The 288,358-nt window shown below is 43.1% G+C and overlaps 13 protein-coding genes and 2 pseudogenes across 17 annotated transcripts in view; 10 read left to right on the top strand and 5 right to left on the bottom strand.

Moving 5' to 3' along the window:
• The window catches only part of LOC135548711 (5-hydroxytryptamine receptor 3A-like), a 6,302-nt gene extending 1,907 nt beyond the window's left edge, over positions 1 to 4,395 (bottom strand). The window contains exons 1-7 of the mRNA XM_064978566.1: positions 4,326 to 4,395; positions 4,002 to 4,165; positions 3,849 to 3,893; positions 3,472 to 3,581; positions 3,041 to 3,210; positions 2,045 to 2,205; positions 964 to 1,174 (exon numbers count right to left, since the gene is read on the bottom strand). Coding sequence (XP_064834638.1) covers positions 964 to 1,174; positions 2,045 to 2,205; positions 3,041 to 3,210; positions 3,472 to 3,581; positions 3,849 to 3,893; positions 4,002 to 4,165; positions 4,326 to 4,395 — 931 coding nt within the window. The remainder of the gene's footprint in view (positions 1 to 963; positions 1,175 to 2,044; positions 2,206 to 3,040; positions 3,211 to 3,471; positions 3,582 to 3,848; positions 3,894 to 4,001; positions 4,166 to 4,325) is intronic.
• A 1,901-nt stretch (positions 4,396 to 6,296) lies between these two features.
• LOC135547873 (5-hydroxytryptamine receptor 3B-like) lies at positions 6,297 to 12,900 on the bottom strand. Its single transcript, XM_064977090.1, is given in 9 exon segments — positions 6,297 to 6,562; positions 7,089 to 7,103; positions 7,106 to 7,180; positions 7,378 to 7,588; positions 8,431 to 8,588; positions 10,308 to 10,477; positions 11,279 to 11,388; positions 12,389 to 12,433; positions 12,706 to 12,900. Coding segments are annotated over 9 exon segments (1,245 nt in total).
• Positions 12,901 to 26,176: 13,276 nt separating this feature from the next.
• On the top strand, positions 26,177 to 43,930 carry LOC135548710 (ubiquitin carboxyl-terminal hydrolase 28-like). The gene is made up of 18 exons (XM_064978565.1): positions 26,177 to 26,253; positions 26,529 to 26,677; positions 28,188 to 28,315; positions 31,493 to 31,588; positions 31,932 to 32,117; positions 32,528 to 32,751; positions 33,228 to 33,298; positions 33,586 to 33,814; positions 35,168 to 35,482; positions 35,771 to 35,925; positions 37,509 to 37,811; positions 39,559 to 39,654; positions 40,735 to 40,913; positions 41,141 to 41,219; positions 42,012 to 42,091; positions 42,238 to 42,361; positions 42,708 to 42,906; positions 43,184 to 43,930. Exons 1-18 carry the CDS (start codon positions 26,205 to 26,207, stop codon positions 43,357 to 43,359), a joined length of 2,838 nt encoding a protein of 945 aa, XP_064834637.1. The 5' UTR covers positions 26,177 to 26,204; the 3' UTR covers positions 43,360 to 43,930.
• A 10,848-nt stretch (positions 43,931 to 54,778) lies between these two features.
• LOC135547872 (G protein-activated inward rectifier potassium channel 4-like) lies at positions 54,779 to 56,502 on the top strand. Its single transcript, XM_064977089.1, has 2 exons — positions 54,779 to 55,976; positions 56,128 to 56,502. The coding sequence occupies exons 1-2, from the start codon at positions 54,779 to 54,781 to the stop codon at positions 56,322 to 56,324; spliced, it is 1,395 nt and encodes a 464-aa protein (XP_064833161.1). The 3' UTR covers positions 56,325 to 56,502.
• Positions 56,503 to 59,832: 3,330 nt separating this feature from the next.
• On the top strand, positions 59,833 to 67,718 carry LOC135548709 (centromere/kinetochore protein zw10 homolog). The gene is made up of 15 exons (XM_064978564.1): positions 59,833 to 60,022; positions 61,742 to 61,876; positions 61,980 to 62,081; positions 62,297 to 62,534; positions 63,092 to 63,244; positions 63,507 to 63,701; positions 63,971 to 64,122; positions 64,653 to 64,835; positions 65,103 to 65,332; positions 65,468 to 65,539; positions 65,629 to 65,798; positions 66,019 to 66,149; positions 66,644 to 66,775; positions 66,907 to 67,109; positions 67,278 to 67,718. Exons 1-15 carry the CDS (start codon positions 59,918 to 59,920, stop codon positions 67,402 to 67,404), a joined length of 2,328 nt encoding a protein of 775 aa, XP_064834636.1. The 5' UTR covers positions 59,833 to 59,917; the 3' UTR covers positions 67,405 to 67,718.
• Positions 67,719 to 68,414: 696 nt separating this feature from the next.
• On the top strand, positions 68,415 to 138,400 carry LOC135548708 (probable ATP-dependent RNA helicase DDX10). 2 transcript variants are annotated; one of them, XM_064978563.1, is made up of 18 exons: positions 68,415 to 68,739; positions 69,604 to 69,664; positions 69,763 to 69,893; positions 70,028 to 70,186; positions 70,334 to 70,454; positions 70,677 to 70,866; positions 73,070 to 73,196; positions 73,308 to 73,470; positions 75,306 to 75,390; positions 84,506 to 84,607; positions 92,709 to 92,796; positions 94,254 to 94,342; positions 94,706 to 95,066; positions 109,550 to 109,669; positions 110,492 to 110,662; positions 116,786 to 116,842; positions 133,812 to 133,945; positions 137,932 to 138,400. In XM_064978563.1, exons 1-18 carry the CDS (start codon positions 68,524 to 68,526, stop codon positions 138,125 to 138,127), a joined length of 2,571 nt encoding a protein of 856 aa, XP_064834635.1. In that variant the 5' UTR covers positions 68,415 to 68,523; the 3' UTR covers positions 138,128 to 138,400. The 2 variants fall into 2 exon arrangements, with proteins under 2 accessions (XP_064834635.1, XP_064834633.1); XM_064978561.1 differs by having other exon boundaries at positions 133,806 to 133,945.
• Positions 138,401 to 154,082: 15,682 nt separating this feature from the next.
• On the top strand, positions 154,083 to 156,784 carry LOC135547980 (uncharacterized protein C11orf87 homolog). Its single transcript, XM_064977183.1, has 2 exons — positions 154,083 to 154,517; positions 154,988 to 156,784. Exon 2 carries the CDS (start codon positions 155,099 to 155,101, stop codon positions 155,582 to 155,584), a length of 486 nt encoding a protein of 161 aa, XP_064833255.1. The 5' UTR covers positions 154,083 to 154,517; positions 154,988 to 155,098; the 3' UTR covers positions 155,585 to 156,784.
• Positions 156,785 to 158,437: 1,653 nt separating this feature from the next.
• si:dkey-183i3.5 (uncharacterized protein LOC566445 homolog) lies at positions 158,438 to 164,707 on the top strand. The gene is made up of 10 exons (XM_064978560.1): positions 158,438 to 159,139; positions 160,339 to 160,550; positions 161,058 to 161,118; positions 161,230 to 161,325; positions 162,072 to 162,248; positions 162,629 to 162,754; positions 162,919 to 163,032; positions 163,154 to 163,260; positions 163,371 to 163,777; positions 164,529 to 164,707. The coding sequence occupies exons 1-10, from the start codon at positions 158,507 to 158,509 to the stop codon at positions 164,546 to 164,548; spliced, it is 1,953 nt and encodes a 650-aa protein (XP_064834632.1). The 5' UTR covers positions 158,438 to 158,506; the 3' UTR covers positions 164,549 to 164,707.
• Positions 163,685 to 180,836, bottom strand: LOC135548707 (myb-binding protein 1A-like protein; annotated as a pseudogene).
• Positions 180,837 to 184,836: 4,000 nt separating this feature from the next.
• Positions 184,837 to 190,565, top strand: LOC135548705 (linker for activation of T-cells family member 2-like). 3 transcript variants are annotated; one of them, XM_064978558.1, is made up of 12 exons: positions 184,837 to 184,945; positions 186,074 to 186,178; positions 186,422 to 186,464; positions 186,742 to 186,785; positions 187,051 to 187,096; positions 187,621 to 187,637; positions 188,319 to 188,360; positions 188,529 to 188,559; positions 188,672 to 188,745; positions 189,324 to 189,380; positions 189,537 to 189,605; positions 189,743 to 190,565. In XM_064978558.1, the coding sequence occupies exons 2-12, from the start codon at positions 186,076 to 186,078 to the stop codon at positions 189,772 to 189,774; spliced, it is 558 nt and encodes a 185-aa protein (XP_064834630.1). In that variant the 5' UTR covers positions 184,837 to 184,945; positions 186,074 to 186,075; the 3' UTR covers positions 189,775 to 190,565. The 3 variants fall into 3 exon arrangements, with proteins under 3 accessions (XP_064834630.1, XP_064834631.1, XP_064834629.1); XM_064978557.1 differs by lacking the exon at positions 184,837 to 184,945 and adding an exon at positions 185,723 to 185,967; XM_064978559.1 differs by lacking the exons at positions 184,837 to 184,945; positions 188,319 to 188,360 and adding an exon at positions 185,713 to 185,967.
• On the bottom strand, positions 190,536 to 202,139 carry LOC135547871 (replication factor C subunit 2-like; annotated as a pseudogene).
• Positions 202,140 to 202,219: 80 nt separating this feature from the next.
• Positions 202,220 to 213,745, top strand: LOC135548704 (E3 ubiquitin-protein ligase rififylin-like). 2 transcript variants are annotated; one of them, XM_064978556.1, is made up of 7 exons: positions 202,220 to 202,376; positions 205,082 to 205,260; positions 208,806 to 208,943; positions 209,275 to 209,592; positions 209,848 to 210,058; positions 210,297 to 210,320; positions 210,591 to 213,745. In XM_064978556.1, the coding sequence occupies exons 2-7, from the start codon at positions 205,090 to 205,092 to the stop codon at positions 210,770 to 210,772; spliced, it is 1,044 nt and encodes a 347-aa protein (XP_064834628.1). In that variant the 5' UTR covers positions 202,220 to 202,376; positions 205,082 to 205,089; the 3' UTR covers positions 210,773 to 213,745. The 2 variants fall into 2 exon arrangements, with proteins under 2 accessions (XP_064834628.1, XP_064834627.1); XM_064978555.1 differs by lacking the exon at positions 202,220 to 202,376 and adding an exon at positions 203,331 to 203,474.
• A 1,904-nt stretch (positions 213,746 to 215,649) lies between these two features.
• On the top strand, positions 215,650 to 224,047 carry fkbp6 (FKBP prolyl isomerase 6). Its single transcript, XM_064977182.1, has 9 exons — positions 215,650 to 215,835; positions 216,270 to 216,387; positions 217,707 to 217,796; positions 217,879 to 218,081; positions 218,357 to 218,476; positions 219,944 to 220,141; positions 220,648 to 220,757; positions 220,839 to 220,913; positions 223,777 to 224,047. Exons 1-8 carry the CDS (start codon positions 215,764 to 215,766, stop codon positions 220,909 to 220,911), a joined length of 984 nt encoding a protein of 327 aa, XP_064833254.1. The 5' UTR covers positions 215,650 to 215,763; the 3' UTR covers positions 220,912 to 220,913; positions 223,777 to 224,047.
• A 30,049-nt stretch (positions 224,048 to 254,096) lies between these two features.
• LOC135548703 (frizzled-9-like) lies at positions 254,097 to 257,127 on the top strand. The gene has a single exon (XM_064978553.1). The coding sequence runs from the start codon at positions 254,711 to 254,713 to the stop codon at positions 256,463 to 256,465; it is 1,755 nt and encodes a 584-aa protein (XP_064834625.1). The 5' UTR covers positions 254,097 to 254,710; the 3' UTR covers positions 256,466 to 257,127.
• Positions 257,128 to 285,266: 28,139 nt separating this feature from the next.
• The window catches only part of mks1 (MKS transition zone complex subunit 1), a 6,175-nt gene continuing 3,083 nt past the window's right edge, over positions 285,267 to 288,358 (bottom strand). Inside the window, exons 11-15 of the mRNA XM_064978552.1 lie at positions 287,470 to 287,577; positions 287,230 to 287,363; positions 287,048 to 287,130; positions 286,723 to 286,820; positions 285,267 to 286,591 (exon numbers count right to left, since the gene is read on the bottom strand). Of these exons, the coding sequence (XP_064834624.1) occupies positions 286,488 to 286,591; positions 286,723 to 286,820; positions 287,048 to 287,130; positions 287,230 to 287,363; positions 287,470 to 287,577 (527 nt within the window). The 3' untranslated portion in view covers positions 285,267 to 286,487. The remainder of the gene's footprint in view (positions 286,592 to 286,722; positions 286,821 to 287,047; positions 287,131 to 287,229; positions 287,364 to 287,469; positions 287,578 to 288,358) is intronic.

Genomic DNA, 288,358 nt, shown 5'->3' with positions numbered 1-288,358 from the left:
CACGAGATGATATGTTGTGTGGTCCTCCAACTATGGCTCGGAGAAACGATGCAGTTTATTCGTCTACAGATTTAAATAAGTGATGAACTTCACAAGGTGGTGAAAGTGCATGGTGATGAGCTTGATGCTCATTTCCAATAAATATCAAGATTGATGCTTTACTGCCATTTGCCAAATACAAATATTCTCACTATTATCCATAATCATGTATACTAGCCTACCCGCACAGCCTAATCGCACTGTATCTGCGAACTGTTGCCTAGAGCGTACGTAAGACCCATCTAGGCACATTTGCTATTTAACGCAACCGTTTTTGTGACAAAACTATCAGTTGAGTTGAAAAGGCGACGGAAACACATTGAACTTTCGATTTTTATTCGGTACAAGAAAACGGAAAATTACATTTTGTGTGCTCTACGTCATCACCCACTGATTTATCCACAACAAGTTTGTTTGGTGGAAACACCACTGGCGGGAAAATGTGCATATTTTATTTATGCATATTTTAGAATATTTGCATGGAAGTCGATCGCCAACTGGATGGAATAGCTACTGTGATTGTTTTCAATTAAAAGTGTAAAAAATAGACAAATAGCGTCAAGCAAGAATTTGAGTGGGGAATACAGAAAATGTGCCGTTATTGGCAGAGAGGTTTGGAACTCTTTCTTATTGGTCTAATAACTCATTTACCGCATGGTGATATCATCGTGGAAGGCCATAATGTCCTCCCACCATAACAGGTTGACATTTCTCAGGCTTTTCAAACAGCTCTTACACTAAAAGGGCATTATCATATTTTTTTTTACAATTTCAGGGTATTATTCCAACCTCATAGTATGGAAATGTATATAAAACACAGGTAAATCATGTTTTTGACTTCACTGAGTCTTTAAGATATCGTTGCTTTTACTCAAGTATGACAATTGGGTACTTTTCCAACCACTGTGCATTTCTCTATCTGACCTATGAGCGGCGTCCCGATGGCGGTGGCGGGCAGCGTGTCAGAGACGATGATGAGGAAGACGGAGTATCCCAGAAGCAGGGTGATCTTGAAGGACACCCTCTCTCCACTGTCCGGAGGGAGATAGAAGCCCACCAGGTCCATCACCATCAGGAAGATGCTGGGCAGCAGCAGGTTCACAGTGTAGAACAGAGGTCTGCGTCGGATCACCACCTGATCACGTTCATCATGATCACCATCATCAATAGAGCAGTAATTAACATAAATTAGTCATGAACAGGTAGGTACGCACTTCCACATCTATAGTAGTTACAGATATCTGGCAGAACAATGTTTTGATGGTAGACAACAATATACCCACAGATTCTAGCAATGACCCTGAAAGTGAGGTGGGAGTGCACACTCTATAGATCACCTGTAGATCCTCAGTCATAAACTTTTGTTAATTTTCAGAAAAGTAAGCCTGTTTTCTTTGTTTGACACATAAGAAAAACAGCCATTCTCAATACATATTTAATGCAGCTCAAGATGATCTAATAAAGCCTCTTGCAGTAGAGGTCAAAGTTAATATCTCATATAGTTCTATATTTTTAGATTATAGTATCTGGTATATCTCCTTACTGAAGGTCTTGCCTTTCTGTCGTGTTCAGTTGGCTTTGAATAAATGGATTAAGCGAAGATATTGTGTACCTGCAGGTGTTGAGGGGTTTTGACTAATGGAAAATATACCATACGGCATATAATTTCAACAGGTGTAGATACTTGCTAAATTGTTGTGGTGATCTTTGCAAACCCAATAATGTGCTCTTTTAACTATTGACATTTATTTAATCATCACGCACAGGGTTGCAAGATAACTTTCCCAAAATTCCCAGGTTTTCCAGAAGTCCTAGTTGAAAGATTCCTGGAATCAGGAGGGAATAAGCACAAAAACCAATATTTCTGGGAATTTGGGGAAAGTTTTTTGCAACCCTAACCATTCTTCTACTTGACTAGGTCAGTCTTTGCCAAATAATATCTTTCCATAACCTGTCTTGAATACATAAATACAAGGTAATGAATGATTATATTATGCATACTCACATTGAACTTCATCTCTGCATAGGAGTCAATGTTGTCCAGACTGAAGCGCTTGTATTTAGACAGGACGTGAAGAAGCTCCCACTCCCCCTGGTTCATGAAGACACTCTTGTCCACCTTGAGTTCCTCTGTGCTCCTCATCAGCTTGAGATCGATGTCATTAACTACAGACACAGAGGAGACCGAGACCAGTGGGTTCAGATCAATGTAAGTTATGTAATGGACATTATCAACTGTACCCTGCCACAGATTATTTTTTATTTTTTTAGCGGGTTGAAAATGGTGTAGCATGTAGCATCTGGCACTGATGACATAGAAGACATTTATATCGAGGTTATTTTGAAACAAAAGTAGAAGACAAATTACATCTGTACTTCCTAATTCCAGAAACTATCAAGATGGAAGTAACAAAACAACAGAGGACTAAGACTGTGTGAGGGCATGAAAGGGCATTCTTACCTGGTACTTATGTGTAGTTGTCTACAGTACTTAAGTAACAATACTTTAAAGTACTACTTAAGTAGTTTTGGGGGGTATCTGTACTTTACTATTTATATTTTGACAACTTTTACTTTTAATTCACTCCATGAAAATAATGTAGTTTTTACTCCATACATTTTCCTTGACTTCCAAAAGTGTTGGCGTGGGCCGCTGGCTATCTGTAAACTTTAAAAAAAACAAGAGAATTGTGCCGTCTGGTTTGCTTAATATAAGGAATTTGAAACGATTTATACTTTTACTTTTGATACATAAGTCTATTTTTTGCAATTCAATTTACTCGTGGTACTTAAGTATATTTAAAACCAAATGCTTTGTATTTTACTCAAGTAGTATTTTACTGGGTGACATTCACTTTTACTTGAGTCATTTTCTATGAAGATATCTTTACTTTTACTCAAGTATGACAATCGGGTACTTTTTCCACCACTGCAGTATGTGCAGTTGAAAAGCCTTACCTCACATGCAAATTACTATACAACTAAATAACACATGTCTTACGGGTATGGAGCCAGCTCTGAAAGGTCAGGCTGCAGTTTTGGACGTCGAATGGGAAGTTGTAGATGTTGAGAGTGCAGGCGGTCACCACCTGGATAGGCTTGTAGTTGCGCACGAGTCCATAATGGGTCACGTACACGTAGGGAATGTCCGGAGACTTCCCCACATCCACACTGAGAGATTACGAAACACAACAACTCAAAGCAAAAAGATGTTTGTGGCTGATTCAGACAACTAATATTTTAGCGTCGGCTAAGTCACACTTTACATATTACTGTAGTAATGCTTTATCAAAGTATCCAATTTTGTCAGTTTACATCAACAGGTAAATTCTACTTTTTTATACATAACATCATTTTAGTCACGTAAAATGATCTGTATGGCCTCATGCGTTGTCCTACCCCCACAATAACGAAACACTGTAGGCTACTTACAACTCGTTGATTAGTATGTCAGGCACCCACACATTCGCAGTCGGTATGGACATTTGATTCACATCATCAAAATCCTCTGGGTTCCATACCAAGAATTCGTCTGTCCATTCCTGATAAAGACTTGTAGCATTATTTCCTGATACAGAGTTATAGCATAAGCACAATAAGCTTGGTCTAGTATTAATAATGCATGAATAAGTATTGTATAAAGGCTTATACCGAGTTCCTCTGATAAGATGTTTGATACATGTCCAAAGGTGAGGATATCCAATGTTCTGCTGTACTTTTTGGAATGTTTTAAATGCTTGGAAACGTTTAGTCAACCAAATCTATGAGTTGAAATAGTTATTATACTGTTACAAATAGTTATGTCTTACCTGCCTGTACCATATGTATGTTGTCAGAACCTGGTTCTTCTCATCCTGTTGTAAAACACAGCAGCACACAGAGGAAATAGTGAAGATCTACATAGTGTGTAGCCTGTATCTCAGTACACGGAACTCTTGTACTATGTGATTTATACGGCATACCACACTGAGGATAGAGTACACCATAAGGTCGATGGCCACCATTGTGCAATTTCGCCAGTTACGCACGGGTCGCACACCCTTCTTGTACCCAGCACTCAAGTACTCGGAGAGGCGTACCAAGGTGGCATTGGCAAAGCGTCCGGTATTATTGCTCAGTTTCTTGACTAAAACAAGTAAAACACATTGTTACAGCATATGGATTTAAACATAATGCTATCCACTAAAATGCAACATCTTAAGGGTTGTACAATTATTATGTTGTGTTAGCCTATAGAAAATAGCAACCTCCGTCAAAAACGCCACAGCCTATATGGAATGATTTACCTGTGCAGGCTCTCGCGGTGCCTTGAATCAGAAGCAAGACCAGCGCTGTCCAGAGTGCTGAAACTCTCATTGTGACCAAAGTTTCACTTCACCGCCTTAAGCTTGCCAATAATGAGCAGCGCTCAGCTTTGAGATGTAGCGGTCAACTGGCGCCGCCCGAGACCCATATTCAGGATTGTTGACTGTAGCCCAACGTCTACTGTATCATATGTTAGTTAAATTAGGTTTCCTGCATTCTGGATAAGGCTGGCTTAGCCAGCTGATGTAACTATGAATATGTGGGTGTGTTCATCGTTAATTTGATGATGGGGATTGGAAGCAGTGAAGGTTATGTCACCACCTGCCCTGAGCAGATAACTCCGAGCAAATCATACTATTTACAGTATCTGATCGTGTAGCCAGATGTCTCTGTCTGGATCAAGTTTCATGTGGGATATTGGCATTTTTCCTTCAACTCAATCCTCAATATCTTTCATACCGTGGGGAAATCATTGATCTCTATAAAATTCCAAACACAGTATGATGTAGGCCAAGTTTATGATCTAGTTGTATGTAACCTACAACTGTGTTAAAACATTGATTTCCTGAACATACAGAAGCACATGGGCCTATTTTCTCTTGAGCTTGCTTTTCAACATTGGCATATGGGAGGTCAAGTGCAGATCGGTTTTCTCTTCTCTCACTAACAAGACCGAACTGACATTTGATACTGATGTTAGACATCATTTTTTTCATTTTGTTCACTAGGTTAGCTTATCATTTAAATCAGTTGATATCTTAAACTGTGTATGTTGGGGAAATACATACTGTAAGCTATAAAAAAAAATAGAGTTGCACACTTATATTTAACTCCCAGTAATGTATTTGGTAAAACGCCAACATTTCAGCATCACTGTGTCTTCTTCAGGGTAATGACATTACACTAAATAGTTTTCTCTGGGTGTGCGCCAGCTCATGCTTTTAATTAGGGGAAACACGTACTGAAATCTACAACAACATTGAATTTATGACTTTTTATGTGATTGGACGAGATAATACCATTGAAAAATAATGCTAATTTATGACACACACAAAAACACTTGAAAATATGTAGTCTCTTTTATTAAGGATTAACATTGCAGGCTATGTTAAAAGCGTACAGGTGTATTAAGAGCAAACCAGCCATTTTCTTGGATAGAAACTTTTACTCACTGTACTGGCTGGAGGCTTTGATATGATTCCAAAACATCTATATACCTGTATAACACCAGCTAAAAACAGGATAAACAGTCAAACCAAGAGCAAAGTTGATTTAAAAAAAACTTGCAACAGGACTTGCTTGATATGATGGGGATTAAGAAGTTACATCACAAGTATGAATGTACAACATAACATTACAACATAGCATTACAGCAAACAATAACCATGATTAATTTCTCTCCTCAACTCAGAGGTGTCCATACAACCGGTTGTAATGTGATCTGCTCAAAGAAAAATGTCTGCTGTTCAAGTGAAAATTCTATTTACAAAGATTGTTCCCAGCCAAGGGTTTTATGAGTAGCTCATGTGTCTTTTTATGACTATCAGTGAACCAACAGGGAATGCAGTTGCCTAAGCTTTGAATGTGCTTTATTGATTTGGTACGAGTTTCAGGGGAGCATGGTGATTCAAGTTAATGTGGAATAACATCACATTGACGTTGCTGAATGTGCCCGGAGAATAGGAGTAAGATATCTGTTTATGAAGATCTTTAGTTGAAGGAATATGTTAATACATCAGCCCATATTGATTTATGGGCACCATCTTCCAATTGTACATGGGAATACAGTGTTCACTCAATAGCTTCTAGCTACAGTATCAAAAGAAAGGGGGAGAAAAGGGATTAAGTCGCCCTCATCAATAACCCTAAAAAGACTTAAAAATATTTGTTTTTCTGCAATAAAATGTTTTCTCCTCATGCCGATAACATTTGAACAACAATTCCTCCTCTCCTCATGCAGAGCTCCAGCTGGCCCACAGTAGCAGCAGAGTGCTGGCGTAGACGACCAGGATGAACAGGTAGACTCGGAAAAGAAGAATGTCCACCTTGCAGCAGAGGGCCACCCAGTCGGCCTGGGCCAAATCGTCACTCTCCCCTTCTTGCAGGTAGAGCCGCAGGGCCACCACCTCCTGGAGCAGCCTCTCCAGCCGTGGAGCACTCTCCTGGAGCTCGCTCAGGGACAGTAGGTCCTCCTCTGGAGCCAGGTCAAACTCATAGCCTGGAGGGACAACATGAACTGTAAGTGGGGTGATAAAGGGTGATGATGGGGTTGAACAAATTAATGTCCAAAGAGAACATATCTATTTTTATCCCAAAGACAAGATTTTGTTGCTACATCGCCATCAAGGTAAATGATTAGGTGTATGTGTAGACATACTGTAAAGATGTATAATTTATATGATTCATTTGATGTTAACACAGAGGAAGCGAGAGATGTTGTCAACATGTAAACGTGTCAGAGCTGGCCATTACAAATGAAAGGGAATCAGAAATCTGAGGTAAGTAAATCTGTGTTAAGTTAGGAAAACAACCACCTGCTAAGTGTTTGTTTCTCATACCTAGTCACTCTCTTATGTCCTATGACCTACAAATACAAAGCTTCTCAACAACACATCCTCCCTCTCACCCCCACACTGATCCACGTCGACCAGCGTTTTGACAGAGGTGAAGTTGCTCTCGAGGAAGGTCTGGCTGGACGAGCCATACTTGTCGAGGAGGCAGGCGGACACTGACATCTCCTTGACCTCCTTCTCGTTGTGGTGGAGGAGTTTCACCACAAAGATGGAGATGGATAAATTCAGCACAAGCAGCGCCATGCAGACCGCAAAGAACACACCTGTAGGATGGAGAGCACCAAACATCAACAACACCTGTTAGAAAAGGAAGACATGTCTCAAGATGTCTTCATAAATATGTCTCAAGACATTTCACAAAGCATTGGCCATGGCTGGGTATGAATGGCATGCTTGGTGTGTCACACGATATTAGAGAAAGTTCAAAACAAAGATGAGGAAAGGAGCTGGTGTAGGATACCGATGAGTGGTGTTCTGATGGCGGTGGCAGGCATCTCGTTCATCAGGTTGACCCTGAAGACAGTGTAGCCCAGGAGGATGCTGGTCTTAAAGGTGATACGGGTGCCACTGTTGGGCGGCAGATAGAAGCTGATGACGTCCACCACCATGAGGAAGATGCTGGGGATGAGCAGACTCACCACGTACAGCAGGGGGCGCCGCCGGATCAACACCTGACCAGTGGGGGGGGGCCAAGGTGGAGAGAGAGAGCGGGAAAGAGTGAGAGCGGGAAAGAGTGAGAGCGGGAAAGAGTGAGCGAATTTGACTTTGATTGATTTCAACTCACTTTCCTCAACTGAACCCACGAGAAAACTCTATTCGATAGGACTACCCTCCTATTCTCCTCCGGTGCCCCAAAAACACACAAATCCCCTCAACAACCACTTTTACAATGAGTCATAGTGTAAATGTAACCCAAGAAGCCCTGCTGGATAGACAATCCATCATTAAGTGCCCTCCTGAGCTGAATGTAGAACAGCAGCCCTACGTAGCCTATCTTCTCAGACCCACCTGCGCCGGGCCAAGAGCCTATTTCTCTGGCAGAACAAGGCGGCCATTGATCAGCTGCCAGAGAGACAGCCTCATTATGGTCCCTCTCTCTCTCAGCAGGCTGGACGCGCCTCAGCCTCATCTATTAGCATTAGCGCTTAATCCCGTCTGTGAAGCCCTGGCTGATCCCTTTAACGTCCTCACAGCAGGAGGACAAGGAGGATGGGATGGCAAAAAAACTGTCGCTACTCAATCTGCTTTAGTTGTCATTGTACAGTCACATTCTCCCTACAAGAGAAGTGTGTACTTTTTTTTGTTGCATAGACATCAAGCCGTTTAGAAAATCCCACTATCACACCTATTCACATATTCTATATTTACCGACTGGCTGGATATGCATTGCTGTGTAAGTCGATACAGATGGAACTAGGCGTATAGGTCATAATTGTATTCCTTAAATGACTTTCATTCAAATCGAGTATCTAAAGGGAAACAAAGAGATATCTGGTACACGGTAGGTACACACGTTGAACTGGATGTGGGCGTAGTCTCTGTCGTCCAGGCGGAGATGCCAGTAGCGGGAGGGCACAGACAACAGTTCCCACTCGCCATCATCCATAAATGACTTCTGGTCATTTGCGATCTCCTCCGCACTCCTCCACAGTGTCAGGTTCACCTCATTCACTGCATACACGATGGTAAAGGTCAAGGGACGGAGTTTAATGACACAAGCCTTAATGACACTCAGTCAATATGACCTGCTATTGATTTAATAATACACTGCTCAAAAAAAATAAAAGGGAACACTAAAATAACACATCCTAGATCTGAATGAATGAAATATTCTTATTAAATACTTTTTTCTTTACATAGTTGAATGTGCTGACAACAAAATCACATAAAAATGATCAATGGAAATCAAATTTATCAACCCATGGAGGTCTGGACTTGGAGTCACACTCAAAATTAAAGTGGAAAACCACACTACAGGCTGATCCAACTTTGATGTAATGTCCTTAAAAAAAGTCCAAATGAGGCTCAGTAGTGAGTGTGGCCTCCACGTGTCTGTATGACCTCCCTACAACGCCTGGGCATGCTCCTGATGAGGTGTGTGCTCAATTGGATTCAGGTCTGGGGAAGGAGCGGGCCAGTCCACAGCATCAATGCCTTCCTTTTGCAGGAACTGCTGACACACTCCAGCCACATGAGGTCTAGCATTGTCTTGCATTAGGAGGAACCCAGGGCCAACCGCAGCAGCATATGGTCTCACAAGGGGTCTGAGGATCTCATCTCGGTACCTAATGGCAGTCAGGCTACCTCTGGTGAGCACATGAAGGGCTGTGCGCCCCCCCCCCCCCCAAAGAAATGCCACCCCACACCATGACTGACCCACCGCCAAACCAGTCATGCTGGAGGATGTTGCAGGCAGCAGAACGTTCTCCACGGCGTCTCCAGACTGTCACGTCTGTCACGTGCTCAGTGTGAACCTGCTTTCATCTGTGAAGAGCACAGGGCGCCAGTGGCGAATTTGCCAATCTTGGTGTTCTCTGGCAAATGCCAAACATCCTGCACGGTGTTGGGCTGTAAGCACAACCCCCACCTGTGGACTTCGGGCCCTCATACCACCCTCATGGAGACTGTTTCTGACCGTTTGAGCAGACACATCCACATTTGTGGCCTGCTGGAGGTCATTTTGCAGGGCTCTGGCAGTGCTCCTCCTGATCCTCTCCTGATGTACTGGCCTGATGTACTGGCCTGTCTCCTGGTAGCGCCTCCATGCTCTGGACACTACGCTGACAGACACAGCAAACCTTCTTGCCACAGCTCGCATTGATGTGCCATCCTGGATGAGCTGCACTACCTGAGCCACTTGTGTGGGTTGTAGACTTCGTCTCATGCTACCACTAGAGTGAAAGCACCGCCAGCATTCAAAAGTGACCAAAACATCAGCCAGGAAGCATAGGAACTGAGAAGTGGTCTGTGGTTATCAGCTGCAAAACCACTCCTTTATTGGGGGTGTCTTGCTAATTGCCTATAATTTCCACCTGTTGTCTTTTCCATTTGCACAACAGCATGTGAAATATATTGTCAATCAGTGTTGCTTCCTAAGTGGACAGTTTGATTTCACAGAAGTGTGATTGACTTGGAGTTACATTGTGTTGTTTAAGTGTTCCCTTTATTTTTTTGAGCAGTGTATATCAAATGACTAACTACTGTAATGTACTAAATACTGTATGTATGATGCCTAATGCCTAATGCATGCATTTTGTCTATGAAAATATATTCCATTATTATTACTAATTTTGTGTTACTGCCACGTCATCCATCTGTGCAGATCCAGATGTGTAGTCATTTGACTGGGTAGCTACATTAGCATGTTTACATCTCTCTCTCTAGGCTAACCTGAGTGAAGCCAGCTGCGGAAGGTCAGAGTGCAGTTCTGCTTATCAAAAGGGAAGGCGTACAGCTCCAGGTCACATGCAGACACCACCTGGATGGGTTTGTTGTTCTTCACCATCCCGGACGAGTTGACATACACATAGGGGATGGCAGGGGACTCCCCTACATCCACACTAACAGGGGGAAGACCACAGACTTATGGGTAAGATAGGAGTTCCAGCTGCTTACTGTATGTTGAACATGAGACACGGACCCCAACATGCTGACCAGACCGTGTGTGTGTGCCATTGTGTGCATGTTAATTTTGTCCTTCCACACCAGACTCGATTAGGACATGCAGGTTGAAATATGAATACAAACTCTGAATCAACTATATTAATTCGGGGACAAGTTGAAAAGCAAACATTTATGGCAATTTAGCTAACTAGCTTGCTGTTGATAGCTAATTTTGTCCTGGGATATAAACATTGGGTTGTTATTTTGCCTGAAATGCACTAGGTCCTCTACTCCGACAATTAATCCACAGATAAAAGGGTAAACCGAATTTGTTTCTCGTAATCTCTCCTCCTTCAGGTTTCTTCTTCTTCTTCATTGGACTTTATATGGTGGTTGGCAACCAACTCTAAGGTGCATTACCACCACCGACTGGAGTGTGGACCTCAATTCATCTTTCAATAACCCACATGGGTGAGGAGGTGGGACTTGCAGTGCATCAAGCATCACAAATAGAACCAAGTTCTACTTTAGCGCCTGAATGCAATGATTTAATAACATGTATGTGTAAATGTATTTTTCAATGCACGAGTGGTCAGCATGTTTAGGGTTAGCACACTTGTTTGTCATTTTAAAGTAAAATGCCAAATACTTAACATTTCTGAGAAGAATCTGAGGGTATTGAGTAATGTGAGGGTATTGAGTAATCCAATGACATGTTATGTAATTTGAACAGGAATACATACGGTGTCAAATCTTACAATTCACTGATGATGAGATCGGGCACCCATATAGCATCAGAGGACAGGGAGATCTCAGTGATCCCGTCAAACTCCTCGGGGTCCCACACCAGGAACTCATCGGTCCAGATCTGACATCACAAACGGGAAACGCATCACAAGACCATTCATATGAAGTACATGACAGATGGGTGCATGACTGTTTTGGCATTCAACAACGCAATTGTTGCATGCCAAACAAGGTTGAAGTTGCATTTGCTGAAGCAGGCTCCCTGTCTTCCAGACATGTTATACAGTGCCTTCAGAAAGTATTCATACCCATTTACTTATTTTGTGTTATAGCCTGAATTCAAAATGGATTACATTTTATTTTTTCTCTCACCCATCTACACACTACCCCACACAATAGCAAACTGAAAACATGTGTTTAGAAATGTTTGCAAAGTTATTGAAAATTAAATACAGAAATATCTAATTTACGTAAGTATTCAAATACATGTTAGAATCATCTTTGGCAGTGATTACAACAGCTGTGAGTCTTTCTGGGTAAGTCTCTAAGAGCTTTGCACACCTGGATTGTACAATATTTGCCCGTTTATTGTTTTCAAAATTCTTCAAGCTCTGTCAAATTTGTTGGAGGTCATTGCTAGACAACCATTTTCAAATCAAATTTAAGTCAAAACTGTGACTCAGCCACTTGAGAATATTTGCTGTTTTCTTGGTAAGCAACTCAAGTGTAGATTTGGCCTTGTGCTTTAGGTTATTGTCCTGCTGAAAGGGGAATTCATCTCTGTGTCTGATGGAAAACAGACTGAACCAGGTTTTCATCTAGGACTCTGCCTATGCTTTAGCTCCATTCCGTTTCTTTTTTTATCCTGAAAAACTCCCCAGTCCTTAAAGGAAAATTCCACCCAAAAACTACCTTTTGGTATTTGTTTCATTCATCCATTGTTGACATAGTCCCAAGCGGTTTTGCTTCTCAGCAATAAAGTTTTCAATATATGTAACTCTCAAAATACGTATTTAGATGTTTTAAAAGTTACATACAGTATCTTGAAGACTTGATTGCTGACAAGCAAAACCGTTTGGGACTATCATTAACACCGATAAGAGAAGACAATTCATACCAACCTGCCGGTACCAAATGCTTGTGGTTACTTGCTGGGTCTTTCCATCCTGTAAAAAGTAGATTTGTATTATATTTTTGTGTGTAAATTGTTTGGGCGGATTATTGAAATGTTTAAATACAAATGGTCAAAATGTATTTATTGAAACAAGATTAACATTTCATACAAATTGTATGAAATGGTAATCTTTTAAATGATCATTTTGACAATGTTTTCATTTCTTGTGTTACATATTACCAGAAGCATGGCAGGTAGTTGTATTGTATTTTATATTTAAATAATGAAGGATTTAGATGAGGCCATATAGTTATTTTTCTTTACCACATCAAGGACCGACTGCAGTATGAGGTCTATGTGGATTAGCGTGGGTCTGGTCCAGTTCTGAACAGGTCTCACTCCACAGTTGTATTTACGCAGGAGGGTCCTGGTGAGCTGGTTCAGAGCAGACCTCTTGGGTTTATCTGCTACCTGTTCAGCTAGAGGGGCTGAATGGAAGTCAAGTAGTAAACCAATCATATGAAATTCAACTCATTGATATATAGGGTTACAAAATGTTCTATTTTTTTTATTTTTTAGGTCCAGGTTTTCCAGAAATCCTGGTCGGAGCATTCAGAATTTCCTGCTTATTCCCTCCTGTTTCCAGGAATCTTCCAACTGGGATTTCTGGAAAACCTGGGAAAGTTAACTGAATTGAGCAACCCTATATCTATCAAATAAAATGCAAACCCTGTCCGTCTTGTATATGACAAAAGTCTACCTGATAATTTATGGTATAATCTATTCTCAACGTGATTATTGTGTCACAAATTTTAATTTAAGACCATTAATTCAATGTGCTACGTGTACAGACATTGTGACCACAATGGTTATGTCTCCACAATGGTTAACTCCACTACTAAGAATGAAAAACATGTATATTAAACATAATGAAGAAACATATTATTATTAAATAAAAAATATTTTACCATCCATGCATTAAATCTTGATTTATCTGTCTCACATGAAAAATAATTGTCTGTTTCAGATTGGGTTGCAAAATTCCAGTAACTTTACCCAAATTCCCAGGTTTTCCAGAAATCCCAGTTGGAATATTCATGGAATCAGGATGGAATAAACAGGAAATCCAGGAATCCTCCAGCCAGGATTTCTGGGAATTTTGAGGAAATTATCGGAATTTTGCAACCCTAGATTCAGAGTTAGTTAAAACACTGAGATTCAAAGGGATGGACTGCCTGTGATCATATAATTGGATTTACAGGATAGGAAGCTCAAAGAAGGGTTCCATTAAGTCATACATTTGCAATAACATGTCAATCATCTTTAAATGTAAAGTTGCTTGTTTCATGTAGACAATTCTTAATAGCACTGACTGGTAAAGTGGTCTTTAATGTTTTATTTAATTCATATTTATGGATATTTAATCCAAAACTGATTGTAGAAGAGGAAAACTGTGTGAGTAAATCTTACCTGAGCTTAGTAGAAGCCAGAGAATAGATATCATGTTGAGCAACCAGTTGCCGATCCCCAATCAGTTTTATACACCTAAATCTCCCCTTGAAAATGTTGTAATGTCAGATGATCTTCAAAGTAATTGTCCTTTCTTTCTGTTTCTTTTCGTTCTGAAATGTATTCTGGATAGTTTGATGTCTCTTCTTTACTCGCTTTCAACAGTAAATGGACCTGTGTGGGAAAGTTTGAGTGGCATCTGTATTGATTTTCTATTAACATGGTAAGATGATACTTTTTTTAAGGAGTGAGGCAGACCCACTCCTTTGGTATTGTGGCAGTGCAGAGGTGAAAGATGGCTGGAGATGGCGAGTTGCATAACTGCTGATTGATTTACTAAAGTAGAGTTTGTAGAATGTTATGTTCCTTGTCGACTGAGGTGAAGGAAGCTACATCAGCCAATGTGATGATGTTTGGGGCATTTTTGCTTGTTTTTTCTCTTCTCCATATACCATTTTAGAGTTTTTAAATTGAGTAAAAATGCAGTAAATGAGCTTGAACTAAAGATTCCTTGGAAGAACCCCCCCCCCCCCGGCCTATACAGTAGGTGCACATATTTCAAAACAGTTTAGGCTAACGTTTATTTATCCTTAATAATGATAATGATGTATCAATAATTTGCCTGAACGTTATTTGTCCATTGCCGTAACCGCGCGCACCCATAGTTGGTTGCGCGCGTCCGTTTTTTGGACAGGCGAACACGCTCTTCTCAGCTCTGCTTGGGTATGGCTGTTTGAGAGATGAACTTTTTTTCAAATCCGAAGTGTAGGCATCTGGGGGAAATAAACAACACATTCGGCCTTTTCTGCCATGAGAGTTGAACAACAGAGTGAACATGGGGAAAACAACGAATTCGGTGAGCACTAAGTAACGGAGTGGAATAAAAATGCAACAAGTGACATTTAAAAAAACTTCAACCTTCCATGAGATCGGTAACAACTAACCAAAAGAGATGCATCCTACATTTTCTGTGTGGATAGCCACTAAATCATTTCACAACACGACCTTATTCCTTTGTGAAACAGTGAATGACACATTTGTTTCAATATATCTCAAGTGTGGGAGATTATATTTGTTTCTAAACTGTTGTCACGAAGTATTCTGTCTGACCTACAAATATGTTTGAAATGGCGTCTCGTTCAACGTATCACAACAACCAGGTGGAAAAATAGTTATGTTATTGTCATAAATCTTTGCAATAACTGTAATTAGCGAAAGGTAGTCTGTCAAAAGCACTAACAACATGCATAGCCTACCCATAGTTTTGGAATATACCTGTATCCTACTAGTGTACTAAACTCCACTCCAATGTGAAGAAAGTTTATGATGAACTTCACCATGGAGTGGAGTTTAGTCCGCTAGTATTCTACAAAATGGACAAAACCCGACCAGCTTCAACTCATTATGCTTAATCATAAACAATTCCCATTTGTTGTGTTTCACACTAATTTGCTCACTGTATCTATTGGTTATTTGTTCTATTTTGTAACAGAGGAATGCAAGACTAGGCAAATTACACATTACGTTTCACACAGTACAAAGTAAGTACATGATCAGATTAATGGCATTTGGGATAGAGTTTTAGTGAGTTCATCCACTATTTGGCTAGTAATTAATCAACATGTCTCTAGCCCATTTATAGCCCCCAATTATAGCTTGACATAACTGTGTTCCCCGCCCCAAATTCATGTCCTATCTACAGTAATCAGGGTCAGGGTTCAAGTGTCTTTTTGTGTATGTCAGAAAAACATCCACTGCCTTTTTCACTTAAACCCTGGTAGCGTTGTAAATGGAATGATAAACAGAGGCACCAGCTATCATTTCAGGGCCCAAAATAGGGGCTGACCAAGACCACAGCTCTCCATATATGTCTGCCACGCTGTTACCCTGACATTTCCACCTGCTGCTATTGGGGGGGACTTTACATAGCCTCATGCCTCTCAGCTGACATACACACACATATATATATATATATATATATATATGTATATATATATATATATATGTATGTATGTATGTATATATGTATATATGTATATATATATATATATATATATATATATATATATATATATATATATATATATATATTTATTATTATTTGAACTGTTTGGCCACTACTGTTCTGGTGTATCATTTCAAAACCTTAAGGATACTTTAAGTTATATTGTATTAGGTATAAATGGATCATGATTCCTGTACACTATGAGTGAGTGATGTTGAACATATTTGCCAGGCTGTGGACTTACGTGAGACTTATCTGAGCTTGCAAACTGGCAAACAATGTGCGTAGCAAATTTTTAGTTGGTTCCATTCCATTCATGTAGTACCATTGTAATGTTTCCCGAACTGATCCTTGTGACCCTCAGCCTTTCTACATGTTTGATCTAATAGCCACTAGCACACCTGATTCAACTAGACAACTAATCAGGTGTTTTAGTGTTGGAATAGATCAAATATGTGCAGGGCCAGGACCGGTTGGAAAACATTGGGTTGGAGTACCCAGGTGGTGGAATATATATATAGCCTCACATAGACTCCTATTTACTTCCAATGACACTACTCCAGTTAAAAATTGACCTCGAAATATGGACTAGAAATGAAATCCGTACAAATCATATTTCTTTGTTCCCTCATCCTGGTCCTGCCCATATGGAAAATAATCATACAAATAAATCAAATATATCAAATAAAAAATCTTGTATGGCCGAAGAACATTATTTGTACAAATTCTAATAAGGATCTGGATAAGAAGCGAAATTGGAGTGAAGGCCATTCCGCTCCAGCTCCACTCCGCTCACTTTCTCTGCATACCATCCCATCAAATCCACATTGACATTATCCCACCCCTAATATCCGTAATTGGCTTAAAAAGCCAAAGGTAACATTATCTACCAATTCATTTCCAGCAATATTGCCTCTGTATGTCTGTGTGGCACATGCGTTTGTCTATCATTCTCTTCGAGGAGCCAGTTAGCGATCATGATAACTATCTTCTGGGTTGACAGAAAGACTACCCAAAACCTTCTGTTTGAGACAATCAGTTGTGTTGTGACAATGTAGGGATGGTATACAGAAGATAATACGGACTTGGTCTTTTACCAAATAGGGTTATGTCAAGAACAGCTCAAATAAGCAAAGATAAATGGCAGTCCATCATTACTTTAAGACATGAAGGTCAGTCAATATGGAACATTTTAAGATCTTTAAATGTTTCTTCAAGTGGAGTCGCAAAAACCATCAAGCGCTATGATGAAACTGGCTCTCATGAGGACCGTCACAGGAATGGAAGACCTAGAGTTATCTCTACTGAAGAGGATAATTCATTAGAGTTACCAGCCTCAGAAATTGCAGCACAAATTGAACCTTCACAGAGTTCAAGTAACAGACACATCTCAACATCCACTGTTCATAGGAGACTGCGTAAATCAGGCCTTCATTGTCAGATTGCTGAGAAGAAACCACTACTAAAGGCCACCAATAAGAAGAGACTTGCTTGGGCCAAGAAACACGAGAAATGGACAATAGACCGGTGGAAAGCTGTCCTTTTGTCTGATGTGTCAAAATTAGAGATTTTTGGATCAATTCGCCATGTCTTTGAGAGACGCAAAGTAGGTGAATGGATGATCTTTGCATGTGTGGTTCCCACTGTGAAGCATGGAGACGGAAGTGTAATGGTGTGGGGTGCTTTGCTGGTGACACGGTCTATGATTTATTTAGAATTCAAGGCACTCTTAACCAGCATGGCTATCACAGCATTCTGAAGCGATATGCCATTTGCGCTTAGTGGGGCAATAATTTGTTTTTCAACAGGACAATAACCCAACACACCTCGAGGCTATTTGACCAAGAAGGAGAGTGATAGAGTGCTGCATCAGATGACCTGACCTCTACAATCACCTGACCTCAACTCAATTGAGATGGTTTGGGATGAGTTGGATCGCAGAGTGAAGGAAAAGCAGCCAACAAGTGCTCATCTTATGTGGGAACTCCTTCAAGACTGTTGGAAGAGCATTCCATGTGAAGCTGGTTAAGAGAATGCCAAGAGTGTGCAAAAGCTGTTTAGGCAAAAGGTGGCTACTTTTAAGAATCTAAAATATATTTAGATTTGTTTTACACTTCCTTGGTTACTACATGATTCAATATGTGTTATTTCATAGTTCTGATGTCTAAACTATTATTCTACAATGTAGAAAATAGTCAAAGTAAAGAAAAACCCTTGAATGAGTAGGTGTGTCCAAACTTTTGACCGGTAATGTATACAGTGCATTCGGAAATGATACAGACCCCTTGATTTTTATCACATTTTGTTACGTTAGTTTTATACCAAAATCTATTAAATTGCTTTTTTTCTCATCAGTATAAACACAATACCTCATAATGACAAAGCAAAAAAGTTTTTTATATTTTTTTTGTCAGTGTGTGTGAGATATATATATATCTATCTTTATCTATCTACATACAGTGGGGCAAAAAAGTATTTAGTCAGCCACCAATTGTGCAAGTTCTCCCACTTAAAAAGATGAGAGGCCTGTAATTTTCATCATAGGTATACTTCAACAATGACAGACAAAATGATGGTGGAAAATAAGTATTTGGTCACCTACAAACAAGCAAGATTTCTGGCTCTCACAGACCTGTAACTTCTTCTTTAAGAGGCTCCTCTGTCCTCCACTCGTTACCTGTGTTAATGGCACCTGTTTGAACTTGTTATCAGTATAAAAGACACCTGTCCACAACCTCAAACAGTCACACTCCAAACTCCACTATAGCCAAGACCAAAGAGTTGTCAGAGGACACCAGAAGCAAAATTGTAGACCTGCACCAGGCTGGGAAGACTGAATCTGCAATAGGTAAGCAGCTTGGTTGGAAGAAATCAAAAGTGGGAGCAATTATTAGGAAATGGAAGATATACAAGACCACTGATAATCTCCCTCGATCTGGGGCTCCACGCAAGATCTCACCCCGTGGGGTCAAAATGATCACAAGAACAGTGAGCAAAAATCCCAGAACCACACGGGGGGCCTAGTGAATGACCTGCAGAGAGCTGGGACCAAAGTAACAAAGCCTACCATCAGTAACACACTACGCCGCCAGGGACTCAAATCCTGCAGTGCCAGACGTGTCCCCCTGCTTAAGCCAGTACATGTCCAGGCCCGTCTGAAGTTTGCTAGAGAGCATTTGGATGATCCAGAAGAAGATTGGGAGAATGTCATATGGTCAGATGAAACCAAAATATAACTTTTTGGTAAAAACTCAACTTGTCGTGTTTGAAGGACAAAGATTGCTGAGTTGCATCCAAAGAACACCATACCTACTGTGAAGCATGGGGGTGAAAACATCATGCTTTGGGGCTGTTTTTATGCAAAGGGACAAGGACGACTGATCCGTGTAAAGGAAAGAATGAATGGGGCCATGTATCCGTGAGATTTTGAGTGAAAACCTCCTTCCATCAGCAAGGGCATTGAAGATGAAACGTGGCTGGGTCTTTCAGCATGACAATGATCCCAAACACACCGCCTGGGCAACGAAGGAGTGGCTTCGTAAGAAGCATTTCAATGTCCTGGAGTGGCCTAGCCAGTCTCCAGATCTTTTTTTTTCACCTTTATTTAACCAGGTAGGCTAGTTGAGAACAAGTTCTCATTTGCGACTGCGACCTGGCCAAGATAAAGCATAGCAGTGTGAACAGACAACACAGAGTTACACATTGAGTAAACAATAAACAAGTCAATAACACAGTAGAAAAAAAGGGTCTATATACATTGTGTGCAAAAGGCATGAGGACGTAGGCAAATAATTACAATTTTGCAGATTAACACTGGAGTGATAAATGATCAGATGGTCATGTACAGGTAGAGATTGATGTGCAAAAGAGCAGAAAATTAAATAAATAAAAACAGTATGGAGATGAGGTAGGTAAAATTGGGTGGGCTATTTACCGATAAGACTATGTACAGCTGCAGCGATCGGTTAGCTGCTCAGATATCAGATGTTTGAAGTTGGTGAGGGAGATAAGTCTCCAACTTCAGCGGTTTCTGCAATTCGTTCCAGTCACAGGCAGCAGAAAACTGGAACGAAAGGCGGCCAAATGAGGTGTTGGCTTTAGGGATGATCAGTGAGATACACCTGCTGGAGCGCGTGCTACGGGTGGGTGTTGCCATCGTGACCAGTGAACTGAGATAAGGCGGAGCTTTACCTAGCATGGACTTGTAGATGACCTGGAACCAGTGGGTCTGGCGACGAATATGTAGCGAGGGCCAGCCGACTAGAGCATACAAGTCGCAGTGGTGGGTGGTATAAGGTGCTTTAGTGACAAAACGGATGGCACTGTGATAAACTGCATCCAGTTTGCTGAGTAGAGTGTTGGAAGCTATTTTGTAGATGACGTCGTCGAGGATCGGTAGGATATTCAGTTTTACTAGGGTAAGTTTGGCGGCATGAGTGAAGGTGGCTTTGTTGCGGAATAGAAAGCCGATTCTGGATTTGATTTTCGATTGGAGATGTTTGATATGAGTCTGGAAGGAGAGTTTACAGTCTAGCCAGACACCTAGGTACTTATAGATGTCCACGTATTCAAGGTCGGAACCATCCAGGGTGGTGATACTAGTCAGGCGTGCAGGTGCAGGCAGCGAACGGTTGAAAAGCATACGTTGGGTTTTACTAGCGTTTAAGAGCAGTTGGAGGCCACGGAAGGAGTGTTGTATGGCATTGAAGCGTGTTTGGAGGTTAGATAGCACAGTGTCAACCCCATAGAAAATCTTTGGAGGGAGTCAAAAGTCCGTGTTGCCCAGCAACAGCCCCAAAACATCACTGCTCTAGAGGAGATCTGCATGGAGGAATGGGCCAAAATACCAGCAACAGTGTGTGAAAACCTTGTGAAGACTTACAGAAAACGTTTGACCTCTGTTACTGCCAACAAAGGGTATATAACAAAGTATTGAGAAACTTTTGTTATTGACAAAATACTTATTTTCCACCATAATTTGCCAATAAATTCATTAAAAATCCTACAATGTGAATTTCTAGATTTTTTTTCCTCATTTTGTCTGTCATAGTTGAAGTGTACCTATGATGTATATTACAGGCCTCATCTTTTTAAGTGGGAGGACTTGCACAATTGGTGGCTGACTAAATACTTTGTTTGCCCCACTGTATATATGTAATACAGAGCAAAGTGTCTGAATACTTATGTAAATGTGATATATATAAATATATATATATATATATATCACATTTACATAAGTATTCAGACACTTTGTTGAAGCACCTTTGGCAGCGGTTACTGCCTTGAGTCTTCTTGGGTATGACGTTAAGGTTGGCACACCTGTATTTGGGGAGTTTCTCACATTCTTCGCTGCAGATCCTCTCAAGCTCTGTCAGGTTGGATGGGGAGCGTCACTGCACAGCTGTTTTCAGGTCTCTCCAGAGATGTTAGATCGGGTTCAAGTCCGGGCTCTGGCTGGGCCACTCAAGGACATGCAGAGACTTGTCCTGAAGCCACTCCTGCATTGTCTTGGCTGTGTGCTTAGGGTCATTGTCTTGTTGGAAGGTGAAGCTTCACCCCAGTCTGAGGTCCTGAGTGCTCTGAAGCAGGTTTTCATCAAGGATCTCTCTGTACTTTGTTCTGTTCATCTTTCCCTCGATCCTGACTAGTTTCCCCAGTCCCTGCCGCTGCCACCACCATGCTTCACCATAGGGATGGTGCCAGGTTTCCTCCATCCCTTTTGATTTAAAAATAACTTTCCATACTAGTTTGCACATGGAAGAAGTAGTCAGAAAGTGACTTTTTTGACCTGAATGCCATACATTCAGGAGATAAAGGTGCTCATAGTAGACCCATTTTGCATACCATACCATGATACATCCATGTCTTTGTCACTGGAAAAGATAGTTGTTTATCATTTAAAAGCTTATGAACAGGGTTGTCAAACTATTTGACAATTTCTTGCCTTAAATGTCAATTATCTAAAAACACTTGTGTTGTGCCCTCCATCAGTTAAAACACATGCTCTTAAATACACTCTTTGTTTACCATATGTTTGACGCCCCGGAATTAGTGTCTAAGATTACAACTGTGAGATGTCATGCTTACACCATTTAGTCAATGAGTATGAAGTAGTTGAAGGGAAAACCTGCATATTGTACATATGACCTATGAAGATTTCAGGTCGTTATTGCAAATGAGTTCTCAGTGACTTACCTGCTTAAATTGTCAAATGAAGTCCATTGTCCCGGACATCTTTGTCAGCTGGCTCCCTCACCAGGCTTATGACTCTTTAGATAACCTATTTCTCTCTCTCCCCATTGGAACAGATCCTTTAGAAGGACTCAGTCACGTAGGGGTGAAATTTAAGGTGCAGGTTTATCTCTGCTTGAGCTGCTATGTCTTTAGTCAGAGTTATCAGAAACAGACTGGCACAAGGCCAGGGTAGAGCTATAGTTCTTGGAAAGGTCCCATTGTAATGTCCACTCTCTGATACCAGGTCAGCCAGGGGGACATCAGCCATGCTGTTGGACTGCTGACCACTCAGACTCCAGAGGAGGGCCAGGGGACTGAGGAGACCGCAGACACGGAAGCCAACAGGGAGACCCAGAAAAGTAGGCCGGAAGTTGGGAAGGAAAGGAGAAAAATGCTGAGGGTCTGGTGATAAACAAAGACGATTATTTGTTTCCCAATGCAAACTGATATCTGATGTTGAATACATAAAATCTGTGCTTTGTGTTGTGACTCATTCTAAAATGTTCTCAGGGGCTCCACCTAAAGATGACCTTCAGACAGCCATCGAGCTCAGCTTGCAAGAATCCCAGGCAGAGGAGATAGAGCTCAACAGGTATAGTGGTATTGTAGTCCAGTACCTCACCATCGCCCCTTAGCTTGCTGTTTTCTTGCTGAACAAAGTCACCAATTAAGTCATCTCTCAATTAAAAAGTGATAATATGTGAAGTGAACACAGTGGTATGAGCAATAAATAACGAACGAAAAAGGATGACTGTGAAATACCAGGGTCCTGTTCATAGGGGCACGCAACAGAAAACAAAAATGAGCATTTCTCATTGGACAAGTTCATGTACTCCCTCCCCATTTGAGTCAGTTTTCTTCCATTTGGTGCCCAATGAACACAACCCAGGTGTAACTCAATCAGATTATTGCCTACAGTTGATGAGTGACGTGTTGGTGTGTACCAGGGCACTGGAGGACAGGGCTGCACGAGTGAAGAGGAAGTGCTGCGAGGCCCAGAGAGAGAGCTGCAGCCCTGCAGACTGGATCCGCCAGGATGGGTGGCCTGTGGGCATCCACAACATGGGCAACACCTGCTGGTTCAGTGCCGTCATACAGGTGAGATAACACACACAGTATTCACAAAAAGTTATTAAGAGAGTCTGCTCTAGAGCTTGCACTGCAAAATATACACAAAATATATGCACAGTAAAAGAGAATTGCGCCAGTGAGATGAGAACCCCAATATGAACATGAAAAGTTTAGTGGAAAATTCTGGGTTTATGCTGTGGATCTTAATGCTGTGCCATTTAGGCCCACCTGTTATCACTGTTATCACCCTGGCTGTGACTCTCTTTCAGTCTGTCTCGGTCTCTCACACACCTGTTTTTTCCCCCTATGAGCTTCTTCCCTTGGCTGTTAACAAGCATTTGCATTATGTAAAGGTTATATGGTTATCGAGTTTGGAACACTGGGGAGTTGGTAATTGCAAACCTTAATTTGAAGCCTCTGGAGACAATTACCAAAGTTGAAATCGTACAGTAAAGGTTGTATTTGAATTTTGTGTTGGTCTGCAGAATCCCTAGGACTCCTCTGGTCTCTGTAATATGACCTTGACTTTCTACACCACCTCCTAAGTGGTGGATATGTGGCTGCCGTGTGTACAACTTCTCTCTGTTTTTTGAAACCTTTCAAGACTTTTCGTGTGACTTGGTTCAAAATATTACAACGAGGAGAGAAGGCCCCTAACACGTTTGTTTGTGTCCAATTCGCTGAACGATGTCGACTTCTGTCGAGGTATTACCTGACTTCTCCCCCTGCTCTCTCAACTGAAACCAAACATTTCAGAAGAAAAAGAAAATCAACCAGTTTCCACACAATCAAGCCATATTGTGCTAATTGAGTTATCGGTAATACCAGGAGGATGGGGAAAGATGAGGTGCGGTGGTGGGGTTTTTACTCTCCTAACGCAAAAGCTTCTTGCTCCTCTAATACTATTAAGTGTCCATTCCAGACTGAATTTAGCTGGGCCTATCAGGTGGCCCCGCTGAAATTCAAGCCTTCATTGATATTGATAGACTGCAAGGGTAATTAAATAGTGCAGTGTTGTGATGATAGAGCAGGCGATGAACTCTGTAGCCTGGACTGAAATGAGTTTATATCGGTAGATTAGGCCGAATGGGAACGCTCATTTGTCTTAATTTCATTCAGATATGGGTCACATCGAAAAAGCACTGAAACCCCAGAGGAATATCATCATGGGATTGGAAGGAATGCACACATTTTGAGTGGCTGGGAAGTTGTTTGAAATAGTTGCATTCTAAAGCCAACCTTTTTATTTAGCTAACCCTGATGACATCTTCTGTTGATTGTGCTGGTTTGCGCTTTAAAAAAAAACTATTTTCAGCACAATTTGCTCATAGAAAGTTTGATTGAGACTTGCTAAATGACCTCCATGTGGCTGTGTACTCATATTTCTGGGGTATCTGATGTGGTACGCTTTCCAGTAAGATTGTGATAAGCTGTAATTGGGTTTCTGGGAAACGAGAAAGTTGAGAAGACACATGGGCATAATGCGATCAAAAACTCTGGTATATTGTTGTCGCTTCGAAACTGCACGTAAGGCTCCATTATTTTGTGTTGTATATGTTATATAACACAGAGTTAAGACTTAGCAATAAAACATACTACAGCTCGCCAGCATCAATGAAGCACCATGTCACTAATTTGTTTAAATAGAAAACAATCACATTGGTTTGGCTTGTTATGAGAGGAAAATCACCATCTCCCCGTATCACACAAAGTTATATTATTCTCAGTGGTATTTTCTTTTGTTTGCTTAACTGTGACTCTTGTGTGTTAAACCCTCCTGAAGTATCCTCGACAGTTACATTTTACAAATGAAGAGACGGTGTTATTAAGGAAAGGTGACCAATCTCATCTTTGTTATTTCAGTCCCTGTTCCACCTGCCCGTGTTCCGCAGATTGGTACTCAACTACTGCCTGTCTGAGCGAATCCTGGAGAAGTGTAAGAGCCACTCGGTGAGTGTTCAATGGAGGGCCAGGAGCCCTGAGGAATAGAGTAGGGAACCTTTGGATCCCAGAGACTGAAGAGTCAGTGGAAGGCTGGCTGGTGTTAGAGAGGAAGCTAGACTAGAGGGTTATAGAGTGTGCATAAAGATGACGTGTAACACTCTATGCTAACTTCCTTGAATAAGCATTGATAAACCATTTATAAACGGTGTACATGTTATAAGCAAATGTTATACACATGTAAATACATTTTTAGAGTTTATATTTGCTCGTGAAAGTTGGGCTGAACAACTCCTTTGCATATAGAGATATTGTTGAAAACTGTAAAGGGTTATGCAGGTTTTCCATTGCAGCTCTGTGAAGTGAGAGAAGCCTAACATATGCCTGTGTTCTCAGGACAAGAGGAACATAGCCTTCATGCAGGAGCTGCGCTGTCTCTTTGCCCTCGTGGTGGGCTCCACTCGCAGGTTTGTGGACCCGTCTGCTGCCGTAGAGCTTTTGAGAGAGGCTTTCAGATCCAGTGAGGCCCAACAGGTACACGCTGAGGCCCAACAGGTACACGCTGAGGCCCAACAGGTACACGCTGAGGCCCAACAGGTACACGCTGAGGCCCAACAGGTACACGCTGAGGCCCAACAGGTACACGCTGAGGCCCAACAGGTACACGCCCACTCCTGTCAATGCGTACACACACTTGGGTCATTGCCACGACTTTACAACAACTACTGTGTATACGTGTTCATTCTAGGATGTGAGTGAGTTCACCCACAAACTCCTTGACTGGCTTGAAGATGCCTTTCAGCTGGCTGCCAATGGAAAGTAAGTCATATATGCACAGAGCACATAAAGTACATATTGTCATAGCTAACTAAGATGCCATAGCTACAGTATTTTTTGTTGTTGTTGTAGTTGGTTCAGCTAGTGTATGTGACATTGACATTCCATAAAATCCTGTTCCAGTATTATCTCTGTATTGAAGTACAGTACGTCAGATATTGAGTTGCTTGAGGTATGAACGTGACATCTTATCTTCAGCAGCCTGGAAGATAAAAAAGAAAATCCAATGGTTCAGCTTTTCTATGGGACATTTGTGGCAGAGAGAACACATGAGGGTAAGTATAGAATGAACATTTTAATTTTGGTTATACATACTATGGGGCCTCAAGTATTTCCTAATCACATGAGCTGATCAGGAAAAACTCAAGTTATTAGGCTATGACTCTTTTCACTATCAAAGGCTATGACTTTTGTCATAACCTGATATAGCCTTTAACTAGGCCCCAGAGATTTTCCTGCGGAGGTCCCATCGTGAAGAAAAACTCCTGACCCTTCTTATTCCATCAGTATTTTTTTCTATCAATTCATATTGATGTTTTACCATGTTTAGGCAAGACCTTATCCAACATCGAGCAGTTTGGCCAGTACCCCTTACAAGTGAACGGTTTCAACAACTTGGAGGAATGTCTGGAAGGTGCCATTGTAGAGGGGGAGATTGAAGCCCTCCATCCGGATCAAACCGTTTCATCTGGCAGCAAGGTGAGCATACCAAATTCCTAGCTTTATGTTTACTTTGTATGTTGTGAATGTTAAGCCAAATCTAAATGTTAATGTAATATACACTACCGTTCAAAAGTTTGGGGTCACTTAGAAATGTCCTTGTTTTTTGAAAGAAAAGCACATTTTTTGCCCATTAAAATAACATTAAATGTATCATAAATACAGTGTAGACATTGTTAATGTTGTAAATTACTATTGTAGCTGGAAATGGCAGATTAATAAAAAAATTGAGTATCTCCATAGGCGTACAGAGGCCCGTTATCAGCAGCCATCACTCCTGTGTTCCAATGGCACGTTGTGTTAGCTCATCCAAGTTGATCATTTTAAAAGGCTAATTGATCATTTGAAAACCCTTTTGCAATTATGTTAGCACAGCTGAAAACGCTTGTCCTGATTAAAGAAGCAATAAAACTGGCCTTCTTTAGACCAGTTGAGTATCTGGAGCATCAGCATTTGTGGGTTCGATTACAGGCTCAAAATGGCCAGAAACAAATAACTTTCTTCTGAAACTCGTCAGTCTATTCTTGTTCTGAGAAATGAAGGCTATTCCATGCGAGAAATTGCCAAGAAACTAAAGACCTCGTACAACGCTGTGTACTACTCCCTTCACAGAACAGCGCAAACTGGCTCTAACAGAATAGAAAGAGGAGTGGGAGGCCCCAGTGCACAAATTAGCATGAGGACAAATATATTTGAGTGTCTAGTTTGAGAAACAAAAAACTCACCTGTCCTCAACTGGCAGCTTCATTAAATAGTACCCGCAAAACACCAGTCTCAACATCAACAGTGAAGAAGCAACTCTGGGATGCTGGCCTTCTAGGTAGAGTTGCAAAGAAAAAGAGATCTCAGACTGGCCAATAAAAGGAAAAGAAAATATTAAAATGGGCAAAAGAACACAGACACTGGACAGAGGAACTTTGCCTAGAAGGCCAGCATCCCAAAGTTGCATGGAATAGCTTTCATTCCTCAGAACAAGAATAGACTGACGAGTTTCAGAAGAAAGTTATTTGTTTCTGGCCATTTTGAGCCTGTAATCAAATCCACAAATGCTGATGCTCAAGATACTTAACTAGTCTAAAGAAGGCCAGTTTTATTGCTTCAGCACAACAATTTTCAGCTGTGCTAACATAATTGCAAAAGGGTTTTCTCATGATCAATTAGCCTTTTAAAATGATAAACTTGGATTAGCTAACACAACGTGCCATTGGAACACAGGAGTGATGGTTGCTGATAATGGGCCTCTGTACGTCTATGTTGATATTCCATAAAAAATCTGCCGTTTCCAGCTACAATAGTCATTTACAACGTTATAAATGTCTACACTGTATTTCTGATCAATTTGATGGGATTTTAATGGACAAAAAAATATATATATTTCAAAAACAAAGACATTTCTAAGTGACCCCAAACTTTTGAATGGTAGTGTAGATATACATAGAAATGTACAGTATATGGGAATATTCATGTGGGTGGGAATTCTATGTTTCAGAGATGGTTCTCAAAGTTACCACCAGTGTTGACCTTTGAACTGTCCAGGTTTGAGTTCAACCACTCGTTAGGACGCCCAGAGAAGATTCACAAGAAACTGGAGTTCCAAGAAATCATTTATATGGACAGGTGAGCTGCTTGATATTAATTTGTGGAAAACCTAAAACTGTGTACACGACCAGTCAAAAGTATTAGAACATCTCACAAAGACACTGCGGTTTGAACCAAAAATCTCAAATTGGACTCATCAGACCAAACGACAGATTCCCACCGGTCTACTGTCCATTGCTCGTCTTTCTTGGCCCAAGCAAGTCTCTTCTAATTATCGGTTTAGTAGTGGTTTCTTTGCAGCAATTCGACCATGGAAGCCTGATTCACGCAGTGTCCTCTGAACAGTTGATTTTGAGATGTGTCTGTTACTTGAACTCTGTGAAGCATTTATTTGGGCTGCAATTTCTGAGGCTGGTAACTCTAATGAACTTATCCTCTGCAGCAGAGGTAACTCTGGGTTTTCCATTCCTGTGGTGGTCCTCATGAGACAGTTTCATCATAGCGCTTGATGTTTTTTGTGACTACACTTGAAGAAACTTACAAAGTTCTTGAAATATTCCGTATTGACTGACCTTCATGTCTTAAAGTAATGATAGACTGTCGTTTCTCTTTGCTTATTTGAGGCGTTCTTGCCATAATATGGACTTGGTCTTTTTCCAAATAGGGCTATCTTCTGTATATCACCCCTACCTTGTCACAACACAGGCTCAAACTACTTTAGATTGGCTCAAACGCATTAAGAAGGAAAGAAATTACACAAATTAACTTTAAACAAGGCACTGTTAATTGAAATGCATTCCAGGTGACTACCTCATGAAGCTGGTTGAGAGAATGCCAAGAGTGTGCAAAGCCGTCATCAAGGCAAAAGATGGATATATATTGAAACTTTTTTTTTTGGTTACTACATTATTCCATATATTTAATAGTTTTAATGTCTTCACTATTTTCTACAATGTAGAAAATAGTAAATATAAAGAAAAACCCTTGAATGAGTAGGTGTTCTAAAACTTTTGACCGGTAGTGCATGTGTTATAATATGTATCTAAACATATACACTGCTCAAAAAAATAAAGGGAACACTAAAATAACACATCCTAGATCTGAATGAATGAAATATTCTTATTAAATACTTTTTTCTTTACATAGTTGAATGTGCTGACAACAAAATCAAACAAAAATGATCAATGGAAATCAAATTTATCAACCCTTGGAGGTCTGGATTTGGAGTCACACTCAAAATTAAAGTGGAAAACCACACTACAGGCTGATCCAACTTTTGATGTAATGTTCTTAAAACAAGTCAAAATTAGGCTCAGTAGTGTGTGTGGCCTCCACGTGCCTGTATGACCTCACTACAATGCCTGGGCATGCTCCTGATGAGGTGGCGGATGGTCTCCTGAGGGATCTCCTCCCAGACCTGGACTAAAGCATCCGCCAACTCCTGGACAGTCTGTGGTGCAACGTGGCGTTGGTGGATGGAGCGAGACATGATGTCCCAGATGTGCTCAATTGGATTAAGGTCTGGGGAATGGGCGGGCCAGGGCAGTCCATAGCATCAATGCCTTCCTCTTGCAGGAACTGCTGACACACTCCAGCCACATGAGGTCTAGCATTGTCTTGCATTAGGAGGAACCCAGGGCCAACCGCACCAGCATATGGTCTCACAAGCGGTCTGAGGATCTCATCTCGGTACCTAATGGCAGTCAGGCTACCTCTGGCGAGCACATGGAGGGCTGTGCGGCCCCCCAAAGAAATGCCACCCCACACCATGACTGACCCACCGCCAAACCGGTCATGCTGGAGGATGTTGCAGGCAGCAGAACATTCTCCATGGCGTCTCCAGACTCTTTCACGTCTGTCACATGTGCTCAGTGTGAAAATGCTTTCATCTGTGAAGAGCACAGGGCGCCAGTGGCGAATTTGCCAATCTTGGTGTTCTCTGGCAAATGCCAAACGTCTTGCACGGTGTTGGGCTGTAAGCAAACCCCCACCTGTGGACGTCGGGCCCTCATACCACCCTCATGGAGTCTGTTTCTGACTGTTTGAGCAGACACATGCACATTTGTGGCCTGCTGGAGGTCATTTTGCAGGGCTCTGGCAGTGCTCCTCCTTCTCCTCCTTGCATAAAGGTGGAGGTAGCGGTCCTGCTGCTGGGTTGTTGCCCTCCTACGGCCTCCTCCACGTCTCTTAATGTACTGGCCTGTCTCCTGGTAGCGCCTCCATGCTCTGGACACTACGCTGACAGACACAGCAAACCTTCTTGCCACAGCTCGCATTGATGTGCCATCCTGGATGAGCTGCACTACCTGAGCCACTTGTGTGGGTTGTAGACTCCGTCTCATGCTACCACTAGAGTGAAAGCACCGTCAGCACTCAAAAGTGACCAAAACATCAGCCAGGAAGCATAGGAACTGAGAAGTGGTCTGCGGTCACCACCTGCAGAACCACTCTTTTACTGGGGGTGTCTTGCTAATTGCCTATAATTTCCACCTGTTGTCTATTCCATTTGCGCAACAGCATGTGAAATTTATTGTCAATCAGTGTTGCTTCCTAAGTGGACAGTTTGATTTCACAGAAGTGTGATTGACTTGGAGTTACATTGTGTTGTTCAAGTGTTCCCTTTATTTTTTTGAGCAGTGTATATTCATTTGAAGAGTTTATTCCCAAACGCTACGGTATGTGATATACTGTATGAGGTTGTTTCACTTTGTGCATTCATTTTCAGATAGCTAACTGTATGTCACTCTGAATAAGAGCATCTGCTAAATGACTAAAATGTCAGTGTTTCACAAACAGATCTCATATTACTATATTGATTATTATTTTATTTGTTTAATTATTGATGTCACAAATGTGTCATTTATACCGTTCTTAATATATTTAATATAATATATAAGTAGTTATTTGTTACATTTGACTGTGTAAAACCTAGCAATACTACTTTATTTTTTCTCAAAAAACATATGTTTCTCTGAAATTAAACCTTCAACTGTCATTGAACAACCTCATGCCTTGATTAGATAGTGAAAAAAACACACCAATCTCTTTCATAAATCCTTTAAATAAAAGCTCATTTACCATCGTTTCTGAAGATGGAAAAATAGCTTTTTGGATAGAAACTCTTCAAAGATATTGAGTACCAGCATGCATTTACAGTAGACTGAGCATTGTATTACATTGTAATGATGATACTGTAATTGGGGAATCAGAGTCAAACTCTTATTGTGGTAAACTAAGTTTACTGTATGCAAACAGATACCTTCACAAGAACAATGAGCAGACCCACAACAGGAGAGGAGAGGTGAAGCGACTGAAGGAGCATCTTACGGTCCTGCAGCAGAAACTGGAATGGTGAGTTTACTATTGAGTTTACTGTTTGTAAAGCAGTGTGGCACAACAGGTACACGCCAATACACATTTTGGAGGACAACTGTGCTCTTTTAGCTAATCATTTTTTATTGAAGAATTCACTGATGACTGCACCAGGATGGAGACCTCCAAATGTGTCCACTAATAGTGAATAAACCATGAGTTAGTAGAAAAACGGACGTACACACAGTGTTTCTCTAATATGAGTATTTTGATTCACGTAGGAAATGTCCTGCTCGTGAATCATGACTGACATTTTTTTAAATGAAATCAGTTTGTCACCAGTTTACCATGAGTTCAACCTTTTGTCTCCTTCTTTTTCCAGCTACAGAAGATATGGCTCCGGGCCGACAAATTATCCCCTGGCAGACATGTTACAGTACATGTTGGAGTTCGCCTGCACTAAGCCCACCAGTGTGTCCCCTGCTGAAGACCCGAGGCTGGCTGCCTATTCCCCCATTCCCCCCAGCAGCAACCCCCAGCACACAGACGCCAACCCTGACGATACCAGGCAAGGACCTCTGGGACAACTGTCTCAATTGTCAAGACTATGTGTACATGTAGATGTTTCTAGTTCTTACACGATATCTAGTCCTGTCACGACTTACCGGTACTCCTTATTAGTCAATGTGACAGCAGTGACAGCTGCAGTCACAGAGTAAACACTTTGATGTGTTCCTACCTAGAATGTCAGTGTGAAGTCAGTCAATTCAGGGGATAATTGAAAATCAATGAATACAATGTGAAAATCCAAGTAAAAAATGATGGGTAATATTAAAATGATTTCTGATATGAGATTTACCAAATCGCCCCTGTAATGTTTTACCTGTTAGCCTATGTATAGTACATCACCCACTCTGTCTTCTATGGATGCCAACCCCATTTGTTGACATCTTGCCTTTCCTCTGTGGGTCTCCTCAGTCAGTGTCATGAGCCAGGAGACGCAGGCCCGTCCGACAGCTCCACCTGTCAGCAGAAGCACTCCTCGAGCCAGAGGATGCCCATCTACAAGCCCTTCACCCAGTGCAGACCCCCCATGGATGCCCCACCTCATCCCGCCCCCCACAGTGTGACAGAGGAGGAGCTGCGCTTCGTCAAGACCTGCCTGCAGCGCTGGAGGACAGAGATGGAGAACAACATGGACGGTACGGTCACTTACACCTGGATTCACTAATGATAACCTCTCTGCAATTGGGTTCAAGTTGAAATGTATTGTTGTCCATTACAGCCACTCTCGGTAAGATATGCATAGCACGGGCAAAGTGTGAACAATGGATCTTCTACATCCTGTGACATTTTCACTTGCAAATAGCCCTTAATTTCTGTGATAGCTCTGTAGTGATTGCGAGATTCTCTTCCATGAGAGCATGTTGACCTGTTTAAACATGATTTGATGCATTATGTGGTAATACTCATTTACTGTACATATCTAGTGATAATTCTTCATTTGGATGTATATTATGAGCAGACAGCCTACCCTAGCTGTCAGTCAGTTATCCCAGAGAGAGAGAGTGTGTGTGTGTGTGTGTGTGTGTGTGTGTGTGTGTGTGTGTGTGTGTGTGTGTCTGGCCCGGCCCCAGGTGCACTGCATTGATCTGTGTGTCTGTGTCTCGGTGCTCAGAGCTAAAGGCCAGCATCGACAGGGTCAGCCAAGCGCTGGAGGGCATGTACTCGGATAACCGTCTGTGTCAGGTAAGATCCCATCTATCTGACAGTCCATGTCAGGTTAAAGCATGTGATACACTAATAGAACTTTGTTAGATTGAACATGTGTCACAAGCATTGCATAATGATTCATCTCGGAACCCAGAACCAAATCTTGTCAGGTACTCGATTTGGCATTATGTTACCGCTCTGTCACAAGAGACAATAATGATTCATGGTTTTTGCTAAAAACTTTACTTTTCTAGTCCTAATCTCTTGTTTGATGTGTGCACATGCCAATACAGAAAGTTTCTCTTGTTTTGATGTGTGTGAAGGTTCCGTACAGGCTTCACGCTGTCCTCGTCCACGAGGGCCAAGCCTTGGCCGGCCACTACTGGGCCTATATCTACGACCACAGCAACCAGTGCTGGATGAAGTACAACGACGTCATCGTCAGCGAGTCCTCCTGGGAGGAGCTGGTCAGGGACTCGTACGGAGGCATGACCAATGCCAGCGCCTATTGTCTCATGTATATCGACGACAGGCTGCCTCACCTAATTGCAGGTACCTGTATCCCTCCCCATTCTCCTGAGAAAGGAGTTATGTTTGCAAGGTGAACATTTTCATGTACAGTATATTGTGAAGTGAGCACTCAGTCTGTTTGACCTGAAGAAGATCCGTGTTGGATCGAAACGTTGTCAATATAGGTGGTAATTGGGAGCAAATTCATTGTGCAGGCCTTTCTGTTCTCTTCAGGTATCCTTAGGCCAGCACCTTCATTTTTGAAGGATGTGTGTATGACCACAAACTGAACTAGCGATGTATGCCAGGGACCAAAAACATGAAGCCAGTCATGCTCAGCTAAATCACTTTGGACTGCAACGTCGGAAATGTTTTTGTGTCAACATGTCACAGTGCTGTTTATATATGGTGCCTTTGGAAAGTATTCAGACCCCTTGACTTTTCCCACATTTTGTTTCAGCCTTATTCTAAAATTGATTAAATAAATAAAAATATTCAGCAATCTACACACAATACCCTATAATGACGAAGCGAAAACGGGTTTAGAAATGTTTGCAAATGTATAAAAAAGGCAAAGATGAACATAGCAAAGTACAGAGAGAAATCTTGATGAAAACCTGTTCAGGACCTCAGACTGGGGTGAAAGTTCACCTACGACTAAGCACACAGCCAAGACAATGTAGGAGCGGCTTCGGGACAAGTCTCTGAAAGTCCTTGAGTGGCCCAGCCAGAGCCCGATCTTGAACCCGATCGAACATCTCTGGAGAGACCTGAAAAGAGCTGTGCAGCGATGCTCCCCATCCAACCTGACAGAGCTTGAGAGGATCTGCAGAGAAGAATGTGGAACTCCCCAAATACAGGTGTGCCAACCTTGTAACGTCATACCCAAGAAGACTCGAGGCTGTAACCACCTGCCAAAGGTGCTTCAACAAAGTATTGAGCAAAAGGTCTGAATACTTATGTGATGTTTTTTATATATATATACATTTACAAATAAATCAAAACATTTTTTTTCTTTGTCATTATCGGTTGTTTTGTGTAGATTTGAGGATTTTTATAATTTTTTATTATAAATTTTAGAATAAGGCTGTAATGTAACAAAATGTGGAAAACGTGCAGGGATCTGAATACTGTCTGAATGACCTGTATATCTGGCCACACCTCTACTGTATACCTGCTATATCTGTGCACACTGTAACTGTTGCTCAGGATGTATACATAAATACATTCATGAATATCCAATTCATAGCCTGAACAGGTGTTTTTTTTTCCATAATGTTTTTTAGTGTGTTTTGCTTGTCTTTTCAGGGTATGCTGCTTAGTTTATGTTACTATTGAATGTGATCAGTTAGCTCATTGTGATGTTGTTTATATTCATGATCTTTCTGTCCACAGAAGACACAGATGACGAGACGGGCCAGGTCATGCAGGGCATGGATTCTCTGCCATCCATCCTCGGGCGCTACGTGCGCGAGGACAACCACTGGTTCCAGCAAGAGCTCAGGGAGTGGGAAGAGCAGTTATACCAGCCGCCACAGCAGGCGCCGGCCGCTCCCACAGCAGCCTCCACCTCCACTCGTGTTCCCAGTGGAAAAAAAGACAGGGCAGCAGAACCAGTCCCCCAACCTGGACCTGCCCAGGAACCCACTGGGGAGCAGGGACAGGAACCAGAGGCAGAGTTGGCTGTTAAACCGGCAGTAGAATCTGAAAGTCAGTCTGGACATCAATTTATACGGCAGGGTTACATGATAATGCTCTTTGAGGGTGGCGGTGTTTGTTGGGTTTTTGGCCTTGTCTTTTAGTCAGATACTGAATGATAGGGTCACCACATTTGGCCAAGCCCTATTGTCCCTGTCTGTCTACCGATGGGGACAAATCAATTTCCCTCATCATAAAATGTATCAAATGTATTAAATTCAATTGTTCAATTAAGCACTAGCACATATTTCAGATCTGTTCTGACTATTGTTGCCTGTTCCATTCATGGTCCTTGTCCAGTTTCAGAGCCTGTCCCAACAAGCCAGCCCCAGTCCCCAGTACCTGTGTCCCTGGAGAACGCTGGCAGCAGCCCAGAGGAGAGCGACCACCAGGCTGTCACGCCAGAGCCCTGCCAACATACCAGCGAGGACAAGGAGGGGCAGCAACACAGTCAAGTGGGCAGGGTGAAAAGAGGGGTCTGGGGTTGTCATCTGAGCACCAATTGAATATCGGTCACATACTCTTATCTAGGCCACGTACACATATAGACCTAGGCCTATATCTCTTACTGTTGCATAGTGATAGCTTCTGCTACTAGATGTTTTGGGAGCGAGTCATGCAGTTTTATTTAAACAACATATTAGAAAGTTAATCTCAGAGTTATTGTTTATCTTTTAGACAGTGGCTAAAGGCAGCTGTGTTTACCACTGGGCTAACCTACCTATCTTGTCTGAGTTTTAACCAAGTCTTTTGTGAGATTGTACTTGTGAGCTTAATTTTTGTTTTAGTAATGCCATTGTCATGCTAGATGTGTTGTGACTGAACAGATTTTGTAGTTAGTATACCCCAAGTGTTTGGCCAAAGTTCTTTTCCCCACATCCCACCCCCTCCCTGGAGGCGATACGGCCTTAGCAGCCAGTCACTGCACACCCTCCCCCGGTCATCCCAGCAGCATTCCACACAGTCAGTTGGTTTACCACTGGGGGTTCTTGCGGACACTGTCAGGAGGACACAGGAGCTGTGGCCAGTCTTTAAGTAGAACAGGAGCTTTTTATTCCTCTTACTGTACTTTACGGTTGGTTAGTTGGAGAGAGTTCTGGCGTATTAAAAGGGGGATCAGTTGTACATCTGAATGCATTCAACTGAAATGTGTCTACCACATTTAACCCAACCCCTCTGAATCTGAGAGGTGCGGGGGGCTGCCATAATCATCATTCACGTCTTTGGTGCCCGGGGAACAGTGGGCCAGAACACTCAGGGGCAGAAGGACAGATTTTTACCTTGTCAGCTCTGGGATTCGATCCAGCAACCTTTCGGTTACTGGCCCAACACTCTAACAAGCCGTAGGTTGGTTGATTGGACCGATGCTCTTTTTCAGGCCTGTGAAAATGCTTCTTATGTGGCTGTTGTCAACATTGCGTAACAGCAGCATTTTGTGATTGTGTATGAAGCAGAATGGGTGTTTTCCTGGTTGCTCTTTTTTGTCTAATTTTTTGGTAGAAAGTTGTCCAAGTAGTATCAGTAGTATCTGAATGTTATGTTTACCCACCTTATGTTAAATATAACTGTAATCCGCTTGGCGTGTGTCACATTCCATTACTTGCCGGACAGACTACCTGCCTGTGCAAACGGCAAACGTATTCATAAATGGTGTACATACGACCTCTAGTGGTGAATGTATATAGTCCTGAATGAATCCCAATGTGGTGAAGTGCTTTTGGTTTTGTTTATGGTCATTCCATTATTTTAATAATCCAACTATGTTAATGCACAGTAAATGTACATTTTACGACTCAGTTTGTCAATCAAAAGGGGATCCAGTCAGAAAAACCGTTCTATTTTATTTAAATTATATATGCTGCAATTAAGCTTTTTATTGTGTAAGCATAATAATAATTTTTGTTTGGGAGAGGTGACACCTTTTTTTATTATCAGACAAGTACCAGACAAGAATGCATGTTAGGACTCTATATGCCTTAGACTTGGCATTAACCAGCTAACTTGATCTAACTTAATGTCAACTTCATATGCCCAGCAGCTCCCCCCACCACAGTTTCCCAGCCCTGCAGCAGAGATGAATGGCCAGGCCCAGACTGCAGCTGTGACCCATGACCCCTCCACAGAGTTCACCACTGAGACCGACAGCGAGACTGGAGTCAGAGAGGCAGGGGCGGAAGCTGCGGCAGCGCCCGACACCCAGGCAGACAGCGAGGATGGTCAGGACGCCCTGCCGGAGCCTTGTCGCCGGCAGCAGCAACCAGAGAACGTGGTGTTGGAGGTGGAGATCCCCAACGTGGGCAGGATCCTGGTGCAGGCTGACAATGACGGCTACAATGAAGAGGTAGAGAGTCGCCCCATAAATAATTTAAATAAATACACTGCCTTCAGATAGTATTCAGACCCCTTGACTTTTCCACATTCCTCTCGTCAATCTACACACTATACCTCATAATGAAAAGCAAAAACAGTTAAACATTTTTTTTGAAATATTACATTTACATAAGTATTCAGACATTTTACGTAGTACTTTGTTGAAACACCTTTGGCAATGATTACAGCATCAAGTCTTCTTGGGTATGACTCTACAAGCTTGGCGCACCTGTATTTGGTGAGTTTCTCCCATTCTCCTCTGCAGATCCTCTCAAGCTCTGTCAGATTGGATGGGGAGCGTTGCTGCACAGCTGTTTTCAGGTCTCTCCATAGATGTTCGATCGGGTTCAAGTCCAGGCTCTGAATGGGCCATTCAAGGACATTCAGAGATTTGTCCCGAAGCTACTCCTGCGTTGTCTTGTCACTTGTAGGGTCGTTGTCCTGTTGGAAGGTGACCCGTCTCCCCAGTCTGAGGTTGTGAGCACACTGGAGCAGGTTTTCATCAAGATTCCTCTCTGTACTTTGCTCCGTTCATCTTTGCCTTGATCCTGACTAGTCTCCCAGTCCCTGCAGCTGAAAAACCTCCCAACAGCATGATACTGCCACCACCAAGCTTCACAGTAGGGATGATGCCAGGTTTCCTCCAGATGTGACACTTGGAATTCAGGCCAAATAGTTCACTCTTGGTTTCATCAGACCAGAGAATCTTGTTTCTCATGGTCTGAGTCTTTAGGTGCCTTTTGGCAAACTCCAAGTGGGCTGTCATGTGCCTTTTACTGAGGAGTGGCTTCCGTCTGGCCGCTCTACCATAACGGTCTGATTGGTGGAGTGCTGCAGAGATGGTTGTCCTTCTCCCCTGTCTGCTCAGTTTGACCTGGCGGCCAGCTCTCGGAAGAGTCTTGGTGGTTCCAAACGTCTTCCATTTAAGAATGATGGAGGCCACTTTGTTCTTGGGGACCTTCAATGCTGCAGAAATGTTTCGTTGCCCTTCACCAGATTGTGCCTCCACACAATCCTGTCTCAGCTCTATGGACAATTTCTTCGACCTCATGACTTGGTTTTTGCTCTGACGTACTGTCAACTGTGGGACCCTATATGGACAGGTGTGCCTTTCCAAATCATGTCCAATTAATTGAATTTAGCACAGGTGGACTCTCATCAAGTTGTAGAAACATCTCAAGGATGATAAATGGAAACAGGATGTACCTGAGCTAAATTAAGAGTCTCGTAGCAAAGGGTCTGAATACTTATGTAAATAATGTATTTCTGTTTTTTATATTTCAGACAGTTTTAAAAATATATATAAAAACCTGTTTTGGCTTTGTCATTATGGGGTATTGTGTGTAGATTGCTGAGGAATATTTTATTTAATCCATTTTAGAACAAGGCTGTAATGTAATAATGTTGAAAAAGTCAAGGGGGCTGAATACTCTCCGAAGGCACATATATAAATCCAACTCCGATACTTTGAAAGCATGCTGTTCCGTGGTCGATGACTTCTATTGATTATTGGTTAGAAAATCATTTGGATACATTTTGGGCAATGCCACTCTTTTGACTGTTGCTTCAATTTATAATACGATCGTTTGCATCAATCCAATGAATGGATACAGCATTCATGACTCCCTGAAAGATGCATCATTGCTATAGTAGTTTACTTGTGCATGGCCTCGCTCTAATGCCCATTCTTTGTACTTCTCTGTGGTTCTGTGTTTCAGATGATGCTCACTCCAGCTATGCAGGGAATCATTATGGCCATAGCCAAAGCCAGACAGGCATTTGACAATGAAGGCCCTGAGGCTGGCCTCATCAAGGTAAAGTCATTTGTGCAACCTCACTAGTCTATGTCCTTCTACCATGCTATACTTGTAAATATTCTGTCAGTCTCCTCTTGTAGAGACAGATGTATGTACATTAAGGGGAGAGGTAGAGTCTTGGCAGACATTCCATGTAAATATTCTGTCAGTCTCCTCTTGTAGAGACAGATGTATGTACATTAAGGGGAGAGGTAGAGTCTTGGCAGACATTCCATGTAAATATTCTGTCAGTCTCCTCTTGTAGAGACAGATGTATGTACATTAAGGGGAGAGGTAGAGTCTTGGCAGACATTCCATGTAAATATTCTGTCAGTCTCCTCTTGTAGAGACAGATGTATGTACATTAAGGGGAGAGGTAGAGTCTTGGCAGACATTCCATGGGCAGTATATTTTGCAGTTCATAAACCATGTGCCATGGAATCGGTACATCAAACATCTCCCAACTATTTTGCTTCCTGTATGGCGCAGCTGTCAATTGTTTGGTCCTTAAATGAAACTGGTATACTTTTTTTATTTCTCACAATTTTCTTTAGCCAATTCTGGCCTTTAATGCAGGAGCCAACAGACAAGTTCCTTACCTTCTCACCCTTTCCACTTGCCTGCCTTCTCCATTTTTGCAGTAATGCTGCAATTAGTTGTTTGTAATTTTGGATAGAGCAGACAATTTTTTTGTTAACTGCATGTGTGACACAACTCCACCAGTCCTATTTATGATATAATTTATGAAGATTATACCATTTTTATAAATGTTTTTCAAAAATAATGTTTTTTTTAAATCAATTTATATTTTTCTGTTTAACCATAATATTTGTTGTAATATTTGTTCTGTCTCTTTCTGGTGGATTAAACTGAAAATGCAACCAACTTTCTATTGCTTGTTATAAAAATAGTGATATTTTGGAGATTATTTCAATTTCAAATAACCAAAAGTGAGAGGTAGTAATCTGAATGGAGGGAAAAATGACATTATTGAACACTGAGTGAGTTGACAACTCAACCAAATTGAAATCAAAACTATACGTTGAGATGACGTCTATGCCCAGTGGGCTCTAACATCTCTCGCACCCCTATCCTCAGGCGTTCCAGGAGGAGTACTCCCGTCTGTTTGAGTTGTCCCAGGAGGAGACCACTGCCCAGCAGGACCCACGCCTGCACCACGCCCTGGTCTACTTCTTCCAGAACAAGGCGCCCAATCGCGTCATCGAGAGGACCCTGCTGGAGGGCTTCACCGACCGCAACCTCAGCTTCGACGACAGGTCAGTCAGCACCACTCTCTGACATGCGATGAAATGTATATTTAAAAACTTTTAAATGAGTTCATGTTTTGTCATTTCATTGTAAATTGTACATGCAATTCAGCTTGTTCCTGGCTATTTTTACAATTATTTGTTGAACAATTAAAAAGCATTTCATCAACATTATCAAGTTGACAGTATTATTCATAAGTTTATTTCTGTGGGGCAAATCATCACTTCCTGTGTAGGTCCATCAGTATCATGAGAGAGGCCCGCGCCAAACTACGCCTCATCAAGCCAGAGGATATGGATATGGAGGAATATATGGTATGTGTCAATAGCTAGGTTTCCCTTAGCCAATCTAAATCCAGCCTCCAGGGGCATAACTAACTTTCAACCAACCTTTACTGCTGATACTTTCTTTATTCTTGATTTTGAAGGTATTTGTCTTATAAATACCTGTTTTCAGTTGCAGGTGGAACTCGGGTAATGGGAGAATATTCCAAAAAATATAAAATCCACTTTTTGTTCCGAGTAAGAAATGCCTCTGGCATGTGTATAGATCTTTGTTTGTGTTGTTTGAGTCATACTGTGTGACACGCTGTCATTCTTCTACATGTGGCTGCGGAGCTTAGAAATGACTTTGGAAAGATTTTGGGAAATGCAAGATGTCCGGCAGCTAGAATGGCGCGGGAACCTCTCACTCTGTGCAAAAAGTAGATTTAATATTTTTCTGGTTATTGGAGTTCATTTTTAGTTGAAAATTGGCAGCCAGGCAACCGATCATCATGTCGCCAGCAGACACATTTTTACTGGCATAAAAATGGTTTAATGGAGTATGAATGATCACTACCTGTGGTGTTCCAAAATGTTGTCCCCACTGTTAAGCAGTTTGTTCCAACAATCATAAATAATCTAAGATCAGTGATTACTGGTCCTTTGTGTCATTACACATGTGGACCATTTGAGCTAAACACTATAAAATGCTTATTTGAGCATAAACCTACATTACACAGGCCTTGATGGATGGATTTATACCAAGACTCTGGGTAGGCTTTTTTCTCCATTGGAAATCAGACCAAACTTGCATTGATTGTGTCTGTGTGCTCTTCTCCTCAGCAATGGCATGACGACTACAGCCTGTTCCGGACAGTGTTTGTCTACCTGCTGACGGGCTTGGAACAGTATCAGCATGGAAAGTAGGTGTTGTCATGGCGACCGGGGCTCTGCCCCTACGTGATCAGCCTGTATGATGGTTTGAGTGAATGAGTGGGCTGACTGTCTGATGTGATGTCATCAGTGGGCTGACTGGCTGACATGGCGTGATATCATTGTGTTCCACCAGGGTGAGCGAGGCGCTGAATTACCTCAACCACGCCTACAAAGACAACACCATGCTACTGAGAAGAGGGGAGAAGAGAGGGGTGGAGCAGTCACTTATCGCACTTTACAGGAGGAGATGTCTCAAAGTGAGTGCTACTGATGATGCGGATACATCACTGTGAAAGACCTGGTTGTGAAGATTTGGGACATGAGACTGATATTGTCAGTTGGGAATATAAAAATCAATATGTATTAAAGGTTAATAAAATGGAGAATATGAAGGCTAAACTTCAGTGTGAGTGAAAGTTTCACAGGGCTGGAGTTAATAGCCCTGCTATATAGTATATTAACACTTTGTCTGTATATAGACCACTTATCTCTATACATTTTTATTTGGCTACAGATTGGTCATTTTGCATATGCTCTTATCCAAAAAGACTCCATAGTGACACTGTATATGCATATCCCCTCCCCCTTCTACCCTCTTCCTAGGAATTGAATGACAATGCGGCCACCCTGTTCAGGAGCAGCGAGGTGAGCGGCGTGGAGGAGGGCGTGATCATCATGAACGAGGCGGTTATCCCCTGCATGCACCTGATGAGCCGGCCGGACATGATCAGCCAGGAGGACCTGGACACAATGGAGGCTATCCGCAGCCACTGCTGCTCCTACCTGGAAGTGGACCTGGATGGTGAGGACAGAGGGAGGGGAAGAGGTTCTTACTGGGCTTTATCCAAGCTGTGCTAAATGTTTATCTACATCAACACTGCTGTCATTTGAAGATTTCACTAACACCTTACTTAAAGCTGAGAGGTATAATTGCGTTATTATAAGGCTTATAATTAAAAGAAATTCTCTCTGTCGCACATTTTCCTCTCATCTAATTTATCACACATCTTAACTGTATTTTACTCCTCTTATGGAAGCTCTGTTTTTCTCTTCCTCTCCCCCCTTCCTCTCATTCTCAGACTCCCTACAGTTAAAGCTGGGTGAGTTTCTGCCCAGGGTTCTGGACTGCTCAACAGAGAGGGTGGTCTTAAAAGATCCACCAACGGTGCGCTCCAAAGTGCCCCACGACTTGTGCAGCCGCCTGGCCGCCATCATGGAGTCTATCACCAACACCTCCGTGGTCGCTGTCAAGTAAGACCAAGGGGTCAGAGGTCAGCTTCTGAGATTAATGGTCAGGACAGGTACGCTAGCTGACGATCGCTAACGTTTTATCCTCATGTAGAGTTGGCAAACACTGGATTTTTGCATAGTAGTGCAAAGTAGTTTTTTTATATTACTTTTTAATGTGCTTTTGCCATATTTTCTAAATCAGAACATTAAGTAGATTCTGAGTGACTTGAGGCAGAGTTTATATTGTCATATGATACTCGCAGACACACCAAGAGGAGAGAGAGAAATGTCTATTATACATTAATAAGGTATTATTGCTTTGAACCTATTTAGGTATGTTTTAAGAAAGTGAAAACACAAGAAATAAGACTATTTTTTATTGTTAGATATTTTACATGTACCATGATACATTAGGATTGCAGTGAACAACAGGCTCTTGAAGATTTAGGTGTTTAGAAATTCAGCTTCCTTTGTCTTGTTTTGTATTTTCCTGTTTATATATGTAAGCCTTTCTTTCCACTCCTGTTTTCCACTTCTTGAAAACTGTGTTGACGCTCAATAAACTTTCAAACTTTCTGTTCTTCTTTTCTGCTTGATTTGCTCTCAAGTCTTCTTTTGTGCCTGACCCATTATTCAATCTATATTTCTGTCTTTCACCTTATAACACCCCTCGTCACCCCTCCACACACAGAGAAAACACTATCAAGAATTGAATGAACACTGTACATTGGATCTAGCATCCAACGTAAAACTTACAGTATGTATTGTACAGTGCATTCGGAAAGTAGACCTCAGACCGCTTGACTTTTCCACATTTTGTTAAATCATTTCTTTCCCTCATCAATTTACACACAATAGCCCATAATGGCAAAGCAAAAACAGTTAATTTTTTATTTTTTGTAAATGTATTACAAATAAAAACTGATATCACATTTACATAAGTATTCAGACCCTTCACTCAGTACTTTGTTGAAGGACCTTTGGCAGCGATTACAGCCTCGAGTCTTCTTGGGTATGACGCTACAAGCTGGGCACACCTTTATTTGGGAGTTTCTTCCATTCTTCTCCATTCTTCTTCTTCTCTGCAGATCTTCTCAAGCTCTGTCAGGTTGGATGGGGAGAGTTGCTGCAGCTATCTTCAGATCTCTCCAGAGATGTTCGATTGGATTCAAATCCGGGCTCTGGCTGGGCCACTCAAGGACATTCAGAGACTTGTCCTGAAGCCACTCCCTGTTATCTTGGCTGTGAGCTTAGGGTCATGGTCCTGTTGGAAGGTGAACATTCGCCCCAGTCTGAGGTCCTGAGTGCTCTGGAGCAGGTTTTCGTCAAGGATCTCTCTGTACTTTTCTCCGTTCATCTTTCCTTCGATCCTGACTAGTCTCCCAGTCCCTGCCGCTGAAAAACATCTCAACAGCATGATGCTGCCACCCCCATTCTTCACTGTAGGGATGGTGCCAGGCTTCTTCCAGACATTATGCAGGCCAGAGAGTTCAGTCTTGGTTATATCAGACCAGAGAATCTTGTTTCTCATGGTCTGAGTGTCTTTTGTCAAACTCCAGCGGGCTATCATATGCCTTTTACTGAGGAGTGGCTTCCCTCTGGCCTTTCTACCATAAAGGCCTGATTGGTGGAAGGTTCTCACATCTCCACAGAGGAACTCTGGAGCTCTGTCAGAATGACCATCAGGTTCTTGGTCACCTCGCTGACCAAGGCCCTTCTCCCCCGATTGCTCAGTTTGGCCAGGCGGCCAGCTCTCGGAAGAGTCTTGGTGGTTACAAATTTCTTCCATTTATGAATGATGAATGCCACTGTGTTCTTGGGGACATTCAATGCTGTAGAATTTTTCTGTTACCCTTCACCAGATCTGTGCCTCGACACAATCCTGTATTGGAGCTCTACGGACAATGACCTCATGGCTTGGTTTTTGCTCTTACATGCACGGTCAACTTTGGGACCTTATATAGACAGGTGTGTGCATTTCCAAGTAATGTCCAGTCAAGTTGTAGAAACTTCTCAAGGATGATCAATTGAAACAGTATGCACCTGAGCTCAATTTTGAGTCTCCTAGCAAAGGGTCTGAATACGTGAATAAGGTACTTCTGTTTTTGTTTTTTAAATTATGAACAAACATTTCAAAAACCTGTTTACACTTTGTCATTATGAGGTACTGTCTGTAGATTGATGAGGGGAAAACATTATTTCATCCATTTTAGAATAAGGCTGTATCCAGGGTTAGGTAGGTTACTTTCTAAATGTAATCTGTTACAGTTACTAGTTATCTGTCAAATTGTAATCAAATTAAAATAACATTTTATTGGTCACGTGCGCTGAATACAATGGGTAATACAACCTTAGTGAAATGCTTACTTACAAGCCCCTAACCAACAATGCAGTTTAAAAAATACGAATAAGAAATTAAATGAACAAGTAATTGAAGAGCAGCAGTAAAATAACAATAGTGAGACCATATACAGGGGGTGAGTTTTGAGGGCACTATGGTGTTGAACACTGAGCTGTAGTCAAAGAATAGCATTCTTACATAGGTGTTCCTTTTGTCCGGGTGGGAAAGGGCAGTGTGGAGTGCAATAGAGATTGCATTATATGTGGATCTATTAGGGTGGTATGCAGATTGTAGTGGGTCTAGGGTTTTTGGGATAATGGTGTTGATGTGAGCCATGACCAACCTTTCAAAGCACTTTATGGCTACAGACGTGTGTGCTACGGGTCAGTAGTCATTTAGGCAGATTACCTTGGTGTTCTTGGGTACAGGGACTAGGGTGGTCTGCTCGAAACATGTTGATATTACAGACTTGGACAGGGAGAGGTTGAAAATGTCAGTGAAGACACTTGCCAGTTGGTCAGCGCATGCTCAGAGTATACGGCCTGATAATCCTTCTGGCCCTGCGGCCTTGTGAATGTTGGCCTGTTTAAAGGTCTTACTCACATCGGCTGCGGAGAGCGTGATCACACAGTCATCCGGAACAGCTGATCCTCTCATGCATGTTTCAGTGTTACTTGCCTCAAAGCGAGCATAGAAATGATTTAGCTCGTCTGGCAGGCTTGTGTCACTGCGGCTGTACTTCCCTTTGTAGTCTGTAATAGTTTGCAAGCCCCGAAACATCCGACGAGCGTCGGATCACGATTCGATCTTAGTCCTGCATTGACGCTTTGCCTGTTTGATGGTTCGTCGGCGGGCATAGCGGAATTTCTTATAAGCTTCTGAGTTAGAGTCCCGCTCTTCGGCAGCTATACCCTTTAGCTCAATGCGGATGTTGCTTGTAATCCACGGCTTCTGGTTGGGGTATGTACGTACTAGCGGTCGACCGATTAATTAGGGCCGATTCGATTTCATAACAATCGGTAATCTGAATTATTGGATGCTTATTACATTGCAATCCATGAGGAAACTGCGTGGCAGGCTAACCACCTGTGACACGAGTGCAGCAAGGAGCCAAGGTAAGTTGCTAGCTAGCATTAAACTTATCCTATAAAAAACAATCAATCTTCACAATTTCTAGTTAACTACATATGGTTGGTGATATTACTAGCTTGTCCTGCGTTGCATATAATCAACGTGGTGCCTGTTAATTTATCATCGAATCACAGCCTACTTGCCAAACGGGTGATGATATAACAAAAGCACAATCGCTACACATATGTACCTAACTATAAACATTAATGCCTTTCTTAAAAATAATACATAGAAGTACATTTTTTAAAACCTGCATATTTAGTTAAAAGAGTCAAGGGTATATGCAACAATTTGGGCCACCTGGCTCGTCGCAAACTAATTGTCTAGAATTGTACATAATTATGACATAACATTGAAGGTTGTGCAATGTAACAGTAATATTTAGACTTAGGGTTGCCACCCGTTCGATAAAATACGGAACGGTTCCGTATTTCACTGAAAGAATAAACGTTTTGTTTTCGAAATGGGTTTCCAGATTTGACCATATTAATGACCAAAGGCTCATATTTCTGTGTTTATTATAATTAGGTCTATGATTTGATAGAGCAGTCTGACTGAGCAGTAGCAGGCTCGTAAGCATTCATTCAAACTTTACTCCGTTTGCCAGCAGCTCTTAGCAATGCTTGATGCACAGTGCTGTTTATGACTTCAAGCCTCTCAACTCCTGAGATTAGGCTGGCAATACTAAAGTGCCTATTAGGACATCCAATAGTCAAAGGTGTATGAAATACAAATGGTATAGAGAGAAATAGTCGGCGCGTCATAATAATAACTACAACTTAACTTCTTAACTGGGAATATTGAAGAATTGCAAATATTGAACCACCAGCTTTCATATGTTCTGAGCAAGGAACTTAAACGTTAGCTTTTTTACATGGCACTTTTTTTTGCATTATTTAAACCAAATTGAGCATGTTTCATTATTTATTTGAGACTAAATAGATTTTATTTATGTATTAAGTTAAAATAAAAATGTAAATTCAGTATTGTTGTAATTGTCATTATTACAAATCCTTCGTCTTCTCTTCACGTAAATGACGGGGATTTGGGCCTGTTCCCAGGAAAGCTGTATGTCCTTCACATCGGGCTCGTCTGACTTATTAAAGAAAAAAAAAAGCTTCTGCCAGTTCGTGGTGAGTAATCGCTGTTCTGATGTCCAGGAGTTATTTTCGGTCATAAGAGACGGTAGCAGCAACATTATGTACAGAATAAGTAAAAAAATCATTGACAAACAACGCAAAAAAATGATTAAAAAAACAGTTGCTTAGGAGCACGTAAAACATCAGCGATCTTCACCGGTGCCATGATGACATCAGTAGCACAACTTTCGGATTACCCAAACTCAGTAATGTAATCTGATTACATTCAGTTACTTTTAGATTACATTCCCCTTAAGAGACATTAGAGGACAACAAAAATGTATGTTACCACTTGAATGACATATATTGCAAGATAAATCAATGTTAAAGTTTAAATAGCTGGCCATATATAGATGTTAAATTTTACTTTATGGGTTGGTTATGTAGGCTTCTTCTAACCCATCGCTTTCTACTACATACAATTAATTATACGATTCAATTATATGTTTACATTAACCAAAGTCTATTAACCAAAGTCTATCAGAATTCCAGGCATTCCAATACATGTAATAACCCTTGATAGGACTTGGAAATATGGAAGTATTGGTTAGGCAAATTGTTTTTCCTGAGCATAACCACAAACTATGGATTTATTAGACAGCTCTACACTGTTGTTTATGAAACAATAACAAAAACGGCCATCCCGCCTCTTTTTTAAATTTATTCTTACCAAAACAGGCAGGGTGCCGTTTTGTTATTGTTTCATCTTTGGATTTGCCCTTTAAACAGCTGCATATTATCAAAATATCAGTGTCACCAACAAAAAATTAACAATTGGCCAATAGCAAATGCTGCATATGGAATTCATTTTTCACATGTAAATAGCACTTTTCAGTAGCGCTCAAAGCATGCCATTCCATGAGCGCAGCATTTATTTTTCAACTCGAATCAATGAGTCCAATCAGTCCTCCATGACAACAAAAAGGTAATACCTTTTTTGCACTATTGGTTAGAGCCTGTAAGTAAGCATTTCACCTGTTGTATTTGGCGCACAAACTCTGATTTGAAAATCATATAGAGTAGGGCTGGCTAATAAATCCTTAGTTTTGTGGTTATGCTCAGGTAAAGCAATTTGGCTAGCCTAAACCTCCATATTTCCAAGTCCTATTGTTGAAAATCAAGGGGGGTGGACCTGGAGAAATGTATCCACTCTCAGATTAATAGACAGCTATGGATGTAAGAACTGACCATCCATGATATCAATATTATTGTTTTAACCATGTTATGAGGCAGTGTTTTGTTTACATTTATGTTTACAAACATTGAAGAAAAACAAGCATATATTTGGGGTTCTCGTGGAGTGTGAAAGTTTAACTAAACTCATGAGGCAATTATACATTTTATTCTTCCAGAATCAATGGATATATATATAATTTAGAAGTCAAAAAATGGATGTAGCAACTACAAATTGCCCCTTTACCTCTATCAAAAAGGTGTAAGTTTGAGCATTTGTCCATTAGACCTATGGATTTATTTTAATTTTAAATCAGCATGAATTAGATGAGCAATAAAAGCCCCACTTTTATTCCATAGGCTGGGATCTTCACTATGCAGCTGCTGCAAGAGCGCATTTTTCACTGGCTGTCCACTGGTTTCAAAAACAATGATTGATAGGCAGCTTAAGTTCTTGAATTCAACCATTATTGGGTTCAAATACACATTTACTTTTGTGAACAGCCGTCCACAACAGCCACAATCCGAAAAGCGCAAATAGCTAAATGAGAGCAGCAGTGCAATTCACATCAATGATCTATGTAGATATCAATAAGTGATATCTATATTTTGGAAGACATAGCTTGGACTGTAGCCTACAAGTCTATTTGTGCTCTTTTTCCATGGTCCATCTAACACATTTGGTGTGTCATCATAGTGTTCTCTGACTTGTGGTCAGACTCTCAGGTGGAACAAACTTAAAAGTTGTGCCTTTTTTTCAATGCTGATTTGAATGTTATTAAGAAAACAGAGAAGTGTCAGATTTTTTTCCACAAATATCCTTTCTGAATTTAAAAGTGATCTAGTTTTTCAAAAGTATTTATAATCTGATTACAATATTTTAGCTGGTAAAAGATTACAGTTGCCGTTTCTTTGTCATCCCTTACATGTAACTGATTACATGTAACCATTATTTTAGGAATGCAGATATATTGGTGAACATATCGGAATCTGCGATATTAGCTAAACATCAGTATCGGCCTGATGTCTACTTTAACCGATGTGCAAAAACCTATTTCAAAGCTGACGTGCATACCTATATAAGGTAGGTACACATGCAACACAGCATTCCTAACTTAGTCCACAATGTATCCTGTGTGGATCAAGCAGTCATTTGAAAGAGTAAGAACATTTCAGCAAGACAACTGCAAAGGCGAAATCCATTAAGGCCAAGATAATGGAATTCATTGCCCTTGACAGGCAACCATACTCTGTAGTGGGTAATATTGGCTTTCGTGACTGGTCGAGTACCAGTACACACCACCAAGTGGCTATTTTTCCAGATGTTGCCCTACCGGAGTTGCACAGTAGTCAATGCTATTAGCTTTACAACATATTATGGAACGGTCTTTGCTTGTCAAAAAAAGATACACGTCAAATAACACTATTTGATGTGCCGAATAAGCTTTTAATATGAACGTCAAATAACACCGTTCTATTATAGAATGTTGTGTTCTGAATTTGCACTTGCAAGCCAAGCGCCACCACTACTATTAGTACTAGCAAAGCTGTACAAAAACGTCTGCAAACAAGCAAACACTGGCCACGAACGACGCGTTACAATACCGCGTTGGTAAAAAAAACAACGTATTTGTTCGACAGCAACTTTTGGGGGTAGCTCCAATACAACCAGCCTGAAAACAATGACCAGTACAAACTGCAGTCATTAACGTTACTCTTAGCAATGATTTTGGAATCCTTGTGAGTACGTATTAGCTAGATAGCTACTTGTTGTTCGCCTATTGAAAATGAACTTCATTCAGTTCATGAAAATAAATAGCTAGCCAGCTACTTAACCCGGTTACCCAAAGATATAAGCAGTCAGCTAGCTTCATCTGGCTAGTGAGGCTCCAACGGACCGGGTTATGTGTTGTAAAGCTAGCCACAATAAGGATTAGGCACAATAGTGGAATTTGCGGTTTGCCTTCAAAATAAAAGTAGCTATTTGAAAGTGATGGAGGTTACAATTGGTGGATTCATGCCATATTTAGACTAGATAATGTTAAACAATGAAAATGGGTATCAGTCTACTCTGTGACACACACAGAACACAACTGTGAAGAGTTTATGCAAATATTCGCGTTGTAGCTCTTATCATGGGACTGACTGTGAAATCCCCTCCCAGTCAGTCAATTGTGTGTATTGACATTCAAATTGCACTGTACAGCTTTACCTAACAATTGGGTATCAATGAAATGGGATATCAGTCTACTCAATACCCAATATATTTTTCCCCAATGTCCTCCTCAGAGTTATCAGACTCCAAAACATCCACTCAATATTGTTTTTCCTCGGGAATAGTGTTCAATTCACATAGGTTGACAATAAACGTGGCTCAATTCAGTTGTTTCAGAGTCCCGCAATAAGAGCTACGACGCTAATGATTTCTGGGTGTCACTGAGTAGACTCATACCTTCATTGATCAACAATCTATAGGTAAGTCTGTACAGTGAAATAAGAATGCTGCCAATGCAATTCTAAAGTATATTGCATCCAGTGTGATTTCAACAGATTTGTGAAATTAACAAATGGTCTTTTGTTGATTTTTATATAACATTCCAACCTCGTTTGGCATGATCTATGGCATAATTCTATTTGTATTAATTTGCATCACTGTCAATGACACTTTTATTTTGAAGGCTAACCGCAAATTCCACTCTTGTGGCTCATCCTTATTGTTGCTAGCTACACATAGATGGGTCTGACCACCATTAATGAAATAATACATGTTATAAATTAGGGTTGTTTTAGATGATGACACCTACTGAATCAATTTGTCGTTTGGCTATCTTTTTGGAGAACAATGTTTGCATCCATGAGCTAGCTAGCTTTTTTTATGACCAGCACTGTAGGTGCGCGAGACAACTTTACCAGCATCATAGCATACATATCGATGAATCGTTGTGACATATGAAATACGAGTGATAGTGAAATCAATGTGTAATAACTACGGTAAAAAAAAATATTAAGGCGTTAAATTATGTGATGTGCAGTCATATTCAGGTCCTGATTGGTCAACAAGTTTATTTGACACGTTAAATACGTCTATCTTTTTTGACATGCCAAGACTCAAACGGCGTTCCATAGAAATCCTGGTTGAGAATGAAACAACAGAACAAATGAACACCAAAACAGCACTGCAAGTTAGTGAAAGAAATAGATTTTGATTGTTTTTTACTGGTAATGGAGACATACGTAAATGCCAACAAAATAACTTTTTGGTCAGTGTGGTGTGTAACCTTTATTTAACTTGGCAAAATAAAGTATATAGCTAGGTATCATCTAACAATTACATTTTGGGCTGATACCGATATCCAATATTTTCCTTGCCAAAAAAAAACGATACCTATAACTGATATTTAAAATGTTAGCAGCCTTTAAAGCATTCTAGTACAGTTAAATAGTTAACACACACATGGGCGCAGCGGTCTACGGCACTGCATCTCGGTGGAAGAGGCATCACTACAGTTCCTGGTTCGAGTCCAGGATGTATCACATCCGCCCGTGATTGAGCCCAGCATCGTCCGGGTTTGGCCAGGGTAGGCCGTCATTGTAAATAAGAATTTGTTCTTAATCGACTTGCCTAGTTAAATAAAGGTTAAGTAAAATAATAAACATGTAATCCGTTACTCCCCAACCCTGGCTGTAACGTAACAAAATGTGGAAAAGGTCAAGGGGTCTGAATACTTTCCGAATGCACTGTACATTGTGTTTGCTTATTTCTCACTTCCCATGGTGTTGCACTACTTCCTGGCTGCACAGTTTACCAGCCGTGCTGACCTCACGAGCAGATTAACAGCTGACCTCCCTGTGTGATCAAACCAATGGCTGGGGGGACTGTGGGGGCGGGTGGGGGGGCCTCTGGTCCGCAGCTGGACAGCAGGCGCCCTGCCAGTTCGCCTTGACATCACCGGAGAGGCACCACAGCACCAGCTTTACCACTCAAAAAGCTATCCTGCTTCTTTTTTTGTTGTTGATAGCTGCTCATTATATCTCATGTGGAAGATGATCTGAAACTGAGAACAAATACTAGCATCTCTATTCAGGTATGGTTTAGTTTGTTTCTTTCTTTTGGCAGTTAGTTGTGATGACTCTCCTTAATGTACAGACATACATACCTCCATCCTCTACTTTCCTCCTCTGTTTGTATTTTTATACTTTCCCTGGTTGTTCTAGTTAATTCCTTCTCGTGTTGGTCTGGTTATATGGAGGTTGTTGTAAGGTTACAACTGAAAAGGGGATTGATTTTTGATTTTTTTTACAGTTATGTAACTTTTAGTAATGGGCCACACCTCAGAATTGGTGAAGCCCCGTCTGTGTAAAATCAACACATTTATGAAGATGTTGTTAAACATGAGCGACACATCATAAATGTCGCATCTCAACTATTCTACAGATAAGGGTTTATTATACATCTCTAGATTTTCCTCTACATCATTCGGAGTGCAAGCCTTAATTAGCGCTGTTGATTACAATGCCTTGGGCAGTTCATGGTCTACTGCACTCTGGAGTCAGAGTCGATATTGACGTGTTCCAAAATCCTACACGCAGCGCAGCACGTCTGCTGCTACGAGCTGTTTGGCGGACCAGTAGAGGATAGAATGACAACACAAACAGTAACAGTGACCACAAGAAATAGAGACTTGCCCAGGGTTTATTTGACCACATCTGGGGAAAAACAATTACCTAAACCCTCGTAACTAAGAGAAAGACCATAATCTCCTCAAAATCCATCACCATGCTCCTTGGTTGTTCCCAGATTAATTTAAAGGGATTAGTCATAATCCTTGATGTTTAATTAGATCCAGCAGAGACCGATGATATCACACGACGCGCGTCACATTAGAATGATCTGAAAGGTCATCGGGTTGGGATGAGAGGGGGAGGAATGATGTAAGAAATGATACTGAGGGAGAGGTAACCATCTGGTGGAAGAAGTCTCTCTGTATCAGAGATCTGTCATACACCCACTGACCCACAGCTGGATTTAACGTTCTAGCAATCCCTCAAATTTCACATACAGCGTATGACTAAATTATCAGGACAAAAGGAGGTAAATTCAACCAGTATTGCATGGTGGAAGAGTTTCATTTAGTCTCCTCTTTCCTCTGTGGTGGTGGTTGTTAATTGTGTGACAACTCTCAATCAGATTCTATTGCTTCAACAGAACACGAAATCAACTTCCTGAGCCCTCGGCAGCTCAGCTGCCACACAGAGCACAGGAATCTACAGTAGTCTCTGTGATGGTTTCCACCATGATGTGCAGCAGGGTGACATTACACGAGCCCCATAACGGAGACTACAGGAGTCCTATGAGAATTGCCCCTCGCAGGAACTCTATTCCCCCAACAAAGGCTCTCACAGCCAAACATCTCCTGGCATACCCTAGACCACCCCCAGAGTCAACGCGCTTTACCCCATATCCAAAGAAGGTAACTATTGCAGAGTCAATTTCATTCATTTGTGTTTTGGGATATTGTTCAGTGGGTTGTGTTTATACTGGACACTCTGTTTCCATCACAAATACATTGTAGATCATGTATGTAAGTCAGTCAATTGATATATTTATATATATATATATATGTGTATATTTTTTTATTTAGGTTGTAGCAAAAACCAACATGGCTGTGATGATGCTCCACTCCAGAAGAGCCTCTCTCTTCCCCAGCACAAATAACAACTTCCCAGCTCTCCCACCCCAGCTAGTCCCCTCTGCATCCTCCCAGTCACATCCCAAGACCCCAGCCCCCCATAGCGTTGTTGCAGGATTGATCAGCCGGGAGGTAGACACCGGCCAGTACATCATTCCCACTGAGGAGCCAGAGGAGCCTGTCACTGCTCATCATGCTCACCGCAGACGCCACCTCAAGCGCTTCAGCTCCAGGTGGTACTCAGGCGCTCCTTCTGGTGGCCCCTTTGATAGCACCCATAGCCCCAACCAAGGTACAAGTAGTGAGAACAAGCCCCACAAGCCGCACTGCAAACTTCTAGGTGAAGGGAGGCCAAATTACGGTACCGCCAACAAGCAGCGTCAACGCTACGTCACCAAAGACGGGAAGTGCCAGGTGAACCTGGGCCCCATCGAGGACAAGAGCCGTTTCCTCTCTGACATCTTCACCACTCTGGTGGACCTGAAGTACCGCTGGTTCCTCTTTGTCTTTACCATGTGCTACATTGTTACGTGGGTGGCCTTCGCAGAGATCTACTTCCTAGACGCCTGGCTGAGGGATGACGTGGCCCACGTCCATGACCCGCAATGGCAGCCATGCTTCGAGAACGTGGACAGTTTCATCTCCGCCCTGCTTCTGTCGGTGGAAAGCCAGAGGACCATTGGCTACGGCTCCAGATTGGTGACGGCCAACTGCATGGAGGGAGTGGTTCTCCTCATGGCCCAGTCTATCATTGGCTCAATCATTGACGCCCTCATGGTCGGCTGCATGTTCGTCAAAATCTCCAGGCCTCAGAAAAGGGCCCAGACTCTGATCTTCAGCAAACACTGTGTCATATCGGAGCGCGACGAGAAACTCTGCCTTCTCTTCCGCATTGGAGACCTGAGGGCGAGTCACATGGTGGACGCCAAGATTCGAGCCAAGTTGATAAAGTCCAGACAGACCAAGGAAGGGGAGTTCATACCACTGGAGCAGTCAGAGATCAACCTGGGCTACGATACCGGAGGAGACAGGCTTCTGTTGGTTGAGCCTCAGACCATCACCCATGTCATCAATGAAAGCAGTCCTTTCTGGGAAATAGGGGCTGAGCGTCTGACAAGGGAGAGATTTGAGATCATCATCATTTTGGAGGGAATCGTGGAGGCATCAGGTTGGTTGGCTTTGAATGTTAGAATGTGACATGTCAAATCATTTGAACAAGTTTTAATGTCTTCCTGTCTGTGACTGTAGCAAAAGAGCTAGATGTGTAAAGATGAAACATTTCATAATTGCCTTGCTGTGCTGTCTCCTTTGTGTTGTAGGTATGACATGCCAAGCCAGAACGTCCTATACTGAGGAGGAGATTTTGTGGGGCCACAGATTTGAATCCTGCATGTCTCTGGAAAAAGGGTCTTACCGGGTGGACAATGGTGCATTTGATAAAACCTTCCCAGTCCATACCCTCACCCTTAGTGCTAAAGAGAAGAGTGATGAAAAAGAAGACGAGGTCCTCTTTTAGATCAGTACTATACACACGGAGCAAACAGCCCTTGTATTAATGGAATTTCAATACTTGTGAATGCCTAGGTTTCCCTCCTTAAAATTAACTTTCCTGTTGTCTCTAATATTGTGGACAAACATTCTCCAAGAATTACACATTGACATGCTAATCTACAGTGCATTCAGACCCCTTGACTTTTTCCACATTATGTTACTTAACAGCCTTATTCTAAAATGTATTAAATTGTTCTTTTTCCCCTCAATCTACACACAATAAGGACAAAGCAAAAGTTTTTTTTGTCAATATCACATTTACTAAGTACTTTCTTGAAGTACCTTTGACAAAGATTACAGCCTAGAGTCTTCTTGGGTATGACGCTACAAGCTTGGCACACCTGTATTTGGGAGTTTCTCCCATTCTCCTCTGCGGATCCTCTCAAGCTCTCAGGTTGGATGGGGACCATTGTGGCATAGCTATTTTCAGGTATCTCCAGAGATGTTTGATTGGGTTCAAGTCCGGGCTCTGGCTGGGCCATTCAAAGACATTCAGAGACTTGTCCTGACGCCACTCCTGAGTTGTCTTGGCTGTGTGCTTAGGGTTGTTGTCCTGTTGGAAGGTGAACCTTCACCCCAGTCTGAGGTCCCGAGAGCTATGGAGCAGGTTTTCATCAAGGATCTCTCTGTACTTTGCACTGTTCATCTTTCACTCGATCCTGACTAGTCTCCCAGTCCCTGCTGCTGAAAAACATCCCCACAGCATGATGCTGCCACCTGCTTTTTATTTTATTTTTACCTTTATTTTACTAGGCAAGTCAGTTAAGAACAAATCCTTATTTTCAATGATGGCCTAGGAACAGTGGGTTAACTGCCTGTTCAGGGGCAGAACGACAGATTTTGTACCTTGTCAGCTCAGGGATTTGAACTTTGAACATTGGACTAGCAACCTTTCGGTTACTAGTCCAATGCTCTAACCACTAGGCTACACTGCCGCCCCGGCACCGTAGGGATGGTGCCAGGTTTACTCCAGACGTGACGCTTGGCATTCAGGCCAAAGAGTTCAATCTTTGTTTTCAAGGCCATTCTCCCCTGATTGCTCAGTTTGCCGGGCGGCCAGCTCCAGGGAGAGTCTTAGTGTTATCCAATTCTTAACTTTAAGAAGGATGGAAGCCACTGTATTCTTCGGGACCTTCAATTCTGCAGAAAGGTTTTGGTACCCTTCCCTAGATCTGTGCCTTCGACACAAACCTGTCCCGGAGCTCTTCGCACAATTCCTTTGATTTCATGGCTTGGTTTTTGCTCTGACATGCAATGTCAACTGTGGGGACTTATATAGACAGGTGTGTGCCTTTCCAAATCATGTCGCGGATGGACTCCAACCAAGTTATAGAAATATCAAGGATGATCAATGGAAACAGGATGCAACTGAGCTCAATTTCGAGTCTCATAGCAAAGGGTCTGAATACCTATGTAAATAAGGTATTTATGTGTTTTATTTTTAATACATTTGCAAAAATGTCTAAAACCCTGTTTTCTCTCTGTCATGGGGTATTGTGTGTAGATTGATTTCTTTTTATTTAATCACTTTTAGAATAATGCTTTAACGTAACAAAATGTAGGAAAAGGGAAGGGGTCTGAATACTTTACGAATACACTGTACACTCTTAACCATAATTTGTACTTTGTTGACAGTGACAGCATTCATGTGGGTGATTTACAAAGAAGTTATCCAATCCTGGTTAAGTGTAGAAATGAGTATGCAGCCATGACTCCATGCGTTGTTACTTTACAATACTGTTTATTTATCTGTGTCTAGTTTATGGTTTATAATGGATAGTTGTAGTTATGTGCTACCTGCTAAATCATAGAATTATGGCTCCTGCTCCCCTCTTTTTGTCAGTTTTGTTGTTGTTTTGAAGACTTGTTACATCTTAAGTCTGTTTTAAATCACAATGTGCTAAGTACTGCATAAATATTGTGTTCCTTATTTGTAGTCACTTGTATTTTCATGGTGATCATGAATGCATGATGATGTAGTGATACGGCCATTATGATTCAAAATGTGATACATTTGAAGGATGTCAGTGTCGTTAATCTGTTTCTATATTATATGTACTCTATTCTAATACGCAAATGTATTACACATATCAGTCCTATGCAGTGCCTTGAAATGTGTCCTCCCACAGTTTTCAAATATGCCTTTTGACACATTAAACTTGGATTTTTGTCCTTTCACATAAAGGGACTCATGATTTATAGTTGTGTGTTTATAATAGGTTCCAGCTCTGTATATCCAAGAAAAAGTTGTGAAATACGCCAAATGCTGCTTTTATCACATAAATGGCCCTCGCCTTGAGAGTACAACTCTACTCCAATTATCTACTGTAGTTGCTGATTTATCAATAGATTAGAATAGATAAATTATTGTCAATTTGATTGGAACATACTCTTTTTTTTCTAACACTCCCAGTCCAGACATGCACAGGGTCAGTCAGTCATGGTGCAGCACCCCTGGTAGGAGAGCCATTTGCCTTGCTCAAGGGCACAACAGTAGTGATTCATAGCTGGGATCAGACCAGCAGCCCTCCAATTTCCTATTTTTCTTGCACGTGGCAACATTATTTGTTGGGCCATCGTGTCTTATCAGGTTTCTAACCTGTCCACAGGTAAGACAACTGAACAATATCATGACGTTTGGGCGGCAGGTAGCCTAGTGGTTCGAGCTTTGGACTAGCAACCGATAGGTTGCCAGATCAAATCCCCAAACTGACAAGGTAAAAATCTGTTGTTCTGCCCCTGAACAAGGTCCCAGGCTGCCATTGAAAATAAGAATTTGTTTGTAACTTCACATGCTATGGACCATGGTATTGTTCAGTATTGCTTTTTTGGTTCAGTATAACTTCTAATGAAAATGCCTTTCCACACTCAAGTCATGATATTAGTCCTTTCACATAAGGGGAAGCATTATTTGGTCGTTGAAGTTTTGGAAATATTTCTGCCCTCGTCTAGACCAGGGGTTCCTAAACTTTTTCACTCAGGCCCCCCTTCCAGCATTGAGGAATCATATTTCTATGGGCACAAGCACTGTTCATGACACAAACTGTTCACACCCCTCTTGTTGCAGTTTAAAGCTTATTTCCTTGCAATTCTATACATTTTGCCATGTCTGTGTATTCGAGTAAATGAAACATTACAACAAAATCTAGGTATAAAAAAAACAATCGCTGACATGGGCTAGTCGATCTGGACATGTCTGCAAGTTATCGATGGCTCTCTAAGGTATGCAATGACTAACGCATGACAACAGGAAAACTGAAGATGCACTACCCAATTTCGAAATTGCACCTTGTGCATTTTACTAAGCCAGTTTTGCCCTCAGAACAGCCTTTAAAAATAATAATAATCCAAGTTTGATAATGAGTTGGTTATTTCAGCCGGCTGTGGAGTGCTAGGGCAAAAACACAGGGGGACAGGACCGAGTTTGGCAAACCCTCCTCTCGGCTGGGCGTATAACGAAGTGGAACGCAGATTTGATTGGTTATTGTGAGCGGGCTTCTTCAACCTGCACACAGCCCTGAAGGATTTTGGTGCTAGCCAGCTAGCTATTCTTCAACTATGGCATCTTTCGTGACAGAAGTCCTTGCTAGTTCTGGTAAACTTGAAAAAGAAGATCTCAATGGAAAAATAAGCAAGCTGTCACGGAAAGTAGAAGAAACTAAGGTAAGCAAGCGATTTAGCTAACGTTACCTAGCCCGCGAAATAATCAAAACATTCGGCTAACTTTTACACAAAGCTATCTAGCTCATTGTATATAACATGTGATTTTATCGTTCGAACTCGTTTAAAACATTTGGTTTCATCGTTCGAAACAGTCTTGCTAAATTGTTATGCTAACTACCCCGATTGGCTGTCTTAAGTAATTGTTAGCCTAACTAACGTTAGCTGCTAGCCAATTGCTAACTATGGTTAGCTAGATGTCCCATTGTGTGGTGAACAACATTACATTAGCGCGAGCATAGTGGAAATTCTGGAATCGGCGGGTTGTCTTCAAAATAAAAGTCCCCATTGAAACCAATGCAAACGTATAAAAAAGAATCGAATCATGCCACATTTGACCCTTCGCTAAGCCCCGTCCCAGAATATTTAGAAACCAATCGCAGCTGTGACAGAAACTGTTATCCAGTCCAACATTTCCGTAGTCGTGCACAGTCAACTCCGACTACTGTGGTTGCTGTCAACTCTTGCTCGACTCCCAAAACACGCTAAAATGAATGCGCGCACACAAACTCCACGTCATTATTGCCGAATACTACGTTTGCGTTTTAGAGTACTGACATGAGCATGATGTTGCTCATTAACTTAGCCTATAAAGACCTATTTTGACTATAGGTGATGTGTAGGAACTATAACGTAAACTCGTACATCGCCTTGGTCCGTACAATTGCCCATATTAAAAATAAAATAAACAATTGCCCTTATTTTAGCGCACCAAAAACGTAATACTTCCAGATCAACTGTAATGTCAATACCATTGTAAAGCACAATTTCTCCCCTTTCCAACAGAATCAATTACATGACCTAAACGCTGCCCGTTTTTGCATAATTCAAGCAGGCAATGAGCCCCGTCAGGTCTTTTTAAAAATGGCGGGTGGGGAAGCGAAACTAATGGTGATAGTGAGACTATCACTCGATCTGTCCAACTTATCGCCTTATCACCTTATTGCAGAGCAAGGGGAACCACTACTTCAAGGTCTCAGAGCAAGTGACGTCACCGATTGAAACGCCACTAGCGCACACCACCACTAACTAGCTAGCGTACATCTCTGGCAACCGAACTGAAAGAACCAACGACCAGCCGGCTTGGGTAGCAACCCTAGATTTGTGTCGGGACTATATCTTGTGGAAATATGAAATATTTTGGATAAAAATAACGTTTTCAATGAAAATGTAAATTATTATTTGTCTCGGGCATAACACCCGTGCCAATATATCCTCAACACCAGCTTTTATTTTTAAGGCAACCACCAATTCCACTGCTCACGCTGTTGTTCATGACACACACACGTCTAGTTGACTACACTAAAGTTACTAGCTAGTTACAAACTAGTAGCTATAACGTTACAGATGAGGATCATGTCAGAAGTAGCTGTACCTAGCTAGCTACGCTAGCGCCTTACTAAGCACTTGTCTAGCAATGTGTTCTGAACAAGTTAGCTTAGTAAGAAGCTAGGTTACTAGTTTACTCTCGCACACTATACAACTTTTGATTACTCGCCTACGTAGTGCCTACGTACTCTGCCCAAATTGAAAAATACTGTATTGTGCCTCTTTTTTTACCAGGGGTATATTTATGCAATGTTGTATAACTTTGACTCTTCTCGTCTTTGCCTCACACTTTGATTCTTTCCCTCAATCTCACCACCTGTGTTTCTTCCATAGGAAGAGGTATGTGACATTATTAACAAGAGGTACAATGAGTTCCTACCTAGCATGCAGGGGGCAGAGGCACTTATGGGACAGGCCGAAGAGGTCTCTAAAGAAATTGACATCCTCAAAAGCTGCATTGAGACAGAGGTAAGCTTCACTAACTAGTCATGGTTTGCTTTGTGTTTTTAGAGGTGTTATTTGATTGACAGTTGGCAGAGATCTACTGTTGTGTGTGTGTGTGTGTATACAGGTGCAGCATAATCTACATACAGCTGTGACGGAACATGCCAAGCTGAAGCAGCAGCTGGAGAGAAACACTACTGTCATTGCCATGCTCAGGCACCTAGAAGAGGTAGCCTACATCCCTCCCAACTGTAGCTCTAATCTGGTCCCCACTGATATCTACACATGGCCCTGTTTCAAATGAATGTTATTTATAATAATGCACAGATTTAGCGCTTGAGTTCGGTCCCTATGTACCTGGCCCGAGACACGAGTTTAGGATGATCGTCAATAATATCGGTACATGTCAAAGCATATTTACATGTCTTTCTGTTGTCGATTTAGTTTCACGTTGCAATGGAGGAGTTTCACAAAGCCCTACTGGAGAAGAAGTATGTCATTTCGGCCACGCAGTTAGAAAAGGCCCGACACAGTGCAGACGCTCTGAAGGCGTGGAAAGGCTCAGAGCTGCCCCTGCTGAGAGCCCTCAGCTCAGAGCTCACTGTCCAGAGGGAGAACCTCATCTACCATCTGGGGGATGAGTGGAAGAGACTGGCTGTCTGGAAACTGCCTCCTTCCAAAGGTAAAAAGACTCTCCCAGGCATTGTTGTGGGGGGGGGGGGGGGGGGTCTGGTCTGATGCTTGGCCTCCTAAGCACATGGCTTTATTTATTGACCATGCAATGTTAGTAAGTAGCAGGGAGCCATTCTAGGGCACTTGTATTGAGGATAAGTAAGTTGCCTGAGGGGTATCAGTTTGGGATATAGCATGGAATCGTTTCGACAATATCCAATATGATTTTTTTCGCTAGTTGGTTGTACCTGCATAGCTTGTAATCCATCTTCTTCTTTTTAAATAAGAAGCCAATCATTTTTTTCCATGACTGATCAAAACTGGTTTCTCATGGCTCTCTTGTCCCTATACCGCAGACATATGGTGAGCAATATGTTTGGAACATCGAATCGCAATAAAATCACAATATCGAAATACATATCGTATCGGCACCTAACTTGTTGTGATAATATCGTGTCTTGAGGTCCCTGGCAATTCCCAGCCCTGCTTGATTCATGTTAACTCAGGTGAACAGTGGTACCGTGTTATGTCACCACAGACACTGATTGTGTGTCCATCTGTCCTCAGAGTCGACGGGGATGAAGTCGTTCCTGAAGACGGAGCTCCAGCTGACCCTGGGCGGGACCAAGGAGCCCCAGCAGAGCCCTCCCCCTCTGCTTTCCTGTGTCCTCCAGGCCCTGGCCATCCAAGGGGAACTCCAACACAAGATCAAACTCTTCAGTAAGACCCAGTGTCCAGTCAATTTAAAAAAAATAAAAAAAATGTTGTACTGTAAAGCTGACTACATTTTATTGAATTTGAACTTGTTGAAACCACCTTGTGAAACCCCCCCTTATTGAATAAGGATGATATTCTGTTTGTATTAATCAAACTATTGAGTTTTAACAATGTGGACCGCCTCTGTTCTGTACATACACTGTGAGGCTGCTTCCATAGCATCCTGTTAGTCCATCATGAGACAGCCAGCCTCTCCCCGCTCTAGGCCAGGTGCTGCTGAAGTACCTGCTGAAGCCCCTGATTACGTACCCCTCTCTGAACGTGGATGTGTCGGAGCAGCAAGGCGAGGGCATCCTACTCTCTCTCCAGTGTGCCGAGACCCCCGAGGAGCACCCAAGTCCCTCGCAGGTCTACACCAAAGTCCTGGTGGTACTCAAGACCCTACACACACACCTGCTAGGTAGGCACTACTGGTTCCCCACACACAGATTAAGCCTAGTCCGAGACTATAAAGCTACAGTATTTTGCTTTTTAGTCCCAAGACTAGGCTTTATCTGTATCTGGGAAACTGGCCCATGGTCTCTTGTTTAGAAGGATTATTGAGTTTCAATTGAACTAAAAAATATCCTTTGGTCACAGCAAATATGAAAGGAGTTGATATGCCAGCTGCCATTTTTGAGCTGTGCCATTGGCACTATAACAATGTGTCTCTTTTGTTTTGCTTTGCAGACGTATCCATTGCAGATGTATCAGTTGGCGAGAGAAAAGTGTCTGTCATACTGGGAGACCTGGTATGGCAGGAGATGTCTCACTGCATCATCCATGAGTGCCTCCTGCACTCCATCCCAACCAATAGCAGTCAGCTTGAACAGTACAGTGTGGTATGTATCAAAGGCTAACCATGTACTCTGAATGCACCCTTATCAGTCCCTCCAGGATTCTGAGATCAGAATTTGTCTCAAAATCAACAATTCCCCGCATATTATGCAAAGGCTTGTAAATTTGACCAATGACCACACTATTTCCGAATCAAATAGCAAAATTCTCACAATATTATTGCATACAACTGACTCATCACAGCAGTACAAAAAAGAGGGCTCCCCATTTCAACCAATCTCCACATTTACTGCATAAAATTTTTCAATCAAGCCACACGTAAACCAACTTTTTCCCCTCGTCAGCAGATATGTGACAAATTAGACAATCTTTGCATTTTGCCATGCAAAAGGTCAAAATTGATGAAGCAATGCAGTTTGTTCCTGTTGGTTTTATCGAAGAGATACAAATAACTATATTTTTCAAAAGAATAACTTGATATAGACTATGTAAAGAACATTTAGCTGCAAAGACGTGCTAGAAAGGAGACTTTTCATTTTGTCATTCATACCACCCTGTACGTTCTCACCCCCAGGTGATTAAAGAGACTGAGGAGTTTGAGAAGTCCCTGAAGGAGATGCAGTACCTCAGGGGAGACGCCACCGAGCTGCTCAAGTACGCCCGGGACATCAACTGCCACTTTGCCAGCAAGAAATGCAAAGACGTGATTGTGGCGGCACGCAAGCTGATGACCTCTGAGATGCACAACACCGTCAAAGTGTGTGATGTTCTCCTACAGTCTATCCATGGTCTTATCTGTGTGGTTTCTATTTATTAGGTACACGGTCACACAGATGACTCCCGATGTACAGTATGTGGTTTCTTGCCACTGCAACATGTGAATGCATGCACTAAATCAGAACCTACAGATACCCAGAGAAAATGAACACAACTAGGACAGGTGAACTGCTTTGTGTCTTGCACTGCAGGTAAATGCACAGAGGTTGGACTTGACTGAACTTCTAACATCACTTTCTGACAACAGATCACACCAGATTCTAAGCTCTCAGTCCCCAAGCTACCCAGCCCAGGCTCTGGAGACAACAAGGGCAAGCAGAAGGCCAAGAAGCTTGAGGCGCCCCTGTTGGAGAACGAGAAGCAGCTGGGTGCACTGACGCTGTGCCTGCCTGTGTGTCGCATCAGCGAGTCGGTGCAGCAGCTGATGGAGCTGGCCCTGCACACGCTGTCTGAGGCCGTGGGCAGCTCCAGCCAATGGTACGCTCTCATGTTACCCACTGCACATGATGACATAATATTAATAACTCTTCAGCTTTAGCGCAGTGTTTCCCTGAAGGTTTGAGTTTTGCAAAGATGACACTCTTCCCCCCCCCCCTCATTTGTCCCTCGAAGTGCTATCCAACTGTTCTTCACGGTGCGGAATATATTCCAGCTGTTCTATGATGTTGTGCCTACATACCACAAGTGAGTATATTCAGTTAATTTATACTATATTAACATTTCCCCCCTGAGACGATCTGTCTCACTGACTTCTCTCTGTGTCTGCTCTCCAGAGGGAACCTACTCAAGTTCCCCCACCTGGCAGCCATCCAGCACAACAACTGCATGTACATCGCCCACCACCTGCTCACCCTCGGCCACCAGTTCAGGCCACACCTGCCCGACCCCCTCAGCGAGGGCGCTGCCACCTTCGTGGACCTGGTGCCCGGCTTCAGGAAACTGGGTAAGGGAATGAGCGTGTCCCATATCTTGCCGAGCATTAGAATGGCTCCACTCCTGATTGGGCTTTTGTGGGGGTTGAACTGCCATTGTTTTTATTTCCAAAAAGGATGATGAGACCAGGGAGATTTGAGACAAATCATCTTCTAGAGACATTCCAACTCCAGTTTTGGTGAAAGGAGAATACATTTCTAGCTATCTGACTCTGTTGCTGTGTTCCCCAGGCGCTCAGTGCTTCCTGGCCCAGCTGAACGTCCAGAGAGCAGAGATGCTGGAGCGTCTCTCCACGGCACGCAACTTCTCCAACCTGGATGACGAGGAGAACTACTCCGCAGCCAGCAAGGCTGTCAGGCAGGTCGGTGTTCAAGTGAACCAGCAGTGTAGCTGAAAGAGATCTACAATTGTTCATATGATGACTGTAGCCACAAATATGGCATTAGATCTCCAGTATTTTCAAAGAAGTTGTCTCAAATGGCAACTCAAAGATTCTAGAATGGTGAGTTAAGCATCAGTTAAAGGGATAGTTCAGGGGAAATGTATGTTTTGGTCAAACTTTGAAGGAAGCATGATTAGCATAGCAGGAGGCCATCAATTGTTGGGACGATGCTAATTATACCAACTCGTGCCTGTGGCAAAAGTAAACAACGGATGATTGTGGATGTTGTCACTACTGGCCTACAAGACAACTTGAGGTAAGAGGAATTTGCCCCAAACAAGTTTTGGCTGAACTATCTCTTTAAGCTTCAGATCAAAAGTTAGAAATGCTTGGCTTGTATCAAATGCACAGTTAGAATTCTTACAGGATGTGGTCACTGTTCCATCACTGAAAATGACTTGTTTCATTTGCAGGTCATCCATCAGCTGAAGAGGCTGGGCACAGTCTGGCAAGATGTTCTACCAGTCAACATATACTGTAAAGCCATAGGGACTCTACTCAACACTGCCATCTCAGAGCTGATTGCCAAAATCATGATGCTGGAGGTGAGGACAGGTTCTTATTTGATCATGTGACTTGTTTTCTCCATGATTTTACAGAGGGCACATTATTGTTCATCTTGGTTGAATGAGTAGTCTTCCTCATCCTATGGTTTCTATGCAATTTTCTCCTCTAGGATATCTCCACTGAAGATGGGGAGCACCTACACATCCTCTGTCAGACTATTATCGAGGAAGGACCCCTGGTGTTCATTCCTCTGCCTGAGGAGAGCAAGAACAAGAAGTACCAGGAGGAGGTATCTGTGTACGTGACAAAGTGGATCACCTTCAAGGAGCTGGTCATAGTGCTGCGAGCTAACCTGCTGGAGATAGTCGACAGGTACAAAAAAAGGGAGCTTCTCAAATCGCCATTAAAGCGATTTCATTTTCATCATCATAAAAAAGTAAATGTATCTATAGTAGTCGTGTGTACACTTTTGGAATTGTGGTTGTCGTTTTATTGGTATACCACTGAGTACTCTGATTTGTCTTTGTTTCCTGTCTGAAGGTGGGCGGAGGGCAAAGGACCTCTGGCACTGGAGTTCTGTAGTTCCGAGATGAAGAGCCTGATTCGAGCTTTGTTCCAGAACACTGAGAGGCGGGCAGTGGCTCTCAGCAAAATCAAAGACTCTTGATTCTAACAGACAACCCTAATATGTGCAGCACTTCCCTTCACTGCTGTGGAAAAGTGTTCATTAATATCTTAATGCCTAGTTGTGAACTTAAATGCAATATATGCTATTGTATACGATAACTGTGGCATATAAACTGCTGTTTTAAAATCCCAATAACGCTTCTACTTTCTGCAAAGCCATTAATGAGGAATTTGATTTGATTTAATGCAATGAGGACAAGCTCTACCACATTACTGCAAAAGGCTAGGGCTATTGCCTTTCATGAAACTGTGTTTTCTTTCTCCAATATTTCATAAAGTTATTTGTACCTGAAACTGCATTCTGAATTAGCACTGTGTGAACTGAAAAGTTCAGATGGGACATTTCTACATGTCTCTTCAACCATGATAATCCAAATGCTTTACTATTTTTCTTAATGTTTCGTGCTTGGATTTGTTTTGTCGTGTACTTAGAAATTACATTGTGAGTTGATAATGCAGGAATATGGTTGAAGAAGTGCTGGTAGCGACATTGAGCAACCGGTACATCTATCAGTTAATGTGTATTTTGGTTATGCGAGAAATTAAAATTTCCTCTCAAATTCAACAAGTTAGGGTAGTATTCATTAAGTTGAAAAACTTTTCGTCTGTTGCAAAAATGTTGCAACAAATAATTTACTCAACAGTTTGTCACGCTGATGAGCGTTGTGGTAGTCAATGGAAGTTGTAGTACATTTACATTTTATGGTTTCTACTCATTGTAATTTCAATCCATATAGTCTGCGACGTGTTTGGCGTGAACTTCACATCTATAAATGATTGATTCTTCCATGCTAAGAAGTGGAGTGAAATCTGCGTTTCTTTCAACTTATTCCAGACTCTTTTCTTCTGAAAAACAACGACTGATCTACAACTTCCGTTTAAGATAAAAACGGAATTCAACAGCGTTTGGAGTAAACTGTTTCCGGCGTAATAGCAAATTTGATCAGTTTTCGTTGAACCACGTCCCATGTGGACATTTCCGGTTTGCGTTTACGTCATATTTATGCGTCTACAAGCTTGTGCGCCACCGTTTACATGCGGTTTAGCTGAATCACCTAATATATCTTTTTAAAACATTCTTTAATTGGTTTATTTAACCATGGAGAAGGGCAAACGACCAAACGTGTCCCACAATAAAAAAATAAGAAAGAAAAACCCAACCGACACTATTGATCCGGTGAAGAACTTCGAGCGATGGAAGAAGAAATACAACAAGACGAAAACACGAGTTAAACAAGAGAAAAGACAGAAAAGGAGACCTGAATGGCAGGTGGAGAAAGAAGCTATTCAAAGGCTTGTCAACAAATATAACGAGGTAAGCAACGTTTTGTTTTAGCCTACGAAGTTGGGCGAGGCTAGATGGCTAGATAATTGCCTAATAAATCAGACCGATACCAATTCATGGTATAACATTAGTCTGAAACAAAACAATGCAAAAACGTAAGTTTCTTCACAGGTCAGAATGTTGAGTAAAATATACTTTAGTGGTTGTCTGTGCGGTTGGTCCTTCAGCTGTTCGAAATTTGAGGTAAAATATCCACAGGAAATGATTTGCCCGATTTTTGAGTGCCAGTGACGTTACCAAAGATATGTACTGCCAGTACTGTTATAATTTCTATCACATGCGCAAAACCATCCATGTAAACACATGCTAGACTAATGTTGTGAATCGCGTGCATGTACTTCTGTGCACATTCCTTAAGTTATTTATTTAACTAGGCAAGTTAGTTAAGAAAAAAATCTTATGTACAATGACGGCCTACCTCCGTAACTGCCTTGTTCAGGGGCAGAACGACAGATTATTATTTTTTTTACCTTGTCAGCTCGGAGATTCGATCTAACCACTTGGCTACCTGCCGCCCAAATAATTGTATTCAATATTGATGACTGACAAGTGACGTTTAGGTTTTTTCTATGTAAATCTGCATGGCTATGCTGTACATGCAATGGAAAGCATCGTCACAAACGGCACTAGGACTGCAAATAAGCTATCACGATTTCAGTTTTATCAAAGCAAACTCCTGTCCTGTAAGACATTTCACGATTTCCTAGGCTAGGTAACGTTTATATTGCAATGTTAGCCACATTATTTATCTTGACAATGATTTCATCAAATTACTCTTCAGTGTGTGTGTGTGTGTGAGAGAGAGAGAGAGAAACTAACACCTTTGTCATCTAGATAAATGCCAAGGATGCTGGGAGGTTTTCAGATTTCCCCATCTCAAAGAATACCCTGCGAGGTAAATATCAATTGGTTATGAAATTACCTTGACTGTGCCGTGCAATATGGACCAACATGCCATTGTTATGCCATTGAACGTTTTGTTGTTTACTCCAGGTCTGATGGAAGCACAGTATCGTCAGCCCACAGAAATACAGAGGCAGACCATTGGCTTTGCGTTGCAAGGTAAAGATGTTCTGGGTGCTGCAAAGACGGGCTCTGGAAAAACACTGGCCTTTATCATTCCTGTGAGTATCCAATTGTTTTCTACTGTATAGATGTGCAATATTGCGAGCTGATATGAAGGCAGATGCAATGTGCATCCATTATTTGAGGCTATTGATGTGTCATTGCTGTTCACACATGTTGGTGTTATTTCCAGGTATTGGAGTGTTTGTATCGTCAGCAGTGGACAGCCATGGATGGCCTGGGGGCCCTCATCATCTCCCCGACACGAGAGCTGGCCTATCAGACCTTCGAAGTACTCCGTAAAGTGGGCAAGAACCACGAGTTCTCTGCCGGCCTCATCATTGGCGGAAAGGTTCTTTATTTACTTTCAAGTGCCGGTATTGGCAGTTAATTTCATGTTGGTTTTGACACCTGTTGGTGTTGTTTGAAATGAAAGGTTTGTGCCTGGTTATTATGTTGGATTCCAGAGTGTAACCTCTGTGGTATGGTTTTTTTGTAGGACCTGAAAAATGAGTCTGAGAAGATCCACCGCACCAACATCATCATCTGCACGCCAGGACGCCTGCTCCAGCACATGGACGAGACGGCTGCGTTCCACGCCTCCGATCTGCACATGCTAGGTACATGCGGTAGAGTTACCCCTTAGCTACTAGGCCATCATAAAAATAGTTTCACTGTGGTAAGAGCTCAAAGTTGTTTATGGGCATTTTACATTCGTACAGTTAATGTCAGACAACTTTGATTTAGTAGCTCTGTTTGTTTTGATCTGTAGTCAGATCATTGGTAAAAAAAAAACTGGATTTCTGACATGGTTGACATCATGTGATTTTAATTATTTTTAGTTTTGGATGAGGCGGATCGTATCCTGGACATGGGTTTTGCCGACACGATCAACGCCATAGTGGAGAACCTCCCCAAGACCCGTCAGACACTGCTGTTCTCAGCCACACAGACCAAGTCAGTGAAAGACCTGGCCCGCCTCAGCCTCAAAGACCCAGAGTACGTCTGGGTGCACGAGAAGGCCAAGTTCAGGTAGGGGCTCTGTTATATCACACACCACAACAACGCCACTATAGTCCTGTGTCTGTAGACTCTTCGTCTTAGCGTTTACAAATCTGTCCGTTTGTGTTAACGTCACTTGGATTTCTGTGAACTCTGGAAATGAAACTTGATATCACAGTTAAAAATGATTGTGCAGGGTGATGTTTGAATTCTGTTGGGATTTCAGTGAGTCTCCTAAGCCACTGGTAGGTCATGTGAATGTTATTACTCAGCGATTGCAGGGAGCTTACATTGATTGCTTATACTTTTGTATATGTAGTGTATGTGGACACGCCTTCAAATTAGTGGATTTTGCTATTTCAGCCACACCCGTTGCTTACAGTTTTGTACAATTAATCACACAGCCATGCAATCTCCATAGACAGATGTTGGCAGTAGAATGGCCTTAAGCTCTGTGACTTTCAACGAGGCACTGTCATAGGATGCCGCCTTTCCAGCAAGTCAGTTCAGTCAGTTCATTAAATTTCTGCCCTGCTGGCCCAGTCAACTGTAAGTGCTGTTTTTGTATAGTGGAAACTTCTAGGATCAACAACGGCTCAGCCGTGAAGTGGTAGGCCACACAAGCTCACAGAACGGGATCGCTGAGTGCTTAAGCATAAAAATCGTCTGCCCTCGGTTGCAACACTCACTAACGAGTTCCTAACTGCCTCTGGAAGCAACATCAGCACAAGAACTGTTTGTTGGGAGCTTCATTAAATGGGTTTCCATGGTCGACCATTGAACTCTGGGGCATTGGAAATGCGTTCTCTGGAGTGATGAATCACGCTTCACCATCTGGCAGTCCGACAGACTAAACTGGGTTTTGCGCTACCTACCCCAATGCATAGTACCAACTGTAATGTTTGGTGGATGAGGAATAATTGTCTGGGGTTGTTTTTATGGTTTGGGCTAGGACTCTTAATTCCACTGAAGGGAAATCTTAACTCTACACCATAGAAGGATGTTCTAGACGATTCTCTGCTTCCAACTTTGTGGCAACAGTTTGGGGAAGGCCTTTTACTGTTTCAGCGTGACAATGCCCCCGTGCACAAATTGAGGTCCATACAGAAATGGTTTGTCGAGATCAATATGGAAGAACTTGACTGGCCTAAGCAGAGACCTAACCGCAACCCCATCAAACACCTTTGGGATAAATTGGAACGCCGACTTCGAGCCAGACCTAATCGCGAGTCCCTGCAGCAATGTTCCAACATCTAGTGGAAAGCCTTCTCAGAAGAGTGGAGGCTGTTATAGCAAGAAAGGGGGGACCAACTCCATATTAATGCCCATGATTTTGGAATGAGATGTTCATCGAGCAGGTGTCCACAAACGTTTGGTCATGTAGTGTGTTTGGACAAACTGACATCCAGTATGTGGTATGAATTCAGGGGAGGTAAGTGGGCTGGTACATGCAACAAATACGAGTGCTGTCATGGAGGCTCTGTGAAGTCCCTTGCTCTACTAAATAATGACATGTCACTGTGCAGCCAGGTGCTGATTTAATAGGGCGGATTCTCCCCCACTTTCAGGCCCGCATGCTAATTGGGTCGACCGTGAACATAGACTGTTTTTATCTGAATGTCAGCAACTTCAATTCAGGTTTAGAGGCACCAGCTGACACTTTCTTTTTATCATACTACTCTTGTTTTATGCTCCTGCTTTTTGCTCCAGCTGTACTTCTTTTTCGATGAGTCTTTGCTGATAGGCTGGTTTAGTGCTTATGCTTTTATGGCTTTGTCCTCGACGTTGAAGCTGTTTTGTTATATGGGAGAGATGAAAGAGAACTCTTTGCTTCCTCTGATTCAGCCTTATCAGGGCTCCTCAGTGCACGTCAGTGTTTTAAACCACATTTGACCTGAAACCTGTTAGGAGCAAAGCAGGAGCACTGCACAACATACATGCCTTGGATATAGCCTACTATTTGAAATTTCAAATACTTGTGAGTTTGCTTTAGCCTGCCTGGAGTGCCAGGTTGCCGTGGATGAGGTTTGCACTTTTGGGAATTTCCCAATGGCTCATTGCAAAAGGCAAGTTCAGTCAAGCACAACTCAAGTATTTGCAACCCCAGCTTTAAACATTCTTTTAAGGCACACTTCCTTAGTTCTCTGTCCTCAGTAGCAACAAGTTCAAGTACAACACAAACGACCTGAAAGAGACCAATTAAAAGGCTACTTGTTTCTGTGTCCCCATGCAGCACGCCGGCCACGCTGGAGCAGAACTACGTGGTGTGTGAGCTGCACCAGAAAGTCAACATGCTCTTCTCCTTCATCAGGAGCCACCTGCAGAAGAAAATCATTGTCTTCTTCGCCTGTTGCAAAGAGGTGAGGCTTTGCTAGTTTGTGCAAACATTTCTCCATTAGGCTTATCGCTTCACGGTCTAGTCGTAGTCTTGGCTGCAAACATGAAGCCTCTTTTTCTCTCTCCCTCCGTAGGTGCAATACCTGTTCCGGGTGTTCTGTCGGCTGCGTCCGGGCATGCCCATCCTGGCCCTGCATGGGAAGCAACAGCAGATGAAGAGGGTGGAGGTCTACAATGACTTCATCAAGAAGAAGAATGCTGTGCTCTTCGCCACAGACATTGCAGCCAGAGGCCTAGGTACTAACACATCAGCAGCTGGATGTCTCCTGTCTGTAGGAACAGAGATGCTACTCTACAGACTGTCTGGATGTCTCTAGTCAGTAGGGACAGATGCTACTCTACAGACTGTCTGGATGTCTCTAGTCAGTAGGAACAGAGATGCTACTCTACAGACTGTCTGGATGTCTCTAGTCAGTAGGGACAGATGCTACTCTACAGACTGTCTGGATGTCTCTAGTCAGTAGGGACAGAGATGCTACTCTACAGACTGTCTGGATGTCTCCTGTCAGTAGGAACAGAGATGCTACTCTACAGACTGTCTGGATGTCTCTAGTCAGTAGGGACAGATGCTACTCTACAGACTGTCTGGATGTCTCCTGTCAGTAGGAACAGAGATGCTACTCTACAGACTGTCTGGATGTCTCTAGTCAGTAGGGACAGATGCTACTCTACAGACTGTCTGGATGTCTCCTGTCAGTAGGAACAGAGATGCTACTCTACAGACTGTCTGGATGTCTCCTGTCAGTAGGAACAGAGATGCTACTCTACAGACTGTCTGGATGTCTCTAGTCAGTAGGGACAGATGCTACTCTACAGACTGTCTGGATGTCTCTAGTCAGTAGGGACAGATGCTACTCTACAGACTGTCTGGATGTCTCCTGTCAGTAGGAACAGAGATGCTACTCTACAGACTGTCTGGATGTCTCTAGTCAGTAGGGACAGATGCTACTCTACAGACTGTCTGGATGTCTCTAGTCAGTAGGGACAGATGCTACTCTACAGACTGTCTGGATGTCTCTAGTCAGTAGGGACAGATGCTACTCTACAGACTGTCTGGATGTCTCTAGTCAGTAAGGACAGAGATGCTACTCTACAGACTGTCTGGATGTCTCTAGTCAGTAGGGACAGATGCTACTCTACAGACTGTCTGGATGTCTCCTGTCAGTAGGAACAGAGATGCTACTCTACAGACTGTCTGGATGTCTCTAGTCAGTAGGGACAGAGATGCTACTCTACAGACTGTCTGGATGTCTCTAGTCAGTAGGAACAGAGATGCTACTCTACAGACTGTCTGGATGTCTCTAGTCAGTAGGGACAGAGATGCTACTCTACAGACTGTCTGGATGTCTCTAGTCAGTAGGGACAGAGATGCTACTCTACAGACTGTCTGGATGTCTCTAGTCAGTAGGAACAGAGATGCTACTCTACAGACTGTCTGGATGTCTCTAGTCAGTAGGGACAGATGCTACTCTACAGACTGTCTGGATGTCTCTAGTCAGTAGGAACAGAGATGCTACTCTACAGACTGTCTGGATGTCTCTAGTCAGTAGGGACAGATGCTACTCTACAGACTGTCTGGATGTCTCTAGTCAGTAGGAACAGAGATGCTACTCTACAGACTGTCTGGATGTCTCTAGTCAGTAGGGACAGAGATGCTACTCTACAGACTGTCTGGATGTCTCTAGTCAGTAGGAACAGAGATGCTACTCTACAGACTGTCTGGATGTCTCTAGTCAGTAGGGACAGATGCTACTCTACAGACTGTCTGGATGTCTCTAGTCAGTAGGAACAGAGATGCTACTCTACAGACTGTCTGGATGTCTCTAGTCAGTAGGAACAGAGATGCTACTCTACAGACTGTCTGGATGTCTCTAGTCAGTAGGGACAGAGATGCTACTCTACAGACTGTCTGGAAGTCTCTAGTCGGTAGGGACAAAGATTATATTTTGGGGCAAAGCTCAAACACAAACCCTAAAATGAAATAAATATGTTCTGCTCTGACACTAGAGCCAAAAGGTTGTTGCTAGTGGTGAATAATAATAAAAATTCCGTTTTCTCCTCCCACTTTGCAGACTTCCCTGCCGTGAACTGGGTGTTGCAGTTTGACTGTCCAGAGGATGCCAACACATACATCCACAGAGTGGGACGAACCGCCAGGTAATAACCCTCTTAACTGGACCTAGAGTGAAAGGAAAGACATTGACTGTGTGTTTGCAGTCTATGCATCGTCTCCTTACTCTTGATACTCCCCATCCCGGATCCGGGATCGTGAATAAAGCCTCAGGCTCATTAGCATAACGCAACGTTAACGATTTCTGAAAATCGCAAATAAAATGAAAATAATGCGCCTGCTCTCAAGCTTAGCCTTTTCTTAACAACACTGTCATCACAGATTTTCAAAATATGCTTTTGAACCATAGCAATTCACTAATTTGTGTAAGAGTATGCAAAGCTAGCTTAGCATTTTGAGTAGCATTTAGCACGCAACATTTTCACAAAAACCAGATAACCAAATAAATAAAATCATTTACCTTTGAAGAGCTTCGGATGTTTTCAATGAGGAGTCTCAGTTACATACCAAATGCGCAGTTTTTCCTGAAAGCGTCTGTGTGTAGGAGAAATCGCTCCGTTTTATACATCACATTTGGTTACCGAAACGAACCGAAAATTCAGTCACCTACAACGTCAAACTTTTTCCGAATTAACTCCATAATATCGACCGAAACATGGCAAACGTTGTTTGGAATCAATCCTCAAGGTGTTTTTTCACATATCTCTTCATTGATATATCGTTCGTGGAAGCCTGCATTCTTCTCTGAATTCTGTGGAAAAATACTTGCAGCTGACTTTTGCGCACCAATTTCGGCGCAGGACACCGGGCGGACACCTGGTAAATGTGGTCTCTTATGGTCAATCTTCCAATGATATGCCTACAAATACGTCACAATGCTGCAGACACCTTGGGGAAACGACAGAAAGGGCAGACTTACTCCTCTCGCATTCACAGCCATATAAGGAGACAATGGAAAACAGAGCCTCAAATATCCTGCTCATTTCCTGGATGCCGTCTCATCTTGGTTTTGCCTGAAGCTCACGTTCTAGGGCACGCACAGAGAATATCTTTGCAGTTCTGGAAACGTCAGAGTGTTTTCTTTCCAAAGCTACCAATTATATGCATAGTCGAGCATCTTTTTGTGACAAAATATGTTGTTTAAAACGGGAACGTTTTTCATCCAAAAATGAAATTGCGCCCCTAGAGTTTCAACAGGTTAAGGGCATTTTTTCATTGTATATGCAGAGTGAGTCTATACATACCTCCTGAAAATGCTATGTTTCTCCAACAGTAGTATTAAAGTGAAGTTATCACTGTGTAGTACTACTGAATCTTACAGGGACACTGCCATTTACACATGTACCCACAACAAGCCACCATTATAGTTATTGTACGGTGTGCAACAGTTGAAGGTTCCTTCAAAGCCAAGCCATTATCCTATCGCATCATCTCACAATCTCTCCTCTCAACAGTTGGTTGAACTAATCACTAGATGGCAGTGTTGTTGTATGTTCCACCTCTCACACTATCTCTCCCCGAAGCCTACAGCCTCACACAGTCTTTATAGACACGTTTTATCAGCCTGGCTTTCAAATGTGTTCCAAAATCCAGGGCTACCTACTATGATGCTGTGTGGAATTGTTCTCTGCTAGTACAATGGCGAGTTGGTACCATTTGCAGTGCTGATAGAGAGAAAAACTAGCTTGAGCAGAGAACTTGCATCCAGCTATGTTGATTCTGAACATGCAGTTCATTGGCCACGTGGTACAAACCCTGTTTACCTCCAGTTGGTATAGTATCTTATTTTTTGAGCCGAAGTGTTGTGTAAACTGAACTTCCTTTGGATAACACTTGGGAGCAGTAGTGTTGTGTAAACTGAACTTCCTTTGGATAACACTTGGGAGCAGTAGTGTTGTGTAAACTGAACTTCCTTTGGATAACACTTGGGAGCAGTAGTGTCGTGTAAACTGAACTTCCTTTGGATAACACTTGGGAGCAGTAGTGTTGTGTAAACTGAACTTCCTTTGGATAACACTTGGGAGCAGTAGTGTCGTGGGGGGAATATCTTTCAGCTTTGGCCATGTTTGCCAACTGCAGTGCTGACTCATGGGGCTGTGTGTGATCTCTCACCGGTAGCACCCGGTAATTGCAGCAGTGTGAAAATGAGAGGGAGTGTGTGTCTGAGACAGGAAAACAACGGATATTAGTGTGCTTTGCTTCTATGGCGCTCTGTGCAGCACACTTTCCGGCAGCCGCAATGTGCATCTTAAGCCGACAGGATGTGCTTTGAGCCGCTGCGCTGCCACGGTGATTAGTGAGCTGCTAAAACCTCTGTGCTGCTCTTCTCTCAATTTTATTTTGCTTTTGTGTTGCCGTACCCCTTGACAAACCTCTTGCGTGTCGGTTCTTTTGTGTGGCGTGACAGGACTGAAGGGTAATCCTTTCTGGGCTTATTGCAATCAGCCATTTGTATATGTTGGGAGGCTTTCAGCATCCTGCTGCTGTTGGAGTGAGATGTCCCCTAGCTGCCTGGTGTTATTCCATTTTGGGAGTCAGTGAGTTTGAAGGAAGGCCAAGTGCTCATCATGTGCACTCTACCAACCAGGACTGTAGTGTAGCATCAGCCTCCACAGCTCTGTTTCAATTTGTCTCTCTCTCGCTCCTGCTCTCTCTCCTGCTCTCTCTCTCTCTCTCTCCTGCTCTCTCTCTCTCCTGCTCTCTCTCCTGCTCTCTCTCTCTCTCCTGCTCTCTCTCTCTCTCTCTCCTGCTCTCTCTCTCTCTCTCCTGCTCTCTCTCTCTCCTGCTCTCTCTCTCTCTCTCCTGCTCTCTCTCTCTCTCTCCTGCTCTCTCTCTCTCCTGCTCTCTCTCTCTCTCTCTCCTGCTCTCTCTCTCTCTCCTGCTCTCTCTCGCTCTCTCTCCGCCCTCTCTCGCTCTCTCTCCGCCTGCTCGCTCGCTCTCTCTCCGCCTGCTCGCTCGCTCTCTCTCCGCCTGCTCGCTCGCTCTCTCTCCGCCTGCTCGCTCGCTCTCTCTCCGCCTGCTCGCTCGCTCTCTCTCCGCCTGCTCGCTCGCTCTCTCTCCGCCTGCTCGCTCGCTCTCTCTCCGCCTGCTCTGCTCGCTCGCTCTCTCTCCGCCTGCTCGCTCGCTCTCTCTCCGCCTGCTCTGCTCGCTCGCTCTCTCTCCGCCTGCTCGCTCGCTCTCTCTCTCTCCGCCTGCTCGCTCGCTCTCTCTCCGCCTGCTCGCTCGCTCTCTCTCTCTCCGCCTGCTCTGCTCGCTCGCTCTCTCTCCGCCTGCTCGCTCGCTCTCTCTCTCTCCGCCTGCTCTGCTCGCTCGCTCTCTCTCCGCCTGCTCGCTCGCTCTCTCTCCGCCTGCTCGCTCGCTCTCTCTCCGCCTGCTCGCTCGCTCTCTCTCCGCCTGCTCGCTCTCTCTCTCTCCGCCTGCTCGCTCTCTCTCTCTCCGCCTGCTCGCTCTCTCTCTCCGCCTGCTCGCTCGCGCTCTCTCTCCTGCGCGCTCTCTCTCCTGCTCGCTCGCTCTCTCTCTCCTGCTCGCTCGCTCTCTCTCTCCTGCTCGCTCGCTCTCTCTCTCTCCTGCTCGCTCTCTCTCTCTCTCTCCTGCTCGCTCGCTCTCTCTCTCTCCTGCTCGCTCGCTCTCTCTCTCTCCTGCTCGCTCGCTCTCTCTCTCTCCTGCTCGCTCGCTCTCTCTCTCTCCTGCTCGCTCGCTCTCTCTCTCTCCTGCTCGCTCGCTCTCTCTCTCTCCTGCTCGCTCGCTCTCTCTCCTGCTCGCTCGCTCTCTCTCTCTCCTGCTCGCTCGCTCTCTCTCTCTCCTGCTCGCTCGCTCTCTCTCTCTCCTGCTCGCTCGCTCTCTCTCTCTCCTGCTCGCTCGCTCTCTCTCTCTCTCCTGCTCGCTCGCTCTCTCTCTCTCCTGCTCGCTCGCTCTCTCTCTCTCCTGCTCGCTCGCTCTCTCTCTCCTGCTCGCTCGCTCTCTCTCTCCTGCTCGCTCGCTCTCTCTCTCCTGCTCGCTCGCTCTCTCTCTCCTGCTCGCTCGCTCTCTCTCTCCTGCTCGCTCGCTCTCTCTCTCCTGCTCGCTCGCTCTCTCTCTCCTGCTCGCTCGCTCTCTCTCTCCTGCTCGCTCGCTCTCTCTCTCCTGCTCGCTCGCTCTCTCTCTCCTGCTCGCTCGCTCTCTCTCTCCTGCTCGCTCGCTCTCTCTCTCCTGCTCGCTCGCTCTCTCTCTCCTGCTCGCTCGCTCTCTCTCTCCTGCTCGCTCGCTCTCTCTCTCCTGCTCGCTCGCTCTCTCTCTCCTGCTCGCTCGCTCTCTCTCTCCTGCTCGCTCGCTCGCTCTCTCCTGCTCGCTCGCTCGCTCTCTCCTGCTCGCTCGCTCGCTCTCTCCTGCTCGCTCGCTCGCTCTCTCCTGCTCGCTCGCTCTCTCTCTCTCCTGCTCGCTCGCTCGCTCTCTCTCTCCTGCTCGCTCGCTCGCTCTCTCTCTCCTGCTCGCTCGCTCGCTCTCTCTCTCCTGCTCGCTGGCTCGCTCTCTCTCTCCTGCTCGCTGGCTCGCTCTCTCTCTCCTGCTCGCTGGCTCGCTCTCTCTCTCCTGCTCGCTGGCTCGCTCTCTCTCTCCTGCTCGCTGGCTCGCTCTCTCTCTCCTGCTCGCTGGCTCTCTCTCTCCTGCTCGCTGGCTCTCTCTCTCCTGCTCGCTGGCTCTCTCTCTCCTGCTCGCTGGCTCTCTCTCTCCTGCTCGCTGGCTCTCTCTCTCCTGCTCGCTGGCTCGCTCTCTCCTGCTCGCTGGCTCGCTCTCTCTCTCCTGCTCGCTGGCTCTCTCTCTCCTGCTCGCTGGCTCTCTCTCTCCTGCTCGCTGGCTCTCTCTCTCCTGCTCGCTGGCTCTCTCTCTCTCCTGCTCGCTGGCTCTCTCTCTCCTGCTCGCTGGCTCTCTCTCTCCTGCTCGCTGGCTCGCTCTCTCCTGCTCGCTGGCTCGCTCTCTCCTGCTCGCTCGCTCTCTCCTGCTCGCTCCCTCCTGCTCGCTCGCTCGCTCTCTCCTGCTCGCTCGCTCGCTCTCTCCTGCTCGCTCGCTCGCTCTCTCCTGCTCGCTCGCTTTCTCCTGCTCGCTCGCTCTCTCCTGCTCGCTCGCTCTCTCCTGCTCGCTCGCTCTCTCCTGCTCGCTCGCTCTCTCCTGCTCGCTCGCTCGCTCTCTCCTGCTCGCTCGCTCGCTCTCTCCTGCTCGCTCGCTCGCTCTCTCCTGCTCGCTCGCTCTCTCCTGCTCGCTCGCTCGCTCTCTCCTGCTCGCTCGCTCGCTCTCTCCTGCTCGCTCGCTCGCTCTCTCCTGCTCGCTCGCTCGCTCCCTCCTGCTCGCTCTCTCTCTCTCCTGCTCGCGCTCGCTCGCTCTCTCTCTCCTGCTCGCGCTCGCTCGCTCTCTCTCTCCTGCTCGCGCTCGCTCGCTCTCTCTCTCTCCTGCTCGCGCTCGCTCGCTCTCTCTCTCCTGCTCGCGCTCGCTCGCTCTCTCTCTCTCCTGCTAGCGCTCGCTCTCTCTCTCCTGCTCGCTCGCTCGCTCTCTCTCTCCTGCTCGCTGGCTCGCTCTCTCTCTCCTGCTCGCTGGCTCTCTCTCTCCTGCTCGCTGGCTCTCTCTCTCCTGCTTGCGCTCGCTCGCTCTCTCTCTCTCCTGCTCGCGCTCGCTCGCTCTCTCTCTCTCCTGCTCTCGCTCGCTCTCTCTCTCTCCTGCTCGCGCTCGCTCGCTCTCTCTCTCTCCTGCTCGCGCTCGCGCTCTCTCTCTCTCCTGCTCGCGCTCGCTCGCTCTCTCTCTCTCCTGCTCGCGCTCGCTCGCTCTCCCTCTCCTGCTCGCGCTCGCTCGCTCTCCCTCTCCTGCTCGCGATCGCTCGCTCTCCCTCTCCTGCTCGCGCTCGCTCGCTCTCCCTCTCCTGCTCGCGCTCGCTCGCTCTCCCTCTCCTGCTCGCGCTCGCTCGCTCTCCCTCTCCTGCTCGCGCTCGCTCGCTCTCCCTCTCCTGCTCGCGCTCGCTCGCTCTCTCCCTCTCCTGCTCGCGCTCGCTCGCTCTCTCCTGCTCGCGCTCGCTCGCTCTCTCCCTCTCCTGCTCGCGCTCGCTCGCTCTCTCTCTCTCCTGCTCGCGCTCGCTCGCTCTCTCCTGCTCGCTCGCTCGCTCTCTCCTGCTCGCGCTCGCTCTCTCTCTCCTGCTCGCGCTCGCTCGCTCTCTCTCTCCTGCTCGCGCTCGCTCGCTCTCTCTCTCCTGCTCGCGCTCGCTCGCTCTCTCTCTCCTGCTCGCTCGCTCGCTCTCTCTCTCCTGCTCGCGCTCGCTCGCTCTCTCTCTCCTGCTCGCGCTCGCTCGCTCTCTCTCTCCTGCTCGCGCTCGCTCTCTCTCTCCTGCTCGCGCTCGCTCGCTCTCTCTCTCCTGCTCGCGCTCGCTCGCTCTCTCTCTCCTGCTCGCGCTCTCTCTCTCCTGCTCGCGCTCTCTCTCTCCTGCTCGCGCTCTCTCTCTCCTGCTCGCGCTCTCTCTCTCCTGCTCGCGCTCTCTCTCTCCTGCTCGCGCTCGCTCGCTCCTGCTCGCGCTCGCTCTCTCTCTCTCCTGCTAGCGCTCGCTCTCTCTCTCTCCTGCTAGCGCTCGCTCTCTCTCTCTCCTGCTAGCGCTCGCTCTCTCTCTCTCCTGCTCGCGCTCGCTCTCTCTCTCCTGCTAGCGCTCGCTCTCTCTCTCTCCTGCTAGCGCTCGCTCTCTCTCTCTCCTGCTAGCGCTCGCTCTCTCTCTCTCCTGCTAGCGCTCGCTCTCTCTCTCTCCTGCTAGCGCTCGCTCTCTCTCTCTCCTGCTAGCGCTCGCTCTCTCTCTCTCCTGCTAGCGCTCGCTCTCCCTCTCCTGCTCGCGATCGCTCGCTCTCCCTCTCCTGCTCGCGCTCGCTCGCTCTCTCTCTCTCCTGCTCGCGCTCGCTCGCTCGCTCTCTCTCTCCTGCTCGCGCTCGCTCGCTCTCTCTCTCCTGCTCGCGCTCGCTCGCTCCTGCTCGCGCTCGCTCTCTCTCTCCTGCTCGCGCTCGCTCTCTCTCTCCTGCTCGCGCTCGCTCTCTCTCTCCTGCTCGCGCTCGCTCTCTCTCTCCTGCTCGCGCTCGCTCTCTCTCTCCTGCTCGCGCTCGCTCTCTCTCTCCTGCTCGCGCTCGCTCTCTCTCTCCTGCTCGCGCTCGCTCTCTCTCTCCTGCTCGCGCTCGCTCTCTCTCTCCTGCTCGCGCTCGCTCTCTCTCTCCTGCTCGCGCTCGCTCTCTCTCTCCTGCTCGCGCTCGCTCTCTCTCTCCTGCTCGCGCTCGCTCTCTCTCTCCTGCTCGCGCTCGCTCTCTCTCTCCTGCTCGCTCGCTCTCTCTCTCCTGCTCGCGCTCGCTCTCTCTCTCCTGCTCGCGCTCGCTCTCTCTCTCCTGCTCGCGCTCGCTCTCTCTCTCCTGCTCGCGCTCGCTCTCTCTCTCCTGCTCGCGCTCGCTCGCTCTCCTGCTCGCTCTCGCTCTCTCTCTCTCCTGCTCGCTCTCGCTCTCTCTCTCTCCTGCTCGCTCTCGCTCTCTCTCTCTCCTGCTCGCTCTCGCTCTCTCTCTCTCTCTCTCTCCTGCTAGCGCTCGCTCTCTCTCTCTCTCTCTCCTGCTAGCGCTCGCTCTCTCTCTCTCTCTCTCCTGCTAGCGCTCGCTCTCTCGCGCTCTCCTGCTCGCTCTCTCGCGCTCTCCTGCTCGCTCTCCTGCTCGCTCTCGCTCCTCCTTGCACTCTTTCACTCGTATGCTTGCGCTCTCTCCTGCTCGCTCTCTCCTGCTCGCTCTCTCCTGCTCGCTCTCTCCTGCTCGCTCTCTCTCTCTCTCTCCTGCTAGCGCTCGCTCTCTCTCTCTCTCCTGCTAGCGCTCGCTCTCTCTCGCTCTCTCCTGCTATGGCTCGCTCTCTCCTTCTCGCTCTCTCCTGCTCGCTCTCTCGCGCTCTCCTGCTCGCTCTCTCGCGCTCTCCTGCTCGCTCTCCTGCTCGCTCTCGCTCCTCCTTGCACTCTTTCACTCGTATGCTTGCGCTCTCTCCTGCTCGCTCTCTCCTGCTCGCTCTCTCCTGCTCGCTCTCTCCTGCTCGCTCTCTCCTGCTCGCTCTCTCCTGCTCGCTCTCTCCTGCTCGCTCTCTCCTGCTCGCTCTCTCCTGCTCGCTCTCTCCTGCTCGCTCTCTCGCTCTCTCCTGCTCGCTCTCCTGCTCTCTCCTTCTCGCTCTCTCCTGCTCGCTCTCTCGCGCTCTCCTGCTCGCTCTCTCGCGCTCTCCTGCTCGCTCTCTCCTGCTCGCTCTCTCCTGCTCGCTCTCGCTCTCCTGCTCGCTCTCCTGCTCGCTCTCCTGCTCGCTCTCCTTCTCGCTCCTCCTTGCACTCTTTCACTCGTATGCTTGCGCTTTCTCCTGCTTGCTCTCTCTTTCTCTCGTGTGCTTGTGCTCTCTCTCTTGCTCTCTCCCTCGCATGCTTGCACTCTCTCTCGCACGCGCTCTCACTTGTGTGTTTGCTCTCTCTCTCTCTCGAAATTGAAAATAAAAGTAACAAATTCATTAAACAGCAGCAGTAAAATATCCACCAAGGCTATATAAAAGGGGGTTCCTTAGTTGAGGTAATATCTCTCTCTCTGTCTGACTGCATATATTTCACAGCTCCTCTTGGTGTGAGGAGGAACGTAGCTCTCTGCCACCTCTCTCTCTTCCTCTTGCACCCCATCTGTCTCCCTGTGCCTCTAACTTGTTCACCAAACCATACAAAGGAGTCGTTCATGATCGTAAGAAGCGTACCATTAACTGTGCAGATTTTGCAGATTGATTGAACAAGTTATGTACGCTTTGACATTATTACACCCACTCCTCTGCACTATTGGCCAATTGCAACGTATTCATACGTTTAGGAAATAAAATAAGAATTAGGGATGTGACGATTATGGAATTTGGGGTAACGATTAATTGTCGTGCAAATGGCCACGGTTATTGTCATAATTGGCATTTTTCGCCTTTAATGCATCTTTTGAAAATGACCTACGACATACCTAATGAATACCACACAGCTTTGGTGACACGCCTGTCAACAAACAAAAAAAGGTGCTGGCCGCTTGGAACTTCTGGAAATGAACCTTCTCATCCCAACCGTGCCGCTCTGCTCGTAAAATGAGTGCCAACTTTACCCACTTCATGTAAATATGAAAAGCTGGTTACACAATAATTGCGCCAGCCCAAATAAGAATGCAATTGTTTTTTCCCGAACAGGTATAAGGAGGGAGGAGAGGCTCTGCTTGTTCTGCTGCCCTCAGAAGAGAAGGACATGCTATCTCAGCTCCAGGAGAAGAAAGTCCCAATCAACAGAATTCAGTGAGTTCACCTACAACCTCTTGTATTTCACTGGGACTGGGAAGGCTGTTGGCTGTGGAGATCTTCTGTATGTGAGGAATTAATACAGAACAGGTGGGGGTCTGTAGTTTGTTTTGTCTCTTACTGTTTTAGAGCTTTATTCCCTTGACTCCATCTTCCCACCTGCTCTTCCCCCCCCCAAAAAAAAAAAAACCCAACAACAAATAAACAAACAAAGAGGCCCTGTGAGAATGTTCTACATAATACCATATGCTTCAAAAGAATATTTCACCTTACCAGATGCATTGGACAGATGGGGGGAGATTTCACCAAGCAGGCATGGTCATCAAGTGAGCCAGCTGACTTACCTCACATTTCTGATTCTGAAACAACCTCATATTGTGTCTGGTAGTTCTAATATGTTGTAGATGCGTGCTATGTAGATGCTATATAGATGTTGAACCTGGCCCCTTGTCCTGTCCGCTGTGTGTGCCTGACACCATCAGTTCCTTGTTGTCACAGTAAGTTGTCATAACGAGGGGCCTGATGTCCTGTTTGTTGGAGTTGTGTGTGAGACGGGGAGAGACTGAGTGGATTTGGGGGGAGCTGAGGGGCTGTGAGCGATGCAGTAAATAGGCCAATGGTGTGTGTGTGAGAGAGAGACTGGCTCTGCCATCACAGAGGACACCAGGCCTAAGCCCCTCTGGCTAAATGCTGATAAGCAGCAGACCCAGCATGATGCCCCCACAGCACATATACACACACACACACACTCTCTTCCACATGCACAAATTTGTTTACACACACACACACACATCACTCTTTTTCACACTTGCACAAAAATAATTAGAAGGAAAATACATTTTTATAAAGCGGTTCTCATGCCCAAGGTGCTGTATAACATACAATAAATAATATTACTCACCCATCGAGATATATATCAGCATGTAGAAGCTGGCGCGCTTGTGTTCTCCACCCCATGCGCCAGGTTTAGCAGTATACCTGTGTAATATTGGCTCGCTTGCGCTGAGGTGGGAGGGGAGGCAATATTTGAGGTGCACCCTTGAAAACAAGCGCAATTTCTCGCAGCACATATGGGAAGATTTAAGACTGACGAAAAGCAGGTCTCAGCGGTAACACTGGTCATGGGATGGATGTGACGCAAGCTATCCAGCCATGACACACCACCCTTATGCTGCTGGAACACAAGGGTAGAGTTTTGTGCAGGGAATCCTTGTATTAATAAACATGAACAAATCAACACCCTGTGTTGTAATGAAATCAATCGGCTCTATGCACTGAGCTTGTCTGGTGCTTTAAGCTCACTGTTTGATGAAATTAAGAGACACAAATGACACGCGGAGGAGCCAGAGATCAAGACTTTTGCCAACTAGGTAAAAATAGCATACATAAAGCCAACAAATACAAACTCTGCAGGTAGAAAATATCCTTTAAATCACATGGCTTTGCATGGAGGTTTGTTCATGTTCTGTCAGTCACATTTGTCTCTCTACTTGCCAGTCTGCCACGAACTTAAAACACTGAGTTTCCAGCTCCAGTGAGCTCTGGACCACTAGTGTTACGTGGGTAAAATCACCGGGGAAGCCAATCCGGGGGGGGCTGTCAGAGCAGCTCACAGATCATTGCACCTATACATAGCCCATCTATAAATACCCCACCAAACTACCTCATCCCCATACTGTATTTATTTATTTTGCTCCTTTGCACCACGGTATCTCTACTTGCACATTCATCTTCTGGACATCAATCTCTCCAGTGTTTACTTGCTATATCGTTATTACCTTGCCACCAGGCCCTTTTATTGCCTTATCTCCCTTACCTCATTTGCACTCACTGTAGATATACTTTTTCTACTGTATTATTGACTGCATTTTTGTTTATTCCATGTGTAACTTTGTGCTGTTGTATGTGTTCGAGCTGCTTTGCTTTATCTTGGCTTGGTTGCAGTTGTAAATCAAATTAAATTTTATTTGTCACATGCACATGGTTCGCAGATGTTAATGCGAGTGTAGCGAAATGCTTGTGCTTCTAGTTCTGACAATGCAGTAATAACCAACAAGTAATCTAACTAACAATTCCAAAACTACTGTCTTATACACACAAGTGTAAGGGGATAAAGAATATGTACATAAAGATATATGAATGAGTGATGGTACAGAGCAGCATAGGCAAGATACAGTAGATTGTATCGAGTACAGTATATACATATGAGATGAGTATGTAAACAAAGTGGCATAGTTAGTGGCTAGTGATACATGTATTACATAAAGATGCAGTAGATGATATAGAGTACAGTATATACGTATACATATGAGATGAATAATGTAGGGTATGTAAACATTATATTAGGTAGCATTGTTTAAAGTGGCCAGTGATATATTTTACATAATTTCCCATCAATTCCCATTATTAAAGTGGCTGGAGTTGAGTCAGTGTGTTGGCAGCAGCCACTCAATGTTAGTGGTTGCTGTTTAACAGTCTGATGGCCTTGAGATAGAAGCTGTTTTTCAGTCTCTCGGTCCCAGCTTTGATGCACCTGTACTGACCTCGCCTTCTGGATGATAGCGGGGTGAACAGGCAGTGGCTCGGGTGGTTGTTGTCCTTGATGATCTTTATGGCCTTCCTGTAACATTGGGTGGTGTAGGTGTCTTGCAGGGCAGGTAGTTTGCCCCCAGTGATACGTTGTGCAGACCTCACTACCCTCTGGAGAGCCTTACGGTTGTGGGCGGAGCAGTTGCCGTACCAGGCGGTGTTACAGCCCGCCAGTATGCTCTCGATTGTGCATCTGTAGAAGTTTGCGATTGCTTTTGGTGACAAGCCAAATTTCTTCAGCCTCCTGAGGTTGAAGAGGCGCTGCTGCGCCTTCTTCACAATGCTGTCTGTGTGAGTGGACCAATTCAGTTTGTCTGTGATGTGTATGCCGAGGAACTTAAAACTTACTACCCTCTCCACTACTGTTCCATCGATGTGGATAGGGGGGTGTTCCCTCTGCTGTTTCCTGAAGTCCACAATCATCTCCTTAGTTTTGTTGACGTTGAGTGTGAGGTTATTTTCCTGACACCACTCTCCGAGGGCCCTCACCTCCTCCCTGTAGGCAGTCTCGTCGTTGTTGGTAATCAAGCCTACCACTGTTGTGTCGTCCGCAAACTTGATGATTGAGTTGGAGGCGTGCGTGGCCACGCAGTCGTGGGTGAACAAGGAGTACAGGAGAGGGCTCAGAACGCACCCTTGTGGGGCCCCAGTGTTGAGGATCAGCGGGGTGGAGATGTTGTTGCCTACCCTCACCACCTGGGGGCGGCCTGTCAGGAAGTCCAGTACCCAGTTGCACCGGGCGGGGTCGAGACCCAGGGTCTCGAGCTTGATGACGAGCTTGGAGGGTACTATGGTGTTAAATGAGAACTTGTTCTCAACTAGCCTACCTGGTTAAATAAAGTTGAAATCAAAAAATAAAAGATAAGAACAAATTCTTATTTACAAAGACGGCCAACCCCGGCCAAACCCTAACCCAAACGACGCTGGGCCTATTGTGCGCTGACCTATGGGACTCCCGATCACGGCCAGCTGTGATACAGCCTGGAATTGAACCATGGTGCCTTAGATCGCTGCACCACTCGGAAGCCCAAACGGTTTCTGACTGTCATACAGTACACCCTTTTAGTTTTTGTTGTCCTAGCCTATCTGTCAAATACTTTCTCTAGTTTTACTTCCTTTCAGGGGCAACAATACACCAGAACAGCTCGTTAACATTATCATGCTACATATTGAACTTCCATCCTCTCAGGCCAGGGGTACAATGTATGAATTTATATTTGGATTAGAATTGCTGTTTATAATCATTGGCCAGTACGGAGAATGAAGTAAAACCTCAAGTCCAAATCCCTATCTCCATTCATGGCTAATTTATGAAAGGGATGATTCTAGCCACTGGCGGACAACAACACGAGACGCAACAATTCGTTTTTTTCTGTCAATAATGATGTTTGGCTTGTGATGTAATTGGTCTGAAGCCAAATCCAAACTGGCTTCCCCTGACTTTTTTGTTGTTGGTGAGCCAGGACCATTCATAGCTGAGCTCACTCAGTTTAGCGCAAAGCTGATTGGCTGTTATTTTCTTTCAATTATCAAGCCGGGCTAAATGCTTGCTGGCTTTCCTTTTATTCAATGCTATGGATGGCAACAATGTCATACACTTTCTGACCATACAGCATCAGATACGTTATGTGCATACTGGGACAGAAGGGCTCTGATTTGTTCGCTCTGATTCTCCAGTAAGATGAATTCAGCCTCTTGCAAATTGATGGACATGCATGAATCACAGAGAGACGAAAGAGAGTATTCAGACCCTTTACTCAGTACTTTATTGACACACCTTTGGAAGTGATTACAGCCTTGTCTTGGGTATGGCGCTACAAGCTCAGCACAGCTGTATTTGGGGAGTTTCTCCCGTACTTCTCTGCAAGATCCTCTCAAGCTCTGTCAGGTTGGATAGGGAGCGTCTCTGCACAGCTATTTTCAGGTCTCCAGAGATGTTTTGATCGGGTTCAAGTCCAGGCTCTGGCTGGGCCACTCTCGTTCAATCTTGGTTTCGTCATAATCTTGTTTCTCATGGTCTGAGAGTCCTTTAATTTCCTTTTGGCCAACCTCAAGCGGGTCTGTCGTGCCTTTTACTGAGGAGTGGCTTCTGTCTGGTGTGCTGCAGAGATGGTTGTCCGTCTGGAAGGTTCTCCCATCCCCACAGAGGAACTCTGAAGCTCTGTCAGTGACCTTTTGGTCACCTGCCAAAAGGAACCGAAAGATCTCTGATCATAAGAATCAAGACCTTTTCTCACAAGTGTAACACAGGTTGTAAGCTCTGTGAACAACGTGTCCACCCCGACAATGAGAACAACTGTAATAATAGTTGTAATGCATTAACATAAGTAAGCATAACCAAAGAAACATTGTAGATTAGAAATGATGGAAATTAATGGTAAATTTACTACTGGAGATTTACTACTGAATGCGCACATATTGGCGCGAGAGAACGCATCCCTGAAACGCGTGACTTGTGCATCTAAGCCACACTCTCCTTCTTGACTCAACATTTAACATTTATAAGACACAAGACACATTATCTTCACACATTACTGTAGGCCTAAGAAATACTCTCACAACCAGTGTTGGGTCCAAAGCAGTAGCCGTTTATGAAAAACCAACAGCCTATCGACCAAACATTTAGTCAACTAAATGGGGGGGTGTCAACCCGAAGTTAGGCCTACATTTATTTTAGCCATCTAAAAAATGTCAGTTTAGGCTAAATGTCCGTATGCTCGTCATCGAGAGATGAGATGATGCTGGTAAGCCTTGTATTTAGAATTTATTTTCCTGTAAAAATGGTTTGGTTTCTGTTTCATATTATTACAAACCAAGCCTTCCGTAGGTTACCTGTAACCTAGCCCTATAGCAGTGTTTTCCACCAGCCAAATAGAAAAAGTAGCCAGCGAGGGAGTTTGAGAATTTTGTTTGTTTGTTGACGAACAAGCTCTATTTTGGTGGCCTCTAGTACATTATTATGCCTTGATGCCATCCAAAAGACGAAGCTAAATTATTGAGGACTTGACTGACTTTACCTCCCAGATTGGTACTGAGTTGTGGTATTGAGTAGAAAGTCATGACCTTTGAATTCATGCATTTTCAGTAATTAAACTTCTGTTTGTTTCTTCAAATTCTGTATTTAATTGTCTCAGCTGCTGTGGACAGTTAGGTAAGGAAACCAGCGTCATTTTGTGATTTGGGTGAACCATCCCTTTAACAGTTTGACCTGTCACTCAATCACTGTGGAGGGGGCAGGATGTTTGTGTCAAAGTGTTGGTAGGATTTCAGACGTCAATCAATCACTGTGGGTGGGACTTTGAGGGAAGGCGGTAGATTAGTATTCTAGTCAGAAAAACTGGATCTCCAGACCCCCCCAACAGTGTGTGAACCACCACTTTTATACAAAGTCAGGCACCCATGACATACAGGTATGATTAAAGAATTAAGCAGGTGTTAAACTTTTTTTTATTTTACCTTTATTTTACTAGGCAAGTCAGTTAAGAACAAATTCTTATTTTCAATGACGGCCTAGGAACAGTGGGTTAACTGCCTGTTCAGGGGCAGAACGACAGATTTGTACCTTGTCAGCTCGGGGATTTGAACTTGCAACCTTTCGATTACTAGTCCAACGCTCTAACCACTAGGCTACCCTGCCGCCCCGCCACTTGTTCTTAGCTACACAGAAAACAGCATTGACTACTCCATTGTCGACACTGTAGTCAAACCTATATCAATATCTTTAATAATGCCATAATAAGTATCATGACATTGTCCACTCCGACAATGAGGACGATAAAAGACTGGAATAATAATATATTGAATGCATTAACACATTACTGTAACCAAACAAACATTTGTAGATTAGACTTTATAGGAATTAACAGTAAATGTACTACTGGTGATATATGTAATAGGGAATTGATAGACACTAACAAATTGGCTGGAGAGAATGCATTCTGGAGAGGGAAGTGCATTGTGCAGCCGTACTCTGAAAGATGGACAATAGTGAGTGCCCCCCAATTAACCTACGAGTGTCTTTTGTATGAACTCTCCCTGACTTCCAGAAGACCTGACAGCTAATATGCTCTAGACGGGTTGATTTAATTTTCCCCGAAGTTGGCACTCATTCACTCCCCCTCATTGATGGACTGGTGTAATAAATAAGGTGGGAACTCACTCTGGTTTATGCTAACACCCAACCAATGGCTTCTAAATCTATTAGGGGAGGGAACAAGTGTAGTGAGCAAGTACACACTTTGAGCTAAGGGGTAGGGAATTGGAATGCAGCCCTGGTTTTTACCTCAAAACAAAGAACATCCTTATTTCAGCCTGACTGGTTGTTAATGTTGTCATTGGACAGTTGCTTATTTCAGCCTGACTGGTTGTTAATGTTGTCATTGGACAGTGAGGGTGGACAGACTTATTTCAGCCTGACTGGTTGTTAATGTTGTCATTGGACAGTGAGGGTGGACAGACTTATTTCAGCCTGACTGGTTGTTAATGTTGTCATTGGACAGTTGCTTATTTCAGCCTGACTGGTTGTTAATGTTGTCATTGGACAGTTGCTTATTTCAGCCTGACTGGTTGTTAATGTTGTCATTGGACAGTGAGGGTGGACAGACTTATTTCAGCCTGACTGGTTGTTAATGTTGTCATTGGACAGTGAGGGTGGACAGACTTATTTCAGCCTGACTGGTTGTTAATGTTGTCATTGGACAGTGAGGGTGGACAGACTTATTTCAGCCTGACTGGTTGTTAATGTTGTCATTGGACAGTGAGGGTGGACAGACTTATTTCAGCCTGACTGGTTGTTAATGTTGTCATTGGACAGTTAGGGTGGACAGTTGCTTATTTCAGCCTGACTGGTTGTTAATGTTGTCATTGGACAGTTAGGGTGGACAGACTTATTTCAGCCTGACTGGTTGTTAATGTTGTCATTGGACAGTTAGGGTGGACAGTTGCTTATTTCAGCCTGACTGGTTGTTAATGTTGTCATTGGACAGTTAGGGTGGACAGTTGCTTATTTCATCCCCACTATACGATTCCCCTTCAGCCTCCTGTTGCCTCTGTGACACTGAGGTGGGCAATGGAGAGGAAAATTGACATTTTAGATGTGCCCCTTCTCTCACGCAAAGCTGCCTGGCACAGAGGGCCACTACACCTTGACAGAGAAGAAGTCCATCCATCACAGTGCTACAAATGGACTGAGCTGGACTTGCTTTTTCAACGAAGGAGATAATGCTAGATATGACATGCTGTGACCTAAATAGCTTTGACTGTTTTTTGGGGCTGAAATGATCTCTTGTCCAATATGATAATGATGATAGGTCAACTGTTTTCAGGCTCATCACGTGTGCAAATATATGACCTTTTGATATGAATGGCAAGTTTTGTTACGGACCACTAATAACCTGTGTGGGGAGGGGGGTTATTTCCCCATGAGCGTGTCCATGCATCTGTGACCTTTTTTAAAAATAGATTTTACAAGTGTGATTTGTGGAGTCACAAAGTATTTTCTTGTTGCCAGGGTGAACCCAGAGAAGCTGACGAGCGTGCAGCAGAAGCTGGAGGCTTTCCTGGCCCAGGAGAAGGAACAGAAGGAGCGAGCACAGAGGGTCAGTGTCCTGGGAGGGGGGGGTAAGGGCAGGGGGGGCGAGACCATTACAGGATTGGGATGGATCAGGGGTCAAGCCATTAGCTTTCCAGGACAGGAGTTATTTTCAGCCATAGTGCATACACCCATAACATCTAGAGTTGTCACCGGGATGATAATGCAGGGTCCGACATTAACGATGGCCCACTGGCCCGGGGACAGTAAAAATACGTCGTGCCAGTGGATCTTGTCATCTTCTGTGTGCGTTTTTGCATTCCAGTTCAACATTTGCCTCCTCTGTTTTAGTCTACCATTTTGAAGACTACGCACGGAAATGTATTTACATTTGAGCGATACGATTGGCCTTTCATTTAAGCACCACCACGCGTCGCAGCTACTCGAGCAGTACATGAGTTGATGCCTTCACATAGCACACACGCAAGCTGTCAGGAGCAAAAAGAAGCTACTCACTCACTGAACTGATTGTATTTTGAGCTAGGGAAAGCGGTTTACAGAAGTAAACCTTCAATAGTGAACATACTAGAAATATGCTGGCTACTGTTGATAGTCTGCACAAAGAAAGCTACAAAAAGACATCTAGCGTTTGTCTTGGCTAGCCTACTGTAGCCAGGTCAATATCTCTTTTGGAACACAATTATCTTAAAGGGGCACAGCGTCTGATTTTGAGATTGTTTTTCCTTCCTTCTTCTTAAAATGACAAAATTTACAAACAAATAATGAATGCAATTAATAAAATGCTATTCTAAAGAATAAAGATTAATTTCTAAATTATTTGTTTTTTAATACATATCATAGGAATCAAATGTAACTTAATAGCTGAATATAGAGAGGGCGCATGCCAACCTATAGGACCTGGATGACCCCAATGCATTTAAAAATGACACCATGTCCGGGCCAGTAGACATTTTGTTAGGCCGGTAGATTTTTGGACAACAGGCCCAACCTGTAATGGACTGCATTTACATACTGCATTATTTACACTTCTGACTAAGTAACTAAAATGTGATTGAAAATGGAAATTACATATGTTATATTTGTGTGTTTTTGGCTCTGTCATTAACACCCTCGTTGCCTAGACGGTGCAATTGTTATACCCACTTTTGTACTCATAACAGGATTCTTTTGCCATTTCATGCTTCAACAGATTGTTTAATCATAATTTCACGTTTGTAATGTATGTGCACAAGTACCGCGATATTAATTTCTTGCCAGCTCCAAACCCAGCAGTGCTGTAATCAATATCAATGTAGCACTACAAACAGGAGGAAAAAAATAACATAATTTGAAACAGGCAACACATTTCTCCTGAGGAGAGAGCCCACTTGAAGAGGGTCCCTTATCACCATCTTGCACCATCCCATGTGATTCATCTCCTCCCTCGGCTGGCTGTTCAAGGAGATGGCAGTTGTCGATATCGCTCACCCCCCCCCACCACTCTCTCCCTCTTTCTCTGTGCAGTGTTTCGTCTCCTACCTGCGCTCCGTCTACCTCATGAAAAACAAAGACGTCTTTGATGTGTTCCAGCTCAAGCTCCAGGAGTATGCAGCGTGAGTAAAAGGGAGGGACACGGGCCATTTTGACCACTAATCTGTCTCCTAGCGGTGGAGCGTTTTCCTTAGATCTGCTCCAGTTGTTTAGGGCTTCCCAATCCCGAAAGAATGTCAACCAGGCCACAGTATGCCTGTTTGTTGTGCATGTGAGGGGACTTGGACATCATTATCCACAAGGCCTTAACATAGAATATGGTGTGCGGCATCATTAGAAGAAGCTGTGTCATCCCCTCATTCAAGCATAGAGTATCTTAGCTTTAACCACTGCTAGCTATTTTAGCCTTTTTAGACCACGATGAACCAAACATTTCAGTGAAAGTCCAACTTGATGTCATTCTTCCCTTTTGGTACTTTTGCTAGTTCCCTGGGCCTCGCTGTTGCTCCAAGGGTGCGTTTTCTCAACAAAGTCCAGAAGCAGGGAGCAGACCCTGGACAGAGCTGCGGGCTGGGAGATGTGGCCCCACATGAGGAGGAGAAGGAACTAAAGACCTTCAAGGCTCAGCTCAGAGGAGACGGGCTCAAGTCCGAAGCTCAAGAATCCCAAAGCTCAGATGAGGAAGATGATGAGGAGGAGGACGAGGACAAGTTACAGCCCGGTCCTAAGGGTCTCATCTTCGGGGCAGATGAAACCGAGGAGGATGAAGATATGAGGGACTTGGACCTGCTCACAGTGAAGAGAAAAGATGTCTTCAGTCTGGAGGAAGTTGACCAGGATGATGAGGTGAGGTGCTCCTGCCTGTGGTGGTGCCAGTTCTGTGGACACCAGTGTCTCTTAATTCTGGACCTGGGGACCCAAAGGGGTGCAGGTTTTTGCCATGGCCCTACACACCTGATTCCACTAATCAACTCATCAAACCTTTTGATTAGTGGAATCGGGTGTGTAGTTCTTGGGCACAAAAAACAAAATATGAATCCCTTTGGATTTCCAGGACCATGATTAGGAAACACTGGTGTCCACTTAATGCTTTATGCAAGTTGCATTTACTTATTTAAAGGTCCAATGCAGCAGTTTTTATCTCAATATTAAATCAAATATAGCTTTTTAGCAAAGAGCAATTTCTCAAGAAAGGCCATTGCTAGGACTGTCTAGGAGTAGTCTGAGTAGGGAGGGGAAAACTAGTTCTTATTGGCAGAGGTTTGGAACTCTTTCTTATTGATCTATTAACTCATTTACTGCCTGGTGATGTCAGGCAAAAACTCTTAAGTTGAAATACTGTGAAATTTCAGATGTTCTTTTCAAACAGCACTTACACTAAAAGTGCATGATCATTTTCACAATTTCACAGTATTCCAACTTAGACTGTATATATCCACACTTCGATCTCGTGAAAATCATGTTTTTGACTGCACTTGTGCCTTTAACATTTTTTTGCTAAATACAATTACTCCATGTTGTTCAGCATAGTATATATAAACCCTCCATAGATGTTAAACAAGCCATTTGGGCTTTTGTTGGACTTAGATGTGTTGCTGTGTGTGCTTTTCTGCCTAATTTTGGAAAAGCAGCGGCGTCTGTGTGTGTGAACAATGCAAGCGGGAAAAGGTGGAATTAGCATGCCTAAATAACAACCACAATCAGCTGTCGGAGCTCAGTCAGGAGCCACGCTGCCAACAGAGACATATTCGTCTCTACAGTCAAGCACAACAAGCATCTGTTTACAGTCACGGCCAATTTCAGGTAGGAAAATGGTTCTGGAAACTGACAAAATGGCCAATTTGTGGGAAACCCAGATGGCTGTATACATGCATAGCCGAGGTGCACTTTATTTACATGCATTTGTCGTCTCCAGTTGGACAAGCGGTTCAGTTCCATCTCCAACCATCTGTTTTCTACTGAGTTGCCAACTTGCAATGCCTTTGTCTCATATACAGTCATGACCGAAATTACTGGCACCCTTGATAAAGATGAGCAAAAAAAGACTATAAAAATGTAAATATAATCCTGCGCTTTAGCCTGGCTTTGCTCTGTGTTTCTGTAGAGTTCACCTTGTTTCTATAAAAGTTGGGAACAACATGTTCCAGGAGCCTCAATCACTACACGCATACCTGGCAGTGGATGATACTCATCGATGTCAGATTTAATTTAGGGCAGATGGTTCCTCTCTGCTGGAGAGAGAACTTCTAAATCACTGTTTGCGCCACGTTCCCACCTACGTGTACGTTCCTTAACAGGGGATGTAGATGCTGAAGTGGTGACCTCATCACAGTAATAACACTGATTTGGGTTATGAGCTTCTAATCTAATTCAATGGCTTAGACCAAGCTGTCTGTTGCACTCATCTTTATTGTTAAGTGAGGAGTTAGGCAGCTACAACTCTTAAACCTCTGCACACAACTAGTGTGACTCAGTGTAAACTTTCTGCTCCTTTCTCTGGAATTTGTGTCAACTGATTCGAAATAGGTCCTTCCAAGCTTTTTCTCGTCTTATATTTAGTTTCTGTGCACCTTGGGACAAACAAATTGGGCTAGCTCCCATGTGAAGTTGAAAATAAAACATCCTAGTTTTCCCTTAAAAAAGACCGCTGTAGGGTAGAAACGGTTTGGAGAAGAGGTGTTTGATCAGAGGTCAGGGTGAGTTTAGCCAGCCCAGGCTAGCTATTTCATTGACTCCTCTGCAGTGGGCTATGAATATGCTGTAGGTGGCCGGGGTCACATCTACTGTGCCTTCAGCTGGAATGTGGGAGGCTGCGGAGTGCTGGCTTTCCATCTAGTCCGACATGATTCACTGTCTTTAAATGGGGTGAGAATCCTTTATTTTTATTTTTTTTGCCCTTCAAAACATTATGAACACCTTCCTAATATTGAGTTGCAGCCCCCCTCTTTGCCCTCAGAACATCCTCAGTTTGTCAGAGGATGGACTCTACAAGGTGTTGAACGTGTTCTACAGGAATGCTGGCCCGTGTTGACTCCAATACTTCCCACAGTTGTTAAGTTGCCTTGGATGTCCTTTGGGTGGTGGACCATTCTTGATACACATGGGAAACTGTTGAGTGTGAAAAACCCAGCAGGCTTGCAGTTCTTGACACAGGTGGTGCGCCTGGCACCTACTGGCAAACCCTGTTCAAAGACACTTAAATCTTTTGTCTTTCCCATTCACCCTCTGAATGGCACACACACAATCCATGTCTCAAGTGTCTCTAGGTTTAAAAATCCTTCTTTAAACCTTCTCCTCTCCTTCATCTACAGGGCTTGAAGTAGATTTAACTAGTGACATCAATAAGGGCTTATCATTCACCTGGTCAGTCTATATCATGGAGCGAGCAGGTGTTAATGTTTTGTACACTGTGTCTATTGAGTGAAATGGCCACATTTACGTTAGATCATTAACAGTCAAAAATGTATTTTTGGGCCATTTTATATGAACTGAATGGTTTATAATATAGGGATTTCTTGACCTGAATAAGTTAACGTTCCACATAAGAGTTGATGAATATCGAAGAGACTGGGAAACTTTCAGAGTTAACACAAACTCTGAGAAAGACCATATACTTTACCCCCAGCATTTGACAGTAATTAAGTTGTCCCACTGTCACGATCGCTGTCTGGACTCTATGGCTGGGAGTGCTTTTATTGCCTTCTCTATAGAGATCCGGATGACCTCACCCTTGTTACCCCAACTTTTCAATCCGGCCGGCAGGGTCTGTTACCTCTGAGATTGTCATTGTAGCCAGTGAAACAGAAAGACCCCTCACTACTGTCTTCTGGCCTGATCCTGTCCTAGTGGGGTTGGGAAGCTCCTTCAGGTAGAGCTGTTTCAATAATTATTGGTTGAATTGACATTGTCACTTGACACGTTTTAAAGCTGCAATATGACGCTTTTGGGCGACCTGACCAAATTCACATGGAAATATTTCATATCTGTCATTTACCATTGAAAGCAAGTCTAAGAAGCGGTAGATCTGTTCTATATGTGCTATTTCTATGCTCCCAGGTCTTAAGTTTTGTTTTTGCGTCTTTTACTTTCGGTTTTGTTCTACAGCTTCAAACAGCTGAAAATACTATATTTTTGGTTTGGATAAGATATTTCACAGTGGTTTACATGGTACAATGATTCTTTACACTATAGTTTTTTTCGTCACACAAACTAAAATTAGGAGAACAATTAGAATTTTAGCAACCAGGAAATGACGGAATGATTCCTACATAGTGCATCTTTTAAAAGATCAATAATGTCTGCGATATTCTGGCACAAGGTATAGAGCATATTAATACGCTAATTTATGCCTTACCCCAACCAGCAATTCACTTCCTCAACCTTCTTTGCACATTATGGCAGTTCTGAAGAAAACATGAACAAATGCTCCAATAACACCCAAATAGGTCCTTTCAGAAACACTCTCAGTATAGTGGTGCAGGTCTTAGATGTTGTGCGCATGAAATTGTCATTCCGAAATGTATCCGCAACATATTCCATTTTGTTCAACTCAACCCGGTTCCTCTATACAGCTGTTCCATTCTCCGTGTAGCCTGCTGCTAAAATGGACGGAGAGGTATTGCTCTAGCTGCAACAAAATGGAATATACAGTACATTCGTAAAGTATTCAGACCCCTTCACTTTTTCCACATTTTGTTACGTTACAGCCTTATTCTAAAATATTTTTTATTTATTTTTATTTTTTATAAACAATACCCCATAATTGACAGTGAAAACAGGTTTTCAGAATTCTTTGCAAATTAAATTAAAACTAAAAATTATTTATTTACATAAGAATTCAGACCGTTTGCTATGAGACTCGAAATTGAGCTACGGTGTATCGTGTTTCCATTGATCATCCTTGAGATGTTTCTACAACTTCATTGGGGTCCAGCTGTGGTAAATTCAATTGATTGGACATGGTATGGAAAGGCACACACCTGTCTATATAAGATCCCACAGTTGACGGTGCATGTCAGAGCAAAAATCAAGCCATGAGGTCGAAGGAATTGTCTGTAGAGCTCCAAGACATGATTTTCACGAGGCACAGATCTGGTGAAGGGTATTAAAAGAAATTGAGGCATTGAAGGTCCCCAAGAACACCGTGGCCTACATCATTCTTAAATGTAATAAGTTTGGCACCAGCAAGACTCTTCCGAGAGCTGACCGGCCTGGTCAAACTGAGCAATTGGGGGAGAAGGGTCTTGGTCAGTGAGGTGACCAAGAACCTGATGGTCACTCTGACAGAGCTACAGAGTTCCTCTATGGCGATAGGAGAACCTTCCAGAAGGACAACCATCTCTGCATCACTCCACCAAACAGGCCTTTATGGTAGAGTGGCCAGATGAAAGCCACTCCTCAGTAAAAGGCACATGACAGCCCGCTTGGTGCAAAAAGGCACCTAAAAGACTCTCGGACTATGAGAAACAAGATTCTTCGGTCTGATGAAGCCACGATTGAACTCTTTGGCCTGAATGGCAAGTGTCAGATCTGGAGGAAACCTGCACCATCATCCCTACAGTGAAGCATGGTGTTTTTCAGCGGCAGGGACTATAGCTAAGGTTCACCTTCAAACAGGACAACAACCCTAAGCATACAGACAAGACAATGAAGGAGTGGCTTTGGGTCTGAATGTCCTTGAGTGGCCCAGCCAGATCCCAGACTTGAACCTGTGTAGATTGATGGGGGAAAAACAATTTCATCCATTTTTGAATGAAGGCTGTAACGTAACAAAGTGGGAAAGGTGTAGGGGCCTGAATACTTTCCGAATGCACTGTAACGTTGTGGATATACACAGAATTTAATTTGTATAATATCTAAAGACCTGCATAACTATACTGAGAGATTTTAATTTCTTAAAGGACGTATTTGGGTGTTTTTGGAACCTTTGCTCATGATTTGTCAGAGCCCGCATTTTCCACAACGAGGATGAGGAAGTGAATTGCTGATTATGGTATGTTTCTCAAAAACAAGAGAAATAGGTCCCTTCTATAACACCCCATTTACATAAAGAAAATACAAATGATATAATAATAATAATAAATAAATAAAAAGTAAAATTCTCCAACTAAAAACACTAGGGTCAATCAGGTTTTTTTTTTTTGTCCGTTCTATCATCGGATAACGTAATATGAATAAAACATTTTTAGGAATCACTAAACGTTAATAAGGCTTCCCGTTGATGCCATCGTTAATCTTCAGTTTCTGTCTTTGAGGTGGTGCTAGCCGTTCATAATAACACATCCCTCATTCCCAGGAGATGTCCTTTAAAATGCAGCTTTGTTAGGATGAGATTGATTGAAGCATTCGTGAGAGCAGCCCGCAATAACAATCTCAGGAGAGGACAGGAGCCTGTCGACAGTCCTCTGTGTCAAATGACACCTTTCATTGGGAACGCAAAGCACCGCAATTCCATTATCCTAATTGCATCCTTGTCGTCCCCTCTCCCTCATTTTGAAGAGACTGTTGAAACTGTCTCCTCACAAAAACAAATCCGTTGGACATCCCCTTAAGGTTATTAAGGCCTATCGTACAGATGGTATGCTAAAAGTTTATGATATAATAGAGAATGCTAGAATTTCTCTTTTTCAAAGCCTATTGGTGTTTTTTTCAGACCCTGTAGCTTAATTTATTCTGCCTATAGAAGTTTTATATACACTATATATACAAAAGTATGTGGACACCCCTATTTCAGCCACTATCTTTGCTGACAGGTGTATTACATTTGAGCACACAGCCATGCAATCTCCAGAGACAAACATTGGCAGTAGAATGGCCTTACTTAAAGCTCAGTGACTTTCAAAGTGGCACCGTCATAGGATGCCACCTTTCCAACAATTCAGTTTGTTAAATTGATTGCAACATTCACTACCAAGTTCCAAACTGCCTCTGGAAGCAATGCCAGCACAAGAACTGTTCATCTGGATCTTCATGAAATGGGTTTCCATGGCTCAGCCGCCGCACACAAGCCTAAGATCACCATCCGCAATCCCAAGCGTTGGCTGGTGTGGTGTAAAGCTCTCCGCCATTGGGCTTTGGAGCAGAAGAAAAGCGTTCTCTTGAGTGATGAATCACGCTTCACCATCTGGCAGTCCGACGGACAAATCTGGGTTTGGTGGATGCCAGGAGACCGCTACCTGCCTGAATGCATAGTGCCAACTGTAAAGTTTGTTGGATGAAGAATTATGGTCTGGGGCTGTTTTTCATGGTTCCGGCTAGGCCCCTTAGTTCCAGTGAAGGGAAATCTTAACTGTACACCATAGAATGATGTTCTAGATGATTCCGTGCTTCCAACAGTTTGGGTTAGGCCCTTTCCTGTTTCAGCATGACAATGCCCCCATGCACAAAGCAAGGTCCATACAGAAATAGTTTGTCGAGATCGGTGTGGAAGAGCTTGACTGGCCTATACAGAGCCCTGACCGCAACCCCATCAAACACCTTTGGGATGAATTGGAATGCCGACTGCGAGCCGGGCCTAATCGCCCAACATCATTGCCCGACCTCACTAATGCTCGTGGCTGAATGGAAGCAAGTCCCCGCAGCAGTGTTTCAAAATCTAGTGGAAAGCCTTCCCAGAGTGGAGTCTGTTATGGCAGCAAAGGGGGGACCAACTCCATATTAATACTCATGATTTTAGAATGAGGTGTTTGGGGGCGTCCACATACTTTTGGTCATGTGGTGTACCTTGACTATCAACCTTAGATGCCTTAAGGCTGGTTGGTGCATGCTGCGTTTTGTTTTCTGAGTAAGTGCTGTAGAGTTATGACTGTCAATTTGGCAAATGTGATGAAATAGTTTGACACTGAGCCGCAGGGAACTGTTTCTATTCAGAGGAATGCTAGTGTTAGATTAGGTTGCACCTCAGTTGTGTTTGTTCAATGGTGTCTTCCTCTCCATTTCTTTGAAATCAATACTGAACAACAATATAAACGCAACAATTTGAAAGATTTTACTGAGTTACGGTTCATAGATGGAAATCAGTCAATTGAAATAGTCATTATTCCATAGGATATTGTGCAGCCAAGGGTGAGCTTGGGAGGTCTTAGGCCTACCCACTTGGGAGCCATGTCCACCCCGGGGAGCCGGACCCAGCCAATCAGAATTACTTTTTCCCCACGAAAGGGATTTAATAGAGACGGATATATGTGCATAAACAAAATTGAGAAATAAGCTTTTTGTGCGCGTGGAACATTTTTGGGATCTTTTATTGCAGATCATTACATTTACATTTACATTTAAGTCATTTAGCAGACGCTCTTATCCAGAGCGACTTACAAGTTAATTATTATTATTTTTTTTTAACCTTTTTTATTTAACCAGGCAAGTCAGTTAAGAACACATTCTTATTTTCAATGACGGCCTGGGAACAGTGGGTTAACTGCCTGTTCAGGGGCAGAACGACAGATTTGTACCTTGTCGGCTCGGGGGTTTGAACTCACAACCTTCCGGTTACTAGTCCAACGCTCTAACCACTAGGCTACCCTGCCGCCCCTCATGAAAAATGGGACCAACACTTCAGTATACTAATGGGTAAAAGGAATAATTCAAACGATCAGACTATAGAGACACCCGCCATTTGCATAATGCTAAGTCCTTTCAGGTTGTTTTGATGTCCCCGTTCCCCCCTGTTGACAGTGGTGTTTGATCCGGCCCATTGATTGAAGGATTGTTTGGTTAATTGATTGACGAGCGTCTGATTCACACTCTAGTTGATTCATTTGCCCTCAGCCATTCATGTCAGAATGGGCAGCCTCGGCTGACAGTGAGAGGAATGCTCCTCAACGCACAACTGTCCAGTGATGAAACAAGCAATAAATCACCCCTCTGTGAGATTTAACTTACACAGTATATCATCAGCAGAGGGTGTCTAAGCATCACATTTCATTATGAGTCTTGTGGTTTCACCTGAATCATTGTTGAAGTTTGTTTGTCCTTGCCTAACGAAATTGCTAAATACGTACAAACATGCTAATGATTTTTTTTAATTAAGATTTTTGTTCAACTTTGAAAGGTAGGACCTTTTTTAGATTAGCGAGTTCCTTCGCTGCGAAAACAGCTTGCCGACTCTAGCTGCTAAGCTCACATATTGCAAATGTCCATTGTCGCTCCCATTCAAGAGGCCAACCTGCCAGCTACCTAACCCGGAGAACATTTTAACATTTAAGATAAGAGCAGCATGCACTGGGAAGTCAAAAGGTTGAGGAGAGCAAAGCAAATTGGTAAGACATGCTTTTAAATTGGGATAAAAATGCCTGGAATATAGATGGGGTAAGAATTGACTCTGTGGCCTCCCATCTTCTTAAGTCTTTTCAAATAGATATAGAAAGCCATGTGCCTTTGTGCAAACTGCTGGTATTGGATTCCTCCTCAATAGTTTTTTTCCTCAAGAATGTATTTTTGACGGGGCCCATCATTTTTCCATAAATGCAGTGCAATAACTTCACACCCAATGATATTTAATTGATTCAGAATCGCGGCGAGACTCTGCCTCCTGTGGGAAACGCTTATTAAACTGGGAGGGTTAGGAAATGAGGTCCTGAGGTGAGAATCCCAACGCCGGCGCCTTCCAATTAGATTCTCAGTGGGGAGATAGAAACTGGGGATGGAGAGGGAGTGACATTTACTGATTCGGTTTTGACAAGGGAGGTGGGACGGTGGACGGGGGGGGGGTTGTTGTCTTGTACCGCTAATGATGTGCTGACCTCATTATGTTTACGAAGTGAATTTTGCAACAGGTTGAATGTTGAAGTCTAATTCAGTAGTTGGCTGAATGAATGAACCCCCCCCCCCAACATCTTTTCCTCTGCCACCCATTATTGCATTGCTCCAGTAGTCTGCTAGTGTTCGTTGTTGTGCAAAGTTGTTCATTTTGTTCAGAACACTTGATGTGTTTTTTGAATAGGGCTCTTGAAATTGATGGCACTACCTTCTGATGGCAGACTCTGGATTTGTCAGCAGAACAAACTATAGAAACGTAATGGTTGGCTGTGCTTTTTTTCTGAGATGACTCTAAAAAGAACCTTCAATAGATTAATAGTGTGAGTCATAGAAATATAATTCATAGAACTGGCTTGGAAGCGCTAACCCTGGCAATTTGACTGGGAAACTCATGGGTACACTCGCAATGGCTGCCTGGTATTGTGATGAAATGATTTTCATGCTAATTTGGAATGTTCTATCAACTAATGCTGGATTGCCATGGTAATGTAGGATGTTCATTCAAATTATGCTAACTGATGTGGTTCATGCAATGGAATGTATTTGTTGTTGTAATGTCAGTTGAGTTGACTCAACTGATTTGAAGGGTACAATTTCTGCTTTTAATTCCTTGCATGCGTACACTCAAAATGGCTGCCAGTCCACCCATTATCGCGTCATTGACTTGTGTTGGGACGTCCGCTCTATTAATTCTTTCATTCTATTTCTATTGAGAAAATGAACAATTCTCCTTCATTTGGCTGGGGGAAATCTAATGTCTTTCGGCATGACAAAGTATCCCAGCATAATAGCCAACAATTTCATGGGCTGTTATTTAATTTTTACCGCCACATGTTTTCTTTAAACACGTTTTTCTCTCTAACAAAAGCTCACATCAGTTATTCCTAATTGAAGATGGCGATCAATGTCCCCAAGGGAGGAATTCCATTTATTGAACCATAAAATGCACCACCTTGCCAATTGGACCCCAAATACATCAACATATGGTTTAGTGAGAACGCCTACATAAACTGTGTGGTAGAAATTCTGAAAGCCGGCCATTGAGGCAGCGCCTTGTAGCCCTAGGTCATTCTGAAGTGAAAAATAGTTTGTTAATAATCTGGCATGCAATATTTATCTTCTGAGTGCCAGCTCAGCAGAGTCTAGTGCTGGTTAGTCAAGTCATATTCCAAGGGCTTGTTTGATTAAGACCCTAGGCAAAGTGCTCTATTGCTCTGGATATGGAGCACATTGTTTGGGATGTGTCAAGGAAAGTTGATTTATCCTCCTGCTTTGACTACATCGACAACATCGTTTGTTCGCACAGAATCATTCCTAGGGGATAATCACTGTCGCGAAACGCCAATTCGGGACTGAAAAATGTTCATCAGATTCCCTTTGTTTATGTTATGCCTTGTGTCCTTGTCAACCGCTTAACCAGAGATCTTTTATCTGGGCAAACATTGGAGCACTATAAAGCCTACAGGTTGTTTTTAGGCCCGATTCTAATTAAAGGTGCAGTTGAAATTGTGTTAATTTCTTGAATGATAATGAACGAGTTGAGGCTCTGACCTTATATTGAGTTGTATTCTTTTCCAGAGCCCAGAGTTAATTATCCCTTTTATACCATGGCTATAATTTAACACATTTGCAGGTAGAAATGTTTTCAACATCCACTGAAGTAGCTAGCAAGTTTAATAGTGACAGTAGTTGCCTTGGTAACCAAACAAGACTTACTAGTTTTAAAGTTTAATATCCTGCAATTCTACACAATTTTCCATGATTCATGCCATGGGGAGGAGAGAAAATGTTGTAGCAATTTTATAGCTAATTTCTTGCAATTATACACATTTTTTCCATGATTAATGGGTCCTGTGTGGCTCAGTCGGTAGAGCATGGCGCTTGCAACGCCAAGCGTCAAGCGTCGTGGGTTCGATTCCCGCTGGGGCCACCCATATGTAAAAGTAGTGGCCCCAGCCGACTTGTAAGTCGCTTTGGACAAAAGCGTCTGCTAAATGGGATATATATATAATGCCATGTTAATATATCTGATTGAGAGTGACTAACAAAATCACAGGGGTTCCTGAATGGGGACCCCTGGAGGTCAGGGCCCCTGGAAGCACATTCGGACATGACAGTCTAGAATAACTTAGCCATGTCAGCAAAAAGATGATTTGATTGTTAATTGAGCTACTGTCAGGGACTGACATAACACGAGAGAAACTGCCGATGCACAATCAATTGTGGCACATTGTGTAGTCTACTATTCTAACTCTCAACAGGAAGTTAAGACCCCGACTGACGGATAATTATTTATCTACAGTGCATTCTTTTTCCACATTTTGTTACGTTACAGCATTATTCTAAAATTGATTCAATGTTTTTTTTTCTCATCAATCTACACACAAATACCCTATAATAACAGTGAGAACAGGTTTTTAGAAATATTTGCACATTTATTAAAGATTAAAAAACGTATTTACATAAGTATTCAGATCCTTTGCTATGAGACTCAAAATTGAGCTCAGGTGCATCCTGTTTCCATTGATCATCCTTGATGTCTCTACAACTTGATTGGAGTCCACCTGTGGTAAATTCAATTCATTGGACATGATTAGGAAAGGCACACACCTGTCTATATAAGTTCCCACATTTGACATTGCATGTCGGAGCAAAAACCAAGCTATGAGGTTGAAGGAATTGTCCTTAGAGCTGCGAGACAGAATTATGTAGAGGCACAGATCTGGGGAAGGGTATCTAAAGTTTCTGCAGCATTGAAGGTCGCCAAGAACACAGTGGCCTCCATCATTCTTAAGTGGAAGAAGTTTGGCACCACCAAGACTATTCCTAGAGCTGGCCTCCCTGCCAAACTGAGCAATCTGGGGAGAAGGGCCTTGGTCAGGGAGGTGACCAAGAACCTGATGGTCACTTTGACAGAGCTCCAGAGTTCCTCTGTGGAGATGTGTGTCCTTCTGGAAGGTTCTCCCATCTTTGCAGCACTCCATCAATCAGGCCTTCATGGCAGAGTGGCCAGATGGAAGCCACTCCTCCGTAAAAGGCACATGACAGCCCGCTTGGAGTATGCCAAAAGGAACCTAAAGGACTCTGGTCTGATGAAACCAAGATTGAACTCTTTGGCCTGAATGCCAAGCGTCACATCTGGAGGAAACCTCTCACAATCCCTACGGTGAAGCATGGTGGTGGCAGCATCATGCTGTGGGGATGTTTTTCAGCGGCAGGGACTGGGAGACTAGTCAGGATCGAGGGAAAGATGAATGGAGCAAAGTACAGATATCCTTGATGAAAACCTGCTCCAGAGCTCTCAAGACCTCAGACTGGGGGCGAAGGTTCACCTTCCAACAGGACAACGACCCTAAGCACACAGCCAAGACAACACAGGAGCGGCTTCGGTACAGGTCTCTGAATGTTCTTGATTGGTCCAGCCAGAGCCTGGCTTTGAACCCGATCGATCATCTCTGGAGACACCTGAAAATAGTTGTGCAGCGACACCCACCATTCAACCTGACAGAGCTTGAGAGGATCTGCAGAGGACAATGTGAGAAACTCGCCAAATACAGGTGTGCCAAGCTTGTAGCGTCATACTCAAGAAGACTTGAGTCTGTAATCGCTGTCAAAGGTGCTTCAACAAAGTACTGAGTAAAGGGTCTGAATACTTATGTTAATGTAATATTTCAGTTGTATTTTTTTTATACATTTGCTGAAAATTTAATCTGTTTTAGAATAAGGCTTTGTCTGAATGCTTTCCGAATGCACTGCATATGCAGTACCAGTCAAGTTTGGACACCTATTTTTACCATTTTCTTTTCTAGAGTAATAGTGTAAACATCAAAACTATGAAATAACACATATGGAGTCATGTTGTAACAAAGTGTTCAACAAATCAAAATATAATTTGAAATTCTTTAAAGTAGCCACCCTTAGCCTCTGACAGATTTGCACACTCTTGGCATTCTCTCAACCAACTTCATGAGGTAGTCACCTGGAATGCTTTTCCAACAGTCCTAAAGGAGTTCCCACATATGCAGCATATGATAGTCCCACTAAGGGCAAACCAGGTGGGATGGTGTATTGCTGCAGAATGCTGTGGTAGCCATGCTGGTTAAGGGTGCCTTGAATTCTAAATAAATCGCAGACCGTGTCACCAGCAAAGCACCATCACACCACCACCTCCATGCTTCACTGTGGGAACCACACATGCGGAGATCATCCGTTCACCTACTATGCGTCTCACAAAGACACGTTGTTTGGAAACAAAAATATCAAATTTGGACTCATCAGACAAAATAACAGATTTCCACCGGTCTAATGTCCATTGCTCGTGTTTCTTGGCTCAAGCAAGTCTCTTCTTCTTACAGTTGATGTTGAGATGTGTCTGTTACTTGAACTCTGAAGGATTTATTTGGGCTGCAATCTGAGGTGCAGTTATTTGCCGGTTTTTGAGGCTGGTTATTCTAATGAACGTATCCTCTGCAGCAGCGGTAACTGTGTCTTCCTTTCCTGTGGCGGTCCTCATGAGCCTATTTAATCCTCGCGCTTGATTGTTTTTGTGACTGCACTTGAAGAAATGTTCAAATTTCTGACCTTCATGTGTTAAAGTAACTGTTGGTCTTTGCTTATTTGAGCTGTTCTTGCCATAATATGGACTTGGTCTTTACCCTATATAGGGCTATCAACTGTATACCAACCCTTCCTTGTCACAGCAAAACCGATTGGCTCTAACGCATTAAGAAGTAAAGAAATTCTAAAAATGTACTTTTAACAAGGCACACCTGTTAATTGAAATGCATTCCAGTGACTACCTCATGAAGCTGGTGGAGAGAATGCCAAGTGTGCAAAGGGTGGCTACTTTGAAGAATCTCATCTAAAATATATTTAGATTTAACACTTTTTTTGGTTACTACATGAATCCATATTTTATTTCATAGTTTGTCTTCTATTATCCTACAAAGTAGAACATTGTAAAAAATAAAGAAAAACCCTTGAATGAGGTGTGTTCAAACTTTTGACTCCTACTGTACTCAAACTGTACTCTGTCAGGGGCTGGGAAATGCATTTTTTTTTTTGCAAAAAAATCCACTGAGGCAATGTGTGGACACTCCTAATGGCTCTCTGTAAAGGTGCTTAGTTTGTCTTGGTCAGCATTCCTGAGTCTCCGGTCTTAACCTGCTGACATAATGGCAAAGTTGTCTAGCTACATGTAGCAGGGACTGACTGTTTCAGGCAGGGAAGTCAACATGATCAATATTATGAGGTGTTACATTAGCAGTTCGATTGTGTTAGGTTTATTTAAGCAATAAGGCCCGATGGGTGGTGGAATATAACCAGTATACCACGGTTAAGGGCTGTGTCCAGGCACTCTGCGTTGCGTCGTGCTTAAAAGCCCTTAGCACTGGTATATTGGCCGTATATAACAAACCCATGGTCCCTTATTGCTATTATAAAGTGGTTACCAATGTAATTAGTGCAGTAAAAATGTGTTTTTGTCATAGGCCAATCAGCATTCAGGGCTCGAACCACCCAGTTTATAAATGTAAATATATGCAGCATTTTTATCATTTCCTCTCTCATTACAGGAAACTGACAGTAACACCATTAAGAAAACAGAAAAAGAGACCAAGTTCAAAGAGGCCAAGAAAGTCCTGAAGAGAAACTTCCAAGTCAACACCAAATTAGTTTTCACTGAAGACGGACAGGTTTGTGCAAACATTTATCGACATTCCATTTTATTTTGAGTCAGATCCAGTGATACAATTTTTGGCTTCAGCTAAATGAGAGAACCCATTTGTTTACGGGCAATTCCACGCAAACAGATTTACGCTTAGATTTTTCACTTTAAAATATCTGCCAAACAAAAACCATGGATTTTAAAGTTGAACAAAACAAACAACTCTATGCACAATGACTACTTTGAATAATTTGCACAATCATTTGTATAAGTAAAGCATGTGCAGATATAACGTTTGGTAACAATAAAACTGTGGGAGATTTTACTGTAATTCTGTTACCAAATGTTGCATCTGCACAGTTTTTCCTGTTATTGTTTAATGTATGTATTAATTACGGTAACATCTTCCTCAGTTTTATTCTGTTACCAATCTTTGTATCTGTACAGTTCTTCCTATAAATGTGTTTTTGTAAAATTCTGTGGAACATAAAAAGTAGTCCTTGTGCCTAGAGTTTTGTTGAACTTTACCAAACTTTTCTTTGGTATACATTTTAAAGTTACAATTATGAGTCTCAGCGTAATTGCTTGCCATTACAACCATCATTCAGAGAAAATTAGATGGCACCTGTGATGTTTAGTTGTGTTTGCTGCATTGAATCCCAGCCAGCTGCAAATGTAATTAAGGAGACTAAACGTGTGTTGTATGCCCTCTTCTATGTGTGCGTTTGTGTGTGGATAAATGTTTTTGTGTGTGTGCATATGTGTTGATTCCTATCCAGCTGAAAATGAGATGGCACCATTGCAGTGTTGTGATTTAACTCTGTGTTGGTCTATGCCCCTCGCTCTCCAGATGGTGCAGCAGTGGCCCCCGCTCCAGAGGACGGCCGTGCCAGCCACAGAGGGGGAGGAGGATGACTGCACGTCGGGCATCAATGTGGAGGAGGCCAGAGAGAGGCTGCGCCGAGAGGACCAGGAGTTTGACAAGCTGGAGTACAGGCGTAAAGTCAAAGAGAAACACAGGGTAAGACTGTAGTACAATCATTAAGTTAAACACAAACACGGGCGAAGACTACCGCACAGCCGTCAAAGGTCAGCCAAAAAAAATGCATCAAATCAAGCAGAAAAAGCAGGCAAGACTGTAGACAGAAGCAAAAACACAGGGTAAGACTGTAGTTCAGTCACAGTGTCAAACGGTTGCTTCACTAGCCCATACAGCAGCCTCGGGCAGGAGGTTAGTCGATTATTTCCCTGCATCATTTGGGAAAGCAGCATCTGATCCTAATGGTGATCCTCCTGCACTGAATGGGGGGGGGGTGACAATGAAGTACTACAAACTGCATGATCATAATGTACATGACATAATATATTCCTGTATTGTTACTGCGGCAAGGTCCCTTATGGTACCTTAGCACCTGGTTGGATGTTTATACGAATCGCTGTCAACGGAGCCAGTTCAATGCTCCAACTTAATCTCCCCCACTCTGCACCCAGCAGGTACTGTATGAAAAATAAATGTCACAGCTGTGACACGTGCACGCTCACACATACGCATAGACACACACACACACACACATGCCCTGAGGTTATAACCTCAGTGATTGAGGACAGGCATGGGCCAGATGTGTCTCTGGAATGACTTGAAGCAGCTGTTGGAGCTGCACAGTATCAGTGGGGACCAGATGAAAGGGAAGGCAAGACCAAGCATTCAATGTGCTTAGAAATGGGCTCTGCACATTAAATTCAATAACCTGTTAGATTAGGGCAGAAAAATTTATCAGAAACTAGGTGGTCTTTATAGGCCTTGTATTGGGCTTAGATAGATATATCTATCTCAATAAACATGATTGATATCTAATTGCCTTTTTTTTTTGCCTTTTATGTATAACAAGGTCAAAATGTAAGCTATTAAAAAAAATGTCTTAGTTCTACTGCATTAAAGGCTAAAAAAATGTGGGCTAGTACAGTACTGGGGCTGAAACTCTGTTTGGATATGAGTGTTCTAGATTTGCCCAGAGGAGAAGGCAAAGCCTGTCGTGCTGCACCCGTCCCTCCCACTCCAGGTTCTATTTTTAATCCCATATATAGTATATCGCAGGTTGAAACCCAAATGACAATAACAGACATGTCTGAGTCTGGCACACAGCTTGGGAGCCCACAGGCAGACGGGGAGATTAGGTTCAGTTAATATTTTCGAGAGCGAGCTTCGTTTCTCCACTAAAATAACTGCAGAAAGTTTGCTCAGCTTATCTGATTTGCAGAGAAAGTACTTTCCTTGCCAGTGGATAAATATTGACTGCTGGGATAAATATTGACTGCTGGGATAAATATTGACTGCTGGATGCTATTGTCTCACCCACTCGTTGCTACCTTATTTTATTTTATGAGATTATTATCTTATGATTTGATTGGAAGTAGTAATGACTGGCCTTTGAAAGGCATGTGTTGTGGTGAGTGTTGATGAGGGAATATATACATTGCACAATGTGTAGAAAACTGATATAGAACAGAATAAAGTCATTTTAGCAGTGTAGTCAATGTCAGGGATTTCTTTTTCACACTTATACAATTACCTTCTACTCAATTAACCCAAAGCTAAATAACCCACTAGTATTTCACTTCACAAGCAAAGGTTACAGTTCATCAAAACCTGATGAGGGATTTAAAAATGTTATGGTTGAGATGGATGAAGCAGAAGGAATTGCAAATCAGTCTGGCTGCACAACCGATTGGCAAACGTACTGCAAATGTATAAATAATGTGACTAAACTGAATAAAAAGACGAAGCTACACTTTTTAAAACAAAGAATGGTATTAAAACGCTTTGGAGCGCCTTCACTGAAGTTTTGGGGAAAATGCAAACTCCGTTCCATCATTCATTGAATCAGATTCATTTCAAAACCCTCTGATTCTACTTAAAATATTTTTTAATTGGCAAGATTAGCACATTTATGCATGACAATGCCAGCAACTCATGTTGACACTACACATCCAAGTATATCTGACCAAATTCTGAAAGACAAGAATAGTCATTTTGAATTCCGGATAGTGAGTATGGAAGAGGAAGTTTTTTGTTGTTGTCTATCAACAATGCCAAGCCAACAGGGTCTGACAACTTGGATGGAAAATGACTGAGGATAATAGCAGACGCAAATAGGAGTGGCAATATCCATGTCTTCAATTTTAGCCTACTAGAAAGTGTGTGCCCTCAGGCCTGGAGGAAGCAAAAGTCCTTCCTCTACCTAAGAATAGTAAAGCCCCCTTTACTGGCTCAAATAGCTGACCGATCAACCTGTTACCAACCTTTAGTAAAGTTTTGGAAAAAATTGTTTGACCAGATACAATGCTATTTTACAGTAAACAAATTGACAACAGACTTTAAGCACGCTTATAGGGAAGGACATTCAACAAGCACAGCACTTACACAAATGACTGATTACTTGAGAGATTTATGATAAAAAGTTTGATTTTCATTTGAATATTCTGTAATTAACATAAAGAAAATTTGCGCATTTTCCCACCAGTGGTGTTTCTCCACCATTCGGACTTGTTGCGGATAAAAGTCAGTACGTGATGACCTAGTGCACTCAATGTACGTTTTTGCTTAAGTTTTCATGTACCAAATAAAAATCTAAAGTTCAATGTGTTTCCATCACATTTTCAACTCTACTGATAGTTTTGTCACAAACTGTTGAGTTAAATAGAAGTGTACCTACTCTGGTTTTGGCACATGCGCTCTTGCCAACATCTCACAGATACAGTGCGAGTAGGCGAGTCTACATAATTATTATGGATAAGAGCGATTAATATTTGTTTTTGTCAAACGGCAGTCAAGCATCATGTCACCAGAGTAAGACCCTCTATTTATTTGGAAGGAGCATCAAGATCACAGTGCACTCTCACCACCCTGTTAAGTTCATCATAACGTATTTCATCTCTAGCCTAATAAACTGCATGGTTTCCCGAGTCACCTTGGAAGGACAACACCATGTCATAGCACGACTCCAAGTTTACTTCGATATGATGGTTATTATATCAATATTTGCGCATAAAGGCGTTTGTACCACCATTTCTCACATACTTAATTTTACAGACACAAAAAAGATCCCACTGTGTCAAACAAACAAATTCTGTCGCCATTTATAAAATTGTACCGAAGCTACCTGTTTCCACCATCTGTTGTGATTAAAAAAAAACATGACGTTACTCAAACTGTGGATGAAAATGTGGTTAATGTCAAGCATGCATTAGCTCTGCTGAAGTGTTGTGTAGGTGAGCCACCTCCCCCGTAAAGGGCGGCCCTCGAGTGGCTCATCTCATGGTCTCGACAATTAAGTTATGCCGCAGGCACTCCCCCCGCACGTCTATTAGGCATGGCTGTTGTGATTAACGCCTTGTCCCGTTCATTTGTCGTGCTCGCCGAGCATTGCCAAGAATGGCTGTTGTGATGGCTGACGCGTGAAGGGAAAAACAGACACTTTAAAAAATCCATTTAAATTTCTGTGCAGCACGCTGCCTCCGACACTCAGACGCGTGTCCAGAAATCAATTAGCAGCATTCACCAACATGAATCATTCCTGGCTGGCTGGCTGGCGTGCTAAATATCCCTCATGTTGCTAACTCTCTGTCGCTGGCTGTACTAAGGCCCTACTCAAACACTGTTGTGATCGTTTTAGTTTGACGTTCTAACTGAACTTGCCACCTATACTTCTACAGTAGAGAGCCAACCGCTCTGGACCACTGTAGCTACTGTAACTGCACACAGCATGCTGACTGAGGGACCGGAGGCATGCTGACAGACTGCCAACTAGATGGGCAGTTACTAGTCTGGCGGCCGTGGCCCATACTAATGGAAGGCAGCTCAGTGGGGAAAATGTATTACTCTCCCCAGACCGTCCTAATAGATCCATAACTTATTTGTTAGTCACGACTCCCTCTGGTGTTCGCTCTCTCTTCTCCCACTTCCTTTCTTATGCGCTTGCTATCGCTCTCCCTCCACCACTTTTCTGCATCGTTTGGAGGCCGGGCCAGAGTAGATTCCCATATTTTCATTCGGTCACGGCCCTGTGCTCCTCGCTAGCTCTGTAAAATGTTTTAGAAACCCTCCCCCCTGATCATACCTTGTGGCCTGAAAACCAATGAGAGTCAGGTGAAAACCAATGAGAGCCCGGTTCGAGCCTTCCTCCCATATCACAGACAAATGAGGAGGGAGTGGATGGCTGTAGGACAGCAGCCATTCCCCTCCTCGCCACCACACACACACACACCCACTAGTGGCGGCCGCTGCTGTTTAAGATTAGGGAGGACCATTCTTTTTGTTGCTTGACTTTATTTCCGGGGTAGGATGTCATTGTAAAATAATTTGTCCTTCACTGACATGCCTAGTTAAATAAAGGATAAATAAAAATTATATTACAGCATATTGGGTGACTGTCATTCATATTCCATTCACCCAGCTCAATGTGACATCGATAGATTTAGGCTACTACATGATACTAGAATTTGCCCTATACCTATCATAAGCTTGCTACAACCTAGTCTACAAATGAAAGTTGATAACGTAGGTGCACAGGTCGAGAGACAAATTGGAGTAATCAAGGTGACAGAGTGACTCATTCAATACCGCCTTGCACACTCTTGCCTGCATCTAGCTGATCTAGGGTGTAATCATTAGTCCCGACAGCAGTTGCAAACACGTTTCGATTAGACAAATTCAGCTATATTTATCCCTGTTTCATTCCATTTGGTTCCTTTTCAGAAATGTTTTTCAACAGAATCGGCAGAATGAATACACCCTTGATCACCTGCACACACAGTTCACTTTCATAGCAGCCACATACAAACAGCTTCATCACTTTGGGTTATGTGCAACTCTGTGTTGTTGTACGTGTCAAACTGCTTTGCTTTCTCTCGGCCAGGTCGCAGTTGTAAATGAGAACTTGGTCTCAACTAGCCTACCTGGTTAAGTAAAGGTGAAAAAACATTTTAAAAGATTAAAAAGGGTCTCGTTAAGGGAGAAAAAAGTTTATGGCCCGTATCACTTACTTTCCTGCCTAGCAATAAAGATACAATGTTTGTTCAGATGTGTAGGAGGAGACTCAGCCTAGGAGAAATGGTTAAATGTCAGTGCTTGTGTGAACAATGTCTTTGTCTAATGCAGCTGTGTTGATCCTCTAAGAAGAATTAACTTGGTTTGAGCTTTCATAGTATCCGTGGAGTTTTTACTCTGAAAATTAGAACCTAACAATAGTCTCTGTATTGGATAATGGCACAATCATTTGGCCCTGGGCTCATAAAATGTATTTAATGTATGGCTCATAACATGTATTTTAATGTAGGGCTCGTCAGGCTTCATTTTAATGGCGATCAAAGCTTTAATCAAAGCTATATGCTTTAGTATGACACTTCCGGTTTGTGCGGGAAATACTGGATTACTTATTTATTCTCTGGATGGAACATTTTGTAAAATACCGGGAAAATATTCAACCCTAATACACACACACGTTCTAATGCAAAATGTGGTTTTCACTGAGTGACATTTGGAGCAGAAATTAAGAACTCACGTATCAGCTGCTGACATTTCCTAATGCATTCTCCCGCCGCATATAAATAGGCTTCTGTTTTCACACACTATCATTATTTTTCCCCTCTAGCGAGGGTTTCACTCCCGTGTCAAGTCGTTTACTATGGTCAGTTCTCCCTGAATATGCCGTGTTGGCGAAATGATAATGGTGGAGGTCTGCTTTATTTTGGACTGTGTTTTGCAAGTCAGCCATTTTGTTTAGATTTGTTTGGTGTTTTTTCCCACCTGAAGGATGTGGCTGCATCTCGATACTCTATTGTGACCTGTCTAACCTCCACTCCTCTGTCTGCTTTCTTTCCTCCCATCCCCTCTCTTCTATGACCCATGGAAAATGTCTTAGCTTAGAGGCAGTAACCAGTGAATCTTATCATTAAAAAAAAACTACATAGAACAAAAAAGAGAAAGCATATCCTCTCATGGAATCTCTGACAATCTAACGAAATACAGCCATTTCACCCCAAAACAAACCTGCCCTGAAAGGCATGGATTGTCAGAGATATACGACACCTAAATCTGGTTAGACTGACATTGCTCCAAATTCAGTCTCCCTCTTCTCTCCCACAGGAGAAGAGACTGAAGGAGAACGCTGCCAGAAGAGAAGCCAGCAAGCAGTACGCTGAGGTAAGTCTCTCTCCTCCATTTTACATTAGAATTTCTCCCCCCAAACCCCTCTTAAAATCCATCACATCCTGAATGGGTTTGACTCCAGTCACTAGCTCCCCTTCACTCGTGTTACGTTAAACCGTGGCTGTTTAAAGTGATACTTCTGTCAGGATGCTGCTGTTGAACTCCAGTCTAGCTTCAAAAGGAGAGGCAGTCTCTAAAAGTGAGGGCCACACTCTACCCCTTCGTCTTTGTAACAAAGGCAGAAGGAGCATTCTCTCTTCTTCAGCCAATGTCAGACGAAGAACACAGAGTCCCCTGATGCCGATGTAGCACTTAGCTTTTAGATTGGAACAGAATTCATTGAGGAGAGAATGGGACAAGCACAATGGTACTTTACAGGGTCATTAATGTCAGCCCCTCTAGTGAGTCATGTGAAGTGTTATCTTCACAAAAGGGGACATGCTTTTCTGCAGACAAATACCAAATGCTCCATAGAGCTTCTCTATCGCCAGCTGAATTGGCTCCACTCCTGCCACGTGATGATGAGACAGAGAGTAGTTCCTTGTCTTGCGCAAGATCCCGGTCACAAAGCATCTGGGGTGTCTTCAGCAGAGGCGAGTCCCTCTTCCTCTCCGTGTAATATTAAATCCCCCTCTGCTCAGCTTGTGTCCGTCTGCCCGCCTGCTGAATTCGTCTTGCGTAATGTGGAAATGAAAAATCTTGTCTTCAACCTCAGCATAATTACCATGCCAGCACTCTTTCTTTCTCTCCTGTCAATCAAACACACCCAGTGTCATTACATTAATGCTGGCTTGCAGTGATAGATACTCCGGAGGTGTTAGGGTGGCATTTCTCTAATCCCCCTTCCGGCAGCTCTTCTGATGCCTCCTACCACTCTGGTGTATAGCCTACCTCACGTCTCCTGCTCCGTTTAGCACTCCTATTTGGCCTCTTCAGTGATGCGGGAGACGAATAAGGGGAAACTGAATGCAACATCTGAATGTGGCGTCATGGGTGGGATTATCATACACATCCTATCCCCCTTGATCTCGTTCGACGCTGACTCCACTCCTACACCATAGACTTCCTATTGAGTTAAATCAGACATTGATGACTACTTCACAATTATCCCTCATTTCATTGGGTTCAGAATCCACGTTTCCCATCTTTCTTTAAAGAAATACTATGTAGAAATAGCTCCGGCATTTCCTGGTTGCTAAAATTCTAATATTTCGCCTAATATCAGTTTGTGACAAAACAAGCAACAAACAAGCGCAGTGTTCACCAATCGGTCGATCTCCAAGCCATTCCTAGTTGCTCACCAAACGTTTCTGAAAAAAAAAATACGATAAAACCTTGCTATTTATTTTTTTCATTTTGCACTGTTGGTGGTAGGTGCACTTGATTCAGCAGCCCTAGCGGCGGGAAGGCAAGGTGTTCCCATTTTTTTTAAGCACTTCATGTGTCTGAAAGTAGAACTCCGCCTATCCGGCAGGCCCAGAGAGAAAATCAAGTGCACCTATAGGCCTACCACTAGCCAATCAGATTACCGTGTCTGCACAGTTTCCTCGAGCCATAGACTGATAATAGAAGCTTCGGCCGCACAGCAAAGTTGATAATGTGAGATTTCAACACTTTTAAAACCATGACTAGAGAAAGACTCAATGAATACAGCAAAGAGCTGCTGTTATTATGAGTTAGCTTATAATTAAGTTATTCAGCGCTGTCGACACTTTGTTCAGCAGTTTTATAAGCCATAAAATATGCGTTCTCTCTAATTCCACTCACGCTACAAGCAGCCTGCAGCTGCAATGAATGAATATAGCGAAGTGTTTTGATAAGCTTGCGTTATTATTTGCTGCTTGTCTTTTTTAATATATAGAGAGATTTTTCTTTCTCTGGTCATAGGAGTAACACCATTAGTTTGCGCATGAGGCATAAATAATGCAGTTTGAATTAAGTTTCGCGGGAGCCTCGCATCCGACATCTGAAGTAATGCAACAAATGATCTAGCAGTGTGATCATATACCTAAAATGTTGAAATATAATTTTGAAAATGGTCTGAGCCACACAAAATTGGTGGGGCAGTTCAAGCGTGGCCAATATGCAGTGCGCCTACAGCACAGACCTCATGTTAAACAAATTCTAATAATTTGAGCAGTAGAGGTCGGCTTGCATTTTGACTTGGTGATCTTGACTTAAAAGGTTGGTAGGCATCCCAAATGGCGCAGTGGTCTAAGGCAGTGCTACCAGGGCCACTAGACATCCTGGTTCGAGTCCAGGCTCTGTCGCAGCCGGCTGCAACCAGAAGACCTATGGGGGCGGTGCACAATTGGCCCAGCGTCGTCCGGGTTAGGAGAGAGTTTGGCCGGCAGGGATGTTCTTGTCCCATCGCGCACTAGTGACTCCTGTGGCGTGCTGGGTGCATGCACACTGACACGGTCGCCAGGTGTACGGTGTTACCTCCGACACATTGGTGTGGCTGGCTTCCGGGTTAAGCGGGCATTGTGTGAAGAAGCAGTGCGGCTGGGTTGTGTTTTGACCTTTGCCTCTCCCGAGTCCGTACGGGAATTGCAGCGACGGGACAAGACTGGAACTACTGTTTGGATACCACAAAATTGGGGAGAAAAAGGGGTATAATCAAAAATAAAAGGTTGGTGACCACTGGTGTAGAGAATTATTGTACCATCTAAACAAACCGCTGTGAAATACATTTTCCACAACTAAAAATATTGTATTTTCAGCTGTTTGAAGCTGGTGTACAAAACCTAAAGTAAGATGCAGAAGACCGGGAATCATAGAAATAGAGCACATAGAACGGGCGACAGGGTAGCCTAGTGGTTAGAGCGTTGGACTAGTAACCGAAAGGTTGCAAGTTTAAACCCCCGTGCTGACAAGGTACAAATCTGTCGTTCTGCCCCTGAACAGGCAGTTAACCCACTGTTCCTAGGCCGTCATTGAAAATAAGAATTTGTTCTTAACTGACTTGCCTAGTAAAATAAAAATAAAAATATCTACAACCTCTTAGACTTACTTTCAATGAGAATTACAGATTTATAACACATTTCTGTGAATTTGGTTGGGTATCACAAAACCCTACACATTGCAGCTTTAAATCTGCCCATTTTTTAAAGCAGCTTTTTTTCTCAATTCGTTCATCTTCTGTTGGCCCTGAAGTCTGCTCTTATGTTTTACCAGCGACATGGTAAACCAGGCTGCTTCCTCCTGGTATTGATGGGGGCTGTGTGTTGAACTATGCTCCGCCATACTGAACACTTCTCACTCTGCCATCCTCCCACTCACACAGAGACAATTAGAGCATTACAGGCTGTCTCCACTGGGCAACGTGCCTTCAGCCCTCCACTGTTGTCTCATTTATCATCGCTAACACTTTTCCCCAAAGCCTGCGAGCGCAACCATGGTGCCCTCAATAAAGCAGCAGGCCAGACTTATCCAGGCTAACGCTTGGGGAGACTTTGTGCTTGTTTGTTAAGGATTTGGAAGGAATTGGGAAAGTCTTAGGTCAGATATAGCTTGTTAACAACATGAAGTGCCTTCTACACTGTCCTTGAGTTTCAAGTTTTTTTTTTGTCATTTGAAGTTTTGCTTTTGTGTGGTTTTGTGATCCTGGAGTATTTATTTAGTCTTCAAGGTCTTATTTAATCTTCAAGTTCTCTGGGTAAGATAAAGATGCAGCATCTTGTTTCTAAGGGTGCTATTGATCATATAAGCACAATGTCCAGTAGTGGGATACCTTAAGGCAGGTATTCCCAAACTGGGTTGCCGTCGTGGGTACGCCAAATAATAATGTGATTCAGAAATTATTATTATTTTTTCACATTTTCAAGCAGTCCATTTTATAGTTTCCAACAGGCCTATACATTTGGCCAAGTTTTTTTAATCGCCTGAGTAGCCCCGTTTCACTGCCAAAAATAACATTAAACAATCTAGTGTTGAGCGAAATAACAACACAATGTCAAATAATAAACATCCAATCACATTAACTGTTACTCTCTCGTGGGAACTCCCCTAACGGTCCGTATGTAGCCAAACGTAGCTGCTGCTCTTTCCGTTTGCTCGAAAATGGATAAATGGTTAAAAAAAAGTAAGGCCTGTGTCCATAGAGACACATACCAGTTCCACAGGTAGTACTGCTACTACCAGCAGTACTACACCTGCACCTGTCGACGACACAAGTTGTTCTGCTTCCACGAGCACATCCAATGCTAGCATCAGTAATTCTACATTCGTTGTTAGCCCAGCTAGCATGGACACTGACAGTTGTGAATCTCATGTAGCCGGAAGAGCTACTGATCCCTTACCCGGGAAAGCACCGAACAGACAGTGACGTTGGACCATCGAAGAGGCGCAAATATGACCCCTACATTGATTTGGGGTTCACTTATATTGGGAGTAGTGCCTTTCCTCAGCCACAGTGTATTTAATGTGCGAAGTACCATCTCACAACACAATGAAACCTCCACTTTTGCGCAAACATTTAGAAACAAAACATGCCAATTAAAAAATAATAATAAGCCACTGGAGTTTTTTGAGCGAGAATGAAAGACTTTCGAGTAGTAAGACATGTATAAAAGCAACACATACCATTAATAAGAATGGGCTAGAAGCGTCTTATATGGTGAGCTACGGAGTAGTTAGCACAGGCAAGCCCCATACTATTGTGGAGGGCTTTAATTCTTCCTGCTGCCGCAGATAAGTCTGGGACAATGCTGGGGGGAATAGGCCCCCCCCCAAAAAAATGCCTTCATCAAACAACACTGTTTCACAATGCATCATTGACGTGGCAGGAGACGTTTTGAAACAATTACTGCTTCACATACAAGCCAGTGATCTCTATGCGTTACAGCTGGATGAGTCAACAGACGGGCCTGGCACAGCTCCTAGTATATGTCAGTTACATTTATGGGGGTTCAATTAAGGAAGATATCCTCTTCTGCAAACCACTGTGTATTTTCTGAACTATGCAATGATATGGGCAGCAAATATGTAACACCTTTACAACATACAGAAGTGCGCTGGTTATCAAGGGGCAAAGTATTGACATCTTGTTTTAAAATTGAGAGACGAGCTTAAAGTTTTCTTCGCTGACCATAATATTCACTTGAAGAGTTTCTCACACGACTGGCCTATCTGGGTGATGTTTTTTCTCGCCTTAATGATCTGAATCTAGACTTACAGGGACTCTCCGCGGCTATATTCAATGTGCGGGACAAACTTGAGGCTATGATTTAAGAATTTGGAGCTCTTCTCTGTCTGCACTAACAAGGACCTTCCTCGAGTCCACTTACCGATATCTGAACAAGAGAGCCTCATCAAAATTGCAACACGTAGTTCTGTGAAAATTGAATTTAATCAGAAGCCATTGCCAGATTTCTGGATTGGGCTGCGCTCAGAGTATCTTGCCTTGGCAAATCGCGCTGTTAAGACACTGATGCCCTTTGCAACCACGTACCTATCTGAGAGTGGATTCTCAGCCCTCACTAGCATGAAAAACTAAATACAGGCACGTGTTGTGTGTGGAAAATGATTTAAGACTGAGACTCTCTCCAATACAACCCAACATTGCAGAGTTATGTGCGTCCTTTCAAGCACACACTTCTCATTAACCTGTGGTGAGTTATTCCCCATTTTCGATGAACAAATAAAGTTTGATATGTAAGATAGCGACATTAAAGAGTACAATTATTGATTATAATTGTTATTTGTGCCCTGGTCCTGTGAGAGCTCTTAGACTTCCCACAAGCCAGGTTGTAACAAAACATGAATTAAACATAAGAATGAGCGTATCATATAGTGTGTGCTTGGCAGGCTTACAATGATAGGAAAAATCAAAAAATCAACTCTCAAATTTGAGTGCGCTGACCCTGGTGCTAGAGGGGGTACGCAGCTGGAGGAGGAACGTTTGAAGGTTACGCGACTTTAAAACGTTTGGGAACGACTGCCTTAAGGATATTATAAAGATGAGATTTGTCTCTGACGAATGACCGGGCTGTGAATGAGAGGCTGTGAATGAGATTCAAGTTTGGGGAAGCATTTAATGCATCCATTTTAGCAGTTTCAGACTAATGTAAGAGCCTACTATTCCTAATTTGATGAGTCGATTGGATGGTGAGGAATTAAGATTATAATGGCTCACTCACTGTTTGCAAGAAAATAGGCTGCCGTTCTGAAATATGCGTTTCTTGTCCATTCTTTGCACTTGTTTGGAGCTCAACCCCAGCTATAGGATAATTTTTTTTGAAGTGTACGTTATTTATAATAAGTTTCAAATTTTACATTTTATTAGTTGTATGTATTGTATATACGTGGTATACACTGTCCAACGAAATGCATACAAGTTTTTTCTCAACAATGCAACAATAAGAAATAATAAAATATAAAAATTGAATAAACATTTTAGCATAAGTATAATACAGTAAGGCACAATATTTACACTTGCATTAGGGAATGTGCATTATTAGCAGTAGTAAATAAAGAGCCTAGTTTGTGTGGACTGCATTACCAAAATTATGTGGACACCTGCTTTTTGAACATCTCATTCCAAAATCATGGGCATTAATATGGAGTTGGTCCCCCCTTTTGCTGCTATAACAGCCTGCACTCTTCTGGGAAGGCTTTCTAATAGATGTTGGAACATGTGCTGCAGCCATGAGCATTAGTGAGGTTGGGTACTAATGTTGAGCGATGAGGCCTGGCCAGCAGTCGACGTTGCAATTCATCCCAAAGGTGTTCGATGGGGTTGAGGTCAGGGCTCTGTGCAGTCCAGTCAGGTTTTTCTACACCGATCTCTGCAAACCATTTACGTATGGGCCTCGCTTTGTGCACAGGGGCATTGTTTTGCTGAACGAGGGCCTTCCCCAAACTGTTGCCACAAAGTTGGAAGCACAGAATCGTCTAGAATCGCATGCTGTAGCGTTAAGATTTCCCTTCACTGGAACTAAGGGGCCTCGCCCAAACCATGAAAAACAGTCCCAGAGCATTATTCCTCCTCCACCAAACTTTACAGTTGACACGATGCATTCGGGCAGGTAGCGTTCTCCTGGCATCTACCAGAGTTCAATCTTGGTTTCATCAGACCATAGAATCTTGTCCTCTAGTCCTTTAGTTGCCTTTTGGCAAACTTCCTAGTGGGCTGTCATGTGCCTTTTACTGCGGAGTGGCCTCTATCTGGCCACTCTACCATAAAGGTCTGATTTGGCGGAGTGCTGCAGAGATAGTTGTCCTTCTGGAAGGTTCTCCCGTCTCCACAGAGGAACTCTGGAGCTCTGTACGAGGGGCAATCGGGTTCTTGGTCACCTCCCTTCTCCCCCGATTGCTCAGTTTGGCCAAGCGGCCAGCTCTAGGAAAAGTCTTGGTGGTTTCAAACTTCTTCCATTTGAATCCCACTGTGTTCTTGGGGACCTTCAATGCTGCAGAAATGTTTTGTAGCCCTTCCCCAGATCTGTGCCTTGACACAATCCTGTCTCGGAGCTCTATGGACAATTCCTTCAACCTCGTTGCTTGGTCTTTGCTCTGACATTGCACTGTCGACTGTGGGACCTTGTATAGACAGCTGTGTGCCTTTCCAAGTTATATCCAATCAATTGAATTTACCACAGGTGGACTCCAATCAAATTGTAGCAGCATCTCAAATTTGATCAATGGAAACAGGATGCACTGGAGCTCAATTTCGAGTCCCATAGCAAAGGCTCTGAATATTTATGTAAATAAGTTAATTCTGTTTCTTGTTTTTTTAACCTGTTTTTAGCTTTCTCACTATGGTGTATTGTTTGTAGATTCATGATTAAAACATGTAATACATTTTAGAAGAAGGCTGTAACTTAACAAAATGTGGATAAAGTGAAAGGGGCAGAATACTTTCCGAATGCACTGTAAGGAGAGTCAAAAGAAACGCGACAATAATATACAAGGGCTACATAGCGAACATTACAAGTACAACTGTTTATATGGATTCTCTTGATAATTAAGTAGGCATACACTACATAGTGTGTGAATTGACACGCGCTACTGTCACACGCAAATTTCAACGGCGTCCCTCCATGCGTTTTCGGCTTAAGGCTGCATGACGCGACAAATGATTATTTGAAAAAAGTTTAATGAAAGGCAGTCGCGCTGCTCTGTTTCTTGCGCAGGCTGCACACACTTCATCAGTCTCTCATTCACAAGTTGACAAGCATATGATATTCTCACCCATCAGACTATTCTCAATTTAATCTGGTCTGTACATAGAGCCTGTAATATGTGCGGAGTTTTTATTTTATTTAGAATGGCCATTAACTTTTTTTTTATCTATAGCCTGCACTTGAATAGCGAATGTAAGATACGTGTGGTTTGTAAAGCAGATGAATGTGCTTAATTTGAAGAATGTAGTCAACAGAGCAGCACGAGAAAGCTGTCTCTTTTAAATAGGGGCCAGTCAGAACAAGGTTTTCACACACGATTGCTCATTGACTGGGCTTATAAGAACACATGTATCACTAGGATATGGGCTCTCCAACAGTGTTTCTGGGATCTTGGGTCTAAAGGCTATGTTTAGAGTTATTTGGCCACTTTAGTTGTTACAAACCTTTTCAAAACATATAAGCATAGGGCCTCCCGAGTGGTGCAGCGGTCGAACGCACTGCATCGCATTGCTAGATCTGCCACACCCCTTGACCTAGACTAACATTGGCAGTAGAATGGCTTTACTGAAGAGCTGCTCAGTGACTAGGGTGCCACCTTTTCAACAAGTCAGTTCGCCAAATTTCTGTCCTGCTAAAGCTGCCCAGGTCAACTGTAAGTGCAGTTATGTGAAGTGGAAACTTCTAGAAGCAACAACGGCTCAGCTGCGAAGTGGTAGGCCACACAAGCTCACAGAACGGGACCCCCGAGTGCTGAAAATCATAGCGCATCTGTCCTCAATGTCAGCACTCACTACTGACTTACAAACTGCCTCTGGAAGCAACTTCAGGACAAAAAATGTTTAGGCCCCTTAGTTCCAGTGAAGGGACATCTTAAAACTACAGCATAGAATGACATCCTAGATGATTCTGTGCTTCCAACTTTGTGGCAACAGTTTAGTGAAGGTCCTTTCCTGTTTCAGCATGACAATGCCCCCGTGCACAAAGCGAGGTCCATACAGAAATAGTTTGGTGTGGAAGAACTTGACTGGCCTGCACAGAGACCTGACCTCATCCACATCGAATACCTTTGGAGTGAATTGGAACGCCAACTGCGAGTCAGGCCTAGTCGCCCAACATCAATGACCGACGTCACTAATGCTCTTGTAGCTGAATGGAAGCAATCCCTGCCCCAACATCTACTGGAAAACTTTCCCAAAAGAGTGGAGGCTGTTATAGCAGCAAAGGGGGGACCAACTCCATATTAATACCCATGATTTTGCAATGAGGTGTTTGACTGCACTCCTTAATCTTGACTGCCGGTTCACCGTAACAGCTGTATTGAAAACAGGGGTGGCAATAATTTTGACATCCATCTAGTCGAGAGAAAATAATAGTACTTGTTAAATAAAATCTCTATCTGAGCAATTGTATTAGTATAATATACCTCAGTATTTGTATTTATTTTATCAAGGGTACCAATAATTTTGGACCTGACTGTATATGTTGATTTTATGTGATGTGCTTCCCGATGTGACACAGTTCAGTCATGTAAAGAACATTTCATGTACAAAGCTGTTAGGCTTTGGAGTCCCTTATCATCCTCGCACAGACCAGTACACAAACATGAACATTTTGATGCTGGCCCTACCAAGCCCACTGAGCGCGCTGAAGTTTGAGTGAAGCTGATTTAACCACCACTCACTCCAACTCTTTTAAATAGAGATCTCCCAAGACTAAGACTTATCAAACAAAGCCCCCACTTCGGACAGATGGCGTTTTGCTTGACTCCTTTCCAAACCCAGGGTAAGTGTATTGCTGTGATGGCATGCCAGGAGAACCACAATGCCCGGACTCTCTGCATCAGAAGTTGACGCTAGAAGGGGTAACCGCCCTTTGTTGGTATTTTAAAAGTAATCTTTGCAGATAACTTGGCAGCAACCTGATGGCCAATCCAGTGTTTCTCTTCTCCTCCTGGAATAATTATATCCAGCAGAGTCTGACATAACTGGAAAGCAGCCGTTGTCATCCGTTTCAGGAGGCCGTCCACAGTTTCTAGATGGCAGCTGTCATGTCTATTCTTTTCCCACTCTCCCTGGGGGATACCTCGTATAACAGGCATATGCAGGTGTTGGGAAGAGGTATTCATACCACCCTTTGACAACCGATTCTCAATGGACCTGGTGGTGCTCTTGTGCTTAGTTACCACATCTACAGTGTTTTGTACCTGAACCGGTGCTATCATTTATTGCTTTCAATTGATACCTAAAAGTCCATCTCTCTTAAGTGTTCTCTGCAGCAAATTAAGTTTTGTTTGTTGTTAATTACTTAGCTTGACTGACCAATGAACAGATTCAAGTTTTGCACATAGTTTTGGTGTCCAAATGGGTACGAATATTATCTAATGAGCTGTATCAATGTTAAGCTCAAGGCTTTTCGGGTTTGTTCACTTCCTTGTCTCATAACCTTCACTATATTATCTATAAACCCTCTTAGATTTAGCATCTGTGCGTTTTCGAATCCTGGCAAGCCTTTTGGGTCTTACTTTTATGTAATCCTGATGAGAAATGCCGGTGGTAGCTCTGCATGCGCCAATGAGTTCAGACAGCCTAATGTCTGACAGGTTAGTAATAAATGTTCCCTCCATGCTGCCTGAGACTGCTTTCCACTTTTCCCAGAGTTAGACTTTCAAGAGATGAAGCTCTAAATGAGAATCCATCACCAGGGGCCTGAAGAGATTTGATTAAAGTCCACCAGGGAGCGTGAGCTGTGGTGGCATGTCAGAATTTCTCCTAAAATACTTCTGTGTTCTCATCAATCTGTCCTCCCTTCTCTTTTATTGCTCCCACGCTGGGATTTCTGTCTGTGTTCGTGTTTTGTGCCTAGTTGTTGGCCCAATGTTGATACAGAGCCCATGCTTTAATCAGTAAACTCCTGAATTGAATGAATAGGTGGAAAGAAGGCTTCCTGGATGATCTAGATGAGCGTGTCCTGAAAAATTAATGCCTAGTATTCCAGCGTTTAAAGCGTCACATACATTTGATGGTCTCCTAAATGCTAAGTGATTACAGCATTTATTTAAATATTCATTGGCTAAAGTGCTGGCTGGAGCCATTCTAAGCTGGCACAAGGCATGGATTCTGCCTGTGTGTGATTGAGACACCTTAATCGACGTGACATCCCAGGTGGTGCCTCTGAAGATGTGTGTTAAACTAGCTGACACAGTGAAGGCGTGTAAAAGAAGGCTGTGCACACACACAAGGGAAATAAACATTGCATGATGTTGAATGTCAGCTTTTTACTTTGACCTTAAAATAATGGTGGTGCCTTTAAAGCTTTGAGATAATAATAATTATTTATTTATTTTATATAGAGCTTTTCATTACAAACAAGAATGTCAGTCGCGTTGAAAACAAAAACGAATGTAGGGATCTTGCAGTTCATGGTTGGTCTTCCACAGCTTCCGATGTCGAGGCAGTTGGTCTTCCACAGCTTCCGATGTCGAGGCAGTTGGTCTTCCACAGCTTCCGATGTCGAGGCAGTTGGGATAGGCAGTCAGTAGCAGTAGCTTGAGGGGAGGGAGCCAAGCCAAGCTGAATAAACTGGCTTGCCGTCATCATTCCTGTAACTCCATGGGTTACCACCAGTTATTTCAGATCAACCCTCATTAAGTTAAAAACCAAAGAAGTTGATTGAAAAAATGCAGTTAAAAAAAACACTTAAAATAACGAACATATGCACAATTTTGAGCTTTCTGCCTAGGCGACCCCACGGCGCCATGGCAACCACTGAACTTGACGTTATTGATGTATAATATGACATCCTGTTTCAATCAATACATGGCATGCCATATACTGTGGAACTTACAACTAAAGGTGCACTGAGTATTGTATTGCTATTTTCCAGACAGTATCTGTAATATGTCTAAAGGGTTTTCAGTTTCTACGGTAACACTGGCTCCTCTCTCAGCTCAATATGGCATTCTTGTTTTGATGAGTACATAAGTCTCCCTAGAGGGAGCTGAGATTGCACTAACTTGAGCGTCTGAGACTGTACTGAAGATAATGAGATGAGACCACGCACAGGTCTGCTTGGTGGTGTGGAATTATGCTGCCTGTTCTTCAGTATATTTAGTTTATGATACTGTCAGCCTTGTTTTTTGTTGTTGTAATTACTAATATATTGGTCAAAGTAAGAAAGAGACTCATTGTTGCTGTTAATCTGTACATAATGATCAGGTTAGAAAAAGTTCTCATCTATAGTGCTGGGCAGTATACCATATTTTACTATACTGAACAGAAATATAAACGTAACATTTCACAATTTCAAAGATTTTACTGAGTTACAGTTCAGATAAGGAAATACGTCAATTGAAATTTAATAGGCCCTAATCTATGGATTTCACATGGCTGGGCAGGGGTGCAGTCAGGCACAGCCAATCAGAATGTGTTTTCCCCCACAAAAGGGCTTTATTAAAAAAGTAAATACTTCTCGGGTACCAGTGATGATGTAGGCCTAGATAGGCATGTTTGTGCAACGGTAAGAAACCATGTAATGTAACATCTAATTAGTCCCCTGGAATCACTGACCAACACTTTGGTTCCTACCCTGTCAATAATTCCTCCTTGGCGTAGTCATTCATTGTCATGTCAAACAATATATTCAAGGTGCTGCCCACTATATTCCAACCATAGAATTAGATAAATCATTCTATTTCCATGATCCCAACAGTTAACCAATTAACTAGGCATATATTTTTCCCCTATATTATGCATCTCTGTGGGGAACAGTGTGGTAATGATAACAAAAATGCAGAAATTGATGAAAATGCTGATAAGTTTAGTTTGGAGTTAGAACGGTATAAAATGTTCAGAATGGTAGTGTTTCCACCCTAGGGTCATGAACTACCCATAAAGCATATTTAGAACGTTTTTTATTATTGAAAAACATAAAATACCATCATACCATACATCAAATATTGTGATATGATATTTTGGCCAAATTGCCCTACTCATCTGATTTCAAGTTTGTTGGGACACACTGGTGTACTGTGTGTTTCTCCCTGCTCTGTTTCATGGGTCTGATTTGTAACTGTCCCTGACGTCAGCATGAGGCAGGGCAAACTCTTGTTTTTATTCTGTTCAAGTGGATATGACAGGACTGTTCTTGCCCCAGGTCTTGCTAGCAGAATTTCAAATGAATCGTACAAAAGACAGGTCTCCATACAGGATTTGTTTACAGCATGCACAGACACTGAATCTGGCTCCCTGCACAGCAAGACTAGCGGCAGGACACTGCTGCTGATACTCCGACTTAATGTTCTAACATTAGGTAAAGCAAAGATTAGATTTCCTCCCGAGATACTAGAATTGCTACAAGTCCCACCCCCATCCATATTTTGTTGCCTCTGGGTCGTAAACGGGTCGTTAAGATCTCTAACATGAGAAGAGTCAAACTGGCATACTGGTGTACTCCCCTTCCTCACTAAAGTACTTGAGCGATTGCTAGCCTCACAAATCCAACAACCCATAGCATCTCATGAACTTTTTGCGCCCCTCCAGTCAGGCTTACGAGCTATGCATAACACTGAAACTTCCTTGGTAAAGGTAGTGAACAACGTTCCCTGTGCTGCTAAAGCTGGGAACATCTCCATCCTCCTGGGCCTGTCTGTAGCATTTGACACTGTCATCAGATTTTAACTGGCCACATCTAGAGGCTTCTTGGAGTCTCCTTGCCTGGTTCCCCTACCCATCTGATAGACAACAAATTGTTTCCCTTGGAAACTGCAGGTCTTCCCCAGCCCCTGTATCACAAGGTGTCCCCCAAGGCTATGTTAGGTCCATTACTGTTTATTATTTACATGCTACTCCTTGATCAGTTTCTCCCATCACTTTGGACTCAGATTTCACTATTATGCAGATGCATATGCACATCTAGGTCCACTCAAAAAAGTCTGTCATCGTGTTTAGTCTTCTCCCTGGTTAGTCTGTCATCGTGTTTAGTCTTCTCCCTGGTTAGTCTGTCATCGTGTTCGGTGTACTTTTATATACTTACTTATTTCTATGGGATTTTATTGCTTTTCATCCTGCTGCATGTAAAGTGATTTGGGGTGTCTTGAAAAGCGTTTAAAATGAGATGTATTATTACTGTATCCATATTAAGCCTACATATGTGGCATGGCTATTGCTTCAGTGTCGTCCACTAAGCTTAGAACTCTTTTATTCCATTTCATGTGGATATCTCTTCATTTAAATCATCAAAGTGCATTGAACTATTGACTTACCAGCGCTTTAGTCTGTAGTCACAAGAATGTAGGAAGATCCATACCGCAGGTTATGTTTGGAAAGCTATGAAAGGGGTAGAGTGTAGTGCTGTAGCTAACTCTGTCTCCCATAACATTTCATGCTCATGACCCTTTGTTTTCCACGGTAGCCTTTTTAAAAAACATTTTTTTTAACCTTTTTCAAACAATCCGTGGGTGAGGTCTTTCACACATATCAGATGGCCTGATAAATTGTTTTGACAGGATAGAGCTGTTGGTTTAGAAAGCAGAGCTTTGAAGACTGTTTTCAAAGCCAGTTGAAATTGAGCAGCCCACCTTCTAGTCATGAAAATCAGCTTAGGTCTTAACGTTCCATCGAGTTGCTAAAACCAGCAATATTGTCCTCTCTTTCAAGGCTTTCTAGAAGCTATTAATAGTCTGGAACGGGCAAATAAGGCTTGTTGAACACTGAGGTTAGCAACACGGACTCAGATATGTGGAACAAACAGGGCCCTCTCATAATAGCTGTCCATAGAGAAATCTACCACAGATGCGTTTGTCCCAAATTCTTTCATAAAATGGCGTCCCTGTGGGTCTGAGAACCCGAGCTCATTAACAAGTGCGTTCCACTGGGCAGTTTCATCCATTTTAAGTAGATCAATTATTTCCCTCTTTTCCCTCTCCCTCCCTCAGTACCTCCCCTCTCCTTTCCTCAGTACCTCCCCTCTCCCTCCCTCAGTACCTCCCCTCTCCTTTCCTCAGTACCTCCCCTCTCCTTCCCTCAGTACCTCCCCTCTCCTTTCCTCAGTACCTCCCCTCTCCTTTCCTCAGTACCTCCCCTCTCCCTCCCTCAGTACCTCCCCTCTCCTTTCCTCAGTACCTCCCCTCTCCCTCCCTCAGTACCTCCCCTCTCCCTCCCTCAGTACCTCCCCTCTCCCTCCCTCAGTACCTCCCCTCTCCTTTCCTCAGTACCTCCCCTCTCCTTTCCTCAGTACCTCCCCTCTCCCTCCCTCAGTACCTCCCCTCTCCCTCCCTCAGTACCTCCCCTCTCCTTTCCTCAGTACCTCCCCTCTCCTTTCCTCAGTACCTCCCCTCTCCTTTCCTCAGTACCTCCCCTCTCCCTCCCTCAGTACCTCCCCTCTCCCTCCCTCAGTACCTCCCCTCTCCTTTCCTCAGTACCTCCCCTCTCCTTTCCTCAGTACCTCCCCTCTCCCTCCCTCAGTACCTCCCCCTCTCCCTCCCTCAGTACCTCCCCTCTCCTTTCCTCAGTACCTCCCCTCTCCTTTCCTCAGTACCTCCCCTCTCCCTCCCTCAGTACCTCCCCTCTCCCTCCCTCAGTACCTCCCCTCTCCTTTCCTCAGTACCTCCCCTCTCCCTCCCTCAGTACCTCCCCTCTCCTTTCCTCAGTACCTCCCCTCTCCCTCCCTCAGTACCTCCCCTCTCCTTTCCTCAGTACCTCCCCTCTCCTTTCCTCAGTACCTCCCCTCTCCCTCCCTCAGTACCTCCCCTCTCCTTTCCTCAGTACCTCCCCTCTCCCTCCCTCAGTACCTCCCCTCTCCTTTCCTCAGTACCTCCCCTCTCCTTCCCTCAGTACCTCCCCTCTCCTTCCCTCAGGACCTCCCCTCTCCCTCCCTCAGTACCTCCCCTCTCCCTCCCTCAGTACCTCCCCTCTCCTTTCCTCAGTACCTCCCCTCTCCTTTCCTCAGTACCTCCCCTCTCCCTCCCTCAGTACCTCCCCTCTCCCTCCCTCAGTACCTCCCCTCTCCCTCCCTCAGTACCTCCCCTCTCCCTCCCTCAGTACCTCCCCTCTCCTTCCCTGCTTAGATTAAAGAGCACCCAGTGAAACGCCTTAGAACTTCCACTTGTTTTATTTGTAGCTTTTTATTGCCCTCCGAATATGTAGGTTACATTGTGTGAGGGAGATCCGCGCGTTATTAGTGAAACACACAGAAGCAGAGTGGTTTGGTGCCCCCGATTCGGTGTTTACACTGCTCACATAGAGGCTTACCCCTCTGCCTGTCTCTGTAAACCTTTTTATTGGGCTGCGTTTATCTTGCCCCTCTTCTTTTAACCTGCTCTTGATTCAGACGGAGTTTGACTTATCCTGTACTGCTTTAACCTTCTAGATATTTGTATCGGTCAGGCTTTCACTGTGAATATATTTTCATACTATTATTTTGGTCCGCCACTGCAGTATTTCCACTTGCCAGCGTCAGACTTGCAGTATTATCGCTGAGTTCATTTAGGGGTGTGATTTAGTGTGGCTTGGCAAGCTTTCTCTTTGTGAAAAATAACATTCATTAATTGGGCACACAAACATTGGCACATATACATTTACTGTTTATGGGTGAAGTTTTCTCCCTCTAACCATGTCAATTCATTGGTTGCATTGCTAATGCCAACTGCTAATTTCCTGTCTTCCCCTCACAGTTACACCTGTACCCTTTTAAAATGTGTCTGTTTCGGTCAGTAAGAACCTTTTCAAGACATTCGGTGGAACATTCATAGGGGTTCATATAGTCTTCATGCAATTAGTTGATTTGCTTACTGGATCCAGCACTCAAGGTATTTGTAGTAATGGTGTATTTTGTCCCAGGAGCAGAAGTCCGGTGAGGAGGATGAAGAGGAGGTGGTAGCGTACCTGGGCGGTTCTGATGGAGAAGAGTTTGACCCCAGCACACTGCCAGACCCGGACAAACTACACTACGACTCAGAGGAAGAGGATGACCAGATCAGGTAAAAAAAAAAGGGCTACTGTACCATCTAGTCTTTAGGCTGAAACTGGATGCGTGATAGACTAAAGGTTCCATACAGGGCTTTTAAAATCGCTTGACAATGCGCAGCCCCTACCTGTGCGGATTTTGTGATGAGTAAATCTGAAAGAACAGGCATCAACTCGACCAAGCATAGATTAGATGTCTGGATATCACTGATGCATTCCAATCCTTTCAGAACTACCAGACAGAGTCGAGAAGCCATGGTTTGACATTTCTCAAGGAATCCATATTGGGGAAAATGAGGTGCTCAGCATTTTAGGCCTGGTGGTCTGTCGTAGAGGGGTTGTTTCTATTGAGCATTAATAGATTCATTAGATTTGCGATGTTGTATCACTGCTTGGCTGCCTGGGGTTATTGGGATTTGTGGTGTAATTGCCTCCGGAGCAGAATTATACCCTTTCCAGGAGGGAGGACTCACTCCGTAGCTTGCCGAGGCATTGATCGCGGGTCGGACAGCAGATAGGCCATAAAGTGTGTAATTAGAGGCAGATTTAAAGTGGCAGCCGAGGGTGAAGGGCAACGCGGCCTCTCGCTACAGGTTAATGCACCAAGGATTTAAAGGCGGAGAGGCAGGCAGGACGAGGCTTCGGGTTTTCTGCTCCACGTCTCCCTCTCCCTTCTCAATGTTTTGTCTACTACGGCAGTGGTTCCCATCCAGGGGTACTAGGTACTTGAGGAGACTCATGAGACCATAGTCTTACTGGTAAAATGCACGTGGGGGGGTACTCCGGGCAGAGCAAAATTCGGGTTGGTGGATAGAGCAACTGGAAAAGGTTGGGAACCACTCTACTACGGACTATTGTCTTTGTGCTCTCGCTCTGACTTGTTTCTACTTATCTCCCTTTCAATTCCTCATGCTTCTCTCTCTCTGCCTGTCTTTCGCTCCCTTCGCCTGCATTTATTCCTCCCTTCGGCTTCCCGTGTGTGGAGGATCAGCAGATGTTCCTTCGTCCTCCTCCTCCGTGAGCCCAGAGGGCTGCAGGCGAGAGCAGATTTACAGTCTGCTCCACTTCCCCGTGTTCACTGCACGACTACGATGGCCCTTTACCACGCAGATCTACCGCCAGCCTGCCTGTCTCTCTCCCCAGGATGCTGGTTTATACTAGGGAGGGATTTCTCAGAACACCACCACTTATATATCACCCTCTCCTTGACACCTTCTACTGCGCCTCCTCCTCCTCTCTTTCCATCTCTCTCTTTCCTCCTAGTGTCTTCTTCTGGCAGATTTCCACACACCACTATCTGTAAGAGAAACCTCCCTGTGCTGCTTGTATAAGGCCTGGCCATTGTTACAGCACACCAAGAATATACTGTACTGTCCATCCATTCACTCTGGGCTTATCCCTGCTGAATCCATCCATGCCTGTACTGGCCAGTTCTTCTGTCTGACTCCATTGCTCACATCCTGTGGTGATGATGAATGGAAGTATAATTGAGTCTCCCTGTCTGACTTAACCGCTGAGCTGTTTGACCATGATCTCCAGGGCAACAGATGGTGGTATGATGCGTGGTGGTAGGATTATGGAGTAGCGGATGGATGGTTGTCCCCAAGACAGCTCTAAGGCCAATCGGCTGTACCTGGATGTAGACATTCATAAGCATGTTACTTGCTAACCAGTAAGGGAGCTATTGATCAACGCACAGCCTTGAGCAGCCCATATTGCTCTTGTTTCTAGCACAATGTTAATTATGTATAACCACCACTAGGGGGACAGCAACCCAACTCAAGCCATGATTGACATGAGGGCCATAACATGTGAAACGTTCCCTCATATCAGTTGTTAACCCCATTCCAGTCTATACTTTATACACTAGCACATACAGTTCTGTTGGCTAAAAGCCTTAAATAATTTAACAGAGACTTAGATTTGACAGTGATTGAACCAAACAATACAGGCAGAAATTGTTTGGGGGAAATCGTCTTCAACACTGCACAGTACATTGAGGCTTCCTAAGCTTTGGAACTTGTGTAAAGATGAATTCATTTATGTAAGACGCAGTAGTAATTATTCCATCATAGACATGTATCTATATCGGGTATGTTTTTGCCACTCGGTTGTTTATTTTCCACTGGTCAGGTTCTAGTTCTCAGCCAAGTGTAAGATACAGCTTGGCTGGTGTGTTATGGCGCCCAGGAGTATATTAAACACAATACTATATGGGACCTGCTGGCCCGAGGAATTAAATTGAGTCTCAGGCAAAAACACTTAGGATAAGAGCAATGATACAGAGGCACAGAAATCCGACGGAGGGGGTCAGTTAAGGCGTAAATTAGGAACTCGTCAGAATGAGTCCCATTTCTGCTCTTTGAAATTGTATTGTTGCTGCCCTTTTAGCTATTATAGATGATAATTGCAAATATAAGTTCTGATCAGTTGGGACCGTTCCCCAACTTCTCATGTCTCACAACCTGTACCAAACAGATGTGCTACACACTATGTTCTTCATTTGGGCTCAGGTTGTGTTCACCATGGGCTAAGGTTAGCGCGATGCACCCTGTCAGCACTAACGAAACAGCAAAGCAAGACAAATGTACCACTGGTATTCCCCTTTCCTCTTTGCTTTCGCTGAAATCACTCCTCCTTATGGCTCGCGGAAAGACTGTCAAGGAAATGCGCTTGCCTACATGTTTGTGGTTGGCAAGATTAATGTAAAAGTAACTCGCCAAACCTTACTCATGTGCACACCTGGGTCCTGATTCGTTAGACATGAAATGGAAGAAAATGGGCCGAAACGAGAAGAGGCCATCTGAACTTATTCATAAAAAAAAATAAAAAAACGCTTGTTTTAGTTTTCCATTGCACACCGTTTCGTTACAGTGTGCTAGAGCTGGGACGATAAACCCAATGTGGGCATTTTGCTGATGCATGTATCGTTCATTATGATAAGTTGCCTATACTAGAGAAATGTGAAGTTTGAAATGAAATATGTTGGTTATATGTTGTTGTTAATGGGACAATTGATGGCTACAACAATCAAAATAGTAGTAGTAGTTTAAAGGATAAATTGCATTAATTCAGTTAATTTATTGTGATATGGATTTTTGGCCATATCTCACAGCTCTATGGTGTGCCCTAATGAATATGACCCCAATAGGGTTCTGCATGCACGGCAGCCATTTTGTTTTACCTGGTGCTCGCCACCCACTTCTAGAGCTGTGGAGTGTCAAAAATCGGAGGCATGGCTAATGGGAGCAATGGCTCGACTCATCGTTTCATTCTGCTTCCTGTTGACATGATAAAGCCTTCCCATCTCCCTTTATCCACACCATTTGACTTCATGAAAGACTTCGACTTGCTTTGTTCGGCTCATTTGTTCAAATAATTCCATTATGCCATCGCTGGTGTCTGATTATCTTGACACTGAAGGAGTCCTGGAGATCTCTATAGAACTGCTTCTTTCCAAACCATCTCACAACTGTTGAATAAAGAGAGTCAGTTATGTGACTGATGCCTCTTTCCTTCCCTCAATTACAAAGAAAACCAACAGTGGGCTACCGCAAGCAGTCAAACAGCTAGCAACCTTGGAAGACTTTTAACCAAATGTCCTCTGTTGCATTCATCTACACCCTTCTTACACAGATTGCCATAATCTATGGTATGCCTCAACTAAGGCCCTGTGTTTTGGACAATCATGTCACATGACCTGGATTTGAGCCTTTTTAGTTAAAGCTTTTTCATCAAACAGTCCCATTTTGTTTTTTATGTCAGATGGTCCAGCACTATCCCCAATTGCTTTTAATTTTTGGTGTAATTCTAATTTCTGGAAAGGGCTTAAAATGAAGGTTCTTAACAAGGTCATGTGACATTATAGCGCAACACACAGGGTCCCTGCTCATAACCCCTTTCAAACCCATCTCCATAGATTGGCCCTCAATATAAACCCAACTCCCCTTGATATGCTCTGAACTGATTGTTGAACCCTTTCTCCTGTCTCTGTTTAAAGCCCCGCTGCTGGGACGAGGAAGCGCATCCGCAGTGACCTCATCGATGACTCGGGTGAAGAAGAAGAAGAAGAGGCGGCGGCAGCGGGGAACAGGAAGAGACCCAGGCAACAAGCAACCGCCAAGCCCCTGGACACTGGCCTCTCTCTGGCCGAGGACGAAGCACTGGTCCTGCATCTGCTGGGGAACCGAAGCTAGAGCTAACAAATTACCCAACACGGTCTTATGGCAGATCCTCTCCAATGTCTTGTCATAATTTAGGGATGTTCCCCACTATTTTGGGAACATAAAACAAATGAAGTGTATGTTAGTTACAAGTGACCTGTTATTGTTTTACTGTGATTACATGTGCTTGTTTGGTATATAATGTATTTCAGCATGAAAAACAAGTGCTTTAGCCCGTACCTATCCACATACATTTTCTTTTTAAATGTCCTCAAGTGTTTATTTGAAATACAGTAATTTGCTCTACCTTGTGTTTTTTGTTTCTCATTGTTCTAAAATACCCTTTCAAGTACCCATCTATTTCATGACAAAGTAATCACACAGCCATTTCCTTGGCCTGTGTGTTTCTCTGCATCTCGTTCCAAATGATGTCTCTTGTAATATGATTAGATTCTAGCTTGATGCAGGTGCAACACGACCACCTTTCACTCACTTGGTTAAAGCCTGAAGCCCACTTTCAGCTTTTTCATTTCACAGATGTAAATGACTTTGGCACATTCTAGAAGGAAATGAATGTATAATTCCTTCAGCCCCTTGTGACCTCACCAGAGGAGATCTGATGCACACTACAAGGGGGGGACTGGCAGGCTGACCGATGTAACATTATGCAGACATGCTTTTCCCAGCTCCCAAAACCTCTCTTTTCTGTCCCTTTGACAATTTTGTCTTAAATTCTCTCTCTTGCTGTCCCGGTAGTATTTTTTTTTACTCTTGTTGATCTCCATCACACTGTTATCCCACATTACATCTCACACTCCTCTTTCCGTTTTGTTCTCTCCATCTCTCACTGGCTCTTTCTGGTTCAGCACGTATACATCATTTTTCTCTCTCCCCTCACTGCAGCTCTATGTTTTGAGAGCTGCTCTGCCAATGCAGCCTCAGATGACTTCAAACCACTGCCTCCTTTGGTGAAGCATAACTTGCATCACTTGTGCCAAAAACAACAGTAATGGTATACCGTCTGTCACCATCTGCGTCCTATCACCTGTTATTGCTATTTTCCCCCATTTTTGGACTTTGATGCTCAGCTATATTGCTATTTGACTTGATAGAAAGGAAAGATCCATTGACTGTAATATTAAAATACACCCCTTCAAATGAGTGAATTTGGCTATTTCAGCCACGCCCGTTGCTGACAGGTGTATAAAATGGAGCACAGCCATGCAACCGACACAGGACATTCTACTGCCAATGTTTGTCAAACTGAAAAAGTGAAGTGACTTTCAACCCTGCACCGTCATAGAATTTCCAACAAGTCAGTAAGTCAAATTTCTGCCCTGCTAGAGCTTCCTCGGTCAACTGTAAGTGTTGTTATTGTGAAGTGGAAACATCTAGGAGCAACAACGGGTCAGCCGGGAAGTGGTAGGCCACACAAGATCATAGAATGTGATTGTCGAGTGCTGAAGCACAATAACTGTTCGTTGGGTGCTTCATGAAATGGGTTTCCATGGCCGGGCAGCCGCACACAAGTCTAAGATCAACATGCATGATGCCAAGCGTCATCTGGAGTAGCTCTGTGCCTTTGGACTCTGGAGCAGTGGAAACACATTCTCTGGAGGGATGAATCGAGCTTCACCATCTGGCAGTCCGGTGAATAAATCTGGGTTTGGCAGATGCCAGGAGAACACCACCTGCCCCAATGCATAATGCCAGCTATTAACGTTTGGTGGAGGAGGAATAATGGTCTTGGGTTGTTTTTCATGGTTTGGGCCCCTTAGTTCCAATGAAGGGAAATGTTATTGCTACAGCAAACAATGACATTCCAGATGATACTGTACTTCCAAATTTGTGGCAACTGTTTGGGGAAGGCACTTTCCTGTTTCAGCATGACAATGCACCTGTGCACAAAGTGAGGTTTGGTTTGTCAAGATCGGTGTGGACCAACTTGACTGACCTCCCCTGAACTCAACCCCATCGAACACCTTTGAGATGAATTGGAACGCTGACTGCGAGCCAAGCCTAAAACCCCCAACATGGAAGTAAGAACCCGCAGCAATGTTCCAACATCTAGGGGAAATCCTTCCCAGAAGAGTGGAGGCTGTTCTAGCAGCAAAGGGGAGAACAACTCCATATTAATGTCCATGATTTTGGGATGAGATGTTTGACGAGCAGGTGTCCACATACTTTTGGTCATGTAGTGTGGGTATGTCTGGGATTGCAGACGTCCCTTTACGGTAATACTAATCAGGTTTTCCAAAAAACCTGGACGAAGGAGTCCCGGATTTAGAAAATTACTGGAATTTTGTTGTCCTAGTTTGACAAAACCCATTGGAAATTTTGGGATGTCACAAAATTCAACTTCTGTGTGACATGTCGTAATATTATACCTCCGCTTCTACACTTTGATCTCAGCCCTCTTCTGTATCTGTAGTGCACTTATCCCACTCACTCCCTCCAGAGAGACCCTACTCATTTGTTCAGAATAATGGGGCACAGTTGGCGACAGGGACTTCAAGGTATTCCATTACTGTTATTGGCATCGGTGGTGCAGCTTATTATGCCTCTCACAGAGTGGTTTGATGTTGTCGGAGGCTCACCTGGATTGGAGCCAAAGGGGCAGCTTTCAGACCTCCAGCCCCCAGCACTTTATGTTCAAAGATTACATGGGCGTAGGCCTTGCTCACGACTCCCCTGTGATTGACATAACTTAATTTAGCAGACCCCGAATGCTGTAGAATGCCAGGAAAGGCTTTTTCATCATCTGTCCACCCCAGAGTTATTTTTTATTTTTTTTACATTTGTCTCGTCCTGTTACAGATTGGTGTTGTCACCATGACAGAACCTGATCGCTTCAAGATATGTTTGGGACATATTTTCCTTCCTGAAATCCAATAGTTTCCCATTTAGTTCTATTAGTAGTTATGTCTGAAAGATGTCCTTAAACCCACTTAGTGCGCCTGAACGGTCACCTTCCACTGCAGTACTGGTTTTTCCTTTCTGTACACTCATCTCACTCCCCATTTAACACATCGGTAGTCAGTGGGGGGCCTCAGTTAACCAGGGGAGCTGCATTATCTTCACAGCAATTTTACAGTAATGCACTCTCAAAATAGAAAGGCAGCAAATCACTATTGTTGCTTCACTACTTAAATTGCCTCCTTTTGTCATTGTAATCATTTTTGTGGAAAAGCTACACAAAAATGTATGGTAGTGTGAAACAATCTTGAGTCTGAATATACGCAAGGTTGGGTAGGTTACTTACTAAATGTAATCCGTTAGTTACTAGTTACCTGTACAAAATTGTAATCAGTAACTTTACGAATACCCAGTAATGTAGTCTGGTTACATTCCGTTACTTTTGGATTACTTTCCCCTTAACTACAATGTTTTTAAAGAAAGTCAAATCAAGTAAAAAGGATAGCTAAATATTTACCAGGAAAAATTATTCAGCATATAACACAAGCATTAATTGAGAGTCAGGTGAACTACTGTTCGGTGGTCTGGGGAAATGCATCATCAAGTGAAGTTAGGAGGCTGCAGAATGCACAGAATAAAGCAGCAAGGATTGTTTTAAGGTGGAGATATGGTACTTCTGTTGCCGTCATGTGCAGAGTTGTTGGTTGGTCATCAATCGACAAGATAATTGAAAAAAACATGCTTATTTTATTTTATAATATACACTGCTCAAAACAAATTAAGGGAACACTAGAATAACATCCTAGATCTGAATGAATGAAATATTCTCATTCGATACTTTTTTCTTTAGATAGGTGAATGTGCTGACAACAAAATCACACAAAAATGATCAATGGAAATCAAATTTATCAACCCATGGGGGTCTGGATTTGGAGTCACACTCAAAATTAAAGTGGAAAACCACACTACAGGCTGATCCAACTTTGATTTAATGTCCTTAAAACAAGTCAAAATTAGCTCCGTAGTGTGTGTGGCCTCCACGTGCCTGTATGACCTCCCTACAACGCCTGGGCATGCTCCTGATGAGGTGGCGGATGGTCTCCTGAGGGATCCCCTCCCAGACCTGGACTAAAGCATTCGCCAACTCCTGGACAGTCTGTGGTGCAATGTGGCCTTGGTGGATGGAGCGAGACATGATGTCCCAGATGTGCACAATTGAATTCAGGTCTGAGGAACAGGCGGGCCAGTCCATAGCATCAATGCCTTCCTCTTGCAGGAACTGCTGACACACTCCAGCCACATGAGGTCTAGCATTGTCTTGCATTAGGAGGAACCCAGGGCCAACCGCACCAGCATATGGTCTCACAAGGGGCCTGAGGATCTCATCTTGGTACCTAATGGCAGTCAGGCTACCTCTGGTGAGCACATGGAGGGCTGTGCGGCCCCCCAAAGAAATCCCACACTATGACTGACCCACCGCCAAACCGGTCATGCTGGAGGATGTTGCAGGCAGCAGAATGTTCTCCACGGCGTCTCCAGACTGTCACGTCTGTCAAGTGCTCAGTGTGAACCTGCTTTCATCTGTGAAGAGCACAGGGCGCCAGTGGCGAATTTGCCACTCTTGGTGTTCTCTGGCAAATGCCAAACATCCTGCACGGTGTTGGGCTGTAAGCAAACCCCCACCTGTGGACGTCGGGCCCTCATACCACCCTCATGGAGTCTGTTTCTGACTGTTTGAGCAGACCCATGCACATTTGTGGCCTGCTGGAGGTAATTTTGCAGGGCTCTGGCAGTGCTCCTCCTTGCACAAAGGCGGAGGTAGCGGTCCTGCTGCTGGGTTGTTGCCCTCCTACGGCCTCCTCCACGTCTCCTGATGTACTGGCCTGTCTCCTGGTAGCGCCTCCATGCTCTGGACACTACGCTGACAGACACAGCAAACATTCTTGCCACAGCTCGCATTGATGTGCCATCCTGGATGAGCTGCACTACCTGAGCCACTTGTGTGGGTTGTAGATTCCGTCTCATGCTACCACTAGAGTGAAAGCATCGCCAGCATTCAGAAGTGACCAAAACATCAGCCAGGAACCATAGGAACTGAGAAGTGGTCTGTGGTTATCAGCTGCAAAACCACTCCTTTATTGGGGGTGTCTTGCTAATTGCCTATAATTTCCACCTGTTGTCTATTCCATTCGCACAACAGCATGTCAAATTTATAGTCAATCAGTGTTGCTTCCTAAGTGGACAGTTTGATTTCACAGAAGTGTGATTGACTTGGAGCTACATTGTGTTGTTTCAGTGTTCCCTTTATTTGTTTGAGCAGTGTACATCATTTAAAACGGCTAAGTTCTATTCACAATGGTATTCAGTTGGTAAGAGACAGACATTCCGTAAATACTAGGAATAGATTGTCCACCATCTATGCGTTATCCAGACAGAAAAGAGAAATAGGCAAAATAACATTTCGATTTAGAGCAATAAAGAAATGGAATAAATTAACTGAGCAAACCAGAAACATTTCAACATATAAATTGCAACATTATTTTAAACCAATTTAAATATAGTATATAGAAATGTTGTGGGACTATAGTAGATGAAGACACACCAAATGTGTTTGATGGATTGCGGGAAAAGAGCATGTTACGGTTTTCTAGGTGTGAAGGAGAGTCGGACCAAAATGCGGCGTGTAGATTACGATCCATGTTTAATAAACAAACGTGAACACGAATCGATACAAAACAACAAACACAATGAACGTAACGAAAACCAAAACAGCCTATACTGGTGTAAATAAACACAGAACGGGGACATCAGGACACTAAGGACAATCACCCACGAAACACTCAAAGAATATGGCTGCCTAAATATGGTTCCCAATCAAAGACAACGATAAACACCTGCGTCTGATTGAGAACCACTTCAGACAGCCATAGACTTAACTAGAACGCCCCACTAAGCTACAATCCCAATACAAACACACCACATACAAAAACCCATGCCACACCCTGGCCTGACCAAATAAATGAAGACAAACACGAAATACTTCGACCAGGGCGTGACAGAGCATGAATAAACTTTCGTAGGCTACAGTCCAAGTCTTCCAATGGTGTGACAGCTGTCGGCATCCAAAGATTATCCATCTTGAATAAACACTTGGAGGTAAGGATGACAGCAGTGTTGTAGTCTACTTGCAACAGCTGCATAGTGAAGATCCCAGCCTATGGAATAAAAGTGGGGCTTTTATTGCGCAATCTAATTCGTGTAGATACAAAAAAAATTCCATAGGCCTAATGGACACATGCTCAAACTCGCACACTTTTGATAGACTTAAAGGGGCAATTTGTAGTTGCTACATCCATTTTTTTTACTTCTAAATTATATATATATATATATATATATATCATTGATTCTGGAAGAATATAATTTATAAATGCCTCATGAGTTTAGTTCAACTTTCACACTCCATGAGAACCCACAATATAAGATTGTTTTTCTCCAATGTTTGTAAACATTATAAATGTAAACAAAACACTGCCTCATAACATGGTTAAAACAATTTTGATATCATGGATGGTCAGTCTATTCATCTGAGAGTGGTTCCATTTCTCCAGGTCCATCCCTCAGCTTTTTACCGAAACAGAGGCGGAACGACCGTTTTGTTATTGTTTCATCTGTGGATTTGCACTTTAAACAGCTGCATATTATCAAGATATCAAAGTGTCACCAACCAAATTCTTAATTTGGCCTATAAGAAATGTTGCATATGGAATTCATTTTTCACATGTAAATAGCTAATTTCAGTGGTGCTCAAAGCATGCCATTCCATGAGCGCAGCATTTATTTTTCACCTCGAATCAATGAGTCCAATCAGTCCTCCATGACAACAAAATCATAAACAGAGTAGGGTTGGCTAATAAGTCCTTAGTTTTGGGGTAATGCTCAGGTAAAACCATTTGGCTAATCTATACTTCCATATTTCCAAGTCCTATTCGTAAAGATCAAGGGTTATTACATGTATTAGAATGACTGGAATTCTAATAGACGATTAGGTTAATGTAAAGATAATTTAATCGTATAATCTTTTGTAGTAGAAAGCGATGGGTTAGAAGAAGCCTACATAACCAACCCATAAAGTAAAATTGAATACCTATATATGGCCCGCTATGTAAACTTTAACATTGATTTGTCCTGCAATAGATGTCATTCAATTGGTAACATGCATGTTTGTTTTCTTCCAATGCCTCTTAAACAAGCTTATATATTGGGTTCTGATGGGGTATGACAGTTGAGGGAAGTTCTTGAGGCATTTATACATTATATTCAAGAATCAGTGGGTATGTATCATTAATGTATACAGTGCCTTCAGAGAGTATTCATACCCCTTAACTTATTCCAAATTTTGTTGTGTTACAGCCTGAATTTAAATTGGATTACAATGAGTTTTTTTTCTCACCCATCTACACACAACACCCCATAATGACAAAGTGGAAACACGTTTTTAGACATTTTTGCAAATGTATTGGAAAATGAAATAGAGTTATCTCACTCATTTACATAAGTATTCACACCCCTGGGGGTCAATACTTTGTAAAATGTCATTTGGATGTGTTGTGGAAATTCTTACACAGGGACACTCAAAGTCAATCTTAAATGAATCATTGTTCATTTGTCAGCGTGCTGGAGAGGTTCCAAGAAACGTAATGCACCATCGTGAATGTCTGTCAGAAGCTCTGCCTCGGCAGTCCCAGCAGTTGTCTTATATACAGCTATGCACAGACAAGTTATATTTGCATTATTTAACATAATTCATTAATCATTACCATTTTGTTTCATTCATGTGACAGACCAATACTGGTTCATAACATGTGACATACCAATACCTCACGAGGCTTCTTCTCTCTAAACTGAGACCTTCAAACTGAGATATCTTTAGTTCAAAACAAAGGTCTGGGCGTACTGCCAAATTGCAGCTACTGATAGTGAGGATTTGTTCAGTCACTTGCATGAACACAGAAATTGGTTTATAGAACAGCACGTAAAACATTTTCATCACAGAGGCGATTACAGCTTTGAGTTGTCTTGGGTATGTCTATCAGCTGTGCACTTCTGGATTTAGTGTTATTTTTTCCCATTCTTCCTTGAAGATTTTCTCAAACTCTTAAATTAGATGGGGAGTGGTGGTGAACAGCAATCTTCAAGTCTTTCTGCAGATTTTCAATGGGATTCAAGTCTGGGCTTTGGCTGGGCCACTGAAGGATTTTCACATTTTTGTTCCTAAGCCATTCCAGCGTTGCTTTGGCTGTATGCTTGGGATCATTGTCCTGTTGGGATGTAAAAATCTTCACCCCAGTCTAAGGTTGTTTGCACTCTGAAGCAGATTCTCATCAAGGATTTGCCTGCATTTGGCTCCATTCAGTGTTCCCTTACCAGTCTACCAGTCCCTGCTGCTGAAAATCAACCCCATATTATGATGCTACCACCACCACGCTTCACGATAGGGGTGGTGTTAGACAGGTGATGAGCTGTTGCTGGTTTTCTCCAGACATAGTACTTTGCATTCAGACCAAAAAATGTAAATTTTTGTCTCATCAGACCACAGAATCTTTTGCATTTTCACGTTCCTTCTTGTCCAGGTGTCGTGAGCTTTTTTTCTCAGGAGTGGCTTCTATCTGGCCATTCTCCCATCAAGCCTAGATTGGTGAAGTGCTGTAGAGACTGTTGTCCTTCTGTCTGGCCATTCTCCCATCAAGCCCAGATTGGTGAAGTGCTGTAGAGACTGTTGTCCTTCTGTCTGGCCATTCTCCCATCAAGCCCAGATTGGTGAAGTGCTGTAGAGACTGTTGTCCTTCTGTCTGGCCATTCTCCCATCAAGCCTAGATTGGTGAAGTGCTGTAGAGACTGTTGTCCTTCTGTCTGGCCATTCTCCCATCAAGCCTAGATTGGTGAAGTGCTGTAGAGACTGTTGTCCTTCTGGCAGGTTCTCCCATTTCAGCCAAGGAACTCTGTAGTTCTGTCAGAGTGGTCCTTGGGTTCTTGGTCACCTCCCTGACCAAGGTCCTTCTTGCCCGATTGCTCAGCTCTAGGCAGTCTGGCCGTCCATTTCCCAATGAAGGAGAAATGGTTTAATACCCCTTCCCCAGATAGATGCCTCATCACCAATGTTCCCTCTAAGACCGAGACTGCCACACAGATATATCAGCCCACAGAGAGAAACACGAGATTGAACTTCACTCAACTTTGGAGAGCAGTGGTCACAGACTGGTCAATCTCCAAACATTTATTTTTAAAAACTCAACGATAAAGCCTTGTGTAACAATTTTGTTTTATTTGTCTTGGACGGTAGGTGCACCTGATTCTGCTGCCCAGCACGCCGGGTAGGCGAACTGTTGCCATTTTAACCATTTCATGTATCTGAAAGTACAAACTCTGCCTTCCCGACAGGCCCAGAGAGCAAATCAAGTGCACTATAGGCCTACCGCTGACCAATCGGATGGCTCAGATGCCCGTGTCTGCAGTAACGTAGCTGGCATAAAAGAAAGCTACAGCAAAGTTGATACTGTGAATTTTCAAAAAGTTTAAAACAATGACGAGAAAGAAACTCAACGAATACAGCAAAGATATGCTGTAGAAATATCTAAGAATATGTCACTTTCTCTGTTCCTAGGAGTAAAAACGTGAACTTGTGCACGAGGCAAAAATAATGTGGCGCGACTCGAGTTTCGCCATCAGCTGGAAGACGGTGTCCCTTTTTGTTCATGGTCAGTGGAGGAAAGGGAGAGAGGAGGGATGCTGAGGAGGACTTTGTCTGCTGCTGTCTCCCTCCACTGAGACTGACCATCAGATGCAGGCACCATTAGCGCAGTAAAATAAAAACGTATGATTTTAAATGTATGCTCACTCAGCTGTGCTTCACAAGTAATAACACAATGGATCTATTACCAGTGTGATCATATAGCCTACCTCAAATTCTGAAATATATATTTTTAAATGGCTTGATCAACAATGCATTGGAAGGGCAATTCAAGCAAAGCCAATATGCGGTGATAATGGTCGTGGCTAGCGTTTTGTCTCAAAGTGATCTTGACTCAAAAGGTTGGTGACCACTGTTCTAGAGTTTTCCCTATTAACACTATAAACGTTTCCCTTGACTGTGGCAATTGTTATTGAATCAACCTAATATTTGCCACTTTCAATGCATCATACTGAAACAAAACAAACTATGCAAGAGACTTTGTTGTAGGCACAACGCATCTAAGTAGGATTCTATTGCATTGACATGCACGAATCAGCCCGTACTCTACACAGACCTGTGCGGCATAAACAAACAGAACTGCAGTCGGCCTATATGTAAATAGACCATTGCCATATATGGATCTGTGCCATTTACTTTGACCTGGACTGTGTTTACAGCATGAGTGGTCGTGAGTAGGTGCGCTTGTTTTGAGATCAAAGCAAGATCTGCATGTAGCCATGTGCACATTTTGTTCATATCCTTTGCTAGTTAGTGAGTTTTTAGCCCAGTTATAGATAATTAGTATTCAGCAATAGGTGACTGATTGCTTCCATCAAGAACACAAAATGTGTACATTTCCAGACATCAAGTCAGGTAAAGAGCTTTTTTTTTTACTTTAAAGGGGCAGTGTTGTATTTTGAGACAGGCTTGAATAAGCTAAGTAACCAATAGGCAGAGGGAAACATAATTTGTCTTCTTCTCTTAAAATGGTATGGGAATAATAATGCATTTTATTTTGTGAAGTGGTCTCTTGCATCAAACAACACAACATTTTTAGCCTTGGATTGCATGGTATAGTTTATTCACTGTCAACTGTGGGACCTTATATAGGCAGGTGTGTTTCTTTCTAAATCATGTCCAATCAATTGAGTTGGCCACAGGTGGACTCCAATCAGTTTGTAGTGACATCTCAAGGATGATCAAAGGAAATTGGATGCACCGGAGCTCAATTTGGAGTGTCATAGCAAAGGGAGTGTGAATACTTATGTAAATGAGATTTCTGTATATCATTTTCAATGAATGTGCTAAAAGGTCTAAAAACAAGTTTTCACTTTGTCATTATCCAGGCTGTAACACAACAAAATGTAGAATAAGTCAAGGGGTATGAATACTTTCAGAAGGCACTGTAAATCCACCAATTCATGCAGCAACTGCAGATTGCAGAGACCTAGATATTGCAAAGCCGTAAATCCCCATTTCAATGCAGTCTGAGGGATTTCTACAGCAAGAGACTAGAAGGCGTAACGTTTTGATGCCATCCACTTATTAGAAGCGTATCTGGCTCTTGCCCTTAGAAAAATATGGCTTGAAGTCTGTCCCGAACTTTGGAAATGAAGCAGATGGCCTTTTTGCGGCGTTGTCGTTGACTCCCCGTTTTGCCGTGCTCAGAGTGAGTGAGTGATCCAGGGAAGACCGCATTACCGGGTTTTAGCGCAGAGTCCTCTGCCTGTCCTTTCCAACTAAATCTACATAATTAGAGAGAGGGAAATTGAGACTGAAGAAGACGGAGCAGCGAAGTGAGTTTCTCCCGCAATGACCTTATCAAACTTAGCGGGAGCAGCAAACAGTCGGGCCCCGCTCACTGCAGTGACAAATGGAGCTGATGAAGTTTGTGTGCGAGGGGGATGGAAGAAACCAGTTCCTTAAGTTTGCGGCTGTCTGTGCCCACAGTCATCCTTCAGTGCTGTGGTGTTTGCTTATGAAGTGCCCTCTCCACTCACCTAACCAGCCAGCCACAGCCAACTGCCTCTTGGACGGACCTTTTGATTACAGTAAAACCGTTGCCCCATTTTGTTCAACTTTTTCCATCCTCATCTTACTTCCTTTATGAACAAAGTACATACTTGATCTACTGATATGGCCGACAGACAATAGCCCTCAAGCTCCTCTTTGGTCACTTACAGGGCCTTCAGAAAGTATTCATACCCCTTGACTTATTCCACATTTTGTTGCATTACAGCATGAATTCAAAATGGATAAAATACTTTTTGTATCACCCATCTACACACAGTACCCCATAATGACAAAGTCAAAACATGTTTTTATACATTTTTGCAAATTGATTGAAAACGAAATACAGATATCTTTTACCTAGGTATTCACACCCCCTACTTTGTAGAAGCACCTTTGGCAGTGATTACAGCTTTGCGTCGTCTCAGGTGTGTCTGTATCAGCTTTGCGTCGTCTCGGGTGGGTCTGTATCAGCTTTGCGTCGTCTCGGGTTTGTCTGTATCAGCTTTGCGTCGTCTCGGGTGTGTCTGTATCAGCTTTGAGTCGTCTCGGGTGTGTCTGTATCAGCTTTGCGTCGTCTCGGGTGGGTCTGTATCAGCTTTGCGTCGTCTCGGGTGGGTCTGTATCAGCTTTGCGTCGTCTCGGGTGGGTCTGTATCAGCTTTGCGTCGTCTCGGGTGGGTCTGTATCAGCTTTGCGTCGTCTCGGGTGGGTCTGTATCAGCTTTGCGTCGTCTCGGGTGGGTCTGTATCAGCTTTGCGTCGTCTCGGGTGGGTCTGTATCAGCTTTGCGTCGTCTCGGGTGGGTCTGTATCAGCTTTGCGTCGTCTCGGGTGGGTCTGTATCAGCTTTGCGTCGTCTCGGGTGTTTTTGTATCAGCTTTGCGTCGTCTCGGGTGGGTCTGTATCAGCTTTGCGTCATCTCGGGTGGGTCTGTATCAGCTTTGTGTCGTCTCGGGTGGGTCTGTATCAGCTTTGCGTCATCTCGGGTGGGTCTGTATCAGCTTTGTGTCGTCTCGGGTGTGTCTGTATCAGCTTTGCACATTTGGATTTGGGGATTTTCTCCCATTCTTCCTTGTAGATTTTTTCAAGCTCTTAAATTAGATGGGGAGCGGTGGTGAAGACTTTCCACAGATTTTCATTGGGATTCAGGTCTGGGTTTTAGCTGGGCCACTCAAGGACTTTAACATTATTGTCCTGAAGCCATTACAGAGTGGCTTTGGCTGTATACTTGGGATCATTGACCTGTTGGAACGTGAATCTTCGCCCCCAGTCAGGTCATTTTCACTCTGAAGCAGATTCTACATCAATGATTTGCCTGTATTTGGCTCCATTCATTGTTTCCTCTATCCTTACCAGTTTCCCAGTCCCTGCTGCTGAAAAGCATCCCCATAACAAGATGCTTCTCGGTAGGGATGGTGTTAGACGGGTGATGAGCTGTGCCTGGTTGTCTCCAGACATAGCGCTTTGCATTCAGGGCAAATAGTTACATTTTTGTCTCATCAGACCACAGAATCTTTTGCCTTATGTTCTCAGAGTCTTTCACAATGCCTTTTTGCAAACCAGGGATGCTGTCGTTCCTTTTTCTCAGGAGTGGCTTCTGTCTGGCCGCTGTCCCATAAAGCCCAGATTGGTGAAGTGCTCTAGAGACTGTTGTCCTTCTGTCTGGCCGCTGTCCCATCAAGCCCAGATTGGTGAAGTGCTCTAGAGACTGTTGTCCTTCTGTCTGGCCGCTGTCCCATAAAGCCCAGATTGGTGAAGTGCTCTAGAGACTTGTCTTTCTGGCAGGTTCTCCCATCTCAGCCAAGGAACTCTGTAGTTCTGTCAGATTGGTCATTGGGTTCTTGGTCACCTCCCTGACCGAGGTCCTTCTTGCCCAGTTGCTCAGTTTGGTCGGACAACGAGCTTTAGGCAGTGTGGGTAGTTCTATATTTGACCAATTTCCCATTGTGCTCTTGAAAACTTTCAACACTCTCTATAAATTGTTTGATACCCTTCCCCAGATATGTGCCTCATAGTTTCTGCTCTGGAATTCATTGTCAACTGTGGGACCTTCAAATCAAGAATGCGAGGCGACCATCTCTGTCGGCGCCATTGCATGAGGGAATCTGTAACATGCGTGTTTCTTTCTAAATCATGTCCAAACAATCCAAGTTGTCGTGACGTCTCAAGGATGATCCAAGGAAGTTGGATGCACCTGAGCTCAATTTGGCATGTCATAGCAAAGGGGTGTGAATACTAATGTATAAATTAGATTTCGTTTGAAATAAATTCGCAAACATTTCTAAAAACACGTTTTCACTGTCATTATGGGGTATTGTGTGTAGATGGGTGAACTGTATTAACATGTTTTCACTGTCATTATGGGGTATTGTGTGTAGATGGGTGAACTGTATTAACATGTTTTCACTGTCATTATGGGGTATTGTGTGTAGATGGGTGAACTGTACTGACATGTTTTCACTGTCATTATGGGGTATTGTGTGTAGATGGGTGAACTGTATTAACATGTTTTCACTGTCATTATGGGGTATTATGTGTAGATGGGTGAAAACTGTATTAACATGTTTTCCACCATTTTGAATTCAGGCTGTCACACAAAATGTGGAATGAGTAAAGGGGTATGAGTAAGTTTCTGAAGACACTGTATCATCAACGTCTCTTTGTCTCAGTATAACCATTGCATCTCAACTGGCCTTTGTAATAGCATAGAACGGTAGAAAATAACCGTGCCTCCATATATCATTGCCATAGCATATCATCACATTGGCATAGCATATCATCACATTGGCATAGCATATCATCACATTGGCATAGCATATCATCACATTGGCATAGCATATCATCACATTGGCATAGCATATCATCACATTGGCATAGCATATCATCACATTGCCATAGCATATCATCACATTGCCATAGCATATCATCACATTGCCATAGCATATCATCACATTGCCATAGCATATCATCACATTGCCATAGCATTGAGTAGACGGTTCCATTTGTAGACTTTTGTTTTCCTAATTACCTTGTTGATGTTATTATGAGGTCTGGTTTGTTATCCTGAGGGTGCACAGTAATGGCATTTACAGCTCATGTTAATGTAATGTTGTTCTCTGTGGCTTCTCTAGAGTTTATTCAGAGGAGTAAAGGGGCAATCCGCAGCTAAAACAAAGTGTATCCTTGCCACTGTTTAGGTAAAAAGATGAGGGATGGACAAATGTAACCACTATTTCTATTTTGACCTCAGAACATGGTTTAGGGAGTAAACTCTTGTTCTAATGTCTGCCTTTGCTGCTGGCCAAGTCTAGCATTTTGCAATGGGTCATGTAGGCCTACCTACCGATGTTCCTGGCTGTGTCAAATTGAGCCAGTCACCTCTCTTGACAAGGAAATGCTGCTTTAGCCTACAACAAATACAGTCCAGTGATTACTGTATTGTCACGCAATAGGATACTTCATGTTGATTTATGATGTGAAGGGATTGATTTATAGGTTGTCCAGCTTTCTCCCTCATTATGAATGTCAATAATCTCGTATCAATTCCTTTGACACCAGCTTTGTTTTTAGCCAACCTGCATCACCGTGGCAGTCCGAATGCATTTAAATAAGATCACCTTATAGGGGCAATCAAAAGTTGTAACAATAACAAAGGCAATTCCCTGCCCTTGTTTTGACAAAAAGCAGAGGGATGGGGCTGGAGAAATGCAACTCCTCTCAAATTCATAGACAGAGCTATGGATGTAAGGACTGACCATCCATAATATCACAATTATAGTTTTAACCATGTTTTGAGGTTGTATAGTGTTTTTGTTTAGATTAACTTTAACATTGAAGTAATATATAATTACTATATTTATTAATTTCATTTTTTTTTCACCAGGTAGGCCAATTGAGAACAATTCTCATTTACAACTGCGACCTGGCGGAGAGAAAGCAAAAAAAAACTGCGTCAAAAACAACAACACAGAGTTACACATGGGATAAACAAACGTACAGTCAATAACACTATATATCTGTATATATATTTGTGGTTCTGATGGGGTTAGACAGTTAAACTAAGCTCACGATGCATTTATGTTCTATTCTTCAAGAATCAATACAGTATCTTCTATTTATAACTCCAAAAAATAAATGTAGCAACTGCAGATTGCGACTTTAAGGTCAAAAGCATTATTTTAGCAATTTAAACGCATGATCATGTGAACTAAAAGTGCGCGAAATTAAATGACAGGTAGTCCTAAATCGACTGACTATGGTCATGACGCTGTGCAGATGATTTCAGCACCACGAGCGCAGGAAGAGCTCCACACTATTTTACATGCTAGTGCTTAAGTGCGTGCACGCATGTGATGACTTATAGAAAGTAAGTAGGGGTTCAAGGCGCATATAGGTACTCAGTTTTTCGCCTAAATATATTATCCAAAATTGTTCCGTTTATTGTTCGCGTATCTGTTGGTATACCCTATATGTTCTACTGTAGACGTTTTAATTTCCTCTACGCCTTTCAGAAACAGAGGAGCCTGCAGGAGGCGATGTAGACTCCAGTGAGGAATGTGGAACACAGATGTGCATCCAGTGTGTCTGTGTGTGTGTGTGTGTGTGTGTGAGAGAGAGAACCATAGACTGTAAAAAGAACAGAGCACAGCTTTTGCATTGTGTGCTAGGCTACGTCATTGTGATCCCCGAGAATTCTCTCTGCTCCCCACATCGTCACTCCGACCGGTCCTCGACTCTGAAACGTCTTCGACTAGATAGTATCACCAGGTAAGAGATTAAAACATATATTTATCCCTCAAACAGTCTGAAATAGATACGTTCATATTGTTCTCTTAAATGTCTGTCTCTTGAAATTATCCTACATCAAGGAAATGCTATAAGTATTGTAGTGGTCTATGATATAAGCCAATCTCAATGATCTCATATTGATACTATTCACATGGGAACTTTTGCGGTAAATTGACTGGAATTGAATGATGTCTCTATCGTTCAAATACAATAATAATTCTGATTTCTGTTCATTGGAGCCATGAATGTGTTATCTCAAAACTGAAGCGCAATTACGCACGACTAATAGTCCTTTCAATTATTTAAATAATTTAATCGGGCGTGCCATGAATGGTGAGCCTATACACGGAGGGCATATATGCTACTGTATCCCCCCTGCTCAATGTCATTGGCGTATTGTATAGTAACATTTTGCTACTGATCTCAAAGGGGTTTTAATTTCCATTTAGGTCAATCTAATGGGACAATCGAGGCGTTTGATTCCATTTGCCTCGTCGCACTGAGGTTGGAGAGAAGGACATTAGCCTACCACCCCGAAGTGAAAATCAAACCCCAACGAAATGACAACCAAGGAGTCAGAGAATGTGGGTCTCTCCATACCACTGTGCATCTACAACGGGGCTTCCCAAACCAACGGAACCTGCATGGACCAAATGGACCGCTTCTTCCAGCCGTTCTCCTCTACCTTTGCGCTCATGGTGCTGGTGGCCATGATCATTGGGATAATATTGGTTTCCCTGGCAGCATTTCACTTTAACAAGAGGAGGATGAAGAAGAGGAAGATCCAGCGTGCCCAGGAGGAATACGAGCGTGACAACCGCAGCCCGTCCACCAAGACGAAGAGAGAACCCACGAGACCATCCATTATTGTCCGACCGTCGCCTCCAGATAGTGAACACCGCCCACACTCCGTTGTCCAAAATACCAGTTGTCACATTCAGGAGGACCCTGGTACCTTACCCATTGCAAATAATGAGTCAGAATTGGATAAGGCACACATTGAGAAAGGAAATGGACAAGTCCTGGAAACGGTCATCTTGTCTTGATAACGCTGCAGTTGAAAATGTTGGGACTTTGTAAATAGACAACATATCTACGTTATAGTTCAGGTGTAACTGACTGAAAGAAACTCTTAACATCACTTTGGGATTAACTGGGATAAGCAATATGGCACAAAAACAAACACTCTGACCTCAAGGAACTATGGTTGCCATTTCATCATAAATCACACTGAGTGGATTCATATCTGTGCCACGTGTATAAAAGTAGAATAATTCAGTATATTATAATACATTTGTGGGATAATTTCAGCAAAGGACCATTTGGTAAAGTATTCTACATTGAAGACAGGCTATGCGTGAAGGATAATGATACCCACTAGAAAGAGTGCTGTCCATGGTGCTGAAATGTATATTCATGTGCCGCTAGCACATTTCCTTGTGTAGATGTAAATTGCTAGTCGTCCTTAAAGTATTCTAAAGTATTTATTTCTACAACTACTATTCTACTCCTGGACTTGCACATGTTAGAATTAGATTTCTAACTAAAGGCATTTTCCCTAAAAGTTCATTCAACCTTTTTAAAAGTAACTGTCCAGTGAAAATCTCACTTTTAAAAGTTCATATTCTGTTATCTCATACCCAAATAAGGTTGTTGACTCATCCTATACACGTATGCGACCAAAGCATAAAAATAAACCTCAAACTTGTTTCTCAAACAGACCATTTCGAAAATGCTTGCTATTTCCTCACAGAGGATTATGTCATCCTCCCGAGGAGAATGAGCTGGCCAATCAACAGTCTACCCGCATTCATATTTTTTCAGTGATATGCGCACAATTCTGTTGTTTGAATACACCCACACCATTCCAACATATAAAAACATAATTAACCTTTTTTGGAAGGAATACTAACTATTTCAATCATATATAATAGAAATCTGGAAACACTGGACAGTTACTTTAAAACCAGTACCACATAACACGATTGACTTTATACATCATTCAGTAGCTACTGTCAGGCTTGAAATGGGTGACATAGCACATTTTATGTAATATGCTCTGGTGACCTGCATTCCTCTTAGTGTTAATCCATTTTATTTCGACAATGCTTTCAAAAGTAGAGCAAGTAGATGTCGGAAGATGCCTTGAGAGGAACTAGACTCCGATTGGCATGTGCTATGTATGGCACCGTTTTCCAAAGTTTTACAGGAGCTATCAAATAAAGCTTTTATGTCATGTTTGAAAAGGTTTCACAGTCCTACTTCAGGCTTTTGGCTCTGTTAAAAGTGTGGCAAGAGGCTTAAGTTGTAATTTGTTGCAATTAGTTAGTGCAGACTGCATTTAAAAAATAGACTCAAATCATTATTTTCAGAGTTACATAGTTTCATTTAAATGACGTATTTTTATTGGTAGTTGATCATCTGCATTTAGTTTGTAATAATGCACTCTTACAGATGTCATGAACTTTCATGTGCCAGGTGGTAGCTGTGGGTCTTAATATAGCACTTTCACTATTTATAATGTATTCTCTGAAATGTAATAAATCGGGAATCATAAACAAATATTTCTTATCGCTTTTTGTCTTTGTAATGCAAGTGACATTTAGTCTATTTTTCTACCTTAAAACAAACCCGAATATTTTTTAAATATGTAGCCTGTAACATAATTTAACATTGTGACTTTGGAAAACCCCTATGTGTTCTGAGCTTCACTTTTGAGTGAATCCTCTCAAAAAACCTTGGCTCTACCCATAACGACAGACCTACCCTTGACTTAAAGCCACGTCCACCTCTCTTCTGATTGGCTGGCTCATTGGGGAGTTGAGTGCTTTGACAGGTTCTCCTCTAAGAGGGGTCTATGGCGGCGGGCCAGGAGCAGTCACTCCCAGTGAGACTTGGGACCATGGCCAGGTGCCAGGAGGGCATGTTCCTAATTGTCTCCTCAAAGACAAGCCCTGGGTCTCTCATCCCTGGCTGGGCTCCAGCTCCTATTGGACATACTGCTGCTGGGAGTCTCTCAGCAGAGCTGTCCCCAGACTAATCTCCTTGGGGAGTATGGGGACAAATAGATCCCTGCTATTTACTCTTTGTGATTGAATTTGCAGTACAAGGTTATAAGGAAAGCGAAAACTCAAAACGAGCTGCATATTTAGTTGATGACTTTTTAGGGCTGATATGTGTATGGACAAGTTTGAGCTCAATGGATTGGACAAAGGAGATGACCTCAAACGGAAGTCTGTCCAATTTTACATGAAGAAAGATGATCGGTTTAAAAATTCACTTTTCTAGGTGTTTAAAGCATACTGTACATTGTCCGGAGTGGATACCCGCCCCGTCCATTACCACCTACCTGGTGGGTTGAATGCTAAAGCTTCTATATAGTCTGTTCCAGCATGTTGCATACCATATTCCTCTGTCAATAGCCCTGCTGCTCATCCTTAGGGGATGCTCATTCAAGAATGTTCAGTGATATACTATTCACCTGCCCTTCACAGGCAAAGCCCAGGGAATGATTTATGAGCGAAGCCCTCAGTGAAGCGGTAAAATAAAAAAAAATTTAAAAAAGAGGGCTCGATAGCACAACACTCAAAGATAAAACTGAGATCAGTCCTTGCCAGGCAATTTAACAGCCGTGCTAAGTGAAGCCTTGGTGTGGAGAAAAACATCCATCCAGTGTGAAGGCAACATGAGTCAGGTAGGCTGAGATTCTGGAAAGACATTGCCTGGGGGACAGAGGTATCACTCCTGACACTTGTGGGAGTAGAGTGCCTGTCGGGCAGACGCTGTCCTGCCTGTGAGCCCAGCTACCTGCAGTGACGTGAGCCGCCTCCCCAGCGAATGGGTAGCCAGGGAGGGCAACTGCCCCCTTACAGGGCCCACTGTATATAAAACCCTGGGAGTCTGTATGCCTGTGACTATAGCACTCTGAGCTTGGACACCCCAGCTTTGAGGCTGCTGCTGCTGCTAAAATGTCTGAGACTAATCTGAGAATCAGTGGGGGGGCGGTGAGGTTTGGGGCGACCTATGGGGGCAACAGGCTCTTCTCTGGGGGCAGGAGCGGTGGAGGTGGCGGCGGAGGGGCTGGAATGGCCCTCTCCAGGTCTTTTGGAATGGGCGGGGGTGGAAGAGCGGGACTCGGTATGAGAGGGATGGGGCTAGGCATGGGGATGGGAATGGGTGGAGGCCTTGGGATGGGAGGAGGCATGGGGATGGGAATGGGTGGAGGCCTTGGGATGGGAGGAGGCCTGGGGATGGGGTTAGGAATGGGGGGCGGAGGAGGTGGAGGCGGTCTTGGGATGGGAATGGGTGGACGTGCCTTTGCTCTAGGAGCCGGCGGTGGAGGGATCAGTGCAGCAGGGTTCAGGGCTGGCGTGGCCCCACTCAGGGCTCGCTTGGGCGGCCGGGTCTTCAAGATCGGAGGCTATGGCTTCAACCCGTCTTTCCTGAGCTCCACCACTGCAGTGGGTGGTGACGTGGGTGTCAGCCCTGTGCCAAGCATCGACCCCTCGCTACCCTCGCTCGACACAGTCCAGGTGACCCGCCTAAAGGAGAAGGAGGAGCTGCAGGTCCTCAATGACAAGTTTGCCACCTTCATTGACAAGGTATGTAATGAAAATATTACACTCTTCATACATGCAGTATCTTTAATGTCTATAATCAATAATCAGTGAAAATTAATGTTGGTATTTAGCCACTATGCTTCATTCATTTTAATCCATCTCAGTAATATTTTAAAGTACACTTTAATAATACAGTAATTAGCTATGCTTCTTATTCATGCTTAGATATGGTCCCATGTGTAAACTCAATATTTGTATAGGTGCTTGAAAAACCAAATTAATTAAACTATGTACTACTGCTTGAACAAATTAATTAACATTATGTTGATCAGTGTCCTCTACCCATCAACATCATCTGAGGGTGTGACATTTTATAGCCTAGGTGGATTTCTCTTACAGATGTGGATTGACCTATGCATAATTTATGTTTGTGCGTAAACCAGTTGAGGATAGTCCTGGTTTTGAAATTGATAGCAATGCTCATGTAGGCAGTCAACATTGTTATCATGCAAAAACATTATGCATGTATTGGTTCTACACAGAGTGTACAAAACATTAGGAACACCTCCGTAATATTGAGTTGCACCCCCTTTGCCCTCAGAACACCCTCAATTCATTAGGGCATGGACTCTACAAGGTGTTGAAAGCATTCCACCGGGATGCTGGCCCATGTTAAACCCAATGCTTCCCACAGTTGTGTCAAATTTGCATGAGGTTCTTTGGGTGGTGGACCATTCTTGATTCGGATGGGAAACTGCTGAGCGTGAAAAACCCAGCAACGTTGCAGTTCTTGACACACTCAAACCGGTGCGCAGGGCACCTACTACCGTACCCCATTCAAAGGCACAGAAATGTTGTCTTGGCCACTCACCCTCTGAATGACACACACACACAATTAGTGTCTCAATTGTCTTAAGGATTAAAAATCATTCTTTATCCGTCTCCTCGCTTTCATCTACACTGATTGAAATGGATTTCACAAGTGGCATCAATAAGGGATCATAGCTTTCACCTGGTCAGTCTGTCATGGAAAGATCAGTGTTCATAATGGTTTGATCTAAATAATAAAAAAAGAACAGGCCATTAGAATGTTCTGAACATCAATATCAATCAAGCTCATTGAAATTCAGACCCATTCTTGGAGAGGAACAACAGACTGTATTTCTATGTTGTAAACCCAATAGAAATCTATTTGTGTAGTGTATTCATCGATCTGGCCTCTCATGGTCTGTGGTCCCCAGGCTCGCTCTCTGGAGCAGACCAACGCTGTGTTGAGGGCCAAGATCGCCATGTTCACCAACCCGGACCAGAGCGGCCCTGCCAACACCTCCATCCTGCTCACATCTGCCATCGGTACCTACAAGATCCAGATTGATGGCCTGTCTGCCACCAAGGAGGCCATTGTTGCTGAGATTGAGCACTACAAGAGCATCATCGAAGATGTCCAGAGCAGGTGGGTGGGGTTAGGGTAGATTACCTCACAAAAGTGGCGCCATAATGAAATAAACATTGACCCTATAATACGCAATACAGTAAAGTTAAGTGTCCCCACAATACCTTACAGTGAATCCACAACACAGTATCATAAAGTGTGGGTATAGTGTTAGTCACTAATCTGTCTGCTGCACCAGGCCTGAAGAGAGAAAGCTCTCAGCCTCATGTAGATGTGGTGACTTTGCTTTATAATTACCTCAGCAGATCAATGCATTTAATGCTCAGTTGGAGCAAAAATCCAGCAGCAGATTCTTGAGCCTTTTGATCTGAAGAGAATCTGCATCCTACCAACACACAGCTTGACATTCAATTGATGCTGCGAAAAAAAAGAATAACAAATACCCACATTTGTTTCAGCCTGATCACACAATATATTACCCTTTAAACTCACGAAGCAGAATTGTAGACGTCGATGATATATGAAAGCTAATGCATACATTTGACATAAAACCTCTTATATTGAAAGGTTTGAGGAGGAGACCGTCCAAACCAAGTCATTAGAGATGGACTGGACCACATTAAAAGAGGTATGGATACATCATGGTGTTATCAAACTACCAAAGGATTATTCAAACTATTGAAATAATGAATAACATTCTGTTATGGCTACTAAAACCACTACTCCCATGCTTTAACAGGAGGTAGACAATCTCTACATGAGCATTTTTGAGCTTCAAACCAACATTGGCGGACTGGAAGATCAGATTGGTCTCTCAAAGCAGGTGTATGATGCTGTGAGTACATGATGACAAAGTCTTTTACTGGAAAAGTCTTGCTGAACTTGCTAGGGGAGGGGTGTTCAGTGCACATTTAGGCTCTATAAAATGAGCAAACATGAAAAATTGTAAACGTTTCCCCCCCCCCTCTTGGTTCACATTTGTATTAGAATTCTACATATGCACTGTTCCTTGTCTGCTCCTGTACTCCACCAGTAAAAGCCTTCTTCCCTGAGCCCTCTGGAGATGATCCCTTGCCCAGGCGCTGCATTAAAATGTCTCCCCATCAATTATGGAGATTCAGACAAGCTGACAGTCAGCACTCAACACTAAGCACTACTGCTTCTCTCTCTCGCTCACTAAAATCACCCAGATGATCACTGCTGCAGAACCAGACCTTTCATAAGTGTTCACAACATTATGGATTCACATTACACATCCTGTGACTCTCTCAGTATCGTAAATGGCATAATTGGTACACAGGAGGGACAATGTGGGCCTATTATTCTAACAACACGGTTGCAGTAGATTATAGTATATATGGGGATCAACGAAGAGTAGGGTACATTTACCAAAGCGATATTGGAAAGTGTTCAAATAAAGGCAAAATGCCCAACAGATATTGTGCAGTGTGTTTTCAGGGTTCAATTGTGAGTCTCAACACAGTACTACGCATACTTTAAAAGCTATATTATGTTGCCATAGCCACAAGGAAGACTAAAACAATTGCACATTAGACATAACACATTTGCTTTGTGTTGTAGAAAGTGAAGGAGGTGAGGAACATCATGACGGGCAGTGTGCGGTCAGCCTTCTCCATCTCGGTGGACAACGCGGCCCAAGCCCAGGACCTGACCTCTGCCCTGTCGGACGTCAAGTCCCACTATGAAGCCCTGGCCCAGCGCAGCAAGCAGGACGCCCTTGTTTCTGTGCAGGACAGTGTATGTACCCTTCAGCGACCGACAGTATCTAGTCTGCATTTTGTCAACCAGTCTATTGGTCCATCAACTTTACATTGCATTAACATAATAATCTCAAGTCTGTCAGGCATTATCTAACGATAACTAGTTGCAAAAATGATTACTTGTTTTGCAAACACCATTGGAACCAGTACAACATTCATTATCTCTCATTCCTATCTGTGTTGCAGTCTCCCCCAAGTGGATGTTCTTAGCATTGCACCCAGAATACACTATTTTAGCCTACATTGCCTTATAGCATCCAACCCCAAATCTTATGTTTATTTCTCAAGTTTGCGTAGACTAAGACTAGTGAAGGCACCATGAAAATGTAACCTCCTTTTTCTTATTTCAAACCCCAGCTCTCCATGATGTCCATGACGTCCCAGCCCAGTACCCAGACTCTGACCCAAACCAAAGAGGAGCTGCGCATGTACAAACTGCAGATCGACTCAGTACAGAGGGAGATCGACAGACTCAAGACCCTGGTAGGAACATGACCTTGTCTACCCTGAAATTATACAGCCTCAAAGAAAATGTTTCATTGATTTCATAAATGACAGTATGAGGGTAAGTGTCCCAGTCCTATCTCCTGACAACCTAATGCTCGTCACAGTGTTTTAATACGCAGGACTGATCTCTCCCGTTGTAGAACATCCAGATGGAATCTCAGGTGGATGAGGCAGAGTCCCACTCCAGCTCCCACACAGAGACCTATCAGGAGCAGGTGCTGACCCTCAAGTTGCAGCTGGATGACATCAGAAAGGTAAGGATGGGGTACAGAGTCCTCCACAAGTATTCACCAGTAAAAAATACAACTCCTATGAGCCACTTTCACGTGCAGTTTCTAGGTGCAGCATAACCCCTGAATCATGCTCTTCTTACAGCAAATAACACACTATGGTCAAGAGTACCAGGAACTCCTGGCCAGTAAAATGTCTCTAGATGTTGAGATCACTGCATACAAGAAGCTTCTGGACAGCGAGGAGAGCAGGTAAGAGAGTAGGGTCTCATACATCATCCAGATGTTCACCCATATAAGTGCTGATTGACGCTCTCTGAAGTTCTACGATAGTCATGTATTTGTGATGAATATGGTTTCAGACTGAGGTCAGGAGGCGGCGTGACCGTGCACATGTCGAAGACTGCCATTGGAGGAGGGGGAGGTGGGGCTGGCCTGGCCCTGGCCCTGGGAGGAGGAGGCGGCGGCATGGGTCTGGGAGGAGGAGGAGGAGGAGGAGGCGGCGGCATGGGTCTGGGTCTGGGAGGAGGAGGAGGAGGTGGCGGCGGCGGCGGCATGGGTCTGGGAGGAGGAGGAGGCGGCATGGGTCTGGGCGGTGGCTACAGAATGGGCGGAGGCCTAGGAGGTGGCTTTGGAGGGGGTCTGGGCAGTGGCTTTGGAGGTTTTGGAGGAGGTCTGGGGTTAGGAGGAGGTGGAGGGTCTTTCGGAGGTGGGGGATCCTTCGGAGGCGGGAGCAGCTACATGTCCTCCAGCCTGAGCAGCAGTGGACGTGAGTACAGCTCCCATCTCTATGAACTAGTTTTACTTTTATCTGTAATGCCTCCTTTAAAACAATACTATTACTGGCGCCATCTTAAAGGAATATCACAATGCCAAGATAAGTCCATGTCACAGGCCATCCACAAGCTAAAATGAATGGAAAAGCACCATGGTATTTCCAGATTTGTTGTACGTGTCTTTGAATTTATTTGGGTTGGGGCAGCAGGTAGCCTAGTGGTTTGAGCGTTGGACAAGTAACCGAAAGGTGGCAAGATAAAAATCTGTCGTTCTGCCCCTGAACAAGGCAGTTAACCCATCATTGAAAATAATAATTTATTCTTAACTGACTTGCCTAGTTAAATAAAAGTTTAAATAATAAATTAAATAGCAGGGTCTACACAACTTATTGCTTGCGACATGGACTCATCATAGAGGTCTAAAAAGAAGTTAAACTTGGGAGTGTATTGTCCCTTTACCTTCTGAGATTCAACCATAGATAATGGGACTTCCAACTTCATTGGCGGAGGGCTCAGCCAATCGTGCTATTTTAAAATGGATTGCCTCAATGGTGTTGGAAGTTGCCTTAGGTCATGTATTTTTAATCCCGTGGCCTTTTGATAGGCTGTCATTGTAAATAAGAATTTGTTCTTAACCGGCTTGCCAAGGTAAAGGTTAAATTTTAAAAAGGCTAATGGGACAGATGAGTTTCTCTATGGGTGCAACGCAGACAATTCCTCATTGGACCACTCTTTCCCTTCCAGTCTCTTCAACAGTGTACTGAGGACAAACAGGAACGACCAGAGAATCTCCATCTGCCTACATTGAGATGGAACCCTGTTTTGGCAGAATTACTAAGAAAGATCAACAGTCTCAGATTCTGTTGTGTGACTTGCCATAATGTAACATGTTTAATATCAATAAAAGCAGTGTTATTTCACAATGTGCAACACATTCAATAGGCTTGAGGTCTACTAGCATAATCCCCAAGTCCTGGATTCAAGACGACTATGCTCCCTTGTTCGCAGAGAACGCATGCAAGGAAAATGGTGCATAGACAAAGCAATGACCAATTATTATTTGAATACTTATCAGTTCAGAGGCTTATGAACACTCCAGAATTTTGCACAAGATTCACACTGGTGTGTTGGGATGGGGTAGGGACGCAAAGGGAACATACAGCCCAAGGCCACAAACAAACCTCACCCTTCCTTTGTATGAAAAGGATATCAATAGGAGCTCTTCGTAGAGCAAAGTTATGAGACCCCATCTTCACAACCACAGGCTCTCTCTCTGGCCTAAGTACACACATATAGTCCACTTTATTCTCCTCTGCCTCCCTTCTGTTTGCCTTCAGGCTGTGTCGTCTTGGCCTTCTTGGTCGGACCCTGTCCAGGTGTCTCTCCTCCTCCTGGTAGTTTCCTCCCTCTGGTTTCCCCAAGGGGACAGTGTTGGCATCTGCTGCCCCCTGCTCAGAGACAGGCAGTTGCTTCTTGCGGTTCTTTCTCTTCTTGGTCTCGGGCAGGAATCCTTTCTTCTTCTTGGGAGCAGTCAGCTCAGCCTAGTCTTTGGTTTTCCTGGTTCTGTCCCTTTTGGGCTTTCTGTTAAAGGTGGAGCCACAAAACATGGTATTAAAGCAGATATTTTCAAAGTGGTGTCCACCTCTAAATATATAGAATGTCATCTCTTTAATGAATATTACTAACAGATTAAACATTGTCTGTGGATCTGTGGAATAGAGTACAATATTATTAATATACAGTTTGTGTTCCAAACCATGGTTCTGCCTGGGAGGCACACAGGGATATTGGTATCAATAGGCCGGTATTCTCCCAAAATGTTAATTTTTTAACATAAATCACAGTGCATTTAAAATGGCAAAGTTCTCTCACTGCCTCATGGCAGGATATATGCTTTAAAGCTGAACATAATCTCTTCCCCATGACAAAACATGTAGAACTGCAGGAAATTAGCTTCATCTGCAACATTCTCTCCGATGCCAAGAGGCGGGCTTTTAAAATGTTTCTTCCCAGGGCCCGAGACTTGGTTCGTATGACCATGCACTGCCGAAGTAGTATAACTCCTTGTATCTCACTCCAGTTGTGTTTTAATTATGAGGGAGTCCCTTATGAATTGGGTCTCCGGCCCCAAACAGTTTGAGAACCACTAGCCATGCTGCTCTGTTGGCATAATGGCACAGCAGTTCTCTTACCAATTATCTGAAATAGTGGAAATGCTCAAAGTTTCAACAGTACTCATCCCCCCCAAAATAGCTGACATATTCAGTAGGTCTCAATGATATGAGTATTGTTGGTACAATTATTTCCCAATGACATGGCACTGTAACAGTAAGCATGTGGCAGAGTTACTCACATGACTCAAATGTTTCATAACATGTCCTCCATCTGTCCAGTCTTCCTGAAGCCCAGAACCTCTCTCATGGACTGAAGAACCTTTTTGAGGGACAGCTTCTGTAAAACACAGGAGACAAAAGTAGGTTAAAGAATCTGGAAAGACAAAAGATGTGGGGGGAGGGGTTAATGGGATAAGTTGCTTTACCTGCTGGTTGACAGTTTTGACCAGGAAGAGACCGAGCTCCAGGGCTTTGACCAACTTCTCCTGGACCACCTTGTTCTTACCAGTCTCAACTACAGTCTCCAGACTCTGAGGAGAACATCCACAACCATATCAGTAACAAATCAGCAGCTCCAGTGAGAGATGGGTAATGTACAGTATCATCCAAGTCAAACCTAGAGATTAAACTGGATGAAAAACATTGTTAAAGTTGATCAGTTTTTAATGTAACATGCTTTTGAAGAAAGTTTGGGGTCGTACGCACATCCCAGGCGGCACCTTAATTGGGGAGGACGGGCTCATAAAAATGGCTGGATCGGAATCAATGGAATGGTATTAAGCATGTTTTCAATGTGTTTGATAGCACGCCATTATTATGAGCTGTCCTCCCCTCAGCAGCCTCCTGTGATGCACATCCTAAAATAATAATGGAAAAGAACAGGGAGGGCCCCACACACTGATCCCAATTTACCACAATATGATTTTTCCCATGCTTTGCAGTAATGATGTGATATAGAGATTGATTCCTGTGGTGTTTCACACAGTGACATGTTCTCTGATGTCTAAGCTTGGGTGAGGTGTTTGATGCCTACCGCTGCCACACGGCCCACCGCCTGCTGAAGCAGCCCTGCCCAGGGGTTGCCTGCTAACAGCTGCTGTACCTCCCTGCTCTGCAACCCCCGCAGCACCATGGCACTGGCCTGGCTCTGTGGAACACACACGCATACAAAATGAAACACTCAATGGGAAGATGATTTTGTGCAGATCGGTGGTATTTACCGTCAGTCTGAAAGGATCATTGGCTGGGAAGAGTGTGGTCCGTCATCACTGTATTAAAACTAGAGTTGGTAGAAGTTGAACCTAACTACTGGTCCAGGGTCAGATGCTTCTTTTTACTGGTAATTGTTGAGGTGGAGCCTGCTAGTCTTACCTGTTGGTGTTCTCTGACTCCTGTTGTGATGTGTTCCACTGCGGTCACCAACAGGTTCACACACAGAAGCTACACACAACACAAGATAATCAACCTCCAACAGCATCCCGTTACACCAGCCAACAGACTTCTTCACACTAGTTGTGGGGATTCTAGAAAGCACAGAGCAACAAGAGGAAACAACAACGCTTCTTCAAGTGTTTATGCAGTCATTTGAATCAATAGAGAGCAGTGTGGATGCAGTTGTTGTTGACTCACAGGGAAGCGGGTGAAGAGGTCGACAAACATTAGGCCTGACAGAGGGCTTTTCCTGCGCGTCATGAAGGAGCAGAGCGCCCCTTTAAAGATGGCCGACACCCTCTCCACGTCCACGTTACCCATGAACCTCAGCTGCAACACCGAGATTTCAGCAGGTTGATTTCATATAAAAGATGCACTAATAGTAAATACTCGGCGTACATTAAGGTTGAATGCTAAGGGTTGGTTAAGGAACAATTGTCACTGTAGTCTACACTGAAAGGTAAAGAGGCTTACCTCAGTAGAAGGTGTTGTCTTGCCATCTGCTGAGGCCCCAGGTGCCCCCCCTCTCAGCACCTTGACCAGGTACAGAGATGCACTGAAGAAGTAGAGTGACACTGAGGAGTCAGACAGCTTCTGGGTTTTGGTCATGAGTTTCTCCAGCAGGTCGTGGAGCTCCCCCTGTCTGTCGCCTACGGTCTTACAGTACTGCTTGGCCCGGCACAGCTGGTTCCTGGGAGTAGGAGAGGACGAGGGTGACGTTGACTGATCAGTGTGGCAGAATAATACTGGAAACTGTTGACATAACATGATCATCTGTCTCCCCAGAAAGAATACATCCGTCTTCAATGCACCTGCATATGACAAGTTGTTCTTTCGAGATGCATAAAGAGAAGTAAAGCACAATTCTGTCTCACATCTCTAATACATTGCGAGGTGTTTTCAGTATTAAAGGAAAACTCCACCCCAAAATGTTAGCAATCAAGTTTTCAAGAGTACATGTATTCCTAAATTGAAAAATGTGGAACAAAACACATTTGGGAGCACAATGAGAGTATTTGAGGAAGGAGGTTGCCGTGGCAACAGCGGAGAGCTCCCCCAATGTTTTTGGCATGGAGAGATGATAGAGCCGACATGACACATTGGGCTGGGCGATATCGTCTTTTAAGGTATTCCATTATGGCTCCACGTACCGGTATGGATATTTACAATACCGTTGAGAAAAAGGTATTTTGATACAGTACTACATAAATAAAAAGTTTTACAAATTGCCCTACTTCACTGTCAGTTTTGCCCTAGTATTGTTGAATATAAATCAAATCGGAATGGAGAAATACCACTTAGAATGTATTTGTTGCCACCCTAGGGTCATGGCCTACTCATAAAACATACCAGTCAAAAGTTTGGACACACCTACTCATTTAAGGGTTTTTCTTTATTTTTACTATTTTCTACATTGTAGAATAATAGCGAAGACATCAAAACTATGAAATCATGTAGTAACCAAAAAAAGTGTTAAATCAAAATATATTTGCGATTATTCAAAGTAGCCACCCTTTGCCTTGATAGCTTTGTTGTTTGTCACTGGCCTACACACAATATCCCATAATGTCAAAGTGGAATAATTATGTTTTTCAAAATGTTTACAAATTAATAAAAAGTTGAAATGTCTTGAGTAATCAACCCCTTTGTTATGGCAAGCCTAAAGTTCAGGAGTGCAAACCACATGGACTTACTCTGTATGCAATAAATGTTTAACATGATTTAAAAAAAAAATAATAAACTACCTAATTTCTGTACCCTACACATAATTGTAAGGTCCCTCAGTTGAGCAATGAATTTCAAACACAGATTCAAAGACCAGGGAGTTTTTCCCAATGCCCCGCAAAGAACGGCACCTATTGGTTGATAGGTTAAAAAAAAACAGACAATGAATACCCATTTGAGCATGGTAATGTTATTATTTACACTTTGGATAGTGTATCAATACACCCAGTCACGACAAAGAAACAGACGTCCTTCCTAACTCAGTTGCCGGTGAGGAAGGAAATCACTCAGGGATTTCACCATGAGGCCAATGGTGATTTTAAAACAGTTACAGAGTGTAATGTCTGTGTAACTGTTCAAAGGGTCTGGAAAGCTGTGTAGTCACTGCCAAAGGTGATTCTAACGTCGAATGTATTGACTCAGGGGGTGAATACTGATCTAATCAAGATATATTAGTGTGTTATTTTTCACAAATGTTTTAACAAACGTTCAAATTTTTCTTCCACTTTGACAGAGTATTTTGTGTAGATTGTTGACAAAAAAAAAAAGACAAATCCCATTTTTTAACAACAAAAACATCAAGGGGTGTGAATATTTTCTGAAGGCAGTGTATGTGTCTGAAGGTAGTGGGTATGTTTCTGAGCCTGTGTGTCTCTAAAGGCACTAGCATGACGTACTTGAAGATGTCTGCGGCCTTGCGGAGTAAGTCCTGCTCCTGCTGGTCGCTCTCGGAGCTCATGCCGCTCTCGATGACGCTGAGCAGGGGCTCCACCATGCCCAGCACCAGAGGGCTGCTGCCCTGCCTGGCCAGGAACACCTCCACCAGGTCCAGCACCTAGAACACAGCATAAGACCAGGGTCAGCACCCCATGAACATAGGGGAACCATCACCAGAAGAACAAGAGAGGCAGTGTTAGAAATAGCACTGCCAGAGTACAGTGTTTCACCTATATTAATTAAGCAGTGAAATCATTGCCACCACTCCATGTAAAAATAATAAATATATAAATTACAAAGAAAGATAACGGAGCTATAATTTCTTTTTTTACAAGATCATCTTTGAGAACTAACAATCACCAAAATAAAAACTAGACAGTCGGGGAGAATTTGTTTTCTCCAAAACTGTCATTGCATGGGGTCCCCATTGATTTTGTAATGTTTAAGTCACTCAGATAGCATAACAACCCAGCATAAGCCATGGCAAAATGTGCTTTAAAACAGCAACACTTTGCCACTGCGGCCAAGAAAACTTTGGGTTGGCCACGCCGACTACACCTTTCACACTTACAACTCTATCCAAACAGGCGAGACGGAAATAGTCATCTTGTCATGTGAATACCTTGATCTTGAAGTCTCTGACGAGGGTCTTTTCCTTTTTTAGCTTGTCCTTCTCATCCTTCTTGGCCTGCATCTTCTTCTTCTATTCAAGGAACAGTCCTGCGATGCTGCCGTCCAGCTTCATCATGGCTTCATCGTCCAGCTCGTCATCATCGCTGCCGCCCTCTTCAGCGGCCTGTGACATGCAGCAAGAAAGACCCGGTCCAGTTAAAATGCCTAGAACAGCGCTGTGTATTAATGTCTCTGCTTTTGAACCCCCCCCCCCGATTTCAATGAAACTGCTAGAATCTTATCCAGAGCGACTTAACACAAAATGCATTATAAACATTTTTTATTGAGCACTATAAGTGAAACCTTCATAAATAAGAGTAAAGTACAATCCCAGAGCGAGAACAAAAGACCAATCACAAGACACCGACCAGAGCACCCTGGTTCTGTAGGACCTTCATCAGCTCAATGCGGAAGTTCTGATCCACCTCGCTCCCCTCCTCCATGGCCTCATCTTCACCCTCATCAGAGTCGTCGTCTGATGCATCCGACTCATCCTCATTCTGGAGAAGCAAGTAATACATATATTTACGAAGAGTAAAAATATAAGCAATAGCTGTTACTGGACACTATACAATAGCAAACAAAAATATATAGGCAACCATTTTTTTTTGGGGCTCATTCTAATTATTATTACATTCTAATGGGAGAATAATGTGGACCTGCCGGACTAAATAAACTGGATGCGTGCATGGTGATAATAAAGCTTCACTCTCACCATTTGAATCTCTCCATCACTGTTTTTATCATGAGAAAGCGTGCAAAAAACAGGTTCATTTTGTAATGGGAGGATTTGTATAGAAAGCCAAGTTGATGCCAGCATTAGATGCTGTCGTCCTCATAATAACCGCACATGGTTTTACCGCAACACCTTTCAATTGAAGCGGCAGAGAATAAATGAAAGTGGGCACGTCTCACAAAAACGGAAATCGTGGATAATAAGGGGAGCAGGAGAACTTCAAGATTGGCTACAATAATTACACGGTAGGCCTTTTCCAGTACTTCAGTACCCCTTGTATTGTTTAAAATTGCAGGTGTAACATTGAAACCAAAATGTATTTGTCATGTTATTTCATTACTATATCATATTGAGAAGAAGCACACTAGGCAATGTCATTTGTTGTCATCATATCCAGAATAATTCATAGGAATAGAGTTGGGTGTTACGCAATAGTCCATCCTACACAATTGCCCACAGTAGACTTGGTGTACAATCCGAGGCACAAAAACATGAACTCATTTGATGGTTTCCCTGTTAAATCTAACGAGACCCTGCTGTAAAACATGCAGACAACAACTGATGATCAACATCAACTCGCTAGGGTTATTAGATCCAACGTGGATCCTGACAACTGTCTTCCCAAAACCTTTTTTCCAGCACTTGGGCGGTTGCGTCGCATACGCCATCACAACAGCTGATTGTCACTTGAATGTCATTCAAAAAATTCCTTCCTGGATCAGATGACTACATGTGAAAATATCACGGTGTAATTAAACAGCTTGACACCAAATGCACATCCAACCGTGTTATGCAGAATTATTGAAGCACGTTAATGACAATATCGATTTAGGTTTTAAGTATCAAGGTAAGGTGACTCAGAAGCCTTCCATTTTGCAATAGCATACATTTTGGGGGATTTGTGTGCCCATGAAAACTGTTTCACCTCTTAACATAAGCAGACATGAAATGTTAGGTAGTTACACTGCATTTCTGAGATCTCTATACAAAAAACAGTGACGGCTAGATACAGGTTTCTTACAGGGCTCAAGTTCAATGTCTAATTTAACCGATTAATGCTTAATATATAATATGACGACAACTTACACTGCCACAAATGCAAGGACAGAAAAGTAATGTTTTATGTCTCAGGATTTTGGGCAAATCCGTCAAGACACCAACCAAGAGAAGGGGTCGTCTAGCTATATTCAATAAAATGTCAAACCTATGTTCCCCCTTATATATCTTAAAGTAATGACATGGGGGGAAAATGGCTAACTATTATCAATGAGTTCTCAATAGCTGTAACATGTCGTCCAGCATAGGAAATCCTCGCTGGTACCCTAGTTTATAGAAAAACCCTGGTGTAGATTTGTGAACGTGACCAGGTGTGAAAGAACTGAACTGACCATCTCTTCGTCGTCTTCATCCTCGCCTTTCTTTTTTTTGTCTTTCTTCTTTATTTTGTTAGAGTCTTGATCATCCGTCACCACGATGGAACTGTCCTCCTGATCTTTATCTGGGTCCAGAACCTTAAAGACACAATGAGTCAAATGAATGGACATTCCTGTAATATATCAACATTTACTTTCGCAAATCAACAGAAGTTTTACCTTCAGTGAACACTTTTATGCAACATTTAAAAAACACAGCTCTGTAAGAGTACAGAATTCTCTAGTCTGGGAGACTTACATCCAAGATGGCGGCGAGGGCTCTGGCGGTGACGTGGGGAGAGATGTTGGAGAAGACAGTCCTGCAGACTTGGCGGATGTGTCTACTGGGCTGGGACAGGAGTGAGAGCATGATGTCCACCACCACCTCAGCCCAGTGGGGCTCCTCCTCTCCTGCTGCTGCAGAACCTGGATTAACAGGACATGTGGTTACAGAGACATCCCACCAAAGGCTACCATAGTGAACATAGAGGCTGGTATTTATACTAACCTTAAGCCGGGTGTACACTACACGACTTTCAAAACCCTGACATCGCTAAACCTCACAATAAACGACCATCTTCCCTGCAGTTTGTTTTGTCACGCAAATGTAGTGGTGCGCATACTAAATGATCTGGCAGACGGGGGTCACACACTACAATTCTTCACTTGGTGTTGAGGACTGTCGATACCAACCACGCTGTCCGGCAAAAACAATGACGTGATTAGACGACCTGTGGCTCAAAGCAGCCCCAAAAGTTTTCAGTCAGACATTCACGCTTTCCCTACAGTTGAAATATCTAGCCAACATTTTTAACATTGCTCAGAGCTGTAACGATTTGGCACTTTGGCTTTGATCAAGGTACAAACGCAATCTAGTAGTAGTCATCGCTCCTTCTTGAGTCTACACATTATGGGTAATGTGAAACAACATCATCTCACTGGCTTCTTCTCTGGCAAGCTCTCATTGGCTATTGCTCATCACGGTTCTCAAAACTTGTCGCTGCATATCTCACACTACAAGAGCATTGCAGATTGTGCCGAAAAGAAAAAAAACATACTTGAAATTTTTGAGTCAGACTGCTCAAAAACAAGATCGGTAGCCCTCAGATTTTAGTCTCTGACCCTCTCACATTTAACGAGCGGCAGTGACGGCCGCACGCCTGAGTAGGCAATGATATTGGGATTTTGTCTCCGATTTCAAAAACTTGTCTGGGACAGCTAAATCGGGGCCAAAATCGTGTAGCGTACACCCGGCTTTATTGTCACTGTACAACTGTGAACCAGTATGGATGGGAAACAGCTAAATATATGGTTTTCAATATATGGAGAATGAGTACTTCTTTCCTTGCCACGGATTAAGACTGGGGTGGTTTTGGCAAACTCAACTCTACAGTAAGATTCGGTTGGCTCCGACACATTCTCTATGGACATGTGGTCTTACCGGTTACCGCCTTCTTCTTCTTGGACTTCTTCTCTTGGGCTTTTTCCATGCAGTTCTGCAGATCCTGCATCAGGTCTACCAAACCCTCTGGAGCCTTTACGGTACAAGCAAACATGTATACATAAACGTGGGATAAAAAGGACAAAGTAAAATGATGCATCTAAGAAATCTTACCATACTACGACAATCATTTTCATCCCTCATTTGTTTATCAATTGCGTACCTTGAAGAGGTGAATGCCAACCAGCAGGAAGAGTTGTTGGAAAGCAGAGGTCTCTGGAGTCTGGCCTTTCTTAGATTTCTTCATTAGAGTCCCCACTGACGCCAGCATACTACATCAGAACAGGTTCACTATTGGCTTACATTTTTCTTACACCAACCTTTAACCCCCCCCCTCCATATGGTCCATTTACAGTCAGTGTGGTCCGTACCTGTCCCAGTACCTGTCACTGGCTGGTTGAGCAGGGTGTCAGCGTACCGCACCAGACAGAAGATCCACATGGAGCCGTCAGCCATCACACCCTGCATGTGCCTCTGGTTGCCGGCTGCCACCTCAGGGGAGTCGCCCAGCAAAGGCAGGTGGTTGATGTGCTGCAGCAATCTGGAGGGGTTGGGAGGTTAGAGAGATGTGTTAATCGCTTGTGTAGTGTAGGGCAGGGATCGACAACCGGTGACCCCTGACCTAAAATCATATATTTTTTGGGGCTTCAGTTTTTGGAAAAACAAATACTAAAATCACCAGGAATTCAGCTAAAATATGTTTAATTTAGGAAATGTGTTCCCAAATATTCCCACAAATAGAAATATATGTGATCATATATGTGATCATGTCTCAATGTAATCAAGGTATGAAAAGATCGTATTTGAAAATAATCTATTTTGGGGTTTAGTTGTGGTCAATGTGCAGTAGAGCCTGGGCGCGAACCCAGTCTCTGATGGCACAGCTGGCGGTGCACTACAGCGCCCTTAACCACTGCGCCACCCGGGAGGCCCAAATAATTACATTATTGGTGGGTCTTATGGTGTGGAAGGCTTATATTTAGCCTTGGTATACTTTTACAAACCCTGAATTCATTATATTATTCCTGACTGTTTGAAATGCAGTGTATTTATCTTTAATTGTGTAATAAAGCTTACGCAGAGAGAACTAGATATACAAATCTAGATATACACAAAAGTAAAAATCACTGAAGCTGGAGTCATATCTCCCTCTTTAACTTTAAGCATCAGCTGTCAGAGCAGCTTACCGATCACTGTACCTGTAAACAGCCAATCTTTAAATAGCACACCTGACTACCTCATCCCCATATTGTTATTTATCTTCTTGCTCTTTTGCACCCCATCTCTACTTGCACATCTATCACTCCAATCTCCATAGACAAACATTGGCAGTCGAATGGCCCATACGGAAGAGCTCACCATAGAATGCCACCTTTCCAACAAATCAGTTCGTCAAATTTCTTCCCTGCTGGAGCTGCCCCAGTCAACTGTATGTGCTGCTATTGTGAAGTGGTAAAGTCTAGGAGCAACAATGGCTCAGCTGCGAAGTGGTAGGCCACACAAGCTCACAGAACGGGACCGCAGCGTGCTGAAGTGCATAGCATGTAAATATAGTCTGTCCTCGGTTGCAACACTCACTACCAAGTTCCAAACTGCCTCTGGAAGCAACATCAGCGCAAGAACTGTTCGTTGGGAGCGTCATGAAATGGGTTTCCATAGCCGAGCAGCCGCACAAAAGCCTAAGATCACCATGAGCAATGCAAAGCGTCGGCTGGAGTGGTGTAAAGCTCGCCGCCACTGGACTCGGGAGTCCTGGAAATGCGCTCTCTGGAGTGATGAATCACACTGGCAGTCCGATGGATGATCTGGGTTTGGTGGATGCCAGGAGAACGCCACCTGCCCCAATGCATAGTGCCAACTGTAAAGTTTGGTGGAGGATTAATGGTCTGGGGCTGTTTTTCATGGTTCGGGCTAGTCCCCTTACTTCCAGTGAAGGGAAATCTGAACGCGACAGCATACAATGACATTTTAGATGATTCAGTGCTTCCCACTTTGAGGCAACCGTTTGGGGAAGGCTCTTTCCTGTTTCAGCATGACAATGCCCCCGTGCACAAAGGTTTGTTGAGATTGGTGAGGAAGAACATGACTGGCCTGTACAGAGCCCTGACCTCAACCCCTTCAAACACCTTTGGGATAAATTGGAACGCCGACTTCGAGCCAGACCTAATCACCCAACATCAGTGCCCGACCTCACGAATGCTCGTGGCTGAATGGAAGCAAGTCCCCGCAGCAATGTTCCAACATCTAGTGGAAAACGTTCCCAGAAGAGTGGAGGCTGTTATAGCAGAAAAGGGGGGACCAACTCCATATTAATGCCCATGATTTTGTAATGAGATGTTCGACGAGCACGTGTCCACATACTTTTGGCCATGTAGTGTATATCATAAATCGGCCAGAAGTTTAAAGAAAATGTAGACGTGATTTTTAGGCCATATCACCCAGCCCTAATTTGCAGTGTACAAATGATTATAATTATGTCCCGGTCTCCAGGCCATCCACTCCAACAAATATCAGCCAGTGGCTTTAATCTCGTTACCTACCCCTGGTGTAGGGCATCTAGAGTGTAATGTAAATGAACACTCACACTATGGAGTTTCATGCAATTACCCCTTTAAAACCATACATGTTTAAAACTTAACTGACTATTCCAGCCACCTACCATTGTAGCCATGCTCTTCATCTTTGACTACCCCACAGCTTGTTTTTGAAAAATGAGAGTGTAAAGTAGTCTTATCTCACCCAAAGGAGTTTATGATGATGGCTCTGGTCTTCTCATCCAGGGGCACTGACAGGGTGGCTTCTGTCTCAAGTATGTCTGGGGTGGCCTTCTTAGCATTGAAGAACGCATGGAAAAAGACAAACCTAGCACGATGGAGGACAAAACAATGAGTTAGCAGCTATGCTACACTATGACTATAAAGTACCCTTCAGAATACAATAGTTATAGAAATGTTGGGAAGATTACTACGCACATCCAACTTGGCACAGGAAAAATATCACCCTTTGCTGCTCCCAAATGTGATATCACCAAGGCATAATCTAAAATCACTTGGGGGAGCAGCAAACAGTGAGAGACATGACATTTTCCCTGCAGTGAGATCTCTCACCTGGCTACATCCATCATGAGAGCCTCCTCTCTCTTCACCTGGTTGTTCTCGGCGATGGAGGTTAGGCGTGGAATGATCCACTTCCTCAGGCGGAATATACAGTTCTCTCTCCTAAGGATAGAGAGAGTCAATGGGATACTTTTAGTTTAGAAGCCAGAAGGCATATATTAGTCATTCTAGGACATGCTCCAAGAGTTCTACTCACTGGATTCCGCCCTCCTGGTTCTCCTTCTGCCTGCGGGTGCTGAAGTCCAGGCAGCTGTCCAGCCGGGGGTTGAGGAACATGTCTTTGAGCCAGTCCACGTAGCTCTGCAGTGGGGTCGGCTGCAGGTGCTGCACAACCCTCCAGAAGGAGGGCACCACAGGGTAGCCCTGGTTTGTGAGCAGGGAGAAGGCCACCATCACCGCCAGCTGCTTCTCCGGATCATCGCAGCCCTGCAGGAAGTCGCCAACGTACGTCTCCATCTCGGGGGCAAACTTAAAGCGGTCTGGGAGCTGAGGGGGCGAGATGAGTGCATACTTGTAAGTCAATATATTTTAAAACATTTCCTTTTTGGATAAGTGAGCATCTTACTATATACTTTCTGTGACCAACTAAGATGCCAGCAGCTTCACTATGTATTTTCTATAATCTGGTGCAGTCACGAGTCGACAGACATTTGTAGGGAGACTGACCTGTGCAGAGACCACGTGTTCCCCGTAGGTCCTCATCACCTCTCCATTTAACACCTGTTTCAGCTGGGCCAGGGTCAACAAGGGCAGGGCACTACCCAACAGCCGGTAGCTCAGGTAACTGGAGCACAGAGAGAAGACAGCCCGATGTCACAGGAAGGCCAAAAAGATCATCAAGGACAACAACCACCCGAGCCACTGCCTGTTCACCCCGCTATCACCCAGAAGGTGGGGTCAGTACAGGTGCATCAAAGCTGGGACCGAGAGACTGAAAAACAGCTCCTATCTCAAGGCCATCAGACTGTTAAATAGCCAACACTAGCACACAGAGGCAGCTGCCAATATACATTGACTTGAAATCACTGGCCACTTTAATAAATGGAACACTAGTCACTTTAATAATGTTTACATATCTTGCATTACTCGTCTCATATGTATATACTGTATTCCATACTATTCTACTGTATCTTAGTCTATGCAGCTCGGACATTGCTCGTCCATATACTTATATATTCTTACTTCCTTTGCTTAGATTTGTGTGTATTGGGTATATGTTGTGAAATTGTTAGATATTACTGCACTGTCGGAGCTAGAAACACAAGCATTTCGCTACACCTGCAATAACATCTGCTAAACATGTGTATGTGACCAATAAAATTAGATTTGTTAGAACAGCTATGTAAATTTACAGCACAGGAAGGAAAACAGGAACATACATGGGGGGAAATGCTTGCATTAAGTTAGAAAAATGACAGGGGTAAAAATTGTATTGTTAAGCCAACAGTCTTAACCCCAATGCTGTGCTTACTGTGTGGGCCCCGGCTGGTCTTTCAACATGCCGTTAATGATGGTCTCCCTCCAGAAGAGCTCAAAGTTGTCCTCCCTCAGAGAGATCTGCAGCAGGTCCAGAGCCACCGCAGGCAGCAGGCAGTCCTTCTTGACTGAGCGGGCCGCCATCTTCAGTACATCTGTCAATCTAGGGGAGAGGATGGACAGGAGACACAGGTTTGATTTTACATTTAGTGTGTGTGTGTGTCATCCAGACCATGGAAAAAAAACATAGCCCTAGTCGTAAAAAAAGCTGCTCACTTAGGGATATTTTCCATGGTAATGATTGTGGAGGTGCCCAGCAGCTTCTTCAGCTTCTTGGGCTTGAGCACCTGGGGGAACTTCTGCATGGCCACCAGGAGGAGCTGCAGCTGCTCAGGGGTGCTGAAGGCAGAGGACAGGTCTGTCTGCAGGGCTCCCAGCAGCACCTCCTCAAACACCTCCTCTGACGTCTGGAGAACCACACAGACCAAACAATACACAGGTCATACCGACTGCACCCTTCAACACAAGGATTTATCACATTGAGACACCATTAGAAGAGTGCTACACTATAAAGTAGAGCTGGATGAGTCACTCACCTCAGACAGGATGTCCACCATGGTCTTCCTGGGCAGGACCCGCAGGTGTTCTCTATACTGCGATAAGCTCTGGAGGAGCTGGACACACTCCAGCACCACCTGAGGCTCCTGTCACACACACACATACAAACATACAAACACACACACAGGTGAGTAAGAAAACCAAACACACACTGAAGTCTGAAAAGTAGAAACCGAGCTAGGTCTGGCAGTAACAATAAGGGGGAGATATGTGCACTTCAATTCTCTGTGCAAAACATGGTATACTAGTCTTCTCTGCCAAGCCCATGGGTGATCTGGTGTCATTCTTACCTTTGGAAGGCGTGTGGACTGAGACAGGGCGAGCACACCAAAGAAGTTCCCAAAAGCAGCATTTCTGATGAGTTTCTGTCAACATGAATATAAACGTCAACATAAGATACTGTGCAATATAGAGACCTTCATTGGCTGATTACATTAAGTATATGGATGTTAGTGAAACACTCCCGAGCGGCGCAGCAGACTAAGGCACTGCATCTCAGTGCAGGAGGCGTCACTACAGTCCCTGGTTTGAATCCAGGTTGTATCACATCCGGCCGTGATTGGGAGTGCCATAGGGTGGCGCACAATTGGCCCAGCGTAGTCCAGGTTTGGCCAGGGTAGGCCGTCATTGTAAATAAGAATTTGTTCTTAACTTACTTACCTAGTTAAATAACGGTTAAATAAAAAAATATATATAAAATTATAAATTTACCACACCATCTAACTTGTCACATCACATGCTTACCTTTTTCACTTTCGCCAAGTTGTGCTTCTCTTTGATTTGATCAAAGGCTGTACGCAGAGGTATCTCCTCAAACACGCTCAGTACCTGACAACCAAAACAATGACAGAAATGATGCATCAGTAACAACCTCTTATATGTTATGTAGCAACACCTTCATAACTCCTTCGTAAGACATGTACAAAGAAATAGGATGTTGGTGAGCCATTAGGTGTACTATTAACATTACCTGTCCCAAAGCCAAGCTGAAGCCTGGCCGGGCAGCCTCTCTAGTGTGTGCCAAGCCATCCACCAGTCTCTTCAGGGTGTATGTCAACTCATCTGTCTAGAAAGGAAAGAGAAGAGAACACATACATTATAGCAAAATGTCAAGAACTCAATGGCCCATATATGTAACATGTATATGTGTGGTCCAACACCCACCAATAGCATAAAAGTGACAATATGCCTAGCTAACCAGCTATACTGTAGTTGGTTTAGCAAGATAAGTAGGCTATGTTAGCTAACAAGCTAACTCCGTAGCAGCTAACTTGGCAACTGAGAGCTGTCCCAAACACACCAACCTTTTCACTAGTCTTCAGATATTGTATGAGATTTTCAATGGCCTTCAGCCGTATCTCTTGTTCAGGTTTAGCGATATCCCAGAAGTCCAGGAACTCGCGGTTCTGTTGGAGAATACCCTTGGCATCAGTAATTTTCGGTCGCACTGGTTCATTTTCTATCTCCCCCATGTCTACATGCATCTTATTCATGCCATGTGACAGTAGGGAGATAAGGGTTTGAGTAGACAGGATACAGTTTTTGGTCAGATTTGACTTTTCTTAGCAGGTTAGGATAATTTACGTAACAGGTTAACGTTGGGGAAACGAATGGAGTTAACTAAAATATATATATTTTTGAGTTAATTTGACAAAAACTGTATCGCTTTTTATAAGAGGAAAAGGCCAAGCAAGAGGCATAACTGGGGCCAAAATCTGTCTCCTCCAGCAGGTGGCTTTTTAAAAATTGTATTCGCTCGTCAAGCGATGGGTTTTTATATGGAGGTCGTGGAGTGTCGAAATTCGTTAATAACAATATAATTACGTATTTGCTACGTGTTACTTATTTGATCGAATCGAAGTTTCGTAAAGATTCGGTTGTTACGATTGTATTGATATAAGTAGGACACGTGACATCCCGGTAACTTTGAGAAAAAGCACGTTATAAATTCACTAGTTACCACAGCCACAAAGTCATAAACCTTCTTAAAATTTTACTTTAAACCTAACCTTAACCACACTGCTAACCGTATGCCTCACGCGAAATTAAGACCCAAACCATGTTTGTATATATATACGATATAGTAAATGTTGACTTTGTGGCTGCACACATATCTGTCCTCTCATTGGCTAGAATGGCCCCACCTGATCTAGCTTCCTCCTGATTGTCTTCCATTTTTGAAGACTTTTCTTTTCACTTTTAGAGCGCCAACTAGAGTATCCGATGGATATTTTGGATCAATGATTCCTAAAATTTGTATAGTTCCGTATCCCTTCAAACATTCAACCTCCAGCTGCGTACGCCCTCTAGCACCATGGTCAGCGCACTCTCAAATTATGTTTTTTGCCATCATTGTAAGCCTGCCACACACACCATATGATATATTTTCTTTTCACAACCCGGCTCGTGGGAAGTGATAAAGAGCTCTTATAGGACCAGGGCACAAATAATAATATTATAATAATCAATACTTTTGCTCTTTATTTAGCCATCTTACATTAAAACTTATTTGTTCATTGAAAATGATGAATAACTCACCACAGGTTAATGAGAAGAGTGTGCTTGAAAGGACGCACATAACAATGTGGGGTTGTATTGGTGTCACACTCTTAAATAATTTTCCACACACAGTCTGTGCCTGTATTTAGTTTTCATGCTAGTGAGGCCCGAGAATCCACTCGCACATACATTACCGTTCAAAAGTTTGGGCTCACTTAGAAATGTCCTTGTTTTTGAAAGAAAAGCCAACAAAAATTGTCCATTAAAAATAACATCAAATTGATCAGAAATACAGTATAGACATTGTTCATGTTGTTTATGACTGTTGTAGCTGGAAACGGCAGATTTTTAATGGTATATCGACATAGGCGTACGGAGTCCCATTATCAGCAACCATCACTCATGTGTTCCAATGGCACATTGTGTTAGCTAATCCAAGTTTATCATTTTAAAAGGCTAATTGATCATAAGAAAACCCTTTTGCGATTATGTTAGCGCAGCTGAAAACTGTTGTTCTGCTTAAAGAAAACAGAAAACTGGCCTTCTTTAGACTAGTTGAGTATCTGGAGCATCAGCATTTGTGGGTTCGATTACAGGCTCAAAATGGCCAAAAACAAAGACCTTTCTTCTGAAACTCGTCAGTCTATTCTATTGTTCTATTCTTGGCTATTCCATGCGAGAAATTGCCAAGAAACTGAAGTTCTCGTACAGTGCTGTGTACAACTCCATATCCAAAAGCCATATCTCAGACAGGCCAATAAAAATAAAAGGTTAAGATGGGCAAAATAACACAGACACTGGACAGAGGAACTCTGCCTAGAAGGCCAGCATCCCAGAGTCGCCTCTTCACTGTTAATGTTGAGACTGATGTTTTGCGAGTAACGGTTTACTCAAATAGTATTTTACTGGGTGACGTTCACTTTTACTTGAGTCATTTTGTATTAAGGTACACTATATATACAAAGGTATGTGGACACCTCTTCAAATTAGTGGATTTGGCTATCTCAGCCACATCCGTTACAGACAGGTGTATACAATTTGAGCACACAGCCATGCAATATCCATAGACAAATATTGGAAGAAGAATGGCCTTACTGAAGAGCTCAGTGACTTTCAACATGGCACTGTCATAGGATGCCAGCTTTCCAACAAGTCAGTTCATCAAATATCTTCCCTGCTAGAGCTGCCCCGGTCAACTGTAAGTGCTGCTATTGTGAAGTGGTAAAGTCTAGGAGCAACAAAGGTTCAGCCGCAAAGTGCTAGGCCACACACGCTCAGATAACGACAGACAAGTGCTGAATCACGAAGCGCATAGACATCATCTGTCCTCAGTTGCAACATTTACTACCGAGTTCCAAACTGCTTCTGGAAGCAACGTCAGCGTTGGGAGCTTCATGAAATGAGTTTCCATGGCCGAGCAGCCGCTCACAAGCCTAAGATCACCATGTGCAATGCCAAATGTCGGCTGGAGTGGTGTAAAGCTCGCCACCATTGGACTCTGGAGTAGTGGTTCTGCTAGTCACATTCTGTTAAAGATCCCCAAAGCACACACATTCCTGGGTTGCTCGTCTTTTCAGTTCGCCGCAGCTCGCAACTGGAATGCCCTACAACAAACACTCAAACTGGACAGTTTTATCTCAATCTCTTTATTCAAAGACTCAATCATCATCATCGACACTTACTGACAGTTGTGGCTGCTTTGCGTGATGTATTGTTGTCTCTACCTTCTTGCCATTTGTGCTGTTGTCTGTGCCCAATAATGTTTGTACCCTGTTTTGTAATGCTACCATGTCGTGTTGCTGCCATGTTGTGTTGCTGCCATGTGTTGTCATGTTGTATTGCTACCATGCTATGTTGTCTTAGGTCTCTATTTAGTGTTGTGTTGTCTCTCTTTTCGTGATGTGTGTTTTGTCCTTTATTTTTATTTGATTTATTTATATTTTTAATCCAAGCCCCCAACCCCGCAGGAGGCCTTTTGCCTTTGGTAGGCCGTCATTGTAAATACTAATTTGTTCTTAACTGACTTGCCTAGTTAAATAAAGGTTAAATTTTAAAAAATAATGTGGGGGGCACAAAAGCGAGGTCCATACAGAAATGGTGGAAACACTGTACTCCTGGCAACCATGTCAGTGTGCATGCACCCAGCCCACCACAGGAGTCGCTAGAGTGTGATGGGACAAGGACATCCCTGCTGGTCAAACCCTCCCCTAATCTGGACGACGCTGGGCCAATTGTGCGCCGCCCCCATGGGTCTCCTGGTTGCAGCCGGCTGCGACAGAGCCTGGACTTGAATCAGGATCTCTAGTGGCCCAGGTAGCACTGCAATGCAGTGCGCCACTCGGGAGGCCTTGACTTTTAGTCTTACCCTGTGATGTCACAGAGAAGCCGTTTTAGGAATTTTCTTCTTATCTTTTTAAAACACAGATCACAGAAATGGGCTGTTTTCACATATGTAAACACTGGTTTGGTACTGGAGACAATAATGAGGCTATGGGGTTAAAAAGGTTCAAAAGTGGCAGAATTGCCTTTTAATTAAGAAAGAGCCAGGGCAGAATTTCCCGAACTTATTGGAGTAGGTATAGCCTATGCCAGCTGGCTTACACCTGTGTAATAATAACCTAATCACATTATAACGGCATCCATTTGGAAACATTTCTCTTTATACAATGATGTTTTCTCCACAGACTTCTTCATACGCTACAGCAACAGGGGTTTCTCATGCTGTATGGCATTGTATAGTGTTTTTCATCCCTGATCCCGGAAGGCCACACAAGAGCACCTGCAATGTGAGGACCCCCTGGGATCAGTATTGAAGAACACTGAAATATGTTTACAATTACAACAAAGCAAATTACAAAGTCCATTTAAAAACCATGTTCTATGTGCTTGGGAACTGTCCCTAAAGCAGCCACTGAAAGGTGTCATTTCATGCACCCTTGTTAAACTACAGTGATGTAGGGAACCTTTTAGAGGTGGTCCACTAGACTCTCCGTCCGGCCTGCCAATGAGGGCGGATGTGGTAAGGAGTTCAGTTAGAAACAGGAAACTCTTTCTGCTCTCCCCCTTCACAGCTCTGTTACAGTAACCTGTCTGTAAGTGGAGCTGTCAGTGAGATGGTGGTGGCCTGAAGAGGCTTTACTAAAGGTGAGAACAACACAATACATGTATTTCTATTGTCTCATGTTCAAGAGTGTAGGAGCAGCTTGGTTGGGGATAGATAGACTATTTGAAGAGGTTCAATTTCAGAGACGCATCATGTTGTGTTATTGTCATCCTCATACCAAGGTTAAAGACTTCATTGGAATGAATTTGGCTTTCAATAATGTACCAATTCAGGAGTCTGCTTTGAAATGTCAAAAAGATCAACCAGCAAACATGGAGTCCCCTTGTTCAGTCCGACAATTTATTTGTTATGATGAAGTTCAGCTGAGTGTGTAAAAACTGATGCTACGGTTTGAGTTTGATGCTCAGGTTTTTTACAATTAAAACAATGTAACTAATGCTGTTGAACTGTATACTCATATATATTTCAAATCTATTCTATTTGGTATATCAATTATAGACCATTCATTAATACTTTATTAGTCTTTATTAGTATTAGTGATGTAGATCATAGTCACTATTTTGTTCAAGGTAAATAAACATACAAAATGTATTCCTAAGTGTATTGTTAAGTTTGATCAATACCACATGTTATACCTCTACCCTATCTCTATGCATTTGGCTTTTATCTACCTTTAATCACAAAATCGGTCATCATTTCCCGACCCAAACGTTGTTTTATAAAAGCGAAAGTGCTCTTATCTTCTGATGCAGATACTGTATCCCTGAACCAACAGGGGTATTCAATACAATACCAACATCATTTTTCTTTGGACGTTTCAAGTTAATAGCGTAAGAACATGTCACTCCTCACTGAGTGGGATCAAGGCATTACACAATGATGTTGGCTATAGTGCTGTGATGACCACACATCCTGTGGGTAGCTGTGGGCTCAGGTTGTTTACAGGAACACATGACCAATTTCTACCAAGTGAGGGGTTTATTTCCAACAGTTTAGTCTTTCTTTCCACTTAGTTTTGGTGCCTATAGAGATGATATGTAAGTAATCATTACACCCGTGGTCAGTATCTGATGAACTTGAGGTCTTTTCATGACAACATTGGGTGAGCAGGAAATTTGTACTGTGAATTAATTATACAGAAGAAAACTATGGAGGATAAAATTAGATCATTCCAAAGGCAAATGCATTGTTGTTTAATTTTCCCATAGGCATGATAGCCATCTTCAGCCTACAAGGAGCTGTCTTGATCATTGTGTCTGCGGCATCTCTCAGTGTCTTCTCTGCTTTCTGTCTGTGGTGCAGGAGGAAAACCAGTGAGTGGCACTGCATTACAAATGATGACATTTATTACGTATTTACTAGACTACATGTCCCACTAATCAACCTGTAAATCTATTCCAATATCATGAAATCTTAAAGTAAAAATATATTTGTCACGTAGCACTAAAGCTAAATTAAAATACTTCGTTTTTTACTTTGACTCGTGAAATAATTTTCCAAATCAATCCGTAGTGCGTGCCATTCAATTAAAGTGTTCCTCTTTTCTTTGTCTGTAGAAATAATACATGAAGAGAATCAAATTTATGACCCTCAAATATTGTAAGTATAACATTAACATATATATTAAATAACTGATGCACTGTAAGACCAAGCATGATCTAATCGATATAGTGACGATTATTATAGATACATAGCATAATACCCTATGTAATTCCTAATGTACAACTGAAATGTTCTATAGTTCATAAAAAAGCCGTTTCTAATTTTTGATTTTAATTCATAATTTTTTAAAACTCATGTTGTAAAACAATTTAACCTCACTATTGGCTCCTATATGATAACATACTTTTTCATCACGTAACTCTGCCCAACTCAGCCAACGCGAAGGAAGCAGATTTGCAGTAATGCGATCTAAAACAGGTAAAATGACATTGTGATTCATCATACCCTTTGGGGCAGATTCCCGGACAGAACAAGCCTTATTCTACTTAAATTAATACAGAATAAAAACATATCTAAAAGGATTTCACAAGTGGCTTCATTATTGTGAATTCCCTTCTCATAGTGAATGACTGAATGCATCTATTTAATATGGTGATGGTTGTTATGGCTATCGTGTGCTGATCAACAGTAAATTATATGTTCTCACTCCTGAATCCTGCTCGAATCTCTTGGTTTTTTTTAGTCACACGACCCAACCAGATTATAAGAGAGCTGCCTCCAACACCAGCGTAAGTAAACTACTCATACATTTAGGTATTATGCCCGTCATGCTCTTGTCTAGTTCCAACATGACAGCTGAAATTAAAAAAATTTTTAGTTCCTTAAAACGGGATGGGTAACAAAATATATACTTGTTTTAATATTTTACACACACGAACAAGAGTTTCTACAGTTGGAGAAAATCTAAAAGAACATTGGAGTTTAGTTTTTAGCTTCCAGCTCACACCTGTTGGTTGTCATGTGTGTGGTCATGTAATGCGTGGTCATGAATTGACATGTCTGGTCATGTAATGACCACAGACCCACTGGGCACACACTGGTTGAATCGACGTTGTTTCCACTAATTACAACAAAATTACGTTGAACCAACGTGGAAAAGACGTTGAATTGACGCCTATGCACATATTGGCTATGGTCTGTATTTAGCTTCGGTGGCCCCTCAGCACTTTATCTTTGTCTCTAGATATGCTAATAACAGACAGCAGATATGCAACACTCACAATAAATACTTTAAATGTAATTTATTTTACAGGGAACAAACACCACAAGGTAGGTTTTATTTAATTGTTAATGTCCAGCAGACCTTCTCATTCACTTACATGGGGTCAGTGCCTAAAGAGTCTGTTGATAAAGCTTATAAACAAAACTGAACCAACTGGACCCAGAATTTGAACAGATTACAAACATTACAGATGTTTCAACATACAGGTAACTGCCAAAAAAAGGAAACACCAACATAAAGTGTCTCAATAGGGCGTTGGGCCCCCAGGAGCCAGATCAGCTTCAATGCACCTTGTCATAGACACAAGTGTCAGGAACTGATTGGAGGGATGCAACACTATTCTTCCACAAGAAATTCCATAATTTGGTGTGTTGGTGGAAAACGCTGTCTCAGGTGGCGCTCCAGAATCTCCCATCAGTGTTTGATTGGGTTGAGATCTGGTGACTGAGACGGCCATGGCATATGGTTTACATCGTTTTCATGCATTGCTCATCAAACCATTCAGTGACCACTCGTGCCCTGTGGATGGGGGCATTGTCATCCTATGGGGGCATAGCCATGATAGCTAAAATAATGGCCTGCCCAGCATTTTTATCCACCCTAAGCATGATGGGATGTTAATTGCTTAACTTTGGAAGCACCTGCTTTCAATATACTTTGTATCCCTCATTTACTCGTGTTTCCATTATTTTGTTAGTTACTTGAAGGTGTTGTATGTATCTTTACAGTTGTGAATGAGGAGCAAGCAAAGTATCAAAATGTTGCAACAGGTAATTATTAACTGTTAGTAATTGTATTAGGTATATATGAATGCCAAACCTTTCCATTTTGGAAACACAGACCTTTCAATGTGGGAACAGTATCACTAATTCACTACAGTTTTATCCTGCACCAAATTCCTCAGCACTAACTAAGACTTTTCAATTGTGTTATATTAGCTCAGATGGGAAGCGTTGAACCAACATATGTGTAAGTATCTATCAATGTTTGGTTGCCATTTAAAACGTAATATACTGTATAGTCTACTTACAATTAATCTGAATTTTAGTTTGTGAAACTATTGTGCTTATTGTTCTTACAGAGATCCAATCCCAGTGTTAGTGTACCAGAATGTTAATGAGAGTGCTAATGCAGACACCAGAGAATCAGAAACGGGTAAGTATGATTTATCCAGTGGCGTGAATACAGTATGTCTATGGTTTTATCAGATGGAATAAAATAAAATGAAATCTGGGGCGGCAGGGTAGGCTAGTGGTTAGAGCGTTGGACAAGTAACCGGAAGGTTGCAAGTTCAAACCCCTGAGCTGACAAGGTACAAATCTGTCGTTCTGCCCCTGAACAGGCAGTTAACCCACTGTTCCTAGGCCGTCATTGAAAATAAGAATTTGTTCTTAACTGACATGCCTAGTTAAATAAAGGTAAAATAAAAAACATACAAGAAAGATGGGAGGCCCCACCATTGATGCATTTTGTAGAGCCCGTTACTGTAGGGTGAAATCTTCTCAGATAATGTAATCTGCTGCTGTTGAAAGTAATGTCAAGCTTCGGCTCAAACCACAACCATCAAAAAGTACAGGCGACACAGCACATGGCAGTCTACATGCAGTAACCCAATCTAACATCCTCTCAAGACAAGTGTGATCATTTATTCATGTGTTCGGATTGTCACTTGCCTTATTTGGATGTCAGAAATGTTAAGTATCATTTGATAAAAACATATTTCTACTTTCCAGATGGTGATCAATATGAGAATGTTTTTCCATCTATTGATACAATCAGCCGGGGCTCTGGTATGTACTTTAGAATGACTAAATGTAGGCCTATCCCTCCTTTGAAATTAGGCATATTTACGAAGATCATGTTTTTTTTTAGCAAAGTTCATTATCTATTTGGAGTAGATTAGATTTTATGTTGAACTAAGATTATTTCCCACCACCTCACAACAGATGGCTCAGATTACGAGAACTCTGAATTCCTGGAGCAAGTGAAGATGGGGTTAGAACCGTTAGAGGATGGTAAGTCACCATAGTGCATTATAACGAAGACAACACTTCTGCTATGAACGTAGGATGAATGCCCTAATTTTAAGTCGCTATGGATAAATTACTACAATGTAATGAACTAAGACTTGAGACTTCTAATTTCGTCACAGATGAACCAGATTACGTGAACGACACTGACTGATATGGAATCTACATGCTCTACGAGTGGACATCTATGGGAATGGACTTTTCTATTTGTTGAGCTGCTTGAATAAATATTAAGTTATAATGATACATATGTCAATGTGCTATACCAGAGCAATGCCATTTTAGGGTTAATGCCCAAAGTTGTATTACTTCATCAGGAATTCCCTTGAGTCAAAAAATGTGAGGAACCATGTGCAGCAGGGATGGGCAACTGGCAGCCCATGGATCAATTTCCTAAACTCCTTTTACTGTTGAGAGAATAGTAGAATACACAAGGTGCACTTTTGAAATGTGCAGTTGTGCATCAGCGGTTATGTCAGCCACTCAATTAGCCCATGCCAGCAAAGTTCTTTTAGATTGGTAAATTAGACTAGCGACCAACTATCTAAACTTGTAATCATGTTCAAATTATGGGGCCACCATTGATCATCAGAGATCATATTAACTGCTGTTTGTCTCTACCCTATGGTACAATGTGTAGAATTACAGAAAATCCACTTAACTGCTGCTACTTCCCCCCCCTGTTCGGACTGCATGTATGGATGTGGGTATGCAGACCCGCGAGCCACTGTGGCCCCTCATGAGGAGTTCTGATTGGTGGCTCCCACCCCCATCAATGTTGCCCATCCCTGATGTACAGTATTTTTGATTGTTTGAGTGTTACTGTGTAACTGTCACCATCTAGTGGTACAAAATGAATACGAGTCAGCTCCAAATGTAAAAGAAAAAAGATTGTCAATATGTATTAATAAATAAATCCTTACTACAAAACTTTTAAATGTACAACCTCTTTATAGACCAATGTGTTCTGTCAAGTCATAAAAAGCATTGATTTATTACAGAAGTGACTTTCAATAGTATTTACATTAGCATGCTTGTATAAAATACAACATGTATTTAACCCAGAAATGTTACAACATCAAACAACTCCCCAGGACTCTGAGTCAGTCATTTAAGGGTGTCACGCAGATTGGTGGAATAGGGTTGTGTTCATTAGGAACGAAAGTCAAGAAACTGCACTGAAACAGGGAAGGACAACCTGGACATGCTCAATATGTAACTCTCTTATGTTTTCTGTTGCAAAATGTTTTGTTTTCGTAATGAACACAACCCAGGAGAGAAAGAGACAGGTGGGGAGAGACAGTGCTGAGATGATGGGTGGGTGCGGTGTTAGCTGAGATCAGGGGCGGCCGTCTTGCTGCACAGTCGACCCAGGAGGCCTGCCATCTGCAGTAGGGAGTTCACGCCCTCCGCCACCTTCATGTGGGTGTATCCTATCTCCTGAGAAAAGGAACAATACCAAGTAAACAAGGAGAGCGATGCTGAGGCGAAGTTGATTAATACTATGGTGTGGCTTACTTTCCTATGCCAAGTTTGGCACTTTTCTGCCATTTTGTTTCACCCAACCAAGATGAGGAAAACAACCAGAGATGTACATAATGTACAGTGAGCAACAAAAGTATTGGGACAGTGACACGTTTAGTTGGTTTTGGCTCTATAATCCATCACTTTGGATTTGAAATAATACGAGGTTAAAGTGGAGCCTGTCAGCTTTAATTGTAGGGTATTTTCATCCATATTGGGTGAACCGTTTAGAAATTACAGCACTTTTTGTCCATAGTCCCCTCCATTTTAGGGGACAAATTCACTAGTAGTAAAAAGTTATGCATTTGGTCCCATATTCCGAGCACGCAATGACTACATCAAGCTAGTGACTCTCCAAATTTGTTGGATGCATTTGCAGTTTGGTTTGGTTGTGTTTCAGATTATTTCTATTGTAAATAAGAACAGAATGTTTCTAAACACTTCTACATTAATGTGGATGCTACCACGATTACAGATAATCCTGAATTGTGAATGCTGAATGAGAAAGACGCACACATTTCATACCCCCAAGACATGCTAACCTCTCACCATTACTAAAACAGGGGAGATTAGCATTTTTTTTTGAGTTCACTGTACAACTGCAAATGTTTTACCATGTCTCTTACCTTGATGAACTCCAACTTGAGATACTCGGACATCTGGAAAGTCTTACACACTCTGAAGATGTTGCCGATTATGTCCTCAGGGGAGTAACCCAGGGCCCACAGCTGCTCAATAATCTAAGGGAGAGGAACACATGAATATTAATCAGCTATATGGTCCTACTATATATTATAAACTGAGCAGTTATTGATCACTTTAATTAAGAACCATACTTAACGGCTAGAGAAATAAGGGTTATTCATCGAGAAGAATATTATACACATCCTGTTTTGATTGTTATTGAAAAGTGGATCGCAATACCTTGTAAGCCTCATCAATGCTGGAATTGACAGTGTTCCAGCATGCTTTTCACCAACAATGGGTGTGGCTCATTGCACACCTGAACAAAAAACAACAAATGTACTTGTCTTTCCTTTGAAACCCTACGCATTGTCAATTTTGCCTTCTATAATGACATAAAAAAAGACAGGTTAGGTAACAGTACCTTGAACACATTTTCACTATTGATGTAGCCAAAACCAGAATTTGTGGATTGTAGGTTATTCAATGCCTGATGATGCAAAAAAAGAAAAAAAAGAAAGCTCAAGTTATTATAGATTCTCATGTCTCAGCCAAACTTTAATTGGCCCCCCAAAAAGTACGGCCACTACGAGGAGCCATGGATCAGGGTTTCCGTGGCGCAGGACAGCGTGACCGGAAAGATTTGAATTTACCAACCCATTAGGGTGTGTCCACCCACAGAGTTCAGAATGACAGAAATCACATTTACATTACGGTAATTCATCTTAACAGAACATGCAACTCCTGTAATGAAGCAGACAATAAAACATCCCTTTTTAAACACTTCCCAAAATGCAATTTGCAGGAAAACACCATTCTAAACAGTGCACCTGACGCAAGCGGTTCCATATGTGATAGAGATGAAAATCTCTGCTAGAAACTTAGAAAAAGGGGGACTCTAAAGATACAACAACTATGATGGGTTGTTAATATGACAACCGTACGATTGTGCCTTTGGGCTCCTGGACCACGTCAGAAAGTTATGAAAAGACAACGTGACTGGATGGGCTCTGAGGAGGAAGGGGCAGAGCAACACGGAGGACCATCAGGACAGAGAAAAGACAACGTGACTGGATGGGCTCTGAGGAGGAAGGGGCAGAGCAACACGGAGGACCATCAGGACAGAGAAAAGACAACGTGACTGGATGGGCTCTGAGGAGGAAGGGGCAGAGCAACACGGAGGACCATCAGGACAGAGAAAAGACAACGTGACTGGATGGGCTCTGAGGAGGAAGGGGCAGAGCAACACGGAGGACCATCAGGACAGAGAAAAGACAACGTGACTGGATGGGCTCTGAGGAGGAAGGGGCAGAGCAACACGGAGGACCATCAGGACAGAGAAAAGACAACGTGACTGGATGGGCTCTGAGGAGGAAGGGGCAGAGCAACACGGAGGACCATCAGGACAGAGAAAAGACAACGTGACTGGATGGGCTCTGAGGAGGAAGGGGCAGAGCAACACGGATGACCATCAGGACAAAGAAAAGACAACGTGACTGGATGGGCTCTGAGGAGGAAGGGGCAGAGCAACACGGAGGACCATCAGGACAGAGAAAAGACAACGTGACTGGATGGGCTCTGAGGAGGAAGGGGCAGAGCAACACGGAGGACCATCAGGACAGAGAAAAGACAACGTGACTGGATGGGCTCTGAGGAGGAAGGGGCAGAGCATCATGGAGGACCATCAGGACAGAGAAAAGACAACGTGACTGGATGGGCTCTGAGGAGGAAGGGGCAGAGCATCATGGAGGACCATCAGGACAAAGAAAAGACAACGTGACCTTACACTTGGGTCCCTATTCAATACAATAGCATCAATGTATCGTAGGGTTAGGACGCTCACCGATGATCTTGTCGGAGGCGGTGCACGCCAGAGCGAAGCGTGTGGTTTTAGAGTAGATCATGGTCCCCCTCAAGGTCTGCTGGGCTCCGTCTGTCATGCTGGAGACACAAGTACAGCCTTTACAGACACAGCCATTATAGGTACACTAGATCAGCTTAGCTGTCATGACCCTCAGGGGGTCTTACCTGTCAGCCTCATCCAGGATGATGATCTTGTGTCTCCCTTTAGGGAGGGTGACTATCTGCTGGGCAAACATCTTGATCTTGTTTCGAACTACATCGATGCCTCTGAGGAAGATGCATGACAATGTGGTGGTTTAGGATTCACTTTCTAAAGCAACATGATTTTAACCCGAAATGCAGCTCCTGGACTCACTGCTTGTGCAGTTAAAGGAAAGACTCACCCATTTTTGATTTGTTATCGTATTTGTGCATCTCTATGTAAGAATGCTGTTCATCGACTATAGCTCAGCCTTCAACACCATAGTGCCCTCCAAGCTCATCACTAAACTTTGGGTCTGAAACCCGCCCTGTGCAACTGGGTCCTGGATTTCCTAACGGACGGGCCGGGCCGGGCCCAAGTGGTGAAGGTAGGCAACAACACTTCCACCAAGCTGATCCTCAACACGGGGGAGCGTGCTCAGCCCTCTCCTATACTCCCTGACCACCCATGACTGCGTGGCTACACGCACGTCTCCAACTCAATCATCAAGTTTGCTGACAACACAACAGTGGTAGGCCTGCCTGATTACCAATGACAAGACAGCCTACAGGGAGGTGAGGTCCTTGGTGGAGTGGTGTCGGTAAAATAACCTCTCCCTCAACGACAACAAAAGGGACGGAGCTGAATGTGGACTGCAGGAGAAAGGAGACGGTGTCCCCCATCCACATTGACAGGGCCTCAGTGGAGAGGGTCAAAAGCTTAAAGTTCATCAGTGTGCACATCACTAACGACCTATAATGGTCCCTTCACACAGATAGGTGCTGTTGTGCCGTCACCACACTATTCGGCTTGGCACCTAAGACCCTCAGGAACTTCTAGCGGGGCACTATTGAGAGCATCCTGTCGGGATGCATCACCGCCTGGTACGGCAAATGCACCATCCGCAACTGCAGGGCTCTCCAGAGGGGGGTGCGATCAGCCCAAGGCATCATCAGGGGCACACTGCCTGCCCTCCAGGACATCTACAGCACCCGGTGTCACAGGCCAAGAAGATCATCAAGGACCTCAGCCACCCAAGTCAAAGCCTGTTCACACCACTAGAAAGTAGAGCGACTACAGGTGACCGAGAGGTTGATAAACAGCTTCTAACTCCAGGCCATCAGATTGTTAAACAGTCACCACTAGCCAGCAGGTACTCTACCCTGTACCTTAGAGACTGCAGCCCTATGTACATAATCATTGAACACTGGTCACATTAATAATGTTTACATACTGTTCTACCCACTTTATTTGTATACTGTATTCTAGTCATGGCTCATCCTATATAACTATTGATATGCACACACCTTTTCTATTCACATACATATACACCGAGTGCATAAACATTAGGAACACATTCCTAATATTGAGCTACACCCCCCTTTGCCCTCAGAACAGCCTCAATGTGTCAGGGCATGGACACTACAAGGCATCAAAAGCATTCCGCAGGGATGCTGGCCAATGTTAAACCCAATGCTTCCCACAGCTGGATGTCCTTTGTGTGGTGGACCATTCTTGATACACAGGGTTAACTGTTGAGTGTGAAAAACCCAGCAGTGTTGCAGTTCTTGACAAACTCAAACCAGTGCGCCTGGCACCTACTACCGAACCCCATTCAAAGACACAGAAATATTTTGTCTTGCTCATTCACCCTCTGAATGGCACACACACAATTCATGTCTCAATTGTCTTAAGGCTTAAAAATTATTATTTAACCTGTCTCCTCCCCTTCATCAACACTGATTGAAGTGGATTTAATCAAGTGACATCAATAAGGGATCATAGCTTTCACAAGGTAAGTCTGTCATGGAAAGAGCAGGTGTTCCTTACGTTTTGTACACTCAGGACCGGAATCTAATTTCTTGCAATTCTATTCATTTTGCTATGGGGTTTTGTACTGTGTATTTATATACAGTATTCTCGACATAGCTCCTAATATTTCTACTACTGTACATTGCATTTTAGCTACAGCGTTTATGCACTCCATATTTATTGATATAGAGCAGATGTCAAGAATCCAGTATATCTACTGCTGTACATAATATTCCTACTATATCTTGTGTAAATTAATTTGGTGCAGATAGGTATAGATTGCATTTGGATTACTGTTACAGTGCTATTTGTGTTGTTAATTGGATTTGTTCCAACGTTTAAAAAAATACTTTTTGGATTATATGTGTATCGTTTTCTATTGCTGGGTATTTGATTTTTGATTAATAAGATTTATTTAAAGCCCATATGGGCTTACAAGACACTACTAGAACCAGTATTAGTACTACACTGTTGGAACTACAAACAAGCATTTCACTGCATCTGAGAAACATCTGCAAATCTGTGTATGCAACCAATAAACTTCGATTTGACCTCTGAGCGATGTTCTATAGATTCCCGGGGTCATTTTATGGATTCACGTGTATCTAAGCTACTCAAGCAGCCAGAAATACAGCTAGTATAATGATGAAAAAAATGCAGCATACCGGCTGTATTTATGCCTGCTTGAACAGAGAATAGCTCAGATACACGTGAAAACATGAAATGACCCCGGGAATCTATAGAACGCCGCTCAGAGGTGCACAAATACGATATAACATTCAAAATGGGTGAATCTTTCCTTTAAGTATGCCAGTGTGACATTTTTCATGACAGACATCACTTGCTCTCACTTGTCATTGGAAGCATTCAGTTCCAGGACAGAATCTTTCATGGCTGGGCCGAGAAGAGCTCGCACCAAACACAGAATACTAGTGGTCTTTCCTGTACCGGGGGGACCCTACAATAATGATACTTATGTTTAAAAAAAAGGTCCCACATGAAAGACGGCATAACATTACTCTGCTGCACCAACATGTCAGTATGTAATATCAAATCGTTATGATGAAAGAATGAATCTGGTCAGTCACTCACTGCAATAATGATGTTGGGTACATTTCCCTCTCTGGCAAACACTTATAAGAGAGAAGGGAACAAAAAAAATCATAGTTAGCTATTATTTATCAAAAAATATTATTGAAACTTAAAATATTGAGGATACTTTACCTCCAATCTGCTATTTATCAAAAAATATTATTGAAACTTAAAATATTGAGGATACTTTACCTCCAATCTGCTAACAGTCTCCTCGTTGCCTACTATTTCATTCAACTTCAATGGTCTGTATTTTTCAACCCTGTGAGATATTCAGAACAAGCATAACTATTAGCAACTAGCTTGGATGGCAACTTAGCGAGTCTGTTGGGACTCACTTCATTGCCACCAAAGCTAATCAACAAGCAATTCATAGTGATTTACACAATTACTTGGACTAGTAGCACTAGCTGTTGCTCCAATGAGATGCGTAGAACGTAACATTACATAGCTAACGGTAGCTAACTAGTTACTTTTTGAGATGTAGGCAGAATGGCTGTTTTCATAGCTAATATTCATTTTAGTGCTATTAGCTAGCTAGCTACAATGCTAGGATCTTACGTGGTGGAACTAAGACTTGAAACGTGAAGCTAATCGATCCCTGTGGAGGGAGGAGCTGATTTCCTGTATATTACATTTTTTTAATGACTATAACATTTGTTGGCACCTTCAATTCTTGTACGTTCTCATATTTCAACACGGCTGCTCAGGCAAATTTGCGGAACTACTAAACTTGGAACCCATCAGAACTCCCCTACATACCCCTTGTGATGAAGGCAGCCAAATGGCCTGCTTCTATTGACAATGCTCGCTCGCTCCCAGACTGAAATAAGATTTTTTTTAAATTCAGCTGCACTTGAAATATGCAGCATGCAATACGAATTGTCTTGATCATATGAAGAGGTAACTCTATTGACGATTTAGCCAATTTAAGGAAAGCTAGTCAATGTTACAGACGAGCCAGCTACTGTAAATGTCAATTTGTGTTTCATTAGCTAACGCTCTATCAGTAAATTTAAATGTTTAAATCGTGTTTTGGCATGATTATATGTCTCGTTTCAAGTAAACAGCTGCAGGCTTAAAGAAACATTCAATCATATACTTTGCATAGAAACACAAATAAAAGCATGTATATAGATGTGCGTGTCATGCATACTAGAATGGAAGTTCTCTCTTCAAAGGGGGGGACACTCTTGACCCAAACTGCTACAGACCTATATCTATCCTACCATGGTTTTCGAAAACCTTATAAAGGCAAGTCAACAAACAGATTACCGACCATTTCGAATCTCACCATACCTTCTCTGCTATGCAATCTGGTTTCAGAACTGGTCATGGGTGCACCTCAGCCACGCTCAAGGTCCTAAACGATATCTTAACTGCCATCGATAAGAAACATTACAGTGCAGCCTTATTCATTGATCTGGCCAAGGCTTTCGACTCTGTCAATCACCACATGCTCATCGGCAGACTCGACAGCCTTGGTTTCTCAAATGATTGCCTTGCCTGGTTCACCAACTACTTCTCTGATAGAGTTCAGTGTGTCAAATCGGAGGGCCTGCTGTCCGGACCTCTGGCAGTCTCTATGGGGGTGCCACAGGGTTCAATTCTTGGACCGACTCTCTTCTCTGTATACATCAATGAGGTCGCTCTTGCTGCTGGTGAGTCAATGATCCACCTCTACGCAGACGACACCATTCTGTATACTTCTGGCCCTTCTTTGGACACTGTGTTAACAACCCTCCAGGCAAGCTTCAATGCCATACAACTCTCCTTCCGTGGACTCCAATTGCTCTTAAATACAAGTAAAACTAAATGCATGCTCTTCAACCGATTGCTACCTGCACCTGCCCGCCTGTCCAACATCACTACTCTGGACGGCTCTGACTTAGAATACGTGGACAACTACAAATACTTAGGTGTCTGGTTAGACTGTAAACTCTCCTTCCAGACCCATATCAAACATCTCCAATCCAAAGTTAAATCTAGAATTGGCTTCCTATTTCGCAACAAAGCATCCTTCACTCATGCTGCCAAACATACCCTTGTAAAACTGACCATCCTACCAATCCTTGACTTTGGCGATGTCATTTACAAAATAGCCTCCAATACCCTACTCTACAAATTGGATGCAGTCTATCACAGTGCAATCCGTTTTGTCGTCGCCAAACCCACTGGCTCCATGTCATCTTCAAGACCCTGCTAGGTAAAGTCCCCCCTTATCTCAGCTCGCTGGTCACCATAGCATCTCCCACCTGTAGCACACCTGTAAGCACCAACTGTCAGAGCAGGTCACAGATTACTGCACCTGTACATAGCCCACCTATAATTTAGCCCAAACAACTACCTCTTTCCCTACTGTATTTAATTAATGTATTTATTTTGCTCCTTTGCACCCCATTATTTTTATTTCTACTTTGCACATTCTTCCATTGCAAATCTACCATTCCAGTGTTTTACTTGCTATATTGTATTTACTTTGCCACCATAGACTTTTTTTGCCTTTACCTCCCTTATCTCACCTCATTTGCTCACATCATATATAGACTTGTTTATACTGTATTATTGACTGTATGTTTGTTTTACTCCATGTGTAACTCTGTGTCGTTGTATGTGTCAAACTGCTTTGCTTTATCTTGGCCAGGTCGCAATTGTAAATGAGAACTTGTTCTCAACTTGCCTACCTGGTTAAATAAAGGTGAAATAAAAAATAAATAAAAATAAAATGTCTTATTTGTCAGAATGAAATGAGTGGGTCCTGCCTTGGTGACTGTAGTAGATTTACACTACTTGTCCGAAAGGTTTTTGTAGTTTTCAATTATTACTTGGAATAAACTGAAAGCTAAAACACTCCTTGTCCCAGAATGACATACTAGCTAGTGATAAATCTATCTGCTCCCGCGAGCTAGCAACACATCTGCTTGTTGTAACTAGCAAGCTAGCTACATTACTAAAAGGTTGCTGTGTTCTAAGTTGGAAGTCATTTTACAGCTTGCATTGATGGTATCACATTTATATATCTATATTGAACAAAAATATAAAACACAACAATTTCAATAGTTTTTACTGAGCCACTGTTCATATAAAAGCAAATCAGTCAATTGAAATAAATTAGGCCCTAATCTATGGATTTCATATGACTGAGAATACAGATATGGATCTGTTGGTCACAGATACCTTTAAAAAAAAAAAATAAGGTAGGAACATGGATCACAAAACCAGTTAGTATTTGGTGTGACCACCATTTGCCTCACGCAGCGCAACACATCTCCTTTGCATAGAGTTGATCAGCCTGTTGATTGTGGCCTGTGGAACGCTGTCCCACTCTTCCATGGCTGTGCGAAGTTGCTGGATATTGGCGGGAACTGGAATATGCTGTCGTACACGTCGATCCAGAGCATCCCAACCATGCTCTATGGGTGACGTGTCTGGTGAGTATACAGGCCATGGAAGAACTGGGACATTTTCAGCTTCCAGGAATTGCATACAGATCCTTGCGACATGGGGCCATGCATTAACATGAAACATGAGGTGATGGATAAATGGCACGATAATGGGCCTCAGGATCTCGTCACGGTATCTCTGTGCAATCAAATTGCTATCAATAAAATTAAATTGTGTTAGTTATCCGTAGCTTATGCCTGCCCATACCATAACCCCACCATGGGGCACTCTCTTCACAACGTTGACATCAGCAAACCGCTTGCCGACACGTCGTTGTACACGCTTGTCTGCCTTCTGCCCGGTACAGTTGAAACCTGGGATTCATCCGTGAAAAGCACACTTCTCCAGTGTGTCAGCGGCCATCGAAGGTGAGCATTTTCCCACTGAAGAAGGCGGTTAAGTCGCCTAACTGCAGTCAGGACGATGAGCTCCCCGAAGCGGTTTCTGACAGATTTTGCAGAAATTCTTCAGTTGAGCTAACCCACAGTTTCATCAGCTGTCAGGGTGGCTGGTTTCAGACATTTTTTTTATTTGACCTTTATTTAACTAGGCAAGTCAGTTAAGAACAAATTCTTATTTTCAATGACGGCCTAGGAACAGTGGGTTAACTGCCTTGTTACTGCCTCCTACCTTCTCAGCTCGGGGATTTGATCTTGCAACCTTTCGGTTACTAGTCCAATGCTTTAACCACTAGGCTACCTGCCACCACAATACCACAGGTGAAGAAGCCAGATGTGGAGGTCCTGGGTTGGCGTGGTTACACGTGGTCTGCGGTTGTGAGACCAGTTGTGGACATACTGACAAATTCTCTCAAACGACATTGGAGGTGGCTTATGGTAGAAAAATGAACATTCAATCCTCTGGCAACAGCTAGGGTGGACATTCCTACAGTCAGCATGGCAATTGCACGCTCCTTCAAACTTGAGACACCTGTGGCATTGTGCTGTGTGACAACTGCACATTTTAGAGTGGCTTTTATTGTCCCCAACATAAGGTGCACCTGTGTAAGGATCATGCCGTTTAATCAGCTTCTTGATATGCCACACCGGTCAGGTGGGTTGATTATTTTGGCAAAGGAGAAATAATAACAGGGATGTAAACACATTTGTGCACAACATTTTAGAGAAATAAGCTTTTTGTACATATGGAACATTTCTGGGATCTTTTATTTCAGCTCATGAAACATGGGACCAACAATTTACATGCTACGTTTATATGTGTTCAGTGTCAATAGTTAGATTACAAATAAATAAAAATGACTTATCTGATAGCAGTTTCTCGAGATGCCACCAGCTGTCTACTACCTTCGATTTGGATAACGTAATTGGCAGACGTGATCAGCAGGTAATACCATGGATATTACACGCGTTTTGATTGGTTTACAGTTTAGTATTCGGTGGCGTTTGTTTGTCCAACTAGCGAACATAAATGTAAGTATTTAGAAAAAAAAATGCAAGAATTTACATTGCCAACAAACAGATGTTTTCAGAAAAAAAATATATACACAATATGTAAAAAAAAACAGCTCTTCCCTCGACACAGCTCGATCATCTCGAAAACGAAAAGCTAGCTTGATACAGCTCACCACCTATCTACTCAAATGATCAATTACCACTGCTAACTAGCCATGATGAGCCATTGAAGTCCTTTAATAAATACAAAAATACTGCAACTAACTAGCTTGTAAATCTTACCATGGCAGATCATATCCATTGCTATGTGAGTCCGCTAATAAATACAAAAATACTGCAACTAACTAGCTTGTAAACGTTACCATGGCAGCTCATATCCAATGCTTGACACTTTCGCAGTGGCCTCATATTTCTTCCGTTGAACTTCTGTTTGAATTTGCTCAGAATCTGCCTCATTCATCGTCACGTCCATGTTTTCGACTGCAGTTCTTCCCGCCACGGCAGGAACCAAACAACTGTCGCTAAACTGACGTCATTTCCTTGAAGATGCTAGCTGTCCTCCATCAGTAGATTTTTAGCCAACCGGTTGTATGGCCAGACATCGAACAACACAGTGGACCAGGGCTACGCCAAAAACCTGGCTTTGAGACATCGCATGTGTGTGATTGATTCAACATTGATGCCAAACTGAACTCAGCAATACGAGATGGCTGTTACAAAGAGGATTTGCTCCGGGTCACCCAGGTAAGATCGCTTGCGCATCACTACGATCTGTCAAGCCAGTTAGAGTGAGGAATGTCAAAATCTCAGTTAGTTGTTGCATGATGTCAAATCATCACAAAATGGAGGCATACCGCCTATATTGTTCAAAGATGTCACCCCTAATTTTTGTCCCATGCATTTGGCAATGATCTGGGATATCCCATTCGAAATGGCTGAGTGAAATGAAACACCATGCAGCATCAGGACCATTCCTAAAGAGACGATCACACGCCCTTGCGTCATACACAGGGATAGTTCATTGTAGACGACGTATGTCTCTATATTGTGTACGCACTTATGTATCAATTATTTTGGAGGAAAAACCAACCGATGATGGTTTGATTTCCATTTTGCAATGTGCGCTTTAGGAGGCCTATGCTACTTACCACTGTCCAAGTTATTGTAGGCGTCACCACTACTCAGGCACATTGTAGTATAATTAAAACAGCAATTGTTATAGATTGTATTAAATCAACACCCATTGTACAGTACATTTAGCCTACATCGATACTAAGTGGGAGAGAAGTAGCCTATTGTATTTTGAAAAGACAGCCAATAGGCCTGCCTATTCATTGTTGTGTTTTTAGAATATTTAATTTGAGTTTCTCTCAATAAAATGCCATGTACAACAGAATACCCCGCATTATTCATTAGATGAATGTATGACGATTTCAATACAAAATGACGCATTAATTGCCTTAAAATAATGATAGTCTACAAAAATAAAAATTCTGAGCATGACATTTTTTTATTTAATTGACTAGTTTATTTTTGCCCTGATCCACCATGACACTAATCAGAGACCACCATTTCACAATTCCTAAGCAGACTAGTTTGTGACTCACAGGTGCGTTGCTACTGTACTTTTTTTTGTACAATTTCAATTACGGGGCGTGTGCTTCTTGGGAGGTTGGCGATGATAGGCTAGGCGGGGAGTGGAAGCGCTGGGGAATGTTGCTGTGTCGGGTTCTTCCTGGAGTTTGCTGTTACAGAAAAGTCTCTTGGTAGCCTGCATTTCTCGTAGACTTTTCTAAATAGGCCACACAACAATTTTCTGTGCGTAAGCCTACCTGTCGACAGGTAAGACTTTTCATGTAATAAACTTGTCGACAGGTTTCTTTTAGAGAGCCACGGAGTTGATACATTGTTACAGTTCAGTTGGTAAGCAACATGCAGCATTTTCATATCAGGAATAGAACTTCAAACTATTGCCAGAAACAGAAACTGCAGGCGCATCACCGTAACTTCTACCGACGTTTTAGCGTTACAATCAAATACGGCTAGTAAGGGTTGTACATAACTTAATCCCACTTCCTGGATTTTAACACAAGATCAATAGTATGATCTATGATTAAGTTAGAGGCAATGGACCAACGTTTTTTAAAATGACAACACACTGTAGGATTCAACTACAATAGCTATCGAAAACCCTACACACGAAGGGTTTTCAGCGGTTACATCCGCCCACTGTTGGCTTTATGTGAACTACAATTCTGATATTGTGTTTTAATGTTTAGAACGATAATCATCGCATTCAAATCGGGTTTCGAAACATGCTGATATGCCCCGTATCTTTCATATCAGCAAGAAATAATCTTTAAAATAAAAATATACTTATTGTATCAGTTTTGCACAGATCCACAAGCTATGTGTGCCTCCATTTGTAGAACTACTCTTCCTTCCCAGTTACCCTTACACGCAGGTGTTCAGAGCAAACTAGATAGCTAATTAACACCGGTGGCTGCCTAGGCCTCCCGTCTGTCTTTCGTAAACAAGTGGAATGACATGGAGATATGGCCTTGTGGAAATCCTAACCCTATAAAGATGTGTAGTAATTGAACCTTAAAAAAACATTTGATTTCTCACTAATATGAAAGATACATTCGTTATTGTTCCAAGCCTATACATACAGTATAAAATGTAGCTATCAGCATTCACTCTCCTCACACATACGTTTTAACAGTTAAGAAGTCTCGATTTTCTATCTTCCCCATTTGGCCCCTTTTAACTGAGGGAGAGTATCAGGCATGCATAATTCTAGCCCTGATAACAATGACACACAGCACTCTCATTGTTCCTGAACTCAGTTCGCCACCGATCTGATCATACATTTGTTCCTGTTTGCTCCTACTGTGATTCAGTCCGAGCGTAGGAGCAAATTATAGGCCATAATGGAAACAGCTCTGAATGTAGCTAAGAGTTGTTGAAATTGTGAGTTTTTTCAGTGAATTAAAGTCCAAAGAATATCAGTTGTTTTCATTTAATTCATTTCAGGTTGTGCTTTACTTAAAAATTTAAAATGATGGCTGAATGTTTCTTGGCTTTGTACTATTTGAGTACAATCATTCCCCTGCGCACCACTGATAGAATCTCCGGCACTTGATTGCAGCAAAAGGAATGTAATACAAAGTCTTTATAATCTTGGGTTTGATTATATTATTTATTTAGAGCGTGAAATATTGCCCTTTCAGTGTTGATTGTTCCAAATAAAAACATTTCAGATAATACAGAATGGGATTACAGTATGTACACGTCTACATAATTAATCTGAAAGCAATGTTACACTATTCTGCAATTCAATTTCCCTACCAGGCATCCTTTGTGATGTAAATCCGTAGAATTAGAATTAAGATTTAAATTCCATGAGAAAGTGATGTATATCCTGGGTATGTATTTTGTGTGAACAGGCAGGAGCATGTGGACATCCTGTTGTAGCTGGTCCTGTTTGGAACCTACCGCCACAGTGGAAGAAAACGGCAGCTCATGGCGCCAGGCCTACACAAACTCGGGCAACAGCCAATCCCCGATCTCTCCCGAACTTTTGTGCAAGGCCTGCGGAGGCCATTTTGACACCATCGCTATAAAGGTAAGAGGCACTGAACCAATGGGTAACAGCCTGATTAATATTGGAAAGGAGGGCCGGCTGGCCAGCTCTCATCTTAATTGTGGGTAGAGTGTGACTTGAAACTCTGGAACAGCATAGACCCAAGAGGATTTGATACAGATGAGCTGCTACAGACTCCAAAGTAACAGATTTGCTAGTCAACAGAATTACTAGAATTTAGACTTTTACGATTCACTATATCAGTAACTGGGCCTGTACTAGTCAGTCTTAGAACACAGTGATGCTCACATTCTGGATTGTCAAATACAGCACTAGTCGACACTTCTACAATAGTGGCTGTATTTCTGAATCCATCAAAGCGGGAAGTTAAGGGCTGTTTAAATCACTAACAAATGTACACTACAGTTTAAAAGTTTGGGCTCACTTAGAAATATCCTTGTTTTTGTAAGAAAAGCTTATTTTTTTTTGTCCATTTAACATAACGTCAGATTGATCAGAAATACAGTGTAGACATTGTTAATGTTGCAAATTACTTTTGTAGCTGGAAATGGCTGATATTTTTTTAATGGAATATCTACATAGGCGTGCAGAGGCCCATTATCAGCAACCATCCCTCCTGTGTTCCAATGGCACGTTGTGTTAGCTAATCCAAGTTTATAATTTTAAAAGGCTCATTGATCATTAGAAAACCCTTTTGCAATTGTGTTAGCACAGCTGAAAACTGTTGATCTGATTTAAAGAAGCAATAAAACTGGCCTTCTTTAGACCAGTTGAGTATCTGGAGCATCAGCATTTGTGGGTTTGATTACAGGCTACAAATGGCCAGAAACAAATAACTTTCTTCTGAAACTTAGTCTCCCGAAAGTCGTCTGTTCTTTCGACCAATCAAGTGGTTGACATTTTGGAACGTGTATTTTTATATATATATATATATATGTAACGGATGTGAAACTGCTAGCTTAGTTAGCGATGGTTCGCGCTAAATAGCGTTTCAATCGGTGACGTCACTTGCTCTGAGACCTTGAAGTAGTAGTTCCCCTTGCTCTGCAAGGGGTGCGGCTTTTGTGGAGTGATGGGTAACGATGCTTCGTGGGTGACTGTTGTTGATGTGTGCAGAGGGTCCCTGGTTCGCGCCCGGGTATGGGCGAGGGGACGGTCTAAATTTATACTGTTACACACACACCCTATGTTTTTTTAATAAAATCAACTATATTCTTGTCTGATGCTGTTTGATGAAATAAGACACAAATTACTCAAGAGGGAGCCAGAGATGAAGAGAGAAACGACTATCCTCCTCCTGCTGGCTTTCGTAGATTCTGCCATTACTCTCTTGAAGTTGCCGGTAATAGGCTACACGAGGAGTCGGCAACCTTTCTCATGTGGAATGCCAATTTATCTTACCATTTCTAACGAACTGCTTGCCACTTATGTTTTTCATATGCACTTTTTTGTGGAACAGTTTCATTTAATTTATAATGCCTTTGAATCTCAAAATCATTGTCATGTGGTTAATAAAAGTTGTAAATGACAATGATACAAACCTAAAAGTATTGCCAATGATGTAAAAATAGCTTACATAAAGCCAACAAATAAAAACATTGCAGCCTGCAGGTAGAAAATTGGCTACAATTTTACAAAAAAAAACATATGGCCTGTCTGCAACGAACTTGAAACATTGTATCAACTAGTTGTGTCCAGCCTGAAGCTCTTGCTAGCAAACTTGGAACATTGTATAAAATATTTTGGGCACTCAGAATTTACTGCACCAGTGAGCTCGGGACAGACACCGCTGTATAAGATCTCATCAGGCAGATCTGTTTTATGACGTTTCCACTCGATCAGAGCATGACCGTGTTCCCTTTCACACCAAGTAGTTATCGAAAGATTTTTCTAATACATTGAGGAAATATTGTCATTCTCAATGGATGTAAAAATAGACTTTGTTTGCTTGCTGTTTGAGGGGAAGAAAGCTCCACAGCTCATTAGTCGTGGTGCGTTAAGCCAATCAGAAATACTATCAGATCCTCTAATGTGAACATTTATATGCCTACTTTTGTGCGCAGGCCAGGTCGCCTATAGGCCTACTTCTATGCGTAATTAGGTGCGTGTCCTTACTCAACATTTGACCGTAGTGCTTCAAACAAAAGACAATGGACTAAATTGACAACTCGTAAATGTAAGGAAATAAACCAAAACTTGTTTCTCACAAGTGTAGCATAGGTTGTGGGCTCTGCAAACAACATGTCCACTCTGACAATGAGAATGGTAAAAGACTGGACTAATAATATATTGAATGCATTAACAGAAATTACCATAACCATACAAACATTGTAAATTAGGAATTGTTGGTAAATGTAGTCTACTACTGGTTATATGTAATGGGGAATTGATAGACACTAACAATCAAGGCAAACTATTCACACAATGAGGTTATGAAACAATGAACGTGCACAAATTGGCGGGTGAGATACTTGTGTTGTGCATCTTAGCCACACTCCCCTTCTTCTTCTTGGACTGTGCCATCGCTGCGGCCTCCGCAATGGATTGGTTCACTGAGATGGGCGCGAATCCGACAGGTGTCTCGTGCCATAAAATGTTTTATATATATATATATATTTGCTACTGCTTGACAAAAACAATCTCGGTCGACCAACAGCCTATCGACCAAACGATCTACCAGTCGACTAATTGGGGTCAACCCTACTTACATCACCAGTTTACATGGAGGTAAGATCTCATCTTTGCTATAAATTTGCCAAGAGCTGTGGGCCAGAGGTGACAGTTATTTTTGTGAGAAGTTTTTGAATAGTTTTTAGTACAGTATAGATGCGGTAAAGAGGTAATGGAACACAGACCGTGGGGGACAGGAGGACGCCGGATTGGCACACATTCGACAAATCTCATCTAACAAAGTGAATATTCGTCAAATCCGTCATGATTGATGTATTGGAACAGGCCCACAATGTGGTAACTAAATTTGATTTGGATATATTGGCTGTTTTCGCTGCATAACATTTCGAAGTAGTCCATTTTCAGGTTTAGAAGAAGTGACTGCTAAATGCTAACTCCGTTTGTATAAGCTGGTAGCATAGCTAGCATAGAGAGTTTGGTGGTGGTGGTAGTCAGTTGTTTTTGACTGCAATGCAGTTGATTGGTGACGATGACAAAAACATGTATTGGTGTTGACAAGCATTGTACTTAGATTTTTACATCAACATAGTATGTGTAATTCACACTGTATAACAATAGCCTAAATGTTGGCTAATTGTTTTGGAGGGGACAATCAGAAGATTCGGGATCTCTTCCCCCCATGGCATCTCTCCTCCATGCGTTTCCATGTCATTTCTATTGATTTGGTCAAGGTCTATTGACCTCTTTACCACATCTTTGGCGAACACTTTTGATTCAACTTCTCAACAATAAGGTTCTAGTCTAGTGCTCAGCTGGAACAAAAGGCTGTGTGGCGCACGCACACACACACACGGACTGTTATTCTTTCAGTGACCGTTCATTTCTTGGTAAGAGTTTCACCCTCACCCTCTTGTCCTCCTTTCTCCCTACCCCAGCATGTCTGTGTGGACTGCAAGAAGAACTTCTGTGGCCGCTGCTCGGTGCAGCTGGAGCCGCCATGCCCGCGCCTCTGCCACACATGTCAGCGATTTCACGGAACCCTCTTCGACCGCGCCCAGTTGATGAGACTCAAGGTGTGCTGCTTTTGTTTTTGTATTTAAAAAAAATAATTGAATGGAAAATAAACAAGGACACATGCATTAGGTTAAGCTACATATATTGTAGCTAAGTCAGGTGAAAGCTAAAGCAGTAACACTTTTCATTCTATTACTCTTATCTGTGTAATAACACTTTAATTACAATTACCAAATTGTATTAAGTTGTTGTAATGATGTTACATGAGTACATTAGTAACTGCTTTATAAACATGGTAATGTAGTTGAGTTTTTTTTATTACACAAGGGGAGTAGGAAAACTATAAATAGTGTGTGACAGATGAAATTCAACAATAACCCCAAAAATTAGGTGCGGGAGCTGCGTGACTACCTCCACCTGCACGAGGTGCCCACCCAGACGTGCCGGGAAAAGGAGGAGCTGGTTGAGCTGGTCTTGGGCCAGCAGACCCCCAGCACCAGCAGAAGCAGTGACACCGTATCCTCCCAGCCCGGGGCTCACAACAATGTCCCCTCCCCAGACACACCGTCCCCTCCCGAGACACAGGGCCCTACCAGCCCCGACACATTGAGCCCAGAGCAGCCAGAACAATCAGCCCCTGAGGCAGAATCAGAGCAGATCTCTGATGAGGAAGAAGAAGAGGAGGAGGATGAGGATGAGGATGAAGAGGTAAACACTAAGTTCAAGGTTTTGGGATTGATTAATCAGTAGCTGTTAGATGGAGGGATGCCTACGACCACCAAGAGGATAATCAATGTTATTATGATTTTTTTTTAATTCCCTGTTTTAAAATGTAGCATACCACTGTTGTTGACAAACTCAAAGATGTGGAAAAATATACACGGGCCAGACAAAAGTAAAAGAGACCAGACAAAATACACATTACTATTCTGACCCACCTCCATGGTTGTCCTGTTCCTGCAGTCATCGGACAGCGAGGAGACCCTGATGCCCGGCCGCAGAGCCTCTCTGTCTGACCTGAGCCGCGTGGAGGATATCGAGGGCCTGAGCGTGCGCCAGCTCAAGGAGATCTTGGCCCGCAACTTTGTCAACTACAAAGGCTGCTGCGAGAAGTGGGAGCTGATGGAGAGGGTCACCCGCCTCTACAACGACCAGAAGGACCTCCAGAACCTAGGTGAGCATTTCCAGGATGTGGTCATGTGAGGCTCATTTTGTAAAAGCGCTAGCAATCCCAGGGATGTGGATGCCATTTCCCGCTGGGGTCACATGTATTAAAATATATGCACTCACTGTAGGCTACTGTAAGTGTCTGCTAAATGGCATATACTGTATTATATCTGGGGATGATGTGGAATTTTATCCTGGATTTTTCAAAATTAATATCAGTTCAATTCTTTGTTTCTTTTTTCCAGTTTCAAATACAAAAAATGAAGAAGGTAAGGGTCTTGTTTCAAGTTCAAAAGACAAGAGAATCGGTGTAGAAAACCATTTTACTGCCAAAGGGCTGGAACACAATTTGAGGAACACTTGGAAGTTTATGTAAATCATACCATTGCTCCGTAGTAACAATTTGGTCCCACTCTGCTTAAATGTAACCTGTTATGGGCAACCTGCCAAATATAAAACAATGAAAGATGACCCAAATAGAGTTATTTAGACCACACTCAATAGAGACCTCTCCTCTTTTCCATGTCATTGTGCCATAGACCCTGCAGCTCCCAAGAGCCAGGAGGAGAACCTCTGTCGGATCTGCATGGACTCTCCCATTGACTGTGTGCTGCTGGAGTGTGGCCACATGGTCACCTGCAGCAAGTGTGGCAAGCGCATGAGCGAGTGCCCCATCTGCAGACAGTACGTGGTACGGGCGGTGCACGTCTTCAGGTCCTGATGCATGGCCACAACGAGGGACACAGTGGATACCAAGGACAACATGGCATTGCTGCCACCACTGCTCAGAGATGGCATATTCTACAAGAATACACTCCTCTGTAGTGCACACTCTCACTCATTCAATCAGTCTTCCTCTTGCCGGCATTCCAGAGAAATAACCTGCCTCCACTTTTCTGGTTTCTCTGTTTTTCTACTCCACCTGAACCTATTGTTTCTACACTTTCAGCATTTTACAAGACCTCAATATTTCAGTACTGTAACTTTGTTGTTCAAAAGAGTTAGGTATCATGTATTCACATTGGTGCCAGTCAGACACCAAACTATATTGGCACTTTGCATGGGAGGGCAGCAGTACCTTTTCAAATTCTGAGGTTATTGGGTAGAGATCATGTTTATTTCAACCCCACACACAGGCAAGGTTATATTGCATTTTTCTGTCTTTGCATTTGTGTGCACGGGGAAACAACTGAGTTCCATAGCTGAGAAACACAGGGCCTTACTAGAGGGCATCGACTAACAAGCAATGAATATAAAAAAAGGTATTTGTTCTAGCAATGAATGAAATGCTGAATCTTGGTAAGAGAGGGAACATGTTAGGCTACTCTGTTATGCATATCAATAGTAAAACAGAGTTGCCAGAATGGTGCTATTTGACTAGTGATTAACAACACTCGTAACAAAACAGAAAGGCCAAAATGGTGCTATTTGACCAATGGAAGCAACACTCAGGGCCCCATTTTGACAGTGCAAGTAAGCGGTGTGTGTCGAGACCAAAATATCCAAAACCGTTTATTTCAAACCTTATCGCCCCAAGCAAGGCTTGGATATGAACGTGCTAATATTTGATGCATGCAATGCATTAGTTGTGAAATTGGTGTATTAAGTGCAGCACGGAGTACTTGAAGTGGTAAGGTCTGTTTTGTGCCCTCCAATTGTCACACTTAAAGTTCAGTACCTGCAAACCAGCTGTTCTGTTAATTGGTTTTGTGGTCCAGAGATCTTTAGGTTGCAGTGCACTTGCTCAGCATAGAACCCAGGCCTTATCTGTCTTATTGGCGATCCTTCAGACACATCTGTGTGGTGGTTAAACATAGCATCTTAGGAGTGGAAACAGCCCTTTAAACACAAAAGTCTGCTTGTAGCTCACTGAAAGTACTTGAGGAGGGTCAAGGAGGGGATAATGCTTGGCTTCATTCGCCCTTTTATGGTCAAATTACCCTTTTAACTTGCAGATATTGTATCAAAACTGGAACAGAACACGCATTGACTTGAAGGTAATAGTTAATAGTTCTTTAAATGAGCCACAATGGGGATTTTTTCTGAAATGTAAACCCTACACAGTAGATATGCAGTTTCTTTTTTATTCTCTGCGGGTCATAAATGGTTTGAAGTTGGTTCCATGACCTTACCCCAAATTAGTTTTGGGGGAAAGAGAACTGACCTCGTTAGCAGAATGTCTCTATTTCAAGGCTCTCACCACCTCTCTCTTATCAGCAAGTGCCCCAGAAGAGTGCTCATTAACTTAGCTGACGTAGTGCACTGAATACACTCATTTCCTAATGACGAGTTGATTAAATGTATCTACTAGTTAAAAAAAAAAAAAAAAGTTTTCTGCGAATTTACTTTGTTTGTGGGAGTGTTTTAAAAGCTAGAATTGATCATTGAAACAATAACAAAGAGCCACCCCGCCTCTGTTTCAGTATAAGGCTGAGGGATGGACATGGAGAAATGTAACCACTCTCAGATTCATAGACCGAGCTAAGGACTGACCATCCATGATATCAAAGTTATAGTTTTAATCATGTTTTAAGGCTATACAGTGTTTGTTTAGATTTACATTGTTTATACACATTGAAGTAAAACAAGCTTATATTTTGGATTCTCATGGGGTATGACAAGTTAAACTAAGCTCATGAGGTATTTATACGTTATAATCTTCAAGAATCAATGGGTATATATCATTCATTAAATGGATGTAGCAACTAAGGATTCTAGCTTTAAGGAGGATCTTGGTTAATTCTATTCCAACTCTAGGCAATTCGGTAAATGAGTTGAGATTGAATTTATATGAAATTAGAGGCAATTTTATTGCAGTGCATTTCTCAAATTGCCTGGAATTGAAATGGTTTGGCAGCCCTCTGCAACTTTTTATGGAACATGTTTTCAAATTATAGAGAAACATAATGGTTTGCATTTAAATGGTCTTTCTACTGTATATCTTGTTTTATAGCTAATGAATGTACCATAAAACTGATCATGAGGAAAATGCACTTATACTAATTAATGTGTCTGTTTTAGGGAATGCGTATCCACTGGGATAGACTCCGTTTATCCCAGATACTTGGTCTGCCTGAACTGAATGTAACTGGTTTAAGTTGTTTACAATAACAAAACCATTTCTTACTGTGACTGCCAAATTGCCAATATCGCAAATAGATTTTACACTAGTCCGTTTGATATGTCTTTTGTTAATAACTATGCTAATATCATGCAAGAACAATATGAATCATCTCATGTAGTTTGTAGAGAGCAGGTGAAACAAGATATATCAGTGTCGTGAGATCTGGATCTTTTCACAAACATCTCGTCACCCATCTTGTTTTTATCCTGGACATCAGTTTATACAAGCCAGGCTGTCAGTCAAGTCAGTTCTCTCTGAGGAGTGTTTTCTGTGCATGTGAAAACGTGTGTATACATTTAGCGAAACCCAACCCAAGATCTAAACATTCCAAACAGTAGAATGTACCTTAACAGAACACTCTTCAACAAAGAAAGCTAATATATTCCACATATACTATAGCCCATGAACATGTGTAATGCTCCTTGAGGATCTGATTTAAAGGCAAGGTCTGATAGAGGTTCAGTGCAGACGTGTTTGATCTCTATCAAATCATTTCCGGGTAACAATTAAGTATGGATTGTTTTCATTTAAAATTGTCTAAAATAAATAAAAATAGCTTCTAAGCAAAGAGCAATTTCTCAAGCAAGAATTTTGCTAGGACTCTGGGAGAGGTTTGAGTGGGGAGGTTTGGAACTTAACTAATTTACCCCATGGTGATGACAACATGGAAGGCCAAAACTCCCACCAAAACAGGCTAAAACTTCAGGCGTTTTTTTTCAGACAGCTCTTACACTAAAAGGGTTATAATTTTCACACAGTATTATTCCAACCTCATTGTGGAAATGCGTATTTATAAAACAAAGGAATATCATGTTTTTGATTGCACTGGGCCTTTAATAACAGTATATGAACTGTGTAGCAGATGACTAATTAGAATATTTCAAGAAATTACTTCTTAATATTGCCTTCTTCCTGATGGTATTTCATTGGCCTTAAAAGGCACAAGATAAAAACTTAATGTCATGTGTGTGTGGGATGTTGGTGTCCCTAGTCTGCCACGAGAGTCCTGTAGTTCGTATCGCTGTCTGAGGACCTAGATATTAATATCAATTTGTTATTGGTGACTTTAAAATGGAGGTGTTTTGGTATTTGGAAGACTAATCAATCTACTATTGTGAAATGTTGGACGTGTTTAGAAAAATCTGACAATCTATCATATCTGTGATTCTTTAACAGTGAGTTGTAATTTTGGCAAATGCCTTGCTATGGAGAGTTGTGCTAAAGGTGATTAACAACACCACCACTAGTTATTAGATAAGAACACAGAAATTAGTCTGCATTATCCCACCCCAGGGGGGGAAAGGGTCATTATTAGCATATGAAGTTCAACTTTAATGGAAAGATTTGCATGTGTTTTTTTGGGGGGGTGGAAAGGAAGACTGCTCTGACAAAAGGCAGTTTGAAAACACTTGGAATGACTCATAACTGTATGTGTGGAGAATTATTTGTGTTTCGTATGATTGAACTTTGTTCAACAACTGTGAAATTGTATATAATAATCCCATGCGACAGTATCATTTTAAATATTATTGAACGTGTTGTACATTTGTCAAATTACTAGCATGGACTATTGCCTTTGTTGTAGTTTAAATATGTATTCAGTAGTATTGGCTAAATGAGCTAAATGCTGGATCAGTTCTTAACTACAATGGAAGCTAATAGGATTTATAAATCAGAAAAACCTATATTTTTGAAAATGTATTAAACATATTGATGTTCTTGTGCATATATTTTGTTGGACATTTTTTATATTGATAAAAATATAATAAAGTACCCCAACAGACTTAAACTCCATTTGTACATTGGGCTTTTCTATGACCATAGACTGTAATTAAGCCTATGAAAAACCTCTAAAAAGAAGCATTGTGCAAAAGGAGATGTCAACCGCTAAATAGGTTTCTGGTTGTGATTGAATAATGTCAAAAGGTCAGTGATCCTTGGGATGTCCCTCCCTGCACTAAATCTGTCAACTTCAATGAGGTGACATCCCAATGATTCCGTATAGCAATGCATCAGTGCACCCAAAGAGGAAATCCAGAACAAAGACAGTACAGTTTGAAGAAATCCCAGATCACACTTGTAGGCGAATCACGGCGACGTTGGCAAGATACATTATGCGTAGAATCACGTCATCTGTTCTAAAAGTCTCGTACGGAACAGTACATATGCAGGCCATCAAATCAGCGTCACTCCATTATAAAGTTGTTTTTGACGACAACGCAAACGTGTTAGTTTGTCATTTCACGAGGTTGGAGTAAAACCACGTTCAACTACTAGTATAGGTTGTGCCATTAGATTTCAAGACAATTAACAACTAAGGAAGATTTTTTTAATTCTCTCATTGACTTCTCAAACCCCAAAATCAAGTCTGGTCTGCTTCGCAAAAGTTCCCGGAAGTCATAGGATGTTACGCCTCTGGGTTTAGAAAATATGTGACCAGAATCTCTGTTGCGCCTCACGTGGGGTGACCCTAATGACCTTCTGGCTACATTCGTTGTGGGAAATCTGTCCGTGCAAGCTACCCAAATTATTTATAAAGTTAAATGCTGGCACAGTGTAATTGAAAATTGCAATCATCTTTCGATGAAATGATGTCAGCGAACGGACTGTCGACCAGAATTCAGCAGTTTTTGGATCCCCACGCGCTGGCGCATACTCCGGTAAAGAGATGAATGGGAGGCTAGCCAGTGTCAAAATATGGCTATGGCTAGTTATCGCCAGCGAGTTAGCTACATCATTTGATCTCAACATGTTAACAGTTATTTGCTAAACTTCACACCTTCATATCAATAGGGAGGTTTCCTATACCATTCTATTGAGGACTGGCTACACTTTAAGCTGTATTAAATAAATGTATAGAAATGTGTGCGTAGTTTTCTGCTGCAGCAGCCTTGCGAGCTTGATCTCTATCACGCCAAATTATTTTTGCTCCATGTGCCACCTTGCAGAATTTATTTTCAACTATCTATTTATCAAATATATAAAACGGTGTTTTGACAACTCGTTTTCTTGTGCCCTTTGTTTTCAACCTTAAAAAAAAAAAAAATCAACTAAGGATGGTGTTAACTTTAAAACTTGTGTCTATTGTTGTCAGAGCCCTTTCCACCGTCTCGGCCAGCAGATGCAGGACCTCTTGGGCGATGGAGGGATCCTGAAGGAAGTGGTCCAACCTGGAGAAGGCCCACCAGTGCCAAGAGATTCATCTGTATCAAGTACCTTCATATAATACTCTTTTCTTTAGGTTCCCTTACAACAGGGGTCTCCAAGAGGTCAATCGTGAGCTTCCAGTAGCTCGCAGCCCACCTATGAGTAGCTTGCCAAACAATTCTGAAAGTATATGCAATTTGACCAGTATCAGACACTTCCAGCTACTATCTAATCCAGGGGGTTTGCCCTAGCACTACACAGCTGATTCAAATAATCACAGCTTGACAATGAGTTGGTTATTTTAATCAGCTGTGTAGTGCTAGGGCAAAAAAACAAAATGTACACGGGGCGGAGCATAACATGACCGTGTTTGGGAAACTCTGATCTGATCAATGCAACATTGACATTATCCCACCCAGGTTAGCCACTATTGGCTTAAAAAGCCAAACCGAACGCAATATCTGACAATTAATTTCCAGCAATTATGCCCCCGTCTGTCTGTGTGGTGCGCACATTTCTCTGTCACTCTGTGTGTATCCATTTGATGTGACAACCATCTTGTGGGTCGACAGAAATACTATCTCCAAAACCTTCTCAATTAAATACATGCTAACCTGGCAGAAGTACACTACCATTCAAAAGTTTGGGGTCACTTAGAAATGTCCTTGTTTTTGAAAGAAAAGCAATTTTTTGGTCCATTAAAATAACATTACATTTATCAGAAATACAGTGTAGACATTGTTTCTTTCAAAAACACAGACATTCTAAGTGACCCCAAACTTTTGAACGGGAGTGTATATCATGAGGAAGTATATAATTTGTATCTATTATAAACTTTGCCATGAAATGAGCAGCAGCAGTACAGAACCTTCCCTAGACCGGCATATTTCTCACTTGCTTGATGCACAATTAAAGGGGAATTACACTGAGAAATATATTTGTTAGTTTTATTCCAGACCTAAAAAAGTAGTATTCTGATGTGATTTAGCAATTGACATGGACTCCGAACATTTCATTTTGTTGTTTCTCTATGAAAAATTGTAATTTTGAGAGTAAAAATCGAAGTATCTAAAACTTGGAAAGAACATAATTTGGGAAAACAGTGCAGTACATTCTCATGTCAACTACTGACCTGGGGAAGAGTTGCAGGGGAGAGAAGAACAATGTGCCTCTGACAGCTAGAATTATTTTTCTGGCTCGCAACATGTTTACATTTTTCAATGAAGGCCTCATGCTAGAAAAGGTTATAGACCCCTACGTTACAATGTAGCCTAAAGCATATGTATTGCATATTTATTGGGACAAAATGCAATCGATCACACCTTAGGGACACACCGCATGTTTTTTTTTGTGCCGATTTGAACCCCTGCTAATATTCCTTCAGTCCATTTCTCTGGATTTTTGGAGTACTCTGACCGACCATTTGAGACCACCAGCCATCTGAAGTACCCTCGAATGATGAAGCTTGGAAGAGGTAAGCTGTAGCCTATGGCACTCTGAGATAACTGGTTTTCATATGTGGCTTCATAAACAATTAATACACCTTTACCTTACAGACGTGACTCTGTGTGGCCTTGAGCTTGGTATTCTGACCATGAGGAAGGGCGAGTTCTCTCGTTTTCTCTTCCTGCCTGAGTACGCCTATGGAGCGATGGGCTGCCCTCCACTCATTCCTCCTGTAGCCACTGTGCTCTACGAGGTGCAGGTCCTCGACTTCCTCGACTCGGCCGAAGTGGATGAGTTCTTCGCAATGAGTCCGGTGAGGACACTAGGAGCCTTTTATTTAGTCAGTGCGGTATCTCTCAAAGTTGGTGGCGATAACCTCCAGGACCAGGTTGATTTTTTTGTAACAGATAATGTCAACCTACCTCATGGAAGGAGCTAAGATATGTTATTGGGTTAAATAGAGATGCAGAAACATGTTGCGGTTGTACAATTTTACTGAAGGGACTATTTCAGGTCATGCATCTCTGCTTACTGGGGATTAGTTGTGACTTTGTTGGCTGCCGCTCCCAAACCCCTCTCTTCCGCCAGGAGGAGCAGAACACGGCTCCTCTGTCCATGCTCCTCAACGTGGTCGACACAGAGCGCAGCTTTGGCAACCGCTGCTTCAACCACAGTCGATTCGAGGACGCAAAAGATCGCTACAAGCAGGTAGCGTCAGAAAAACACATCAGTCACGTCCTAAATGTTATGTCCTCGAATGAGCCCCTTCATTTTAGTTTCAGCATTATTTTATGATGAAGCATCATGTCAACTTTCCATGTATGTGAATGAATGAGAGGGGTGATGGTGATGCTTAAGTTTTGGTTCCCTGTCATAAGTGTTGAGTTTCATAAGCACACTGCTGTGTGTGTGTGAAATTTGACAAGCACACTGTTGTGTGTATGAGTGCGTTAGTGTGTACACGCACTACTGTGTCTACGTAGAAGTGTACGTGTGAATAACTTTCTACGTATTGATGTATACGTACAGTTGAAGTCGGAAGTTTACGTACACCTTAGCCAAATACATTTAAACTCAGTTTTTCACAATTCCTGGCATTTAATCCTAGTAAAAATTCCAGGTCTTAGGTCAGTTAGGATCACCACTTTATTTTAAGAATGAAATGTCAGAATAATAGTAGAGTGATTTTATTTCAGCTTTTATTTCTTTCATCACATTCTCAGTGGGTCAGAAGTTTGCATATATTAGTATTTGGTAGCATTGCCTTTAAATTGTTTAACTTGGGTCAAACGTTTCAGGTAGCCTTCCACAAGCTTCCCACAATAAGTTGGGTGAATTTTGGCACATTCCTCCTGACAGCTGGTGTAACCGAGTCAGGTTTGTAGGCCTCTTTGCTCGCACACGCTTTTTCAGTTCTGCCCACACATTTTCTATAGGATTGAGGTCAGGGCTTTGTAATGGCCAATCCAATACCTTGACTTTGTTGCCCTTAAGCCTTTTCGCCACAACTTTGGAAGTATGCTTAGGGTCATTGTCCATTTGGAAGATCCATTTGCAACCAAGCTTTAACTTCCTGACTGATGTCTTGAGATGTTACTTCAATATATCCACATCATTTTCCTTCCTCATGATGCCATCTATTTTCTAAGGTGCACCAGTCCCTCCTGCAGCTAAGCACCCCCACAAATGATGCTGCCACCCCTGTGCTTCACGATTGGGATGGTGTTCTTCGGCTTGCAAGCCTCCCCTTTCTCCTTCAAACATAACGATGGTCATTATGGCCAAACAGTTCTATTTTTGTTTCATCAGACCAGAGGAAATTTCCCCAAAAAGAACAATCTATGTCAAATTAGGTCAATTAGCCTATCAGAAGCTTCAAAAGCCATGTCATAGTTTTCTGGAATTTTCGAAGCTGTTTAAAGGCACAGTCAACTTAGTGTATGTAAACTTCTGACCCACTGGAGTTGTGATACAGTGAAATAATCTGTCTGTAAACAATTGTTGGAAAAATTACTATTGTCATGCACACAGTAGATGTCCTAACTGACTTGGCAAAACTATAGTTTGTTTACAATAAATATGTGGAGGGGTTGAAAAATGAGTTTTAATGACTCCAACTTAAGTGTATGTAAACTTCCGATTTCAACTGTATAACCTCTCCATATGTCTGGCCAGGCGGTCACTCTGCTGGGGAATCGGAAGGCGGAGGATGAGGAGGAGAAGAGGAGCATTGTGGCGGGGCAGCTGCCCATCTACCTCAACCTGTCGTTGACCCAGCTCCGCCTGGACAGGCCCCTGAAAGCCCTGGAATATGGCCACAAGGCCCTGAAGATCGACCCCAACAACACCAAGGCCCTGTTCCGCTGTGGTCAGGTCAGACCCTCAGGGCGGGGTGAATTTATATTCATGTGTGTGCCTGCCATATGCGATTGTTTTTGGCATCATGGTTTGGCCTTTGAATATGAAATATAGGTGAGCTGAAGGGGATCCACACAATGTTATCTTTATTTAGTAAGAAAATAAATCTTTCAGGTGGTGCATTTAGTATGACCATATGTTTAATGGATAACCATTGCATTAATAGCGTCTCATAATGATCCTAAAACGTATATGTTCTCTTTTTCACACATTTGAGTTTTGCATGTTTGGCGAAAGCTCACTTGTGGAAAGAATCAGTCACAGGGAAGATCTCAATTGTATTCTCCTCGCGTCCTCTCTCCTTGTCTCATTCTCAAAACCCATTGGAGGAGAATGCCAGAGGTCCTGCCCCTCTTACCTTCTCCTCCAATGGGTTTTTGAGAAGGAGACAAGGAGAGAGTACGATGGTGTATGCAATTGAGATCTTCCTACAGATGTTTCAACCAGAGGGTTTTCCTCAGGCCTATTTGGAGTTGTTTGACTTTGAGAAAGCCCAGGATTACCTCACGATGGCTCAGGCCAACAAACCTTTTGACGTCGACATCAACAATCTCCTGAGGAAGCTTGCCATGTAAGATAATAGTCCTGACATTCATTGTTTTTTCCCCCTTGCGACACATATGACTCAACCAAAATATTGTTATTTTTGCAGACACTACAAGGACTGTTTGGACAAAGAGAAAGAGCTGTGCTCCAAGATGTTTGCTGACTTTGTGAAGAAGTGAAGGTGACATGTTTGTTGGCGAGTGTGTCCTTGGTCATGTGAATGCATCCATCCGTTTCCACTCTGTGGTAGTTATTTCTGTGCTAGCCGCAGGAGGGCGCTGTAGGAACAATGCAATCCAAAAGCATTGATTGATTGATTCCTACATACAGTACATATCTTACGATTGGTATCCAGTTCACATAGTTGCCCCTTTTCACTCTGTTTTAGTGAGAGATAATGTTCCATCGGTGCACATCTAAGACAACCCAATCTAGTGGGTTTTAATGTCATATTTGTATTGTCATATTTCCATGTTCCTGACTGTATACAGTTTGTCTATTTTTTAATGAAAGTAGGTGACCATTATTACAGGCTTTAGGGCAATATATTTGAATTTGATTTGTATCATTTTGAGTTAGCGTGTGTTGGTTGGTAGAAATGCCTTGGACATGCACTGTATTGCATTGGAATTCTATCCTGATTTAGTATCTGATCATGCACGATAGATATTTACTGTGCGTCGAAGCTGAATTACCCCCACCACAACATGAAGCCCAGAAACAAAAACTAAAACCCTAATATGATCAATTTGATGTCTTTCAAAAACAAGCACATTTCTAAGTGACCCCAAACTTTTGAATAGTAGTATAAATATATATTTTAAAAAAATATATATATATATATATATATATATATATTTTTATATATTTATACTACCATTCAAAAGTTTGGGGTCACTTAGAAATGTGCTTGTTTTTGAAAGACATCAAATTGATCATAAATACAGTGTAGTTATTGTTAATGTTGTAAATGACTATTGTAGCTGGAAACGGCAGATTAAAAAAAAAATGGAGTATCTACATAGGCGTACAGAGGCCCATTATCAGCAACCATCTCTCCTGTGTTCCAATGGCACGTTGTGTTAGCTAATCCAAGTTTATCATTTTAAAAGGCTCATCGATCATCAGAAAACCCTTTTGCAATTATGTTAGCCCAGCTGAAAACTGTTGATCTGATTAAAGAAGCAATACAACTGGCCTTCTTTAGACTAGTTGAGTATCTGGAGCATCAGCATTTGTGGGTTTAATTACAGGCGCAAAAATAACTAATTTTTTTTAAGGAAACAAAATGAGACACTTGAGGACTTTTGAGATGCACCCTTCAGGTTCCTCAGCGCTTGGGGTGTGGGTACTGCCCTGGGCTACAGAATGTTGTGAAGGGCTAAACAACAGGAGACGCGGTTCCCACTTCACACTGCGCGCACATCTTACCCCAAACAAACACCAAGACTCTTTTCGGTCTGTCAGATTGTGTAAAAAAATGAATTTAAGTGCCTCCCGGGTGGCGTAGTGGCTAAGGGCGCTGTACTGCAGCGCCAGCTGTGCCACCAGAGACTCTGGGTTCGCGCCCAGGCTCTGTCGTAACCGGCCGCGACAGGGAGGTCCATGGGGTGACGCACAATTGGCCTAGTATCGTCCGGGTTAGGGAGGGTTTGGCCGGTAGGGATATCCTTGTCTCATTGCCCACCAGCGCCTCCTGTGGCGGGATGGGCGCAGTGCACGCTAACCAAGGTTGCCAGGTGCACGGTGTTTCCTCCGACACATTGGTGCGGCTGGCTTCTGGGTTTGATGCGCGCTGTGTTAAGAAGCAGTGCGGCTTGGCTGGGTAGTGTATCGGAGGGCGCATGACTTTCAACCTTTGTCTCTCCCGAGCCTGTATGGGAGTTGTAGCGATGAGACAAGATAGTAGCTACTAACAATTGGATAACACGAAATTGGGAAGAAAAAGGGGTAAAATTAAAAAATGAATAATAAAAAAAAATATATATTAAAAAATCCACCAGACCACCATCGAATGAAGCGCCACAGCTCTTTCCAAAACCTCATCCGAGCTTAGAAAAAGTGCCACATGTAACTAACATAATTGCAAAAGGGTTTTCTAATGATCAATTAGCCTTTTAAAATGATAAACTTGGATTGTCTAACACAACGTGCCATTGGAACACAGGAGTGATGGTTGCTGATAATGCGTCTCCGTATGCCTATGAAGATATTCTTTTAAAAATCAGACAATACCAGCTACAATAGTCATTTACAACATTAACAATGTCTACGCTGTATTTCTGATCAATTTGATGTTATTTTAATGGACAAAAAATTTGCTTTTCATTCAAAAACAAGGGCATTTCTAAGTGACCCCAACCTTTTGAACAGTGTGTGTGTTTATGTGTGTGTGTGTGTGTGTGTGTATATGTGTGTGTGTATATAAACACAATGTCAGATTTGGTATTTAGCTCAGTGTTGTAGACGACTACTAGACATCCACCTTGTTTTAAGGGTATGGATATTTACAGCGATAACTTCTAGTGAGAAGTGAGTTAAGGGTGCTAAGAAGCGTAATGGCCATGATAGTGTGCTATGGGCTTAGAGAGCTCATGTGGAATTGGAAGATGCAACATGAGATCCACTGGCAGCTCACATAAAGAGAAATTTCAGTTATCTATACTCAACACGATGACAGACTGAATCTCGAGTGTGATTTGTCGGGAGCATGTTTTTTTCCAGCGGTACATAAATATGCATATGTTCCAGACACTTGTACATAAAATGCCCGGCGCAGCAGAAAATGGCAGCAGTGCAGAAAGGCCTCTGCTTGCTCTTTCAGCTTCAAGTGGCAGCGCTCTCTTAAGATCAAAGGCTTCAGAGGGTAATTCAGGAATCATGTTAACTACATGCTCTGGGTGCTCTTCAAAGGGTTTGAGCACACTCCAGTTCAGCTGAGGTATCCTCCCTGTATCACATGGTGGGATCTGCCCTGCTTGCGTTCCAGAAGTGTGTGAAAAGAGCGGTGTCTGGAGCTAAATTTTGGACTCATTCTGTTGCAGGTGATGGTGTATGTGGAACTTAAAGTCAACACCAAAGACTCTCACAAGCCTCACTACAATATGTAGATATATTCACTTTGATTTCAAGTTTTTTTGTTCATAATGTACCAAAATGTAGAAAGCTATTCTGTACACCAAATCCAACTGCAGTTGGACACAGAGTGAAATTATAGAGTGAAAAAATGTATTTTTGTGTTCATCTTACAATATTTTCAGGGGCTATGGTTGTTTATTGAGGTATATTCAAGAAGTAAAGCCTCTTTCCAAAACATACCGTTATCTTGTCTTACTTGTCCGAATCAACATATTCTCCCAGTAATTCAAGCAATTCTCAGAAAAACGATCAATACAATGTATTCCTGGGGAAACCTGAATTGGAGGACGTTGTTCATGGAATCCAGTTGGAATAACTTGCTGGTTTTACAAGGCAGATTTCTTGATACCATTGACAAACTCTTCAGCCACACTAGGAGTAGCTTTCAGGCGTTCTTGTTCAACAAATTAAATGTTACAATTATCGATTTTGCTGTTTCATTATGCAGACAGCGGCATTAAATCACCCTGGTTTTGACACTCGTAGCCAAACTCATAAAATCATATTTGGATCTTATGCCTGATTGTATTCGGCTCTCAATCATAAATCTCATGTACTCGCACAAGTTAATAATGTATTTTTATGTTGGGAGCAACTAAATGTACTTCTAGAAGCTCCCATAAAGCCAGACACACATCCATATATTTGTATTAAATGAAAAGGTTCTACTATTGGTAGAACTTGTTTGCCATGGTGGCCAGTGAGTCTGTTCACTCCGCTCTGTCGGTTAACATCCAGTGCTCCCAGTATGTAAGCACTGGAAAGAATGACAACTCTGGGCATTCAGCATGACTGAGCATTATCACTTCATCTACCAAATTAACCTGGCGGTTTCAGAAACCATAGATGAGGAATTTCTTTAACCGGACTACAGTTTACTTGTGGCCCTTTTTCCAAGATCGGAGGAGGTTTTGGAAAGAGCTGTGGCGCTTGAGTTGATGGTGGTCTGGTCGTCAAGTGTCTCATTTTGTTTCCTTAATTTACACTGGTGTGAAAGAACTGGACAAGTGCACGCACATTCCTTTAGGGTATCCACTCTATTGCTTTAACCTGTGTTTTCAGATCTGTGTAGTTGGGAGTAGGGGGGGAAAAAGGGAGGAAGCCACATGAGACCTGAGATTTATCCTAGATGTTGACCTGTTCCGCTAGGCTGGGCGTGGGGCGGGATTGTCCGCAGAGCGCCCGGGCAATGTGGCTTCCGTCTACCGTTGTCGTCCAAGAGCGAGCGTGCCATGTGTGTTTGGCGAGTGTGCCTCAGCAAGGATCTTTGTCGGAGACCTTCAGCAAAAGTGTTTGGCTTTTTAACCACGTGTTAAGCAGAGAAACTCTCCCACCCAGTGTTTGTTTAAAGTGGTCGCTGTTCGTGAGATGGCTCCATCATTACAGTGGACCCAGAGCCATTCCAATTACTCTGTAATATGATTGGAAGGGAAACCATGATGTTTTTACTGCTGAAGGAGTCAAGTCAATGAAGTCTTGTCTAAAAGGCTAGAGCTGCTCATTTATTAATGTCTAGGTCTATAGTCATTGGTGCAGGTTGAAGACAACCCGTTTTATAATGTGATCAGGCATTTGAAATGGGGTGGGAAGATCTTGTGGAGAGTCGCTCCTCTGTGGGTTAGATTGTCAACAACACTAACTTGGATGAGATCATTTAAATGTAGTTGATGCTTTGTAAATTGTGCTTTGAAAAAACTTCAGGCTAAATGTGGAATAGGTGTTGCCAGTTACATTTTCACCTTTCAACAATAGACTTCCAGCACTTTCAAATTCAATGTTTTTCTTTTGCGTAGCAGTATCATACGCAGATGGAAGACCGAGACAATGCACATCTGTCCACAATACTGTTCAGCTCATGCACAGGTATGGGCCTATCTGGGAGGACTGAAGGCCAGGGTTCAGTGCTATGCTGTTGGTTTGGTCCACATGTCTCAGGCTTGGGGCTACAAAAACTTCAACCCTTATTTCTCACTCTCTTACTGTTCAGTTCCATTTCAGGGATATACTCTGCCTGTTATTTGAGTTGCTACCCCCCCCCCCGTGTGTCTGTCCTATTGACTTTAAAAGGATGAGTGCAGGCTTATTTGAATCAGGACTCATCCAAATTCACTTTAGCATGACTTTCAAAAGTCTGTCCAATTGCAAAGTTATGCTACTTTAACATGTATTTATGTTAGAGGGTGAGCAACCACATTTGTTTATAATCCATGAATGCTGTCGAGTAATGTTTACAGAATAGACTTTAATAAAAAAAAATGACTGGGCGTTTTGAGCATGATTCAAAAAGCGTCTGAAATGCAGTGTATTGAATCTGTCCATTTACCTTGTATGGAAAGTGCAATATTTCTAATGTACTGTATAATCCTATCAAATAATATGGCTTAGATGAATTATTTTGGGTTGGTCAATACTTTCTGTTTGGTGAGAATAGTCGGGTAATGGCCGGTGGAGGACTAGTGTTGTCGAGGTAGGATTCTGGGGATTAGTTAGGTTTCGGGAAGTAAAACCACTAAAATGTCCTCTGAAGTGTCTGAAAGCGCTTGTCTTTGTGTGATCAAGGAAGAACACTAGGCTTTGCACTCGGTCTTTTGGACTTAAGGCTTTGGATGTGGGTATTTTGTGCGTGTTTTTTTTGTTGTTCTTGTCTGTTGTGAAATTTTTTGCATCCATGACATTAACCTGTGGTGGTGTGAACCCACTCTCATTTAGGTTGCTCTACAGTCATGGATTGTGACGGTGTCCGTTCTGACAAGTTCAGCAAGAGGTCAGACCATATAAGGCTGCCTTTATGAACTGTGGACACTCTTACTCACACCAGAATTGGAGGTGATCGTCAGACAAGCCCCTTTTCAGTTCCTAAAAGGCTGTTTTGCAGAGGGCTGAATGGAAAGTTTGTCTTACTCAGGGTTCTGAAGCTGAGTTGAACCAAACCCTGTTTTCCTTGGGTAGTAATTGCATTTGATTTGAAATTAAATACTGGGTATTTTAGGCTTGTTGAATGAATGGAGGGGTTTTGTTTTCTTTGTTGGCATCCTAAGAAGGTAACAAGTGTACCCCTCCACTTTCTGTGCCCTCTCAACCTGTCCACATTAAAGGCATAAATAAACACCCACTATTATATCAGCAACATTCCGTATGTGTTCCTTTTCAGATGGTTTAACTACTGATACGCTATGTCCTTAGATATATTTTCCTGTAAATACACATTCTAATTTCAGCCACACCCGTTGCTGACAGGTAAATAAAATCGAGTACACAGCCATGCAATCTCCATAGACAAAGATTAGCAGTAGAATGGCCTTACCGAAGAGCTCACTGACTTTCAACGTGGCACCGTCATACCTTAAGGGAACTTTTTGACAATCACCGTATGGTTAGTGAGAAAGTCCCTATTGGAACTGTACGGTCCCTTACTAGACGTCCGAAAACATTTTTAAAATTCGGGGACGGCGTCGGGCCGAGCGGCAGGGCCAGACCTACCGGGAAGTCATCAAATGAACTTTGTCTGACATTCGGTTTTCGTTTTATAAAATAATCCAATTTTGGTCCATTTTTCCGCTATGCCGGAAGATCCCACAAGAGGGCATAAGCAATCATATTGCTATTGGACAAAACATCCCGAATCACGACGTGCCATATCTCGACAACTGAAAATATTTTGAAGCCGAAACTTGGTGAGCGTAGGTTTGGCATAAGGGGCAGATGGCCCCGAACAAGATGGCGTCTAGGCCTCAACGGTTTTTGAGTTATGGCCATATTTCTGGGATTAAAGGTCCAAAATGAAAATAGAGAAATGATTTTTTCACTTCACGTCAAAGTCAAGGAGCCTCCGGTGTCAATAAAAAAAAATCAGCCATTTATCTATCGTCATTTAAGAGAAATCGTACGATGACCAGATTGTGATGTTCAGATATAGGTGGGTTTTTTTTTCAATGGTTACAGATCCAGTTGCAGGGTGTTCATACGAATATTTTTAAAGTGTGCTGCGGAGCTCTGCGACATTTCTGTGATTTTCTATGATTTTCTGAAATAACACACACTCACTAAACCCTCCGTAAATAACTCAGTTCTTAACGTAAAGACTTAAAACTCAGGATTCTGTAAAGGCATACCCCAATGAGGATATGAGTTTATTTATAGCTTCCTGTGCCAACAGGAAGTGCCTTAAATGGTATCATAGTGGCTGTATCCAAGGGTTAAAAAGGTCAGATCTTTTCAAAACTTCATATGTGATTAGGCAACCCTCCTGAACTGTAAAATCACTCATTTCTCCCAACAGATGTCAAAGAAAAGCTCTCACACACACACACAGCAAGGATGGAGTGACAAAGCGCGGTGTTTAAAGACACAGAGAGCAGGCAATGGCATAAACATAATCCCAAGGCCGTGCCGAGTCCAACGAGGCGCCCCGCTTGACCGTAGCTCGCTCGGTCTGAGCGCAGCGACCATGAGAAAAATAGGCCCACAATGAAGCCTGCACCACAATGTCATTTGATTTTGGGTGACAGCGGCGGAACCGTTAGGTTTAGAAGGACAATTCAAACACAGGACTGTTCCTAAGGTCCTCCCGATCTGTGCAAGCCTAACCTTGACCGTGTGACATTAACCCTTCACAGTTAAAAGAAGGTGTTTACATAAAAACAGTGTGCATTGACTTCTCTCCCCATAGGAATACATTGCCTGCTCCCCTAAATACAACCTGGAGTCTATATGGGTTATGAATGCTGTATGAACCTGTCTTCTATGACATTCCATCAGACCACTATGAGGTCTACCTGTGTCGATTCTAAGCTTCCTGGAGCAACCGGAAGTGGTTAAATTGACCCAAAAGGTATTTGGATGTACATCACCTCCAAAGGTGGAAATGACTCTGCATTATTCAACCCTGTGTAGATCAGTCAATTCTCAACTTAAAGACTTAAAACTCAGGATTCCGTAGGTTTCTATGTCAGTCAAGACATGTGTGTATTTATAGCTTCCTGTGCCAACCGGAAGTGCCATAATTGGTGTCTCAGGAGCTGTTTGGAAGGGTTAAAAAATCAGATCTGTCCAAAACTTCATATGTGTGATTAGACAACCCCCATGAACTGTAAATCAGTCATTTTTCCCATAAAAATTCAAAGGAAAAATAAATCACACAGATACACAAATTGGATGGAGGGACGTATTGGGGTGTGTAGAGACTGACAGTGTCTTCAATAGTTAGCTTTGTTCGAGCTAAAAAGAACCGTCAGACCTAGAGTTCCGAAACTTTAGAATCCTGTTCTAGACCTCAGGTAGATAGTGCGTGGTGAGTTACGGCGCTCTAGGAGGTTCTCGGACCGAGAAACAGCGTTGAACATTTGCAATGACTTCAATTCATTTTGACCATTACGAAAATGGCGACATTTAGAAATGTCCCAGAGACACAAGACTAGGTGCATTGTGACCGTCTCGGCCCATAGAGACAGAACCCAACATCTCTGTCCGATAGCTCATTCAAGGACCCCGTAGCAAGGCATGGAAAAAAGTGGATTTTCAGCACCAATTAGGCTTTTACTCGGACACCAAATGACCTATCGGGCCGAAACTCGGGATTCGGGGTCGCCTCACATAGGACTACACATAATGGCCGAACTGGCCCCGCAGCTAGAAAGTAACTATGTGTTTTATGTTTTTTTTATGTTTTGTACCGAAGGCCTTGTGAATTTTGGGCCAGCTCTGAAGTATGTGATACTTGGCTCCTAAACGAGTTGGGAAAAGTGGGTTTGGTGTCAGTTTGTATCAGTTTGGTGTCAAAATGATATCAAATTGACTGATGGACGGTGACTTGCAGGTGACTCTTGTCCATTAGCAATATGTTTAAGCGGTGAGGTACCATCACCAAAAGCGACATTCTGAAATCAACCATAACGAGCAATGGAGAGGTACCAGTATCACTGCCCAGCCATCCTGAGGTCATCGGGCCAGTCAATTTGGCATTCCTGCATGATTTTTATGGCATGACAAATTGGTGATGGTGAATGCCCAGTTAACCATATGGCAAATGCACAGTGACTTTGAAAGAGTGAGAAAACATTACCAAATGGACATTCTGAAATCAACCCTAATGAGCGATGGAGAGGTACCAGAATCACTGCCGAGCCATCCCGAGTTCATCGGGCCAGTCAATTTGGCATTCCTGCACGAATTTTCAGTGACTTTGCAAAAGTGAGAAAACATTTGCAATATGTTTTAACAGTGAGGTACCATCACCAAAAGTGACATTCTGAAAACAACCCAAACGAGCGATGGAGAGGTACCAGAATCACTGCCCAACCATCCCGAGTTCATCGGGCCAGTCAATTTGGCATTCCTGCACGATTTTTATAGCATGACAAATTGGTGATGGTGAATGCCCAGTTAACCATATTGCAAATGCACAGTGACTTTGCAAAAGTGAGAAAACATAAACAAATGGACATGATGAAATCAACACCACGAGTGATTGAAAGGAACAACAATCACTGCCCGGCCATCCCGAGTTCATCAGGCCAGTCAATTTTGCATTTCTGAAGGATTTTTGAGCATGTCAAATTTCTTATGACATTTGGCCCCCACAAAACATATGCCTTATGCACAAGTAAAAAAAAACATTATGATAATAAAATATGACTAAAGTATGTTGATACAGTTCTTATACGTGTGTAATTGACACAAAATTCAATTTTTTTTTCGAAAAACGGTCCAGAAAGCACTTTTTTAGGGGTGTGTGAAGTTTTTTATGAAATTTAATAATTTTTGACTTTTGACTTCTGACTTCCTATGAAATCATATTGCAGATGGACAAAACACATGCAATAATGCGCAAGTAAAAAAAATTTAAAAAATAATGATAATAAAATTGGACAAAAGTATATTCATACAGTTCTTACACATGTGTAATTGACAAAAAAAGCGAAAGAATTTCGAAAAACGGTCCAGAAAGCACTTTTTTAAGGGGTGATAAGTTTTTGACAAAAAATCCATTTTTTCAAAATTTGGCTTTTGGATGTTGACTTGGAGTCCAATATCAATATGAAAAACCACGGTGGAGTGCACACGCCACCTGTTGGATTTTTGAAGTGTTAAAACTGGCAATAGCCATATGGCATTTGAAGTAAACTTTGCATGAATCAACGCCGATTTGGGTGGTATTGACCAATGTGTACATGGTTTGTCCTATGCCAATAATTTGCCATTCATTTTTGTCGACTACGGGGGTGAATTCCCTTACATAGGATACCACCTTTCCAACAAGTCAGTTTGTCAAATTTCTGCCCTGCTAGAGCTGCTCCGGTCAACTGTAAGGGCTGTTATTGTGAAGTGGAAAAGTCTAATAGCAACAACGGCTCAGTCGTGAAGTGGTAGGTCACACAAGCTCACATAACGGGACCGCTGAAGCACGTAGCGCGTAAAAATAGTCTGTCCTTGGTGGTAACACTCATTACCGAGTTCCAAACTGCCTCGGAAGCAACGTTAGCACAATAACTCTTCGTCGGGAGCTTCATGAAATGGGTTTCCATGGCCGAGCAGCAGTACACAAGCCTAAGGCCATCTTGTGCAATGCCAAGCGTCAGCTGGAGGGGTGTAAAGCTTGCCGTCATTGGACTCTGGAGCAGTGTAAATGCATTCTCTGGAGTAATGAATCACGCTTCACCATCTGGCAGTCCGACAGGCGAATCTGGGTTTGGCGGATGCCAGGAGAACACTACCTACACCAATGCATAGTTCATACAGAAATGGTTTGTCTAGATCGGTGTGGAAGAACTTGACGGGCCTGCACAAAGCCCTGACCTCAACCCCATCAAACACCTTTGGGATAAATTGGAATGCCAACTGCGAGCCAGGCCTAATCGCCCAACATCAGTGCCCAACCTCACTAATGCTCTTGTGGCTGAATGGAAGCAAGTCCCCGCAGCAATGTTCCAACATCTAGTGGAAAGCCTTCCCAGAAGATTGGAGGCTGTTATAGCAGCAAAGGGGGGACCAACTCTATATCAATGCCCATGATTCTGGAATGAGATGTTTGACAAGCAGGTGTCCACATACTTTTGGTTATGTAGTGTATATCTAACCACTGACTAGATTCCCTTTCAAACTTTTGAGACGCTCCATCAAGTTACTAACCTATCATCCAAGAATTGTCAAAGTCAATAACTCCCCTAACAAGTTCCCCCTTTAAGATGAGGAACAGACTGCCATTCATATGAGTTAGATTCACAGAGGTTTTGTATGTAAAGCCCCCCTGAAAAGCTGGAGAATGCGCTGGAACTTTGACCCCACCCACATCTATCTAACTCGGCCCCAATTAGTTTTTATTTTTGTTTTTTTTGTTGCTGCCAATGGTTGGCAGCATAGAGCAGTGTGTTTTTGGCTTGATACAGTTATTCTCTCCAGGCAGACACCTTGTCAAAAAGTTGGTCTGTATAACAAGCATGTTTTATCCACAGAGTGTATGTACATTTTCGTCTAAGTTATACACTAATTACACAGGTTAGTGTGCAACTGACGCACCATCTCAGTTGTCTAACTTGGATGTGTCCTAGGTGTGTGTTAGCAGTTTCAGGGTATAATATTAATGTGATAATCATCATTTATACGTATGGTGATGTAACTGAAACACTGTATTGGTAATGAATATCAAAAGCCTTAAGTTTTTGGACCTACCACAACGCAAGTCCCTTTCATGTCTAGAAGGTGGCATTGCCGGAAACAACAGGGCCCGATCAGTTTGTGTTCACAGGCCTTCGTGCAAACTCGGAACAGATAGCGCCTTCAGATGGAACAAGCCGATAAGGTCAACACAAAGGGATCAGCACGAGCTCTAGTTTGTTCCTGAGGAGGAGACAATTGAACCCAATGAGCATCCATAGAGGAAGGCCAGCCAGATAAGTTAGCGCTGCCATGGGGTCCGCGGAGAGGCGGAGCCAGCCAACAACATTGAAGACGCTATCAGAGACTGGGATACCATTCACTCTCTGGGTGAGGTAGACGAGATGAGACGTGGTGTTAGGGACTTGACGCACTTGACAGTTTGTATGTGCTTCAAGATGAAAAGGATTACAGTGAGTTAAAAGCACGGTCACACTTTATTTGGATAGTCTGGATTTTCCACCTGTATATGCTCAACAGATGGTCATACTATCTGTTGATAAGCAACTACTTGCTACGGTTAGGGTAAGTGTTAAGGTTAGGGTAAGGGTTAAGTTTAGGGTAAGTAGATCGTCTGTAGAGCATCAGTAACATTTCAACTATCCAAATAAAGGGTTAGCAAAAACACCTCCAAACCTACAGCAACAGCAGAAGTGACCTATGCATTTCATGACATCCCATGGGTGCCGATGTTCTCCTGGGGTACGTAGAGATAAGGTCAAAATCTCTCCGGTGACGATGGCACATGAAACGTCTAAGATTAGCTATGTCTTGGGAGTTGGACGACCAGAGGGGCACAGGCACACTACCGCCCCTGTTCTGCTGGGTCTACTTTAATATACCAGTGGTGCTGACAGAAACGTGGCCTTTGAGATGTGTGAACTCTCACTGTTGTGTGTGTCAACCCTCACTCCCCTGGAGTGTATGAGCCAAAGAGAGCATTAGGGTTTGCGGCACTCACAGGGTGAGAGAACCAGCCAAGTCAACCCCAGCCAGTATCAGGGCCAAGAAGACAGCCACGCTATAGAGAAGCCTCCGAAACATGTCTAACCAGGCGCATAGAGAACAAGCTGATGAGAAAGTAGAAACACACCCTACTCTTATATCAACTCTGCCTGGCATTATGATTTGCGAGTAATAATTTATGAAAACACTCCTAGGCCATTTGCGTATATTCGACCACATCCTCTCAACCCCTTTTGGCCGATCAATGTCCTATTCATAACATCTGGTGGTGCCTCAATTCCCCCCCGCCATTTTTTTCAGGTTTAGGAAAAAGGTTGTTTTTCTTTTCCTCTCGCTGCTCTCCCACCTCTGATTTAAACACACTCCCTGCCACTTGGAATAGCAGAGCTCTAAATATAGAGAGGAGAGAGTGAGAAGGAGGATGGGGGTAAAAGGCGGATGTTGCCTTTCTCTTCCCCTCCTATACAGCAGCGGCTTTGTCAGGGAGCCGATTGCTTATCGCCATATCTCTGAGAATCAGTTCCTGCCACCGCGAGCAGGGAATGAGGGCTCCTCTCTGTTGGGGTTCAGGTATATGTTGGTCTATGCGTCGAGGGGCAGAGAAACCTACAGGGGGACGTCATAAAAACAGTGGTGTTTTTGTTCAGGCCTTTTTCCTCGCATATAAAGCGGAGGGCTTTTTTTTCTCGGACTTGATAATTACTTGCAGATTTGACAGCTCAGCCCCCCCAATGTTTTTCTTTAAAGATTTAAAATGGAGCTGAAGCGAGTTCTTCCAAAGTCTGCCACATTTTCACCTTGAATTCTCAATTTTTCAAATGGGTATTTGGTTTTTGGGCAGAATTCTAAAATGGGCATCTTGTTGGCCACAGAGGGCCTTTGAAAATGATGCTGCCGGCTCTATGGTTTGATGAGCTGTTTGTTCTGGTATAGCAGGGTTGGGTTGCGCAGGCAAGAAGTGATACAGTAGGAGGAGGAGGTTAATGAGATGGACAGAACAAAGAAAGTTTGATGGGCCTATCTGCAATCCCACTGTCAATTTAGAATATCACCAATAGTATCAAGGAGTTTAATAGTTTTGTTGTTGTGAAATTGCGAACAGTGATACAATATTGCTGCTTGGGCATGTAACATTATCTTTGTCCTAAGGCTAAGCGTACTAGGTTTTAAGCAAAAGAATTAATAGGGGGAATAAATGTACTCCTCGGCAGTAAAATCCCATAGATGGTCCTCATCTCAACCTCCCGATTGGCCTACTGAGAGGTCATTATTCCACTTGCCAAAGCTACCCCGCACAGCTTTCCTTGGCCATCTGAGATCACTTGATGCAGCTTTTGCCTCAGTGTGGACATCTCAAAATGCAACATTTTCTTATTTGGATACGTAGCAAGCAGCATGGCGAAATATAGCCCCAGGTCTGTTTCCAATGTTTGCGGCTCAATTCTCTCTTAAATGCCCACTCTAGTCCCCAGCATTTAGGACAATTACCAGAGAAACACACGTTTCTGTTTTTACATGCCCCCTGCAGTATATATGCCCCATTTCTGCTGGCTCCAACTGAATACATGCTTTGTATTCAATAATCCTGTAAAAAGGGGCCACTTAATAAAAAGAGAAATAGTTGTTCCAATCACGTGTCCAGTTGTAGTGACCTGCAAGGCTGTGGTTTTATTTCAAATTACCTTCTTGGCATCAGTATTTTTTTAAACCTCCAAACAAAGGATGACTCGTCGGTCAGAGCTGTGTAAGATTTGAACTATACACAATACCTGCAGGCAAAAGAATCTGTTTAGGTGTTACAGTGAATACGTTTTGTATCTTTGTACAGTGTGTAGCTCGAAGTTACAATTGGATGAAACCATGGGGGCATATTGTACTGTACCTCCTGAATTCCAATATGCATGATGTTGTCCATGAAGGTGCCCAATAATGGGGACAGCGATGTTGGCAGTGTTTGGGAAGGGAAAGGATCTGGGTATGAGATGCCATCTTTTCTTTGATCTGAAGCAGGCTGTTATCAGTGTCATCACAGGCATGTTCAGACATGATGGCCGAGCATAGTTTAGCCAAGCCAGAACTGAGGAAGGACCTATGCAGTGCTTGGGTGTGTCCTTGGCCATGTTGCCTTTGGTGTTTCTGACTGGCAATCCACTGTGAATTAATTGATAAACTAAGGAAGGAGGATTTTTATTTGGCAAATGAAATGACATTTTATTGGTCACATGCGCCGAATACAACGGGTGTAGACTTTACAGTGAAATGCTAACCTTCAAGCTCATTCCCAACAATGTAGAGTTAAAAAGTAAGACAAAAATAATAATAATAACAAGGTTATATACAAGGAGTACCAGTACCGAGTCAATGTGCAAGGGTACGAGGTAATAAGGGTACAAGGCATCGATAATGTCGTGTAATAGTTTCACAGTTTTAAGTAATTTGGTGGAATTCACATTAAACTTGCTCAACAAGTTCCCAAGTTATGTAACTCAAAACCAAATACTGTAGGTTATGGCCTCAATTTCAACATAACCCCCTATTTTTCTACTGCTTGTCCCACACGCTCACCATGAAAATAGCATAATATCTGTTTAAGGCACAGCTGCCCTCAAGGTGTTCAGAAAGTCTCCAAATGTGTGTCTCGCTCTAAAACAAATGAGAAGCAAAACAATTATACTGTTAACATTATATAGGTTTAGGCCATGTAGACTCCATCCCACCACTTCATAATTCTACAGAAAGTATGGCAACAATTCCCAGGAACAAGGGGTGACATTGTATGGCCCCACAGTCCCATGCAAAAAAATGGCCATAAGTTTATTTTTCTCGTTCTTCCACCTCTTTCCAACACGGAGGAGAAGAATCAAAGGTTTCTGCAAGCGAGGGCCCGGTGTTTATGCCAGAGCACCGGTAGAGTGGGAACAAGGGGGAACAGCGCATTAGGAGAGGAAGGATGGTGAGAAGAATGGACAGAGCATTTAGGAATGGAGAAAAGGGTATGGAAAATGAGAGAGGAGGTGGGGGAGAGAAATACTTCTTTGAGTGACAGGACATTGGGAACCTGGAGCAGTGTGTTGGAGCCTTCAGCTCCAAGGTAAACACCATGAGAGCAGGGGGGGATTGTGCCGAGGCTCAAGTCAAAGACATCATTGAGAGGAGTACTGTAGTAGGAGCGGGAAACTACTGGCCACTGCCACTGGTTCTGCTGTGCTCTTGTCTGCGTTGGTATGTGTGTATAGTGTGTACATGTGTGTCCATCAGTCGTTCTATGTGTCGGTAGGTCAGATAAAACATTCACCCCGTTATTTGAAAGTGTTAGAATTGATAGGTTGAGTTTGATTTTTGCCTCTCACAATTTTATCAGTTGAAAATATCAATGTACACTTACATTTGAAGTCGGAGGTTTACATACACCTTAGCCAAGTTATTATTATTATTATAATTATACCTTTTTTTCAACAAGGAACACAGACACAGAAATACATTTAAACTCAGTTTTTGACCATTCCTGACATGTAATCCTAGTAAAAAAAAGTCCCTGTCTTAGGTCAGTTTGGATCACCACTTTTAAGAATGTGAAATGTCAGGAATAATAGTAGAGATAATTATTTATTTGGGTCGGAAGTTTACACACACTCAATTAGTATATGGTTGCATTACCTTTAAATTGTTTAACTTGGGTTTAACGTTTCTGGCAGCTTTCCACAAGTTTCCCACAATAAGTTGGGTGAATTTTGGCCCATTCCTCCTGACAGAGCTTGTGTAACTGAGTCAGGTTTGTAGGCGTCCTTGCTCGCACATGCTTTTTCAGTTCTGCCACACAATTTTTCTATAGGATTGAGGTCAGGGCTTTATGATGGCCACTCCAATACCTTGACTTTGTTGTCCTTAAGCCATTTTGCCACAACTTTGGAAGTTTGCTTGGGGTCATTGTCCATTTGGAAGACCAATTTGCAACCAAGCTTTAACTTCCTGACTGATGTCTTGAGATGTTGCTTCAATATATCCACATCATTTTCCTCCCTCATGCCATCTTTTGTGAAGTGCACAAGTCCCTCCTGCATCCAAGCACCCCCACAACATCATGCTGCCACCCCTGTGCTTCGTGGTTGGGATGGTGTTCTTCGGCTTGCAAGCCTCCCCTTTTTCCTCCAAACATAACGATGGTAATTATGGCCAAAGAGTTCTATTTTTGTTTCATCACAACACAGGACATTTCTCCAAAAAGTATGATCTTTGTCCATGTGTAGCCTGGCTTTTTTATGGTGGTTTTGGAGCAGTGCATTCTTCCTTGCTGAGCGGCCTTTCGGGTTATGTCGATATAGGACTCGTTTGACTGTGGATATAATTTTTTTTTTTTTTTTTACCTTTATTTAACCAGGCAAGTCAGTTAAGAACAAATTCTTATTTTCATTGACGGCCTGGGATCAGTGGGTTAACTGCCTGTTCAGGGGCAGAACGACAGATTTTTACCTTTTCAGCTCGGGGGTTTGAACTCGCAACCTTCTGGTTACTAGTCCAACGCTCTAACCACTAGGCTACCCTGCAACCCAAATACTTTCGTACCGGTTTCATCCAGCATCTTCACAAGGTCCTTTGCTGTTGTTCTGTGATTGATTTGCACTTTTCGCACCAAAGTACGTTCATCTCTAGGAGACCGAACGCGTCTACTTCCTGAGCTGTATGACGGCTGCATGGTCCCATGGTGTTTATACTTGCGTATTATTGTTTGTACAAATGGATGTGGTACCTTCAGGTGTTTGGAAATTGTTCCCAAGGATGAACCAGACTTGTGGAGGTCTACAATTGTTTTCTGAGATCTTGACTGATTTCTTTTGATTTTCCTATGATGTCAAGCAACAAGGCACTGAGTTTGAAGGTAGGCCTTGAAATGCATCCACAGGTACACCTCCAATTGACTCAAATGATGTCAATTAGCCTATCAGAAGCTTCTTAAGCCATGACATAATTTTCTGGAATTTTCCAAGCTGTTTAAAGGCACAGTAAACTTAATGTATGTAAACTTCTGACCCACTGAAATTGTGATACAGTGAATTATAAGTGAAATATTCTGTCTGTAAACAATTGTTGGAAAAATTACTTGTGTCATGCACATGCCAAAACTATAGTTTGTTAACAAGAAATTTGTGGAGTGGTTGAAAAACTAGTTTTAATGACTTCTGACTTTAGATGTATTTATGTTTAGCCTTTTAATTTGAATGACTGTTAGCTTGGACAACATTTTGAGATTGAGTTGATATTGGAGTATGGACTCTATATTGTATATGTCTCTCCCCTCTTCGTGAGAGTCTAGATATCTAACCAGTTACCCCTTTCTCTGTCATAAAGGTCAGATCCCAGTGACTGTGCGACGGGCCTGTACTAAGCCTGGCCTCAGTGACATATCTGTCCCCCGTCACCATCCACCCCCTCAGTGGGCCCTGCTGCCTGCCACGCCTTGGCCTAGCCACACTGCCAGCCACGGAGATGCCACCTGACCCCTCTGTCCGTCCACACTGTATTAATAGGACTTGTTTGGCGTGCCTGCTTTGCTGGTAACCCAAGCTGGTGGAGCGGGGTGATGAGGTTAGGAGGGGATTTGAGGGGAGAAAACAGGGGAGCCAGAGCAGAGGGGGAGGGAGAGGGATGGAGGAGGAGGGCAATGTATTATAGCTGCCGTACTGTCAGGCTTCTCTTTCCTTCAGCTGGGGCTAATATAGCCCCCCTGTCACCACAGCCCCTGTTTTCACATCTGCTCTCGTCTTTATCCCCCGCTGGGTGCAAGCTGAATAACACAATGGGACTAGTGCATAATATCAATTTAGGAGTAAGGAGTTTACAGCTCTGGTTTACCGATCGTCTCAACATTGATGTTGGGAAGTGGCTTATTGTTGATTATTATGGACAAGGTTACTCTTTAGATGTGATGATAATTATAATCTCTGTTCGGTGAACTTGCACGGGCATTTTCAGTCAGCTGATCTACACAGTTTAATTTCTTTCAGGTTATTCTCAAGAACATGTTGCCGTGTACACACCACTCCAGAGCTTACAGCTCACATGTCCAGTATCTGTAGCCCCCCTATGGAGTCGACAGGCCAGGCTCTAAATGTATTCCCGTGACTGTGATATAAATATCTGCTGTCTGTTCAGGCATGAGAGACGTGTGTGTGTGTGTGTGTGTGTCCTGTAAAGACGCTGCCTTTGAGTAAAGTGACAGCCCCAGAGGCGGTGACGGGCGAGGCGGAGGCACCCATTCTAGGTATTTTCCCATTAATTGGGCCGATTTGTCAGCTATTTATGGTTCTGACCGTGGGGGGGGGGGGGGGTGATTTAACGACGGACACGCTTGCTGGATTATTGCTTTTTGAGCCCGAGTCCGTTCTAGGCCCTGCATGTTAGGTCTCTTGCCTCTCAAGACGATGCTAGACATAGTCATCAATGGCTGCAGAGCTCCCCATAACTAAGATGTGTACTCTTAATATAAGCTGCAAGGGCTACAGTATTCATATAATTTATCTGTTACTGGGATGTTCTTGTTTACTGTTAGGCCTACTTGTAAGCACTTGTGATGTCTTTAAAGCTACAGTTTGTGGACTGTCTGAACCAGGTGACAAACTGTAGCTCTAAATACCTCACGAGTGCTTACAAGTAGGCCTAAGAGTAAACAATAACTTCTTGTAGGCATACAGTACCAGTCAAAAGTTTGGACACACCTAATCATTCAAGGGTTTTTCTTAATTTTTTCAAACTATTTTCTACATTGTAGAATAATAGTGAAGACATCAAAACTATGAAATAACACATATGGAATCATGTAGTAACCAAAAAAGTCTTAAACAAATCAAAATATATTTGATATTTGATATTCTGCAAAGTAGCCACCCTTTGCCTTGATGACAGCTTTGCACACTCTTGACATTCTCTCAACCAGCTTCACCTGGAATGCTTTTCCAACAGTCTTGAAGGCGTTCCCACATATGCTGAGCACTTGTTGACTCTGAAAGGTCAGAGTCACCATGCCCCAAGTCAATGAACACGGCTTCCCTGTGGAGCATGTACTATCTGAGAACATGTTTCTCCTCCCGGCCAAGAGGGCAGAGCGCGGGGGGCTAACCCACGGGAGTGTCTCCAAAGACTGCCAGGCATCTTCACTATGCACTCAGTGCTGCCTTGTGCCCTCTTTACCTCCTCTCTTTTTCCCTCCTCCCAAACCTCCCCACTGTCTGGCTGCCTGCTGCTGCCGCAGCTACATAGACTTGTGCGTTTCCATTCCTCAGGTCCCGGTAGGCGATGAGACTGAGTGTGTGTTTGCTTAGAAAGTTGGGCTTCTCTAAACCAAGAGTAGAGACCCCCCCCCCCCCCAACTGTGCTTGTAACAAAGCAGAAGAAGAGAAAGGCTGTATATTCCACACTGTGCTGGTAAAGATATCACATTTTAAGATTTTTCCCTCCCATGTCTGATCTCTCCAGTAACAAGACGGGGACGATTTTATGGAGTCTGCTGCATCCAGACTCCTTCAGCCCATTTCTGTTTAAATTCCTCAATGTATTTGCTTTCCTTGGCATCCTGCATTCTGCTCATAGTTCTGAGGAGGCCAAAACGCATGCGGTCACTGCCAGAATGGCTCTGTTCCAGGGCAGAGGCCAGCAGAAGACCACAAGCACCATGTCGTCCTGGCCTGTGGTTGAAATAGGCACATTCACGAGTCACCCGCTCTCTAATCCATCTGCCCCCTAAAGCCATGCAGGTCACTGTGGTGCCACACCAAGTCTGATTGAGAAGGCAGGTGTGTTTTGGCAAACTAAAGAATTGAACGCTTTTGTTGCCTGTCACTTATTAGGGAAATCGTTGACTTATGTGCGAAGGGTTTGCGCGAGACGCTACACAAACACGCTCTTAATGAAAACAAGGAGCAGGGGAAAGACACCACAAATGTTGTAAAAGGCAGGTCTGTCTGGAGACACCTTGTAAAAATATAAAGTAGGAATACCGGTATTGAGTTTTCTGAGCCAAGATGGGAACTGCCTTGTTGAAACGTGGTCTCTGTTGGGTGGACTGGCCTTCCTAAATAGGAGGGGTTCTGAACAGATTAATTAGCCATTGCCAAAGATTTCCCGTATGTCCCTGCTTTAGTAAAAAAAAAATATTAACTGTGCGAAACCTTAATCTTGTGAAACCTGGACAAAATGTTGTCAGGGCTAATTGTGCAACGCTGGCTTTGAATCTCCAACCAAGTAGTTTAATTTCACTGAAATCAGTTAAATGACTGGGCTACTCTTGGAACTCTTAATTCATATTCATGTATGTACACATAATCTCTCATACAACAATATAGCCTTGTTTCACCAAACTTTGGTATAGAATAGTACACTGTTCTCATGTCCCTCAACCTCATGAATCTGACCAATTACCTGTCTTGTACGACTAGACAGCAGGTTCTTTGTGAGTACACTTGTGTTTTAGCGTTAGAGTGTATGACAGCTGGCAGATGGGTAACGGGGTGGTGAAGAGATTAACCCTTGAAATCCAAGTGGCTACCATGGGTGTTGACCAATTAGATTTCTCAAGCCTTAAAAAAAAGTTATTGTGCCAACTGCCACTCAGGTTTTTTTCTTCTTCCGATACTGGGTTTATGAAGTGTAGATGTAGGAATTATTTCATTTGCACTGAACAAAAATATAAACGCAACATGTAAAGTGTTGGTCCCATGTTTCATGAGCTGAAATAAAAAATCACAGAAATGTTCCATACGCACAAAAAGCTTATTTCGCTCAAAATTTGTGTTCAAATTTGTTACGTCCATGCTAGTGAGTATTTTTCCTTTGCCAAGATATTCCATCCATCTGACAGGTGTGGCCTATGAAGAAGCTGATTAAACAGCATTGTCATTACATAAGTGCACCTTGTGCTGGGGACAATATAAGGTCACTCTAAAATGTGCATTTTTGTCAAACAACACAATGCCACAGATGTTTCATGTTTTGAGGGAGCGTGAAATTGGCATGCTGACTGCAGGAATGTCCACCAGAGCTGTTGCCAGAGAATTTAATGTTAATTTATCTACCATAAACCACCTCCAACATCATTTTAGTGAATTTGGCAGTACGTCCAAACGGCATCACAACTGCAGATGGCGTTGTGTGGGCGAGCGGTTTGCTGATATCAACGTTATGAACAGAGTGCCCCATGGTGGAAGTGGGGTTATGGTATGGGCAGGCATAAGCTACGGACAATGAACACAATTGCATTTCATCGATGGCAATTTGAATGCACAGAGATACCATGACAAGATACTTGGGCCCATTGTCATGCCATTCATCCACCACCATAACCTCATGTTTCAGCATGATAATGCACGGCCCCATGTTGCAAGGATCTGTACACAATTCCTGGAAGTGGCAAATGTCCCAGTGCTTCCATAGCCTGCATACTCACAAGTCATTTCACCAATTGAGCATGTTTGGGATGCTCTGGATCAACGTGTATGACAGCATGTTCCAGTTCCCGCCAATATCCAGCAACTTCGCACAGCCATTGAAGAGGAGTGGGACAATATTCCACAGGCCACAATCAACAGCCTGGTCAACTCTATGCAAAGGAGGTGTGTCGTGCTGCATGAGGCAAATAGTGGTCAGTCACAAAAGATACTGATTGGTTTTCTGACCAACAGATGCATATCTGTATTTCCAGTCATGTGAAATCCATAGATTATGGCCTAATGACTTTATTTCAATTGACTGATTTCCTTATATGAACTCAGTCAAATCTTTGAAATTGTTGCATGTTGCGTTTATATTTTTGATCAGTATAAATTAAGCATGTCATGTAACATTGCATTTGGACATTATAAAAGTAAAGAATCCTCACTTATGTATGGATTCTGTGTGTCATATTCCGTAACTCAACCACAATCATATAGGCAAACATATCAACTGTAACACTTCACCATAAGAACGATAGCAGTAATCACGAAACCCTGACAAACTTTTACAGATGCACAATTGAGACCATCCTGTCGGGCTGTATCACAGCCTATCACAGGTACGGTAACTGCACCGCCCTCATCCGCAAGGCTCTCCAGAGGGTGGTGCGGTCTGCACAATGCATCACCGGGGTAAAACTACCTGCCCCCCATGACACCTACAGCACCCGATGTCACAGGAAGGCCAAAAAGATCATCAAGGACAACAACCACCGAGCCACTGCCTGTTCACACCGCTCTCATCCAGAAGACAAGGTCAGTACAGGTGCATCAAAGCTGGGACGGAGAGATTGAAAAACAGCTTCTATCTCAAGGCCATCAGACAGTTTAACAGCGATCACTTACTCAGAGAGGCTGCTGCCCACATTGAGACCCAATCACTGGACACTTTAATAAATGGATCACTAGTCACTTTAAATAACTCGACTTTAATAACGTTTACATATCTTACATTACTCATATCACATGTATATACTGTATTTTATACCATCTACTGCACCTTGCCTTTGCCGCTCGGCCATCGCTCATCCATATATTTATTAATATGTACATATTCTCAGTCACCCCTTTAGATTTGTGTGTATTAGGTAGTTGTTGGGGAATTGTTAGATTACTTGTTAGATTTGTGTGTATTAGGTAGTTGTTGGGGAATTGCTAGATTACTTGTTAGATATTACTGCACTCTTGGAACTAGAAGCACAAGCATTTCGCTACACTCGCATTAACATCTGCTAACCATGTGTATGTGACCAATAAAATTTGATTTGATTTTGACTATACCACATCAATATTTCTGTATGTCTTAGAACAGGTTATTTTACAGCTCCAAAACTGAAAAATATACCCATAATATTAAAGTATGTAAATCGGAGCATTGAGTGAGTGGGCCAACATTACTGTAGAAAATGATTAGGTTTTGTAATTGGATAAGTATGGTTCAGAGATGAATACATAGTGTCTGGCTCAAGCATCATATCAAACATTTATTTTGCGTTCTCTGCATATATAACCCAAGCTTATCTTAAACAACGTAATCATTATCTGCCTCTGACTAGCATGGTAGATTAGTCCTCTGAAACACACACACACTCCCTTTGTGTCAGTGCAGCAGCCTGTTAGTTTAAATAAGTTAGCTAATGGTGAAGTTCGTGGAAAAGCTCTTCCCCATCTTGATGCCTGCAATTGTATCATTGACTGATTGCCCTTGTAGCTGCGGGTTCCCTTTTATTTTCTACTCATTCATCGACCGCAAAGAATAGCACCTTTCATGGAAGGCTGAAGGAGATTTGCAGAGGACGTTGAAAGCGCTGCTTAAACAGCTCTCAGCCAAAACAAAAACAGCCGCCAAAAAGAATCCCATTTCGGGGGAAAAAACAAGAAGCGAGTGAGTGGAGAACATGACCCCGTAGTCTGTGGGAACGTGACAAGTGGGCCTGCTTCCTTCCCTAAGGGCCTTCTGGAACCGAGCAGTTTTTGGGGAGTCTCGCTCTGGCACTCAGAGTGCACTCTCCTATGCAAGCCTGCTTAGCATGACAATGGAGCTGGGGGATGGGCTCTGGGAAGCAGGTGCCGCTTTCGTCATCCCTCCGACCAACAGTTTGGCTAAGAAGGGAATCAATATGGGTTAGCCTAATAGAGGTACCCGGCCTCGTTTGGCCAAGAAGGGAATCAATATGGGTTAGCCTAATAGAGGTACCCGGCCTCGTTTGGCCAAGAAGGGAATCAATATGGGTTAGCCTAATAGAGGTACCCGGCCTCGTTTAGGTCTAGGCCCGGAGATAGAGGGAAAGGTTTCACAGGGGCGCAACTTTCACTGGGGACATGTCCCCCCCACATTCTGAAATAGCATTTTGACCCCACCAGTTTTGTCATTGGAATGTGATACAAAATGAGGCAACGGTATGCTTCAGGACCATGCGGTCGCATCCAAGCATCTCGTAGGCTGTTTGGAGTGTTTATCCAACTGGATTAAAAGGCCCTTTTAATGATGATCTTTTATTGTGGCGGGCTGGTCGAAATTAAAAATTAATAATCTGTAAAAAAAAATATATATATAGATATATATATACACTGCTCAAAAAAATAAAGGGAACACTAAAATAACACATCCTAGATCTGAATGAATGAAAAATTCTTATTAAATACTTTTTTCTTTAGATAGTTGAATGTGCTGACAACAAAATCACACAAAAATGATCAATGGAAATCAAATTTATCAACCCATGGGGGTCTGGATTTGGAGTCACACTCAAAATTAAAGTGGAAAACCACACTACGGGCTGATCCAATTTTGATGTAATGTCCTTAAAACAAGTCAAAATGAGGCTCAGTAGTGTGTGTGGCCTCCACGTGCCTGTATGACCTCCCTACAACGCCTGGGCATGCTCCTGATGAGGCGGCGGATGGTTTCCTGAGGGATCTCCTCCCAGACCTGGACTAAAGCATCCGCCAACTCCTGGACAGTCTGTGGTGCACAGCGAGATGGAGCGAGACATGATGTCCCAGATGTGCTCAATTGGATTCAGGTCTGGGGAACGGGCGGGCTAGTCCATAGTATCAATGCCTTCCTCTTGCAGGAACTGCTGACACACTCCAGCCACATGAGGTCTAGCATTGTCTTGCATTAGGAGGTACCCAGGGCCAACTGCACCAGCATATGGTCTCACAAGGGGTCTGAGGATCTCATCTCGGTACCTAATGGCAGTCAGGCTACCTCTGGCGAGCACATGGAGGACTGTGCGGCCCCCAAAGAAATGCCACCCCACACCATGACTGACACACCGCCAAACCGGTCATGCTGGAGGATGTTGCAGGCAGCAGAATGTTCTTCACGGCGTCTCCAGACTGTCACGTCTGTCACATGTGCTCAGTGTGAACCTGCTTTCATCTGTGAAGAGCACAGGGCACCAGTGGCGAATTTGCCAATCTTGGTGTTCTCTGGCAAATGCCAAACGTCCTGCACGGTGTTGGGCTGTCAGCACAACCCCCACCTGTGGACGTCAGGCCCTCATACCACCCTCATGGAGTCTGTTTCTGTCCGTTTGAGCAGACACATGGACATTTGTGGCCTGCTGGAGGTCATTTTGCAGGGCTCTGGCAGTGCTCCTCCTTGCACAAAGGTGGAGGTAGCAGTCCTGCTGCTGGGTTGTTGCCCTCCTACGGCCTCCTCCACGTCTCCTGATGTACTGGCCTGTCTCCTGTTAGCGCCTCCATGCTCTGGACACTACGCTGACAGACACAGCAAACCTTCTTGCCACATCTCGCATTGATGTGCCATCCTGGATGTGCTGCACTCCATGAGCCAGTTGTGTGGGTTGTAGACTCCGTCCCATGCTACCAATAGTGTGAAAGCACTGCCAGCATTCAAAAGTGACCAAAACATCAGCCAGGAAGCATAGGAACTGAGAAGTGGTCTGTGGTCCCACCTGCAGAACCACTCCTTTATTGGGGGTGTCTTGCTAAATGCCCATAATTTCCATCTGTTGTCTATTCCATTTGCACAACAGCATGTGACATTTATTGTCAATCAAACTGTTGCTTCAGTTTGATTTCACAGAAGTGTGATTGACTTGGAGTTACATTGGGTTGTTTAAGTGTTCCTTTTATTTTTTTGAGCAGTGTATATATGACACGGCCAGGGCCCGTGGGCCTGTTTTTGTATCAGTCAGAATAGAACGGTGGTGCCGAAAAGTTAGAGACAAAAACAAGGGCTCTTGAGGCCTACGTTACTAAATGTGTGAAATTTATCTATTTATTTGTTAAGAATTATGGTTCTGCTGGTCCAAGTGCATCTGAGAAATGATAGATCAGATGCTGATCTGAAAACAGAGAAAGACAGTCATGCACACTGACACAGATCATATAGTCTACTGCTGCCAGTTAGGCCTTATATTTGGCTGTATAGTAGGCTAATTAGGGAAGGGGGGGATTCAGGGGAATATTGGGACACTAGGCTACTTGCAATGTAGCCTAACAAGTCATTAGATTAGCTTTTCTAACACATATACAGTGCATTTGGAAAGTTTTCAGACCCCTTGACTTTTTCCTTATTCTAAAATGGATGGCAGGTAGCCTAGTGGTTAGAGCGTTGGGCCAGTAACCGAAAGGTTGTTAGATCGAATCCCCAAGCTGACAAGAAAAAAATGTGTCGTTTTGCCCCTGAACAAGGCAGTTAACCCACTGTTCCTTGGCCGTCATTGTAAATAATAATTTGTTCTTAACTGGCTTGCCTGGTCAAATATATATATATTTTTAATCCCTCATCAATCTACACACACTACCCCATATTGACAAAGTGAAAACAGGTTAAAAAAATAAAATAAAGGAATAGCTATTTACATACGTATTCAGACCCTTTACTATGAGACTCAAAATTGAGCTCAGGTGCATCCTGTTTCCATTGATTATCCTTGAGATGTTTCTACAACTTGATTGGAGTCCACCTATGGTAAATTCAATTGATTGGACATGATTTGGAAAGGTACACATCTGTTTACATAAGGTCCCATAATTGACATTGCATGTCAGAGCAAAAACCAAGCTATGAGGTCGAAGGAATTCCCCGCAGTGCTCCGAGACAGGAATGTGTCGAGGCACAGATCTGGGGAAGAGTACCAAAACAATTCTGCAGCATTGAAGGTCCACAAGAAGATAGTGGCCTCCATCATTCCAGACCAGAAGCCACACCTCAGTAAAAGGCACATGGCAACCCGCTTGGAGTTTGCCTAAAGGACTCTCAGACCATGAGAAACAACATTCTCTGGTCTGATGAAACAAAGATGAAACTCTTTGGCATGAATGCCAAGTGTCACGTCTGGAGGAAATCTGGCACCATCCCTACGGTGAAGCATGGCGGTGGCAGCATCATGCTGTGGGGAGGATTTTCTGAGGCAGGGACTGGGAAGGAGGAAAAGATGAACAGAGCAAAGTACAGAGAGCTCCTTGATGAAAACCTGTTCCGGATTCCACAGACTGGGCAAAGGTTCACCTTCCAACAGGGCAACGACCCTAACCACACAGCCAAGACAATGGAGATGTGGCTTCGGGACAAGTCTCTGAAGGTCCTTGAGTGGCACAGCCAGAGCCCAGACTTGAACCCCATCGAACATCTCTGCAGAGACCTGAAAATAGCTGTGCAGCGACGCTCACCATCCAGCCTAACAGAGCTTGAGAGGATCTGCAGAGGAGAATGGGAGAAACTCCCCAAATACAGGTGTGCCAAGCTTGTAGCGTCATACCCAAGAAGACTCAAGGCTGTTATCGCTGCCAAAGGTGCTTCAACAAAGTACTGAGTAAAGAGTCTGAATACTTATGTAAATATGATTATTTTTTGCTAACATTTCTAAAAACCTATTTTTGCTTTGTCGTTATAAGGTATTGTGTGTAGATTTAATACATTTAAGAAAAAGGCTGTAACGTAACAAAATGTGGAAAAATTCAAGCGGTCTGAATACTTAGCGAATGCACTGTAGATACGGCAATAGCCGTCTACTAGATATTTATACAGTGCTTTTTATTAAACACAAGTCATCATGTACAGTGGGGCAAAAAAGTATTTAGTCAGCCACCAATTGTGCAAGTTCTCCCACTTAAAAAGATGAGAGAGGCCTATAATTTTCATCATAGGTACACTTCAACTATGACAGACAAAATGAGAAAAAAAATCCAGAAAATCACATTGTAGGATTTTTTATGAATTTATTTGCAAATTATGGTGGAAAATAAGTATTTGGTCACCTGCAAACAAGCAAGATTTCTGGCTCTCAGAGACCTGTAACTTCTTCTTTAAGAGGCTCCTCTGTCCTCCACTCGTTACCTGTATTAATGGCACCTGTTTGAACTTGTTATCAGTATAGAAGACACCTGTCCACAACCTCAAACAGTCACACTCCAAACTCCACTATGGCCAAGACCAAAGAGCTGTCAAAGGACACCAGAAACAAAATTGTAGACCTGCACCAGGCTGGGAAGACTGAATCTGCAATAGGTAAGCAGCTTGGTTTGAAGAAATCAACTGTGGGAGCAATTATTAGGAAATGGAAGACATACAAGACCACTGATAATCTCCCTCGATCTGGGGCTCCACGCAAGATCTCACCCCGTGGGGTCAAAATGATCACAAGAACGGTGAGCAAAAATCCCAGAACCACACGGGGGGACCTCGTGAATGACCTGCAGAGAGCTGGGACCAAAGTAACAAAGCCTACCATCAGTAACACACTACGCTGCCAGGGACTCAAATCCTGCAGTGCCAGACGTGTCCCCCTGCTTAAGCCAGTACATGTCCAGGCCCGTCTGAAGTTTGCTAGAGAGCATTTGGATGATCCAGAAGAAGATTGGGAGAATGTCATATGGTCAGATGAAACCAAAATATAACTTTTTGGTAAAACCTCAACTCGTCATGTTTGGAGGACAAAGAATGCTGAGTTGCATCCAAAGAACACCATACCTACTGTGAAGCATGGGGGTGGAAACATCATGCTTCTGGGCTGTTTTTCTGCAAAGGGACCAGGACGACTGATCCGTGTTAAGGAAAGAATGAATGGGGCCATGTATCATGAGATTTTGAGTGAAAACCTACTTCCATCATGCAAAGATGAAACGTGGCTGGGTCTTTCAGCATGACAATGATCCCAAACACACCGCCCGGGCAACGAAGGAGTGGCTTTGTAAGAAGCATTTCAAGGTCCTGGAGTGGCCTAGCCAGTCTCCAGATCTCAACCCCATAGAAAATCTTTGGAGGGAGTTGAAAGTCTGTGTTACCCACCAAAATACCAGCAACAGTGTGTGTGAACCTTGTGAAGACTTACAGACAACGTTTGACCTCTGTCATTGCCAACAAAGGGTATAAAACAAAGTATTGAGATAAACTTTTGTTATTGACCAAATACTTATTTTCCACCATAATTTGCAAATAAATTCATTAAAAATCCTACAATGTGATTTTCTGGATTTTTTTTTCTAATTTTGTCTGTCATAGTTGAAGTGTACCTATGATGAAAATTACAGGCCTCTCGTATTTTTAAGTGGGAGAACTTGCACAATTGGTGGCTGACTAAATACTTTTTTGCCCTACTGTATCTGATGTAAAAACAATAACACAAACATTAGTTATGCATTCTGCAATGAGAAAAACAGTGTTTAATTCGTTCTTTACTGTTTACAGCCAATCATTGTGAGCTGTGGGCAGGTCATCTCTGCTATTCCCATAGCGACACAACAGATAGATCCATCTGAAGGTCAATTCAGGGACTGTCTGTAATTTTTATTGTTTTATCAATGTTTATTTGCTTCTGATTCTCTTCAGCCTGGCGAGTGCGTTTATGAGCTGTTGCAACAAGTGACTATGGTGTCAGATTACATTACATAGCCACCACCACTGAAGACTGGAAAGTCCTGCCTATATCCCACTTAATTCGCTGAAAGGGATGTCACTTCTTGGCAGAAAGGTATGCTTACGCGCACGGAACTCAAAACATTTATAAAGTATAAATAGCACTCACTTAAGATTAAGGACTGCAAAAATATTATTATTGATTAGTAAATGGTTTATTAATGTGTCAAACAAAGCACAACGCAAAAAAATCTATCCACAGCCACATAAACTAGTCCTGGTGTCATTCTATGACAAACACAGAAGGGTGTACTGTTGAAGTCGGAAGTTTAAATACACTTAGGTTGGAGTCATTAAAACTTGTTTTTCAACCACTCCACAAATTTCTTGTTAACAAACTATAGTTTTGGCAAGTGGGTTAGGACATCTACTTTGTGCATGACACAACTCATTTTTCCAACCATTGTTTACAGACAGATTATTTCGCTCTTTATTCACTGTATCACAATTCCAGTGGGCCAGAAGTTTACATACACTACATTGACTGTGCCTTTAAACAGATTGGAAAATTCCAGAAAATGATGTCATGGCTTTAGAAGCTTCTATTAGGCAAATGTACATAATTTGAGCCAATTGGAGGTGTACCTGTGGATGTATTTCAAGGCCGACCTTCAAACTCAGTGCCTCTTTGCTTAACATCATGGGAAAATCAAAATAAATCAGCCAAGACCTCATACAAATAATTGTAGACCTCCACAAGTCTGGTTCATCCTTGGGAGCAATTTACAAACACCTGACGGTACCACGTTCATCTGTACAAACAATAGTACACAAATATAAACACCATGGGACCATGCAGCCGTCATACCGCTCAGGCAGGAGACGCGTTCTGTCTCCTAGAGATGAACGTACTTTGGTGCGAAAAGTGCAAATTAACCTTGTGAAGATGATGGAGGGAACGGGTACAAAAGTATCTATATCCACAGTAAAACAAGTCCTATATCGACAACCTGAAAGGCCGCTCAGCAAGGATGAAGCCACTGCTCCAATACCGCCATAAAAAATCCAGACTTCGGTTCGCAAGTCGAAAGCCTTGGCCAGGTCGATGAAGACGGCTGCACAGTACTGTCTTTATCGATGGCAGTTATGATATCGTTTAGTACCTTGAGCGTGGCTGAGGTGCACCCGTGACCGGCTTGGAAACCGGATTGCACAGCGGAGAAGGTACGGTGGGATTCGAGATGGTCAGTGATCTGTTTGTTGACTTTGCTTTCGAAGACCTTAGATAGGCAGGGCAGGATGGATATAGGTCTGTAACAGTTTGGGTCCAGGGTGTCTCCCCCTTTGAAGAGGGGGATAACTGTGGCAGCTTTCCAATCCTTGGGGATCTCACATGGGGACAAAGATTGTGCTTTTTGGAGAAATGTCCTCTGGTCTGAAGAAACAAAAATAGAACTGTTTGGCCATAATGACCATCGTTATGTTTGGAGAAAGGGGGAGGCTTGCAAGCTGAAGAACACCATCCCAACCGTGAAGCACGGGGGGGGGGCAGCATCATGTTGTGGGGGTCCTTTGCTGCAGGAGGAACTGGTGCACTTCACAAAATAAACGGAATCATGAGGAAGGAAAATGTTGTGGATATACTGAAGCTCTGTCAGGAGGAATGGCCCAAAATTCACCAAGCTTATTGTTGGAAGCTTGTGGAAAGCTACCCGAAACGTTTGACCCAAGTTAAACAATGTAAAGGCAATGCTGCCAAATACTAATTGAGTGCATGTAAACTTCTGACCCACTGGGAATGTGATGAAAGAAATAAATGCTGAAATAAATCATTCTCTCTACTATTAAAATAAAGTGGTGATCCGAACTAACCTAAGACAGGGAAGTTTTACTAGGATTAAATGTCAGAAATTGTGAAAAAAACTGAGTTTAAATGTATTTGGCTAAGGTGTATGTAAACTTCCGACTTCAACTGTATGTATAAGCCAATGGTCATCTATAAGGCATTTATTAAGTGATTTTCTTCTTTGTGTATATATATATATATATATACATTATATATATATATATATAATATGTGTGTGTGTTCTTTCATTCACCACTAGAATGGGTAACAGCGCATGCGTGAGGTGATGTGGGCTGGTGTGGCTAAAATGCCAGGGATTCATTTTTATCCCAGTCCGCCCCTGCTGTAAGCCTCAGGGAGGAAAAGACATGAGGGAGTTCTGACTGACAACATTTGATTATATTTCAAGAAACAAAAAATGCCATGGATTGTTCTCCATCCACCCTGATTCAGAATATACAATTTTCACTGTCATGGCATGCTTGGTACAATAGCTATTGAGCCGAAAGGAACTAATATCCGTCCGAATATCTAATATAATACTAATTTTACATGGTGTGTAACTCAATTACTGAGCAGTGACAGTATTATGGAAGGCCTGATAGGCTATTGTTCCCATCTAGTGGTCACTATCCACACAGCATCTATCCATGGTGCATTGCAGACAGGCTGTATCACATCCGGCCGTGTTTGGGAGTCACATAGGGCAGCGCACAATTGGCCCAGCATCATCCGTGTTTGGCCGGGGTAGGCCGTCATTGTAAAAATAATTTGTTCTTAAATGACTTGCCTAGTTAAATAAAGGTCAAATAAATAAATATAAGTAGAAGACCGAAAAGAGTCTGGCTTCCACTATTTCATTCCTTAATGGCTTTAGTTAACCTAACTGTAGCATAAGAGCTCTTTTGTATGAATATGTAAACATTTTGTGCTTTGTTGCCATCTCATCTCTTACTTTCTCAAATGAAATGTGCAGCGGTCTAAGGCACTGCATCTTAGTGCAAGAGGCATCACTACAGTCCCTGGTTCGATTCCAGGCTGTATCACATCTGTCCGTGATTGTAAGTCCCATAGGGCAGCGCACAATTGGGCAAGTGTCGTCCGGGTTTGGCCCGAGTTAGGCCGTCATTGTAAATAATAATTTGTTCTTAAGTTAACTGACTTGCTTAGTTAAATAAAGGTTCAATTTAAAAAAAAATCTAATACTATGTGACTTGACAAACAAAAGTGTGGATTGTTCTCCATCCTCCCCTGATTCAAAATATATCATCTTCACAGTCATGGTTGGCATGCTTGGTTTAATAGCTATTGACTAGAGAACAGAATATCCAATATAAATACATTTTACCTCTGTAAGAAAAATACATTTGAGAATTAGTTAAGGCGGGGCGAAGCAAGTTCGTCATCCAACTCCCGCCCCTTTATTGAAGAGGCAGAGAGCAGAGCACAGAGAATGTTAATGCACTCAAGCGATGGAGGGAGAAGAAGACAGACAGAGCTGGACGGCTTGAGTATTTTTAAACGACCCAGTATCCCCGCGTGTGGTGCACTGGTGTGGTTACAAACAGGAGCCTACTAAAATGTGATTTTGAACAGCATATCAACTTAAAATAATTTCGGAAAATAAGGACTTTATTACGGTTCAACGTAACTGCCTGGCTTGAGATTTTAATATGCGTGATATCGATGATATAGAGACTAATTGTTTACCATTCGAACGTTCACAGCATGTTGCCGTCACTTTGCTAAACATGTGAAGCGTATCGTGCTTTAACATATCCGACTGGATTTGGAACTAATTCAGATACTATTTTAAGGGAAAACAAGACGTTTTGCGAAGGTGTGCAATTTTGACCATAGGAGAGCCATATGGTCGGGTATTAAATGAACTCACCTTGGAACTAACATATGCTTCATCAGAATTGACAGTGGGGAAATGGACACATTTTGGGCACCATCTCATCAGTCTGGAATTGTTACAATCACTGTTCCTTTCTATTTTACTTTTCTATTCTAAAACAATAAGTAGTTTGTGATATATTAACTTTCCTGATATCAACATGTATATTTTTCATTTGAGGATTGCCATTTTACTCTGGTGCCAACTTGTTATTGCTGCATCCAGTTTGGATATCGGAGCATATGATATAGAGAGGGGCAGACCTGCAAAATGTGAACCCATCACCATTCCCATGTGCCAGGGCATTGGCTACAATATGACAAGAATGCCCAACTTCATGAAATACGAAAGCCAAGCAGAGGCCAGCATCAAACTGAATGAGTTTGCCCCTCTAGTGGAATACGGCTGTGACGTGCACCTGCGCTTTTTCCTCTGCTCCCTCTACGTCCCCATGTGCACTGACAAAGTGTCCACCACCATCCCTGCCTGCCGACCAATGTGTGAGCAGGCCAGGCAGAAGTGCTCTCCTATCATGGAGAAATTCAGCTTCGGCTGGCCTGACTCACTGGACTGCTCCAAGCTACCCACTAAAAACAACCCCAACTCGCTGTGCATGGAGGCGCCTGAGAATGACACCAAGCAGGAGACCAAGAAGGGGGAGGGCATGCTACCGGTGCCCCCCAGACCCAGGCAGCCCGGCCCGGGTACCAGCGGGCGCTCAGGCAACAGCCTGGGCTCCTGCGAGAACCCAGAGAAGTTCCAGTATGTGGAGAAGAGCCAGTCGTGTGCCCCGCGCTGCTCCTCGGTGGTGGACGTGTTCTGGTCGCGGCAGGACAAGGACTTTGCCTTCATCTGGATGGCGGTGTGGTCCACACTCTGCTTCATCTCCACCGCCTTCACTGTCCTCACCTTCCTGCTGGACCCGCAGCGCTTCCAGTACCCGGAGCGGCCCATCATCTTCCTCTCCATGTGTTACAACGTCTACTCGGTGGCCTTCGTCATCCGCTCGGTGGCCGGGGCCGAGAACATAGCCTGCGACCGGGAGAATGGCGAGCTCTACATCATCCAGGAGGGGCTGGAGTCTACGGGCTGCACCATCGTCTTCCTCATCCTCTACTACTTTGGTATGGCTTCATCTATCTGGTGGGTCATCCTCACACTCACCTGGTTCCTGGCCGCTGGCAAGAAGTGGGGCCACGAGGCAATCGAGTCCCACAGCAGCTATTTCCACATGGCCGCCTGGGGCATCCCAGCCATGAAGACCATCGTCATCCTAACTATGAGGAAGGTGGCAGGGGACGAGCTGACGGGGTTGTGTTATGTGGGTAGTATGGACGTTAATGCACTGACCGGCTTCGTGCTCATCCCTCTGTCCTGCTACCTGGTCATTGGCACCTCTTTCATCCTCACGGGCTTCGTGGCGCTCTTCCACATCCGGAAGATAATGAAGACGGGCGGCACCAACACAGAGAAGCTGGAGAAACTCATGGTGAAGATCGGTGTGTTCTCCATCCTGTACACGGTGCCCGCCACCTGCGTCATCATCTGCTACTTCTACGAGAGGCTCAACATGGGGTACTGGAAGTTCCAGGCGCTGGAGAACAAGTGTGTGTCGTTCCCTGGGCGCCGGCATGAGGACTGCTCCCTGGAGGAGTCGGTGCCCACCGTGGCAGTGTTCATGCTGAAGATCTTCATGTCTCTGGTGGTGGGCATCACCAGCGGTGTGTGGGTGTGGAGCTCCAAGACCCTGCAGACCTGGCAGGGCCTGTGCAACAGGAAGCTGTCGGTGCGGACTAGCAGGAAGCCTTGTAGCAGCGTCAGCTGCAGCACCTCCCACTGTCACTACAAGTCCCCAGCCGTGGTGCTCCACATGGCCAAAACAGACTCTTACCTAGAGAGCCCCACACACGTCTAACATTTCAAGTGACACTTCTCACAGTGTCTTGTATTGACAATGCCAAAGGATGCTATTTTGTTACATGATCATTTGAAAAGCTCAGGTTGGTTTGCATCTAATGCTCGATTAGTAGCAATACCTGAACGTAACAGTGGTTGTGCTTTCGTTTTGGTAACAGATGATCCACATTGCTTTCAGTTAAACCACACAGTTCGGTGCACATGCAGAATCAGATATGCTTCCAAAGGAAACATTTCTTGTATTGTATGCCATAGAGTTAGTTGGCTGTTTCTGGTTAACCAACTGAACATTTCTTGTATTGTATGCCATAGAGTTAGTTGGCTGTTTCTGGTTAACCAACTGAACATTTCTTGTATTGTATGCCATAGAGTTAGTTGGCTGTTTCTGGTTAACCAACTGAACATGAATGCAAAATAGAACTTGCATGGATGTATCAACATTTGGTTTAGTGTTCTCTCCCTGTACATGTATTTATTGTGTTGTGTATTTAATTGCAAGTTCTTCATGGTGTTTCCTAAGGTTTTGTATATTGTATATAAAAGCACATGTACTAAAGAGTTATGAATATAGGGCCTGTTGAGATGTATAAGTGCCTTTGCAAATGCATATTTTTCAAAACAATGGACATTAATAAAAACATATTTATATATTTTCACTGATGACTTTACTCTATTGATTACTTTACCATGCATGTCAAATTAAGTGTAGTGGTTATTAACATAAGCAAAGACATCTTACATTAGCCTTAACTATTTTTTTGGTTTAAGAAAATATTAAATTGTATCTGAAACATTTTGCTTACAGCGCCTCTTCAAATTGACAGTCGTCATGAACTTGATGCAAGAATATATTGTATACATTAAATGGACATCATTAGTATCGGTGACCTTTTTAAAAGTATTCATTTTGGTTTCTTTTTCATTAGACTGATGACCTTGTGGACCCACCTACAGTATGAAGCTCTCACTGGAAAATCGACTCATATATTGCCAAGTGACATCAGCTGTTTGTATATGCCCTTTCATGTATAACTCTGTCCTCGCATTGCATCAGTGTACTGTCACATTTGAGGATTTCAAACTGCTTGAGTAAACTGCAAACAAAAAGCTGCTTGTTCCACGCAGTTGAGCCTCGCGCCAACTTTCTGGTTGGTTGACAAAAGTGTTAATATTTTTCTAAACTGCAGCCTCAGTTGAGGTGGAAAACGGTCAGGGCCTCCAGGCCTCTCTGACTGCCCATGTTTGTGAAGCTATGCTGAACTTTCTGTTTTCCATTGAAACACCAGCTCCAGCAATAATAACTTACATGGGGTGACAGCATTCCATGGTGAGAGAAAGAGACAGAGTTTTAATAATAAGTCATGACACTGCCTTTAAGAAAAAAAATGTATCTGTGTTTCCCAAATATAACACAGGCAATCAAAATGTCAAGAGTTTCATAAGTTCAGTCTCTACAAAGCTAAAGCCTACATGACTTTATCCCATTTGAATAGGTCTATCATATTTCTGCTACTGTGTTGTAGACCTATGTTATACCATTTCATATGAGACCTTTGACAATGCTGAGATTTTGGGCTGGTCCTGCCCACCAGCCTATCCTTCACTTTTTATATCCTCTCTTCCAAGTTGCTGGTGCCTGCATCCTGCCTGTGCAGACATTGTCCATAGCTTGGCAGCATATCTCCCCCTGGAGCTGAAACCACTGTTACATTTCTCCATAAAAAGCTGTGTTTGTCTTGGAGCTGCGCGCTGGGACCCCACTGTGGTGCGTAAACCACATGTACCAGTCACAATAAAGCACAATTAATGCGCGTCAGCTTTCAAGTTTATACATGGGCGACATGCATAAACACTTGGTTCTCATAACAATAACAGTCTGCTCTGCATCAGCCGTTGCAACTGATAAATCCCCTTGCTAAAGGCCCTTGGTCCTGGTAAGATGGTCAACTGGTTTTTAAGTCTTTTATTTGATTTGAAATAAAAGGGGAAACCAAAAGATCTGAATTATGTGAGAATTCATGTGATTCAAATTCACTGCAAATTGACAACAAGAATTGACAATGACGTTGTAATTCACATACTCTATGTGGAGTCTTTCAAATGTTCAATAAGACATTTGAGAAATGGCATTTGGTAATGTTTAAACTACCTCCCCAGACATGAAGTCAAATTCTCAGACCATGAATGTGGAATTGCTCTTTCCGAGGATTTGTCAAGTCAAATGTGGGTGGTTCTTAACAGCAGTCTTCATTCAACCAATCAAAAATACTGAAATGTGCCACATTCACTACGTTTTAGGCATATCTTAGCCAAATCATTCACAAAGCCAGAAACCCTTTGGGAAACACCACTGTAATAGAGATTCCTAATGGCATTGTAGGAGAGTGGACAATATAGAGTATCTGTGTAATTGTGTGCACTCTGAAAGGAAAAGGCTATGTTAGCTCATACATTTGATTAAAGGAGATAATTAAAGCATCAGGGCTTCTCCCCCCTCTTAAAAAAAACACCAGAAGAATAGAGAAAGGGAGGTAAAAAGAGCTCCTCATTACCCCCCACCCCCAAGCAGTATCCCTTTCCTACGCTGGTTTTGATGTGGAAATGAGTCTATTGAAAGGCAGCAGCCCCTCCGAAAGGGTGCCCCCCCAAAATGTGTCCCCCTGAGCCTTCTGAGCCACTGGCTCGGCCATGTCCCACCTGCTGAGCTGAGCACCCCTTGTGTTACTTGTATATGCCAACACACAATGCATCAAGACTCAGGTTTTTGAAGTATGCTGTAACATTGAACATCTCTTTAAACTTAGATTAGGTGAGTGGTGTAGTGAAGCATAGACTATAGTTCCTCTACGGAGTGATTACTCAGTCATTGTAACCCACCTTTCAAACAAAACAGTTACCACCTTCATCATTAATTTTGTTAGTGTATTAAGATCGTTGCTCTGGCTTCGACATTCTGATTTCCTATGCCACCCCTTATTGTTGCTAGATATCACATTCGGGCTAGTCTCACGTTGCCATACGCCCAAAATCACATCATTGTCACGTCTTAGGGAAGCTTGATTCTCGTCGAGGCTCCATTCAGGCTAACAACTGTCTGTCTTTTATACTCTAATGCCACATAGTATTTGATGTCAGACTTCTGTGTTTATTTCACTGGGGTATCTAATCCTCATTTACACTGAACAACAAAATAAACGCAACATGTAAAGTGTTGGTCCCATGTTTCATGAGCTGAAATTAAAGATCCCAGACATTATCCATACGCACAAAAAGCTTATTTCTCTCAAATTTTGTGCACATCCCTGATAGTAAGCATTTTTCCTTTGCCAAGATAATCCATCCACCTGACAGGTGTGGCTGATTATCCAGCATGATCATTTCAGAAGATATCCTCTTCGCAATCTCCAAAATACAACAGTCAAAGAACAACTTTGTTTGGACGTCGCAAAAGGACCATTGGCCGAAACTGAAGAGATATAGCTAGGTAACGACCTCCTTTTTCACTACAAGGAATCTACCTCCCAAAAAAAGCTTCTCCCAAGTGGTTGTTCAACCTACTCCTGTGCCTGCTGCACTGCTGCTTGGATTCCACCTGGCGATCTGTTCACCGGCTGCCCCGGCCTGTCTCCCCCTGTCTGGTACAGGTACCCCTGCCACACTCCCCCCTCTCTCCCGAGCTTTCACTCGCCTCCAGCGCACATGCACTGTTGGGGCAGGTGACTCTGAACTTACAATGGCTAGCCCCAAGTCATTATATTTGTTTCTTGTGCATTATGCTATTTGCCTCATGACTACCCCATGCTTTGTTGACTATGAACATGCTTGTTTACCCGACCGTGGGACAGACTATGTTTGTTCCCACACTCTGGACTCTGACTCTCTCATGGTTACACAGACTTTCCCATCCTATTCTAACCACCTCTTGCCGGCTTTGTATTCATGTCACCTGATGAAATTGCTGTACAATATGATGTTGTTGCCATTTGATGCACATTCAAATGTCATAAAAAATCAACACTGCAGAACTCTCCCTGCCCTCTGCCCTGCCCTGATTGTATTACTGCTGATGATATCTGGACATGTGCCTATACACCCTGGCCCATCTACTGTTGCTAGCCCCAATTCTGACTTGTACTCTGATATCTGCTTCACTGATTCCTGCTCTTGTAAAAGCCTGGGTTTTCTGCACGTTAACACTAGAAGCTTATTAAATTGAAAGTGTGGGTTCACAGCTCCAATCCAGATGTGTTGGTCATTACTGAGACGTGGTTAAGAAAGAGTGTTTTGAACACTGATGTTAACCTTACTGGTTATAACTTTTTTCGGCAAGACAGATCTTTCAAAGGTGGTGGTGTGGCAATCTTTACCAAGGAACACCTTCAGTGCTCAGTTACCTCCACCAAGTCTCTCCACCATCAGCACCACCCTGTACCCTAACTACCCTAAGCTCTTCTCCTGGCCCCTTACACTAAGTCTGAATTTGTCCTGCTAGGTGACCTAAACTGGGACATGCTTAAACCACCTGACCAAGTCCTAAAGCAATGGGACTCCCTAAATCTTTCTCAGATTATTACCAATCCCACAAGGTATGACTCCAAACACCCAGAAAAGGCTACTTTGCTTCATGTTATCCTAACAAATAATCCTGATATGTATCAGTCTGGTGTTTTCAGTAATGGCCTTAGTAATCACTGTGTTTGCAATGGCTGCTCAGTGAAGCGACCTGTACGGATTTGTCATAGACACTTGCTAAAAAGCTTTAATGAGAAATCCTTCCTTCATGACCTGGCCTCTGTAAATTGGTATAGAATCATCTTGATCCCCTCTGTCAAAGACTCTTGGACCTCAATATTTTCAGTGGTATTGTTAACAAACACGCCCCATAAAGAAAATAAGAATTAAAAACAGGTTCAGCCCCTGGTTCGACCGTGATCTGGCAGAGTTACTCCACCTCAAGAATTCTATTTGGCGAAAGGCTTGGCACATGCATACTCAGGCTGACTGGCTCTCGTTCTTGCAAATGAGAAATAAGTGCACTCAGGCTATCTGGAAGGCCAAAGTTAGTTACTTTAAGGAGCAGTTCTCTCTCTGTAGGTCTAAACCCTAAGAAGTTCTGGAATATGGTTAAAGACCTGGAGAATAAACCCTACTTCTCACAGCTGCCATTGTCCCTTAATGTTGATGTGGTTGTTACTGACAAGGAGCACATGGCTGATTTCTTTAATCACCACTTCATTAAGTCAGGATTCCTATGACTCCACCATGCCTCCTTGCCCATCCAACATTTCCTCATCTCCCACCCCTTCTAATGCGACTAGCCCCGATGCTCCTCCCTCTTTCCCCCCCTGACCCGCTACAAAGTTTCTCCCTGCGGGGAGTCAGTAAATCCTAGGTGCTAAAGGAGCTCCTTAAACCTGACCCCCAAAAAACTATCTGGGTCAGATGGTTTAGACCCTTGCAGCCCCTATCATTGCCAAGCCTATCTCGGACTTTTTTAACCTGTCTCTTCTCTCTGGGGAGGTTCCCATTGCTTGGAAGGCAGCCACGGTGCGTCCTTCATTTAAAGGGGGAGATCAAGCTGATCCTAACTGTTATAGGCCAATTTATAATTTGTCCTGTTAATCAAAAGTGTTGGAAAAACCTGTCAATATTCAACTGCCTGGTTTTCTTAATGTCTATAGTATTCTCTCTGGTATGCAATCTGGTTTCCGCTCAGGTTATGTATGTGTCACTGCAACCTTAAAGGTCTGAAATGATGCCACCATTGCCCTTGATTCTAACCAATGTTGTGCTGCTATTTTTATTGACTTGGCCAAAGCGTTTGATACGGTAGACCATTCCATTCTTGTGGGCCGGCTAAGGAGTATTGGTGTCTCTGAGGGGTCTTTGGCCTGGTTTGCTTTCTACCTCTCTCAAAGAGTACAGTGTATAGTCAGAACATCTGCTGTCTCAGCCACTGCCTGTCACTAAGGGAGACCCCAAGGCTTGATCCTAGGCACCACACTCTTCTCAATTTACACCAACAACATAGCTCAGGCAATAGGAAGCGCTGTCATCCATTTATATGCAGATGATACGGTCTTATACTCAGCTTGCCCCTCCCCGGATTTTGTGTTAAACGCTCTACAACAAAGCTTTCTTATTGTCCAACAAGCTTTCTCTGTCCTCTGAACACGTCCAAAACAAAGGTCATGTGGTTTGGTAAGAAGAATGCCTTTTTCCCCACCGGTGTGATTACTACCTCTGAGGGTATAGAGCTTGAGGTAGTCACCTCATACACGTACTTGGGAGTATGGCTAGATGGTACACTGTCCTTCTCTCAGCACATATCAAAGCTGCAGGCTAAGGTTAAATCTAGACTTGGTTTCCTCTCTCGTAATCGCTCCTCTTTCACCCCCAGCTGCCAAACCCTGATTCAGATGACATCCTACGCATGCTAGATTACGGAGTTGTAATTTATAGATCGGCAGGTAATGGTGCTCTTAAGCGGCTAGATGTTCTTTACCATTTGGCCATCAGATTTGCCACCAATGCTCCTTATAGGACACAGCACTGCACTCTATACTCCTCTGTAAACTGGTCATCTCTGCAAACCTGTCGCAAGACCCACTGGTTGATGCTTATTTATGAAATCCTCTTAGGGCTCACTCCCCCTTATCTGAGATACCTACTGCAGCCCTCATCCTGGACAACAAACACAATTGCATTTTATCAATGGCAATTTGAATGCACAAAGATACCGTGATGAGATCCTGAGGCCCATTGTCCTGCCATTCATCCGCCAAACATTGCCTCATGTTTCAGCATGATAATGCACGGCCTCAAGTCACAAAGATCTGTAAATAATTCCTGGAAGCTGAAAATGTCCCAGTTTTCCCATGGCCTGCATATTCACCAGACATATCACCAATTGAGCATGTTTGGGATGCTCTGGATCAACGTGTACGACAGCATGTTCCAGTTCCTGCAAATATCCAGCAACTTCGCATAGACATTGAAGAGGAGTGGGACAACATTCCACAGGCCACAATAAACAGCCTGATCAACTCCATGCGAAGGTGTGTCGCGCTGCATGAGGCAAATGGTGGTCACACCAGATACAGACTGGTTTTCTGATCCACGCCCAACCTTTTTTTTAAGGTATCTGTGACCAACAGATGCATATCTATATTCTCAGTCATGTGAAATCCATAGATTAGGGTCTAATGAATGTATTTCAATTGACTGATTTTCTTATATGATCTGTCACTCAGTAAAATCTTTGAAATTGTTGCATGTTGCCTTCATATTTTTGTTCAGTGTATATTTTGCCTTTGTTTTATTTTTACCTGCTGTTTGAAGTGTTTTGTCTCCAGCAGAAGGTGGATCAGATTGACATTGATTGTATCACATACACCCACACACTCACACACACTACAGGTGGACCATTGGACCTGTACATGTACAGTTGAAGTCTGAAGTTTACATACACCTTAGTCAAATACATTTAAACTCAGTTTTTCAAATTCCTGACATACAAATTCCCTGTCTTAGGTCAGTTAGGATCACCACTTTATTTTAAGAATGTGAAATGTCTGAATAATAGTAGAGAGAATGATTTATTTCAGCTTTTATTTATTTATTTCATCACATTCCCAGGATTGAGGTCAGGGCTTTGAGATGGCCACTCCAATACCTTGACGTTGCTGTCCTTAAGCCATTTTGCCACAACTTTGGAAGGATGCTTGGGGTCATTGTTCATTTGGAAGATCCATTTGCGACCAAGCTTTAACTTCCTGACTGATGTCTTGAGATGTTGCTTCAATATATCCACATCATTTTCATGCCTCAGGATGCCATCTATTTTGTGAAGTGCACCAGTCACTCCTGCAGCAAAGCACCCCCACAAATAATGCTGCCACCCCCGTGCTTCAATGTTGGGATGGTGTTGCAAGCCTCCCCCTTTTCCTCCAAACATAACGATGGTCATTATAGCCAAACAGTTCTATTTTTGTTTCATCAGACCAGAGGACATTTCTCCAAAAAGTACAATCTTTGTCCCCATGTGCAGTTGCAAACCGTAGTCTAGCTTTTTTATGGTGGTTGTGGAACAGTGGCTTCTACCTTGCTGAGCGGCCTTTCAGGTTGTGTCGATATAGGATTCGTTTTACTGTGGATATAGATACTTTTGTGTCTGTTGTGTCTTTTGTGTCTCTTCTGGGATTGATTTGCACTTTTCGCACCAAAGTACATTCATCTCTAGGAGACAGAACGCGTCTCCTTCCTGAGCGGTATGACGGCTGCGTGGTCCCATGGTGTTTATACTTGCGTATTATTGTTTGTACAGATGAACGTGGTACCTTCAGGCATTTGTAAATTGCTCCCAAGGATGAGCCAGACTTGTGGAGTTCTACAATTATTTTTCTGAGGTCTTGGCAGATTTCTTTTGATTTTTACATGATGTCAAGCAAATAGGCACTGAGTTGGAAGGTAGGCCTTGAAATACATCCACAGGTACATCTCCAATTGACTCAAATTATGTCAATTAGCCTATCAGAAAATTCTAAAGCCATGACATAATTTTCTGGAATTTTCCAAGCTGTTTAAAAGGCACAGTCAACTTAGTGTATGTAAACTTCTGACCCACTGGAATTGTGATACAGTGAATTATAAGTGAAACAATCTGTCTGTAAACAATTGTTGGAAAATCATTCTCTCTACTATTATTCTGACATTTCACATTCTTAAAATAAAGTGGTGATCCTAAACTGACCTAAGACAGGGCATTTTTTACTTGGATTAAATGTCAGGAATTGTGATAAACTTAGTTTAAATGTATTTGGCTAAGGTGTTTGAAAACTACCGACTTCAACTGTATTGGTAGATGGATTAAAAACACTGAACATCCCTTTGAGCACGGTAAAGTTATTAATTACAATTGGAGGTATATCAAAACACCCAGTCACTACAAAGATACAGGCATCCTTTCTAACTCAGTTGCTGGAAAGGAAGGAAACAGCTCAGGATTTCACCATGACGCCAATGGTGACTTTAAAACAGTTACAGAGTTTAATGGCTGTGATAGGAGAAAACAGAGGATGATCAGCAACATTGAAGTTACTCCAAGATACTCATTTAATTAACTGAGTTAAAACAAGGAAGTCTGTACAGAATCAAAATATTCCAAAACATGCATCCAGTTTGCAACAAGGCACTAAAGTAATACTGCAAAAAATGTGGTTAAGCATTTTACTTTTTGCCCTGAATACACAGTGTTATGTTTGGGGCAAATCTGTATATATCCTCGTTATTGTTATGTACATTTCTTGTGTTAATTTTAGATTATAATTTGTATTTATTTGTTAAATTTAGTTTATTTAGTAAATATTTTCTTCACTCTATTTCTTGAACTGCCTTGTTGGTAAAGGGCTTGTAAAGTAAGCATTTCACAGTAAGGCCTATACCTGTTGTGTTCGTGGCATGTGTCAAATAAAATTGGATTTGATATCAATGTCTGCTTTTATGTATGGAGTTTTCTCTTCATGTAGTGTATCATTATCACTTTCTATGTTTAGCCTTTGAAATAGGCGACCCTGTGAGCAAACACTGTTGTCCTTCAACAGCCCTCGATAACACCCTCGTATCCATTTTTCTGTTTGTCCTCCCTGAAGTCGGACCAAATAAAACAAACAGAATTTATTCAGGCTAACCAAGGAGCACACATACAGTATTTAAGGAATCAACCAACTGAAACTTAATTGGGATAAAGACTGAATTCTCACTGAGTTTGTTTTGGGTCGGCCCCAAACAGTCTTTTTTGACTCACTTGCATTGCTGAGTTGGCCTAAGTATTAATATACAATTATTCTATTCGTGCCCCTCTTGGCATTCTCCCCTCTTGGCATTCTCCCCTCTTGGTGTGCAAAATGACATTCTCATTGTAAGATATCTTTTAGATTTAGGGAGAGTTGGATTTCACCAACGAGTTGTGCCATGTATACTGGACACTGTGTAGGCATGGACCTAATGAGTGGACTGATCACTGACATGAAGTGATCAGTTGAGAGTCTGTTAGACAAGAAAGCCTGCTGCCACTGGCCCTCCAAGTCTAGGAATGATGGCTGTAGATCCATTAGATACCATACAAGTTAGGTCTGCACCTGTTGAGTGACGTAGGAGGATGTCATATATAATTGCCATAGAGTTCAGATATATCCAAGGTTGTGTCCAGTGGGCTTGCTCCTCTTAGAAAGGTACTTTGTGCTTGTGGCTGCTGCCACTGGGATGTTGCTTGTGCAAATTAAGACCAATTTCAGATCATGTAGGGGCCGAGACAAACATTGGGCTGCGCTGATAAGTTGACAGTGGTTGAGAGGCATGTATAATTTAGGCAACCCTCAAAACCCAGAGACATCGGCTGCCCTTAACAAAGGGCCATTGCTCTTGCCTGGCCTGAGATGGGTAGCACAGAGTGGGCTTTGTACTGAGAGGGAGAAAGAGGGAGAGTGAGAAAGAGGTCCACCCGGGGAGTGAAAACCTTGAAGCTGCCAGGTCTGGCCCCTGCCCCCACTTCACTCTTTAATTACTGGGCACGTCAATGCAGCGGTGACATGTTCTACAGGCCAGACAACAGGCCACTGATTATTACACGTACGAATCTGGCTGGCTCTGGTTCACACAACACACCACACCCAGAAATGCATACACAACCTTTGTAAAACAAAATAGGGTTGCAATTTACAGGAGCTGTTGTCCATTTGGAGCTGAAGTATCAGAATACAGAAGAAGTTATCAGAAACCTATCAGCAGTTGATAACCTAACTGTGAGCCTCAGATGGGTCTTTCCCATTCACTTTAGACAGGAGCCAAATAAGGTCCTCTGTCAATATATTATTAGACCCTAACAACAGCATGTACAACTCCAACCTCATTAGAGACCATATTATTGTGTGTGTTATGTCTGGGCCTGTGTACACAAAAACACAGAACCTCGTAAACACGACTTCCCATGGGAGGGTTGTGTCAGTGTTACTCTTATTAGTGAGTCCAGACCCACCGGTGTTGTAGTAAAAAAAAAAAAAAAATCCTGCTAGGCCACATGTAGTCCATTGTCCATATGTAGCCCATTAGCCCTGCTCACGCAAAAGTGGGACTGGTTCCGCTGGCACCCAGCGTGGCATCCCCTCGAGCGCCAGGCCAGATGATGAGTCTGAGGTATGATTGTTTAAAGTGCTAACAATGTCCCGCGTGGTTTTAACTGCCCACCGCTTGGCCAGACAACTGGTTGGCTGGCATCGGTTCCAGGAAGAGGCACATAAGGGAAATTATGGCGTCTGAACGTTAGAGCGGAAGCCATTTTGCGAGAGTTCGCCACGGTGAGATTTTCCACAGTTAGAGAGTAATGGGGCAGGTGATTAAATTGTGGATGATGTTGAGGTGTAGTCATTATCTATATTTTGTAATGTAACAGTTTCAGGGTGCTGGCTGAAAAATAGGTCCTTGAGTGTGAAAGTGGTCATAGTCAGTGTAAGGTTGAGTGAGGGTAAATTCCAGTGAGATGCCAGTTAACCTTTCTATAACTAGCGAGCTAATTGGTTTGTGGGAAAAATATCCCATTTTCCTTACAAAAGTAAGCGAAACTATCAAGTACCATTTCTAAAACAGTTAATAATGTGCATTTAAGCTGGAATTGGTACTTGGTAAAACTGCCACGTCTGTTTGGGATATTACAACAACTTAGACATTACTTCAATCAACTGACACTGTTTTTTCCCCTTTGACCTCATTGCACACGTGACGTAACACCAGCATATGTATTACGATTATTAGCCTTTTTTCTCATGCTGCCAGACGCTCCTTTCATCCAATTTCGTCAACAAAACAAAAACAATAACAAAGGCGCTGGGGCGAGCAGTGGTGCTGTTTCGCAAAATCCTGTTACTACTGCCTATTTAAGTTCCCTGTACTTTATAGGGACCACAGTCAAAACTGAAGTAGTAGTATTTTCTCAGTCAATCATTTGTTGTACAAAGTTTAGAACACATTTTATGGCTGTTTAATTAGATCCAGACCTGTGTTTCTTGCTTCCTGCCCTTGTGATACTGTGGGAAAGGACGGAGGTTACAGGGGGAATACATTGAATAGAGCGTTCTATTAAACATTTCCAAATGCATAAAGAATTGGAACCGGATCAAGATGTCTGACGAACAGGCTTTTGCACATTCCAGTCAAGTATTTCACTTTAGTGCATAATCCGAAGTTAAACGTGCATTTGTGTATTGTAACGTACACCTCCGCTTTCTCGACAATATAAAACCAATAATGCTCAGGCAGAGAAAACACGGGATGAAAATGAAAAGACGGAATGAAATTGACGCCGCCTGGCTGAGACTGGGAGTGAGAAAGAGGTTTTTGTTTCCCCGCAGCGGAGGGTAGAGTCGTGGGCAGAAAACGAGAGCCCCTGGGCCTTAATATAAGGGGCCACACCAGAGATGCTGATGGTGTGAAAAACTCTCCCTTGTTTTTGTTTGCGTTTCTTTTCCTTCTAGCACTCGCTTCTCTCCATCTGGAGCACCTTGGGTGATAGAATGTGGCTATTGTTTTCCTTGCCCAACCCCTTGGCTCACCGCGGTCCACTCGTCGCTATTACAACGCAGCTTGTGGAGACAGCAGCTCCGACACTGGCCAAACCCACATGACATCTGTGGTCTGTCATTCTGCTTCTCCAAGACATTGAGAAACGTTCTATGGACAAGCTCAGCATCTTAACTTTGTGTGGATCTGAAACCCCTAAAATCAGTCTTTATGGTGCTGTGTTAACGACCTGGATTTGCTCAACCAGACCGTGTGACAGCGTACTGTAAATGAAAGACTTAGCAATCAAAACTAAGTGACTTTTCTTTATTCAAATGTTGTTTTCAGTTCACATGAATCAGTATGGTCACAGACAGGTGTGCTATAATCAGCATGTGACTTTGGATAACTTCATGCCGTCACTTATTTGTATAAAAAGTCTCTGGATTCGCACATTAAAGTATTAATATACTGTGTGCAAAGGAAACCAGCCCTCACAGGCACCAAAATGACCCATCAGGAAGCATAAAGTTTAACTGGAAGAATTCAGTGCTGCTCTCATTCTCCCAGACCCAATATCAGTTCCCAGAAATAGACGACCACCTCACCATGTCTGTACATCACGTACATCCATACCTGTCTGACATACAGCCTGTACAGCAGAAACCAACCGCAACCAGACCATATCAGACACGAGAGCCAATCACATTGTCTGGAACCCAAACAATCCCATACCTGGGCTGGAACCCAAACAATCCCAAACCTGGGGTGTGCGCCAACATTTGTGGCTTCTCCTGCTCGCTCTGGCTGGCCTGTGAAGGCCGTTCGCTCAGCCCAGGAGCTAATCTTACAATGCCTCACTCCCATCTGCGCTGCATTACCAGGCCTGACGCTCTGCCCGCCACTCAAAGGAGCCTATATGGATCTGTTTGACTGCGAGCTGCTCCCTCTCAGACTGTTTCCCATTAAGATTTCCATCGCCATCGAGGTTCTCTGTTGCATAGTTACGGACTCACACCTCCCCGAAAAACCTGCCTTCCATTTACCTCCACTGACATAGCCTGTTTTCTTTTCTATAAACTGCAACAGTGAGTTGATTGAAGGCGGTGGGGTGTTATGATGTGACTTCGGGCGAGGGAACTTTTCCACCTTCGTTTCCTGCTATCGAATCGTACTGAAAGCCCAGCAGTCACCTCAATGTTATGAGAGAGACGTTGTTGGTTGGGATTTTAGTAGTTTGTCAGAGAAATCAGTCAGGAATAGTCTCATTCTCTCTTTTGGCCTGAGGCACATTTGGTGTCCTGCCCTCGGAGGCTTGTTTTGCCTCAAATGAGAGGGTACGGTATATGATGCGGCTTTTCCAATCCCATTACAACGGCAAACCCACTTCTGGTCTAGTTAATCATACATACTGTAAACGTGCACGTGTGTAAGTTGACACAAGCTTTTGTATGAGTGTGCTCTAATCATTGAGTAAGTATGTCTGACTAAGACAGTGAATGTCTTCATGTGCCTACAAAGGGTATGTGTGACCGTGTTTATGTGTGCCTACTGTACAATATGTTTTACAGTAAATTAATACATTTACTGTTCTTTTGTATTTGCACAAAGAGCAGAAGGGAGAAGTATGTAACCAGTCTAGCCCAAGCCTTGCTGGCAGCCGTGCGGGCCGGTGGAGGGACAAAGGGGGAGAGGCGATAGGACTCCCTCCCAGGTGTTGGCTCCAGGAAGAGACCAGCCAAGAGGATGTGGTTTCCCCTCCACTCCAGCCTGGCTCAACAAGAATGCTGAGTTATTGGGAAAAGTGGGACAAGGAAAAGATACAGCACGTACCCGACCTGGGCAGCAATATTTAGTGTTTTACCAGCTTAATTAGGCATACATGGTCTCAGCATATTCTGCAAAGCTGCTTTCAGGCGCTTTATACTGTTCTGCAATCAGTTTATAACTAGTGTTTATCAGGACTTAACGGCTGTTAGTTATGGCTGACAATCCTGAATCATTTAAGCCAAAGCATTAGGAAAACTGAGGTGGTCAAGTGTCAGCAAGAATCTTTGATAATGATAAACACCAGGGTTTAATATGAGCTGAGCTTGAATCTAAACTTGCCTGACGACTCAAACTGAATCCTCAAGGCTGCTCAATGTTCGCTACATACTTCAGTCTGAGACTGCCGTCGTTGAAGTTATTTGGTAAGCTATCGCACACAACGGATCCAATCGTTACATTTCGTACTCTAAAATGAGTTCTTTGGCCAAACTGCTTGTAACTTTGCAGTCAATGTAGCGTTCCCTGCTCACAGGCCTGTTGTTTTACAATTGACCGGATGACCTCATTAAGTCAGGTATCAGTTTGTTGATGCCGTCGGTGACCATAGACCAGACTCAGTTAATACGAGATGTCCCTCTCCGCTGCTATTTGACCTTCAACCTGCATGCTTGCACTCTTTCCAGCCTATGATCCAACCGCAGTAGGCCCCCTAGACCCCTAAGCATCCCCGCTCGCATTTCTACACAAAATGTCAATACACTCAATGTCAATACACACACCACCTCTCCACCCTCACCCTCTGCCCCCCACCCTGTATCACTTCCACACAACAACTTCAGCTTTACAATGTGGGAGAGAGTACAATGTTTCCACTTGAGCCCCCTCTGCTTTATTGCATTACCCATAATCCCGCTCGCACGCTACTGTGGCGAGGGCTACTAAGAGTTGAGTTTCCCCAGAGTTGGCACACAAGGCGGGCCCTCGCAGAGGTCCCCTCTGTCCTACAGTGAGGATGGGAGCAAATGGCACGTCTCTTGGCAGCGGAACACAGAGCCTTGGAGGGCAGCAGTCTCGCCTCTGGCATTCTGCTCATTTAGCACCACTGCGGATGGTGGCGGCTGAGGGAAGAGGGGGACATTGCTCTAGGCTGGGAGGTGGACATCTCACATCTCTTGTCTGATTTTGGTTTCGGTGCTAATGAAGTTGTCTCAAGAAGAAAATATGTCTAGAACGGGAATTTTGCTAAAGACTTGCACCCAGAAACTATCACATCCCCTTCTCATTGGAAGTGCCACGCAGTGTAAGTTTAGAACATATGCTAATGCTAATGCGAGTTCCTCACTGTTTATTACGTGTGAGCATGTGTTGGGCCCCAGCAGGCGCGGCCCTGGGGCCTTGGGGACCAGTCAAGAGGTTTGTGGTGGTAGCCTGACCCCCGGCCGCTTGCCTCAACACACACTCCCCGCCACCGACCCCAAGGAGATTACAAGCACACCCAGCGGGCAATAAAACGGGTTGGCGCCAGAGCCGGGGCCTGCAGTTTCACGTTATCGCATCTGTCAGCGGGAAACAGAGCTGGATTAAGGGAACGGGGTTGGGGGGGTTAAGGCGGCCATGTCTTTTTTGTTTCTCTGTCATGAACCCCCCGTCAGCTGTCACTGTTAAAGCAACTATTAATTCCCAAGTCGAGGCAGAGGAGGCCCTGAGGTCTTAATATCACCTCTTTATGAAGCCTTGATTGATATGTTAGGTTGATACTCTGAGGTGCTGTTGGCCCACAGTTGTGTGAGCCATATCAATTTTAGTGGCAACTTACAGCTTGGAGGAAACTGTTTTAATACCCCCTCTAAAACTTGGCCATCCCAAATTTGTTATGTGGTCCTCGAAGTTGATAACATGGAAATTAAGTTTTGGGTACTGCACTTTCGGCATGGTTTAAAATCATGTTAACCTGCTACATCATCACATATCATCAATAGGACAACAGAACAGAACTGCCTTTGTCAGTGGATGTTCTTTTGCCTCCTACAGTCACTGTGGGAGCTTTTTCGCTTTTCATCCGCCACAATGGATGGCGTGTGTGTGTATGTGTGTGTGAGAGAGAGAGAGAGAGAGAGAGAGAGAGAGAGAGAGAGAGAGAGAGAGAGAGAGAGAGAGAGAGAGAGAGAGAGAGCAGAGGCCTGCTTTGCGTGGGGTGTTCAGTGAACTCTGCACACACATAATGGGACCAGCCTCCTGTTTGACCTTGTGTGACCTTTTTGATGTGTGTTTTGACATCCGTCTAACAACTCCTCTTGAGAAGTACATGTCAAAAAACCTTTGAGATGCACTGCCTCTTTACTATCCCATTTATAACACTTCTGCATGATGTTAGATAAGATAAGAGCAACTATCATTGTTGTAACCTTCAAGATTTTCATCAAAACACACACACAAACAGACCTACAAATCTGTCCATGGCGGGGGGCCCCCAATACCAGTGTGCGTGCATGGAAGTAGTGCCGGTAGTAGACTGTGACGATTGCCAGTCCTATGGTGATAAAGCAATCTGGAATCAGGAGGCTGATGCTGTTCTCTCCAGAGTCAGGAAGCAACTAGCGCACGAAGTGGCGGTGGTGAGATAGGCCACAACACTGTCCCAGCCAGCTGAGGGGTGCTGAGTAAGAAGCCCCAGCAGCCCATGGCTCTACCTCAGCAACAGATTCTAAGCATCCCCGGGGAATAGCCGGGAATGCTCGGACCAGCTGTTTGGGACTAGAGCGTGGGGAGCTAATGGGGTTGGAATGGGTTCAGCACATCCCAGGGGACCCCAAAACCAGTTTAACATTTAATCAGCTGGCCATATCGTAGTAGGTAGACTGTTCCCTGCCAGTCGCTGTAGGACATTGCCTGGAGGGGGGTTGGGGGCCAGGGTGGGTGGGTGGGTGGCATTTCTGGCAGTGCCATCTCTCACAGAGCAGCCTTGTTCAGCAGACAGGCCCAGTTGTCACCAGGAAGGGAAAGCTCTGTCTGTCTCACTCTGCCTTCTTCCTCACCACATGGCCCCTCACTCAGACAGCTGCTCTACTATCTGCTATTACCGAGACCCCAAGAGGGCGTAGTTAGTCCGGATGTCTTAATGCCTTTAGGTGTCGCCGCAGTCAGCCCAGCCGGTAATACACTCCCGTCTCCCATGGTCGACTCCTACATAAAACATCTTCCATTCGGGCTGTGTTGACCATAACGGGACACAAGTGTATTGTCGACTGGCCACATTAAATTCGGACGTAAGATGGCGAACAACGTCAAATTAATAATAGTGTCACCTTGTGGCCGTTTGGCCATTCCCCAGCCCACAGGACAGGAGAAACGGCTTTTGAAGTCAAGTAAATCAGAACAGGAGACAAATAGAGGGTATGTGATCCCCCCCCCCCACACACACACACACATTTTTTTTAAACCAGCACTTGCACACTTGCCCCCCCCCCCCCCCGCTTCTAGCTCTGACTCTACTAACAGCTACGTTATTGAGGAAAATGTTACTTTCTATGCCTGTGATATGTGGTTGTCCCACCTAGATATCTTAAGATGAACGCACTAACTGTAAGTTGCTCTGGATAAGAGCATCTGCTAAATGACTGAAATGTTAAATGTGATGTGGGCTGCCATATTGCCAGTAATGTTTATATGTTATATTGTGAAGACGTGTCATATCAAGTTCACTTATGAACAGTTCATCTTGTATGACAAACTCTTATGTATGAAACTGTGAAGCATTAAATCAAGGTTCGTATGGTTACCTATAGCAAATGTAACAACAGTTATGCACAAATAAAGACAATGGTCATTTTTTGTCCATTTGATTTGAATATCTTGTTTTGCAGCAGGGGAGAAACAGATGTTTCAGTTTATAGACATCAGTTTCTACCTTTAGCGACATGCATCATTCTTGGCTTGCTGATTTGCTTTGATTTGATCTGCAGATTAGGTTTGTTATACGGGCTACATCGTTAGAATATCAAACTCCTTCCCACACAGTTTACCACATACAGCACACACACATCACACTCACACCATGTGATTGACTGACAACTCCTATCTCTATTTTCATGTGACAAGTTGACCTGGGAGATGTCTGGAGTGGGCTGTTGGCATGTGGACAACATAGGTGACCTAAGAGACAAATAGCGAAGATACACACTGGGGAGGAAGGGATGATGTTTCAGGCATGGCAACCAGTTAGCGCCCTCTCAGACAGAACCATAGAGCAGGATGGGGGGGGGGTTCGAAGTCAGGCAATGGGATGAGGGCATTACCTGGCAGTGGGCCGCCACTAATCTAATCCCCCCATGTTGGCAGACATACAGCCCCACTCACACCATCACACACATTAGTAGGCTTGTAGGCCTCTGGGACTCAATAGTGTGTGTGTGTGTTGTCAAAAATAGCAGTAAGTCCCTCTCAGGGTCGCATGGAGTGAGCCAGTGTTTTACAAAGCATGGATCAAGGCTGGCCTTGGGGGCCCAGATAAAGGCATTGGCCCTGAGGTGTCACTGAGAGAGAGGAGGTAGGCACCAGCCCTAACACTAATGTAACACACATGCACAGATACCTGACGGACACACACAGAATGTGAGAGGAATGAGGCACCAGCACTGACACTAATGTAACACACACACACACACACTTACATGCCTGACGCCAAGCCCCCGAAACACTCTCAGCCCCCAAGAACTCTTGCCAGAAAAAAACTGTCGTTATCTCTCCCAACATAGCCCCACTATCACCCCCACATCAATAATAAAGCCATACATATTTAAACACTCGTCATTCCCAGTAAGAAAATATTGCAACAGAATGTTATACATACTGAACACATAACACATGCATAACCGCTCTGTCTTTGTCAACCTGTGCCTGTCTATTCGTGTGAATGTTCCAGGGCCAGCTCCACTGTTATTTAGCTATAGCACCGGCTCTCTGGGGGTGATGAGGCCTGGTTGAAGTCATTCGATGACCGCAAGTTCCACTGATAAGCAGAGGGGGATGTTTGGGATGCCGACACTTCTAACGGCTGGGGGAGAGGGGGCACTCGAACTGTGGAAGTAGACATACAGACAGGAAGACTGGGGTTACTGATAGGGAGGGTGGCAAAACAGGGGACTAATGCACTACCTGATTGTATGTGATATAGATACTGTAGGTGCGTTTTGGCATGGAGAGGTACAATTGTAACTTTCATATGATAAGAATGTGGTCACCATTATCAATAAAAAAATACTGAAGTGTTCTTTATTGAACTCAAATAATTGCATGCCATTTTTGCTAATTGAGTTGAATTTCAATAAATCTCCGGATGTGACTATAAGCAGCCTTTCTCACAGTGGTCAGATTGAAAGTTTTGTGCTTTTGAAAGAGACTTCTTTGGATGTTTTCAAGTGGCTGTGTTAACAATACCTCTTCTACTGTAAAGCCATAATCAGAATGATCCAAAATATTTTCACTATGGTGAAAATGTGTTATCCATGAAGATAACCATAGAATACTTTCTGCAGTGGATCGGGGGAGGGGGCCCCACATGGCAGCTGGCGAGAGAGGACTGTGTGTGTGCGTGTCTATGTGTGTGTGTGTGTGTGTGTGCGTGCATGGAAGTGGTGCCAGCTGGCTCTTTGCAGAGAGGGGACTAATTAAGTGGAGGTTGTGTTCTAGCTGACCTTGACCTCTGGGTCGTTAAACACTGGGCAGGTGTCCAGGACGTAGACGGGGTGATTACACACACACCTCTGGTGTCTGTTTTCCCTCGGCTTACACTGCTGCTCATTGAGGCCCATTTACGTAGAAAATCACATTTGACTGAGAAGTTTCACTTTCACCAAACATTAATTGCAAACACAGGGCTTATCTTTCTATGATTGTGAGTTGGTGACATACTTTTTGACTATTGTTTTGGCCATTTGATTATCTAAATTGTCCGAAAATATTCTTTGTAGTCATAATTACATTTTTGGGTTGATTTTTGAAATTAATTGTTTTTTCTAATAACCCATGCAATAATGATTTTCAATCAATGGATAATTCGCTTAGATATATATTATTTTAAAAGGCAGTCTATGCCCATAAATCCATACACAACCTACGTTCTACAGTATAGATTCCTCCAAACCAAGAGTGACATCTACTGGTAGGCGAGCACTGATCAGCGTATCTACGGAGAGGAGATTAATCATTGACCATATTTATGCATGTATTACACCTGGCTGTAAAGAGCAACACAGCTGAATTGTAGAGACATTAAAAGCTGATCATTAATGGCGTGCTGAAAAAGTTTGTTGAGTTAGAATAATGCTCTGGCAATTGTATTCTCATGGTTTTCCTTGCTCTTGATCTGCAGTTCCACAAACGATTAATGAAATCTACTTCTATTCATTTTCCCTGGTTAGTGTTTTCCGTCATGAATCTTGTTCTGGGGGAAGCTCTGCAGTGGTCATTTGATCTCATTTGAAACCTAACCTGCTACCCATAACCTTCAATTAAGACCAAAAATAACATTTTTGTTCTCATTAATTTTTACAATTTTGAAATGTTTGGCTTTGCAGCTGGCCCGTCTAGCGGAAATCGCCAACGTGCTTCATTTTCATGCCACTCAAATTAAGAACAAGAGAGGATTGACGTATGCGTTAGTCTTGTCACATTCTCGAAAGACAGCAGAAGCCACAGCTCGGTTGACTGGGCAGAGCTCCAGTGAGTTGCTGTAAAATAAAGTCTTCACACAATCCCATCTGTCATTGCTGGGAAATGTCTCCTCTGGGGACTCCCTGAAACCACCACTTCGATACAAGTTGATGGTAGGTGCACGCGATTGGGGCTCCCGAGTGGCGCAGCGGTCGAAGGCAATGCATCTCAGTGCTAGAGGCGTCACTACAGACCCTGGTTCGATTCCAGGCTGTATCACAACCGGTCGTGATTGGGAGTCCCATAGGATGGCACACAATTGGCCCAGCGTCGTCCAGGTTAGGATTTGGCCGGGGTAGGCCGTCATTGTAAATAAGAATTTGTTCTTACCTGACTTGCCTAGTTAAATAAATGCTCAATTTAAAAAAAAAACACACCCGTGGCTCCTAAGGCACTGCATCTCAATGACAGAGGTGTCACTACAGACTATGGTTCAATTCCAGGCTGTATCCCAACCGGCTGTGATTGCGAGTCCCACAGGGTTTGGCCGGGCTAGGCCAACATTGTGAATACGAATTTGTTCTCAACTGATCTAAATAATGGTTAAATCAAATACAAATTCAGCGGTAGGTGAACTGTTGCCATTTTGAACCATTTTATGTTTCTGAAGGTAAAAAGTCTGTCTTCCCGGCGGGCCCATAGAGCAAATCAAGTGCACCATAAGTTTACCGCTGGCCAATCGGATGGCTCCGATTATCTTGTCTGCAGTAACGTAGCAGGCGTAAAAGAAAGCTACAGCAAAGTTGATACTGTGAGATCTCAAAACATTTAAAACCATAACTAGAGGGAGACTGTCAACAAACACAGCAAAGAAGTGCTGGTAAGCCCCCATTATGATCAAATAGTCACAGTAGCCTACTTGGCCACTGTTAAAACTGTAACTTAAAGCGGGTACAGCCTCAGTGTTCACAGTAAACGCGCGCTGAAGTTGTACAGAATTCGTTCAATTTTGCGCTCATCTACTCCGAACCCTCGTTCTCATTCAAAACATTAAATTCTTGAATATGGAAATGACAATCTGAATATTGAGTAGGCATGATTTATTGTTTATGACCAAGTTGCCACCTCTCTTCCTGGTAGGTGTTACTTTTGTGCCTACCAGCTATATAGTGTTTTGCAGAACATATAAAAACATGATATTGATTTCCGTGTTCAGTCAGTCGCCTGACCCTCAGCCAGAGGAGCCAGGGCTGGGTCGTCTCTTCCCCGTGGGCCCACGGGTCAGCCGGTAATCAGGAGACAAAGTTCAGCAGAGACTCTAATGAAGATGCCTGGCACATCTGACAGGCTGACCCCAGAGATGGAGTGTGTTTGTGTGTGCATGCGTGTTGAGAGGTGGTGGGGTGGGGTGGGGGGGTAGATCTGTCAACGAGAGGGTCTGCGTGAGAGTCCATGGACTGATAAAAGCGCCTCCACACCTGTTGAAAAAGAAGGAGACAGGCAGGCACTGTCTGGCTTCTTTTGCTTTTGGACTACATACCTCCAATAGGGTAAGTTTTTATTTAGCACTCTCCAAGCCACAACCATTACATCCATGCCAAATATCATGACACAAGCACTACATTGTCTCTGATGGAATGGTAAATAGTTTTTGTGCCACTTTTAGTACCCTGGGATATTAATTTGTCCCGGGAACTACGATCGGTTTACACCTGGCTCCCGCTGTGGTTTTAGGAGAACAACAAAGCGACACCAATTTACAGAATGTAGCTGCTGTAGCAAACTGTTCTCAGTGTTACAACTGATGCAAGCATATGGCAAGTGCCATGCATTTCAGAGGCAGAGTGGACACCAGTACACCATTCAATGCTGTTAAATGATATAATATGAAAGAAAAAAAGGACAGAACATGACATCATGATACTGTTCATCTTCTGATAGCATGCTTGTCTGAGAATGAAGTGTGACATTCATCAAGTCTTTGAGTACACTATATATATATATATACACACAAAAGTATGTGGACACCCCTGCACATTTGTGGATTCGGCTATTTCAGCCATACCGATTGCTGACAGGTGTGTAAAATCGAGCACACCGCCATGCAATCTCCATAGACAAACATTGGCAGTAGAATGGCCTTACTGAAGAGCTCAATGACTTTCAACATGGCACCGTCATAGGATGCCACGTTTCCAACAAGTCAGTTCGTCAAATTTCTGCCCTGCTAGAGGTTCCCCGGTCAACTGTAAGTGCTGTTATTGTGATGTGGAAATGTCTAGGAGCAACAACGGCTCAGCCGTGAAGTGGTAGGGCACAAAAGCCAACAGAACAGGGCCGCTGAGTGAAGAAGTGTCCTTGGTTGCAACACTCACTGCTGCATTCCAAACTGCCTCTAGAAGCAACGTCAGGACAATAACTATTCGTTGGGATCTCGAGTGGTGCAGCAGTCTAAGGCACTATATCGCAGTGCTTGAGGTTTCACTAGAGACCTGGGTTTGATCCCTGGCTATGTCGAAGCTAACAGCAAGACCCATGCACAATTGGCCCAGCATCGTCCGGGTTAGGGGAGGTTTTGGCCAGCCAGGATGTCAAGTCAAGTCAAATCAAATCAAATTTATTTATATAGCCCTTCGTACTGATATCTCAAAGTGCTGTACAGAAACCCAGCCTAAAACCACAAACAATGCAGGTGTAGAAGCATGGTGGCTAGGAAAAACTCCCTAGAAAAGGCCAAAACCTAGGAAGAAACCTAGAGAGGAACCAGGCTATGTGGGGTGGCCAGTCCTCTTCTGGCTGTGCCGGGTGGAGATTATAACAGAACATGGCCAAGATGTTCAAATGTTCATAAATGACCAGCATGGTCCAATAATAATAAGGCAGAACAGTTGAAACTGGAGCAGCAGCATGGCCAGGTGGACTGGGGACAGCAAGGAGTCATCATGTCAGGTAGTCCTGAGGCATGGTCCAAGGACTCAGGTCTTCCGAGAGAGAGAAAGAGAGAATTAGAGAGAGCACACTTAAATTCACACAGGACACCAAATAGGACAGGAGAAGTACTCCAGATATAACAAAGTGACCCTAGCCCCCCGACACAAACTACTGCAGCATAAATACTGGAGGCTGAGACAGGAGGGGTCAGGAGACACTGTGGCCCCATCCGAGGACACCTCCGGACAGGGCCAAACAGGAAGGAAGCGACTCTTGGCGGGCCGGGCACATGCACGCTGACTTTGGTCGCCAGTTGTACAGTATTTCCTCTGACACATTGGTGCAGCTGGCTTCTGGGTTAAGCGTGCAGTGTGTCAAGAAGCAGTGCGGCTTGGCAGGGTCATTTTTCGGGAGGATGCATGGCTCTCGACCTTTGCCTCTCCCAAGTCCGTATGGGAGTTGCAGCGATGGGAGAAGACTAATTACCAATTGGATATCATGAAATTGGGGAGAAAAAGGGGTAAAAAGTCAAAAACATTTATTTTTATGAGCTTCATGAAATGTGTTTCCATGGCCAAGCAGCCGCACACAGGCCTAAGATCACCATGTGCAATGCCAAGCATCGGCTGGAGTGGTGTAAAGCTCGCCGCCATTGGACTCTGGAGAAGTGGAAACATGTTCTATGGAGTGATGAATCACGCCTCACCATCTGGCAGTCCGACAGGCTAATCTGGGTCTGGCGGATGCCAGGAGAACGCTACCTGCACGAATGCATATTGCCAACTGTAAAGTTTGGTGGAAGAGGAATAATGGTTTGGGGCTGTTTTTAAAATGGTTTGGACTAGGCCCCTTAGTTCCAGTGAAGGGAAATCTTAACTCTACAGCATGCAATGACATTCTAGACGATTCTGTGCTTCCAATTTTGTGGCAACAGTTTGGGGAAGGCACTTTCCTGTTTCAGCATGACAATGCCCCCGTGAATAAAGCGAGGTCCATACAGAATTTATTTGAAATTAATAGTTCCAATGGTTTAGCAAAGCTGAGTTTTATTGCAAAAGATATTCTCCAAAACCCAGACTTTTCACATGACTGGTCAGGAAATAAAATAATACTGCTGGAGGTAGCAGTGAACTTAGTGAGCAGCAGTGTTGGAAAAAGTACCCAATTGTCATACTTGAGTAAAAGTAAAGATACCTTAATAGAAAATGACTCAAGTAAAAGTGAAAGTCATCCAGTAAAATACTAGAGTGAAAGTCTAAAAGTATTTGGTTTTAAATATACTTAAGTATCAAAAGTAAAAGTATGAATAATTTGAAAGTCCCTACATTAAGCAAACCAGACGACACAATGTTCTTTTTTTATTTACGGATAGCCAGGGGCACACACAAACACAATTTACAAATGAACATTTGTGTTTAGTGAGTCTGCCAGATCAGAGGCAGTAGGGATGACTGGGGATGTTCTCTTAAAAAGTGTGAATTGGACCATTTTCTGTCCTGTTAAGCATTAAAAATGTAACGAGCACTTTTGAGTGTCAGGGAAAATGTATGGAGTAAAAATAATATTTTTTGTTTAGGAATGTAGTGAAGTAAAAAATATAAATTGTAATATACAGGATACCCAACAAAACTACTTAAGTAAAAATACTTTAAAGTACTTTACACCACTGGTGAGCAGTAAATCTATTGTTTAGTCTGAACATACACTGAGTGAACAAAACATTAAGAACACCTGCTCTTTCCATGACAGACTGTCCAGGTGAATCTAGGTGAAAGCCATGATCCCTTATTGAAGTCACTTGTTAAATCCACTTCAAATGAGTGTCGATGAAGTGGAGGAGACCAGTTAAAGAAGGATGTTTAAGCCTTGAGACAATTGAGACATGGATTGTGTATGTGTGCCATTCAGAATGTGAATTGGCAAGACAAAATATTTAACTTAACAGGGTATGGTAGTAGGTGCCAGGTGCACCGGTTTGTGTCAAGAACTGCAACGCAGCTGGGTTAACACTCACCAGTTTTCTGTGTGTATCAAGAATGGTCCACCACCCAAAGGAGATCCAGCCATCTAGACACACCTTTGGTAGCATTGGAGTCAACATCGGCCCAGACGAATTGAAGTTGTTCTTTGGGAAAAGGGGGGGATTTAGATTATTCTAAATAATCACCCCACCCCTCAATGTTTTTGTGAGCCAATCCAAGCTTTGCATGACTAAGAGGCCAATACTGTTACATGAACTGGACTATTGTGAGGGAGCGTTGGTGCAGTAGTAGGACTTGTGTGAAAGGGGTCAGATTGGTGTCAGTAAGTAGCCTAGCAGTACACCTGGATAGTGGGCAAAGTGGATTGGTCTACATCAGTCTGCCTGTCAGCTCTCTGGAGTCCCCACCGACACTCGTTACATTAGCGCCGTAGAAAACAAACACACATATACACATTGCTTAGCTGAGAACATGGGTGAGGGGAGTATTACTTTCCTGCACCTCCGTTGGTAGTCACTTTATCATCTCAAATGTAAATACCAATGTAGCCAAGAAACACGAGCAATAGCCTCTGATGGCGGGATATTTCATATCATCCGACAAAATGACACACTGCTCAGCTCAGCCATAGAACGATGTAGCATCCACAGTTACAACTGATAGGTGGCACTGATTTTGACCTCTGGGTCATTAAACACTGGGCAGGTGTCCAGGGCATAACCGGGGTGATTACTCACTCACACACACACATTATGACATGAAATATTATTACACAAATATAATAAATAAGGTTCTTACGAAATTTGCCTGATAATGCGGTTCAAAACGTAAAAAGTGTCTCATCATTAATAAATTATATCTTGATAAATCAAATGCATTCAAAGGGATGTTGTCTATCCTCATGATTCAACAAAAGCTTAACCTGCAAATTTTAAAGAAAAATGCATTTAGGCCTACCTTGTAAATTAAGTCCATTCGTCTGCTGAACCTCTGTGTGAGTGTTGTAGAAGACAAGGCAGGACCCCCATGTCCATTATTTTATTCTGCATGCACACAGCAGGGCAGCCACGCACATACAATGGTTGTAATGTACTGTCGTTAGTTGCAACTATCTTGTTGAAGCCAAGGTTCAGGCCCGCACTGAGTGGCAGGAGAAGCTCCATTCTCCATACGGCCACAAAGCAAAAGTAAAATTACCAAGATGTGTAAAAGTCAGGGTAAGTATTAATTGTTAATGATGGTTTCAGACAAGTGGACAGTCCAGTACTCACTGTTCGCATGCCCTACAGCTAGCAGTGAGGGAGATGCTGGTTGCCTTGCCTGTCATGAATAAAGTCACGTCTTGTATGCTGCCTCAGTCTCGTCCTAAATGTAATTACATTTGAGGAGCCACTCTTCGAACCCTCCAAATGGCGCGTCCGTTTCATTATTCCAACTCGGAAAATTTTAGCGGTGCAGTATAGTCTATTTGTCAGGTTATTTTTACTAGCTAGCTTTGTTCAGTTGAAGGGATGCGAGTGCCAAATTATGTAGACTCGCCCAAATGTGCCCAGGCAATACACACACATTTAGGCAATACGCATACGCTTAATATGAAATCGGCTCAATGCATCAAAAGCTAAGCAAAGCAGTGACACCTATGCTGACCCTGTTCATTAACAGTGACTGGATTCAGAAAAGGCCATGCGTCAATGAGTTTAGATTTTTTTTTAATGGATTTGAATCGAGAGAAAGAAATGCATGAATACCCTGCCGCCTTTCCTGGGGTTTTGATGCAGTTTTAAGCAAATTCTGAGCATAAAAAACACCAGAATGAGAAAAAAAACAAAAGCTCCCCCACACAATCACACCTCCTCCTCCATGCTTCACGGTGGGAACTACACATGCGGAGAGCATGCGTTCACCTACTCTGCGTCTCACAATGACACAGCGGTTGGAACCAAAAATCTCAAATTTGGACTCATCAGACCAAGGACAGATTTCTACCGGTCAAATGTCCATTGTTCATGTTTCTTGGCCCAAGCAAGTCTTCTTCTTATTGGTGTCCTTTAGTATCGGTTTCTTTGTAGCAATTCAACCATGAAGGTCTGAATCATGCAATCTCCTCTGAACAGTTGATGTTGAGATGCGTCTGTTACTTGAACTCAGTGAAGCATTTATTTGGGCTGCAATTTCTGAGGCTGGTAACTCTAATGAACTTGTCCTCCGCAGCAGACGTAACTCTGGGTCTTCCTTTCCTGTGGCGATCCACATGAAAGCCAGTTTCCTCACAGTGATTGATGGTTTTTGCGACTGCACTTGAAGATTAAAAGTTCTTAACATTTTCTAGATTGACTGACCTTCATGTCTTAAAGTAATGATGGTTTGTCTTTGGTTATTTGAGCTGTTCTTGCCATAATATGGACTTGGTCTTTTACCAGATAGGGCTATCTTCTGTATACCACTCCTACCTTGTCACAACAACTGATTGGCTTAAACGCATTAAGGAAAGAAATTCCACAAATTCACTTTTAAAAAGGCACACCTGTTAATTGAAATGCATTCCAGGTGACTACCTCATGAAGTTGTTTGAGAGAATGCCAAGAGTGTGCAACGCTGTCATTAAGGCAAAGGGTGGCTACTTTGAAGAATCTCACATCTCAAATATATTTTGATTTGTTTAACACTGTTTTGGTTACTACATGATTCCATATGTGTTATTTCATAGTTTTGATGTCTTCACTATTCTACAATGTAGAAAATAGTAAAAAAGAAAAGAAAAACCCTTAAATAAGTAGGTGTGGCCAAACTTTTGACTGGTAATATATACATATATACACACTTCACTGCCTGCATTATATTGCTAGCAAGTATCCATCAGGACAACCAACTATAGATGTTTGTAATGTATAAAGTTTACTTAGGAGAGGGAGACAGACCATGTTCACACCATGGCCAGCGCCAGGCCACTCTGTGGCGGTGCCAGCAGGGCTGGTGACTAAGACAGGTGCAGCAGATGTCCAGACGGGCAGAGGGGAGCGCCAGCACTGACAGTTTCCTGGCACCCTCACTCCTCTCGGACACTTTGCTACACATGGGATTGAGACACGCTCAGCAGTGAGCTGCACACACCATAGGGTGAAAAGAGGAGAGATGAGAGGAGAAGAGTGACGAGTCTCATCTTATGCCAGTACAGGCTTGATACAACCTGGACTTTACTAGGTAGACCTGTGCTCATCTCATTTCTCCCAAAGGTAAACATGTATTTGACTAAATGATAGCAGAGTAATGTTTCATACAAAACATGGGAAAAGAAGGTATAGAAAGCCTCAAAGACATTTTACTTTTTTAAGATGTGAATCTAAAATAAGTATATCTTAGTTTTATTATAAAATCAATTGACAAACTATGATAACAAAACATGGAAAATACTTTATCATCTGACACCGCGCTATAAAGTCGCTCTTAAAATACTGTATCAGAAGCACATATACAATTAGTATACAAAACATTAAGAACACCTACTCTTTCCATGACATAGACTGACCAGGTGAATGAAGGTGAACGCTAGGATCCCTTATTGATGTTACTTTTAAATCCACTTACAATCTATGTAGATGAAGGGGAGGGGACAGGTTAAAGAATAATTTTTAAGCCTGGAGGCAATTGAGACATGGATCGTATTTGTGTGCCGTTCAGAATGTGAATGGGCAAGACAAAAACATTTAAGTGCCTTTGAACGGTGTATGGTAGTGTCAGGCGCACTGGTTTGTGTCAAGAACTGCAACGCTGCTGGGTTTTTCACACTCATCAGTTTCCCATGTTTATCAAGAATGGTCCACCACCCAAAGAAATCCAGCCATCTTGACACAACTGTGGGAAGCATTGGAGTCAACATGGGCCAGCATCCCTGTGAAATGCCTTCAACACCTTACAGAGTCCATGTCCCAACGAATTTAGGCTGTCTCAGTAAAAAAGGGGGTGGTCCAAGGTGTTCCTAATGTTTGATATATTCAGTCTATACAGGTGTACATGCATAGTAATAATTACAAAATTACAGAACATAAACAGACGGCTGTTGAACAGGGAGATTTCCTCAGCATTTTCTTACAGGTGAATGCTGCGATGCCTACTGTATGTAAACCATGTACGTGTCTATGCAGTGGACTCAGAGTTTTGTTGGGCTGTAGTGTTTATGAGGTCTCTGGGAAGACTCTCTCTGGCCTCCTGCATCCGTCTCCTGGCCCTCTGGAATGCCTCTGCCAATTAGAGCACAAATCGATTGTTTACCAGACTACTTATTTTCTTTCACTCAGCATATTGTGTACCAGCATCTTGACATTTTGTTATTCTTTCGAAATGATTTGTATTTGGACATTACATTCCTTACCCAGGACATTATAGACCGAACCTTGCTGACTGAAGCCTCCCAGCTGGTCCAGAACACTCTGCCTCCTCTTCTTCAGGGTGCTGGCATCAACAAATGCCCTTCACAAAAGACAAACAGAGTGATGTCAAACAAACAACAGGGAAAATATGGCCCAAATGGAAAGAATCCAGATCTCTAGAAGTCTGAACCTTTTTCATTCTGCTGCTTTACCCCATATACTAAAAGAACAGAACACTGTAGACCCCTCATAAATCATCTGTAAATATTCAATGTGGTATTTTCATCTGTGCAACCAACATAAAGTCTTGACTTAAACCAGACTCACCTGGCGTGCTGGATACAATGGAGGTTGAAGGTGACGCTGCCTGTGGTCTGTGTGCGGAAGCCAAAGCGACTCAGCCGCTCTCCCTACACAGACAGTGTTAGCTAGACTTGTATTTAAATACTTCTCTTCGAAGTCGGTGTTTTCAGGACTTTATTCAGAGAATTGCAGTATTTTCTTTGTACCTTGAAGGTTCCTGGGACTCTGACGTAACTGTAGTCCTCCAGCTCAGGGGATCCACCAATGAAGAAGCGTCTCAGTTCTGACACTGTTCCCGTCTGGAGCGGTCTCCACGTATGACATGTTATTGTATGCTTCCCTATGGGATACAGACACACACAGCCAGAGTAGATCATCATTTACACTACTTTCAGAAAACAATTCTGACTGTCATTGAACAGCACCATGCTCTATAGACATCTTACCAGGGGTGGAAGGAATGACCAGGTAGCCATAGCCTTCATTTCTGTAGCGCTGCCAGAAGTCCAGGGAGAGGACTTTGAAGTACAGAACTGGCCATTGGGGGAGGGATTCTATGACAAAATAATTAGCAGGAAAATTAAAGAAATGCCATATGAAGAAATGTTGTGATAAAATGCATGGAGCCCTGAAAACGCCTGGTACAAATACAGTAATTATATGTTTAGGAATACAATATAAACTAAATATTTATTTTGATACAAATACAATATAATAGTGCATTTGTAAAGTATTCAGACCCCTTCACCTTTTCCACATTTTGTTACGTTACAGCCTTATTCTAAAATGGATTAAATCGTTTTCCCCCCTCATCAATCTACACATAATACCCCATAATGAAAAAGTTAAAACAGGGCTTTAGAAATGTTTCTAAATAAATCAAATAAAAAATATCACATTTACATAACTATTCAGACCCTTTACTCAGTACTTTGTTTAAACACCTTTGGCAGCAATTACAGCCAAGTCTTTTTGGGTATGACGCTACAAGCTTGGCACACCTATATTTGGAGAGTTTCTCCCATTCTTCTCTGCAGATCCTCTCAAGCTCTGTCAGGTTGGATGGGGAGCGTTGCTGGACAGCTAATTTCAGGTCTCTCCAGAGATGTTTGATCAGGTTCAAGTCCGGGCTTTGGCTGGGCCACTCAAGGACATTCAGAGACTTGTCCCAAAGCCACTCCTGCGTTGTCTTGGCTGTGTGCTTAGGGTCGTTGTCCTGTTGGAAGGTTAACCTTTGCCCAGTCTGAGGTCCTGAGCACTCTGGAGCAGGTTTGCATCAAGGATCTCTCTGTACTTTGCTCCGTTCATCTTTCCCTCAAGCCTGATTAGTCTCCC

The sequence above is a fragment of the Oncorhynchus masou genome, chromosome 11 (genome assembly GCF_036934945.1).
Source record: "Oncorhynchus masou masou isolate Uvic2021 chromosome 11, UVic_Omas_1.1, whole genome shotgun sequence".
Taxonomy (NCBI): Eukaryota; Metazoa; Chordata; class Actinopteri; order Salmoniformes; family Salmonidae; genus Oncorhynchus; species Oncorhynchus masou.
Note: the sequence above shows the minus strand (reverse complement) of the source record. Positions and strands in the feature narration are given on the sequence as shown.

Excerpts from the sequence above, each read along its gene's own strand:
- LOC135548710 (XM_064978565.1), top strand. The coding sequence starts at position 26,205 with ATGGTTCAGCTTTTCTATGGGACATTTGTGGCAGAGAGAACACATGAG. Across the intron at positions 32,752-33,227 it reads GATGGAGAACAACATGGACG|AGCTAAAGGCCAGCATCGAC; the intron begins GTACGGTCACTT and ends CTCGGTGCTCAG. Across the intron at positions 37,812-39,558 it reads ATGACGGCTACAATGAAGAG|ATGATGCTCACTCCAGCTAT; the intron begins GTAGAGAGTCGC and ends TCTGTGTTTCAG.
- LOC135547980 (XM_064977183.1), top strand. The coding sequence starts at position 155,099 with ATGACAACCAAGGAGTCAGAGAATGTGGGTCTCTCCATACCACTGTGC.
- si:dkey-183i3.5 (XM_064978560.1), top strand. The coding sequence starts at position 158,507 with ATGTCTGAGACTAATCTGAGAATCAGTGGGGGGGCGGTGAGGTTTGGG. Across the intron at positions 162,755-162,918 it reads TCGACAGACTCAAGACCCTG|AACATCCAGATGGAATCTCA; the intron begins GTAGGAACATGA and ends CTCCCGTTGTAG. Across the intron at positions 163,778-164,528 it reads CAGCCTGAGCAGCAGTGGAC|TCTCTTCAACAGTGTACTGA; the intron begins GTGAGTACAGCT and ends TTTCCCTTCCAG.
- LOC135548709 (XM_064978564.1), top strand. The coding sequence starts at position 59,918 with ATGGCATCTTTCGTGACAGAAGTCCTTGCTAGTTCTGGTAAACTTGAA. Across the intron at positions 62,082-62,296 it reads TGCTCAGGCACCTAGAAGAG|TTTCACGTTGCAATGGAGGA; the intron begins GTAGCCTACATC and ends TTGTCGATTTAG. Across the intron at positions 63,702-63,970 it reads CCTACACACACACCTGCTAG|ACGTATCCATTGCAGATGTA; the intron begins GTAGGCACTACT and ends TTTGCTTTGCAG.
- LOC135548705 (XM_064978557.1), top strand. Across the intron at positions 186,179-186,421 it reads GTGGTGCAGGAGGAAAACCA|AAATAATACATGAAGAGAAT; the intron begins GTGAGTGGCACT and ends CTTTGTCTGTAG. Across the intron at positions 188,361-188,528 it reads GTATCAAAATGTTGCAACAG|CTCAGATGGGAAGCGTTGAA; the intron begins GTAATTATTAAC and ends GTGTTATATTAG.
- LOC135547872 (XM_064977089.1), top strand. The coding sequence starts at position 54,779 with ATGGCTGTGATGATGCTCCACTCCAGAAGAGCCTCTCTCTTCCCCAGC. Across the intron at positions 55,977-56,127 it reads GGGAATCGTGGAGGCATCAG|GTATGACATGCCAAGCCAGA; the intron begins GTTGGTTGGCTT and ends TTTGTGTTGTAG.
- LOC135548704 (XM_064978556.1), top strand. The coding sequence starts at position 205,090 with ATGTGGACATCCTGTTGTAGCTGGTCCTGTTTGGAACCTACCGCCACA. Across the intron at positions 205,261-208,805 it reads TTGACACCATCGCTATAAAG|CATGTCTGTGTGGACTGCAA; the intron begins GTAAGAGGCACT and ends TCCCTACCCCAG. Across the intron at positions 209,593-209,847 it reads ATGAGGATGAGGATGAAGAG|TCATCGGACAGCGAGGAGAC; the intron begins GTAAACACTAAG and ends CTGTTCCTGCAG.
- LOC135548703 (XM_064978553.1), top strand. The coding sequence starts at position 254,711 with ATGTATATTTTTCATTTGAGGATTGCCATTTTACTCTGGTGCCAACTT.
- fkbp6 (XM_064977182.1), top strand. The coding sequence starts at position 215,764 with ATGATGTCAGCGAACGGACTGTCGACCAGAATTCAGCAGTTTTTGGAT. Across the intron at positions 218,082-218,356 it reads AGTTCTTCGCAATGAGTCCG|GAGGAGCAGAACACGGCTCC; the intron begins GTGAGGACACTA and ends CTCTTCCGCCAG. Across the intron at positions 220,758-220,838 it reads CTCCTGAGGAAGCTTGCCAT|ACACTACAAGGACTGTTTGG; the intron begins GTAAGATAATAG and ends TTATTTTTGCAG.
- LOC135548708 (XM_064978561.1), top strand. The coding sequence starts at position 68,524 with ATGGAGAAGGGCAAACGACCAAACGTGTCCCACAATAAAAAAATAAGA. Across the intron at positions 68,740-69,603 it reads TTGTCAACAAATATAACGAG|ATAAATGCCAAGGATGCTGG; the intron begins GTAAGCAACGTT and ends TTTGTCATCTAG. Across the intron at positions 73,471-75,305 it reads CATTGCAGCCAGAGGCCTAG|ACTTCCCTGCCGTGAACTGG; the intron begins GTACTAACACAT and ends CCCACTTTGCAG.